The sequence below is a fragment of the Mauremys reevesii genome, linkage group 2, assembly GCF_016161935.1.
Source record: "Mauremys reevesii isolate NIE-2019 linkage group 2, ASM1616193v1, whole genome shotgun sequence".
Classification (NCBI taxonomy): Eukaryota; Metazoa; Chordata; order Testudines; family Geoemydidae; genus Mauremys; species Mauremys reevesii.
The window spans coordinates 86,261,787-86,517,481 of NC_052624.1; the positions used below are offsets into that span (position 1 = coordinate 86,261,787).

The following is a 255,695-nucleotide window of genomic DNA, read 5'->3' on the forward strand; positions in this document are numbered from 1 at the left end:
AGGCCAGAGACAGGATGAACAAGGTCCTCACTGTGCCCGAACCTGTGATCTCCTCCCTATGATGATGGTCTTCCCTGGGAAACATGCTCTGCGGGGTCCCATTCAGAGGCAGGCCCCCGTTGCTGGAACTGGTGTCCAATGCATTGGACCTGGGGTGGGGAGCCTGGCTGGTGTGCGTGGCCTTCTGCTCGCACCTGGACAGCAGAGTGGTCAGGGTTCTCATGGACAACACGGCTGTAGACGGGTCGGACTCACCCCTGCGGCGCCTCCTGCTGGTGACTCTGGGAATTAGCTCTGTTCCAGCACTGGAGCGCCCTCTGCAGGCGGGTGATGCACCTGTTCTCTGGCCCCTGTGTCCCTCCCTTGACCCAGTGCCCTTTCACATGGGGTGCTGCCCCTGGCACTAACCCCTTTCTCTCTGGGTCTCCCCTCCTTGGGGAACCCCCACCCTCTATCCCCACCTTGCCTCAGTATTGGCTACTGCCAGTCATTGTCTAGCCCCACACTCTGGGGCAGACTGCAGTATCAGCCTATTCATCACTGGCAAGGAGGATTTGGACCTGCTGCCTTGGCCTACCCCTGGGCTGCCCTCTGCAACCCCCAGTACCTGTTGGCCCACTGCTAGGCCGCAGCCTGGGGCTTTCCAGGCTGGAGCTCCCCAGCTCCTCAGCCTTTCCTCAGCCCTGCTTCACTCAGGTATCCAGTCTCTAACTCCTTACAGTCAGGCCCTTCTCTCTCTGAAGGCAGAGAGAGACTGTCTGGGCTTCTGGCTTCCCTGGCCTTTTTTATAAGGCCTGTGGCTCAGTTTGGGTCGTGGCCCCAGCTGCAGCCACTTCCTCAATCAGTCCAGCCTTGAGAGCAGCCGCTCTCAAGCCCTGCCAGGCTGCTTTTAAACCCCTCAGGGCAGGAGCAGGGTCCACCCTGCTACAACGGCCTCGGTGTTTTACATCAACAGGCAAGGCTGGGCCCAATTCTCCACCCTCTGCCTGGAAGCCCTCAAGCTGTGGGACTTCTGTATAGCCCACGACATTTGCCTACATGCCTACCACCTACCGGGCACACAGAACTCAAGGACGGATCACTTGAGCAGGGACTTCTCCTCTCAGCACGAGTGGTCTCTTCACTCAGAGGTGGTTCACAGACTTTTCAAGAGTGGGGAACTCCCCAGGTGGACCTGTTTGCGACTTGACAGAACCGTCACTGTCCCCATTTTGCTTTGGTCGGGGAGCTGGGATGGGGCGCTATCTCCGATGCCTTCCTCCTATCCTGGTCCAGGCCAATTTCTCTATTCCTTCCCCCCATTCCCACTGATTGGAAAGGTCCTGGAAAAAATAAAGATGGACAGGGCCTGGGTCCTCCTGATTGCCCCAGCATGGCCCAGGCAGCATTGGTATAGGACCCTCATGAGCCTAGCAGTCGCCCCGCCATGGCTGTTGCCATCCTGCCCGGATCTGCTCTCCCAGGACCAGGGCTGCCTCCTCCACCCCAACCTAGCAGCACTCCACCTCACAGCGTGGCTGCTCAATGGTTAGGCCGGGAGAAAAGGACGTGCTTGGAAGAGGTTCAGCGCATCCTCTTGGAAAGCAGGTGGCCCTCCACGCACTTGAGCCTACTTTGGCAAAGTGTTCCCAGTTTTCCCAATGGGTGGCTGAGTGGGGCGTTTCCCCTGTGGCTGCCCTGATCCAGCTCATTTTGGACTACCTCCTTCACCTTAGAGCCCAAGGCCTGGCGCCCTCGTCCGTCAAGGTGCACTTGGCAGCCATATCAGCTTTCCACCCGCCAGTGCAGGGGCACACTGTATTCTCCCATGCTATGACTGGTCGATTGCTTAAGGGATTGGATCATCTCTTCCCGTACATTAGGCCCTCAGTGAGACCTGAACTTGGTGCTGGCCTGCCTGATGGGTCCCCCATTTGAGCCGCTAGCTACTTGCTCCTGGTCGCATCTCTTATGGAAGGTGGCCTTCCTGGTAGCGATCATGTCAGCTAGGTGGGTCTTGGAACTCAGGACTCTGCCCTCTGAGCCCCCATACACTGTGTTTCATAAGGATAAGGTCCAGCTCCGCCCACATCCTTCGTTCCTCCCAAAGGTGGTCTCCGCCTTCCACATGGGTCAGGACATTTTCCTGCCAGTCCTCTGCCCCAAGTCCCATGCATCCAGTGAGGAGCGCCACCTCCACACGCTGGATGTGAGACGGGCTCTGGCCTTTTACCTGGAATGGACTAAGCTGTTCAGGAAGTCTTCACAGCTGTTCATCTCCTCGGCTGAACACATGAGGGGCCAGCAGATCTTCACTCAGCGGCTTTCCAACTGGATCATCTCATGCATTCATACCTGTTATGACCTGGCAGGAATCCCTCCGCTGTCAATTGTGAGGGCTCACTCGACTAGGGTGCAAGCCTCATCGGCTGTCTTTTTAGCCCTTGTCCCCATTCAGGACATTTGCAGGGCTGCCACATGGTCTTCAGTTCACACATTCACCTCACTTTATATGATCGTCTCCCAGATCAGGGAAGACGCTGGGTTCGGCAGGGCTGTGCTCCGTCCCAAGATTTTGTGAACTCTTACCCACCTCCAACAGCTATAGCTTGGAATCACCTATTGTGGAATACATGAGCAATCACTTGAAGAAGAAGAAAAGACAGTTACCTTTTCCGTAACTGGTGTTCTTCCAGACATGAGCAACACATCTATTCCACATCCCACCCTCCTTCCCCTCTGTCGGAGTTGTCTGGCAAGAAGGAACTGAGGATGAGAGGAGCACGCAGCACTTCTTATACCGTGCCATGTTGGCGCCACTCCAGGGGTCACTAGGGGCGCTCCCCTAGAGGTTCTGCTAGGGGAAAAACTTCCGACACCTGTGCACATGGTGAGCACACACACCTATTGTGGATTAGACATGAGTAACACATTTAGAAGAACATCAGTTATGGAAAAGGTAACTGTCTTTTCTATCTTAGCAGGACTATTAACTTGCTGTGTGACCTTGTGCAAGTCTCTTAAGGCCTAGTTTCAGTGGTAGGTGTGAATGGTCAACGTGTATGGAAATCATGCTTTCTGTTTTCCCGTCTATAAAATAGGGATGATATTATGTAGCCCATCTTCAGAAAGTACTGTAGGATTCTTGGGTAATATCTTCTAGAAGTACAAATTATTAGTAGTAGTACTTTGCAAAGTATTATTTATTGGAGGATTTTAAAAAAAGGTGTGATATTTTAAATGCCTCAATGACTTACTTAACATATCAGTATGTAGTGTATTCATGTATATTAAGTTTCAGTAACATCTTTTATCACAAAGCACTTTACAATAATTAATTAATGATGGCTCACAACACCTCAGTGAGGTACGTAATTATTTCTGCACTCATTTTAGTGTGAGACAACCCTGTGTGTATAAGGAAACCACATTTTTAAGCAATTTGAAACTTTCACATGCCACTTTCTACTTTTTTTTTAATTAAAGAAAGCAAACTGCCTACAGCAAAGATGAATAACTTGCAAATGTATCTTTTGTAATTGTTTTTGTTATACACAAAGCTTTTAAAATAAGGCATTTCAATAGAGTGAGAGCTGTTACAATCAACTGATCTCTTAATAGACACAATATTTTCGAGGCCATGTCTTCTACACAGAGCATTTTCAAAATTTCTTCTGCTGTAGCACCACATGTGGGGTACTAGCAACTTTGCTGTCACTGGAGATTTTTACCACCATATCATTTAACTCTGATCAGAGAAAGTCTAGACAACACATTGGCAAAAAACACCTTGTGCAGGGCTGGCTCCAGGGTTTTTGCCGCCCCAAGCGGCAAAAAAATAAAAAAAGCTGCAATCGCGATCGGCGGCAGCTCCACCACACCGCTTTCCTATTCAGCAGCAATTCAGCGGCAGGTCCTTCCCTCCGAGAGGGACTGAGGGACCCGCTGCTGAATTGCCACCGAAGAGCCCAACGTGCTGCCCCAAGCCCCTGCTTGCTCAGCTGGTGCCTGGAGCCGGCCCTGACCTTGTGCATGGTCTACACTAGTGCTCCTGCAATTGCTAGGATCCATGGAGCTGTATCAGTGCTAGAACAACAGAGGAGAACTTTAGAAACTATTTGGTGTAAATTTATTTATATATATATATGAAGTAAGCTGAAGAAGACAAAGTCCCTGGATGAGATGCAGCAGTACTTACTCAGGCAAAACTCGCTCTAACTGGATAAAATGTATATAAGCCTGTTTCCGGGTGGCTGAGTAATAGAAGGCTGGCTCATAGAGGTGAAGGCCAGTTCACTTGGAGTTTGGTGCAAACTAGAAACTAGACATCCATTCTCTGGGTCATCACACTTAAATGCAGGCACATAGTTTCACTTTACCCATCCCACATTAATTCTGATAAAACTTCTTGCAAAATTCTGCTACAGAATTCAGCAGGAACTATGACCTGAAACACCCTCACAACACACATGCATTACGGTATCTCTAAGAGAACAGTCATACATTTGAAATGAGTCACATGATAGCAAATGAAACTTAGTTTGTTTCTTTTTCTTCCACACCCAGCTTTACAAATGAAACTTGGCAGGATGCAGAATGATAGCCTATGTGAAGTCTTCCCCTCCCATTGAAAGTGAAAGAAACAATTCCAAATGCTGCTGCCCTGCTCCATACAAGTATGTGAGGCTTCTGTGAACTGCTGAGTTTCACCTTTAAAGTTGAGTGTGGAAGGAATAGAAATTGAATGGAGATAGACCCTTTTATGGAGGCAGTACTGAGTGTCCAGAGGCACAGCATGCTTGCTAGCAAGAATCATAGATTATTAGGGTTGGAAGGGTCCTCAGGAGATCATCTAGTCCAACCCCCTGCTCAAAGCAGGACCAATCCCCAACTCCCTAAATAGCCCCCTCAAAGATTGAACTCACAACCCTGGGTTTAGCAGGCCAATGTTCAAACCACTGAGCTATTCCTCCCCCCCATGGTAGTAGTGGCAACATTTTGTCAGTATAGTTTATTCCAGCTTCCCTGATCAAAATGAACTATACCAGCAAAAGCATAATTTCGCCAATCAAACTGTCTGCACACTAGGGGTTTTTGCCAGTACCGCTATGTCAGTCACAGATTATACCTCGTCATACCCCTAACCAACATAGTTATGTCAGCAAAAATTTGTCATGTAAACCTGGCCTATAAGGCACCTAAATACCCATATAAATGCATCCACAATAGAGGTTATACCAGCATAACTATTTCAATAAAAAAAATCGTAACCCTAATTGAAATAGTACAAAAACTATGTGTAAACCAGACCTAAGTGACTTTATAATTAGCACCCTTCACTGGGGAGGGGGCTTTCACTTCCCTTTGGTCAGCCTGCACCATGATTCACAGCCATCTTTCAATGTTATTTTTCATATTTGTATTGTGGCAGCACGCACAGGCCCCAGTGAGGACAGCCTGTACCCCAAAGTGCTTGCTATTTAAAAAGACAAACCAAACCAAAAGTGACAGAATGGATATGGGAAAGCAGTACAAGTTACTAAGTGATCATGAATAAAAGAACAGGAGTACTTGCGGCACCTTAGAGACTAACAAATTTATTTGAGCATAAGCTTTCGTGAGCTAAAGCCCACTTCAACAGATGCATGCAGTGGAAAACACAGTAGGAAGATATATATATATATATATACACACACATACAGAGAACATGAAAAAATGGGTGTTGCCATACCAACTCTAATGAGACTAATTGATTAAGGTGGTCTATTATCAGCAGGAGAAAAAAAACTTTTGTAGTGATAATCAGGATGGCCCATTTCAAACAGTGGACAAGAAGGTGTGAGTAACAGTAGGGGGAAAATTAACAGGAGGAAATAGTTTTTAGTTTGTGTAATGACTCATCCACTCCCAGTCTTTATTCAAGCCTAATTTAATGGTGTCCAGTTTGCAAATTAATTCTAGTTCCGCAGTTTCTCGTTGGAGTCTGTTTTTAAAGGTTTTTTTGTTAAATAATTGCAACTTTTAGGTCTGTAATTGAGTGACCAGGGAGACTGAAGTGTTCTCCAACTGGTTTTTGAGTGTTGTAATTCTTAACATCTGATTTGTGTCCATTTATTCTTTGTGTTAACAAATTTGTTTCTATTTGTTTTGGAGACAAGACTGTTGGAGTAAGAACAAAGGGTGAGGGAGACAAGTGAAGAGGTGGAAGAAACTTTGCAGAAAGGGAGAGAAGCATGATGGTGGGGTCTGGGAGGATGAAGCAGGGTAGTTGAAGGGCAGGAGAGAGGCAGGATTGAGAGCAACCAACAACCCATGACAATACAGCAAATGAGAAACAAAAATCCAGAGTCCACATCAAATTAAGAAAATTAACATCAGGTAAACTATATTGATGCCATTACAACAATCTAAATGTCATTCATGTAGACAGGGCCCTAATTTCAACGTTGAATGGATGATGATAGTGGTACTTCTTGTGAAAACTCCTTGGCTACTGCTGTTGCTCTTCCCATAGAAGACTGCTGAGCCCAGTGCCCATCCAGTTTCTCTGATACCAGTTATTCCGGGGGAATCCTGTGTCACTGCATGTGCGCAGAATTCATGGCTCTCACAGATTTCTTTGCTTCCCCACAGAAAAATGACTTCTGATAGGCAAGCAAAGGGAAGCCGCAAGACCAGTCACACGCCCCTTCCCAGCAGTGCAGGCAGGTCAGTTTGGGCGCCCGGAGCAGCTGGTAGAGACATAAATCACCACTGGGATGGGAGAGCTGGCAGTCATGTGTGTGAGAGAAAGAGACACTCTGTCCTTCTTGCTCACTATTACGGAATGCTTGGCGTGGAGGGGCAGGGCTTTGGGGTGTGTCTGGGGAGGTAGGTATGGGGCCGGGCTCTGTCCGCTCAGGCAGAATAGAATGTAGCAGCCTTCCTGTTTAGTGAATTGTTCCCATTGTTCTTAGTGAATTTCCCCAGGAGTATAAAACAAGTGTAAAAATGGTAAGGCTCCTTTGCATTGTCAGAGTGGTGTAAAAGAGCCTTATTGTAAAGGACAGTGTGGACTTATAAATGCTGATGGTGCTTTAGAGATTAGAACTGGTCTAAATTTTTTGACTGAAAAAATTTCTTATCAAAATGTGCTCCATGAACTGTTTGTTACTGACCTTTCTGGAGATAGTCAGTAGCCAATATACATTGTGAGTTTGAGTCCCCAGCCCTCACTTGCTCTTCAGTTGCCTATGCAATAACATCGAGCATATGGATGCATATATTTGTTGACTAATAACTAGAAGTAAAGGGTCAACAATAGCTACATTACTATTAGACAGAAGGGGTTTGGGGATTTCCTCCAGTGCTCCCCACTCCCATTCTTCATCCATTGTATTATAGTCTAAATAAATTACCAAAATAATTGACACCAGAGTGATTATACTGCGTTCTTTTAACAAATAAAATATGCAGAATTTTAAAATATTGTATGCAGAATTTTTAATTTTTGTTGGTTCTGAATTTTTAATTTTGGGGGGCAGAATTCCCCCAGGAGCAGTCCAGTGTAGATGGGCATGGATATAAGGCACAAAGGGTTTTTTTTTTAATTCCTTGCCAACCACAACAAGTAGCCTACAGTGAAGTTTTTTAATACACTACCACACAATTTGTTATCTTATTATTACTGGTTAAACAAGACTAAATAGGTGGCCATTGCTGTCCTTACCATCACAGGTGGGATAGAACTAACTCATCAAAATGAATGTCTTAGCACTGTTCCTGTTTCTATTCTAGTATCTACCCTGATACTTCCACCACACCTTGTCCTGTCAAACATTTATGTTTCCAGATTTGTTAGGGAAGCGAAAAGGGGAGTAACAAGTATAAACCACTATGAAATGGAATAAGCTGCGATTGGCAACAAGGACTGTCCCTCCTAATTTCACCAAGTCTTATAAAGCAGCCCCCCAAATATCCCTTTCCTACAACATAATATGAATGTGTATGGGAAAGGCAGTCTTCTCAGTCCTTGCAAAGTAAAGTTATGGATAACAAAACTGTAAGCACCTGGCTTCATGAGAAACTTGCACAGTTTAACGGCATAATTTTAAACTAGTTTACTTAAGCCAGTGTAAAAGCATGTGTGGATGTGCTTATTTCAGTTTAAACCAACTTTATTTCAGTTTAGCATAAATCAGCTGGGAATAGGTTTAATCTAAACCAAAATAAGCCACTTTTAAGCTGAACTAAGGCTGTTTCTGCACTAGAAACACCACAGCTGTGCCACTGTAGCATAGACACTTACTACAGCAACAGAAAGAGTTCTTCCATTGTTGTAGTAAATCCACCTCTTCAAGGGCAGGTAATTAGGTCCATGGAAGAATTCTTCCATAAACCTAGTGGCGTCTACACTGGGCCTTAGGTCAGCTTAACTACGTCACGTGGCATGAATTTTTTCACAGCCTGAGCAATGTAATTAAGTCAGCCTAACTTTTAACATAGACCAACCTTAAATGTCCACACAGGGCTTTGCAGTCGGTTAACTAAATAGATTTTAAAAACAATTTAAGTTAAACTAGCAATTTCTTAGGCAGACAAGACCTAATTGTCTAGATATAAGGACTTACCTACACGGGGAATTTTTGCACTGGGGTAGCTACACTGGAGGAAACCTCTAGTGCAGCCACACTGCACTTACATAAAAAGTGATACCAGTGCATCTTACCAAGCGTCAATCTGGAGTAAGTTGTATGGGTGCAAGTCACATTTTACACTGATGCAACACGTTTACAGTAGGGGCTTGCACCAGTTCAGCTCACCTCAATGTGGCTATGTAAGTATCCCTAGGGGCTTATCTACAGTGGGGTTTTGTTGTTGTTTTTGCTTTGATGCAGCCTGTTACTGTGCACAACTCACTGCTGTGGCGCCTCCTGCTGGTTGTCTCAGGGAATTAGCTCTTTTCCATCCTGGGCACCCTCTGCAGGCTGGTGTCCCACTGTTGCTGCCCCCTGTGTCCCTCCCAGACCCAGTGCCCCTTTACCCAGGGGCTGCCCCCTGGCAATACCCCCACCAGTCTCTATGGGTCTCCCCTCTCTTGGAAACCACCAACACTCTAATCCCCGCCTTGCCTCAGTCTGGGCTACTGCCAGTCATCACCAAGCCCCCACTCCCTGGGGCAGACTGCAGTGTAAAAGCCACTCATCATAGGCAAGGGGGTTCGGACCTGCTACCTTCCTCTGCCTCCTAGTACCGCTATGGGCCTTAGACCAGGCCCTGCAGCTCCCCTGGCTCTCCCCAACCCTGCTTCACTCCCTGTACCCTTTCTGCAAGTAACCAGGTCCTGCTCTCTCCCAGCCTACAGAGAGATTTCTGGGCCTCTAGCTCACAGCCTTTTTATACTGGCCAGCTGTGGCCTGACTGGGGCGTGGCCCAGCTGTAAGCAGCCCAGCTGTAAGCAGCCCAGCTTAGCAGCTCTCAGCCACAACCTTCTCCCAGGGCTGACTTTAACCCTTTTTCCGCTGGAGTGGGGGGAGCCGCCCCACTGCACTTTGGGCATTTACACCTATGTAAAGTGCTACCAGATCAGAATGGTAGCACTGCACACCCACTTTACGGAAGTATAACTGACTGACAAAGTAGTGGAGAATTGGGCCCATAGTTATATATTTTAATAGTATTCTCATCTCCCTCTCTTATCTGAATACCAACATTCACATTCCTGACTTGGAACCTGATCCGAAGCCCTGTGAAGTCTATAGAAAAACTCCTACTGATTGCATTGGGCCTTTGTCCCAGGAACCACATATAGATGGGAACAAAGGAAGAACACCCACCTAATGTAGACCAACACTTTCAGTGCCCAAAGTTAAAGTCATTCACAAACAACAGTATTATACCCTCAAACAGAGTTTTACAAATAATGTCCAGATGGGGCAATCTGTGGTTTTTTTGGGCTGCCATGTCCTGAAATTCTTAGTCAGTTTTTAGTATCCCTTGCTCAAGATGATCTGAGGTAGAGTGACCATATTTCCTTAATCTGAATATAGGACACCTGGTAAAATTACTCATATTCAAGCAAGGTCAATGACAATCTGAACTATGCAGGACAAATGTTCAAATTAACATCAAGTTGACTGAGCCAGTTAAAAAGAATACTGCATAGTTGGATTCTTTTTATTTACCTTCTTATCTTTAAAGTTTTAGGGTTCACACAGGGAGAGTGACACACACACCCCTACCCCACACACTCACCTCTCCCCCTGTATGTGTAACACACACACATTCCCATACACCTCTCTTACACGGGGGGCGGGGGCGGGGGGCAGGACCAACCTAACCCACCCTGCCCAGCTCTCTGTGCCCTCCATACCTGGCTGGGCCCCTGCAGGGCCGTCTCTACAGTTTTCACCACCTCAAGCAGTGCACCGAATTGCCACTGCAGATGGCGGGGGCAGTCCGTGTGCCCTTAGGGCAGCAGGCGCGTTTCCGCGGCGGCAGAAATTCGGCGGCAGCTTCTATGTTTAGCTGAAGCCGCCGCGGACAGCTAAACATAGAAGCTGCTGCCGAATTGCCGCCATCGCGGAAACGCGTGTGCCGCCCTAACGGCACACGGACTGCCCCCACCATCTGCGGCGGCAATTCGGTGCACTGCTTGGGGGTAAAACAACAGGGACTGCCGCCCCTTGCAGATTGCCACCCCAAGCACCAGCTGGGGCCCCTGGGATGGACCCATCTCTCCTGGTACCTGATGCCATGTCTTCCCGAGGCACCCTGGGTGGGGGGGTCATGCAGGGTCACATGCCCTCCCCCCCAGATTTCTGCCAGAGTTCACACCAGAATGTGACTAGCAGCAGCCTTTCAGCATTGTGCAGGAGGGAAGGGAGGGAGCTACTTCCAGCCGCAGGGGAGGAGGGGGGGGACCTGGCCCTTGTCTTTACAGAGCTCATCCCTTCCTCGCCTCTCCCCACCCCAAAAAAAAGCTGGAAGCAGCTTGTCCCTTCCTGTCTGCACAGTGTTGAAAGGCAGCTAACACCTCCAGGCTGCTGCTGGCCACCAACATAACCCAGACGCCTCCTGTCCCCGCTGGCTACAGCGCAGGCAGGAAGGGGTTAAGCCCTAAGGATGAATTGTGCACCAGGGCCCAGGGAACCTGACTTCAGGAGTTTCAGCCAACCTGGTGAGAGAGGTGGCTCAGCAGCAGAGAATGACTAGGGGACAGAGCAGCCCCGTGCTCCCTGGGGGCAGGACCCAGGGCGGTGTGTGTGTGAAGAAAGTGCTAAGCCCTTGCCCCAGGGGCTGCTGTGGAGCGTGCAGATTCGGGGCATGAACAGGCTGGAAATCGCTCCCTCCCACCCCCACTCCAGAGCTTAGCTAAGGGGCTGAGAGGCTTCCCCATGCCAGCACTGTGTGGGGCTTCGGCACATGCAGGGCTCAGCTCCTCCTTGCCAGCATCTCGGGCCGGAGGGTCTTGGGCTTTCCCAGGGCACCAGCCCAGCCAGGGGAAGTGGGGGAAGGAAGGAGCCTCCCGGCCAGACTGCTGGTGAACGGAGCACTCCGACCAGGAGGTGGTTCTCCACACAGTGTTGGGAGCAGGACATGCTCCACCGGAGGGAATACGGAGGAGCTGCGGGGCTAGAGGCGGTGAAGAAGCAAAGCAGGGAGAGGACAGCTAGCGTGGGAGCACGTAAAGGACCAATGGGTGGGCAGCAGAGGCGACACGTAACCGGCCACCACCTGGTGCCTGGCCTGCACGCACCAGCCACTGCAGTTTGCAGTGCGCAATGAGTGCCAGCCTGAAACGGGATGTGGGGAAGGGGTGCGGGCTTGCTGACTGAGAGCCAGCACGCAGAGGGGGCTGTGCTGATGGACCAACAGGGGGAGTGGCTGGCCCTGCACACTGCATCTTCGCCCCACCCGCAGCCTTGCACACCCACCCCCATTGTTGGCCACTGGACTCACCCCCCACCCTGACTCACCGCTGGTGGGAGGGCAGCTGGTGAGCAGGTATCTGACCAGTACTGATGTGGGGGAGACAGAAAATATGGGACAATTTGCCCTTTTTTAAGAAGAAATTGGGACCCCTGCAGGAAGGCTTAAATACAGGACTGTTCCTTTAAAAATGGGACATCTGGTCACCCTAATCTGAGGGTTTGTCTAAACCAGGAAGTTAGTGTGCAGTGAGTGAATTTAAAGTGCACTAACTACTATGAACCAACACCCCGTGTGAACAATCTTACAGCACACTAATAGTGCCCTCAGGTGGTTTAGCGTAATACAGTTCCAAGGTGAGTGCACAGTAAGAGTGTCCACATGGGGAGTTTGGGCAGAGAACTAGTGCACAGCAGCTACTGTGGGCTTCTTCCCCTGCGAAGACAAGCCCTGATTGTGTATTTGGATAGAATCCTGTTCAAGATTAATTCAAAGCAGTTTTGGTGTGTGTAGAACCTTCATTTTCATGCACTGTCTGTGTGAGTGACTTGAACTGGGCAGAGTGGTATAAACATGTAGCCTTCTAGAACTGGTGTTACTATTTGTGATGTTACACTCCATATGCTAATGATATACTTTATGCAAGATGGCTCATGTAAGATATCATTGGAAAGGTTATGATTTACTGAATGTGATTATCCAATTTGTATGTCTGTATCATTTCTGTATCTGAAGTTAGGAATATTTACCACATATCTGTATTTCAAATGTGCTACTTTGGGTGTCACCCACAACTAGCCCTTCAGATACAACAATGAAAAAGCCAGACAGGGCTGATGGCCCATTAGCAAAGACAATGGACTGTGAAAGAGCTTAGTCTTCCTGTGGATTCCCTAGACAGCCTACGAGTAACGGCTGCTACAACCCTGCAGAGACATGGGTCTGAGTCACCTGGTACTGGACCTCCCCCCACCCCCACCCCCCATTGGGATGCCAGTATTTTTCCACTGGAAGACAAAGGGTTCCTGCCATACAGACAAGTTATATAAGGCAGGGGAGTGACATCATCATGGTTCTCCTCTGTTCCCCCCGCACCCCAAAGAGACACTGAAAAACACCTGGAAGCAAGAACTGAACAAAAGGGACAAGGGTTGAGCCCAGACTGGAAGGACGTCCAGTCTATGAGTGGAAATACCTGAAGTTTCAAGCTGCAGGCCACTGCTGTTGGCCTTTAAGACTCTCTGTAATCTGCCTGTGACAATATTTAGGTTGAGAAATTACTATTTGTAGCTAATTTCTTTAGTGAATAAAGCTTAGTTTGTGTGTTTTGTTTTATTTGCTTAGTAATCTGCTTTGTTCTGTTTGCTATTCCTTTAACCACTTAAAATCTGCCTTTCATAGTTAATAAGAATTTGTTTTGTGTATTATTAACCCCAGTTTATGCAATTTCTAACTGGGTGGGGGCAAAGAGCTGTGCATATCTCTCTTCACACTGAGGAACAGGGTGAATTTTTGCAGATTTTTCTATACAGTGCAATACAGTATTATTTTGGGTTTATCTCTCAAAAGGGATGTGCACATGAGTGCTGAGTGAGTCATCTCATACAGAGCTGACTTCAGTCTGTGTCTGCAGCTGGGTTTGGCCCTACCTGTGTGTGTGTGTGCTGCAAGGGCCGGAGAGCCTAATTCAGCAAAATAGGAAGAAGAAATCCAGGCTGGTGGAGCAGGAGAGGCTCAGTGAAACCCCAGTACATCAGGTGGCATCCCAGACGAGGGGGGCGGGATCCAACCCGTCACACTATTGATATGTAATAGGCTCTGAAGATGAACAGAAAGTTAATGATCCTGCATACCAAGTAAAACTGGAAGTGCTAAAAGCAGATATGCCCAAACCCTGTACCAAAGCAGCTGACTGGAGATGAGTTATTGACAATCCTCAGTAGGCAATAGAAGTGGGGAGCAACAGTAAATGCCCCAAATGGAATGGAAGAAGAAAAAGTAAAGTGATGTGTAATTCTATAACTTTCAACCCTCTGGAGACTGGCCAGCCTTACCTGAGGGAGAGAACAAAGAAACCTGGTTGCTATAAGAAACACAGGACAAATCTACATAGGGAAATTTACCAGCCTAATTATACAGGTATAATTTATACCAGTATAATTATAGTGGTATAACTCCTTGTTTGGAAACTCCTATTCCAGAATAAGACTCTTTTTCCACTTTAGTTTATACCATTTTGGTATCTCTTGGCATTTGTATAGTTTTGGATTCACCCACATTTAGTCCGTTAGTGTCTTGAGCTAGTTAAAATTTCCCTGAATGCTTTGTAGTCATGCTAAGCTTTATTGTGGAAATTTACTAGCAGTTAAATTGTTGTAACCTTTCTTCTTTTTATTTGCAGAATTTGTCAAATGCAAGATGTATGAGCTGTTGAGATTTGTCAAATATGAACTGTGTGCAGGTACAGTTAGTGCATGTGTCTCTACGGTCTAGTGAAATCTGGAATGTTATTAAGGTTTGCCAAATATGAATTGTGTGCTAGGTACAGCTACCGTAGATGTTTCTATTATCTGCTGCAATCTGGAATGTTATGTACAAAACCTAGATAAGAAAAGACGTGAAAAATTGGTGAATCTCCTACCTGTCATAAACAAGAGGAATATAAATATAAGCTTAATTTGGAACAGAGTGAAGATGTAACCACTGAAAGACTGTTCTCCAGTTTGGTAATGTGTGGACCTTTCTGTATTATGCTGACTTTATTTTCACTCAATAAATAGATTGAGCCTGATTATCTGACATCTTGCTCACTTACCATGGAACCGATATAGCTGACAATTCAGATTTTGTATTTATTTTGATTTATTTCTGTCTAAAGTCCATAGACAGTCCCAGTATTGTCAAGCCCAGCAGTTCAAAAATTGTGAGCTAGGCCCCCAGAATTCATGAAATTGACCTAAATATCATATGATTTTTTAAAAATAATAAATGTGGGTATTTTTATGTTATTTATTTACCTTCTGGGTTCTGATATTTTAGGTGTATTTGCTTCACATTTTCAAGCTTTCTCTGCAATCATAAGGGCTAAAAACCTTACATTTAAAAAAAAATTAAACTGAGGTTTCTCACGTAACCAACTTTTTCCAGGAGGTGGGGCTTTAAGTAAAATTTTAAATATAATGAAAGTCCCAATAAAATTCTGAGAGTTGGCACCACTGCATTCTCAGGAAAAAGGAATGTGGGAAGTGGAATCAGGGAACTGGATGTAAAAAGGTATGTAGCCTCAGGCATTCTCTCAGATGCGTGGGGCAGAGTGGTACCTTTCCAAAAGGCTGTTGAGTGCTGACTGCAGTCATCTGAAATGCTAGAAAAAAATTCAGTGACAAACAAGGAGTGGTAGGTACAGGTGAGAATGTTGAGGACAAACTGAATGAGAGTTTCACCTGATCAAAGTCCTCGGAAATTTGGCCCTATGAGAACAGAATGGACAGTTCTTGAGAACTTGTGCCCGAGTTTAAAAACCAAACTAACCAATTCAAACATGGGCACAATCTATAACTTTTAACTGAATGTGTAAAAACTTAGTGGTATGATTGGCTCTAAGTGCAGTTTGTGCCCACTTAGGCCTTGTTTGCACTAGAACGGTCAGCATCAGTGTGGCTGCATTAATGAAAGCAAGAGTGTAAAAGTGCTAACATAGGCAGGGCACAAACATTTTTAGCACCATGATGTGAAAACTGGCTCTGAGCAGGTCCAGCTCATAATGTGTCCAGCACCGCAAGGAAAAATGCATCCTTCCCCCAGAGATGTCAATCACTGCTCTTATTCATTGGGACATTCTGAACAGAGCTCTGAATAGGTTGTAATGACATGGTGGTAAATCAAAAAACAACCCCCCACCCAGTGGTGAGCTGCAGCCGGTTCGCGAGAACCGGTTGTTAAATTTAGAAGCCCGTTTAGAACCAGTTGTTCCTGGAGGGACAACTAGTTCCAAAAGGGCTTTTAAATTTAACAAAAGCTCTAGCAGCTCCCTACCCTTCCCCCGGCCCCAGCTCACCTTACTCCGCCTCTGCCTCCTCTTCTGAAGCTCCTCCGGCTTCTCCTCCCCCTCCCCAGCTTCCCGCGAATCAGCTGTTCATGCGGGAAGCCTGGGAGGGCTGAGAAGGCTTCCACCAGGTGAGCTGGGGCCGGGGCACCAGCGGGAGGAGGGCTCCAGGTGCCGCACCGCCCGGCGAGGTCACGGCCGGACCCTGGGGCCCGGCAGCGCGGCTCCTGCCCCCCGGGTCCGGCCGCGAACTCGGCCGGGCGGCGCGGCTCCTGCCCGGTCCCCGGGGCCGGCCCCGACGTTGGCCGGGTGGCTCCGGTCCCAGCCCCAGCCCAGCTGGGCCCCCACCTCCAGGCAGCGCGGTAAGGGAGCAGGGAGGGCGTGTTGGATAGAGGGCAGGGGAGTTGAGGGGGGTGGATTAGTGTCGGAGCGGTCAGAGGGCAGGGAATAGGGGGATTGAATGGGGGCAAGGGTCCCCAGGGGGTAGTCAGGAAGGAGCAGGGGTTGGATGGGGCGGTGGGGGGGCAGTTAGGGGTAGGGATTCCAGGGACAGTCAGGGGACAGAGGGAAGGGGTGGTTGGATGGGGTAGGGGTCCCGGGGTGCCATCAGGAATGAGAGAAGGGGTTGGATGGGGTGGCAAGGGGCAGTCAGGGGACAGGGAAGTGTGGGGATAGGGCACGGGTCCCGGGGCTGTCAAGGAACATGGGGGGGGTTGGATGGGGCAGGAGTCCCCAGGGGAGGGCATGACCCCCTCATGGGGTGAGGAGGAGGGAACCAGTTGTTAATATTTTGGCAGCTCATCACTGCCCCCACCCAAAACAAAACAACCCACACAAAACTGCTGAACCCTGTCTGTCTTAGCACTGGCAATGTGGCTACTCATAAGTGTTGCTGCACCATTCCTGGAATGAGAGAATTACATTTTTTATGTAGGCAAAGCCACTGAGGGGGGGCAGGGAATTGGTTTGGATCCTGTTTGTTGAAACTTTAACAAATATAGCCTCTCTGTCAACTATTTATAAGGCAATTGAGTTAAATCAACAACAAAATCATACATGCTTTTTCTACAAGCTAGTAATTGCAAACAAAATGAGCCCCACATAGCCCCAGACTCTGCTGGATGGGGCAACTGGACTATCTCTATGGTATTCTTCCTCCTCAAAGCCCAAGTCACAGCAGGGGGGATACTGAGGGATTTATGTTTAATTTTTCTCCTCTGGGGACAATCAATATAGCAAATATGTAGCTGGTCAATAAAACCCAGGATCTGTCAGTAAATAGGTTCAGAGTGGTCAAGGTTTAGCCCAATTGTACACTTCCTGTCAATAGCCCTCTCCTTGTCACAGCTCCGCCAATTACAATACTTGCCAGTAATCTGTGGCTCACAAGGCTTTTGGCCTTTCGGTCTCCTAGTTACACCCTTTGCCAATATGCAATAAGGTCACAGCAGGAAAACTTCTGCAGGTCTGTCCCTCTGACAGTGCATCAGGGAACTTGCCCTAATTTGGATCCAGTATCACGAGTAGGAACAGCCAGATAAAGACACAAAATATAAAAACACTTCCAGAGTGGGTATTTGCAGGTAAAACATATTTGCCAATTCCCAGGCTCCTGTCATCTTTAGATCCTGCTTCTGAAGACTCACAAACCAGAATCCTAGGACTATACGGTATGTCATCTCCAGTCATCAGAGGCCCCTGTCTGGGTGAGCAGAGAATAGGACTGATGAAATTACAATTTCTTTAGCTCAGGGATGTGCAACACAGTACTGGTGTACCATGGACATCTGTCTTAGTTCTGTGACAAATTTGTCAATGTTAGGCAAACATTGCTATGGTTTGTGCAGTTGTACAAAATATAGATTTCTCCAGCTAAAGTTCAAGCCATTTCCTGCAACAACTGATCTGTCATGAAACTTCTAGCACATCTGTCCAGCACCACAAGACTCTGAAACTGAGGTACAGAGAAATTAAGTGACTTACCCAAGCTCACTTGGCAAATCAGTTGCAAAGATGTGGACAGAACCCAGGATTTCTGTCTCTCACTCCAGTGCCCTGTCCAGTGGACCATGTTGCTTCCAATTAAAGATAGTGACAAATGCTGGAACCATGATGGAGAAAAAGGTATAATTGTTAAACATAGTTTGGTAATTCTAAACACTTTGGAATGACATAATGGCAGAATGGAGATGCACCAGGGATAAAATTGGCCCATTAATTCCTAATGCTAATTCAGGAACGTGGAAATAGCCATCCTGGCTCAGACCTGAGATCTGTCTAGTTCAGTATCCTGCCTGAGAGAGTGACCGGTGCCAGATGCTTCCAAAGAAGAGGTGAGCACGATTGGCTTATATCAGGGGTAGGCAACCTATGGCACATGTGCCAAAGGCGGCAAGCAAGCTGATTTTCAGTGGCACTCACACTGCCTGGGTCCTGGCCACTGATCCAGGGGGCTCTGCATTTTGATTTAATTTTAAATGAAGCTTCTTATACATTTTAAAAACCTTATTTACCTTACATACAATAGCTTAGTTATATATTATAGACTTATAGAAAGAGACCTTCTAAAAACATTAAAATATATTACTGGCATGCAAAACCTTAAATTAGAGTGAACAAATGAAGACTCGGCACACCACTTCTGAAAGGTTGCCGACCCCTGGCTTATATCCTGATGCAGAGTTTTTTTTATCCTAAGGAATAAAACTATAGATGTTCTCATGCCTACAAATAAATGTCTACATTTTGGGGTGATAAAATGACCTTGTGATTAGGGCACAGTGCTGAAACTTAGGAGAACTGGCTTTGATTCCCAGCTTTGTCACATATTGCCTGTGTGATCATGGACAAATCACTCCCTCCATCTGTGTGCTTCAGCACCCTATCAGTAAAATGGGCATAATAATACTTCTTTGAATGGTTGGTTCTCCACTTTAGGTGTGCACACCTCTGTGCGCTTTCAATCAGAGTGTTTGGGTAGTGGTGCAGTTGTGCCCTACTTCCTTGTACTTCTGAGGGCATGTAGAGGAGGGCGGACCCAATGGAACTCCTGTTCCTTCTCAACCACCTGCAGCAAGAGACAGAGTGGTGTGGTGTCCATTAGCTTCCTGGTTTTGGCTAGCTTATTGTCTTTTTCTTACCTTTTACATTTTTATTTTGTCATTTTATTAATTTCCCCACACATTGTGTGCTTTTCAGGTCCCTCCTGTTTTCCCCCGCGGTTGCCCCACCCTTCTAATCTTGGCCTGTCTTTGTCTACGGCCTTCTCTGTTTTGGGGTATGCCCAAAACCCCAGACTTCAAAGTCTCCCCAACCTGTAATAGAACTTTTCCCCTCAGCAAGGCACATTCCAGCTTCCTCTGCTGTCTCGGAGAGTCCTACATTCCATCTAAGTGCAAGATCTGCACTGATTTTAAGAGCAGATCTAGGAAGCTGAGGGAAGACAGACTCAAGCTATTCCTCATGGACCGTTCCCTGAGATCAGCTACCACTTCTACCCCTGATCCCCCCACCATCTATCAGCTCAGACAGCATGAGTTCACTGGTGACTTCTACTGCTCCAACAATTGGAAACCTAAGGACAGCTTCAGAGACCCTGAAGGCTTCTAAGAAAAGACCAAGATTCCCCTATAGAGAGACTAAGAAAAGGGAAACGTCTTCCCACAAATCAGGTAGCAAGGAGACCTCATGTCCCACTATGGGTACTGCTGAGGCTCCTACATCCTCCGGTACCAAGCTTCACATACCATCAAAGAAGACCTCCAGCACGGTGCGCATCAAGAAGTCTCTCACAAACAGCCCCACTTGGCACGGACATTGGTATGCCCCTTGGAGTCCTCCAGGCACAGGGACTTCTCAAAGACACTATCTTTGGTCCTGACCCCAGCACCACTTCTGTAGGTCCAGGGCATAAGGACCAAACAGATGGTCCAGCTGTACCATCCCTGGTACCACCAGTTGCATCGCAACCACCACTCAGTATCCTGTTTTGCCAATACCAATTAGGTTTATTTTGCAAGAGGATCTTTGACTGTTGGAAGAACTTGAATCCCCTCTACTAAGTATCAGGAGGGATCTTTTGCAGATATTGCCATACCTCCCAGGTGCTTCCACACCCTCAGGTGAAGGCATCACAGCCAGTACCAACACAACTGCTGGTACTAACACAGCCACTGGTGCAGACATCTTTAGCCCCTCAACTCCTCCTGCCCCTGCCTCTATAGGAACAGAAGAAGATATCTCCTCAGACTCAGATGTCCATCCAAAATTTCACTACTTCCCTACCTGAGATGTCTCCCAAGGAAGAGACCCCATGAACCAGACAATGACTGATTTAACAACCTCTCTGGCAGGAGCACCCTTGGGGTCCCTCCCCCTTCCTTTATGCCTTTCTGGAATCCTTGGATCTTACACAGAGGCCCGTTCTATAGGATACCCTCATGCAAAAAGTTCCACCAAGGGGCAACCTCTGGTACCTGAGGGCCCACACCCCTTCTAGAGGGTCCTCTTGAAGAACAAGAACTCCCATCCTATGCAGATAACTTCAAAGTCTTCCAAGAACTTATGAAGAGGATAGCTGAATCATTGCAGGTCCCCTTGGAAGAGGTGCAGGAACTGCAGCATGCCCTAGTAGATATCCTACATATCTCTCCACATGGCAAAATAGCCTAACCTATAAATGTCACCAGCTTGACCAGTATGGCAAACACCAGTCACTATCCCATCTATTTGCAAGAGGGTGGACAAGAAATACTGTATACCTGCAACACCTCTTCTTCCAGCCTACTCCAAATTTGCTGGGGCTCAATGCCATAAAGGAGAGAAACAGACAACATCATTCCAGATCTGCTCCTCAGGAAAAGGAGCTCAAGCGTCTGGTCCTTCTGGCTACATTACAATTCAGGATAGTTAATTACCATGGTCAAGTGGCAAAGTATGACTACACAAATTACAACAAGTTATCTCATTTTATTACGTGCCACAAGACAAGAAGGACCAGTTCCAGGCTTTCATGACTGAAGGTCAGATGATTGCCAAAGCCTCTTTGCAAGGCTCATTGGATGCAGTGAACACAGCTTTTTGTTCTATGGCAACTGCCATAATTATGCACCGCCCTTCCTGGCTGCAGTTCTCTGGACTCCTAAGGGAGGTCCAGAATACAATAGAGTATCTTTGAGGGCCCCAAGCTCTTCAGTAGGGCCACAGATGAATCCCTTCACTTATCAAAGGATTCTAGAGCAATCCTCCAATCCCTGAGCATCTACATCTCTGCAACGAAGAGAAAATTCAGAAGATCACAGACAGCACAATGGTTTCATCCTGTCCAGTACCAAACCTTTCAAAGAACTGTAGAACCACATAAGAAGAGGCCTAGATTCCTCAAGAAGGGCCCATAATCTACTGTCACCTCCCAGTCAGCAACTTCTTCTAACCAGCTGTTTTGACCCTTCAGTCAAGGATCATTCTGCAATCTCATCTCCCCCTCCACCCAACAGGGATCATCTTCCTAATTTCTAACCTTCTTGAGAGTACATCACATCAGACAGATAGATACTAGGAGTCATTACATCAGGCTATGCCATTCACTTCAGGTCCATCCCTTCCATGCCCCCTTCCCCTTCACTTTTCAGGGGTTCTTCTCATGAGGGTCTCTCAAGGCAGGAGGTACAATCCCTCTTGCTCCTGGGGGTGATTGAACCAGTTCCCCTCTCTTTCATGGGGAAACAGTTCTACTGCCGGTACTTCTTGATACCCAAGACAAAAGGAAGATGGAGACCAATCAGGGACCTCAGGAACCGGAATACATGCATCCAAACACACATTCAGGATGGGAACCCTAGTAGCAATAATATTGTCATTCGATTCAGGTGACTGGTTTGTGGCCCTCAGCCTTCAGGATGTATATTCTCATATAGCAATGCATCCAGCTCACAGATGCTTCCTGCAGTTCTTCATTGACAAAGGTCACCGTTAGCACTGTTCTTCCCTTTGGCCTTTCCATTATAGAGGTCCTCTTTGTTGTCGCAGCTTACCTGTGGCTGTAATAGAGAGAATGAGAGCTTAGAGCACTGGGCCTGGTGCAAGATTTGAGGCCTGAACCACAGTCAGCAAAGTCAGGCCATGCTATGAGCCAAAGTCAGGCCCTGTCATAAAGCAGAGACTTGCTTACAAGTTCACTGTCTGGTACATGAACTTGGCAAAGGTACAGAAAGCCTTGCTAAAACACAGGCACTCCTAATTACTGGATATTTATGTACACACATTCCTGGGAGATGTTACAGGAACACACTGACCCCAAGTAAGACAAGAATGGGAGGACAGCATAATGAATGAATAATGAATGTTTTGTTCAAACCAGCAGGTACAAGGTGTAGGGTTGGTAACTAACTGCATCAGGAGTGTAACATATAACTTGTTCATATCCATGTATCAAAAGAGAAATCATGGGAGGGGCACCTTTGTCCACCCTAGAAGGCAGCAGAAACTCCCGCTGCTGACTTAGCTGGTCCATTGTCACAAACATACATGTGGTAGTGTACTTGTAACCACGGAGCCAGGGCACTAGGATTGTGTTTCATCAACATTAAACCTGGCCAAGCGCCCAGGGCCACTGACAGCAGGTTCGAGCCCCTTGAAAAAACAGGCTAAACAGGGCCAATGAAGCTGGGTGCCGGGCCCCGGTAATTTGTAGTGGCTTCCCCACCCCCTTGTCGGCCCTGTGGAAGCACCTTTACCACCGAACCAAGTCTGTGGTCTTTCTGGGTGGTGCTATTGAGGTCTGCTGAACCAGTTATCTGCGCGGGGCTGGGACTGTATACTGAGAGAACACACCCACACCCACTCAACAGACAATATTGGTGACCCCAACTGCTGATTTGGTAAGTGGCAAGCTGTCTGCTGTAGGGGTTGCAACCTAACGTGATGTGACTAATTTGAACAAGAGTGTTGTCAAGCTTAAAATGAACAACAGTATTGCCAATGTTAGGCCTAAAACGTCCGGAAGCTTTAAAGAGCAAGCTTTGCAAAATTAAGCTGCAACTTGTGGTCAAAAGACACCTGCAACCAGACAACATTTTATGCTGACTCCTATATGGTAAAATAAGCCGTACCCATGGGCATGACCTATTAAGACCACCTTTGAAACTTGTGGTTAAGAGATGCTGCAGCCAAAGAACTGATTCCTATGTGGTTTTGAGGGGCTAGGCCTTCAGCCATAGGTTATCAAAATAACCTTACCCACAATCAAGACAATAGCCTATTTAGAGATAAGTTATATCCTTGTAACCTAGAAAACTAAAGCACCCATTGGCTATTAGAAAAACCACAGTTGAGACAATGGGCTATATGGAAATAAGTTATCTCCTTGTGAATAACTTACAAAACTAAAACAATTGGCTATCAAAACAACCACAATAATCAAATGTAACCCCTCTGCCAGGCTGAAAAGATAGCAGCAAGGGCCAGGTTCAATACATAGGGGTCCCTTCCCCACAAAGTAATGCAAATCAACTCGAGCCCCCACCCAGTGACCTGGGAAAATCTTACACACACCCCTGGGCGCCTCAAGGAGGCAATACTTCCCCTCTCGCAAGCACAGACTCTTGGTGTAGCAGAAAAGGTTTAATCACATGAGATAAACAACAAGCATTAAATTGGGAAAATACCTCAATTAGAGTTCATAGGTCAAACCGTGAGCAAAGACCCACCCCAGCAAATTGGGCCATGTTCTTCTCTCTGGGCCCTTGAGTCCAGCAACCCCCCAAATCACCCACAGTCCCAAAAGTCACACAATCCAAAAGTCTCTGTCCCAGGTCAGTGCAGCCCCAGAGTTCAAGAGTCTCTCTGCAGAGGTCCCCCTCCCCAGCCTGCGTAGAAAGGGGCACCTTACGTGGTTCGGGGCCAACTGCCCTGCCTCTTCATGGGGTTCTGCTTCCACTAGTCGTCCCCGCAAACAGCTCAGCTCCGCTGGCTCTGTGGGCTGCTCCGCTCTGCCAGCTGCTCTGGTCCACCAGCTGTCCTGTGATCTGCTCCGGCCGTCCTCGCGAGCTGCTCGGCTCCACTCACCCAGTGGCTGCACAAACTGCTCCACTCCGCTCTGCCAGCTGCTCTGCTCCACGGTATTGCTTCAGGCTCCCCCACTCATTAGCACAGTACTCAGTGCTCTCAGCTCAGCAAGTCCAGCTCTTCAGTGATTTCAGCTCTCAATGATTTCAGCTCATAGTAGGGGAGCCCCAGTGCCAGTGAGTTCAGCTCAGTAACCTGTATCTAGATTCTTAAGGGAATCAAAAAGTTAACTCTGACATTCCACAGTGGAGAGAGGCATAGGTGGAACTGGTGCTTCTGGCTCACACAAGGAGCCTGCACCACCAACTACAGATATCTGTCCCCAGCCTCTCCCTCTTGACTGGGTTTTGGAACCCATGTCCCTTGTCTAGCAAGTGCTATTTAATTGATAATGAAACCCTCTATCATAAGACAGTTTTGTAGTTCCTCATTTACTTAATCGGGGTGACAACATTTTATTGCTCCTGCCCCAATAACAACGAAATTGGGGCTCCCACAGCTGTGAAAATAACCATCCCAGGCTGCAGTGCGGTATGCTAAGTGGGGTGGGAGTGGCAATGCAAATAACTGAAATGCTAATGCGAATACTTGAAACTTCTTTCTGCACTCCCCATAATCTACCACCAGATGTCAGGGTAGAGCTCATCCTGACTCTGCTTACACAATAAAATTCCACCTTCCCTAATTGGTTGACCTGCTTCAAAACATGGCGGGCAGATAAGATTAAATGTGTAGAGCCTCAGGTGGGTTTGTGTGTGTGTCTAGGTCTAAGAGATTATTCTCTTTGATCGGTCTGACCCACACCCCCTAAACCAAGGAAACCGGAATCACACTGATTCTCTGTACCTGGCCAGTGCAAAGAGCGGTCAACTAAAGGGCAACATATTCTCAGTAGGGTAAGGCTTTAAAGTAAAATAGTCTGGTTGCATGCAGAATAAGATAACGGAGTAAAGCAGTCTGGGCTGCTCGAGCTGATTTGATCTCAAGTTGTACGGTGTGACAAAGTTCCTCCTCTACCTTGGTGGGTCCTGCGCTTATTGGCAGATTTTCTCACCTCAGTGATCTTCCCCACAGTCTGGATCAGCTCCTCCTGTGTCTGATCAGGAGTTGGGAGGTTTGGGAGGAACCCGGGCCCGCCCTCTACTCCGGGTTCCAGCCCAGGGCCCTGTGGATTGCAGCTGTCTATAGTGCCTCCTGTAACAGCTGCATGACAGCTACAACTCCCTGGGCTACTTCCCCATGGCCTCCTCCAAACACCTTCTTTATCCTCACCACAGGACCTTCCTCCTGGTGTCTGATAACGCTTGTACTCCTTAGTCCTCCAGCAGCACACCCTCTCACTCTCAGCTCCTTGCACCTCTTGCTCCCAGCTCCTCACATGCACTTCCTCTCCTCTGGCTCCTCCTCGCCTGACTGGAGTGAGCTCCTTTTTAAACCCAGGTGCCCTGATTAGCCTGCCTTGATTGGCTGCAGGTGTTCTAATCAGCCTGGCTGCCTTAATTGGTTCTAGCAGGTTCCTGATTACTCTAGTGTAGCCCCTGCTCTGGTCACTCAGGGAACAGAAAACTACTCATCTAGTGACCAGTATATTTGTCCTCTACCAGACTCCTGTACCCCACTGGTTTGGGTCTGTCACAACGGACACTATAGTATTAAGAATGGCAGTGTTGGGTTAATTTGATCTCAGATTATATTAATGCTGCAGTATTAAAAATAGTAGTAAAAGCTTAATACTAGTGTTACGTTGTTTAGAAATAGTAGTAAGTTATTAATCAATGTATAGTATCTTTGTTTGTACTTGTGTTTATTAAGGGCAGGAATAGTACTTGTAAGGTTAATAGTTAAATGAGTAATAATAGCTTTGCATGTACTCGTGCCTGTCATCAGTAAAAACTGCCAATGTTAAGGACATGCTTTTATAGTAATAAGTAGCTAATGCATAACATTACCTGTACTTGTGCTTGTTTGCAATATAATTTGTCATTTATATTCATCCTTATTCACTGCCGGTCTTTAATTTTTCTTTTCCTAGTCTGTCTGTGTTGCATTTATAGCCGTAAGTCATTAAAAGTCTTTCTTGAGGAATAATCAGTAGTTTTAATTTCTTTATACGGACACCACTTAACCTCATTACATCTGTGTTGGGTGGTGGGAAATAGTGAGTGATCACCCAGAGCCCCATTTGCGTCCTGATGTGTGTCCCCTTCTTCCTATATCTCCGCACATGACAGAAAACTCCAAGCTAGGGAACCACCTAATTCCCTCCCTAGATATCCTCACAGAGTTAAGGTTTGGACAGACACACTGGGTAACAAAAAAAAGTGGCCCATATGAGTTTAAAAAACAAAGTGGGGAAGAAGCATGGAATGGAATCTATAAGGCTAGGACAGAGACGGTAGCCCTGAAAAACAATAATAAGAGTAAGAAATGTATAATGCAAACTATGACCAGGACTGTTAAATGGTTAACACAACACACCATGTAACTGCACACCGCACCATAGTAACTCTAGCTCAGGAACCAACCCATGCAACAAACCTCGATGCCAACTCTGCCCACATATCTACACCAGCAACACCATCACAGGACCTAACCAGATCAGCCACACCATCACCGGTTCATTCACCTGCACGTCCACCAATGTAATATATGCCATCATATGCCAGCAATGCCCCTCTGCTATGTACATCGGCCAAACTGGACAGTCTCTAAGGAAAAGGATAAATGGACACAAATCAGATATTAGGAATGGCAATATACAAAAACCTGTAGGAGAACACTTCAACCTCCCTGGCCACACAATAGCAGATCTTAAGGTGGCCATCCTGCAGCAAAAAAACTTCAGGACCAGACTTCAAAGAGAAACTGCTGAGCTCCAGTTCATCTGCAAATTTGACACCATCAGCTCAGGATTAAACAAAGACTGTGAATGGCTTGCCAACTACAGAACCAGTTTCTCCTCCCTTGGTTTTCACACCTCAACTGCTAGAACAGGGCCTCATCCTCCCTGATTGAACTAACCTCGTTATCTCTAGCTTGCTTCTTGCTTGCATATATAAACCTGCCCCTGGAAATTTCCACCACTTGCATCCGAAGAAGTGGGTATTCACCCACGAAAGCTCATGCTGCAAAACGTCTGTTAGTCTATAAGGTGCCACAGGATTCTTTGTTGCTTTCTTTGGAGTCTGTTTTTGAAGTTTTTTTTGTTGCAAAACTGCCACCTTCAAGTCTGTCACTGAGTGGTTAGAGAGGTTGAAGTGTTCTCCCACTGGTTTTTGAATGTTATGATTCCTGATGTCAGATTTGTGTCCATTTATTCTTTTGCGTAGAGACTGTCTGGTTTGGCCAATGTACATAGCAGAGGGGCATTGCTGGCACATGATGGCATATATCACGTTGGTAGATGTGCAGGTGTACGAGCCCCTGATGGCGTGTCTGATGTGATTAGGTCCTATGATGGTGTCACTTGAATGGATATGTGGACAGAGCTGGCATCGGGCTTTGTTGCAAGGATAGGTTCCTGGGTTAGTGTTTATGTTGTATGGTGTGCGGTTGCTGGTGAGTATTTGCTTCAGGTTGGGAGGCTGTCTATAAGCGAGGACTGGCCTGTCTCCCAAGATCTGTGAGAGTGAGGGATCATCTTTAAGGATAGGTTGTAAATCTTTGATAATGCGCTGGAGAGGTTTTAGTTGGGGGCTGTAGGTGATGGCTAGTGGCGTTCTGTTATTTTCTTTTTTAGGCCTGTCCTGTAGTAGGTGGCTTCTGGGTACTCTTCTGGTAAGAACGCCACTAGCCATCACCTACAGCCCCCAACTAAAACCTCTCCAGCACATCATCAAAGATTTACAACCTATCCTTAAAGATGATCCCTCACTCTCACAGATCTTGGGAGACAGGCCAGTCCTCGCTTATAGACAGCCTCCCAACCTGAAGCAAATACTCACCAGCAACCGCACACCATACAACATAAGACCTAGATTGGTTCCTGTTAGAACAGGAGAAGTAAGTGCACAGGAGCGAGAAGCAGCAAACAATACTGTCACTGGACTAGTAAATCAGATGAAGGACTAAATGGAACAGTTCACAGAGCACATTAGGAGATAGGAGCTGCAACATGATCACAGGGGAGTGGATAAAAAAAGAATTTCAAAGTGAAAAATCAAGAATGAGCGGTTTAACACCTAGAATTGATGCAGTAACACACAGAGTTGCCCAGAAACAGTTAACTGCAGCAGGCAAGGACACTCCTGCAATCCATTTGGCATGCAGACAAAAATAACAGAGATCAGGGGAATTCAGGTTTCGGAAGAGCTGATAATGACCCCCACTCTCCTCTCAGAGCCAGGATAAAAATCAGGGGTTATGGGTTCCCAACTGCTTAAACCCATGGAGCCCCACTCCTTGCTCAGAGCTAATACTATAACCTTCTTACTCAAATATTTTTACATACCAGTTAAGTTTTCCTTTATATCTTCTCTGAGTTTGCTAAACTCGCTGCTGCTGCCTGTCCTTTAAGATAACTTGATAAAAGTAATGAATGTCTCTTGGCTCAGGTCTTCCTCCCATCCTAGGCTGCTCTTCCCTCCCCCCACCCCATTCTTACTTCTGCCCTCTCTTTGTTTTAAAAATTAAATGTTACAGTTATTACAAAAATCACCATTGCTAAAAAAAATGAAGCAACTGAAAACAAAGCAACACAACAAACAGAGAAAACAAAGTAAAAACTTTAATTAAGTCCAGCAAATTAATTATTTTAAGCCTTTAGGAGTGCAACAGCTGGAAATACTCCTTTCTTGAAGATATGGTTGCCTAGCAACAGAAATTCAGGTTTCTAATCCTAACCACTGACTAACCTAACCACATCCTTGTTTCCATATAGCCGGGTTTTTTAAATAAAGTAATATAAAGTAATGGAAAATGCCTTCAGTTACTAAATTAATATAGCCAAGTGGGCAAATAATTTGTGATTATTCTTATTAAAAGTTTTAAATAAAAAGGTAAATACTTGCTTATTTACATGTTTAACTCTTTTGTTTACTTGTCTGTTTTCTAAAATACCTTGCCTTAATAATTTTGAGCTCTTAATGCCTTATCTTGTATAGTTATGAATACAATTCTGGCACCATTCATCTTTAATTGTAAATTTGTCATGTATGTTGTCCTGTGTCCTTGTATGGTGTATGTCACATGACTTTTTTTTGTTTTTATTTTGTTGCAACAAAAATCAATTTTATACTTTTTTTTTTAAATGTAAGTGGTACCACATTATTTTAGTATTATGGTTGGGGTATAACCATAATAATATTATTAATAACCAATTAATTTTGCAAACCTCAAAAAGGCCTCATTTATATATATATACACACACACACACACACACACGTATATTTTTGCCTCAACAAATAATGCAACTGCAAAAAAACCCAATTTCTCTTTTATTAATCATGGGTTTTTTATTCAAAGAGGAAACCTCAACATTAATGCGAAGGTAATATTAACAAAATGTCAATTTCTTGTTTGGGTTTTTATAAAGTTGTTTATGCATTAAATAATAAGATATAGTTATAAGAATGTTATAACAAAAATGGTTTAAAATATATTAAAATGTATACTATGTCTGGTTATGTTGCAAAATGTTAAAGCTAACCTTTGTCTCCCAAATACAGCCGAGTGTCATAAAAGTTTAATACTCTCAATGTATTTGCATAGACCTGCATTTAAAATTGTTTGGTTTACTTTTTATACTCTTTTCTTTTATGTTATTGTAGCGATGCAGTGGGATACCCCACAGCCCCGCTGAGGGATGAGCCTCCCTTAACACCAACGTGGGCAGAGCCACTGGGTCCTGCGCCCGCCCCTCAGAGGTCACGGCGCAGACCCGGAAGTATAAAAGCTCCCCTGCAGAGCTCAGTGGAGGACCACCCGCTGCAGAGATAAGACGTCTGTGACTGAGCTCCCTCTTGAGAGACAGCAGCAGGCCGCAGCCGGCCTGAGCTCGCATCCAGCCAGCCGAGCCTACCCCTTGCTCGCTACCCCGAGGAGGACTGGCCGAGCCTACCCCGCACTCGCTACCCCGAGGAGGACTGGCCAAGCCTGCCCCGTGCCAGCTACCCCGAGGAGGAGCCGAGCCTGCCCTTTGCTGCGTACCCCGAAGAACCAATGCTGTTTGAGCCAGCCAAGGACGCTAGCACAACCCAGGTACCCTACGAAGGGGAGTGTGGAAGTAGCCCGGGGGCAGCTGACCCCGGTCTGGCTGCAGCACTGCCTGAACCTATGTCAGTGTGTTGCGGCCAGGATCCCACTGACAGCAGCGAGTCTTTGCCGCTGCTAGGGCCCCGGGCTGGGACACAGTGGAGTGGGAGGGCCTGCGTCCCCCCTGCCACCCACTCCTCGGGTGGCAGGCTCCCCCTTGTCCTTTTCCTGGCCTGGAGAGGCTAGGACAATTCCGCGATAGAACTATTGACTCAGTCCCTGCTTAAGGGCCTGAGTCCCTGACTGTTTGCTGGCTGCCCCGGCCTGAGCTAGGGCCTGGGCCACCATTTGACTATTGGCTCAGCCCCCACTCCAAGGGCCGGAGCCCCTAACCGAGTGTGCGTTATTCCCCACGACCGCAGAGTCGACGGCCGGCAAACTAGAGCGAGGCAGTGGGATACTCCACAGCCCCGCTGAGGGACGAACCGCGGCAAAGCCGCACTACAGTTATGTTAAAAGGAAGTACTGGTTGTTAACGTTTGTGCTTCTAAACAGTTAAAAGTGGAATTGGTATCACAAGCAAATTAACTCTAAAAAGCTTGGATAAAAATTCTGTTACTAACGCCTGCTAAAACAGAGTGTTCAGCAGGAGAGAGCAGTATACCTCTCAGAAGATTGTGAACATCAATTTTAGCAGTTAAGAAGTATATTTATTATGAAAAATTAATAATGCACATGTTAAGTGAAAAAGAATGGCTATGCAACAACTGTAAAAGTATCTAAAACAGATTTATTTGTGCTAAAGGATTGGGAAAATCAGAACAAAAGCATAGCTTATGTTATAAAAGACTTGGTCCCTATTACATTGTAAACAAACTAAATTAATCTGTGTATTAAATTTGGGTTACCAGAGAAATATAAAACAAACAAGCAAAAAACTTTATTATGTTAACCAACATAAGCTGTTTAAGGATGCATCCCACAGACCGAAGACAGCAGAAGATATCAGTGCACAGTGAAGAAACCCCCGACCATCAAGAAAAGAAAAATGAAATGCTTTATAAATAACAGACTGGTCAACTACACCTCAGTCTACCATATATGGACAATTAAGTAGGCAATCAGCTACAAACCACTAGCTGGACCAGGTCTAACTGGCATTTAAACTGTATATTATTGAGCAAGTGAATTCATGTGCCTGTGGTTTTAAATCTTTATCACGGAAGCATGGATGAATTTGGCTACTGTGTAAAAACAACTGTAATATTGCTGCATACTTTTTTTTTAATTAATATACTAGCATCCTATCAGGAATGAGCACAAGACTCAAGGGCTGGGCAAAAGACTATTCACAGTCTGGTGCTTTTTCAGGCTGTCATGGAGTGTGGGGAAGTCAGGGTCCTGCACCTCTCACTTCCTGCGATTCACCGTGACTCTCAGCCAGCCAGTAAAACAGAAGGTTTATTAGACAACAGGAACAGTCCAAAACAGAGCTTGTAGGTACAGACAACAGGACCCCCTCAGTCAGGTCCATCTTGGGGGGCAGGGAGCTTAGACCCCAGCCCTGGGGCTTCCTCCGTTTCCCCAGCCAGCTGCAAACTGAAACTCCCTCCAGCCCCTCCTCTGGCCTTTGTCTCTTTCCCAGGCCAGGAGGCCACCTGATCTCTTTGTTCTCCAACACCTTCAGTTGGCACCTTTGCAGGGGAGGGACCCAGGCCATCAGTTGCCAGGAGACAGGGTGCTGACCATTCTCTGTGCAGACACCATCCCACTGGCCCTCTGGGCTCTGCAACAATCACACACCCTTAATCCCACCACCTAGATACTTAAGAAACGCATGGGGAAACTGAGGCACCCACACAGTATTCAGAGAAAACATTAAGAACATTCTCAGTTTGTCACACAGGCTAAGTAGCTTCATCTATTTCTCAAAATAGGAGACTCCAAAATCTAAGCAGAATTATGGTTACATTTCAAGATTATCTAAATCTGGACTATCGATTTGTAATGAGGGTAATATGAAATGCATATATATCTATATATTGACCACCAGGCAATGGAAACTGTCTCTGAACCTGTAATTCATGGTATTAAGGTCCTGGCTACTGAAGAAACAGTATATCACCTATAATGTGCATGACATTGCTGAACTGTTTAACCAAACACAAGTAAAATATTAAGAAACTATTTGCAGCAAACAATATGAAGGCAAGGAAAAAACAAATTGGTAAAGAAATTATTTGTAATGCTTATGGAAGTTACATGGTAAAAAATGTGTAGACAAATTCTCTCTTAGTTGTACCAGTCATAATTTGGAGTTAGTGATACCACATGCTAACTGAGGCACATTATTCAAAACAATCTTGTTCAGTGTCTCGTTACCAATATTGAATCCTGACACAATATTTGATAAATTGGTTACTGTCCATTCCGCAGGTTATCTGAAAGACAGCATCTACAAGAAAAAACTGGATCTACGTCAATTACTGGTGTATCATAGAGCAATGCAAACCCAGAAAGCACCACACATGGCTTGTTATGCCAGAAATGTTGTTGACATCTCAACTCCAGTGTGTGGCCACAATGATTCAGGATGATCCATTAGAACACAGAAGTTAGCTGCTCCTGTCTCCTATCCAGCCAAGCTTACCTGATGGAGACAACCAACAGTAAGGGTAACCTATAACATGGATGGAAAATACTGTGTAGTAACTAAGGGCATGGCTACACTTGCAGATGTACAGCGCTGTGCATTAAACCAGCCCTCGTAGACCACAGCAGGGAAAGCGCTGCAGTGTGTTCACACTGTCAGTTGCAAGCGCACTGGCCCGGCCACATTTGCGGCACTTGCAGAGGCACTGGGAGCAGTGCATTACGGGCAGCTATCCCAGAGAGCACCTTTTCCCATTCTGGCACTGTGGCTTGTGGGAAGGGGGTGAGGGGTGCAAAGCATTCTGGGTCCTGTCCCAACGCCCCGTGATGCATCACTTTGCATTCCTGTAATCCCAGGGCTTCCGTTCACATTTGGTGCCATCTTTCAGCATTTTTTGTACTGCGCGCTTTGTCTTCCCTTTCAGTCTGTGGGAATGGATCCCAAACGGCTGAGGAATATGCTGATGGGTCTCACCAGCACATCACGAATTTCAGTTGAGTTAGTCCTTAACCTACAAACTGACAGTGAGGAGTCTGACGATGATGTCGACTCGCATAACGCTTACGACATGAGATTGTTTGTGACATTCACAGACATGCTCACCACAGTGGAACGCCGCTTTTGGGCTTGGGGAAACAAGCACTGAGTGGTGGGATCACATCGTTATGCAAGTTTGGGTTGAGCAGTGGCTGCAGAATTTTCGGATGAGAAAAGCCACTTCCATGGGACTGTGTGATGAGCTTGCCCCAACCCTGCAACATGAGGACACGAGATTGAGAACTGCCCTGCCAGTGGAGAAGCGGGTGGCTATTGCAGTCCGGAAGCTGGCAACTCCAGACAGCTACCGATCGGTCGCTAACCAGTTTGGAGTGGGAAAGTCGATGGTTGGAATCATGTTGATGCAAGTTTGCAGGGACATTAATCGCATCCTTCTCAGAACCGTGACTCTCGGTAACGTGCATGACATTGTGGCTGGCTTTGCACAAATATGTTTCCCTAACTGTGGAGGGGCGACAGATGGGACGCATATTCCAATTCTGACACCAGCCCACCTAGCCTCCGAGTATATAAATTGGAAGGGGTATTTCTCTATGGTTCTGCACGTGCTTGTGAATCACTGTGGGCATTTCATTGACATTCATGCAGGCTGGTCTGGAAAGGTGCATGACACATGCATCTTTTGGAACATAGGCCTGTTCAGGAAGCTGCAAGCTGGCACTTTCTTCCCAGACCAGAAGATCACTGTAGGGGAAATCGACATGCCCATTGTGATCCTTGGAGACCTCACTTACCCTTTAATGACTTGGTTCATGAAACCCTACACAGGGAGCCTTGACAGCAGCAAGGAACGGTTCAACCACAGGCTGAGTTGGTGCAGAATGACTGTGGAGTGCGCTTTTGGCCGCTTAAAGGGCCGCTGGCGCTGTCTGTATGGGAAGCTGGACCTGGCCAATGACAACATCCCCACGGTTATATCCGCGTGCTGTACCCTCCAGAACATTCACTCAGGCATGGACCTCAGAGGTTCAACACCTGGAGGCTGAATTTGAACAGCCAGAGAACAGAGCTATTAGAGGAGCACAGCGTGAGGCTGCAAGGATTAGGGATGTCTTGAGGGAGCAATCTGATGCTGAAAGCCACCAGTAATGTTTGGTGTCCTGCATGGGAGTGAAGTGCAGGGTTCCAATGTTAGTAGCGATCTGTGTTTGCTACGTAGATGCACTGACTTGCAGTGCCTGTTGTTTTCCTGGGCTAAAATATCTTTAAATTTATGCAATAATAAAGAATGTTTTCAAAGCCAAAAAATTCCTTTATTGAAAAGATACACATTGCTTGGGAAACAGAAAGGGCAAGAGGGTGGGGTGGGAAACAGGACAATCACAAATTTGCATATGTCCTGTTATCATACTCAGCCTTCCTGTCTGGAGTGCCATGCAATGAGTGTTGCACTTCAGGATGGCTATACTGCATGGCAATGGGGGTTGAGTGCAGTGGGTAATGGTAGTAGTTTTCAGGGCTGGGTGGTGAAGCTACAAGTGTTGAAGGCAGCTGGTGGTCTTAAGAACCTGGATTTTGGGGAAAGTGGATTGGAGGTGACATGGGGGCACAAGGGAAAGAGTTTTGGAAAAAGGGCTGAAGGGGGGTGGGCGTAGAAGTGCCCCGCTTGCATTGCTACGAGCGCCTGGATCGAGTCCACTTGGCGCTCCATGATGCTTAGCAGCCACTCTGTGCTTTGGTGCTGGCGATCTGCATTCTGCTGGCAGACCCTCCTTTCACTCTCCTGCCACTCCTGCACTTTTTGATTTTCATTAAGGGACTGCTGCATGACCTCATGCAGCATGTCCTCTTTGCTTCTTTGTGGATGCTTCCTGATTCTTTGGAGTCTTTTGGCCTTTGATAACAAGGACGTCTGGGATCTCAAGGTTACATCTGTAAAGCCAAAATGCAACACTTAAGAGGCAGCATTGTTCACACTAGACAGAGCAATGATTCGGCCATACTTAAAGACAAGCACGGTGTACATAATAGCAGAAATTGCCCGTTTCCAAGTGAGCGCACATAACCCACAGGAATGCCAAAATGGTGTGTAAGCACAGGGTCAAGGGGGACTGATTGTTTCACAGCCGTACTGTCCTCTGGGTTTCTGTGCCTTGGGGAGAGCCAATAGCTGCAGGGGCCCCCTGTACTGAACACTCTCCCCACGTTTTACACAGGATGAGTTCGTCCTGGAAGATATGTTGCTGCTGAGGAAGACCTGGGAAGCAAGGGAGGGTCTTCTACTACAATGTGGCTTCCACACCGGCACATGTGCAGCATGCTTGTGTGCAGCAATGGTCCCCCCGCCCATCACAGCACAGTAGCATGGACCTGTTAGCCTTAGTGGGACAAGGAGCACAGTAGCTATGCCAAGGAACCTGCGCAAGTTGATTGCCCAGATTCTGCATGAGATGTTTGAAGAGATCACTGAGGCCGATTACTACAATGTGAGAGAGCACGTCAATGCCCTCTTCTGCATCTAGGCATGCACGCAGCCCTAGCCCTCCTTGCCCCAAGAGCCCGCACCGAACAACTTCCTTCCCAAAATAAAAGCCGCTTACCGGGCACCTCCTCTGGTGTTTTTTCTTCCCCAAAAACCGTCCACTGTGACTGGCTACCTTCCTCCTGGCTTGAGAACAGCTTCTGGCTGCATGCATCTAGGGATGCTGGGCTGTCTCCCTCCTCCTCAGCACCCTCACTCCCACTGTCCTCCTCCTCTTGCCTTGTTGAACTGGGCTCTGAAGTGTCCATGGTGATCTTTGGAGTGGAGGTGGGGTCACTCCCAAGTATCGTGTCCAGATCTTTGTAAAAATGGCAGGTCGTGGGGGCACCACCAGAGCGGCAGTTTGCCTCATGGGCTTTGTGGTAGGCATTCTGCAGCTCTTTCACTTTAAGCCTGCACTGCAGTGCGTCCCAGTCATGGCCCCTTTCTGTCATGGCCCTTGATATCTGCCCAAAGGTATCGTAATTCCTACGGCTGGAGTGCAGCTGGGACTGGACAGCTTCCTCCCACCAAACACTGATGAGGTCCAGCACCTCGCTATTGCTCCATACTGGGGATCGCCTTGTGCGTGGATGCATGGTCACTTAGAAAGATTCGCTGAGAGCACTAAACGCAAGCACTCCTGAGCAAACAGGAAGGGAATTTTCAAAATTCCCAGAGAATTTAAAGGGCGGGTCTGACAGTTGGTCACCTGAGGGCAGGGCAGTAGAGTTCAAAGTGATAACCAGAGTGGCTAGAACAGGCATTGTGGGACACTTTTGGAGGCCTATCAGAGCGCATTAATAGACCAGGGCATCCACACTGGCGCCGTGGCACTCCAGCCAGGGCGCAGAAGCGTTATGCCTCTTGTGGAGGTGGATTACCAGGGGCGCTTCAGCCGCAGAGTCTGGGCGCTCTACATGCCTTGCCAGTGTGGACGCCTCATGAGTTAGGGCACCTGGGGCTGCTTTAATGTGCTCTAACTCGCAAGTGTAGCTGAACTCTAATTACAAGAAACTTATAGACGAAGCCTTCATTTGTGATGTCACTACTTTAAATTTCTGTTATACTCCTCATTTACATAGCACTATGGCATAGACTGTAATAGTGCCTATTCCAGTATTTCAGAACAACTCTAAAACTCAACTAAAGCCCTGGACCTAACATTCCCAGGCCCACTATATGGGACTAGCACAACTGGAAAAAGAAAACTGTCCACCCGTTATATCAGGGAATGTGCAGACCAAGGGACGGATGGGGCATGAATGTGTGGATTGTAATGTAAGGTGGCTGTATAATAGCGTTTAGCCTCTTGGTCATCTTTAATCCATGAATTATGCTTTTCCTTGATGATGGGTAAACATCCTCCCCATAAAAAGATGAAAATCTGGGGAATGTAGAGAGAGTCTCAAGCACTGGGGCAGTTGAAAGACCTGAGGCCTGAACCACCATCACTGGCTTACAAGTTCACTGTCTGGTACATGAATGTGGCAAAGGCACAGCAAGTCTTGCTAAAACACAGGCACTCCTAAGAACTACAGACTGGATATTCATGTAAACACATTCCTGGAGATGGTACCGGAACTCGCTGATCCTGAGTAAAACGAGGGGAGGACAGAATAAATGGAGATGTTTTGTTCGAACCAGCAGATACAAGGTGTAGGGTTTGTAACTAACCACCTCAGAAGTGTAATATGTGATTTGTTTGTATCAATATATAAAAGAGAAACCATGGGAGGGCACTTTTGTCCACCTAGGGGGCAGTAGAAACTCCCGCTGCTGACTCAGCTCGTCCATAGTCATGAGCATACATGTGTTAGTGTACTTGTAACCCCGGAGCCAGGGCACTAGGATCATGCTTCATCAACAATGAACCTGGCCAAGTGCCTTCACCATCGACCCAAGTCTGTGGTCTTTCTGGGTAGTGCTATCAAGGTCTGCTGCACCGGTTATCTGCACAGGGCTGCAACAGCAAACAGAGAAAACACACACATACCCAACTGACAACAGTGGCAAATGGGAATAGTCATTTTCCTCTGTCTGAACAACTGGCTCCTCAAAGGTTGTTCCACCCCAGAGGTATAGTCAGCACTAACAAGGCCCTAGCTCTCTTCCACTCTCTGGGGCTGGGGCTCAAAACGGAAAAGCCTACTTTGACACCTGCCTGAAGCCTCAATTTCATTGGAGCCACGCTGGACTCCACAACCTCCAGGGCTAACTTACCTACGGACAGGTTTGTCACTATGTCCAACCTCATCTCCACACAACATCCAGGTCCACAGTCTGTAGCAGAGGCATGCCTGCAGCTTCTGGGCCATATGGCAGCCTGTACATAGTAACACCTCATTCCAGACTGCATTCCCAGTGCCTCCAAGTCTAGCTCAGAACCATCTATGCTCCCAACAAGCACAACCTGTCCAAGCAGGAGTCTGTCCGTCAGAGATTTCTTGACTCTCTCAACTAGTGGAATGTGACATGGTTGAAGGATCCCCACAAGGTCTGTGGGAGATTCCCTTTCTTGCATTCACCCCCCACAGAGACCATCACCACAAACACTTCTCTAGTAAGCTGGAGAGTTCATCTCCAGGACCTCACGGCACAGGGCAGATGGACTCCTTAGGAGTCTGTTCTCACATCAATCTACTCAAGGTTAAGGGTCACTCAGTCAGAGTCATGATGGACAACAGGGTGACCATATATAATATAAACTGTCAAGGAGGAGCAAGAACTCAATTCCTGTGCACTGAGGCAATAAAACTTTGGAACTGGTGTATAACCCACCAAATTGACATCTCATTGGCACATCTACCAGGTCTGCAGAACATCATAGCAGACTCATTGACAGGAATTTTTGCCAGGATCATGAAAAGGAGCTGAACGATCCCATCCAATGAAAAATTTCTCACCTTGGGCTTCCTGGGAATAGACCTCTTTGCAACACTGTCTAATGTGAAATCCTGGCAGTTCTGTTCAAGGGCATGATGCAGCTGCAGCTCTTTAGAAGGCACTTTCCTCACTCCTTGGGCCTGAACCTTGTTATATGCCTATCCCCCAACACAGTTGCACCTCAAAGTTCTGAACAAAGTAAAGCCAGAGAAATCAGTAATCACCCTTATAGCACCAGCTTTGCTGAGGTAGGCAGGACCTGATTTGCCTGTCTCTGCAGCCACCTCTTCGCCTGCCCCAGTAGCAGACCTACTAACCCAAGAATTGGGGACTATAACTAACCCCAGTCTCTTAACACTACATCTCAAGACCTGGCTCCTCGACGGCTCTCAGGCACAGAAACTGATTTCTTCCTCAGGACAGAATGAGCTGTTGAATAGTAGGAAACCCTCCAAAAGAAAGACTTGCCTGTAAAACTGGAAGCAATTGCATTCCTAGTGCACTCCGTGGGTATTATCTCACTCTAAGTCACACCTCACTAACATACTAGCATACCTGCTGAGTTTTAAGACCCTGGGGTTGTCACTGAGCTCCATCAAAGTCCCACCTAGCTGCTATTACAGCTGTTCGCTTACCTGTTGAGGGATTTTCAGTATTTGCACAACTTCTGGGTCGTTAAAGTTTGACCACCCTTTTTCCTCATGTCAGAGAGCCTGCTCTCCTTTGGGATCTTAATTTCATTCTCAACTTGTTGAGGAAACCACCCTTTGAGCCTGTAGCAAGCAACTCTCTCCTCCATTTATCCTTCAAAGCCTCTTTCCTTGTAGCCATAACTTCAGCTAGAAGGGTAGGAGAGTTAGGAGCCCTTGTGACAGATCCACCTGACATGGCATTTTACGAAGATGAACTCAGATACCCATCCTGGTTTCCTGGACAAAGGCTCATCAGACTTCCACATCAACCAAGTCATTCAGTGCCAATCTTCTACCCCAAACCTCACACTTTAAGGGAAGAAGCTAGTCTTCACACTCTGGATGTAAGAAGAAATCTTGTTTTCTTCCTCAAAAGTCCTTCAGAGCTTCTCCTAGACTTTTTATCTCTTTCGCAGAGAGAATGAAGGGACATCTCATTTCCACCCAAAGAGTATCAGAATGGGTCTTGGGGCATTTTGGCATGTTACAAAGCTTCTTTGTAACAGCCTATTCCACTAGGGCACAATCTACCTCTATGGCCCAGCTTAAAAACATACCCATTGCAGACATTTGTAAATATGGTCATCTGTGCACTCTTTCCCAGAACTATGCACAATACTAGCCCCATCTCCTCTGCATCCGCTATAGTAGCTTGGGCACTGCATAGGAGTCACCTAAAATGGAGCACCCGTAGGAATAGCTACTTGAGTTACTTACCTGCACAGTAACTGGAGTTCTTCACAATGTTTTGTCCCCATGGAGCTCCACTACCTGCCCTCCTTCCTCTTTACTTTTGAATCCTTGCCCTGATCAGTTGAGAAGGAACTGGAGCAGCAGCAGGTCCATCCTCCCCTTTGTGCCCTAGGACTGGAGCACGAGGAGTATAGGGCACAAGCATGGATTCTGCTACCAAAAATCTCTGAAGAGAAGTGCACAGGTGCCTGCACACCTGAAGTGAAGTCCGTAGGGACAAAATAGCTCGAAGAAATACAGTTACTGTACATGTAAGTAACCTCTTCTTTCCTATGTCACTGGCACACAGCTGTAAAGATTAATTCATTAATATTAGTAGGGCACTCAAATATTATGGTGATGGGAGTCATATGTAACCTAGATAGATTTTGAACACTACTAAGCTCTTGGCCTCATTGATATCTTGTGGTCATGAGCTCCATTCACTTACTTTTCCTCAGAACTTAGTGTTGCATATTTTAGAACACTGAAACAATGCACTGCAAACCAGGAAAAAAAAAAGTCTTATAGGTGATTATTCACTGGCAAAAACTGATCCTTCAAAATGTATAAATAAAATAAAACAAAACAGTATAGAGTGTTTGGATCAGCTTTCCTGTCTTTGGGCTTGTCTTCACGTGGAACTTAACAGACACAGTTTCAGCAGAATAAGCTATTCTGTAGGGCTGTTGATTAATTGCAGTTAACTCACGTGATTAACTAAAAAATAAATAAATTGTGATTAAAAAAATTAATCATGATTAATTGCAGTTTTAATCACACTGTTATACAATAGAATTCCAGTTGAAATTTATTACATATTTTGGATGTTTTTCTACATTTTCATATATATTGTATTCTGTGTTGTAACTGAATTCAAAGGGTATATTATTTTTTATTACAAATATTTGCACTGTAAAAATGTTAAAAGAAATAGTATTTTCAATTCACCTCATACAAGTACTGTAGTGCAATCTCTTTGCTGTGAATGTGCAACTTACAAATGTACTTTTTTTTACATAACTGTACTCAAAAACAAAACAATGTAAAACTTCAGAGCCTACACGTCCACTCAGTCCTACTTCTTCTTCACTCAATCACTAAGACAAACAAGTTTGTTTACATTTAGAAGAGATAATGCTGCCCTTTTCTTGTTTACAATTGTGACGGGATCGGTCACAGAAACCCCCTTGGGACTGTCACCTGATGTGCTGGAATTACCTCTGAGCCCATTTTCCACTGCCAACTTGGAACTCCAGAACCCTGCCTTGTTGAGCCAGGCATGCTAGTCTGCTGCAACCCAGACCCAGATCAAGTTCATGCCCTCAAAGCTGCAGACTTCAACCAAAACTGCTCAGCAGGTTTCCTATCTCCAGCATCTAGATACCTAGCTCCCAATGGGATCCAAACCCCAAATAAATCCGTTTTACTCTGTATAAAGCTTATACAGGGTAAACGCATAAATTGTCCACCCTCTAACACACTGATAAAGAGATATGCACAGTTGTTTGCTCCCCCAGGTATTAATCACTTACTCTGGGTTAATTAATAAACAAAAGTGATTTTCTTAAGTATAAAAAGTAGCATTTAAGTCAGTGTTTCCAAGTAATAACAAAGAACAAAGTAAGTTACCAAGCAAAATAAAACAAAACATGACGTCTAAGCCTAATACATTAAGAAGCCGAATACTGGTAAATCTCACCCTCAGAGATGTTCCATTGAGCTTCTTTCACCGACTAGACGCCTTCCTAGTCTGGGCCCAATCCTTTCCCTGGTACAGACCTTGTTAGTTCCAGCAGGCATCTTAGGTGAAAAGCAGCGGTTTTCTCATGACTGGGACCCCCTTTGTTCTGTTCCACCCCCTTTTATATCTTTGGCACAAGGCAGGAAACCTTTGTCTTTCTCTGGGTTCCCACCCCTCCTGCTAAATGGAAAAGCACCGGGTTACAGATGGATTCCAGTTCAGGTGACATGATCACATGTCACTGTAAGACTTCATCACCCACTTGCTGGCACACACATATACAGGAAGACTTACAAGTAAACAGAGCCATTTACAACCAATTGTCCTGGTTAATGGGAGCCATCAAGATTCCAAACCACCATTAATGGCCCACACTTTACATAATTACAATAGGATGTCAAAGTTACATTTCATATTCCTTGTCATAGGTCTCACCCCCACTCTGAACTTTAGGGTACAGATGTGGGGACCTGCATGGACACTTCTAAGCTTAATTACCAGCTTAGATCTGGTATCGCTGCCATCATCCAGAATTCTCAGTGTCTGGATCACTCCCTTTCCCCCCAAAACCTTCCCCTCCCTGGGTAGCCTTGAGAGACTCCTTCACCAATTCCCTGGTGAGACCAGATCCAATCCCTTGGGTCTTAACACAAGGAGAATTTAACCCTTCCCCCTTCTTTCCCCCACCAATTCCTGGTGAGTCCAGATCCAATCCCCTTGGATCTTAAAACAAGGAAAAATCAATCAGGTTCTTAAAAAGAAGGCTTTTAATTAAAGAAAAGAAAGGTAAAAGAAAGAAAAAAAACCCACCTCTGGGAGACAGCATATCAGCTAATCTCACAGACAATAACTTGAAAACACAGGATGTTCCCCTGGGCAAAAATCTTAATACACACAAGAATACACAAATTTGATAATTCCCTTAATTTGCACCAAGACAAGTACAAAAGAAAATAAACATAAACCTATTTATTCCTTTCTAAAACTTACTACTCTGATAAGAGGCTGGTTCCTTGATCTTTTTCACTCCGGCTGAAACTGAAAACTGACTAAACAAAGGAAACTTCCCTCCTTCCTTTTGAAACATCTTGTTCCCCCATTGGTTCCTCTGGTCAGGTGTCAGCTAGGCTAGGTGAACTTCTTAACCCTTTACAGGTAAAAGAGGCATTAACCCTTAGCTATCTGTTTATGACATTCCTAGTTTCAGATACAAGAATGATACATACAAATAGGATGAACACACTCAGTACATTATAAGCTTTGTAATGATACCTTACAAGAGACTTTTGCATAAAGTATATTTCAATTATATCATATTTACACTCATAAACATATTTCCATAAAACATTATGGTGTGCAGCATCAGAACAATGTCACCTGAAAGTGAGAACAAGCATTTGCATGGCACTTTTGTAACTGACATTGCAAGGTATTTACGTGCCAGATATGCTAAACATTTGTATGCCCTTTTATGCTTTGGTCACCGTTCCAGAGGACATGCTTCCATGCTAATGATGCTTGTTAAAAAAATAATGCGGTAATTAAATTTGTGACTAAACTCCTTGGGGGAGAATTGTATGTCCCCTGCTCTGTTTTACCCACATTCTGCTTATATTTCATGTTATAGCAGTCTTGGTTGATGACCTAGCACGTTGTTCTTAAAATGGACACTATCACTGCAGATTTAACAAAACGCAAAGAAGGTACCAATGTGAGATTTTTAAAGATAGCTACAGCACTCGACCCAAGGTTTAAGAATCTGAAGTGCCTTCCAAAATCTGAGAGGGAGAAGGTGTGGAGCAAGCTTTCAGAAGTCTTAAAAGAGCAACACTACAGAACCCGAACCACCAAAAATAAAATCAACCTTCTACTGGTGGCATCCGACTCAGATAATGAAAATGAACATGCATTGGTCCACACTGCTTTGGATTGTTATCGAGCAGAACTCATCATCAGCATGGACGCATGTCCCCCAGAATGGTGGTTGAAGCAGGAAGGGACATATGAATCTTTAGTGCATCTGGCACTTGTGACATCAGCTACAACAGTGTCATAAGAACACCTGTTCTCACTTTCAGGTGGCATTGTAAACAAGCAGCGGGAAGCATTATCTCCTGTAAATTTAAAAAAACTTGTTTGTGTGAGCAATTGGCTGAACAAGGAGTGGGAACGAGTGGACTTGCAGGCTCTAAAATTTTATTTTTGAATGCAGGTTTTTTGAATGCAGTTTATTTTTGAATGCAGGTTTTTTTACATAATTCTACATTTGTAAGTTAAACTTTCATGATAAAGAGATTGCACTACAGTACTTGTATTAAGAGAATTGAAAAATACTATTTCTTTTGGTTTTTTACAGTGCAAAAACTTGTAATCAGAAATAAATATAAAGTGAGCACTGTACACTTTGTATTCTGTGTTGTAATTGAAATCAATATTTGAAAATGTAGAAAACATCCAAAAATATTTATATAAATGGTATTTTATTATTAACATTGCAATTAATTGTGATTAATTTTTTTAATCATTTGACAGTCCTACTATTCTGTTATAGCTATGTTGGAAAGCTTAAGGAACTTAGTAGAACAACGGGGGTGTATTCACCTATGTCAGCTATTTTGCTTATCTTGTTTGGCTCTGGGGGCCAAGTATATGTTGGCTCCACCGGGATATGCAGCTGTGTTCCCATGAATGTTTCCAAAGTATATAGCACAAAGGGTCGACGGGTGTATCTTGTTTCCCCTTCAGAATGACAAATGTATCCTCAACAGTTGTATGTATCTTGTAGCCCCCACAAAATGATATATGTATCCTGCATACCCAATTATCTCCTAATTGATACATGTACAGGGTCTATAGGTCAGCCAAATGACGTAAAAAGATGTAAGCAAAGTTGTTTGTTACCGGCTATAAAGGTAGGCTGCTTGGCCATGAAAGGTGTGTCTCTTTCTTTGGCACTAGCCGAGAGGAGCACCCGCTCAGCTGATCGATCAATAAAGAAAATGGTACTTGTCTTCTCAGTCTCCGTGCCTCCTTGGTGTAATTAGGTAAGCTCCAGGGGAAAACGAGCCCTTTTGGCTAACAGCTATGCCAGAATAAATCCCCCTGCAGACGCTATTCTGCCATAGTTTGTTCTGCTGTAGCTATGCCAGTCACTGTCCTCATGTTGACAAGCCCTCAGAGGAACAGTTTTTCAAAGTAAAGATAGGTGGTTTTAATAATATTCGTCCTGTCTTTTGAAGGTGTTGCTCTACCATTAAAATATATAGCATGCCTTTAATAACACACTTTCAGTAATAGAAACTGAAACACTACATTGCCCTGTATCTGAAAGTATTTATAGAATTTTTTTCAGAATACTGTAGATATAGATGAGGTTTATGGCTATCGTAGGACCAATTGCCCTGGTTTCAGAGGACAAAGGGTTAAAAAGGGAACGATCAACACATTTTAGATATTTATCAAGTTGTCTCTAAAAGAAATACAGAAGTCTATTGAGAGGCCTGTGAACCAAGGACATTCAGCCTCTGTTTGCATTCTTTCAGTTATCTCCTTCTAGCTAATTGGACAAAGAGTAAGGAAGCTCCTCATATCTTTCATGCCCTCTGACAGTAAAACCTGTAGGACAGAGGTGAAACGTTCAGAGTTTCTGACTAATGTTCAATTCAAGATTATTTGGGGGCATTGAAAAGGCAGGAGATGCAGCCCCCAAAGTTGACTGACGCTGGGGATTTTCAGGGATTGGAAATGCCAACCTCAAAGAAGGCAATTGACACTGGAAATTTAAACTGCAAAGCTGCCCAGCCTTCAAGTCCTTCAGAACAATAAAGGATTAAACTTTTTGCTGAAGCTCTCAAGTATCTTCATGCTGTAACTCAATCATATGCCTGGTTATCTGCCTAGCTTATAGTCAGAGAGAAACTATTAATTGTTTTATCCTTTTAACTGTATTTTTCCACACTTCAAGCTCAGTTCTATAAGAGACCTCCCATAGATTCTTACAATTGGTACAATGTCACTTTTCCTGGCAGAGGAAACTCTGCTTTTCATGCCTCACTACTGCTCTGATTTCTTGTGATCTCAAGGTAATAATTAGCATCCCATATTTAGGTTGACTTAATTCATATGCTTCTGCAGTGATTGCAGTTTATTCTCAAAGGCCTAGATGCAATTGAAAGCAGAAGAGGCAAAAGCCTGGGGGTTACAAGCTGTAAAGCAGGTGCAGCTTATCCTTAAGAATCTGCAGCCTACTTGTATAATCTCTTAGGGTGAGAAGCTGCTATTCATACCCAATCTAGTTACCATATTAAGTTTCATTTGCATCTTTTATTTATTTGCTAGGTAATCTGCTTTGAGCCTTTGCTATCACTTGTAATCACTTATTTTTAGTAGTTGAACTTATTTCTGCTTTATCTAACCTATTGTGTGGGAATCCTAACTCAGGGGCAAAAGGCTGTTGCATATTCTTCTCCGCATTGAGGGAGGGGGCGAACTTTATGAGCTTACGCTGTACAGTGCAAGATGATATAATTTTGGGTTTATACTCCAGAGGGGGTGTGTGCCTAAGGAGCTGGGAGTAGCTTTCCCATGCAGGTGGTGGTCAGAGAGCCTGCTTGTAACTGCAGCTGGGGGTGTCTCTATCTGTAGGTATGCTGGTGAAAGTGCAGGCTGGTGGGCTTTGTAGCTTGTCATAGAAGTGCAATGTAAAAGGGAACCCAGTTCCAGGTGGCACTCCGGGGAGAACCTGTTATACCTGGTGCATCCAGACCTCCCTGCTGAGCCTCATCCTGCCACACTCAGAACCCTCACCCTACCGAGTCTTATCCCCTGCATCTGGAACCCGCCTGACCTCACCCCCCCACCCACTAAGCCCCACTCCTCCTTCATCCAGACCTCCACTAAGCCCCCCCCCTGCATCCAGACCCCCACTCCCTGCACCCAGACCACCATTCCACTGAGACACCACACTCAACCTCCACCCCAATGTGCCCCACCCCCCTTCACCTGGGCCACCCCAAGGAGCCCCACATACCTGGATCCCCACCCCAGTGAGCCCCAACCACCTGCACCTCACCCAAACCCTTCCCCAGCACTCAGACCCCACTGAGCCCCCAACATCCAGACCGCCCGCCAAGCCCCATCCCCTACACCCAGACCCACCCTGCTGAGCCCTAACTACCTTCATTTGGACTCACTTGCAGATTTCCATTTTCCCTGCCCCTGGAATCTCCTCCCAAGCCCTTGTGCATCAAGATGCCCCCCCTGCACCCAGCCCCCCACTGAGCTGCCCGCACCCAGAATGCCCCATACAGAACCCTCTCACTCCACACCTGGATCCCCCCAGACTAAGCCCCACCACACTTGGATCCTGCTGGGCTGAGCCTGCCTGCCCCACACGTGGTGCACCTGCACGTCCACCAATGTAATATATGCCATCATATGCCAGCAATGCCCCTCTGCTATGTACATCGGCCAAACTGGACAGTCTCTGAGGAAAAGGATAAATGGACACAAATCAGACATTAGGAATGGCAATATACAAAAACCTGTAGGAGAACACTTCAACCTCCCTGGCCACACAATAGCAGATTTTAAGGTGGCCATCCTACAGCAAAAAAACTTTAGGACCAGACTTCAAAGAGAAACTGCTGAGCTCCAGCTCATCTGCAAATTTAACACCATCAGCTCAGGACTAAATAAAGACTGTGAATGGCTTGCCAATTACAGAACCAGTTTCTCCTCCCTTGGTTTTCACACCTCAGCTGCTGGAACAGGGCCTCATCCTCCCTGATTGATCTAACCTCATTATCTCTAGCTTGCTTCTTGCTTGCTTATATATACACCTGCCCCTGGAAATTTCCACCGCTTGCATCCGACAAAGTGGGTATTCACCCACGAAAGCTCATGCTCCAATACGTCTGTTAGTCTATAAGGTGCCACAGGACTCTTTGCTGCTTCTACAGAACCAGACTAACATGGCTACCCCTCTGATACTGGCAGACTGGCCACTCCAGCCATTCCCCATCCCTGTCCCTGGGAGATGCACGAGTCCTGCTGCTGCTGCACCCCTCGTTACCACAGCCAGGGCAGCACCTATGGGAGCCACCCAGGAGCGCGCCATGGCCAGTCAGGGGGAGACGCCTTGCGGCCAGAGCCCGGTCTCCCGTGATGCCAGGCACGGAAGGGCCAGGGCACCAGGGTGTCGGTAGGGAAGCACCATGGCCAGTCACAGGGCCCGGACGGGCGGGTCTCGCGTCTCACGCTGCGGTCACCACGCGCGAGCCTCTAATCAGGGACCCCTGGCCTGCAGCGTCAGGTGGAACAACCCGGGCCCCGCCTCCAGTGCCGCGCGCTGCTGTTCGGGCCCCCGACAGCTCCCACAACTACATTCCCCACAACTCTCTGCGCCACGCAGAGCCACTCGCAGCCCGGTCCGTCAGCCCCCTCTGTGGCAGGTCGCGACGGGGTGGGTGTGTGTCAGCCCACAGGCACGAGCTCGCGTGCACACGTAACCACCGCCCCCAGGGTGCGGGCAGGGAACGATGGGAGTTGTAGTTCTGCGCCACACAGCTGATGGCCCGCCCGCGCCGATTGACACCCGCGCCTTCCAATCAGCAGCTTCACAGGCTCTCGCCCTCAACTGTTTGGCGCGAGTCTGCTGGGTTCACGACCCTCTGTGCCGCGCGCCCGCTGGAGAGGGGGCGGGGGGGCTCGCGCTACGATCCCCGCCAGGATCGGGGGGGGGGTCTCCCTTTCCCCGCTCCGAAATCCCAGCCCCTCGGCATCTCCCCCCGCCGGGGTCCGCCCCATGGCGCTAATGGCGGGCGTGATCCGGCGGCTGGACGAGGTCGTGGTGAACCGCATCGCGGCCGGCGAGGTCATCCAGAGGCCGGCCAACGCCATCAAGGAGATGCTGGAGAACTGGTAACGCGGCCGCGGGGCACCTGCCCGATGTCCCCCCGCTGCGCACGCGGGCAGGGGCGGGACCGTTCGTGCGCGCGGCAGGGGGCAGTTTAGCTCAGCGCAGCCCGAGCGGCTGCCGACCGCCTGGCGGGGCGGGGCCGGCTTCGGTCCCCCGGCGCCTCGCGCCCGCTCCCGTGCCACAGGGCGCCTCACGGCGGTGCCCCCGGCTCGCCGCGTGAACGTGCCCAGCGGCTGCCCTGGAGGCGGAGGGGAAAGGCCGCTCCGGGGGGCGGGAAACGCCACCCTTGGTGTTCCCCTTCACTGCACCCCGGGCCGCCAACTGCCGGCTCACACAAACCCCGCCCCAAGGCCCCGCCCCTGCTCACCCCGATCCCCCTCCCTCTGTTGCTCTCTCTCCCCACCCTCACTCGCTCACTTTCACCGGGCTGGGGCGCAGGGGTGGGGGTGGGGCTGAGGGATTTGGAGTGGGGGAGGGGCTCTAGGCTGAGGCAGGGGATTGGGGTGCAGGAGGGGATATGGGCTCTGGGGTGGAGCTGGGGATGAGGGATTTGGGGTGCAGGTGTAGGCTCCAGGCTGGGGGTGGAGCAGAGGGGTTGGGAGTATGGGATGGGGCTCCTGGCTGAGGCAGGGGCTTGGGGTGTGGGAGAGGATACGGGCTCTGGGCTGGGGGTGTGAGTTGCAGAATGGGGTCATAAATGAGGGGTTCAGGGTGCGGGAGGGGCTGTGGGATGGGGATTGGGATGTGTGGGGGCGGGTGAGGGCTCCAGCTGGAGATGCAGGCTCTGGTGGGGGGGCCAGGGAATCAGGAATTTGGGCTACATGAGAGGGCTCTGCGCTGGGGCTGAGGGGTTTGAAGGGTGGGAGGGGGATCAGTGCTGGGGCAGGAGGTTGGGGCATGGAGGTGGGTGAGGGCTCCAGCTGGGGGTGCAGGCATGGGTGGCAAGTTTGTAGAAATTTTGGTGGTGCCCAGAACCTGCCCCCCCCAAACTCCGCCCCCACCTACCTAAGGCTCTGGGCAGAGTTTAGGGGGGCAGGTCTGGGGTGCAGGTCCTGGGCTGGGGATTAGGGTGCAGGCTTTGGGAAGGAGTTTGGGTGCTGGGTGCAGGCTCCGGGCTGGGGCAGGGGGTGGGTGTGCAGGAGGGGGTGAGGGGTGCAGGCTTGGGACGGAGTTTGGGTGCAGGCTCTGGGCTGGGGGTGGGGGTGTAGGAAGGGGTAGGTGGTGCATGCTCTGGGAGGGGGTGCACGCTCTGGGAGGGGATTTGGGGATAGCAGGGAGTGCAGGGTGAGGGCTGTGGGGCTGAGGATGAGGGGTTCATGATGCAGGAGGGGGCTCAGGGCTGGGGCAGAGGATTAGAGTGCGGGGGGATGAGGGGTTTGGGGCATTGGAGAGGCTCAGGGCTAGGGCAGGGTAAGGGCAGCCTGCCTTGCCAATAGCGGATGGCAGGCACTAGGACTCTGGGGCAGCAGACAGCAGTTCTGCTGGGAGCCATTCTACTCCGGCAGCACAAGCAGGCAGGGGAGAGGCGCGTGCTGCTTTCTGTCAGGCAGGGATGCGGCGGGTGGGGGGGACACACGCAGGGGGAGGGGTGGCAGGCGGGGGCGGGGACCTGCTCGAGGCAGGGATGCGGCGGGGGGTAGGGAGGGGGAGGGGTGGCAGGCGGAGGCCGGGACCCGCTCCAGGCAGGGCCGGGGGAGAGACCCAGTTCCAAATATTACTGGAGCAGGGCACCCGGCCCTGAATATTCCTGGTGCTCGGGCACCACAAACATATATAACCTGCCGCCTATGGGTGCAGGCTCTGGGGTGGGGGAGGGTGCTCCGGGATGGTTCGGAGGGTAGGAGGGGGATCAGGGTTGGGGCCTGGGAGGAAGTTGGGGTGCAGACTCTGGGCAGCGCTTACCTCAAGCAGCTGCCGGAAGCAGCGGCATGTTCCCTCTCTAGCTCCTATGCAGAGGCATGGCCAGGCAGCTTTGTGCATTGCCCCATCCACAGGTGCTGTCCCTGCAGCTCCCATTGGCCACAGTTCCAAGCCAGTGGGAGCTGCAGAGCAGGCGCTTGGGGTGGGAACAAAGTGCGGAGCCCCCTGGCTACCCCTACGTGTAGGAGCCAGAGGGAGGACATGCTGCTGCTTCTGGGAGCTGTGCGGAGCCAGGGCAGGCAGGGAGCCTGCCTTAGCCCTGCTGCACTGCCAACCAGACTTTTAACGGCCCGGTCAGCACTGCTGACCGCAGCTGCCAGGTTCCCTTTTTGACCGGATGAACTGGACACCTGGCAACCCTGATTTAACTCCTCAGTGCTTGCGGGCAACACACCCCCAAGTGTGCTGCTGGGATTAGAGAAAATAGGCTAACAAGCCTCGACAGCGTTAAACTGTGTAAAAATACACCACCACCCCTTAAGGGCAGCTTTGGGCTGCAAGGTTTATTGCATGGTATTATCAGTCAGAAAAGAAGGAACCGGCTCCTGGTGTCTTTGCCTTTTGGTGCCTGGCTCCAGAAGGGGGAGAAAGAGAAAAATAAGGGAGACTGATGCCATGGCCCCAAAAACCCTCATAACAGCCGTGTTGAAAGGTTAGACTCCTTGCAGTTAGCTGTTTAGTAATTGTTATGAGAAAAAGGAGGAAAGGGGTGTAATATAAATTGCAGTATAATTGCAGACTAGATTTCTTTGGAAGTAAATGTCACTTAACTGAACACTAAGAGATGCTTTGCTTTTTGCAGTTTGGATGCCAAATCTACCAGCATCCAGGTGATTGTTAAGGAGGGAGGGCTGAAACTCATTCAGATCCAAGATAATGGGTGTGGAATCAGGGTAAGTAAACCTACTGGACAGGTACAGGTTGGTGTAGTGCTTACTTGTGGACTTTGTTTTCAGACATTCATGATAAAATTTTCCTTACTTTAAGAAATTGTGGAAATAGAAATGAAATGTTAATGTGTGTCTGTCTTTCTCGTATAGAAAGAAGATTTGGATATTGTGTGTGAGAGATTCACTACAAGCAAATTGCAAAAATTTGAAGATCTGGCTAGTATTTCTACATATGGGTTTAGGGGAGAGGTTAGTTCATGGTTAACAGCTTGTTCATTGCCACTATGCTGTTGTAAAGGGGTGTAGTTAATTTCTGATTCCTGAAGTCATTTAAAAAAGATGAGAGTTCCTTATGAGACTCTATCTTGGCGCTGAGTGTGGGTTGGTGTGCGTGTGGGGGAGTGTTTAGGGTGGAGGTAGAGTGCAAGGAGAAGATGAGTGATGTGGAAGCCAGGAAGTGTGTGTTAACTGAAGGGGATGGGTAGACAAATCCATTTGAGTGATCTGGTGAAGATTAGTTTTTGGGGTCACTGTGGTCCTCTTTCACCATTGATATTCGAGCACTAGGGAGCATGTTGGTTTCTCTCCCAGAAGAGATGGAGCTGTTTGGGTCGGGGAGAGTAAAGAGGAGGAGATTGTTGGAATAAGACCCAAACTATGGGGTAATTAGAACTGCTGACTGAGATCCCAGAGCTGGTGGTAGTGAAGCTGACTGGTTTGCAGAGATGCTTGGCCTCCTGGCAGAAGATTACAGTACCACCAGCAGGATAATTGTATCGGGTGGCAGAATTTTACATGTGGCTCTGTAGGGGAACCAAGTTGGAGATAGATGGATTAAGTGCTGTTAATTCTGAATCACCCCCTCTCCCCTTTAGTGCCTATGACCCTGGTAAGTTTCCCTGCCACTGCTTCTTTTGTGAAGGATGTGCTGTAGCCATGTGCCTTCAGAAAGAACAAGAAGTAGTTACACCCTTAAAAATCACCATCATAGGATTAGTGTGTATTTACACTCAGTATAAGACTAAAAACTGAGGAAATATGCAAAATAAAAGCAGGTTGTACAGGAAATGCATTACTAAAAAGAGGTACAGTGGTTTTGTTAATGCAGCTAAAAGCTTCTGTGCAAAGGAAGGAATAATAATTACAATTTGCACCCTGTTATCTCTGAGATCTTACAGCTCAGAGAGCTCTGCAAACTGGGAGGGAGGGAGACAGCCACATGCCCTGCTATCCCTTGACCCACACTGTGAAGTTGCAAGCATGTTGGGGTTCTCCTGTTGGCTTAATTTAAAACTGGCTCCCTTTGAGATCCACTCCCATGAGCAGTGTATGTTTAAATGGATTCACAGGGAGTTCTTCCCCTTCGCCAACTGCCTGCAAAATGTAATAGTTCTCTCTTTAACAAAAGTGATAGGCCTTTTTATCACCACTTAACTGTAATTAGCTCTTCCTAGTTCCTTGATCATCCCAGCTCTTTGGAAGATCTAGGGTTTAGCCATGTCTTTCAATCTCACACAAAATAATAAAATTAGAAGTTTTGAAAGCAATCAAAGAAAAAGCACATCCTATCCTAATGCAAATATATAAATATGTTATAAGTATATTTGTTTCAAAACACATTCCTTGGTTATTTTCAAGGTAACCTGAAAAGGGGGGGGGGGATGGGAATGAATTTTTGCTTTATGATGCATTAAGAAGACTAGAAATAACTTTTTAAATTTTAAATAATGTTGTGAATTTTAAGGCGTGTCTTTTCTGTTTGGGTGGAGCTCTCCCATCAAGAACCCTGAGATGTAGGTTGGGGGCTCTTTAGCCCTTAATTTTGGGGGCTTTTTTTTTTTAAAGTATTTCAGTTTCTATTTAAAAAAGAAAATCAAGAAGGTAAAAAGCTATTTCCTTTAAAGGAAAATAGTGCATTAATTAAGAACTGTCAAGCCTTTAATTATACCAGTGTCACTGTTTCTGTGTCAATACTTAGTCTATCCAGCGTTTGCTATTAAAATGTTGACATATACCACTTGCAAGTAATTAACAAATAGGGAATATCACAGTAACACAAATTACTTGCAAATGGTAAATGTCTACATTTCAATGGCTACCACTGTAGAAGTATTAATTCCAAAATTAATATTTCCTTGAGTGAGGTTTATAAAAGTTCATTTTTTCCCTCTATAGGCATTGGCTAGCATAAGTCACGTTGCCCATGTTACTGTCACAACTAAAACTGCTGATGCAAAGTGTGCATACAGGTATGCTATATATTCACTCTCTAAAAAGTTTGTGTTGTGTGTGATAAACATTTATTCTCTTTTCAGAGTTGTTAATGATATGGATAGTATTTTGGATACAGATAAAATCATGGAAGGGATGATTTTAAGAGGAGGGCATGGACATTCAGGACAGAGGAAAAAGGAGAGAGTTTCAGGCATATGGATGGCTACAAAAACGTGCAAAGATCACATGGAAGAAGAATAAAATGGAGCATTGTGGAGGAAGCTGTAGTAGGACCAGAGATGACAAGCATGGGGGTGGTAGAAGGAAGTGAGAGCAAAGATATAGGCAGAAGCACAGTTGTGGATTGAGTGCTCTTTATTCAGACCAGAGGCTCTCAAACTGGGAGGCGTGAGAAGCTTTAGGGGGGGGGAAATGTACAGCATACATTTTACCCACAGCAATGAATAACTAGCAAAGCTGATTCCGCCAGACATATAAGGTCCTCAGATGTTGCTGTACATTTGACTCTAGATGCCACTGTGCATTTTTACAGATTTCTGTTAAGCTTGCATAGTATTATACAAAGTCATTGCCATCTGTACGTTAATCTGTTTGCTATGACGTGGTGTGCACATTTAATTGTAAGCACTGATCACAATCACAATTTTGCTTTTGCTCTTATTACAATGGATTGTTGGTTCTGTTTGTATCAACACCTTCTTCTTCGAGTGCTGTCCCTGTGGGTGCTCCACTCTAGGTGACGGTGCGTCCCGGCGCTGTCGATCGGAGATTTTCGGTAGCAGTGCCTGGTTGGGGCGCACGCACCCAGATGGTATCTCCCGTCCAGTTGGAATCTTCCAGGGTGCGTGCGCCCCACACCCTCCTCAGTTCCTTCTCAACCGTCCTCGGCTGAAGACGGGACTCGGGGCAGTGCTGCCTTCTTTTCCCTAATCTCTATAGAAAACATAGAAATAGTTATTAATTAATTCCCAGTTGTTTCCCTTCCTTTAGTATAGTTACATAGTTAGTTACTTAGTAAAAAAAAAAAAAAAAACACCTCAGGCTTGTCTCCCCTTGAGACACTTCCTCGCCTATCTCAAACTCAGAATGCCAGGAGCTTCAGGCTTCAAGAAATGCATCTCCTGTCAGGACTCCATGCCACGGTCAGATGGTCACTCCCAGTGTGTAAAGTGCCTCGGGGACACCCACATCCCCACAAAGTGCCAACACTGTGCGAGCCTCAAAACAAGAGCTCGTCGTGACAGGGATCTGCGCCTCAAGATCATTATGATGGAGAAATCCCTGCAGCCACTGTCGGAGACGGGAAAAGTGGAACCCGCTCCCACACGCTCCCCAGCCAGATCAGAACCGGTGGGGAGCGTCGCTTCACCCTCCCTGGAGCGGAGGCACGAAGCGGGAAAGTCTCACAAGCGAGACTCTAATAAGGGTAAGGGGTCTCCTGCGAGATCCCTACCCTCTCTGCTGGCAGCACGAAGTACTGCTGCTTCAGCCTCTTCACATGCCTCAGCTGCTGCTTTGACAGAGCTGACAGGCAGGGACCAGACTTCCCGCTCTGGGAAGGCACTTACCCGTTCGGTCCCCTCGGTGCCGCAAACGGCTGCAGCACGGACACCTCGCTCCTCCTCGGCACCGAGGAACGCTACGGCACCAGCACCACGTACCTCGGCACCAGCAACAGCCACGGTGCCGACAGCGCAGTCAGCACCGGCACCAGCAACAGCCGCGCTACTTTCAGCCTGGTCAATTTCAGCGCTGAAAGCAGCCGCGATCCCGCCAGCGCGCTCTGCCTCAGCAACAAAAATAGCTGCGGTGCCGACAGCTCGATCAGCCTCGGCGCCGAGAAGAGCGTCGGCACCCAGCCACTCTGCTACACATGCACTAGCAGCAGACCCCCTGCAGGGGGCGTCCAAGCACAATACAACAGGAGACTCTCTGTCACTCTCGCCTAGTAAACAGCTACAGCAGAGAGTAGACTTAGCTCAGCCTAGAGAGCAGGAACGACAGCTGCTCACTCAAAGGGACCTTTTAGTGCCACCTGAGCCTCACTCTCCACTCCTGGAAGCAGAGGACTCCTTCCTTGACCTGCCACTTTCTCCACCTGAAATGGCTTTCACCGACGGTGACCTTGAACTGCAACAGCAGGCAGAGTTCTCCCCTCCTGCTTCTCCTCCACAGGCACCTTTACCACCTCAGGTCACGGCTCAAGTTCAGCAGCCTCAGTTTCCCTATGCTGCCCCTCCGTGGGTGATGCCTGGGTTCTCCTACCCCATGCCTTGGCCGCAGTGGTACCCGTGGCAGAATCCTCCTATCAATCACCTTCCTTCGGTACCTCAGTCTCCTGCTCCATCCACTTCCAGGGTGCCTGAACCCCCTCCTGAACTGGGGAGCTATGCACCATATCCTGATTCGCCTAATCCTAACTCTCCATCAGCCGCAGATGAAGCCAGCCTCCCTCCACCTCCACAGATCGTGGACGACTGCAAACAGTTCCAAGAACTCTTTAAGAGGGTTGCGATCAGCCAGGATATTCCCTTAGAAGAGGTTCAGGAGAAGCAACACAAACTCCTTAAAATCCTTCAACCGTCTGCACCCTCGAAAATCGCGCTCCCTATAAATGAAGCACTCGTGGAGCCAGCTGACACTCTCTGGCAAACCCCAGCTTCTCTGGTACCAACTTGCAAGAAGGCTGAGCGTAAATATTACGTTCCTGCAAAGGACGCAGACTTCCTATTCTCTCATCCACCACCGAACTCCCTTGTCATCGATGCAGTGACACAGAGGACCAAACATTCACAATATCGACCTACCCCTCAGGACAAAGACCTTAGACGCCTTGATGTCCTGGGACGCAAGGTTTATACATCCTCTACACTACAGTTCAGGATTGCTAACTACTCTGCCCTCCTCGCCAGTTATGATTTCGATAATTACAATAAGCTTTTCGAATTTGCCTCCTACATACCAGAGGACAGAAGAGCAGACTTCAAATCAATCCTGTCTGAGGGACAATTAATCTCCAGAACAGCCCTACAGGCGTCTTTAGACACGGCGGACACAGCAGCCGGTACTACCGCAACTGCTGTGGTTATGCGCAGAACCTCATGGCTCTCTGCATCCGGCATTCCTAAAGAACTCCAGACTAAAGTGGAGGATCTCCCATTTGACAAGGACAAACTTTTCTCCCAAAAAACTGACGAACTCCTCCATACCATGAAGGATTCCAGAGCGACACTGCGCACCCTGGGCATTCAACCATCTCTTCCCAAGAGACAGCGATACCAACCCTACCAAAGAACACGTCAGTATTATCGCCCTCAATCCAGACCGTACGACACAACTCGGAATCGTAATAGACCTCCCAAACGCAGACAAAATCAAAACCAAGCCACCACCTTCCGTCCACAGGGCAATAAACAACAGTTTTGAAGTTTTGGTCGAGGGTCTGCACGACCACCCCTTGATTCCACCACTTACTTTCCCATTTGGCCACCGCCTCCAGTATTTCCAACATGCCTGGCAGCGGATCACACAGGACCGCTGGGTCCTCGAAATAGTTCAGACCGGTAACTCCATTCCTTTTATTTCCTACCCTCCTACCCTTCCCCGTCCCTCTTCAGGGACCCCTCCCACGAGCAGTTACTTCGCACAGAAGTGGCTCACCTTCTGCAATTAGGCGCAGTGGAGCCTGTGCCTCTGCAACACCAGGGGACAGGTTTCTACTCCCATTACTTTCTAACACAGAAAAAGACCGGGGGATGGAGGCCTATATTAGACCTACGCCGACTGAACAAATTCGTGAGGACACAAAGATTCAAGATGGTCACACTGGGCACAATAATACCCACATTGGATCATGGGGACTGGTTCACAGCCCTCGACCTACAAGACGCTTACTTCTACATATCAATTCATCCAGCTCACAGACGCTTCCTACGATTCACAATCGGTCACGATCACTTCCAATACCGAGTTCTTCCTTTCGGACTCTCCACGGCTCCAAGAGTTTTTTCCAAGACCTTAGCCGTCGTTGTGGCTCACCTCCGCAAACACGGAGTCACACTTTTCCCCTATCTAGACGATTGCCTCATCAAGGGCGACTCCTGTGGCAACACACTTCAAGCCACACGTCTCACCATCTCCCTCTTTACAGCCTAGGTCTCCAAATAAACACCCCAAAATCCACCCTGATACCCACGCAACAGATAGAGTTCATTGGAGCTCATCTCGACTCAACCCAGAGCAGGGCCTCGCTCCCATACAACAGATTCCTCACTATCACACAGCTCATACGCACACTCTCTACTCGTCCCAGGACACAAGCAAGAATCTGCCTACAGCTCCTTGGTCACATGGCAGCTACCACCTTCGTGGTTCAACATGCCAGGCTACATATGAGATGCCTCCAGGGCTGGCTCAACTCCAATTTCAAACCCAGCAGACATCCCTTAGGGATGCTGCTAACTCCTCCTCCCAATGTTATAACTTCCCTACAATGGTGGACAAGTCCAGAAAACCTCTGTACAGGGGTTCCCTTCCAGCAACGATCCCCAACGTTCATGCTCACCACGGATGCTTCCCTGATAGGTTGGGGAGCGCATCTAGGAGAACACAAAGCACAAGGTCGATGGTCTCCATCAGAGACGCATCTACATATAAATCTCCTAGAACTCAGAGCAGTGAGGAAAGCATGCCTTCACTTTCTTCCCCTTATAAAGAACAGATATCTGCGAGTTTTAACAGACAACATAGCATGTATGTATTACATAAACAGACAGGGGGGTGCCAGATCACATTCCCTCTGCATGGAAGCCATTCGACTCTGGAATTGGTGCATACAACATCGAATACAGATCATCGCCTCCTATCTACCAGGCTGCCACAACACTACTGCCGATGCACTCAGCAGGCACTTCTCCACAGAACACGAGTGGGAATTGCACCCCACAGTACTCCAACAGCTTTTCTCCCACTGGGGCACTCCATCAATAGATCTCTTTGCCACGACCCGAAATCGAAAATGCCCCCTGTTTTGCTCCAGGGCGGGACTCGGGACTGCATCCCTAGGGGATGCATTCCTCATTTCATGGAACAGTTACCTCCTGTACGCCTTCCCGCCTATCCCTCTACTACACAGGGTTATTCGGAAGATCGCGGACGACAAGGCCTAGGTCATCCTTATTGCCCCGGCTTGGCCAAGACAGACGTGGTACCCTTACCTTCTCCGTATGTCCTCCCGTCACCCATGGGCTCTCCCCAACAGGCCAGACCTCCTTTACCAGGACAACGGGCGGGTCCTTCATCCCCAACTCCAGAAGCTCCACCTCACGGCCTGGTTCCTTCATGGTTCCAAACCCATGAACTAGCCTGTTCCGAACAAGTCCTACACGTCCTCCTGCACAGTAGGAGAGACTCCACCATAAAACCTACCTTCAGAAGTGGAAGCGCTTCGCTCTTTGGTGCTCACATAAACATTTAGCACCCAACAATGTGACTCTTCCTAACATTCTAGATTACCTCCTCGAACTGAAACAGGACGGACTTTCGCTTAGCTCCATCAAAGTGCACCTGGCGCTACCACCTTCCACAAACTTTTGGATGGGTACTCACTCTTTACACACCCCACCATTAAACGCTTTCTCTCTGGCCTGCAAAATCTCTACCCTGAAATTCACGCAACAGTGGCTACATGGAATCTTAACCTCGTTCTTCATGCTCTCATGAAACCTCCATTTGAGCCCTTGGCTACCTCCTCTGATCTCCATATGTCCATGAAGGTGGCTTTCCTAGTTGCCATAACGTCAGCAAGGAGAGTTGGAGAAATAAGTGCCTTGATGGCCCACCCTCCATACACAATCTTCTCCAAAGATAAAGTCACTTTGAGACCACATCCTCAATTTCTTCCTAAGGTGGTATCGACCTTCCACCTCAACCAACCTATATATTTACCAACTTTCTACCCCAAACCTCACAAAACACCACAGGATGCAACCCTGCATACTCTCGACGTCAGGCGAGCAATTGCCTTTTATTTAGACAGGACTAAACCATTCCGCAAGTCTCCACGACTCTTTGTTTCAATTGCCGAAAGATCCAAAGGCACGGCTATATCTAAACAATGTCTGTCCAAGTGGATCTCTGACTGCATCAGATCCTGTTACCGTGCGAAGAATCTTCAACCGCCCGAAGGCATAAGAACTCATTCCACTAGAGCCATGTCGGCATCCATTGCCTTCCTACACAATGTTCCTATTCCCGATATCTGCAAAGCAGCTACATGGTCATCTGAACACACATTCGCAAAACACTATGCTTTAACGCAAGACACCACGGCAGACACAATAGTAGGTCATACAGTACTATCTTCAGCACTTCCTGCCGTATCTCCAAAGTCCCACCAACCATAGTGGGTACTGCTATACATTCACCTAGAGTGGAGCACCCACAGGGACAGCACTCGAAGAAGAAGAGAAAGTTACTCACCTTGCAGTAACTGAGGTTCTTCGAGGTGTCTGTCGCTGTGGGTGCTCCACTCCCTCCTCCCCTCTACTTTGGAGTACTGAGATGACTCTCCACGGTAGAGAAGGAACCGAGGAGGGTGTGGGGCGCACGCACCCTGGAAGATTCCAACTGGACGGGAGATACCATCTGGGTGCGTGCGCCCCAACCAGGCACTGCTACTGTAAATCTCCGATCGACAGCGCCGGGACGCACCGTCACCTAGAGTGGAGCACCCACAGGGACACACATCTCGAAGAACCTCAGTTACTGCAAGGTGAGTAACTTTCTCTTACTGTTTCTGATATTTAGTGAGAGTTGTGTGTTGATTTTTTTTTTAATCGGTAAAAATTGTGTGGCGGGACAGGGGCGTAAACTACTACAGACAACGAAGGGGCGCAGTCAAATAAGTTTGAGAACCACTGGTTTAAACTACAGAGGTAGGTAAAGTTGCTGGGTTTAGTTAATTTAACATAATATTTTTGAACCTTCATATAAGATTTCTATTTTAGAGACCAATCTAGGGCAAACTTTCTTGTCCATTTTTCATCTTCAGATAAAATGATATAGGTAGAACTGGTTACTTGATATTTCCCATTATAAGACCATGTTTTCACTTAATCCCTTGGGCTGAAATTTTCCATGCTGGGTATCTGCCTCAGACTAAATTACTTGGAGAAATTTTATCCAAAATGGTTCATCTGTTCTGAGAATGAGGCTAGGAAAAATATATTGTTTTGTCCATGTTAAAAATTCTGGCAACCTTTTCTTTGATAAGCTTTAGTGACCCCATACTTTGGAGCAAGGAGTTCAAATTTGGCAAGGGAAGTGGCCTTTGTAATGAGCCTTTTGCCATTCTGATGAAAACCTACTGAAATTTGGCCAAGTTATAAGCCTTTGAAAATTTACAATTTGCATATGCTCACTAGAGAGTTCTTAGATTTTACCAGCTAAATTTCCTGAAGATTCTGTCCACACTGAGCATATTCCTTTGTGCATATCAGTTATGATGCAATCTCTAATTACAACATTATATTTGAGGCTAGTCAGGGAACCTCATGGCTTAAGACACTCTAAATACAGGTGGTTTCTTGTTCAGATTTGTTTTTTTCCCCTTTCTAGGTTATGTCTTGCTTTATCTTATATAAACTGACTAACCCATTTCTTAAAGAGACGAGATAGGTGACATAATATCTTTTATTGGACCAACCTCTGTTGTTGGTGAGAGGCAAGCTTTTGAGTTTACACAAAGCTCTTCTTCAAGTTCAGAAAACTAGAAGACCTGAAGAAAAGCTTTGTGTAAGATTGAAAGCTTGTCTGTCACCAACAACAGAAGTTGGTCCAATAAAAAATATTACCTCATCCACCTTGTTTCTCTAATATCATGGGATAAGCATGGCTATAACATCGCAGCATTAACACTTTTGTTGACATATTTGTTTTTAATAATTGACATCTTCAAATAGTTAACTGTTCTCTTTCTAATTTATTTTTTCTTCAATTAAAAAACAACCTATAGGCACCCATCCAGTGCTTTGAGCCACTGCCCCATCAATTAAAAATCACAACATAAACAAATGACTGTCTATAAATATGTACCTTAGCCCCCACCCTCCTCAGCAACCTTAATCAAGAGGGGAGAAAGATGGCCTTTGCAACACATTTGGGAGGTTCATAAATCTGGGCTCTGGCAAACCAAACGGGAACAGACTGTACAATTGAGGACTCATAACAGAGAATCCCCTGCCACCAGTTCCCTTTTGTTTATGATGAAGGAGCTTCTGCTTAAGTCCCTTACCTGCTCTTAATTGTGGGATGAGGGGAGAGATGAATTTTCAGGTAACTGGGTCCCAAGCCATATAGGATACCTTGAATACCACCCTGAAGCTTATTGGAAGCCAGTGTATGTCACAGAGCGCTGGTCTGATGATGTACCTAAATTGAATGCCAGTTAATAAAAGTGCTGTAATATTTTGTATTGGACTCAGCCTCCAAGGTGTAGCCTTGGGGAGAGCACATTACAGTAATATAATCTCAAATTAACAAAGGCATTTTTACATGCCAAGTGTTTAGAATTAGGTAGGTTTTTAATTTAATAAAGTGATAATAGTTATCTAAATTCTATGCCTGGAAAGAGATGTATATTGGCTGTCCCCCGTATCTTAAAGTTTGTTAAAATTTATGGGAATTTTGAAGAAAAATATTTGGCCACTAGAGGGCAGTCATGTTGTTTGTTCACTTTTTTTTTATAGTAATGAAAGTATAGCAGGTTTCAGAGTAGCAGCCTTTTTGTTTTTGCAAACAGTGTTGTGAATATTATTCCAGGAATAAAAAAATGGGACAGTTAGGAGAAATTCTCACTTAAGAGATTTTCCTTGCCATTAGAGATAAGGTTTTTAATATAACTTAGAACTACTGTATTTTCTCTTAACAGGAAATAACTTTGGCTTATACTAACTATACAACACATAGGTAGGGACTAGAAACATATACTATATAAACTGATTAATCTGTATAACTCACTAAAGCAATTACATCGTTCAAAGATCCTAACTGTAATACTTCAATAGTGCAATGAATAAATTGCACGGATGGGTTTGTAAGATAGTATATTTGTAAGGCAAGTCTGCTCATCTAACTTGTCGCTTGCTGACAGCACTGTCCTATGGTCCATAACAAGGAAATAGCTGAACTTCAAACAAAAAGGAATGAGTTACAATATCCTCTGTTGTAGGATGGGGTTGGAAGATTCTGTTTTATTACCTGAGCAGGTGGGAGTGATTGCAAATACATAAGAGAATGGAATACAATTGTGACTCTTACTCGTCCATAAGAAAAGGGGAGGGGGGGAATTGCAACCAGTATAAATAAAAATAAATTAAACCACATATAAGCTTGATTAATCATGCAAATTAGTAATTCTTTTCACATTATTCATTTTATTTCCTCTTCAAGTTTTTAGATTACTTAAGCTCTCATTCAAGACTGATATCAGAGCCTAATGTTTCTTGTATCAGAAAATTCTCAAATATATGTTTTATATTCATGTAAATATGTCAGTGACATAGAAGTTCAAAAAATGAAAAATAAAACTTGGATCACCCTGAAAAAACAAAAAAACCCTCAACCCTGACTGGACTGGCTTATTTCCTGAAACCCCCTTGGCCCTGCCCGATTTTTCACAAGATTCATGTCTGATTCCCCAATCTTACCCCCCGACCCCTAGCTACATCAGTGTCTGACAACTATTTATTTTGTTTTATATTAGAGCAAGCTATTGTGATGGAAAACTGAAAGCGCCTCCCAAACCTTGTGCTGGAAACCAGGGGACTCAGATCACGGTAGGTGGTGGTGGTGGTGATTGGTTATCTGTATTACCATAGTCCTAGCCCAGATCATGGACCAGTACCCTACTATGCTAGGTAAACACAGAATAAGAAGATAATCCATGCCCCTCAAAGGATTTAGGTTATTTGTCTGTCTTTCTGGCCTGCACGTCTACAGCCTCATCAACTAAGATGTATTTTATAATTGTCATTCAGTTTTTGTGACTTGTGGAGTATTTTACAGATTTTACAACAACATAAGTGCTTTGTGGAATCTGTCCAAAGACTGTAGGGCAAATTACACAGGATCCTCTTCCTCTCTAGGTGGTGGCACTGTATAGTGACGTGGGAGAAATATTTAATTTTGTTATGTTTGGACTTTACATGTAAGCATTGGGAGAATGAGGTGAACATCATATTTAAAACCATTCAATATTGAATTGCATCATAAACTTACTGGGACACTGGCTTCCAAATCCAGTGTTAGGTCTAGAGTGTTAATTGACCTAATCACCTAAATAAAGAATCGGTACATAAAACACAGATCGATATTGTGCAGTAGATGTAGCAATATGGGAAGAGAAGAGTTAGTGTTTTTTCCCATGCTGCTCAGACTTGGAAGGAGCTCCCATGAACATATGTAAAGCTACCTCATTATCCTTCTCCAAAACCCACTTCAGAACACTTTTTCTGTGATGCCTACAAAATACTTTACAACAATTAAAGTGCTGGTGTGCTGAGACCACTGCCTATCATTCTGACTTGTATTGTCTCATTGTTTCCTTGTACTCCGCCAGCTGTCTATCCATCTTTTGTCTCTTGTTTTACACTTAGATTTTAAATTCTTTGAGGCAAGGAGTATGTTCTGTTTGTACAGTGTCTTATGCAAAGGTGTCTGGTCCATGCTGAGGGCTTGCAAGTGTTATGTTAATACAAATAATTAATAACAATAATAGTGGTAGCAACTCTTATAACATAAAAACAGGAAACTGAATTCCCCCTAATGTTTGTGCCTCTAGGAGTCCAACAGTATGTTTAATGTTAATTTGCTAATTTTAATGAAAACCTCAGATGTTTATTATTTCAGTTGATCCTAAATTCACACAAGGGACTGTAGCAATGGATCTCATTACTTAATTTGCGTTGCACTAAAATACACTGTGTCTATAATTGTCAATTGCAATGTCAGGATTTTTACCTGAGAACTCTTCTTTGAGTGTCATTTGATCTGAGGACCATTTGTGCCTTCTTGTGAAACATACAGTTATCAAAAGTTTTGTGATACTTCACTATCTTTCTCTAGAATGGCATTTTGCTAGGTGAAACTAAGCAGCTAGAGTACAGCTGGAACATAGAATTGTTCATAAATTAAAAGATGTCCAGACCATTTAGGTGATTTTTTATATCAAGAAGATTGGTTCAAATGAAATAAGTTTTTTAAGTCTTATTTCAGTATGTGATTTTATTTTTAATATTTTTTTTTAAATAGTGACACTTTTTTTTAATGCAGGTTGAGGATCTTTTTTACAACGTAACTACAAGGAGGAAAGCCTTAAAAAATCCAAGTGAAGAGTATGCAAAAATATTAGAAGTCGTTAGCAGGTAAAGTACTGAAATAAAGAGCTCCAGCTTATTTTATCTGTTGAGTTGCTTTTCTGTGTTGGTTAATGTAGGACAATCCCATTTTATATCCAAATATCTGTTTGATAAATTAGAAACCCAAAATAACACCAGAAACCATGGATATTACTTTCATGGTGGTGTCAGGCTGTCATTATATTGACGACAAATGCCATTGGATCAAATTGTGAGATCCTTACAAGAGTGAACTCCCATTAAAGCCAAGTCAGAGTGAAAACTAAGCAAGGACCTTATGATTTGGCCAATTGTGAATAAATGCATTGGAATTCTCACCTTCCCAGGGATAACTGAACAAGTCGACCAATTTCCTTCTCCCTTTCCCAGAAATGGAGAGTTTATTCCATTGTACGGAAAAAGCACTAAGGGTGAGATGGAGCTTTTGCTGTTCCTCATAATACCAGGCAGTCTGACACTGGAATGCTTTAGCTTTTGCCTAGAAGTGGTAAACTGATAATTTCCAAAAAGAACCTATTATAATTTCCTATATGTGGAGTAATCTACATTGATCTTTAAATTTCATGTGGTTTGGGTGGGTCAGGTAATAGCAAACTGTTACAATCTCATGTGGCAGTTGGTTTGAACTGAATTTCTTTTAAACTAAAGAAACTGTTGCTGTATAATAAGAAATGTAGTTATTTTGTTCACATGGACTTGCTTGTTAACTGCTTTAGTAGAGTATGGAGTGACAACTTGTCATTTATTCTTTCATGTACTGCAGTTTTGTTTTGTACTTGTTTTTCAGGTATGCCATCCACAACTCAGGCATCAGTTTTTCAGTTAAAAAGGTATGAAGTTACAAAGGTTCTACACATACTTACATCAATTAAATAAAGAGCCTGGCCTTTTCCCATGGATTTTGTAATGGGAATAGTCTGTGAGGTGGCTTTCTTTGCATGTAAGAGAATTTGTTTTTCTGTAATCTGGACAAACTACACATCAGTTTAAAATAATAAATCCAGATAAAAGTTGAGCATCAACAATTCAGATTTTTTCTTGAGCTCACAAAGCTAACACTTATTTGTTTGGTTTTCTGAGATGCTTCGGGGGTAAACCAATCTCTGAGGAGTTAAGATGAGACATGGAGCGGGGATAGATTATCCCACACCTGCCTGCTACGGGGTCTCTTGAATCTCCCTGTGAAGTGGTGTTGGCCACTTTAGGAGACAGGATACTGGACTAAGTGGATGGTGGGTCTGATCCAGTCTTGCAGTTTCTATGTCACCCCCTTGTTTGACTGCTTTCCCTATTACTGGGATTTGCATATTTTTTTAGGAATTTAGGAATTCTTTAGGAATTTTCATTTATTGTTACAAATCCCTAAAACAAGAAGTCTTAAATTTTACTGCTTCTTAAATTTAAAATTAGGGGGTATCATATTTAAACTGCTAGAAACTAGATGTCTTTTTATCTAAATTGGAGTCAGGTTTTTGTAGTGAACTTTTCCCAAATAAGCACTGTCTATACCATGAAACTTACTTTTTGCTGAACGTTGTCATCAGTAATGCGTACAGCTGAACTGATGCTGACCATGGTTTAGCTGGAAGTGTAGCCAAAGACAAACCAGCTGATATGATGCTGAAAGTAGCTGCCATTTATAGTAGGGCTTCCAACATTGCTACCACTGGTGGTGGTGTAAAGTTTTTGTTTAAAAAATAAAAATCCCTACTGTAGATAAGATCCTTTTTTTTTTTTCAAATAGTGATGCAAAGGAGAAAGGAAAATCAGTCTATAATGAACACTAACAGAAACGTCATAACATTGAGGTCCTGCACAATACTTCTTTATTAATAAACTCTTATGCCATCATATGCCAGCAATGCCCCTCTGCTATGTACATCGGCCAAACTGGACAGTCTCTAAGGAAAAGGATAAATGGACACAAATCAGACATTAGGAATGGCAATATACAAAAACCTGTAGGAGAACACTTCAACCTCCCTGGCCACACAATAGCAGATTTTAAGGTGGCCATCCTCCAGCAAAAAAACTTTAGGACCAGACTCCAGAGAGAAACTGCTGAGCTCCAATTCATCTGCAAATTTAACACCATCAGTTTAGGACTAAACAAAGACTGTGAATGGCTTGCCAATTACAGAACCAGTTTCTCCTCCCTTGGTTTTCACACCTCAGCTGCTGGAACAGGGCCGCATCCTCCCTGATTGATCTAACCTCGTTATCTCTAGCTTGCTTCTTGCTTCCTTATATATACACACCTGCCCCTGGAAATTTCCACTGCTTGCATCCGAAGAAGTGGGTATTCACCCACGAAAGCTCATGCTGCAAAACATCTGTTAGTCTATAAGGTGCCACAGGATTCTTTGCTGCTTCTACAGAACCAGACTAACACGGCTACCCCTCTGATAATAAACTCTTAGTTTTCAATTGCTTCAGCCGCTTCTAAAATATCTTTTTGTTCTTGATTTTTTAATTATCAGCCAGCAGATTTCTCAGGATTTGCTTACAAATGTAGCTTTCCTTTAGCTTATTTTTATTTATTTATATTTAAATAATGAGAGAGACCCTTGAATAAAGGCTGTAGTTACCCGGACAATTAATGTTACAACATAGCACCAACAGTGTTTTTAAAAAGCAAACATTCAGATAAGAGCAAAACTCAACTTGGTTAGCCTAGCTAGGTTAGTCAGCCAGCTAGCCAGCCAATGACAAAAAAGCTCCTTTCCAGATCTGTGTTGTCTTGGAAACATGCTCTCACCTTTCTGTAAAAATCCTGTTAAATATATTACTTTTACAGCATGCCCAGGTCATCAAATGCAGGCTATTTTGGATCAAGTGCTTATGCTTCTCTCTCTATCATTTTCAAACAAAATAAAAAGTAACCAAAAGCACCTAAGTGACTTAGGAGCCCCAAACCCTTTTTTAAAAAGTCATATAGGCACGTAGGAGCCTAACTCCCATCACTTTCAATAAGGCTTGACTTTCAGTTGGATTTAAGCTTCTAGATACCTAGGTCACCTTTTGAAAAAGTTACCTATTTGAAAATGTTATGTGATAGGGCAAGGCCAGATGGCTACAATAAAGTAGTGAGGAACATGTATGTTAGTCCCAGGCTAAACAAATCCCTGGTACCATGGTAACCAAATGGCAGTTGCTCCAGGTTAATCAAGACACCTGGGGTCAATTAAGATCCTTCTAGAAGGCGGTGGCGATAGCTACATTGATTGGGACACCTGAAGCCAATCAAGGGCTGGCTGGAACTAGTTGAAAGCCTCCCAGTTAGTCAATGAGGTGCGGGTACCAGGAGCCGTGCTGTTGGAGGAACGAAGTAGTACAAATCCATATTGGGTGTAAAGAGGGAAGCCCTGAGGTAATGGTGAAGGAGATATTGAGTGGAGGCTGCTGTGGAGCGTCACAGGGAGCCTCTGAGGCTAGCGAAATCCGCCAGGAAACGCAGGACCCACAGAGTCAAGGACAGAACTTTGTCACAGTTACCTAAAGACTTTAATGCTATTAAAATATTGTTTATTTGGCAAATGAATAAACCACATTTCTTGCATTCGATAGTTTTCTCATGAATAGACCACTCATGTCACTCTTCAAACTTGCACCTGGAGCTGTTGCCCACTATTCCGATATCTTGCAACCACACATTCAGGCACTTCAATGTTGCCGTTACAGCTATACCTGCAATACTCTCCTAGTATAGCTGCAGCTTATACTGACAAAGTACTTTTGTACTGGTTAGGCAAGTGAAATAAGCTATGCCTACCAAGCGCTTTCTTGCTGATATATCTGTGTACCCTAAGGGTTTTGCCAGCATATCCCTATCCAGTCGTGTTAAGCCAGTAGTGTACACCTGACTTAATCTCCTCTTTGCATAAATATCTACAGACTTTTTAAAAAAGCAAAAAACAAACACCCCCCCCCCCCCCCCAAAAAAAAAAAAACTTCAGGCAAAACAAAAACTGAGTTTGTGTCCGATATGTTTTTGCAAGCTCAGTAGAAAATGTCTTGCAGTTGTTATTGAATAGATTTCTAAAACTTCAATAATAATTGTATTTGTAAACACAGTGACACTAATTTCTTTTCTCTTTTATTTTTAGCAAGGTGATACGGTGGCAGATGTCAGAACTCTATCAAATGCCACAACAGTCGACAATATTAGGTCCATTTTTGGAAATGCTGTTAGCAGGTATGTTAACCATAAAGTTGTTTTTAAATGAAATCCTATTTTGTAGCTCTATTTAAAATAAATAATTAAAAAGACCCAAAATCTCTGTGATGATCAGAGTATTTCATAGTAGTATGGTGCAAATGAATGTAGTTATTGAGTCAGCATACTACACTATTTAAGTTAAGATAAAGTAACGTAGGGTTTTACTGCACGGCCGAGGAAAATCTGCGGCTGGCTTGTGATGGCTGACTCGGGCTCATGGGGGTCTGGCTGGGGCTGTTTCATTGCTGTGTAGACTGCTGGGCTGGGGCCCGGGCTCTAGTACCCTGAAAGGTGGGAGGATCCTAGAGTCTAGACTCCAGCCTGAGCCCAGAAACCTACACAGCAGTGAAGCAGCCTTGCAGCCCTAGGTCTGCTAGCCTGAGTTGCCTGGTACGGGCCAGCCAGGGGTGTTTAATTGCTGTGTAGACATATCTTTAGTAGCCACTGAGCTTCCCAAGAAGAGTTCCACAGTGAAGAAGCCTTAGACTGTATTAACTTTTCAGCAAATTCCCTTCAGGTTTAATGAAGATGGGGAAAGAACAGGGCTGTCCTTACCCATACGCAAAGTACGCAGCTGCATAGGGCACCAGGAAATTGGGGCACCCAATTTCCTGGTGCCCTGTGCAGCTGTGTGCTGCTCCAGCCCCTGATCCACCCCTTCCCCAAAGCCCCCACACTTGCTCTGCCCCTTCCCCAGCCCTGCCTCTTCCCACCCCTGCACTGCCCTCACTTCCCTGAGGAATGCTGCAGGGCTGGGCCTGCACTCACCGGTGGTGGGAAGTGCAGCAACCTGGTCCCAGCCGCGCAACCGCTGAATGCCGGGGCCCAAGCCAGTCCCGACCTCCTCCCCCGCCCCCCACGGAGGCCTGGGGCCAGACTTCCCCCCTCCCCCGCCCCCATGGAGGGCTGCCCCCACCCCCATGGTGGGACTGCCTAGGGCTCCAGAATAGCTAGGGACACACCTGGGAAAAAACAATGCACATTGCACAGCTCTCTAACTCACAGAAGGGTCTTTAATGTATCCAAGAACAGGGTCGGGGGAACTAGGAATATTGCCACATAAGTGTCTGATCTTCCCCTCAGTGTGCAGAAAGGGAACTGTCTGTACCTGGAGAGAATCTTCTAAACACTGATCTAGAAGACAGTTTGGCCCAATATCTTCTAGAAGTGCCCAGCCACTTCCTACACTGGTGAATTTCAGTATTTCCTCCTATTACACCTTACTTGTTAGAACTAGTAATTCCTTTAAATGTGCTTTTCTGAAATGTTACATTTGTTTTTGTACAGTGACTATAAATTGGAATGAGAGCTCTCGTTGAACAAATCACAAGAAAGGGGTTATAAAAATATCCCCTACGCCAGAAAGTCTCAGCAGTAATTGTAGGAAGAATCCCTCCCATAAAATGCTTAACTGCATACATTTCATAGAACAGTTTTGCAGAATGCTTTGCTGCCAACTCTGTTGGGCTCTTGCCAACACTGATAGGAAGGTCGGTTTAATTCTGTTACTAACATTAGAAATTACAGCTAAGGAATGGAACTGACTGTGTGATTTTAAAAATCACATTAACTCCTTTCTAGGGAGTTATAAATTACCTAGGCTTAATAGGATTTCCTTGGCCAATGTAAATAGGATCTAACTGGGCTTATAAGAGTTTTACAAACTGTGATGGAGACTAATATAGTTAAGACCTGTCTGCACTGACCAGGAGAAATGTTTAAGCACTCTCCACTCTCTACCAGCATCCTACCCCTTAATGCAAATCAGGTAAAAGTGGAGATTGAAAAGGTATGTAGGTCATAGTTTCAGGAAAACTAATAATCAGTTATGGAGCCAGTGACAATTTTAAAGTGTCTCTTGGTCTCTCAATGCTAGTAACATGTGCCTTAAACCTTGAGAGTACTGAAATCCATGCTTGCCAGTGATGATGTAACAGTCATTCCTAGTCCTTGATAGCCACAGGATCTTGGACAATGTGGCATGTTAATTTATTGAAAAGCTACTCTGGATAATTTGTAGAGGCTTTGACATTTTTCTTTCTAATTGTACTATCAGTTTGAGGGTACATGGTAAATAAGACTACTTGGCTTCATTATTTGTATGAGTAACAATTTTATGTGCCAACAAAAACATTTAAAACTCTTTAAAAGGATTCTCATATTCGGTAACTATCACATAAACAAAACATCTGCACTGTTGTCATTGCAGAGTTGTTGTAGCCATGTTGGTCCCAGGATATTAGAAAGACGAGGTGAGTGAGGTAGTATCTCTTGTTGGACCAACTTCTGTTGTGAGACAAGCTTTTGAGCTTACACAGAACTCTTCTTCAGGTCTTCAAAAGGTACTCAGTGTCACAGCTAAATACAAGATGGAACAGATTGATTAGTGTAAGGAGTTAACACGTATTCCAAAGGACCATTCAAGGTGAAGTGACTCAGTAACACCCCTCCAGTTGCAAGGGCAAAAGGAAGGGGTGGGGGGGACTGCAGTTGTGTGGGGTGTGAGTGGGTTATAGATTGTTGTAATAAGCTATAATTTCATTGTCTCTATTGAGTCCATGTTTTTGCTAGACACTAAAAGTTATGAATTTAAGCTCTCAGGCTCATCTTTTGAATGTGTTGTGCAGATTTCCTTTGAGAATAAGGACTGAGAGGTCAGAGACAGTGGTCATTTTGTGAAAACTGTTCTCCCACAGATGATGTGTTTGTCTTTTATCGTTATTCTGTGAGAATTCATTTGAGAGTGTAGTGATTGTCTGGTTTCACTCACATAGTTGCTATTGGTAGAGACCTGCGTGGATACAAAATGTGTATCTGCGATGCACATATCCACAGAGCTGTAGGGCTCTACTGGGAACCGCAGCGGCAAAAACAGCAGCCTGGCAGGCTGCTGCTTCCAGGAGCCAGCACCCTGTGCTGGCAGTTCCTCCAGCGTGGCTGTCTGCCCCCAGCCCCATCCACTTGGGCGGGCACCAGACTCACCATTAGCTGTCCCTGGTCGTGCTAGTGCAGTGGACATGGCTGGGGCGGTACAGCCACGCTGGAGGAGCTGCCAGCACAGGGCACTGGTTCCTCCTGGGAGCTCTGCTTTTGCCACTGTGGTTCCTGGTAGAGTCCTGCAGCTCTGCAGATACTGATCCACATCCATGGATGTGGATATCTGTGGATTTAAATTTTGTATCCACGCAGGGCTCTAACTATTGGAAGGATTTAACAATTTAGTGCATTGGATGATATACCACATGTTGTGAAAGGAACGTACAGGACCCATGGATCTTGAAAGGTAAATTGTGGAAGGTGTTGATCATTATAGCATTGGAGATATGTCTACAGGTTTTTCATCTGTGGTTCTGGCAGGGTCTGGTGCTGCTTTGAGTGGTGTGTCATGGTCTGTGTGGAACTTGCTTCTGATGATGAGGTTGAGGAGTTGTTCAAAGGGCAAAAGAGGGATTTAAGGAAAAATTTATTTCTTTACATGGTCCCCATAGAATATGGGTTGTTATTGCTTGATACCCCATATGGGTTCCAGTGTGGGGTGGGAGGTGATAACTAGGGGTGTGCAGTCAGAGAGGGGTTTATTTCTGTAATGAAGCAGGTTTTCTCGGGCTGTTTGGCCCATGCCATGGCTCAATTTACTTCTCTGTTGGAGAGTCCTTGTTTGGTGAAGGCGGTTTTAAGTCTGTCAAGGTGTATATTCTGTGGTATCTGCGTGCCTGGCTGCAGATAACAGATTTTTGGTGTGTTTGGAGTGTTTACTGGATCTGTGAAGGCGGGTATGGTGATCTGTGTGTTTCTTGTATATAGTTTTCTGTAGGGTTCCATTGTTGAAGTGGATCATGGTTTCCAGGAAATTGATGCTAGTGTGGGAGTTTAATGGATGGGTAGTAGTTGTGGTGGAAATCCTGAGGGAGTTGTCCAGATGATGAAAATATCATCTATGTATCTGAGGTGTATCATTGGATTCGTGGTGCATTTGTCCAGAAATTTTTCCTCAGGGTGGCCCATGAAGAGGTTAGCATATTGGGTAGCCATCCTAGTACCTGTTGCTGTTCCCATGGTTTGGACAAAGTGTGTGGTGTTGAATGTAAAATTGTTATGGGTGAGGATAAAATGGAGCATGAATTTGGTGGTGTGTTTGGGGTGGATATCTGACTACATTTCCTAAACAATCTGCTCTGCCTTATATTTAGCTTTGACACTCTGAATACATTTCCCAGACTTGAAGAACAGTTCTGTGTAAGCTTGAAAGTTCTCTCTCACCAAGAGAAGTTGGTCCAATAAAAGATAATACCTCACCCACCTTGTCTCTCTATATAACCAAATTCAAAATGGTGTATTTCTATTTGCTGGTAATGTAACTATCTTAAATGCATGTCAATAAACGCTTTGCACAGCACTGCGTATTTTCATGTATTCTCTTTCAAAATAAAAACTGTCTACAGAGAACTGATAGAAGTGGGCTGTGAAGATGGGAAGCTGGCCTTTAAAATGAAAGGCTACATAACGAATGCAAACTACTCAGTGAAGAAATGCATGTTTTTACTCTTCATAAATCGTAAGTGCAAAGAAATGTGTATTGTTGGTATATACTTTGTTTCTTTTTGTATAATTTTTAGCCGAGTGTACATCCATTTCTTTCTAAAGAACAGCAGCATCAAGGCTTTGAATGTGCACCTTTTTGAAAATCACATAAGGGCTAAATTCTGCCATTGGTGAGATCTTGTAGTAAGCAGGGAAGTCGAAGTCAAACCAAATGTTTACCTGTCTGCAGTGTTTTGTGGTCTGGAGTGTTATAGAGTGGCTGGAGCCAGGTCCAGCCTACAGTCAGGGCCGGCTCCAGGCACCAGCCGGCCGGGGGGGGCGGCGGGCGCCGGGGTGGGGGAGGGGGGGGGGGCACGCGGGGCGCGGGGGCGGGGGTCGGGGGGTGGGGGGGGGGGTGGGGGGGGCCGGGGGGGCGGGGGGGGGGGGGGGGGGGGGGGGGGGGGGGGGGGGGGGGGCCGGCGGGGGGGGGGGGGGGGGCCGGGGGGGGGGGCGGGGGGGGAGGGGGGGGCGGGGGGGGGCGGGGGGGGCGGGGGGGGGGGGCGGGGGGGGGGCGGGGTGGGGGGGGGCGGGGGGGGGGCGGGGGCGGGGGGGGGGGGGGCCGGGAGGGGGGGGGGGGGGGGGGGCGGGGGGGGGGGGGGGTGGAGGGGGCGGGGGTTCTGGGGGGGGGAGGGGGGGGGGGGGGCGGCGGGGGGGGGCGGGGGGGGGGGCGGGGGGGGCGGGCGGGGGGCGGGGGGGGGGGGGCCGGCGGGGGGGGGGGGGGGGGGGGGCGGGGGCGGGGGGCGGGGGGGCGGGGGGGGGGGGGGGGGCGCGCTCGCGCGCCGCTGGGGGGCGCTTTTCTTTTCTGCCTGGGGCGGCAGAAATCCTAGAGCCGGCCCTGCCTACAGTAATCCGTACGTACCATGATAGAGTTCTCTGTGGCTCTCCCTACCCCCACTTGCCATAACCTTCTCCAGCCAGACAGGTAGAGGCATGGGGCCACTTCCTTCTCCCAGGAGTGGGAGCAGAGGCCTTCCTCCCTTAGGTGTCCCTTCTGCCCCTCATTCCCCTGCCCCTCACAGCAGCAGGGAGGCTTCCCCAAATACTTACTCCTGAACTGGAGTTTATCTGCTGGAGTGGGTGGGCAGATTGGGCCTGCTGCACTTTTCTCCTCTTGTCATACACATAATCCTCTTCTGGGATAATGTTGGCAGGGCCACCTAGGGTAATGGGATTGTGGAGTTAACACTGCATTAAGATGCATGGGGCAGTTCTGAGTTATTGTTTCTATCACTGTCAGTTGCTCAAATCATGTTTTGAGGCTTTACTTCTACCCATAAACTTACTTTATATCAGAATTTTTTTTTTAATCATGTGACTCCAGGAACTGGTGTCTTAAACACAGGCCTATGGGCTATACCTGGAACCAGCTAGAGCGAATGGCCCAGGATAGAAGACTATGGAGATCTGTTGTTGGCGGCCCATACCCCGGTTGGGGTGACGGGCATGAATGATGATGAATGATGACAGTGCCTCTATCTTAATCCAGCCCTGTCCAGAGCAGGGGAATAGGGTTTATTCCTGTCTCGCACAAGGATTAATCTATTCCTTGTTCTGGTCACTAAGGGAAGATAGCTTTCTTATCTCCTTGCACCTGAATATGCACAGTATGTCATCCAGGCTAAGTGACAACTGCTTTATCTGAGTACCCTTGTTTGTGCTGCAGGCTAGTTTCACATAAGATTAGCTCTGGCAGTGTTCTCCTCCAAAAACTGTTACATTGCAGAAAGGTCAGAACTCTTGTAACTCTTGTGTTGATCCTCTCATAAAGTCATGAGTATGGTCACCAAGAAGATTGCTTTCAGAAGAAAGCTTTAGGGAACTCATAACATTCGATGGCCTGCTGCATGAAGGTCACTGAAGTGAAAAGTATTTCATGTGTTTGCCTTTAACTTGTGGGATCCCATTTAGGCTCTCCCAGCACACAGCTGAATAGAATATGCTACTGCATGAGAATTGGAAAGTGAAACTTAGACCCTGACTACATTGAATGATGAAAAGGAAGTCTGATTATTAAAACTGAAATAATCTTGAAAATTTTATTGTTGTTTGTAACGTAGGTTAAACAAATTATATTAAGGGGGGAAAAAAGGAAGGGAAACTGACCATATCCTAAGAGAACTAGGGAAGAGCAAGGATGGAATAGTAAATGGAAAGTGAGCAGAATACCTTATGGAGCAATTTTTAACTACCGTAGATTTGTGTCAGTGCTTAGACACTATGGAATAGATGTTACTGGGGAAAAAAATTCAGACTCTTGTACAGCATGAAGTTTTGGGTACAAGGGAGAATTTAGGCACCATATAGTGTGTTTAAATGTGCGGTTTGGACAAGGTGTCACAGAATGATTTCCCATGATTGTCCCCCTTTTATTCTTCATTCCAGATCGACTGGTGGAGTCAACTGCTTTGCGGAAAGCTATAGAAACTGTATATGCTGCTTATTTGCCGAAAAGTACACATCCATTCCTGTACTTAAGGTAAAGTAATAAAAAGTCTTAGGGCTTGTCTTTACTATCCTGCTGCATTGGCGCAGCTGTGCTAATGTAACACATCTGGTGAAGATGTGCTATGTTGACAGGACAGCGTCTCCCGCTGACATAGCACAGTGTAGACAGTGCTTTAAGTCTATTTAACTTCCATCGCTCGGTGATGTGTTTTTCATGCCCCTGAGCGACTTAAGTTACATTGACTTAAGCAGTAGTTTTGACAAGTCCTTAACCTCTAATGCCTGTCTTGTAGGGCTAGCCAGAGTCAGAGCTAGATAAAGGGGATGAACACAGCTAAGGTGGGCTTTAAGCTAAAGCATGGGACAGTTTATTCCCAAGCATGTGGTAACTGAAAGTGTGTTTTCTTTCATCCTTTATAGACTAGCAAGTCCAAAACACTAAAGAAAAGGTTTGATTTTTTCAGAAGTGTTGAGCACACACAACTCCAGCTGCAGTCTGTTGGATCTGTTGGTTTTCAGCACTAAGAATCAGGCTCCCTGACCTTTTCCACAGCAAGAGCAATAGGGAACACTTATTTGTTCTATCCAAAACTCCTATCTGCCTCTCTTCTTGCTAAGAGATAGCAGAGAGACAGAAGCCTCTTGCATGGTCCTTAGTGAGGAAAGCTTTTCAGGAACGCAGGCCTGGAAAAGACCTTGGAGAACAAAGACTGGTTGAAGAATCACACAGAGGATGACATTTTTTTGTTTTTGTTGAAAGATAGTTTTGAACTTTAGTTGGGACAAGTGTGATCTGGCTGGATAGATGAGTTACCTTAGGCCTGGTCTACACTGTGGGGAGGGGGGGGGTCAACGCCGCGGGATCGAAGTCCGCGGCTCCCCCGTCGACTCCGCCACCGCCGTTCGCAGTGGTGGAGTTCCGGAGTTGACAGGAGCGCGTTCGGAGTTCGATATATCGCGTCTCATCTAGACGCGATATATCGAACTCCGAGAAGTCGATCGCTACCCGCTGACCCGGGCGGGTAGTACGGACGTACCCTTACAGAGAAACCACCAAAGTGCTGGAGTGACCTTCAGCAGCGGTGCTAGCCCAGTGTGGGGCTTCTATATGCCAGGCCTTGTCACAAAGAGGTGGCTAGTGGTGAGTGTTACATGTGTCCACTGAAAAAGTGACAGTTCGCTTTAAAACATCTTTTAGAACGATCATATAATAAAATTAGTTCATTAATGGGCTGATCCAAAGTAAATGGAAAGAAGTGGGTTTTGAATCAAGCCTCTTAGTATTTAATAGATATCTAAGTATCAAAACAAGTAAGACTCCACTGCAATACCATTAGTTTTGCAGGTCCATTTTAGCTGCCTAGGGTAAACTTATGGCCTCAGTTCTGACACATCTTGTGCTGAGCATATTCACACACTCCTCCATCAGTGGGATATTTTTAGGTTAATTTTCCTTTAAAATGTTTTGCAGCCTGGAAATAGCCCCTCAGAATGTAGATGTGAATGTGCATCCTACAAAGCATGAAGTCCATTTTCTTCATGAAGACAGTATCCTAGAGTGTGTGCAGCAACATATAGAGAGCAAATTACTGGGCTCTAACTCTTCAAGGATGTACTTCACCCAGGTGAGAATATAACTATTAAGAGACAAGTCTTCACTGTGTTAATAGCCTGTGGTAGCAAGTATTCTAAGTTCAAGATTAGAATCTAGTCTGGGCCAGATACTCCTATTGTACTGTGGATCGTCTCTTGAGAGCTGTGCTGTCCATTTTTGAAGTGTGTTTGCCAACATTTATTTTTTAAAGTGACACTGTCTAATTCAAATCTAGTCAGTTTGGGGGCGGGGGGAGAGAGGAAGTTAAAAGTAATTTCAGGTACATTGACTTTAAGTCTCCTTGCCGTTGGTTTTTTTTCTGTCTTGTTTCTGCGTGAAAGACCTATATAAACAATGGAAATGATTATACACAAAGTGCTGTCAAAGGCACAATGAAAACAAACTGAAAAATATAAGGAAAAACATTTTTCTTTATCTTTCTGTCAGTCATCTTGGGTTTACAAATAACATGATGAGATATTTTCAGACAGAAGGGTGACTTTAAAATGGACTCTTATTCATGTTTAATCTTTTACAGTATATTAAATTAATGGATTTACTGTTATATATTTGTTCAATTTAATATTTAGGTTTATAATTAAATACTAACTTAAGTAAGTAGAATTATGTATTTATTTAACGCTACCAATTTTTGTTTTTGTATAATTTTGTTAGTTTCAAAATATTGTATTTTAGATAAATACAAAATAACTATATAACCTAATAAACACACACACATAGGTTAGGATTTTTTTTCTAACACCAGGCAGGACTAATACCAAATATAGTATAGCATTGCTAGGGATAAAACTCTGTTTATTATAATAAACAAGTAAATAAATCATGTTTTAAAAGTGATTGGATTATATGTCTATGATTATAATTCTTATGTAAGTAGACTATTGTAAAATAGTATCTATAGAATAATAATTTTAATTCTCTTTTTCATGTGCTTATTTTTTATAATACACACAGGGGATTGCATCTTCAGAACATTTAAAGATTTACAATTTCTTTACCATAAAGATTTCATTAGGGTGAAATTCACTCAATGCAGAGGGGGCCCAGGCCCCATTTAAGGCCTTAAATTGGGCTTAAATGATATTTTAAGGGGCCAAACATACAAGGGTAAATAGGCATGTACAATCTCCTGACGATGCTGAATTTCTCCTCTCCTCTCCTTTCCCTCCCCCATTTTTGCAATGAAGACTTTGATCCCAGGAGTTGAATGCTCTTCCACTGAGGTTGTTAAATCAGTAGCAAGCTCCTCTTTCACAGCTAAAGGAACAGGTGATAAAGTCTATGCCCACCAGATGGTCCGCACCGATTCCCGAGACCAGAAGCTGGATGCTTTCCTTCAGCCTATAAACAAACCCTTGAGTACAGGGCATACAGCGCTGACCCTAGATGGTGGTACAGGACTTTCTGATGGCAGATTCAGACAGCAGGATACTGAAATGGAAGATCTCAATGACTTTGATACAATGGTTGCGGCACAGGGGGATTCAGTGATGACACCAGAGGGGCAGAAGGAAAGTGGAAGGTTGACTCCTGAAACAGTCCCTACTAGGTAAAGATGATCTATGCTGGATAATTATATTGTCTTTTTATCAGAATGGATAAAAATTGATGTTTTTAAATTTTAAAAAAAGTTCTTTAATTTAAATCAGATTTTTTAAGTTTATATTAAATGTTTAATTTTAAGAAGTAAACCCATTGAAAATTACATTTTAAATTGACAACTTATGTTAGGCCTAAAATGATTATCTGTTTAAATTTTTTTAAATTAAATACAAAACAAATATTTAGCTGTGCCTGCTTGTTGCCAAGTTTTTAAAGAAAGTCAGACCACTTAACTGGTGGTAGTCACTTGCTAAGCACCTGGAATCAGAGTTGTTGAAGTGCTAAACCAGCTTTTGACAACAGTAACATTTTCTGCAGGTGTAAACAGTATTTTCTCAATTTTAGTTTGTTCAACTAGTTCAGTTCAATGAGTAGTTCATTTGAAGCTAAGAAACCAGTTGCATTTGAAAAATCAGGAGAGCTCTTTTCCCTCTTCCAGTCTATGAATAAAAACTAGATGTGAGAGGATGAGATCTGCTAGTTCTAAAATCTTGGTGGATATGGTGATGAGAAGCAGTCAGTTCAGTTCACTGGCTATAGTTGATGTCGTCAGATGTTACTGGTGTGGTGCTCTGCTCTGTTCAATGTTGATATCAATCGGCTGCGTGCATGTGTTCCCTCTGTGTGCTGTCCCAGCTCTGCGCAGATAGCTGACACAGCAGACCCCGAGAGAACCCCCCCCAGACTCTAGTAAGGTACAAAGGCACGTTGGCCAGGTTTATTGTCGAAAAGAAACACAGTCTCCAGCTCCCCGGCATAGAAGTCCAAGGTGCTGCTGAGGTGCGGCTAGCTAGTACTTATGTGCTCCCTGACAATAGACTCAGCTCAGTCAGTGGTGGGACTTTCCACCGCCCCCTAGGCTGGACAGAGACACCGCCGCAGGGATGCATTCTTATACACGGGTACAAACAAGTTACACATCACTCCTGACGTATTGAGGTGCAACCTCTCTATGTAGCAAGGTACAACCCCTCTACATAGTAAGGTGCCGCCTCTCACCTTGTACATGTTGGTTCAAACAAAACAACTCTATCCATCATATTACCCTTTTGGCCCTGTCATTGGAATGGGTCAACCTGTTCCTTGTTATCTGTGTGGAGTGTACAAGTATGCGAATGTTCTGATATCTGGTGTCCAGTACCGTTTAGGTATGTCTCTTTTCGCAGCATCAGCTCTTTCCTTGCCAGCTTTTGTGAGCAGGGCCTGCCACTGACTCACAGCTTAACTTTATGTTGCTTTATGTTAGCAAAGTCTTAACCATTACTTTAGTTCAGGCCTCAGGCCTTATACTGGGCCTCTGATAAGGGTTTATGTTTCAGGGCCTCATCTTACCACAGTTGATACTACTTTTTTTAGTAAATTCATTAGTTTTATAAGTAACAAACTTTTTGATTCAGCACATTTAAGAAAAATTAAATGCTGTTTTTGTGCATTTATAATTGAATTTCCATCCAAATAGAGTTTGATACAAATGGCAAGTAAAACAAACTAATATCTAGTAAATAAGAGAAGTGTCACTCACCATAAAAGATAATAAAATTTAGAATCTTAATAAATGTAAGTTAAGTTCTATAGTTGCTTAAATAAATGTAATAGGTATAGTGCATCCTCCTGGTTAGCAAAAAGAAGCACCAAATTTAGTGTAATTAGTTGCAAATCAACATGTTTAATAGTTACCAACGAATGAGAATCAGGTTTTCTTTGTGAAAATAACTAAAATGTACAAATGCAAAACAATTACTATTAATTATTCAAATCAAGGTTTTCTAGTTGTTGATTTGAATCATGGTTAAAATAGGTGATTTGAATCAGTTCATCCTTCTGTTTATGAAAGTGTGCAGTCAAGTTTGGGTGCTTTTTCTTTAATAAAAAAAAAAAAAGGATCAGGAAAACTATAAAACCAAATATTGTCTTGAACTTTCACAGAGGAATTAAATTCTTTATTAAACAGTAACACACAAGCCTTGTGCTTCTGCTGGAGAATCAGAAAGTGAAAATGACCATTCTCCAAGGTGAGAGATGAATATAAAGGAAACGAACAGCGTAAATGGTGAAAAGTAAATAGGGTATGTTTTATTTAAGGCGATCATGTATAAATCATAATCCATTATGTTCACCTATGGAGGATTAAGTACAGGGGGAAACTCAATGTGCAGGGAGGTTACACAGTGTTCCTTCTCCAGTCTTGCACACATTCTCTGGAAAAGATCATCTGACCTGAGGCTATTTAACTATATGCAAAGCTCTTAAGAGAGGATCCCTGGAGCAGCCAGTCAGGGGAGGCCCTGGTAGTGCTGGTCAACTGGAGCTGCTCTGGCAGTTTGTCCAGAGCTACCAGGGAGAGAGATTATTTTTCATTATATTGAAGAAACTCAAATGTAGTTAAGGAACACGCAGGATCTTTTATGATATCTCCTTTAGGGCTTGGTCTAACTCCTGTTGAATTTGACGGGTGCTGAGTTGGGCCTTTAAACAGTTGATTTGTCCAATGTGATTAGTAATAAGGATCCCTAAATAGCCTTGACAGTTGCCCTGTTTTGTCAAACAGTGCCTTGGAAATTAAACAAAACAATCTTTCCTTTGAAACTTTTTGGAGCTAGCTGGGTTTCCTGATTGCTGTTTAATGTAGGGTTACCACACTTCACTGCTGAGTATATACTTGTATATCATTCTAATGAGAATAGAAAATATTTCCTCTTTGTCTCTGTATTGCAGAAAGAGACAGTGGACAGGCTCTGATGTGGAAATGGAGGAAGATGATACCAGAAAGGGAATGACTGCTGCCTGTACCCCTAAGAGAAGGATTATTAACCTAACCAGTATATTGACTCTGCAAGAGGAAATTAGTAGCCAAGCACATGCAAGTATGCAAGGCACTTGTTCCTCAAGATGGTTATTCTTCTGACAGTTAAACACGATTGCTTGGATTACTTAAAATAATTTTATAAAAGTGGTACAAGAAGCCCTTTTCTGTTACAAAAGAAAGTTTGCTGGGGTTCTTGCTGTATATTTTGTTCATGTTTCTTAGTTTGCAGATTGCCCTGCTAAACCAGAGCAGTATTGAATTAATCCAACTGTCTGAGCAAAATTTGCATTGAGTTTTTTAAACCATGACGACCAGCTTCTGCAGACATTTTCCACTTAGGATAGGTGTGCACGTCATATCTAAGGGCTGGTTTAGCCTTTAGTGTGCCTGCATATTAAACCACATTAATAAACAAAATGTAGTAACTTAATGTAAGGCTTTTTTCCATTCCAAATACAGGTATTAACTCACCCCATAGATGAACAGCCTGCAAAATTGAAGCCTAAATACCAAGGTTCTATGTTTATTTGCTTTGGATACAGGGACAAAGTGAGGTTTCTTAAACAATGGAACTTCTGTAAAACAATAAGGTGTATATTTTTTCTTTTTTTCCCTCTAATTTCCATGCAGAGATGTTCAAGGGTAAGCCATTTTCACAGGAATTTTTTTATTGCCTAGTTGCAAGTCTCTGAAAATAGATATATAATGGAAACAATGATGGGACAGATTAATTAAATTTAATTACTGTAGCTTGTGCACAGCATTTTTATTTGAATGAGGAAAGGGGAACCACTTTCCCTGTGTCACTTAGGGCATGCTTACACTTGCAAATGTAGAGCGCTTTGAGTTAAACCAGCCTTTGAAGAGCGCAATAGGGAAAGTGCTGCAGTCTGTCCACACTGACAGCTGCAAGCGCACTGGCGTGGCCACATTTGCGGTGCTTGCAGCGGCATTGGGAGCAGTGCATTATGGGCAGCTATCCCACAGAGCATCTCTTCCTATTCTGGCACTGTGGCTTGTGGGAAGGGGGCGGGAGGTGCGGGGCATTCTGGGTCCTGTCCAAACTCCCCATGATGCATTGCTTCGCATCCCAGCAATCCCTCTGCTTCCATCTTTCAACGTTTTTTGTATTGCGCCTCTGTCTTCCCTTTCAGTCTGCGGGAATGGAGCCCGAACTGCTGAGGAATATGCTAACGAGTCTCACCAGCACATCATGTTTGGCAGTCGAGTTATTCCTTAAGATCCAAAGTGACAGTGGTAACGCATACGATACAAGATTGCTTGTTGCATTCATGGACATGCTTACCACTGTGGAATGGCGCTTTTGGGCTCGGGAAACAAGCACTGAGTAGTGGGATCACATCGTCATGCAAGAGTGGGATGACAAGAAGTGGCTGCAGAACTTTCAGATGAGAAAAGCCACTTTCATGGGACTGTGTGATGAGCTCGCCCCCACCTTGCGACGCAAGGACACGAGATTGAGAGCTGCCCGGATGGTGGAGAAGTGGGTGGCTATTGCAATCTGGAAGCTGGCAACTCCAAACAGCTACCAATTGGTCAGTAACCAGTTTGGAGTGGGGAAGTCGACTGTTGGAATCGTGTTGATGCAAGTTTGCAGGACCATTAATCCTGCTCAGAAGAACCGTGAATCTAAGTAACGTGCATGATGTTGTGGTTGGCTTTGCACAAATGGGTTTCCCTAACTGCGGAGGGGCGATAGATGGGATGCATATTCCAATTCTGGCACCAGCCCACCTAGCCTCAGAGTACATTAATCAGAAGGGCTATTTCTCTATGGTTCTCCAGGTGCTTGTGGATCACTGTGGGCATTTCATTGACATTAACACAGGCTGGCCCGGAAAGGTGCATGACGCATGCATCTTTCGGAACACTGGCCTGTTCAGGAAGCTGCAAGCCAGGACTTTTTTCCCAGACCAGAAGATCACCGTAGGGGAAGTCGAAATGTCCATTGTGATCCTTGGAGCCCCCGCTTACCCTTTAATGCCGAGGTTCATGAAACCCTACACAGGGAGCCTTGACAGCAGCAAGGAGCAGTTCCACAACCGTCTGAGTTGGTGCAGAATGACTGTGGAGTGTGCTTTTGGCCGTTAAAAGGGCCGCTGGCGCTCTCTGTATGGGAAGCTGGACCTGGCCAATGACATCATCCCCACGGTTATATCCGCGTGCTGTACCCTCCAGAACATTTATGAAGGGAAGGGTGAAAGATTCACTCAGGCATGGACCTCAGAGGTTCAACACCTGGAGGCTGAATTTGAACAGCCAGAGAGCAAGGCTATTAGAAGGGTACAGCATGGGGCTGCAAGGATTAGGGATGTCTTGAGGGAGCAATTTGAGGCCGAAAGCCACCAGTAATGTGTGGTGCCCTGCACGGGAGTGAAGTACAGCAGTTCCAATGTTAGTAGGAATCTGTGTTTGCTACATAGATGCACTGCTTTCCTGGGCTAAGATATCTTTTACTTTATGCAGTAATAATATTTTCAAAGCAAAAAAAATGCATTTTCTTTTCAATAAATGGATTTATTGAAAAGAAACACAACTGCTTGAGAAACAGAAAGGGCAAGAGGGTGGGGTGGGGACCGGTACAATCACAGATTTGTATGTGTCCTGTTATCATACTCAGCTTTCCTGTCTGGAGTGCCACACTTCAGGCTGGCTATACTGCATGGTGATGGGGGTTAAGTGCAGTGGGTAAGGGTAGTAGTTTTCAGGGCTGAGTGGTGAAGCTACAGGTGTTGGAGCAGCTGGTGGTGATAAGAACCCGGATGTTGAGGAAAGTGGGTTGGAGGTGACATGGGGGGACAAGGGCTGCAGGGGGGGCTGGCGTGGTAGTGCTCCGCCTGCATGGCTATGAGTGCCTGTATCGAGTCCGTTTGGTACTCCATGATGATTATCAGCCGCTCCGTGCTTTGGTGCCGGCGATCCGCCGCATTCTGCTGACAGACCCTCTTTTCACTCTCCTGCCGCTCCTGCACTTTTTGATTTTCATTAAGGGGGTGCTGCATTACTTCATGCAGCATGTCCTCTTTGCTTCTATGTGCCCTCTTCCTGATTCTTTGCAGCCTCTCGGCTGGTGATAACACGGATGGCTGAGATCTCAAGTTGGCATCTGTAAAGGCAAAATGCAACACTTAACAGAGGCAGCAATATTCACACTAGATAGAGCAATGATTCCCCCATACTTAAGGAGGGCAAGCACAGTCTACACAATAGCATAATTTGTCCATCCCAAAGCGAGCACACACAACCCACGGAAGCCTGAAAATGGTGAGAAAGCACAGGGTCCAGGGGGACTGATTGTTTCATGGCATGGAAACTGTCCTCTGGGTTTCTGTGCCTTGGGGAGAGCCAACAGCTGCAGGGGGCCCCTATACTGAACACTGTCTCCACATTTTCCACTGGAGTTGGTCCTGGAAGATATCTTGCTGCTGAGGGTGACCTGGGAAGCAAGGGAGGGTCTTCTACTACAATGTGGCTTCCGCCCTGGCCCATGTGCAGCTTGCCTGTATGCAGCAATGGTCCCCACACCCCTCACGGCACAGTGGCATGGACATGTTAGCCTGGTTGGGACAAGGACCACAGTGGCTCTCCCATGAAACCTGCGCAAGCGCATTGCCCAAGTTCTGGCTGAGACCTTTGAAGAGATCACTAAGGTGGATTACCACGAGTTGAGAGAGCACATCAACGCCCTATTCCGCATCTAGGCATGCATGCAGCCCTAAACCTCCTTGCTCCAAGAGCCCGCACAGAACAATTTCCTTCACAAAATAAAAACCGCTTACCGGAAACCTCCTCTGGTGTTTGTCCTTCCCCAAGCACCGGCCATGACTGGCTACCTTCCTCCTGGCTTGAGAACAGCTCCTGGCTGCATGCATCTAGGGATGCTCAGGTGTCTTCCTCCAGCTCAGCACCCTCGCTCCTGCTTTCCTCCTGCCTTGTTGGACTGAGCTCTGAAGTGTCCATGGTGGTACTTGGAGTGGAGGTGGGGTCACCCCCAAGTATCGTGTCCAGTTCTTTGTAAAAATGGCAGGTCGCAGGGGCAGCACTTGAGCGGCTGTTTGCCTTACAGGATTTGCAGTAGGCATTCTGCAGCTCCTTCACTTTAATCCCTCACTGCAGTGCGTCCCGGTCATGGCCCCTTTCCATCATGTCCCTTGCTATCTGCCCAAAGGTATCGCAATTCCTATGGCTGGAGCGCAGCTGGGACTGGACAGCTTCCTCCCCCAAAACACTGATGAGGTCCAGCACCTTGTCATTGCTCCATACTGGGGATTGCCTGGTGCGTGGAGGCATGGTCACCTGGAAAGATTCGCTGAGAGCACTTCACGCCTGGCTGAGCAAACAGGAAGGGGATTTTCAAAATTCTCAGAGAATATAAAGGGCGGGTTTGATGGTTAGTCACTTGAGGGCAGGACAGTAGAGTTCCAACTGATGAGCAGAGTGGCTAAACAGGCATTGTGGGACACTTCTGGAGGCCAATCAGAGCACATTAACAGACCAGGGCGTCCACACTGACACTGGGGCACTCCAGCAGGGGTGCAAAAATGTTATTCCTCTCGCCAAGGTGGAGTACCAGGAGTGCTCTAGCCACAGAGCCATAACGCTCTATGTGCCTTGCCAGTGTGGATGGGTCATGAGTTAGAGCGCACTGGGCTGCTTTAATGCGCTCTAACTTGCAAGGGTAGCCATGCCCTTACTTATGTAAGGATTTCACTTTGACAGGTAAAATACTATTCCCAGCTTGCAAATTCTTAGGGCAGTTTCCTCTCAGGTGGTGTTTCACTTTGCATCTTCTGCACAGCACAATTCTTGTTTGTTAGTGAGATTTAACAATAGGAGTGGCATCCATTCAAACATTCCAACCCTATTAAGCTGGTCTAAGTATTGGAAATCATATGGCATGACAGTTTTTGTCTAGTTAATTCTAATTGGTTGGTAACAAGATTCAGGGAAATTCTACAACTAAGTAGGCCAGCATCTACAGATATCTACGTTGGCTGCTAAGGCTAAGAAATCTTGACTCCTAGCAATCAAAAGGTTTAATGATGTTCTCCTTGAAACTCCTCAATGGCTGCTAGTACTAAATGCAAAATGCCATATCCTGGTGGATCTAGTTCACCCACTCAGTGCTTAAATATGAAGGCATTGCAGTTGCAGCTATTCTGTAGCCACCAAAAAACTTCCCAGAATGCTAGCAGTCAGAATTTGAGCAACTGTTCCATTTTGTGTTACCCTTGGGAAGAAGCTAGAGGAGTGTAACAGTAGGCCTTTTTAATAGAAGGGGTGGAACGGAGCTTCATTTGAAGAGTCTCACTTTTTATTATAAGCTCCCTTTTTCTAAACAATGAGGACAGAAATTTCTTCTGGGAAAGCAAATAAAAAGCTAAGAACCCTGATCTGCGTGTATACTTGGTATCAGTGGGGAGTATAGACTGAACAGGAACAACAGCAGGGTCAATTCTTAAATCTGATTTTACTGCATTACCAACTTTCTTTTAGGTATTTATTAATCTTTTCCAACCAGGAACTTCTCCAGTAAAACATGATCAAATCCAAGTAAAATATTCAAGATTTTTACAAATTGTTTTCACTCATGGTTTGAATGAAATATAAATTTTCTCATTCATACATTGTGTTTATCTATTTTAGGATTAAACTATTCGAGTGTTTAGAATTTCCTTGATAGTTTTTAGTACTTGTTTATTTTGGACTGTTTGGACTGAAGTGTGATTCAAGTAGTAGTTTGAGATTTTCACAACTTGAATTACCAAGATACTATGCCGACTATAGCAGATCTGGGCTGAAGGGAATTTATATGACCTCATGTTGTTAGATGTATTATTCCAGGTCTTCAGGAGATGCTACGTGATCACTCGTTTGTTGGTTGTGTTAGTCCACAGTGGGCCCTGGCACAATACCAGACAAAGCTGTATCTTCTCAACACCACACAACTCAGGTAAACACACTGATTCATACTATTAGATGTGTTGTCAACAGTTGAAATAACTGGTGAACACAACTGAGTAGTTAAAAATAAGAATGAAAGAAATAATAGAAATGAGGTACAAAGGCACTGTGAATGCTGCTTTTAAAATCTAGCCACATTGGTGATTTGAAGAGCACTCAAGTGTTAAAGTCCTCAAATTTTTAATCTATCTTAATTTATTGTATTGATCCTGCAAAATTTATAGGCTGCTGCTACGTAATTAAAATGCACTTTACTGTGTTGTGTCCCACTGACTAAAAACCCAGAGGATGAAAGGAGTTTGATTCTACATCACACTTACCCATACCATTCATTTGAATAGCTAAGTTATTGAAACGTCAAAGTACCTAATACTTTTAAAATCAGTTCTGTGCCTGATTACAGAGCCTGCAAAATATAGGGACAATGCAAATTGTATGTGTAAACCTACAAAAAACAACTGCCAAATTTAGGCTAAACTGCCTTGAGGTGTATCTGCGCAGAATCAGTCCTTTTCTCCCAGACTAACACCACACAGTTGAGAGATTAAGGGTTTGTCTACGCAAACATTTAGTTCTCGGCAAGATGGGGTGTGAATTTACCCTGCATTGTGCCGATCTGATATGTGGTATTTGTTAGAGTGCTTTGGTCTAGTCCTTGTTGAAATGGGAGATTTGAGTGCATTAAACTGTTAATCTGCATCAGCAGGATCCACATGGGTTAAAGCGCCACAGGGTTGAACTAAGTGTTTATATAGACAACCATGAGATCCTATCACATCGGTGTACTAGAGCTCTAACAGGCTGTAATAAGGTTCATTCTGCAGCTAAGGCCTTGTCTACACTGGCAAGTTACTGTGCAATAAAGCAGCTTTCTACGGTGTAACTCCCGAGGTGTACACACTTAGGGCATGGCTACACTTGCAGATATAGAGCACTTTGAGTTAAACCAGCCTTCGTGGAGCGCAGTAGGAAAAGCGCTACAATCTGTCCACGCTGACAGCTGCAAGCGCAGTAGCATGGCCACATTAGCAGCTCTTTCAATGGCCACAGAGAGCAGTGCATTGTGGTAGCTATCCCAGCATGCAGCTGGTTGCAATGTGCTTTTCACATGGCGGGTGGGGTGGAGTGTGACAAGGAGTGTGTTGTGTGTATGGAGGGGGGGAGAGAGTGGGTTTTGGGGGGGCTGAGAGCATGTCAGCATGCCACCTCTTTCTCTTACACACAGCATTCCACAGTAATGGTTGCTTTGTCTCGGGGCAGATAAGCGGCCGGCTGTCAGAAACGGAGCTTTCAAAGGTCATATCCGCATTCTTGCAGTGATTACAAAACAAGGGCAAGAGTGGCCGCTTGATTTAAGGGGATTATGGGACGTTTCTGGGGGCTGATCAGAGCGCAGTAATGCAACACCTCGTCCACACTGTGGGGGCACAGCAAACGTCATTCCTCTCGCCGAGGTGGAGTACCAGCAGCGCTGTAGCCGTGGAGTCAGAGCGCTCTATGAGCCTTGCCAGCGTGGACAGGGAGTGAGCTAGGGTGCCCGGGGCTCCTTTATTGCACTGTAACTTGCAAGTGTAGCCAAGCCCTTAGTGCGCAGAAACTCCTCAGTTGCAGCATTGCAAAAAAATCACCTCGAGAGTCATAAGCCTTAAAGCACAGAGGCTCCAGTGCTGTATTGGTAGTGTAAACACGTTACAGCACACAAAGCAATTAATTGGCTTCCGGAAGTGTCCTGTAATCCCTCAAGGGGCTGCTCTGCTTATGCACCCTTCCCCTTTCAAAGCTCTGTTTCTGACAGCCCTTGCATGCTGTGCTGATCTATCTGGGACACACAGCAAACCATTAATGTGGAATGCTCATGCCGTTGAACAGAGGCAGGTGGGCGGGGGAGAGAGCGAGAGACAGATTGCTGTGCAGAGAGCTGGGGAGGGAGGTGGGGGCTGATGTCGGGGTTTCCCTCTCCCCCTGCCTCAGGACTGGTGGCTTCCTGCTGCTGTCTGAACTTAAAGACAGCCTGCTGACACACACTGCCCCCCAAAACACGCACACTCCTCCCCCACTCCACCCACCCACCCACCCACTCTAGCCCCCCCCAACTCCGTCACACAGTCTGCCCCCATCCAGTTGAAAAGCAGCTGGAAATGGAGGAGGATGCCCATGGAACAGTGGGATTGGTAAACCGGCATCATATGATGCTATGTGTGCCCCATGAGGTATTGCAAACCCTTCCCAAAGCACCCTGCAGCCAGTTGCACAGTGGACTAGCTACCACAATGCAGTGCTCTTTGCCTTTGCAAGAGCCACTAATGTGGATGCGTTCCACCATCACAAGGAGCACAATGTGGACACGCAACAGTGGTTTAATTCCAATGCTTTAATAAAAGTGGTATAACTTGTGCAGAAACTTGTCAGTGCAGACATACCCTAAGATCCCCACACCCATCATCTTGAAGGTCTGTAGAGGGTGTGTATAAATTTTACTTACACTTACTTGAAGGAACAAAAGCATTCCTTCCTTGTTTTTATAAGGCTGTTAGTCACTGTATCTTAAACAGTACATGTGTATTGTTCCCATTTGTTACAAGATCTGTGGATAGTACCTCCTCCCCTGTTCCTCCTCAGCATTTCTTTGACTTGTAACCTGTGGCAAATGAATATGAAGGTTTAATGTATGATAAATAGGAACAAATGTATAATAGCTGCATGTTAAGAGTATTTTAAGCTTTTGCACCAGTATTGTGGAGACTGCTAACACTAAGAAACAGGCTCACATTTATTTGTGTATCATATGTGCCTGGTGGTGCTATTGCTGGTTACAACATTTCAGTGACTTTTTTTTTCTCTGTCTGTAAAAAAACAAATTATACAATGGAACCTCGTTTATCTGGTCTAATTGGGACCAGTGCAGATCGGATAACCAAAAATCTAGCTAAACTGGAGAATGGGCAGCTGGGGCTCTGTCTGTCAGCCCTGGGCAGCTGATGGTTCAGTTAATAAGGAAAGCCGGCTGATGGAGGCTTGGTTAAATAGGGTTCTATTGTATTGCCAAAATCATAGTTTTATTAAAGGACAATCCATTCTTATTGCTGTTTCCCATAGGAGAGAGAAATAAACATCCTAAGTATACTGCTTTTTTCCCATGATTCTGCCATTACAAAGTGAGAATATGCACATGACAAAAAATTAGACAGAAATGGTCATTTCAATAATAAATTAACTCTTTTCCTCCCATTCAGCCAAGAACTCTTCTACCAGATTCTTCTTTATGACTTTGCAAATTTTGGAGTTCTGAGGTTGTCGGTAAGTAGAACTTCCCTTCAACTCTTACATACAGGTTTTGGAGAGAATGATCTGATATAAAAGTTTTAACCTCACATATGTGGGCCTGGTAGCACACACAATTAATGACCACCTGTAAAAAGTTGGTCTAAGTGCATCACATAAGAACTCTGGGGCAGACAGAGAGCTGGAATTCTCCCGGTCAGCATTCAACTGCCTTAATCATCTTTTCTCTTTCTGTAACCCTCTGCCTTATTCACTACATTACTTTCAACTGAGGCTGGGGTCTACAAACAAACGTCTCCTTCACCCCCGATTCATCTCCAGAGTGGGTCCATTCTGACACAGATGCACTAGGGGGCTGAATTAAGGCTACACAGGCAACCTTAATTTTAGCATTTCCTAACTCTTAGTGCTTGATTTTGCAACTTTAATGTAGTTTTTTGGTAATTTATGTTCTATATAAAGTATGTTTGTTTATACTGCTGACTAGGTCAAACTTCAGATATGAATGTGGATCTCTGTTAAATGACAACCAGTATACTTTTTTAAAAAATGCATTCCCTTTATATGTTTAATCTGCTTTGCACTTACATGAAGTAGCAGATTGTGAGGATTCCACAGTTGCTGCAAGTTCTGACAGTGGTTGCTTTATTATTAGTGTCAGATTCTGTTCCTTATACAGCTTCATTGTTGATGCACTAGATTGTGTGTTAAAACATACCGTCTCTTTTGCTCTGTCTTCATCAGAAATGTATTGGGAAGTACTTAAATATGCCACGGTATTTTGCAGTGGGCTTTAGCGAAGGGCTTGGTGTAAAGATTCTTCTGTATTCTCAGGGGAAAAAAGTAAAATTGACTGACTGCTGCATGAGGAACATCTGGATTTTGAAGGGTTGAAGTGTCTGGGTGGTAGTGATGATTGTATTGTACCTTGTGGTCACTTATAGGAGCCAGCTCCGCTGTATGATCTAGCTATGCTAGCCTTGGAGAACCCTGAAAGTGGCTGGACAGAAGATGATGGCCCAAAGGAAGGACTTGCTGAATACATTGTTGAGTTTCTAAAAAAGAAGACTGAAATGCTGAAAGACTATTTCTCTCTTGAAATTGATGAGGTGATTACTGTTGTTGCTTCTATGTCATACGGTTATTTGTATAATTTAGGTGTTGGTAATGCATAATAGGAAACTGTATTTAATATTTTGGATTTGCTCTAAGGCTAGTACCAACCTGATAAATAGTCACTTATAAAAATGTACAGTAAGACTCTAGGTATTTTACCATGTAAAGAAAATGTTATGCTTACAGGATGGAAACCTTACTGGATTACCACTCCTGATAGACAACTATGTTCCACCATTGGAGGGACTACCTATGTTTATCCTTCGCTTAGCCACAGAGGTATGGTGCTGTTCAGCAGTTAGTTAATGGGGAAGCTAACTAGTCTGCAAATTTTACCTTCTTTTCATTGTCATTTATTAGGAAATGTGATTTTTAGATGTTCTCTAAAATTAAGTTACTAATAGGCAGGCATGCAATAATTCAACCACTAAGAAATTCACCAGAAATTGATGTGGGGAGAAGAGTTCATATATGATGTCATAGACCCTGTTCTGACAGAAGCAGTTGGTGCAAAAGTACAACTGCCAACATTCCTGCCTCAAATGACCACACACAGTATTTTTAAATATCTGCCAGTGTAATAATTATCACATAATAGTAAAAGATGCTGACATGTGGGCAGTGTTCTAAACGTTCTCTTCTAAAAGGAAAACTGCACCGATCACTGAAGTCCATTCCTAGCTAAATATTCACTATATAAGAATACATTAAAATGAATTTTTAGAAACTTTTGAAAAAAATTTTACTTTCAAAGATAGGCAAACTTTTAGACTATTCCTTGCTTTCTCTGTATCCTAACCTTACACCACCAAATGGCCAAGACAGTAGCCTATTTTAAACGTTTAAATAACCGGGAATTAACTCTGTAGACTAGTAAGTAGCAGTAATGTTCCTTCAAAACTACTGTTTCAGATACTGAAACAAATGTTTGCTCTCATCAAATTTCTGTTTTGACAGGTAAACTGGGATGAAGAAAAAGAATGTTTTGAAAGCCTCAGTAAAGAATGTGCCATGTTTTACTCCATTAGAAAGCAGTATATTGTGGAGGAATCTGACTTGACTAGCCAGCAGGTACAGTAACTGCATATGCTGCTGCAGTCACCTGGGTAAATCACTCGTGTTGTATTGTAAAAACCTTTAAAGAGGGCTTTCATGACTAGTCTCCTACTCTGTGGAATCAGGTGAACTGAATAACAGGGCAGCTGGGTTCTGAAAGAATATACAGGCTTATCCTTTGGACAAGACTGTTTTTATAGGGCAAAAAGAATGTGTGTACTTTAATAACTTTTTTAATAAGAAATTCCCCTGTGCTTAGATAACATTGTGAGAATAAGGTCTAAAATCATTGCCCCACAGCTTCTATACAGGATGATTTCTCCCAAAGACTACCTGTTTCATGTACAACTCTACCCCGATATAACATGGTAAAGCAGTGCTCTGCAGGGCAGCAGGGGTGTGTGCTCCGGCAGATCAAAGCAAGTTCGATATAATGCAGTAAGATTTTTTGGCTCCTGAGGACAGCATTATATCAGGGTAGAGGTGTACCTTCAAAAAGTGTACATTTGGGCCGAATCTCAAATACCTAGTTACTCTTTCAAAGTGCCCAAATCAGTATCAACTAAGCACTTGCCAAAAGCTGATTAATCATGTGTGGAATTTGAGTTTCCTCTGAATAATGCAAAAGCAATATTAATACCACCTGTAATTTCACAGTTTCTCAAACCAGAGAACTAAGGCATCTCCAGCTGTTAAGACATTGACCTGAGCTACAAGACAGCCTAATCCATTTGGGCCCAGAATTTGTGGAAAAACTGGTGCACATTCTTGTGCATGGCCCCCCCACGTGTATTGTTTTAATAGCACAACAATATCATTCTTGGGTGTATTAACATTTCTATATAAGACAGGAAATAATTGTTCTGCTCTACTTGACAGTGGGGAGGTATCATCTGGAGTATTGTATCAAGTTTTGGTACCACACTTAGGTATGTGGATTAACTAGATCATCCAGAGGAGAGCACCACAAGAAAATGTAGAAGCCATGACCTATGAGGAAAGGTTAAATTGGGCTTGTTTAAACTAGAAGAAAAGGCTGAGTTGGGGGATTATAAATCTTCAAGTATTTGAAGGACTGTTATGAGCAGAGCTTTGGAGCTGTGCTCCGGCTCCAGCCAAAAACCTGCAGCTCCACTGCTCTGGACTCCACTCCAAAGCCCTGGTTATAAGGATGGTGATGAGTTCTCCATGTGTAGGGAGGGTAGGACAAGTAGTAATGGGCTTATGTTGGATATTAGGAAAAACATTCTAAGGAAAGGTTAAGCAGTGAAAGAGGTTACCTGAGGTGGCTGTGAAATCCCCTGATTTGGAGCTTTTAAGAACAGGGTAGGTGAACACCTCTGTTGCAGAAGGAGCCTTTCAAGGTGAGCACTTCATATGAAGTGTGATAGACTAGGTTTATTTTTACACCCAAACCCTGCACTGGAAATTTTTGAAAGGTATTTTGACTCAACCCTTTTCTCTTGCTTAATTTAGAGCTAGTACAGTTCTCTTAATGGTAATGAGGGGCTGTGGTCATGTGAAAGCTGACATGGGGATGCTTTTATTTATCAAGATAGTGAACTAATTTGCAAAGACTAAAGTAAATGATTTAGCACTCCCAGCTACAGTGGTTTAAGCAGGAAAAAGTCAAGGTTTTGAAAAACTTATCAAATCTACATTTCCATGAAATTGGTTTTAAGAGTACTTGTTTTTTAAAACCAAACTTCTCTTTCAGACTGAAGAGCTTGGATCTGGTTCATCATCATCATGGAAATGGACTGTGGAACATATTATTTACAAAGCTTTTAGGACCCACCTTTTGCCTCCTAAGCACTTCACAGAAGATGGCAACATTTTGCAGCTTGCTAATCTGCCAGACCTTTATAAAGTTTTTGAGAGGTGTTGAATATTTCTGTTGGATGGACTAACTGGTGTATCCTATTGTTACATACCAGGGGGATAAAGCTGGATGACTGTCATATTGCCTTTCAGCAATTACAAACTCCTTTCTTCCAAGAGTATTTCAGAAATAAAACTGTCTATATTCAACTACTGTAGCTCTTTGCTGCAGTATTTCACTGTAAGTTATGAGAGACTTTGCTATAGTGAAACTTTCCAGCATGTTGAAAGCGTCCTTCTCCTCAGAATGCAGCTGTGGTGCCTCAAAAAGGAGCAGATCTGTAGGCTAGAGACTTTAGAAAAAAATAACAATTTTGATAAACAGCCACTTAAGCTCACAGTCAAAGTTAAACCCACCTTTTATCTGTACTTAAACTCAAAGTACATTTAATGCCCTCCAAGATCAGGAATGTTTACTAGAGCACGTTACAGAATGTTGCAGGTAACAAAGTGATCAGCTTGGTTTAAATGTCTAGAGTATAGCTCCTGAAACAGCTTTAAGATGGTATATGAAAAAAACACACACTCATTTCTGGCCAATACAGTGTCCATTTAATGAACTCCTCAGACATTTCCTCACCCCTCTTCCACCCTAAAGTTTCATTCCACACTTAAGCAGCAGTTGCTATACAAACCTCTTCCTTGGTTAAAGTCCCAATTTTTATATTAAGAGTAGCTGAGCTAGTACTTTCTTGGCAAAATAACCTAGAACTCAGCTGTGCTATCACCCAGGCAAAAAAGCAGGTTTGATAATAGTCCCTATTTTATTTTTATATAAATTTAAATATTACAAAAATGCACCTTTCCATCAAAATTTATAAACTTTAATGAACATAGACCCCCCCCCCAAAAAAAACCTGTATCTTAAAATAAATGTTATCTGCTTTCAAAGGTTAGATCTAACATATTTGAAGTCTAAATTGCACCATATAGAAGGCACTTGTGCTGTGATGTCTTGAGCCAGTATATTTGTTAATTTCTAATACAGTGTCCTCTTGAATTCATGCAGTTGTCTTCAAGCACCAAGCATCATTAAAGCAGCTGAAAAAAAAGTTTAAGTAAACTTGATTCCATAGTTGTGAAAACAAATGTTTTCTAGTAATAAGTCAATCATACCACAGTGTGCTCCAGCTCTGACTCTACAATTAAACTGCTAAATAAAAATCACCATCATACACATACGAATTCAAATTTTTCATTCTCTCATAAGTTACAAAAGGTATGCCATTTAATTCTGCAACTAAAATATTACTGAACAGCTCAGTGTTCAAATAGTTTGTGCCAATGAAAGTCTGTATTAAAACAAGCTAAGGGCTAGTTATTTCAAGGAGCAGTGCACAATTTGTTCCATTTTCTAAAACGTTCTTCTACTGTTGAGATAGAAGCGCAGCAGTCCTGTTTGCCTTCATCTTCTCCAGCCTTTTTACCAAGTGGCTATTGGTCATCTCCATCTCTTCTATCTTGTCCAATGCTGTTCTTAACTAAAAAGGAAAAGAAAAAGTTACATTCTATTTCAGAATAATGGCAGCTGGGTTTCTATTGTTTTAATGTCCTGGTGTGAGTAGCACAAATTAAAACTAAGATGAACTTTTTGTTTAGGATCACAACCCAATTTTCTCTGTTGAAAGTCTTGATTGTGTTCTTTATAAGACTGTCAGGTCAAGAAAAATGGAACCTAGCTGACTGACTATGCAGTTGTTACATTGTATCCAAAGGAAGCAGAACTCACTCAATTGCTGATATTTAAATTTAATTGCTAGAAACAATTTAAAAATAAAGGTGTATATTAATTTCTGAGCAGTTGGGCACCCAGAGCTTCATATTACAACTACTCCTTTGGGGCAAAGTCCTGTGTCCTCCTCAGTCACTGAGCCAGCTGATGAGCAGATGTCTGAGATGGCAGGGGTAGGAATCCTCATGCCTTGTACAGCAGCTCCCATTCCAGCCCACTGGCTAGCACAGTTTAATGCAATCTTAGTTGGCTCCCTATGCAGTAGGCATTGGAGATTTGCATAGTGGTACATCTCCACACTGTGTACTGGTATACAGGGGTCCCCACACACTTTAACGCTATAGAGGGAGAGTTTGCTTCCCCAAAATTTTGACAGAATGATCAGCTCAGTATGGTAGAACTCTGTACTCCCTCCTGACAAAGAAAGCTTTGCACTGCTTACAATTGTCTGGGAGGACATGGGACTGCGTAGTTTATCTTGAACACTAAAGTTTCTACCATTCCCATGATAGCACAGACTGATCCTTTGATTCCTGCCGCAGCATAGCTCTTGATCACCCAACTGGTCCAGGTTAAGGCAACCCATTTCACTTTGCGTAAAAGGTGAGGTTTCTTCTAAAAATTTCAGGAATATATGCAGTGCGGACAGCAGAATAAAAGCAATACCCAAAATTTGTCTTTGCCATCTCCCTCTTAATAACTCAGAACTATCCTGTGCTTTATCTGTCTCCCTGTGGGTAGACAGTAGGTAATTGTCAGGTCCAGAGCATGTAGCCAGACACTTTGAAAGGGGCATGATTCCCAGAGATGACATTCTTAACTCTGAGAAAACGCACGTTGAGAAATTTGACATCTAACAGGACAGCTCAAACCCATGCATTTTAAACATAATGAAATACCTGAATACAGTCCTTTTCTTTTATCACTTTTCTTTTGTAGCCAGGAGCGTTTGGATTTCCTGTAACATTTATTTCTGGTGGTATTAGATTCATGGGCATTCTGAGTTGCAGTCCTATAGCAGTGACTTTGCAGTCCTGCTGAGGAACCATCTGTCTAAGGGAACCCAAGGTGGTTCCTTAAGATTAAAAAGAAAATGAAGTCTTCCTCCCACTGGAACATTATTCAAGGATGAGATTGGCAGGCTGACTACAGGCTCAGGAGCTTGTAAAAAACTTGGAGGTTTTCATTGCTCACAGTAAGGGCTTCTAAGCCAAAACAGACAAGGCACTCTGATTATAAAATGTCCACACCTGAACACATTAGTTCTATAACACATTAGATTCTTAGAAGATACTCATCAGTTGCTCCCTCTGTCATTGTGATAGGAGATCGGATTAAAGACAGAGCCAAAGACCTGAGGAAACAGGATGGTTTTGGTTTCTTTGGCATTCATTAGATTTGCCTCCACTTTCAGCTGATAGATCCTCAATTTCTGCTATATCTTTGTATGAAGGCCCGATGATCAGAGCCAAACATATCTATAATATCAATGCCAGATTCAGCTGCTCTTGCTTATTCCACATGTGGAGATATAGCCAGCATCAAGGGAAGCCTATACCTGAAGTCTGTATTCAAATACTCACAAAAGCGGTGTTTAAATTCCTCTCTTCTAGAGGAGAGAACTGATACAGGTGCAAGGCTTCAACCCCATGTCTTGCACGTATAAGATGGATAGTTTTTGTAATGTGAGCTGCCGCCATAAAAATTGATAAATCCTTTTTTTCCCAGAGGATATGAGAGCCACACACCTTGAATTATAATCTGAGGTGTCATGCTGTGAGTTAAATCAGCTTTAGTTTGGACTATACCAGCCTCTAGTGCGGAAAGAGGGAGCCATTGCCGGCCCCAGGTAGGGACAGCCTTTTGGTTCTGAGTTTCTATAGCACCGAGCTCAACAGGGTCCTGGTTTGTTACTAGGACCCCTAAGTGTTATAATAGTACACAAATGATAAATGACTATTCCAAGCCCAACACAGCAGATAGTGCCAAGTGAGTAATGTGCTAGTTGCACAGGAGGCAGTGTAACAGGCTGGAGCCCTATCAACTATCCATCTGAAACTATGACCTGTTCCAGCATCTTGAAAAGTGTTGGTTAGAGCACAGGCTTGTGTCACCCCTGAAGAAAATGAAATGGTTACTTACTGTAACAAATTCTTCAAGATGTGAATTTTTTGAGTTGGAACCCAATATGCCTTGAAATTCTCCAATACCGAAGGGAAGGAAGAGCATGGCACCACAGAATTGTTCGGGGATGAGGATAAGGCAGTTGAGTGTGCCTGAGCCAGATCTTGATCCAGGGCTGACCAGCCTGGGCGAGACAATTTGGGAGGCTCTGAGGTAAAGCCTCACCAGTGCCTGGATCTGTGGCCGATCGATGGTCACCACCTCAGATTGGCTGGTGATCTCAGCCTCAGGCAGGCTGAGGAGCAAGACTTCCATGACTGAGGAGAGTCCCATGGAGGCCACTGGTATAGATAGGGCATTGGTGGCCAATAGGCACCAGGCTAGGGGCCTCCGTCCTGACCACGAGATGAATACCAGTCCTGGTACCAACAGCACTCCATGAAGGGCCCTCATCCAAGGAACAGGAAGAGAAAGATCTCGACTTGGACACCAAGGGATCCCAGGTTTCAGGGGATGGCTGTGGGGCCATTCCTGAGGGTGCAAGCAGCTGGACTGACTTGTCCGTAGCCCAGAATGACAAGAGGGGTGGTGCCAATGGTGAAAATGGTACTTCCAGCAAAGTGCATGTCTCTGTCACTTCCAGTGCCTGGAGTGGTGTAGACTAGTGATGGGCAACCTGCGGCCCATCAGGGTAACACGATTGCAGGCTGTGAGACATTTTGCGGATGTTGACCGTTCGCAGGCAGAGCCCCTTGCAGCTCCCAGTGACCTTTTCCTCCACAGACTCAACAGGGAATGACTCCTCTGCCTCTTTGGAGAGGCACCAGCTCAGGATGCGAAGCAGCAGCACTTCTCACACCTGAGGGCGATCTCCAATCTGAGGAGGGACTTGGTGCCAAAGTAGGCTGCATGGTGTGTTTGAGCAGGTGCTGCTTCAGATGAAGACCCCTTGCCACTTGAGTCCTTTTCATGAGTAATCTGCAAAGCGAACACTGCTCCTTGACATGGGCTTTGCCTAGACACAGCAAGCACTGTGTGTGGGGATCGTTGTTGGGGATCGCCCCCACACATGATGGACAAAGTTTAAATACTAATGAGGACATCACCAGGGAAAAACTTAACTAACCTAACTACCTACAGGTACTAATTAACTATATACAATCAGAGAACAGAGTCACTAAATAGAGGAATTTGAAATAAAAACCACACAGAGCTCTAACTCCAGCCACAGGCGCTAAGAGGGAACTGGGGGAGGTTGGGGTGGTGCCATCTCATATAGCCAAAGGAGGGGCAATCGTCACCCCTCTACGGGTACTACTAAGCAAAATTACCTGGTGCCAACATGCTGGGCACACACACATTTGAGTGGAAAACATGGCTGTATCTACTCGAAGAACATCTTCATGTTAAGAGGTCTCACAATTATCTCCAATTACAGATAGGAAATAAATGCACTGAGTGTTTAAATGACTTTCCTCAAGTTACATAGGAAGTTTGGGACAGAGCTGGAAATAGCTGAGACCCTTAAAGTAAACTAAAGAGTATCCTCCTCTACCGCTGCTACATCTTAGAATCCATTGGTTCAGTTACCCACACAGACATCTCAGAGAGGTAAACTGAACTGGTTGATTTCTACCAGGTGCTTTGGCAGACATAATGCCTCCCATGAGGAGGAGCCTGTGGCAGAACATATAAGGCGTGAAGCATTCAGGCAAAGGTTGAAGTTTAGCTTAGAGAGAGACTCTAACACTTCAATCAGATCTCCCAGGAACAGGCTGATGTTCCAGAGAAACTTCTTGAAAGTCCTCTGATCACTAGATCCCAAAAAGTATCTACACTGTAGCTAGGAGCAAGACTCCCAGCACAGGTAGACAGACTCTTGCTAGCTTAACACAAGCTAGTGAGCTAAACGTAGTAGTGTGGATGTGGCAGGGATGGCAGCTTGGGCTAGCCACCCAAGTCCAAGCCTGCCCAACTCGCTGGGTCCACGCTCCCAGGTACAGTGCAGACACTCATATTCCAGGGTGACATCTCTCACCCTGGTCATTGCCAGACAATGCAGTAATAGTGCCTGCTGCTGAGTAACAGGGCTCAATTACAGTCCAGAAGCTTTTTGAAGTTATTAGGAGGCCTTCATTCTACCCTACCTTAAAAGTAGTAACTAAAGAACAAAACATTATACAGTTTGGAATTGTATCTCAAAGAGTCACGGTCTGGAACTGGAAGAAGACAGTACTTAGCGAGTCAGAGAGAGCGCAATGATGTTCACAATGTAACATGGTCCAGACTGGGAACAAAGCGCAAACAAAGGTGGAGTAAGTCAAGGCCTCAATGAAGACAAGGGCTTCAGAAGCTCAGGAGGTCAAGTATCTTGTTGCTTCAACTGCAGGGGAAAACAATCAAAAAACAGGCTGTCAATGCACGGATAAGAAACTATTTACCAGTGCTCTCAGGTTGGCTCCAATTTGACAGCAAAGATAAAAAGATGGCAACAATGGAAGTGGACATAACTCATTCAAGGAACCAACACAATGAGGAAGATGATAAAAAAAAGTATTATAAGGAGCACGTCCAAGAACTTAGAGAAAAGGGTTCAGAGGAGAGGCTGCTGCAGAACAGGAGAGCGTTGCTGTAAGCCAAGATAATTGCCAGTGAAATGCTTGCAGATCCTGCAGAACTGCTCTGCCAGCTGCAGTCAGAAAAGAAATGTTCGTGAAATACATTGGGACAACCTCAGGTGCATGAGACATCATACTGAAGAAAAAGTTCTCTATATGTGATCATTTGTAGTTCTTACCCTTGTTGAAAGCCAACAGACTGCTCACAGAATTACTCCCATTAACAGCTACAAAGATTAAATGTTCATAGTCATTTGGTTTTATTAATGAAAACACCATCATGTTTACTTTGAAAGGAAAATGGAGCTGATTACCTCTCGCTGAAGTTTCCTCTTTTCTGCTTTGAGTTCGTCTTCCACTTTTTCTGCATTCTCTGCTGCAGATTTATATCTTGTCACCTGTCCTTCAAGTCTTCCAATCTGCAAACCAAGTAAACGACCAAAAAAAAAATATGACTGTGACTGCTTTATATATATAGACCAGATAAGAAGCCGCTCGCCAAAATGGACCCCCTCCACCCCGCACTGCCTCTCTCTTCAAGCAAACATTAGCTGTCGGCACTCCAAAAGGAGCCCCCTGCCTGCCTCTCACTCATTCAAAGCAAACAGTAGCTGTGTTTGGTTTTTTGATGAGCAGCCCCTGAAACAGAGCTTTGAAAGGGCACTTCCCCATCCGGAGTTCACAACAAAACCAAGAGAGGAATCACAACAAAACAAAGAGAGGAAGCTTCACTTAGAAGGATTATGGAGAGTTTCCGGAGGTCAATCACTGCGTAATAACGTTACTCCCTGTTTACACTGGAGCAGCAGCAGCGTCTCAGCCACTACACAACAGCTGTTATTCCTCTCGGGGAGTTGGAGTACTAGCAGCGCTGTAGCCACGGAGACACAGCGCTGTACGTGCCTTGCCAGTGTGGACGGGGAGTGAGGTATAGCGCTGTGGGTGCTTTATTGCGCTGTAACTCTCAAGTGTAGCCAAAGCCTAATTTGCTATCAGAGCATTCAATTATTTTGCTATTTATAAACTATGGAAACCCAGAAGAGTTTCTCAAGTAAATTACTGCCTTGTTTACTACATAAGAATATCTAATTTTCTTTATCTCCCTAAGTCAAAGGTACCTTTTGCACAGATAGTAATTTAAGAAAGCAATCCAGTTTACACAGTAAAAAATGTGGTGAGGTTATGAAGAAGTATTGATTTGTAAGAAAATGGTAACACAAGTATGAATTTAGTGCTGCTGGTAAAGCCATTATGGTGAATCACACAACAGATATGAAGAATCAATTTTGGAATCTACATCTGAGAAAAATGATCTTATAACTAGAGTATACTATGCATAAAAATCTCAGTGACTTACTTAAATTTACTATATAAAAAAATCTAAAGACAGATAGACTTACGTTTTGTTCCATGGTAGTTATATCTTGTTCAGCTTTTGACAGCTTAAATTTGTATTCACTTATTTGTCTGTTAGCATCTCCTAAATAAAATCAGACATTAATGGATTTCTTAAAGTGTCACTAATAAGCAATTCCTATTTTAATTCTAATGAATTTAAAATATGACTCCATTGAGAAATAGAGGTTACTTACCTGTAACTGGAGGTTCTTTGAGATGTGTGGTCCCATATTCCACATGTGGGTACATATGCGCACCATGCACTTGAGTCTGGAATTTTTTTTAGTAAGCAGTGCCCCACTGGTCCACACGTGCTGTAGCTCTCCTCATGCTCCAAATTCAGATAATCCATGACAGAGAGCAGATAATGGAAAACAAATAGGGACCATACAGCTCAAAGAACATCCAGTTACAGGTAAGTAACCTCTGTTTCTTCAAGTGATGGTCCCTACCTATATTCCACAGGTGAGAGATTAACAAGCAGTGTTCAAATAAGAGGTGGTTGCAAGGATGCAGATGTGATAGCTAATACTGCTGTCCCCATAGCTGTATCTGTAATGAAAGACTGGGCCAAAGTGTAACAACTTGTGAAGCTGTGCAAGGAGCTCCAGGTAGCTGCCCTATGTATCTCTACCCATGGCATAGGCTACCACCTGTCCCTTGGCAAATCATGCCTGGCCAGAAGACATAAGATGTTCTAGGGGTTTTGTGCAGGGCCATCTTTGCTTGGTACCACAGAGTCTCCTGAGGAGCTTTTGACTTATTGTAAAAAAAAAAAACCACCACCAGATCACCAGCAGTACATAACAGTACCAATGATTTTGTATGGAGACTCGCAGATAGGAAACAAGGAATAGCCTCCCTCTTTTGAAGTAACATCTCTGAATAGAGATGGAGTGTGTGTGTGAGAGAGAGAGAGACACAGACACAGACAGAGAGCGCAAATGAATATGAGGATAGGGAGACATAGGTCTCAGACCACCTGGGGGTGGATGGTGAGTACATTGGTGGTGCCATTGGATCTGGAGCTTCCTTGGTCACAGTAGAAGTCGGATCCTTCTGGGGCTGTGTCGGTATAGGCAGTGCATCGGTTCTGGAGAATGTTTGTCCTGTGCATTGGACATCGGAACCGGTACCAGAACAGGCAGATCCGTACCCTTACGTGCCACTTTCTCTTGCCAAGAAGATTTACTCAGGTCTAAGTCTTTGGTGTCTGTGCGCATAGGCTCTCCTGTCTTTGGTGTGGTCGGGGAGTGATGCTCTCTCTTCGCAGCAGTTTTGGATGAAGACAGTTTATCCCTATACTTATGACCATGCATCTTACTCTCATCGGAAGCCTTCTCTTCAGGCTTAGAATTCTTGGCTTCAACTCCCAAGCTTGTGCTCAGAGGGATGCTTCCTGTCTGATGATGATGCTGTACAGGGGGATCTTCCCAGCCTGGATCTGATTGGGGTCTCATCACCTTTTCTTTTCCTGACCCTCTGAGTTCTGGGGGGAAGGAGCAGCAAATACTATACTTGGCTGAGATATGATACTTGCCCAGAGACGCACTGATGTTGATTGCTCACAGAAAAAGAGCTAGGGCAGGAAACACAAGTTTTGAACTTAGGACAATCTCAGCCTTCCTGGGCAGGGCAGAGGGGGAAATTCTGCAGAATGGGGAAAAAGGGGGAACAACTATCTAACTCTACGATACTGGAGTCTAAAAAGGAGAATACTACTAAAAACAAATGAATTACAGTATATTTACAGAACTGACACTGTAGCAGAAGAAGCTGAGAGGACAGAAGACTCCGTCAGACTTCATGGCAACAAGAAGGAATTGGAGGTGTGTCTGCACCGTTCCTTATACTTTTGGTTCAGAGCAGAACAAATGCTACAGATGGACACTGCTTACTAAAAAATTCCAGACTTAAGCGCATGGTGCACATGCATAGCCCAGGTGTGAAACACAGAGGGACCACTGCTCAAAGAACACTACTATATCCAGGACTCTTTTGTGGTGTAAATATTCTTTATAGATTCTCTTCTCTTGGAGAGTGAAGAAGCTAGAATAATGATCCTATCTTTTACATATGACAACATAACAGACCCATTATAAGAGACTGAAGACACCAAGCCTGCATTAATCACTTCATAACCCCAATATAAAGACACTTTAAAATGTGCACGTCAGACAGACCATAGACAATCAAAATAATTGGTAACATCAACAAACCATCTCACCACCAACCGATTATCTCCTTGAAAAGCAGAATCACTATATTAAGACTGGTTTGAGGATAAGAATACCAATGTAAATATAAATTCTGGAGGTTGAGCACAGAAATCTGAAAAAGCATTTGACCAAAAAGCAGAATAAAGCTTGAATTTGCTTGACAAAACAAATCTGAGAAAGAAAAGAAAGAATTTCCTGCAGGTTTGCAAATCATTTTTGGTGGTACAGCTCAGAAATTGCCAATTGACACAACCACAGCTCTGCTTAAGATAGCTTTGGCACATCTCTCAAATGACTGTCCTGTCAATGACTAGCAGCTGCATACGGGTGCTGACAGCAAGGGAAAACCGGTTGCTTACTCAGACTCAAGATAGCCTGGTCAGTTTGTATGAAGTGAAAATGAATGTTGGGCAGGATTTTAATAAGTTTTGTTTGCTGCAGATAGTGACAGAGAGTCTTTCAGACTGAGTTAGTGGATCAAGATTCAACACGATAAGAAACCAGGGGAAAATACTAGGAAAATAATTCAGGTAAAATTCTATCATCTAATAATGAAATTTGGCAAATATTTATATCAAAGTTAGGAAAAGTTGTCAACTAATAAAAATTAACTTGCCAGAAATTATATTAAGCTCCAAAAGCAAATACAGGCCTTTTATTAACTATTGTATATTGAGGAATATACTGAGAGGAAGTTTGCCAACAAAAAATAATTTTAAAATCGTGTGTGTGTGTGTGTGTATAAAAAATATAAATAAATGTATACTTACTCTGCATTTCAATAAACTGCAGATCAGAACCATTCTCTAATCCTGTTATATCTAGATTTGTGCCATCATTTTTAGAGTTTTTCTGTCGTTCCTCTTCCAGTTGCAGCTTCAGTTTCCTAATCTGAAATTAAAATGTCATATTGTGAAGAGTAATCTACTAGAAGTTATATTGTGACCACAAAACATTTTCCCCTTCATTATGATTCTCAGCATAAGATGCCAATTGAGCTCTGTGTATGGAATTTTTCATGTATATTTTACATTTCTAAAAGTTTACAAAAACTATGGCTCAGATCCCAGGATATGCAAAGGCATACCAGGGCAAAGAAGTGATGGCTGCCAAACTGGTCACCTGTGCAGAGGTAGTCTCAAAAGCAGCTTAACTTTGTGTTACATGTCAGCAGTTCCTACAGGTATTTCCGGAAGTCAGGGCTCATCAGTATGTAAGAAATGCCCAGCCATGACCCCTATAGTGGGGGGCTGATAAAGAAGGTCGGAGCTCTTATCTTTGCTCTACACTGTTGGAAAACAGCTGAGTGGAATGGGGTAGGGAGTTTGAATCTCACAAACAGGAGTTTACATAAGCCACCTCAAAATAGAATTTTTACAACTACCATGCTCTAAAAAGTGATTGTATTTTATGGTCTAGCCAGTATTTGGCTTCTATTTTGGCTTGAGCCCAAAACATCTAGTTATTTGATATTCATCTGAATATTAAAAATAAGGTATTTGGTACACACTCAATGAAAACAAAGGCTGATAAGAATGGCTAGTTCTGTGTCCTGTGCAGCTATATTCTGTGCCTTCCCCTGGACCACAAGTTCACAAATTGTGGTCTGTGGATTATTAGTCTGAGGAACACCTGCTGGTGGTCCACTGGTCACTTGCTAGTCACCAACTACCTCCTCTTTTCTAGTTGCTAAACTGCATTAAAAGCTAATATTCATAATATTTTTCCTTTTAACTAACTGTAGTTATCACAAGAATATTGTGATGATAAACTGGAAGAATCACAACATGGGAGGACAGATTATCCATGAGAGACTCTATGGTATGGAAAAGTTTGAGTACTCTTGTCCTGGACAGATCTCTCAGAGCACAAAACGACCCTGGCTTCTGCTTTCTCTCGAGTCAGCCATACTGGTACTGTTCAAAAATGACTCCCAAACCTTGTAAGATTTTAGTAACTTCTTGCTTTTATAAAAAGAAATGAGAGAGAATGAATAAATAGCTACTTCATTTCATATAACCATCACTGATCAATGATGATCTGTAATGGTAAGAGGCAAATGAGTCAATCATACAGCACAATGTTAGTATAAAAAGGAGAGGTAGGAAGCACCTTCACAAAGATCCATATATAACTTCCAATTAGGACCACTCTGAACAACCATAAGGGAGACAGCTTGAAGAATCCACCACTCTAGTTTTACATAAGACCAAGTTCATGCTGTTCAGGGGACCAAAGAGAGAAGCTTAGTAGTTTTTGGCTGACCATCAACAAAGTTGGAAGTTTTATTAAAGCTAATATTTTGGTTTCGTTTGTTTTACATACAGGTTTAGTAGCTTTTTATTTATTATTAATGTACTAACATTTTTTCAGGGACACTTTTTTAAACCTAACCTATCCCTTTACAGAATATTTATGGAAAAAAACATCTCTACCTGTGACAATAATTCCTCCTTTTCCCCAGCCAGTTTTCGTAGCCGAACGTCTAAAAGAACCAAAGAAGATCTCAATTAAAAACCAGATGGATTTAAAACCAAAAATTTAATTTTTTTTATTTTCATTAAGCTTAAAAATAAAAATATTTTTAAACTTAGCAAATGCTATGAATTTAATGACACACTGAAAATGATGATTTGAGTTCTTATGGTTTATTGTACTTGCCTAAATGATAGCAAACATCAATACTTCAAACACATCACTATATTCACAGCAACATGCAGTTCAAATATATCTTTGTAACATATAAAAAGGTAATTATTTTCTTTACTTTTTAATATATAAAAAGTTTAGCAGCAATAAAGACATCTGAGACAGGCAATTCCTGGTAGTTAATGAATGGCTGAGGGGCAACTGGGGATAATTTATACATTTAATAAAACAAAACCATCTCCCACTTCCTAAAAATACTCACTTTAGTAAAAATACTCAAGACATGGCTAGTTACTGCTATAACCATTTTACCTGTATGTGTACTCCTTTCCCCAACCCTTTATTTCTGTCTTATCTTTCAGATTGCAAGCTCTTCAAGGAAGGGACTGTGCCTCCCTAGGTTTGTAGAGTACCTATCATGTTGTGTTACTAGAATACAAACAGTAGCTTGGTTAATGGCCTAAACTGAAGTTAAAATAAATTAACTCATCCAGAAGATCATTACCCACTAGAGCATACCCTCCCACTCAGTCAGTACTAAAATTAGAATAGGTCTGGCAAGTTCTCAGTTTCTTAGAGAATTATTTTAAAAATAATGTAAACAAAGCAACAGTGTGTCAGAAGTACCAAATAAGAGTATTAACAGTTCATTCTGTCCATTTCAACATGACTGGGCAATATCAGGACGATTTATTAAATAAAAGGTTTAAAACAAAAAACATGTAGTCTTCCATTTAAAATGTATATACTACATGTACCAACACATAAGGATGTTTCCTTGTGTTCTAAGTAATGAAAAAACAATTTGTGCAGTTTAGCTAGGAAAACAAAATTAACCAGGAGCCTGGGAACAGAACCCTAACTTTGTCCATATACAGTAGTTGTTTGACTGTGCTAACTGGAACTAGAGCAAACCTTTCTATTCTAAGCAGTTAAGAGATACAATCAATTTGCATGAATACAGCATAAAAATATTTCAAAGAAAATGACAGGACACAATATACACTCCTATTTCTTGTACGTATGACTTCTTTCACAAATGGGCTCTTTAAATAGTTCATGTTTTTAAAGAAACATTTATTTCATAACAAAGAAAATGTGTTAATCAAAACACTTTACTAATCCTGAATTTTTATCCAATTATTTCCTAGTTTTCTTAGCTCACTCTAAAGTTACCTCAAAAACAATAAAATGGAGACTGGACCATGAGAATTAACCAACTGCAGATGTCCTCATTGCACCTACAATTTTTTTTTTTAAATATAGTCAACAAATATGCTGTTAGGTTAGACAAAAATAGGGGCATTCAGCTTGACAGAGACACATATTTCATAAGTAACGGAAATATCCGTGTATAGCTCTAAAGTCACAATTTTGGATGTGAATACTGGGGGAAACAAAAATCCAGTAAAATCTTTAAAAGTCATATATTTAGTATATTTTTACCTAGTGGTCCTTCTCCTGCAGATTCCAAGACTTGAGCAGCTTCCTGCGATACAACTGCTATTGTACCAACCACTGGTTCATGGTTTACATCACCATTTGGAGTACCATCTGGGATTATAACTAACCCGTGTTTCTGAAAAAATAAAAGGAATTTCACTCATACAAAAGAAACCTTTTCTATCCAATTACATTTTACATTTTCTGAAGGGTTTTCAACTTGACTGAAACAGTTACACCAAATGGAAATGTTCCATTTAACTTTTGTGAGGATTGGGGGTTTTGGTCCATATTTGGACCAAGCAGTATTACTTATGTCATTACCAGAGTCAAACCTTTATTTGGATGTACTGGAGTAGTAACATACTGCTTTCTGTTTTGTGTTGACTATGGTCAGGGCTGGCTCCAGGGGTTTTGCTGCCCCAAGCAGCCAAAAAAAAAGACGTGATCGCGATCTGCGCCAATTCAGCGGGAGGTCCTTCGCTCAGAGCGGGAGTGAGGGACTCTCCGCCGAATTGCCGCCGAATACCTGAAAGTGCCGCCCCGCTCCGGAGTTGCTGCCCCAAGCACCTGCTTGATAAGCTGGTGCCTGGAGCCGGCCCTGACTATGGTTGATCCCCCATTTCTGTATTTGTATTACTGTATACTACTGCTACTGACATACCTGTCCTGTGTTCATTGTTTCCCTCAGGTCAGCCAACTCATCTCTGAGCTCATCTCGCTCATGCTTAATGGAATCAAAGTACTCTTTCTGTCTTTCTAGGGCCTGGGTACAGGCAGATATCAAGAAAAAGAATGGCACAGAGAGAGAGCAATGTGATAGGCAGTAGAGAGATTTTATACAAATAAGGCAAGCTGAATAAAAGTAAAGAAAGGAGAAGTGGGATATAAAATAATATGTACAACTTCAATAGCTACCTTTTACAGGCCATATGTTTGCCTCAGTGCTGCATGCTTGTCATGAAACAATCTTGGCAGACTCTATACAATCCAACCATTTGATTCATTACATTGTTTACCAAAATGAATACAATCCTTCCAAATGTGTCCATTTTAAGGCAATCTCTGCATGGACTTTTCTGCATAGTATTTGTGTCTAGCTGAACTATCCTAGAAAACCCTCATAGTGGGACCAGCTTAGCGATAAGGTATTTTGACAAACACTTTGGTTAAGTTTAATAAATACCTGCCTCTGGCTTTAAGAGAAACATCTATTTCAGTCCAAATATACATTTATTTACTAAAAATTGTATACTACCACTAAACAGGCCACCACACTGCTACTGAACAGTCAAGCCTCCACATTCTTCTCACAGGCCAAAATGCTCGGGGATTTAATTAGTAGAAACCATAGAATACCACATCCATTACACTAACTACTCTGACTTCTACAGGTGCATAGAATAGAAATCTTACAATCAAGATCTGTATATTTTAGTTCCTTTTATCCATTTTTACTTATCTGCTTCTCTGTTACTTGAATAAATATTTTAGCCATTTGGTTACTAACAAACATTTTTAGAAACACAAAACTAACACCACTACATTAACACAAAAGGGGTCACAACAGAAAACACAACAATCTCATAGAGCTATGTTACCCAGAGTTAAGCCAGACATTCTCAGCCAATTAGGCAGCACTACAATATTCTATGTAAGTTAATTACTACATGCACTATAAATAATCCTGAATATGCTTCAACTGCATTATAAATAATCCCAAATAAGAGACAACTGCACAAATGTAAACACACGTTTGCCAAGAAAACTCATCTAACAAATGTTTTGTCATGCATGAATCTTTAGGAATAGACTGATATAAAGGAAGAAATGAAGGTAAATAGCTTCACATTGTATTTTCTCCACTTCTCAAATTTACTACAATAGAACCTCAAAGTTACGAGCATCTCAGGAATGGAGGTTGTTCGTAACTCTGAACGAAACATTATGGTTGTTCTTTCAAACGTTTACAACTGAACATTGACTTAATACAGCTTTGAAACTTTACTAAAAAAATAAAGGGAAAGCAGCATTTTTCTTCTGGATAATAGTTTACGTTTAACACAGTTCTGTATTTATTTTATTTTTTGGGGGGGTCTTTGCTGCTGCCTGATCTCTGTACGTCTGGTTCCAAATGAGGTGTGTGGGTGACTGGTCAGTTTAACTCTGGTGTTCGTAACTCTGATGTTCTACTGTATATTGTATTTTAATTATTTATAGTTTCTAGGGAAAGAACAATATTTTATAATGCACTATTCTATTTGTTTATTTCAACTGGAATAAATGAAACATGCAGTTGAACTGGATTTCATAGATGGAAAAATTAATTTTAACCAATGCACACTAAAAATATAGGAGTGGTTCTAGCAGCTACCCTCTGATGGATATAGGATATTTTTAAAAGAAATCATTTTATTACCTATCTACTGTTTCCTCAGACACACTAGATTTCTACAACTAAAATTATAAGCTTAAAGTCAAGCCCCTTATTTTTTAAACTCTTTAAATGCTTTAAATTAGGGCTTGAAAAGTTTACCTGATGCCTACTAGCCATAGTGCCACGTGCCACTGCATGTACTCAAAACTACAATCCTTGCATTTTAAAGGAACAAACAATGTTTATTGTGTATGCTATTAAATGGTAAAATTATCAAATTTCTATTGAATATATATATTTTAAACATACCTTGTTACATATCTCAATTTAGTTATTCAAGTGCAAAAGAGTCCTTAAACATGGAGTTAGAGTTGTAGGCACTCCGCACTTCCCAGCACTCCTTGTGACTTTACAGAACATGAGAGTTTAATTCCCAAAACCCAAATCATTGACAAAAACAGGAAATTCAGAGTTAAGGTCTCCCTGCACACATGGTATAAGGTGGTTAGCATTGCAAGAAAAAACAACATGAATGTTGAAAATGAGTTCTGTTATATTTCTCACACAACACAGGCACACAACCATAACTCTGCTTCCCCATCACCCCACGGGGTTGGCAATAAAAACTGGGAATATTCACTACCAAAAGCTTTAGTAACAGAGGCAGGGTTGGTTGTATTTCACTCACCCCGCCAACCATATAACACCAAATTTGCAAAACTACTTCTTCCACAGCCCCTCTTACTGTCAAAATATTTTTCAGGACAACTGAGCTCTGCAAGTGCTCTGCGATAAAGAGCAATTTATTAATTAAAAGCAGGTCTCTTTGGGGGAGGAAACTTTGCCTCAGAATTCCCTTGACCAAATATTCCCAAATTTGCCCCACAAAGTCTATCCCAGAGCCTGATGTGGCATAGCTATTTTCAAGGCAATCTGCCTATGCAGGTGCACTTTGGAGCACTTTGAATAATAAAAGCAATTCATCGGTGGGGGGGGGAGATGTCTCAGGAGATCCTGAATAAATGACTAGATAAATTGTACCTCCGCTCTCAAACTGACATATTGAGTTTCAATCCTATTTGAATGTGCCTGTGAATTTGAGAGCACTTTGAAAAATAGACTTGAAACTGACATGCTGTTTCTATCCTGCTTGTGAACCAGATTTCTGGTTTGCATTAGCCTTGCAAACAACTTCTTAGAACCAGAATAAAATTACAAAACATAGTGCATTGTACAGCTGCTCAAAGGAGTCTTAAGATGGGATACAGTGAAAATAGACCAGTCTTGACAAATGCACTAGAGCTTATCACTCGGGAAGATGACAAAAAATGAAAGCAGACACAAAGATGAAGTCATGGAAAATAAAGTGCTATAGGATCACAGGGGAGGCAAACAGAGGAAGAAGGTTCATTCTCCTTTACAAGTGGTAGGGTGGGATTGGACTTAATTTTGAGACACGACGGCTAAAAATGTCTGTTTTTAAAAAAGTTATGGTTTAGATTCTGTAGACACTGATGTCACTGGTCTCTACATCCACATAGGCAAGTTTCATATTTGCCATGAACAGGTAGATTTTTCAAGCCCTTGATACAGGTAAAAAACAATTCTTAAAAGTTAAGGGACTGTATGCATGACAAACTGAAGTCTTCTATTTAATAAGTTTAATTAATACAGTTCTATTTTATACAACACCAATCACCATATTATTTAGGTGCTTCAAGCTACTCAATCTTCTTTCCTCTTTTGTTGTTTGTAATAAGCTTTAGAGCATTTAATTTATAGTATATTTTGTTTAATATTTTATTCTTCCCAATGCTTTCAAAGTGAAAACCCTGGATTGCTTAAATGAATGACAGACACGTGGTATGTAATCATATTAAACATCTGCATGCTTCTGATGTATTGTGAGGCACATGGCTACAAAACCACCCCTGAGATGTGGGTATGACATATAGCTAGACTTCTTGAAAAAATATGATTTTATAGGAGTGATTTTATTTAAAAACAAAACACTGCTTTTTTCGAATAGATGGCTAACAAGTTTTGAAGTGTTATGAGCGCTTAGATTTCTCCTTTCTCAATATAAAACGCATAACAAGTTGCTTAATGCATATATAATGCAGTAAATTCAACATTCAAAATGAGTGTAGTAAGCCATATTTTCAAAACTGAATAGGTGGTTATGTATTTTTCATTTTCTGCTTGAAGTATTAGGCACTGGCTCCTGCTAGATGTATGACAACTGACCAGATGGCTCCTATGATTTTATCTTAGTATGGCCACGCCTACGTTCTTAACCAATTTCTTAGAAGGATAAAATTTGTAATTTATCCCTTTCACCCACTGTATATGTAAGTGAAATTCAGCAATATGAAGTGAAGCTCATTTCTTTGTTCCAGTGGGGAGCCTATGTTACAAATATCAGATTTCAACTGTGTTTAAATGGCTAAAATATACATGGCCTTCATTTCTTTGGACTGTCCAGAATCCTCTAACAATACCAGTCTATTTCTAAATCAATGATCCCCTTTCCCCCCATATTAGTTTCATACCCCAATTTTTTTATCTTTCCAATTAATTGTCTCCTGGAGGTCAAACACCTCTCTGGTTATGGAGTCTATTTTCTGCTGCATGCGTTGATTCTCCTGTAGTAAATGGGAGGAGGAAAAGAATAAAAGAGGAAAAAGACAGACTAGTAAAGGAAACAAAAAACAGATAAAGGAAACTAAATAGTAAAAAAAATCAACCAAAGAGTCTGTAAGGATGAGAGTTTAAAAACATAGATGGCATCTTAGGCTAATATGACACCTTCCTCTTTCAATCACACAAGGATATTGTAACTAACTTTATTTATACACTAATGTTATATGGAGCAGGCATATATATAAAATAACTTTTTGATAATGTATCAGCTGTATCTGTGCATTTCCATGATAGCAGAGTCCACATAATTTGGAAGTAATATCCTTTCTAGAGGAAAAAATATCTTCATGATAGCTCTTCAACAGAGATTGTCAAGTATCACATGGACGTGACCTTTTTTAAAAGTTCTTTTCTCTATGGACTGAAAAGTATTCGGTTATTAAAGATGAGACTGGAACCACAGGCCTAGGCATAAATTAATGTAACCCCTTTTTATGTTAATTCTTATAAATTATGACAAATGAATACATTAAAAAAGTTCAATGCCACAAAATTAATTAAATTTAATTAAAATACAACATTGATGCAAGATACTAGAAAACAGGTTAAAACACTTACTTTTACATTTCCTAGCCTCTGACTTACCCTTGCAGCCTCATTCACCATAACAGAAAAAGGTATAAACATAACAATTGTCCAATATCAAAATGTTTGCAATGTACTGGATGCTAGCTATAGAAAGTTGAGAATAACATCTGTACCAGTGCAAAACAAATATATTCTGGTTGTAATATGTTTGGGAAAATGTAATACATCCCAAGTCGGAGGTCAGGTATGCAGCAAACAGAATACAAACAGGATGATCAGGAAGAAAGCACGTTCCTTTGAAAAGGTGTATTATTTATGTTTTCTGCCTTCAAAACATGGAAACTCTAGGACATAGTATCTCAGACTATGGATTAGTGTTCTGTTATCTTTTTTAGAACTGCAAGATTTAGAGGTTATTTTTGGCCCAGGAAACTTAGAAAGTTAACTGAAGTGTTAAAGGCAATATGTGAATTGGTGTAAAAATTTCAATTTCAGCTCATGAGGTATTTGTATTAGAGCAGTGTTTTTCAAACTTTTTTTCATTTTTGGACCCCTAAAATATTTCAAATGGAGGTGTGGACTCCTTTGGAAATCTTAGACATAGTCTGCGGACCCCCAGGGTTCTGTGGACCACAGGTTGAAAACCATTATATCAGAAAATATGTAATACCACAGTAAACATATTAGACATTAATGCTCAAGAAAACAAAACCACAATTTCTAAAGCAATCTTGAAGAAATATTGCAAAAAGTACTTCTGTAACTCAAAGAACATTTTCTAACTTTTACACTTGTGTGTGTTGACAGAGTATTAGGTTTATCACCTCATGTCATAAAATGGAAAACAATAGAAAGAAGGAAAGGAAAAAAGAAAGAAAGAAGGAAAGAAAGAAAGAATTGTATATTTAGACAAGATAAAGCATCCAGCAATGAAATGCCTGTCAAATAATTCTAGGTAATGTACAGTGGAGTCGCATCATAGGCGCATTTAACTTATGCGATTTTAACTATACGCGCTTGGCAAAACAAAAAAAAATAATTTAAATACTGTACCTGTAGTGCGGGTGATTCCGCCCACCATTCCACTCAATGAGCGTTTGACTATATGCGATTTTCGCCTTACGCGCCGACTTCAGAACCTAACCACCATGGAAGATGCAACTCCCCTGTACTACTGTGGTCAGAGGTGGCCTTAGCATTTTTCTTATGCCCTCAAAATATAACCGATCCCAATCTGTTATAATCATGCCACTATAATCATGTCCCTGGGCTAGTCTGAGGATTTGGGGGATGATTAGAGAGTAATTCTTTGATATCCCAACAAATCAACTCATTTTGTATCTGTGAGTGGAGGTGGTGTCTGTGTAAAATCAACCTTCTGCTGATCAAGGGAACCCCATTGGTTGTGTTGGGTTATGTGCATAATGCCAACATTTAGAAAAGTATTGCAATGAATAACTGTCTAAATAACCTGAAGTGTGAGTGCTCTTTGGCCCCCATTTTGTGAAGTGTCCACATGCATCTGGTGAATATAAGCATTTATATGCTGTTGCACTTTACAAACATTAATAATCCATACCTTGTGAGGCAGTTAAGTATTCTAGATAAAAAAGCTCAACCAGAAAGGTTCAGTGACCCAACTAAGGCCACAGAGGGAGTAAGTGTCAGAACCAGGATTAGAATACGCAGGAGATCCTTCCTCTCAGTGCTTAGTCCACTACATGCTGTGAAAAGAGTGTTACCTTTTTTTGTAACTGGTGTTCTTCGAGATGTGTTGCTCATGTCCATTCCATTGTAGGTGTGCGCTTGCCATATGCACTGGTGCCAGAAGTTTTTCCCTCAGTGGTATGCGTAGGGGACCAACTCTGGGGCCTTCTGGAGTGGGGCACATCTGCTGTGGCATAAGGGGCACAGCCAACAGGGCAGACCTTTGGGATGGGCAACCAGGATGGCTACCGAGGGTGGCCCGCCAAAGAGGGTGCTGTGCGCTGGCCCGGTACTCCACTTGTGTACTGCGGCCAAGTGGCCGTGGCACTGGTTCCCTCTCCACCCAGCCCAGCCCTGCTCCTCTCAGCCAGTGGGCCCAGGGCTGCCTTCTCCCTTCCCACTACCCCTACCCCCCGCCCACTTGCTCCTCTTGGCCAGCCGGCCGCTAGCTGAGGAGGCCTCCTGCCAGCGCAAGGGGCAGAGAGGAGCCTTCAGCCATCGCGGCTCCGCTCTGGCCCCACCTCCTCCCTACAGAGGCTCGTATCACTTGGTGGAGGGGGGGCCTCGGCAGCAGGCCCAGGGGTTTCTGGCTGCCATGCGCTGAGGACAGTTAGGCTCTCCCATGGCACAGCCCCTGCCTCCTCCTGAACTCTCGGGCCTCCACTGGGCCTGGGGCAGCACTGGAAGGAGGGTGGTGTGAAATGCAGAAAATGTTCGTGCCCGTGTAATACTGATATGTGAAAGTAGGCATCCTTCAAATAGAGGACGGCATACCAATCTCCCGGATCTAGAGAAGGAATGATGGAGGCCAGGGAAACCATGCGAAACTTTAACTTCTTGAGATACTTGTTGACGCCTCGCAGGTCCAAAATAGGTCAGAGACCACCTTTGGCCTTTGGAATGAGAAAATACCGGGAATAAAACTCTTTCCCTTTCTGACATGTGGGGACTTCCTCTATGGTCCCGACTTGCAGGAGAGCTTGTACCTCTTGGGCAAGAAGTCGCTTGTGAGAAGGGTCCATGAAAAGAGATGGGGAAGGGGGATGGGAGGGAGGGGTTTTAAATAAACTGTAGGGTGTACCCTGCTGCCACTGTGCTGAGGACCCAGCGGTTATTGCAGCTCAAGCAGGGAGGGAGGAAGGAAGGCAGTTTGAAAACAAAGAGAGGGAGGATTTGTCTGTAGACTGGGATGTCACCCTTGGGCGCAACCTGAAAATGCCCGCTTCTTACCCTGGGGGTAGCGGGAAGAGCCTGACTGGGAGGCAGAGCTGAATTATTGACCCTGACCGGGCTTATAGGCCTTGCCCTTCTTGTGATAGGGCTCTGGACTGGCTTGACTGCTTGGTTGTTCGGGTTGAACCCCTTTCTAGCGGGGGCCGGCACGTAGAGGCCTAAGGAGTGTAGGGTAGCCCTAAAGTCCTTAAGCCCATGTAATTCTGTGTCTGTCTGTTCTGCGAATAGGGCCCAGCTGCCAAAAGAGAGGTCTTAGAACAACAGCTGGGCCTCTGTCGCCAGCCTAGAGGACAATAATCACAATGCCCGCCTCGTTGCCATGGCCATGGATCTTGCAGCCGAATCCACCACATCAGAGGCAGCCTGGAGGGAAGCCTTTGCCACCATTTTCCCCTCACCCAGGATGGCAAGGAACCCTAGTTTGGACTTCAGGCAATGAATCTTCAAATTTGGAGTTTGACTGACAAACATTAAAATCATACCTCCTAAGTAGGGCCTGATGGTTTGCCACTCGGAGTTGTAGGCTAGCAGACGAATAAACCTTTCTCCAAAATAAGTCAAGCCTCTTGCCATCCTTATTTTTGGGAGGTGGGCCTGGTTGCCCTTATCTATCTCTTTCGTTGGCCGCCGAGACCACTAGGGGGGGACGGGTGAGAGTACAAATATTCAACCCCCTTCGCAGGGACATAATACTTCCTCTCCGCCTGTTTGGAGATGGATGGGAGGGAGGATAGGGTTTGCCGCAATGTTTTTACAAGCTTTACCACCCTATCATGCCCGGGGAGTGCCACCCTGGACGGGGCCACTGCAGCCAAGATGTCAAACAGCCCATCAGAGGGTTGTGCCAACTCCTCTGCCTCTAACCCCAGGCTCGCTGCCTTTTTAGCAGCTCCCGGTGTACCCTGTGGCACTATCTGTTGTAGTCCCACCACTGCCTCATCTGGCGAGGATGACGAGGAGGCGAGGGCAGGAGGAGAGGTGACCTCCACTGTGGCTAGGGGAAGCTCGTGGGCACCTTGCTCAGACCCTGCATCCAAATATGGTAGCAGGTGGGAAATGGTAGCCGACCTTCTCTGAAGCCCCTGATAAAGATCATTGCATGAGGGTCCCTGGAGAACCCCCCATGGATTCCAGAATTGCCATGGGGTAGGCCATTGGCCCTGTGGGAGCCCCCCAGGCTTGGCCGAGGACATCTAGCCCGAAGGACCCAATGCCTAGGAGAAGGAGGAGGAATGGTCTTGTCTCGGGGACAACTGCGGTGCCGACGTGGCCCTGAAGTCCTCTTCCTGCTTGCTTCCATGACGCTTGTGGCAGGGGGCCCGGTACTGAAGCTCCAAGTCCTAGAGCTGGATGCTTATCTATTTACAACACTAAGAGAAAACCATTGGATAAGTAAGCGCTTGCCAAAGCAAGGAGACATTCCAGCACTGTCACTGGTGGAAAGAAGGAACTGAGGGTGTTGGGAGCCGGCAGCGCCCCCTATACTGCAGCATATGTGCACCACTCCAGAGGGCGCCAGACCAGTCCCCTACACATACCACTGAGGGAAAAATGTCCAGCACCAGTGCATGTGGCGAGCACATACATCCACAATGGAATGGACATGAGCAAGCACTCGAAGAACTACCTGTTCTCCTAGCCAGAGGTCATATTGGCTGCATACAACAGTCTTAGTACCATAAGCTGCACCCCCATCAGTACCATATCCTCCCACTACTGATCACGGGTCTTCTCAAAAGACTTTTAGGTCCTGTGAAACTCAGAAGACCGACCCAGGGAACTGGTAGGGTAGTGGAGGAACTTGGGGGGTGTGGGGGAGAAAAGGAGGAATGAAGAACTTTCAAATGTTATAGGCTTGATTGGTGTATCTAATTAAAAGGGCTAGAAACTGACATTCCTTGGACCTACAATTTGATATGGGGCTTGCAGACAAGAAGCTGGCACTGATTTTGAGAGCCAGTACCAAGCCAACTGAAAACAATACATTCATGTACACCTGCACAAACATAAGCCACAATGCAAACCTAATTAGAGGTCATTCACAAACACTGAAATTCCTTCCCATCCTCTTTTTAAATAAACTGTAAAACAAACGTTTTGGGAAGGCAAAGAAAGTTAAATTCATTTGAGGCTGGTGTTTGGGATTGGGACGACAGCTCAATATTTGGGTCAAGTATCAGAGGGGTAGCCGTGTTAGTCTGGATCTGTACAAGCAGCAAAGAGTCCTGTGGCACCTTATAGACTAACAGACGTATTGGAACATGAGCTTTCGTGGGTGAATACCCAATTCGTCAGATGCATGTGGGTATGATAGTAGAGCAGGAGTTCAAGCTATGGAAAACCGCGTCTATGAACCCATGTTTTGCGAATAGAGGCATTAGACTTGTGTTCACAAAAAGAAAATATTGGTCTGATGCCCAGTAATTAGATTTTTTTTTGAAGTATTTTACCATATCAATATAAATTTGTGTAAATTTCATAGGAACATTTCTAACTTTTAAATAAATTCATAAAAATTAAGATAGAATGGTAACTCATAAGAACAGCCATACTGGGTCAGACCAAAGGTCCATCTAGCCCAGTATCCCATCTTCTGAGAGTGGCCAATGCTGGGTGCCCCAGAGGGAATGGACGGAATAGGTAATCATCAAGTGGTCCATTCCTTGTTGCCCACTCCTAACCTCTGGCAAACAGAGGCTAGGGACACCATCCCTGCCCATCCTGGCTAATAGCCATTGATGGACCTATCCTCCAGGAATTTATCTAGTTCTTTTTTAAACCCTGTTATAGTCTTGGCCTTCAGAACATCCTCTGGTAAAGAATTCCACAGGTTGACTGTGAGTTGTTTGAAGAAATACTTCCTTTTGTTTTAAATATGCTGCCTATTAATTTCATTTGGTGACCCCTAGTTCTTGTGTTATGAGAAGGAATAAACAACAACACTTTCTTATTTACTTTCTCCCTCACATATTTCCATAAGTACAGCCATATGACGTTGAATGTGTACAAACCTCTATTAGTTCATCTCTCTGACGAAGGCCTTCTTTAAGTTCATCCATCTTATGCTGTAGAACACTGCACATGTGTTTCTGCCTTTCCAATTCCTATATTAAACAAATATCAGTTAAGCAGCGCATGCTTGTTGAGAGTTTGACGCATACATTTTCAATATAAATTAAAATAAACATATTATGAACATCAGTAAATAGCAGTATTAGCAATGATTTCCTCTTGCAGTTCAGACTCCTTAAGTTAGAATTTACAGGTTCAGGGTTTGAATAATTTTCCAGACACTAAGTAGCTAAACGACTAAACCTACTAGCTGGGAATGTGGGCAACCCACCAATGAGGTGTAAGTGCAATGAGCTGGTGAGACGCCCACCAATTACTGAATCTGCACAATGCTCTTTTTGTATTATATTGTCTAGCTCATATTGAAAAATTTGGGACCTGGATCTTTGTGGGAAGGAGGAATCTAAGTGACTGACAAAATAATTATTCCTTCCCAAGAGAGAGAGAGAGAGAGACACACAGAACATTCCGGGTCTTACTTTTCAATCATGATATGACTTCTCTGTCATATCTGCTTAAAAAATAATCTCAATATTCAAGGTAGCTACTGACCATCAGGCTCTATTTACATTAAAAAATTCAGACTTTTATAATACAGTTTAATACACAAAATATCAGTACCTTTGACTTCTCTTCATTTTCCCTATAGAACTCTGCCATCTGCTCTTCCCTTTCCTCAATAACATCCTTTAGCGTATCCACTTGATAAATCAAATTGTTTTTCTCATTATCTAGCTGAGCATTAGAAACCATAGCTTTCTTATACTTCTCTTCAACTTCAGATAGAGAATCCTGCACAGATGTTAGAAAAATTAGCATTAATTTAACTATTTGATGAATCAGTATAAATGCTAAATGTGGACATAATACTGAAGAGCTTACATTTGTTTTGAAATAAATCATACCAACATTTTAATTTACTAAGTACTGTTTGAGGTCTTTCTGTAGAAATATAAATTAAATTACAGTAAGCTTCTATGATTTAGTTTATAGTGTTAATTGCACTGCAAAATTGTTGCAAATGTATGCAACAAATTACAGAATAACTTTTCACCTGCATTTTTTCCTGTGCCACCCCAGGAACTTAGAATCTTACTAATATGTCTAACTTTGGAAGTTGTAGGAGCTATTTCCCCCTAATCTATGCATTTTCTTTTTTCTGTCAGTTTGTGTCACAGCCACAACATTTGTTCAGTGTTTGCAGGTGTAAACATTTTTAGGAATTCAGTAAAATTACAAAATTGATAAGAGCTCAAATGATTAACCAAGTAAATCACCTAAAAGTATGAAAGAAAATATCTCAATGATTAAGAGTGATTTTAACTGATAAGTTTAATTTGGCAGGTTAAAAATCAGATATCTTAACACATCAACACCACCACTATTACTTAAAAGCGCTTATTGTTTTATAGCTCAGAACCTAAGTTTTAATATGGTCACAGACATTTTAGTAATCATCCCCTGTGGTTTTGGAGAAATCAGTGTTTAAAGAGAAGTTTTTGTGCCTCTAACTGCTTAGCTCTTTTACCAGTTGTGGCATATGCATCTCATTTACTTTTTAGAGAACTCCACAGTTTTGATTCATATACTTGATACTAATCTGTCTAAATAAGGTCTTTGGCTTAAAAAAAAAAAAAGGTGCATGTGCACAGTCTACTATGCACTTACTCAACCACTCTTACCCAATTCTTCTCTGTCCTGAGGGTAAAAATCAATCATGTAAACACAATTTTCAAGCACAGTAGCAAATGTCAATTATTCACATAACAGACAAACTATTAGCCTGCTTGTATCCTTTAAATATGCAGTGATCTCAATACAAGATAATTTTAAAGTGCAAAATCTCAGTATCATAGAATCATATAAATTAGAGGTGGAAAAGACCTGTTAGATCATCAAATTCATCTTCTTGCCAGTGTAGGACTGTTCGGGTTGTGAGTTCAATCCTTGAGGGGGCCATTTGGGGAACTGGGGTAAAAATCTGGGAATTGGTCCTGCTTTGAGCAGAGGGTTGGACTAGATGACCTCCTGAGGTCCCTTCCAACCCTGATATTCTAAGTACTCCCCTACTATACATCCTCTAGTGTTCTGTTGTCTATTTTTCAAAGTTGGAACTGATGGTGTTTCCACCAATTCCACTTTCTGAAGGAGACTATTCCATAATCTAACACATTTTCACTATTGGGAAGCTGTTCCTTACAGCCCAAAGCTTCCTTTTCATCTAATTATGTCTACTCATACCTCCTCTTCCCACTTCCAGGATCCAGAAGCCCTGTGCTGGAGAAACACCGTATCTCACGCACCCTTCCCAGGACAAAAACTTACAGAAGCAATACTGAATTAGAATGACAGTATTTGGAAGAAATTGGTAGCTAGGGTCCCAGAGTAATCGTGCATGGATAAATTAATAGACTAAACTTGCAGAATATGATGGTTTATGAGCATGATGAAAAAGCATCCATTTGTTCTATGTTCCATCAGAAAATAACGGATATCTCCAAAGTGGAAGTCATATATAATCAGAAGATGGAAAACCATAACAAATAAAAATTACAGGTAAGGAAATTTTTCATGCGTCTCCATACTCTGGGAAGTAGCAAAGAGTAACCAGATATTAAAGTCAGAGTGGGACAAAACAAAAAATAAAATATAGATAAAAGCTTTATACAACTATATACAAAGGAATTTCTAATTTTAGATTAAGAGCAGCATAAACACAACTTCTGCTTAGGTCACTATGACAATTCTGCAATGAATGGTGAAAGCATTAATTGTTGAAAATTAAGTGTCTGCCTTGCAGATCTCATCAACAGTAGCTCTCATCAATTCTGCTAATGAAGTGGTTGTTCTTCTAGTTGAGTGTGCATTGAGTCCCTGACTGATAAATTTATAAGCCTTAAGGTGTGTTTTTGCCCATGAAAAGAACATTAGTTTTATGCCATTCCACAGTAAGATCAAATCAAGTTTTATGGCCCTTAGTATTTCCAAAGGATGTGCAGATTTGGAGGGGAGGGAGCTTAAATGGAAATTAAAAGGAACAGACAAAAGTGAAATAGCTGCAAGCTGCAAGGAAACTTCTGAAAAACATGATAATAGAGGCTCACACAATATGTACCCCCACCACCACCCCAAAACAGTAAGAGAACCAACAAAAGAAAGGTACAAGAGGTAGCTAGAGATAAAACGACATATTTTAAAAAACTGGAAGTCAAATCCTACTGAGGAAAATACAAAGTGTAAAAATATAATTAGGCAGGCCAAAAGAGAATATGAAGACCAACTAGCAAAAGACAAAAACTAAGAGCAAAAATGTTTTTAGTACATCAGAAGCAAGAAGCCCAAACAATCAGTGGAACCACAGGATAACTGAGATACTAAAGGAGCACTCAAGGAAAACAAGGCTGAGGAGAAGCTAAATGAATTCTTTGCATCAGTCTTCACTGCAGGGGATGTGAGGAAGATTCCCACACCTGAACCATTTTTTAGGTGACAAATCTGAGGAACTGTCCTAGATTGAGGCATCAATAAAGATTATTTGGGAATAAACTGATAAATTAAACAATAAGAAATCACCAAGACCAGATAGTATTTACAAAAGCGTTCTGAGGAACTCAAATATGAAATCACAGAACTACTAACTGTGGTATGTTACCTATCGCTTAAATCAGATGACTGGTGGATAGTTAACATAATGCCAATTTTTAACAAAGGCTCCGAAGGTGATCCTAGCAACTACAGTGCAGTAAGCCTAAACTTCATCACCAGGCAAATTGGTTGAAACTATAGTAAAGAATTATCAAAAACACAGATTAACACAATATGTTGGGGAAGAGTCAACATGACTTTGTAAAGGGAAATCATGCCTTGCCAAATCTATTAGAATTCTCTAAGGGTGTCAAATACGTGGACCACGGTGATATAATGGATATAGTATACTTGGTCTTTCAGAAAGCCTTTGATAAGGTCCCTCACCAAAGGGTCTTAGCAAAGTAGGCAGTCATGGCATAAGAGGGAAGGTCCTCTAATGCAGGGGTCCCCTATGTGGTACCCGCAGGCGCCATGGCGCCCACCGGGGTATCTATGTGCACCCGCCTACTGGCCGCCAGACAAGCAGCCGCCGAAATGCTGCCGAGAAATGGCAACATCAAGAAGCGCTACCGCCGCTTTCGGCGGGATTTTGGCAGCGACGCCTCTTGATGACGCTGCTTCATGGCAGCATTTCGGCGGCAGCGCCTCTTGACATTGCCACTTCACGGCGGCATTTCGGTGACTGCTTGTCCAGTGGCCACGGTCCTTGACAGCTAGTCGTCCGGCGCCCGTCCCACGGAAAAGGTTGGGGACCACTGCTCTAATGGATCAATAACAGGTTAAAAGATAGGAAACAAAGGGTAGGAACAAATGGTCATTTTTCATGGTGGAGAAAATCAAATAGTAGGGTCCCCAAAGGATCTGTACTGGCACAAGTGCTGTTCAACATTCATAAATCACCTGGAAAAAGGGGTAAACAGTGAGGTAGCAACATTTGCAGATGACACTAAATTACTCAAGGTAGTTAAAACCGAAATCTGATTACAAAGAGTTACAAAGCAATCTCACAAAACTGGGTGACTGGGCAACGAAATGGCAGATGAAGTTAATTGGTGATAAATGCAAAAGTAATGCACACTGGAAAACATAATCCCAACTATAAACACAAAATGAAGGGATCTAAATTAGCGGTTTCCACTCAAGATAGATAGGAGTGATTGCAGATAATTCTCTGAAAACATCTGCTCGAAGTGCAGCAGCAATCAAAAAAGCTGAATATGAAGAATCATTAGGAAAGGGATAGATAAGAAAGAAAATGAGTCACTATATAAATCCATGCTACACCCATACCTTGAATAATGCATGCTCTTTGGTCACTCCATCTCAAAAGATGCACATTAAAATTGGAAAATAGTACTGAAAAGGGCAACAAAAACGATTAAGGGTACAGAACAGCTTCCATATGAGGAGAGATTAAAAAGACTGGGACTGTTCAGTTTTGAAAAGAGATGCCTTAGGTGGCATATCATAGAGATCTATAAAATCATGAATGGTGTGAAGAAAGTGAATAGGGAAGTGTTATTTAACCCTTCACATAATACAAGAACCAGAAGTCACACCCAAAGAAATTAACAGGCATAAAAGAAACGAAAGTACTTCTCCACACAACATACAGCCAACCTGTGGAACTTGCAGTCAGGGGATGTTGCAAAAGCCAAAAGTATAACTGGCTTCAAAAAAGAATTGGATAAACTCATGGAGGATAGGTCTATCAGTGGCTATTAGCCAAGATGATTAGGGATGCAATCCCATGCTTTGGGTGTCCCTAAACTTCTGACTGCCAGAAGATGGGACTGGATGACCAGGGATGGATCACTCGATAATTGCCCTGTTCTGTTTATTCCCTCTGAAGCATCTGGCAGACTAGCTGGACCATTGGTCTGAACCAGTATGGTCCTCCTTATGTTCTCATGTTAAAGTAGAAGGATACTCTATTGGGGACAAATTCCAGAGCGGCATAAAAACCACAATTATCTCTGGAAAAAACTGCAACTACAGGTCTTTAATAAAAGGGGTCCCTTTGTTCACGTATTTTTCTAGTTGAGGTGACTGCTGAAAAAAAAAAAAAAGAAATTTTCTCATCATGAGGAAAAGGCAGGTGCCAACAGAAAGACTTGGTGAGAGCTTGGAGGACCAAATTCGAATTCCATTGTACAATAGGTTAATTTTTAGTTAGAGATGAGAAAATCTGCAGAGAAGAGGTTGAAGAGGTGACTTTTCAGACAAAAGAGAAAATGGAGAGTTTTTTAGAACAGACACCTGGTTTAAAATAACTGAGGCACAGGCCCCTTTGAAAACTGGACAACTGAGACATTAGTATTCCTTCTATAGTGGCCTAAAAGGTATTTATTGTCCTTCGATCATACCAGGAAAACCATATATTTCACATTCTTTTATATATACTGAACGTGCACAGCTTTCTTGATATAATGACGAAATCTACTAGTTCTCTGGAGTAATCAGGTGATACAAGGCTTAGTTTTGAGGTTCCAGCTAGGAAGAGCAGTCTCCATGAGGACTTTGATGAACAAAGTCCTTCATAATTGGCAGCTCCCAGTGGTCTGATTACAAGACTTACTATGGCACAGTCCTCCCAGATATTTTAAATTATACTTTCTCTGTTGGCAACAATACAGTTGAAGACCCATCCAATGGAAAGAAAAAAAACCCCATCTTCGAAGGTGGTTGATGCCAATGTCTGGAATAAGATAAAAGAATCTGTTTGTTGAGTTGATTTGAAAAGTGTCTGTTTAACCAACCATTTCTGGATTAGAAACTGAACATTTTTTAACACTGTTTCTATTCTCACAGGAAGAAATCTTTTAAACTCAACCAGTCTGTTTTGGTGGTTCATCTTCACCATGACATTTGAGGCCCAAATAAAACAGCCCAGATTTTCCAGAACTGTAGGACTTCTTAAGACTGTGTGTGTGTGTGTGTGTGTGTGTGCGCGCGTGTGTAAAATATATACACACACTGGTTTTATTTTTGGTTTTGTTTTGGTTTTTTTTTTTTTTTTTTTTTTTTTTGCAAGTAGTGCCTCCCTGCCTGTTGCAATAAGTGAGGGTAAAACCACTCTTTTTTCTATATGTAGAGATATTTTGGAGATGGCACAATTTTTGGAAAGAGAAACTTGACAATATCCCTCTGCACTCTCAGTTTCAAAAGGTGAAATGGAATGAGTTTATCCTTGAGATCACTGGACTAAGTGATTTCCCGTCTCAGCACGGTAGTGGAGCGGCTTGCCTATACGGTTATGCACAAGGAAGGAAACATGCCATTTGAGTGAGCTATGAAATGGATAAGATAGCCCAATCAGCTTGTTCATACTCCTGTATTGCTAGTTTCCGTTGCCAGGATGCAGTGCAAAAGAACTCAAAGATATATTATGGCTCAACGGACTACGTCTGCACAGAAGATCATCAGAAGTTGCAGGCACTAGAGGGCTGATATTTAATGGGCTTGGAACACAGGAAGAATCAGACTTGATCTTCTGAAATAGATTCTGGGGTGGCAAGATCTCTACATCAAGTTGGTCACAAACTCATGTTATTGAATTAATCTGGTGGTCTGAAGAGGGTCATAGGCTATTTCCCTTGTTGGGGAAATATATCAGTACATCATCCAAATTATATGAGATCTGAAATACTCTGGGAGCTGATGGCAAATATCAAAGACATTACTACAAATGGGAAGTAGACCTTGAGATTAACTGAAAACACATAGCCCCCTGGTGATATCTCCCGAGTCAATGCTGTGGGTTCCATCCAGAATTTCACCTTCCTGACTGCGAGAATCAAGTCCTTCACTGGGCAAAAGCCACCCTCTTTCTTGGAGGCCACAAAACATCTTAAGAAAAAACTGTTCCCCTTTCTCCAGAGAAGAAACACGGATGATGGCTTCTACAGGCAGCAGATTCTGCAGAAGTATCAGTATCATAGATCTGTTGGTCAGGTTCAAAGATAATACTGACTTGGAAGAATTCTGGAAGGAGACACTGAATTCTAGGAGGAAATGGGCTAGAAAATGGAAATAAAAATCTACAGGCAACTCAAAAGAGCTACTCAGGAATAAAGTCACCTCAAATTTTAGTTGGGAATCTAAAGTGGAGAGGCTATATAAATTAGTCAGGCTGACCTGAGGAGGGCAATGGAGGCAGACTGCACACTTGTCCAAGAGTCAGAAAGCCTGAAAAGATGGAAGGATTCCCTTCAGACTGAGTTGAGGGTAGATGGCACTGGTGGCAGAAGCCACACATAACTGAGTTAAACTGGGTGGAACCACAGTCTGGACATTTTCTATCCCTTGCACAATTTTTTTAATCTGTATATTTCTCAGCTATCCTAGAGATCTTGAAGGGTCAACACCAGCCTTAGGAACAGGAAAGTGGTCGGCTGGCAGGTCATTACTCCTCCACTACTGGAAAAGCACTCGTGGGAATTGCAAAGCTGGTATGATTCCCAGGCAGCTCTGAAAGGTGCCCAACAGAAAACTACTAAGCAGAGATCAAGAAAAATAAAATAATTTCCCTGTTAGGAGGAGGAAGAGAGCTACAGAGAATCATTACCTTACAACTGGAGGCAGAGTAAACAGAGAATATGGTGCGGTGGAGAATTTCTCAAGATGACATTTCCTGAGTCTTGAAAGGGGAAAAAACATGTAGTGCCACTGAGCCAAAGCTGTAAAAAGGGCCCAGTAGTAACAGCACATGTCAGGGGATGGACATTTATAAGAAATAGGATCAAACTTAAGAAGTTCTTGACTATAGATGCAAAGATTTCCAAATACTTATGAGAATATTTAGAACGTATATAAGAAATACATTGACTTCATGTTTTGGTGATCTGCAACTCATGTCAGCTCTGAGTATGATCGTGCCACTGAAAAAAAATCCATTACAAAATTATAATCTTGGACTAGTGCTTAAGTATCTTAAAATTAGAGCCCTTAAGGATTCTTTTAAAATTACAATAGTAATAACAGCAATCCACTTTTTAAATCTGATGTCAGCCAAGCAAAGCTTCTAGAATGTTAATTTCTATTGATAGCTTGTGCTATATGGTAAGTGAAAAGCAATCATCACATTATCTGCAAATAAAACATTCTTAATGATTCATAACATCACTTATGACATGCAGACAAGCATGCACAAAGTACTTCATATTTATTAGAATTAAGCCCATTTTGAAAATATTCTTTCAGGTGCAATGCAGAGTTAACAAAAAAGGTATTTTTTTCAAGTTGTTAAATGATAAAGGCCTGTGGATGCAAAGTGTTTTGACAAGATCAAGAAAATAGAGGACTTGTAAAATAATGGATATTTTGACAGTTAAATAAGAACTCCATATTTATATTTGAACCTGTAGTTATACAGTCATTACAGAATTTTTGACATCTGCATCTATAGTAACACAAGTTCTTAAAGACAGATATCCTCCAGCTCTGCCACCATTAAGGAAATTGATAAGACTGCATCAAGGATTCAATAGGCTCCAGGGAAAAAAAAAAAGTATTTTGACCATTTTACTATGAGGCCTATTAATACACTAACATCAAGGAGATACAAATTCTGTACTTCATAACCTTAAACCAGCTGTTCTGATCGCTTATGCACTCATTCTCTGAAAGGGAGATGGGCTAGTGTAGAATAATAAAATGCTGACTTTAAAATGTGTTTGACTTCCCTTTTATCAGAATATATTATATATTCTCTTTAAATCCCTCCACAAGAAGGCTACTAAACAAAACAATCGCTGTAAAATGCAAATTAGGTAAGGTCAGAATTCTACTTGATCATTAAGAGCATCTTAAATGGGTGTAAGTGTGTGTGCACGCATCAGAAATAATTACAATTAAGAGCTCTTCATATTTAAATATCACTATTCACAAGAAATTTGAATACAGGCATCTGGATAAGAATATGCTGAAAGAGACAGATCAAATTCTCCTCTACATCCAGTTTCTTCTGGGCACAGCCGAGAAAGGGGGAGGAAGGCTTCAGAATGTAAATTAATTGTACATTATTTCTTAAATAAATTAATTGGACAGAAAACAAAGATAAGAATGCCAATTATAAGTAAACCAAATGGGAAAGTAATTGTACTTTAAATATTAAGCAACATATTGCTGACTATGACAAAGGACTAAGACAATGAGGATCTTGTGTATATGACAGAAAAAGAAGGCCAGAGTGCAACCAAAGTATACTAAAAAAAATCCACCTCTCTCACTTGATACTAGTCTATCAATAGGTCATAAAAAACTCATCTACTCCTGAATCCAATACACATGACAGTGTATTTTTTTTAAATATTTTTGGATTTTTAACTAACATTTTCTGAAATTTATAAGTTTAATTCTTGACAATTTCCTTGGTTAAATTATTTTGTTTGTCAGAACTACATCCCACTTCTGTCTTTTTTTCACACATTGTATGAATTTTTAATGTGCATTTATTTTCCATTAAAATGTTAGTTTTCATCTTATTGGCACTTGATATGAAAACTGTAATGCTATTTTAATGTGAGACTAATAAATAACTTTGAATCTACAGGGAAATAGTATATTTTGGTAATTTACACATACAAAAATCTGATCCATCCTATGCATTGCAGGTTAAGCACATGCTTCAGAGAAATATTTTTAAAAATCTAGTTAGTAAAGCTATGTGCAGTTAGTGGAACTGATAAAATCTCCATTACCAACATATGTCCATATAAAATGCATGCTTGGGATGGTGAGCCCTTATACCTTTAGTTCTTTAAGTCCCTGTATGTATCTCCCTTCTACATCTTGTATCTGGTCCTTAAGATCATAGATATCCTGCAGGACATAGGAATGAACCATTGCATAAAAGACGGAAAATAGTTTACAGTTGAAAATTTTGCGAAGAAAACAGGACTTTAGCTTTGCATATTTTTCAGTCAAATGCCAAAGAGTGCAAAATAAAATATACAAAACATTTTTAACACACAAATTGAAAACCCTCCTCAAATCTGTGAAAAATTCTGACTATTTTGTTATGCAACCATTGTTTGAAAACTACTAGTATTAAAAATTACTCAGTCCCATTTCTTAAATCTATCCAACAATTTCTAATATTATTAAAATAAAATTTGTTTCAGTACTCAGCTTCCAGTGCCACAAACATTTACATATGTAAGTAGTAACATTGCTATAACATGCATCTATATTTCCTCACCGTCATTAAAATGATACGTCACATTTTATTTTTCTATGTCAAAAAACAGAAATCCCATCTCCCTCTCTAGTGCCCCATCATATTAAACATAAACCCTCCTGCTTTTTCAAATCAGTAACACAGTTTACCCGTAATTCACTTAATGAAACATCAGGATCCACCAAACTGCTTGTATCCCCACTTCCTCGTCTGGATGAATTCCCACTCAGAGGAGTTGTACTTGCTGAATTGCGAGATGCCGGCTTAAAAAAAAGAATAAACTATATCAGGATTCATATTGTGATATTTTCTGAGGTGGTAGCCTCCCACTTTGTGATATATCTCACATTTCTCATAATAAATTACTTTACAATTAAAACACTGAAAACATACATTTAAAAAAATCCTGTTTTATACCTGACTTAAAATTCAGGTTCTATTATATCATACTTTTGACCAAGGTTAATTTCCAGAATCTAGTTTATATCTTGGTCTGCTGGCTCCATATGCTTGCTATGATATATGATCTGTTTTGTTGATGAGATGTTTACAAAACACTTTGGTTGAGGTGATGTAACAGTGAAGAGAAAAACTAGAATAAGTAGCTTATCAATCATCATATTTTTACTTATATCCTACAGAAATTTGAAGTTCTGTATTTAGGTACATCTTGCTAGTGGGCTTATAGTGCTGGAACGATCTCAAAGTTTCCACACCTTTAATAGTCATTTTAATCCCTCCCACACAAGGACTTGGAGCAATGTCTGCAACAGCAGTTAAAAAAAAATCTGAGTTTTTCTAGTCCTGTCCCCTTCAAATTCAATCTCTTTGCTCAACATTTCCTGACATATGGGGATGAACTGTATAAATAAAATAGCTCCTTTAAGAGACATTCTCTTCCAATGGGAAATAAAGGGACAGGAACAGGAATGTTAGCTAGGCTTTACACAGAGCTTTACAAGTGTCGTCTTGCAATTAACTGTCAAAGTATTAGAATACAAACACTACTAAAACATATGGCATATAAACTTTTGGAGATGTTTCGAAATTGACTATAATTAAAGAAAATTGACTTTCAATCTTTTAACAAACATACCCTTGTGTAAATTTCAGAATACGGTTTGTCACTCTTCTCTTCCAGCTGGAAAAAGGAAAAAAAAGTGATTATAATTATTCATTTTGTGACTGAACAGCTGTAACACCTGTGTGTTCACCAAGCATAATGAGATGTAAACCATTTGTTGTAATCCTGTGGATTATGTACAACGCTCCAAAACTTAATTGTTAGGCCTAAAATAAAAAAGTTTTTATTTTAATTGTAGCATTTACAAATAAATTAATGGTTATAATTAAAAATAAAACTTCAGAAATTTTAGATAACCTTTCAGGTAAAAGCCTTTGTTAATATTAAAGAACTGAGAACAGAAATTATTTTCAGTATTATAAATCTCAGCATAACAGTGATTGCGATGGTAAGCAAAATAGCAAACACTAACCTTTTTGGAAGTCTGGTTTAGATCACAAGTGAAATCAGTTTGAGTGTCTTAATCTAGTCACCAGAAAACACACATTCATGTCACAATACACCGCACTATTTGTTAGAACTGGCAGTCACATCAAGACAAATAACTGAGGTTGAAGGCACGATAGAAGAGGGCTAATTATTTACAATACCTTACTATTTATTTCATTCAATATTTTAATTAATCAAGCTTGACCAGAAACACACACATCTGTTATAGGAATCTAGATGTACTAAACTTTTGTGTGGATGTGTTAATTTTATTACTCAGACTTATTTCAACATTTTCTTCAGTCAAAAATCCAAATGAAATGTAAGCCTAAGACATTACAAATCTATAGATTTTTAATAAGTATAAGTAGCTCTTCCAGAACAACTTATCCAATAATTGTCTTCAACACAAATATCTAATTCTTTTTGCCCTAAACTAATGGAGAAGACTTAAGAGGATTTGGCATCACAGCAGAAACAAAGTTCATACAATTCTGAAGACATCAGTTCTCCATGTCTCATGTTCTTTCCTGGTTTCATCTTTAGAGCTGCCAGTGCAACATATGTTACTACCTGAAGCAGACAGTCATGATTAAGACAGTCTACTGATTATCTGATAAGAGCTGTGTCTCAAAGAGTTGTAACTTACAACTCCCTTTGAATCCAATCTTCCCTATAGAATATCAATTAGAAAATGTTAATTATGTAATTTTTATTGCTACCATAAAAACAAGAATTAAGAATCCACTCACACAACAGCAATTCTAGTAAACAAGAAAATAATGCAATTAACCACTCTCAACACATTATCACATCCCTGTAACAGAGAACGCTAATATCCATAAAAGTAAATTAAAATATTACAAGCTTAAATTTCAATTTGAAACAGAATGCACACTGCAACCGACATCTATCCATGCTCTGAACATACAGCTGCATACAGTGATGGTGTATAACATGCATAGTGGTGACAATAATAATACTGCATTACATTTTTTTCATCTGAATAGAAAGAAAATATTTTGCTAACTTGAAGTGTGAAGTGAAGTCCTCTTACAAGTAATTGTAAATTTGGTATTGGGGGGAACTAGCTGTTTATTGTATCTGAATGATTGGGACAGTCTACTAGAAAAAGTAGGGATTTTTGGCACCAAATTCTTTGCTCAGTTAAACAGGAGTAACTGATGGTAGAATGGGAGTACTTGTGGCATCTTAAAGACTAACAAATTTATTTGAGCATAAGCTTTCGTGGACTACAGCCCACTTCATCGGATGCTGTAGCCCACGAAAGCTTACGCTCAAATAAATTTGTTAGTCTCTAAGGTGCCACAAGTACTCCTGTTCTTTTTGCGGATACAGACTAACATGGCTGCTACTCTGAAACCTGATGGTAGAATGTGGCCCTGCAATTGGAATTAAGATAATTCTGTCAATACATGAAAACGAGTAGAATCCAGCTTACACTCTCATAACTGTATGGCCATGGGATGGCTACCAGCACCCCAAGCTTTTTTGTTTGTTTTTTTGGTGTCACTAAAGCAAGCAGATACTCTTTGAAAACACTCTGCAAATAAGATTTGTGGAACAAAAGGGTGCCAGTTTTGCACAGTAACTTGTTATTTCAGACTAAAACCACAGTTTACTCTCAAAGGTTTTTAGGCTTATTATATGAAGGACACTCGGACATTGTACATTCCTTACGTATTTATAGCATGCAGTGTTGCTGTAGCCATGTTGGTCCCACGATATTAGAGACACAAGGTGGGTGAGGTAATGCCTTTTACTGGACCAACTTCTGTTGGTGAGAGAGAGGAGCTTTCAAGCTTACACAAAGCTCTTTTTCAGGTATGCATAGCACTCATACAAATGGATGCATCAACTGTTAATGATTCCAGTACATGATTATATATTATATACAATTAGATCGTTATAAATTCATGTATATCTCAGGCAAAGTATAAAATAATTTTCTGAACTGTATTAAAAAATAGCATTCCAAGAGATAAAAGATCTGTTTTTTATTCAGTGAACATTCTGTTATTTTCTAATAAGAAAACTGGCAGTTAGTTTAAAAAACAGCTACAAAACTCATTCACTATTGACTAAATTCTGCTGTTCTGAGGTTTTTTTCTTTTTTCAGGCAGTTTTTTTTTCAGTAAAGTAAGAAAACATCATTAGTAGTTCATTGTATTCATTACAATATCATAATATGCATTACACTCACACTATTTAAATCTGGGATACTGGCATCATCCACATCAGAAACAATGCTCCCCCTGCGATTGGAACGACTAAAATAATCAGCTGCAGTTTCACTTCGATCAGAAAAATCAGTTGACTTCAAAGCCAGATTAAAAAAGGAAAAAGGAAAGATAAATCAAGGGTAGAATGGAAAACATTTTCACTGAATGAAGATAACAAAAGCCCTTTCCACTATAAGCTACAATTATATTTCAATATAAATCAAATTAAAAATATCAACTACTGCAATTTGCTCTTGGCATTTCTCAAGTTTAATAATGATACAACAATGACTGAATTCCTCTTCTTACTGTTTTTGGTAATTTAAATGTTCCTATTGAAAAACTTACACATGTATATTAGTTTTAAGTGCACAATACCAATACATTTGTTTTTGTCAAAAAAGAAAGTGTCTCAGATCTACCACTACTTTCCCTGTGACTATTCAACAGTTTAATTGCATTCTTAAATTATGATTTACAGCATTTCTAAGGCTACTGATATCTTCCTCTGAAACAATTAACATTTATGAATTTTACCTTCCCATTTCAATTTAAAATGAGTTTTGGCACCAACATTGTGCCAGATACAATGGATAATGAATGACAATTGCAGTTTAACACTATATGAGATCCTTTCGCCAATCACAGTTAAAAAAAAAAAAAAAGCTTTATAATAGTAAAGAGTAAGTTTTCTAATCACAAGTACAGCTCGGAAATCTGATCATTAAGTACAAAATTAAGTACAAAGTATCTGCAAAAATAAACAGAGCCTGGTAACAAACAAAGTATGGATTAGAACAAGTTATAATTATCCACATTATAATCTGGCGGACAGAGCCCTGCGCAGATACAAAATTTATATCCGCATCCATATCTGTAAAGCTGCAGGGCTCTATTGGGAACTGCAGTGGCAAAAGCAGCAGCATGTTGGGCCGCCACTCCCAGAAGCCAGCACCCTGCACCAGCAGCTGCTCCAGAATGGCTGTACCACCCCCAACCCCGCTCACTGAGGTGGGCACCAGGCTCACCGGCAGCTGTCTCTGTGGGTGGGGTCGGGGGTAGTACAGTAATGCCAGAGTTGCTGCCGGCACAGGGTGCTGGCTCTGGGTAGCAGCGGCCCAAATGTCATATGTTCAATAGAAAGTATCCCCTTATCAAGCATTTCCTGATGTTAATCATTTTGTCTCAGAGCTGGAGATGTGGTCAGAGCTATGAACATTACATGTGTATAAAGAGTGCGGATATGACTGAAGGTATCTAAATTACAGGGGGGTGGTGTTCGGGAGGGGATGCGAGGTGCAGGCTCTGGACGGGAGGTGCTACAAACAGGCGGCTCCCGACTGGTGGTGCAGCAGGGCTCAGGCAGGCTGCCTGCATGCCGTGGCCTCATGCTGCTCCCTAAAGCGGCTGTGGCTGGCTGCTACTGGCACGGTTTCCGGCCAATGAGAGCTAGGAGGACAGTGCTGGGGGAGGGGGCAGCACACAGAAGCGTACCAGCAACAGCTGGCCACCTCCTGGAGCGGCGTGGGACCAGGGCAGGCAGGCAGGCAGCCTTCCTAAGCGTCCCACTGCGCCACGGGACTTTTAGTGGCCCAGACTCGGAGATCTCAGAGGAGCAGACGAGGCTGGACAGAAATGTTAGACAGGCCAGATCCGGCCCCCGGGCCGTATTTGCTCACCCCTGTTCTAGAGCTTCTCAACAAAAAAATTTTTTGTTTTAAATCTGTTAAAACCATGTATTTTCCCCTAATCTCATTCTCCAAACATCGGAACCAGTTTGGCTGAAATTTTCAAAAAATATTCAGCCAGATGCAGATATCTGGCATGGAAAATTTCAGCCAGAAAAGTTAAAATTTGACAAAGTTATAAGCAACTGAATACAGGGTCTTATAATGGGAAGTAATGTTTGGCAACCTCAAGTATAGGTGGCTCTACTAGTTGTGCCTATAATTATATTTCTTTAAAAATTGAATTAGCTGAAAAAGTAATTCAAAAACATTCACCCAGTACAAGTAAGGTCAACTGTCTTATTTGAGCTGCATTATAAGACATATATAGAGATGTCATACAACTCTGCCCAAGTAATATAATGGATTCCAAGAAAACACAACTCAGTGTACACACAACAAATGGGTGCACACAAGTTGTAAGTGAATAGGGGTGTCTACTTTCCTTCTCTCATAAGCAGCCCTTCATATCTGCGGAACAGTATGTGCTATAATAAATTAAGTAATTAGGGATCTTAAAAAAAGTTAAGATACCACCAATACCATCAGACAATTGCATGCAACCAGGCTCACCATGCTATCACTCCGCCCTCGGATGGCATGATTAGAGGATGTGGTACTTCCTGTTTCATTGTCTGTAAACTACAAAGATTAAAATGCATGTATTTACAGCTGATTGACTGCAGGCCAAACAATTTCTATCCTGAAATAAGTAATTCACAGAATATCAGGGAATGAGGCACACGCAGTACATAAAACACAAATTTAAAGAAAAAACAGTTACCTTCTCATAACTGTTGTTCTTCGAGATGTGTTGTTCATGTCCATTTTAATCAGATGTGTGCGTACATGCATGGCAGCTGGAAGATTTTTCCCATAGCAGTATCCATTGGGTTGGTTCGGGCGCCCCCTGGAGTGGCGCCATCATGGTGCTCAACATAGGGCCCTACTCACCCACCACCCCCTCAATTTCTTCTTGCTGGGTACTCTGACAGATGGGTAGGAGGCAGGGTATTGTAATGGACATGAACACCACATCTCAAAGAACAACAGTTATGAGAAGGTGAGTAACTGTTTTTTTTTTCTTCAAGTGCTTGTTCATGTCAATTCCAATCAGGTGACTCCCAAGGCTAAATTCAGGAGGTGGGGTTGGAGTTGTCCACTGACTGGAGCACTGCTCTACCAAAGGCCGCATCGTCCCTGGCATGCTGGGTAAATCGCATAATGCACAGTGAAATATGTATGGAGGACTTCTGCTTATTTCCTAGGTCAGAATTTGTGCCAGGAACACTGCTGAAGAAGCCTGCGCCTTAGTGGAGTGCACTGTGAACGGAGGGGCAGGCACCTCTGCCAGGTTATACCATTCACGGCTGCAGGACGTGATCCACAAGGAAATTCATTGGGAGGAGACTGGAAGACCCTTCATCCTGTCTGCCACTGCCACAAACAGTTGAATGGACTTCCTAAATGGTTTAATTCTTTCAATGTAAAAGGCTAGTGCACTGTGGACATCCAATGAGTGAAGCCTCTGCTCCCTGCTGTTTGAGTGCGGCTTAGGATAGAACACTAGGACGAAGATGTCCTGGAGATGTGACATTGAGAGACAACCTTCAGGAGGAAAGCAGATGTGGCCTGAGCTGAACCTTGTCCTTATAGAACACGGTGTAAGGGGGCTAAGATGTTAGGGCCTCGAGCTCAGACACTTTCCTGACTGAGGTTATTGCTACCAGAAATGCCACCATGTATGACAGATAGAGCAGGGAACAAGTCACCAGCGGTTCGAAGGGTGGACCCATCTATTTGGAAAGGATCAGACTGAGGACCCAGGTCGGGGATGCTTATTGAACATGCGGATATAACCTGTCGAGACCTTTCAGAAAATGGCTGATCATAGGGTTAGCAAAGACCGACCGGCCCTCTGCGCCTGGATGGAAGGCAGAGATGGCGGCCAAGTGAACCCTTATTGATCATATGGACAGTTCCTGCTGCTTGAGATGGAGAAGGTAGTCCAGGATGAATGGTATAGAGGCGAGCGTCGGGGACAAATGATGCTGTGCTGACCAGATTGAGAATCTCTTCCTCTTGGCAAAGTAGGTAGCCCTGGTGGAGGGTTTCCTACTGCCAAGGAGGACTTGTTCAGCCAGGACCAAGCAGGAGAGCTCCAGGGGATTCAGCCATGGAGCTTCCACGCTATGAGGTGCAACGACTCGAGATTTGGGTCCTGGAGACAGCAGTGATCCTGAGTTATTAAGTCCGGGAGGAACGGCAAGGTGCCTGGGGCGTCCACGGTCATTTCCACGAGAAATGTGTACCAGTGTTGGCAGGACCAAGCTGGAGCTATCAATATCACTGAAGCCTCTTCCTTTTGTATCTTGAGAAGCACCTTGTGAATGAGAGGGATGGGTGGAAAGGCACAGAGGAGACGGCCTCCCCATGGGAGGAGGAACACATCCACAATGGAGCCCAGGCTGAGATTCAGGAAGGAGCAAAACTGCTGGCATTTCTTGTTGCATCATGCGGTGAACAGGTATATCTAGGGAAAGCCCCACCATTGGAAGATGGAGTTTGCGACATCCGGGCATAGGAACCACTTGTAGCCACGAAATGACCTGCTAAGACCGTCCGACAACTTATTCTGTACTCCCAGGAGGTATGATGCTTGCAGGTGTATCGAATGAACTACACAAGAAGTCCCACAGCTTGAGGGCTTCCTGGCACAGGGGAGAGGAGCATGCACCCTCCTGTTTGTTGATACAGAACAGCCAGGTGTTGTCTGTCATAACTGATACACAGCTCCCTGTCAAGTGGTCTTGGAAAGTCTGGCATGCTCTCAGCTCTGATATTGATATGGAGCGTGAGTGCCAGAGTGCCTAAAACCAGAGGCCTTGTGTCCTGAGGTCTCCCAAATGTGCTCCCCACTCCAAAGCTGATGCGTCCGTCACCAGTGAGTGGGATGGCTGAGGACCGGTGAAGGGGACCCCTGCACACACTACCTGTGGGTCCAGCCACCACTGGAGGGAGTTGAGAACTGGGCGAGGCAGAGACATGACCCCGTCCAAACTCATATGGCAGACCTGAAGCCATGAAACCCTTCCCATGGCAACCCCAGTAGCCATCACCCGAGTGGCTACATCAGCCCTGCTCAGAGCGACCTGCAGTGAAACTCGAGAAATGAACTTGCCCTCCTCAACCAGGGCCGAGAATTTGGCACGGGAGTCCTGCGGCAGCAGTTCTGCGAACTCTGCCATTGCCCCGTATGTATTGTAGTAGTAGCTGCTGACAATGGCCTGCTGATTAGAAATGCGGAGCTGCAAGCCACCAGTGGAGTAGACCTTTCTCTCAAAAAGGCTGAGTCGTTTCGCCTCCCGATTCTTTGGGGGTGGGGGGGAGAGAAGGGGCTTGGTAGCCCTGGCGCTCGCGTTGGTTAGCAGCGTCCATGACCAGGGAATCTGGTGAAGGCTGAGTATACAAGTGTTCGTAGCAGCTGGATGGCACAAAATAATGTCTTTCATTGCACTTAGCTGTAGGGGGCAACGAAGCTGGGGTCTGCCGAAAGGTTTTTGTGGTGTCAGGAATGGTCTTTATGAGAGGTAGGGCAATACCTGCCAGTCTGGAGGAGGCGTGGATACCCACCATTGGATCTGAATCCTCCACTACCTCCTCTGCCTGAATGCCCAGGCCCTGGGCATCCCTCTTCAGCAATTGCTGTAGGACCTTGTTGTCCTGCAGGGCCGGGGCTACCGAAGTGCCCGCCAGCGCTTCACCCAAAGAGGGAAAGGAAGAGACCCCCTCAAGGAATAGCTGCTCTCTTCCCTCCACACCCACAGGGTTCCGTGGCACTTGGAGATCCTTGGCTGGAGACGACACAAACAGTGCAGTGCCCCTCAATGCCAGAGCTGTATGCGTTGGTGCCGAGCCTGCCGGTGCCAAAGTTGTCGAAGCTGTAACCAATGGTGTCGGGGCTGTCGGTGCCGAGGTCACTGAAGCTGATACCACTGAGGCTGGCGTAGGGGTTGGGATGGTAACGGCAAGGAGCGATGGAGCTACCCCCAATCCTGTCGATGCTGATGGTGCCGGGGGGAGTACAAAAGTGGCCAAGACACCGATGCTGCCCTGGAATGTGACCCTTGGCTCCAGCCTTGGCCTTGGTGAAAGGCCCAGTAAGTCCAAAACAGCCACTGTGCCAGGGGCCACCACTGCATAGGTCATGGTGCTGGGTAAGGGTGTCAGTCTCGTGATGACCTGGACAGTCTACTTTTGATCCTACGAAATCGATAGGAGTCCGACTCTGACTCCAAGGTCTCTGAAAAGGAGGACCATGGAGGAGTGGTATTTCAAGGCACAGAGGGTCCACGCCGAGGGCTCAGGAACCGACAAGGCTGCTGACCCTGTTCTGGTGCTGGGGAGCGGTGCACCGGGGATGAAGACTGCCAGGACATCATTGCAGGCTTTCCCCTTGACAGTGCTGAGGGAGTGACTGGTGCCGGTGACCTATCCCGTCTCAGCGGGGAGAACAGTGCCATAAGCTGGAGCAGGTCCCAGGCTGCCTCGAACACCCCCAGGGTCGACGGGAGATGTAGTTGTTGACTCAGCCTCGGCAAGCAAGAAGGGTTCAGATTTGACTGCCCTTCCATGGGAGCAGGAGTTGATGCAACCATCTCTGGCAGTGGGGACGAAGTAGTGTGGCCCGACTTGGGTCTCACAACAACCAGCTCCATGGGTCTAGCTGCGGTGGGGGGAACAACCCCTATCTGGCTCCCTCTTCTTCTGCGGCACTGGCGATTGAGACTGCTGCCTGCTTGCAGCATGTGAGCCACGAGTGGACCATGACGGTGCTGAGAGTCCTTGTCCTTACTTGGCACCAATCCCTATGCTGACAGTGCCGGGGCTCTGCGTACTGAGGAGAAGGTACTCGGCGCCAGGTCCACCGACCCAGGGTCGGACTGGGGCCGGAGTGCCGCTTCAGGTGCTGATCTCTATCTTTCAGTGTCCTGGGGCAAACCTCCTGCGGATCCTACAGCGATCCTTTTGATGGCTCTCCCCCAGACACTTCAAACACAAAGTGTGAGGATCGCTTCTAGGCATACACTTGCTGCAGACCTCACAGGCTTTGAAGCCAGGAGACCACAGCATGCCCTAGTGCTGGGACAAAACTGGAGGAAAACCTCTCCAAAGGAAACTTAAGAAGTAAGGGTATGTCGTCTTCACTACCAGCCGGATCGGCGGGCAACGATCGATCCCCGAGCACTCTCCCGTCGATTCCTGTACTCCAGCTCGGTGAGAGGCGCAGGCAGAGTCAACGGGGGAGCGGCAGCAGTCAACTCACCGTAGTGAAGACACCACGGTAAGTCCATCTAAGTATGTCAACTTCAGCTACATTATTCACATAGCTGAAGTTGCGTAACTTAGATTCTCCCCCCAGTGTAGACCAGGCCTAAGTAAAGTACCTATTAACTACTTAACACTAATTACAAAAACTAAAACTATATACTGACTGGCAAATGTGCTTGTCACAACAAGAGCAAGGGGAAGTTCCAGCTAAGTGTCACTGGCAGTAAGAAGGAACTGAGGGGGTGGTGGGTCTCAGGGCCCTATATTCAGCACCATGATGGTGCCACTCCAGGAGGCAGTGGGACCGACCCGATGGATACTGTTGGGGGGAAAAATCTTCCGGCTGCCATGCAGGCATGCACGTGTGCGCACACGTGACTGGAATTGACATGAACAAGCACTCGAATAGGAAATTAGGTTTGTAACCATTAAATTCTAAAGGACAGCAAAATCTGAAAATAAGAAAATGAAAGTTTCATACTGGCTTGAAAAGTGAAAGACTTGTAGGTAAGCAAATAAAACTGCTAAATATAAAACTGTTTTTGAAAAGGAGTACAATTAAGTCAAAAGGCTGGACTATTAGATATGTACTCTACATTCACCTATCAGATAATTCTCAAAAAACAAAATCAACGGATGCAAAAAAAAATCATCACTTTTATGGATTTAATAAACATATTGTTCTCCCAACCTCAAACATAACGGGGATACAGTACATGAAGCTGAAAATGAGAGCTAAAATGAGTGTTCCAATCTTAATGGTGACCTGCAAAGAAAAAAAAATTCAGCTTACTGCCTTTCTTTGCTTCTCTGTGATGTACAAACGGGGTCCAAATGTTTTTTTATTTTACTTATTTTAAAATAGAAATGTAAGTGTTGTCTACCCTGGAAGTGTCAATGATGACTGGTAAGAACATCACAAACACATGCTGAAAACAGCAGCAGGTCCTCCAACAAAAACAACAGTGTCGGTTCTGGGGCCGGTTTTGTTCAGTATCTTCATTAATGATCTGGAGGATGGTGTGGACTGCACCCTCAGCAAGTTTGCAGATGACACTAAACTGGGAAGCGTGGTAGATACACTAGAAGGTAGGGATAGGATACAGAGGGACCTAGACAAATTGGAAGATTGGGCCAAAAGAAATCTGATGAGGTTCAACAAGGACAAGTGCAGAGTCCTGCACTTAGGACAGAAGAATCCCATGCACTGTTACAGACTAGGGACCAAATGGCTAGTCAACAATTCTGCAGAAAAGGACCTAGGGGTTAGAGTGGATGAGAAGCTGGATATCAGTCAACAGCGTGCCCTTGTTCCTAAGAAGGCTAACAACATTTTGGGCTGTATAAGTAGGGGCATTACCAGCAGATCGAGGGACGTGATCACTCCCTCTATTCGGCACTGGTGAGACCTCATCTGGAGTACTGTGTCCAGTTTTGGGCCCCACACTACAAGAAGGATGTGGAAAAATTGGAAAGAGTCCAGCGGAGGGCAACAAAAATGATGAGGGGGCTGAAGCACATGACTTATGAGGAGAGGCTGAGGGAGCTGGGAATGTTGTCTGCAGAAGAGAAGAATGAGGGAGGATTTGATAGCTGCTTTCAACTACCTGAAAGGGGTTCCAAAGAGGATGGATCTAGATCAGGGGTTGGCAACCTTTCAGGAGTGGTGTGCCGAGTCTTCATTTATTCACTCTAATTTAAGGTGTCGTGTGCCAGTAATACATTTTAACGTTTTTAGAAGGTCTCTTTCCATAAGTCATAATATATAACTAAACTATTGTATGTAAAGTAAATAAGGTTTATAAAATGTTTAAGAAGCTTCATTTAAATTAAAACAGAACACAAAGCCCACCCAGACCGGTGGCCAGGACCCGGGCAGTGTGAGTGCCACTGAAAATCAGCTTGCTTGCCGCCTTTGGCACGCATGCCATAGGTTGCCTACCCCGATCTAGACTGTTCTCAGTGGTATCAGATGACAAAACGAGGCATAATGGTCTCAAGTTGCAATGGGGGAGGTTTAGGTTGGATATTGTGAAAAAGTTTTTTTCCTTAGGAGGGTGGTGAAGCACTGGAATGGGTTACCTAGAGAGGTGGTGGAATCTCCTTCCTTAGCGGTTTTTAAGGTCAGGCTTGACGAAGCCCTGGCTGGGATTATTTAGTTGGGGATTGGTCCTGCCTTGAGCAGGGGGTTAGACTAGATGACCTCCTGAGGTCCCTTCCAACCCTGATATTCTATGATTCTATGATCTGAGTACCTGCCCAAAAAACCCAAACAACACGATTCTCTCCCCCCTACCCCGCTTGGTTCTACCAAAGGAAGTAGTACTTTTTCTAGCAGCTATGTTTTAAGCCTGGTTTAATTGGAAGCCTTTTCCCAGTCCTCAATTATGGAAGAAATACTTAGTGTTAAATATTAGATGCAATTTTTGTAAAGGCCAAGGTATTTGTTTATATTAGCAACTGTGATCTACAAAAGGCAACAGATAATACACACTGTACCTTCCTGCATCAAGCCCAATTTCATTCCAATCTGTACTAAACTATGTCAGATTATGTTCTAGCACATCAAGCTGTGACATACCAAATACACCACAGAAAGTTGTTATGGTTGATGAACTCATCCATTTTTCCTCTGAGAAGACAGCTACCAGTTTACCTGCAACTGTCAGGTGCCACCAACCTATTTCTGATGCATAGGACCGCTCTCTCAATTTCTAATATGGGTAAACCGGAGAAATGGGATACCTACTTCTCACAAGATGCAGGCACCAAGCCACGCCACAGTTTTCTTCCTTATGAAATGTCGCTTTCAATAGAAATGTAATGACTCTGTCACTCCCCTGCTCCAGCTATTATATTAACATTTATATTTGGCAACACTGTCTTCATGCTTCTAGCTGAACTTTTTAAAGTAACACCTGGTAACAGTGATGGAGTTCTATATATGTACTCTTTCTCAAGATTTAAAAAAAGTATGTCATTCATTTTCAACTTTAAACCTTTTTTTTAAAGGAAGAAAAACCTTGTACAGCCACTTCTACAGTTGAACTGTTTGAGTAAATATTCTCATTTTTGTTAAAATGTTATTACAGCTGATTTAATTTTTCTAAAGCAGAAACAAAAATCTATAGTTCATGTATTTATCAATAGAGTGATCTACAGTACAAATGCTCACGATGATTATTGTGAATTAGTCAAGTAAGAAAAAAACCTCACAAAATCATGCAAGAGGGCTCACCACAGGACTACTTCGAGCTGAGCTTGCTCTTGAAGAATAACTACTGTATTCAGATGGCTACAGACAGAAATTATGAAGTAGTAAGTTTTTATAATTTTCAGTAATCTTTACATTAGTAACACAAATGTTTTCAGAAAAGAAGCTAATTAGACTTACAGAGTGAGAGTTATATGAGCTATATAATCCATCACCACACAATGATGCCTGGGAAACAAAGGAAATGGATCGTTTATATCTAGTGTCAAAGTAATTAAAATATGACAACCTCAAGTCATGCAAGATAATTCTACTACTGTGCAATCCAACTTCACCTTTATGATATTCAGTTTCCATGCATTTTCCACCAAAGGCTGTACTTTTTGAAAGAGGGTAGGGCCAAACTTGTATTTCCTTTTTGTCATCACTTCCTCCCATCATGCAGGGAACTCTCTCTCTAAAAGGAAATATGACTATACTGCTAAAGCTATTTTTAAATAGTATTTTAAACCTTAACTTAGGGTGACCAGATGTCAAAACTGAAATATCGGGACACCGGGGGGTGGGGGGCAAAAAAAAAAAAAAAAAAAGGCGGCAGAGAAAAAAACCACTGGAGCACCCATCCCCACCCCTGCACCAGCTGGTGCAATCCCACGGGCGGCCCCGGAGTGGGGGCAGCAGGCCCCAGCCCCCCCGTCCCGCTCGGGTCCCGCAGAGGAACGAACGGGGCTGCCGCTGCCTCCGCTCCGGGGCCGCCCGCGGGATTGCACCAGCTGGGCAGCCAGCCCAGACGCGACTGGGCGCAGCGTGCGCGCTGGGTCCCTGCAGCAGGCCCGGGCTCCAGGGGTTCGCGCCCTGGGCACCAGAGCCACAGCCGCCAAGCGCCACATGCTTGGCCAGCGGCCACTTCCTCCCACCGCGGCAGTGGGAGCTGCAGCAGCGGCTGCTCCCAAGTCCCGCTGCCCAGGTGGGGAGAACAGCCGCCGCCTGGTCCCATGGGCCGCCTCCTTGCTCCTCCTCCAGGTACCGCCCCGCCTGAGTCCTGCCTGCGCTCGGGGCCAGACCGGACTCACACTCACCCCGGCCCCACGCTCCCAGGCCTCCCTCCAGTGCCTGGGGAAGAGGCGGGGATTTGGGGAGGGATCCAATGGGGGAAGGAGGCGGCGCGGGAGCCTTTGCTTGTTTGTCCCGTGTCCCGACCTAACATCGGTTGGGACGCGGGACAAACAAGCAAATATCGGGACGTCTGGTCACCCTACCTTAACTATGTTTAACAAAAAGATTAAAACTGAAAATTTAAAGTGTAATTTAATATTTATGCTGTTTATCTTTTTGAATTTCACTCAGCTTGAACAAAAACTAGATGAGTGTTTCACTGAAGATGCTACCTATGCCTACAAGAAGGCTTCTCCCATTGGCGTAGATAATCCACCTCCACAAGAGGTGGTAGCTATGTTGACAAAAGAAGCCCTCCTGCAGTACAGTAACTCCTCACTTAAAGTCGTCCCGGTTAACATTATGTTGCTGATCAATTAGAGAACATGCTCCTTTACGGTTGTGCAATGCTCCCTTATAAAGTTGTTTAGCAGCTGCCTGCTTTGTCCACTGCTTGCAGAAAGAGCAGCCCGTTGGAGCTAGCTGGTGGGGGCTTGGGACCAGGGTGGATTGGCAGCCACCCTCCTACCCCCTCCCTTAAGTTCCTTGTGCAGCAGCCACCCAGCAGGCTATCAATTGCCAGCAGTTCAGCTCCCCCCACTGCCATGTGCTGCTCCTGCCCTCTGCCTTGGAGCTGCTCCCGGGAACCTCCTGCATACTGGGGGGAGGTGGGGGGGGCTAATGTCAGGGTGTCCCCCTCCCCACTGCTCCTGCCCCTTGCTTACCCCATCTCCCTAGAGCAGGAGGACATGACAGGGCTCACGACAGAGGGAGCTTGCTGACAACAGCTGCTGTCTCAATTTGCTGATCTACTTAAAAAGGCAATGTACTTAGAGTGGGATCAGTGTACTTAAAGGGGCAATGTGCATCTCTCCCTCTCACACACAGGGTGTGTCTCTGTCTGCCATGCTGTCTCCCCTCCCTCCGTTTGTGCTACCTTGTAGAGTGTGAGGCTACATTAACGACGTGTTAACCCTTGAGGGCTCAGCAAAGTACTAGTTCATCATTTAGCAATGAAGCATTCCCTGGGAAATATCCCACTCTCTGACTTCACCACCTCAACCAAGCTTCACAATCTTCGTTGCTGTATACAGCATTGTTTGTTTAAAACTGTGTGTGTGTGTGTGTGTGTGTGTGTGTGTGTGTGTGTGTCTCTCTCTCGCTCTCTCGTCTGGTGAAAAAAAATTCTCTGGAACCTAAACCCGCCCTCCATTTACATTAATTCTTATGGAGAAACTGGATTCACTTAACATTGTTTCACTTAAAGTCGCATTTTTCAGGAACATAACTACAACGTTAAGTGAGGAGTTACTGTAATGACAACTTCAAGAGATCAAAAGTCATGAGAGTTTTAAAAAAAGATTATATTGTGTTTCTTAGGTCTCTCAATTTTTGAACTTCCTCTGCCTATCCCCCGAGTGTGTGCATGTGACAATTAGTGTTGCTCACTACATGTACTAGATAAGTTGATTTTGGCCCCTGCTGCAGGAGCTCTCACCCCCACTTCTGCCCATCTCCTGCCAGCAATTAATCCTGTCCTCTAGTCACTCATCAGTTCTGTCTCCACCCAACCCCGCTCAATTCAGCTCCACCTCAGTTCAGTTCCCTCACCCCCATCCCATCAGTTCAGCCCCCGAACCCTATCAACCCCCACTGCCATCAGTTCAATACTCACCCCATCTGCTCAGAACCCACAATCAATACAGATCCCTCCCCGCACCCGCAATGTCAGCCTCCAGGCTATAGCTCCAGCCTCTACAGCAATTTCTAACTAAAATTAATCCTGACTCATAATCTGTGGATAGAACTCTCAAATGTCAGGATTTTTTTTTTCCTTAGAAATCATGACTCTTGCGATTAATTCACGAGAATTGTGTCGCTGCTCCCATTAACATCGCTGTCTAGATGGGGGGTTAGGTCAATATAACTATGTTGTTCGGGGTACTATGTCACTCAGACGTAGTTATACTGACCTATCCCCCTGTGCAGACCATGCTATGTCAATTGGAGGGCTTCTCCTGTCAACATAGCCACTTCTCATGGAGGTGAAGTACCTGTGGATTTTTCACACCTTTGAACGATGTAGTTATATCAATGTAAATTTATAGGGTAGACCCGGCTTAAGTACCCATGTAGGCAGAAATACGATGATGAAAGAATTCTTCCCTTGACCTAGCTACTGCCTCTCAGGGAGGTGGCTTACCTACAGCGCCAGGAGAATCCTCCTCTCGCTGCAGTGAATACCTACACCAGAGGTGGGAGAACTACGGCCCACGGGACCATCCTGCCCAGCCCTTGAGCTCCCAGCCAGGGAGGGCAGCCCCCAGCCTCTCCCCTGCTGTCCCCCTTCCCCTGCAGCCACGCGGGCAGCTCTCTGGGCATCAGGGCTGAGCGCTCCTGGAGGGCAGAGTGGCAGCGTGTCTGGCTCCAGCCAGGCAGCGCGGTGGCCAGACATGCTGCTCTGAGTGGCATAGCCAAGGGGGTTGGGGGGTTGGATAAGCATGGGAGTCCCGGGGGTCGGGGCAGTCAGGGGACAGGGAGCGGGGGGAGCTTCCAGGGGACAGTTAGGGGCCAAGGAGCAGGGGGATTGGATGGGTCGGGGGTTCTGAGAGGGGCAGTCAGGAGGTGGGAAGTGGGAGGGGTCAGATGGGGGCAGCGGCCAGGCTGTTTGGGGAGGCACAGCCTTCCCTACCCGGTCCTCCATACAGTTTTGCAACCCCAATGTGGCCCTTGGGCCAAAAAGTTTGCCCACCCCTCATCTACACTGAAGCACTACAGCAGCACAGCTGCAGCTACCCCACTGCAGCAATTTAAGTACAGACATAGCCAAGAGTGGGGGGGATTAAAAACATACTCTTCAGCACCTTAAAACTTGAAATCTCTTATCTTGAGAAAAGCTCTGAAACTTGATGTGGTAGATCCAGCATACAAAAGATTTTTCAAATATTTCATTTTACTAATTTGCACAACAACAGTACTTGAATTATTAATGTGATTATATTTATTTCACCATAAATTCAACTTTAGTTTCATGAACAGTCTATACTTATAGAGCACTTACAAAAATATAGATCTTAACATGAATATCAATCTGAGTTTTTTGAATTATTTAATATTTTTCTACTGATCACAAATATCATTTTTTTATTTCATAAAGTTAAATAAAGTTATGACTGAGGGTACGTCTACACTACACGCTGCATCAGCAGGTAGCGATCGATCTATTGGGGATCGATTTATCGCGTGTAGCGTAAATCGCGTGTAGCATAGATAAAATTAATCCACGATCGCTCTACCATCGACTGCTGAACTCCAGCTCGGCGAGAGGCAGAAGTAAAGTCGATGGGGGAGCCGCGGCAATCAACTCCGCGCTGTGAGGACGTGAGGTGAGTCGAACTAAGATAAGTTGACTTCAGCTACGCTATTCTTGCTATTCTACGCTAGGCAGTAAGATGAAAAAAAATCACTAGGGAACTAATGAAATGTGACATCAAAAGAGCAAAATCTGAAAGTTAACCTACTGGGAAAAGAAGAGTAACAGGATTTAAATTTTCTTTTTACCAATACCTTAACTGCAATGACTAATTAACATTTTGGATAAAGAAAGCTTTTGTTAAAAAAGCAACAGCATTGCTCCTTAAATTGAGAGAGTAAAGTTGGCAATTAACATCCCTAACACTCCCTAGCAAAACCAGAACAGATGACGTCTGATATCCCTGATATTTCTAAAGTAAAAAACAAGCAGAAAAAAGCCTCTGCATTCCAGCCTCCCTTGATAAAGAAATGAGCTGCAAGCCCAATTTAAAAAAAATCTTGTGGAAGTCACCTTTCAAAACATCTTCTATATTCCTATACATTTCACATTATCAAAGTCATGCAAGCATTAGCTTTATCTTAAAATACAGCAGGAATGCATATGCAGTACTCTCAAACTACAGTCATTTGAATGCAGGTTTAAGGCAACCGTGCAAATTGACTCATACAAACCAAACTAGCACTTCTTATCAAACCCATGTTTACAGTAGGAGACACCTATAAAGAAAAGCATAATAATTTTTATTTTAAAAAAACTATTAACATCAAAAGTTAGACAAAAAGCTTTTTCACACTGTACTAACCCTATAGGTCTTAGTAGTTGCCAAAGGATCACTGTAGAGAGAAGAGGACTGTGATGGGGGGAAAAACACAATAATTTTGGCTGCAGTACAAAGAAAGAGTTAAGTCCATTGTTTTAGATTTGCAACAAAGCTCTCGGAACCTAATGAAACAGGTAAAACTTAGATCTAGTACGATAACATTTTAAAGAAACCATACATCTTGACATACGGAAGTTTATAATATGCTAATTGAAAATAATTAGTATTTCTATGGTAAAAAAGTGGCAAGAAAAAAAAGCATGAAACAGAGGACTGGATAGCTCGGTCTTGCAATTTCTCTCCTTGGTTATGAATATAAATCTGACTAAAGTCTACAATAGATAGAAATTGTTATCCTCTGATGGTAGACTTGAAGTTTATTATTTGCATTATGATAACACTTACAGTCCCCCATCATTGATCTGGGCCTTATCATGCTATGCTCTGTACAGGGCATGTGTTAAAAGTTCCTGGTTTCAGAGTTCTGCTACTAAAGGAAAGACAGTTATCTATCTATATAGTAGCGGTTTGAGATGTGGGTCAGATACTTATTCCACTCAGGTGTGTGCACGCCCCATGCACAGAATCTGAAGAACTTTGCCTAACAGTACCCATAGGGGTGGTGCTCATAGCCTCTGGTCCCTAAGCCCCTCCCCTGGTTATTTAAATGGCAGTGTCACCCTGATCCCCCCAGTTCCTTCACACCAAACATCAAGAGATGAGACTCTTATGCAGAAAGCACCATGGGTGAGTTGTGGAATACACATTTGCATAAATGGTTCAAAGAACAACAGTTATCGTCCAGGCAGGTAACCATCTTTTCATCTTTGACTGGTTCAGTCATGTATCCCACTCAGGTGATTCACAAGCTATATCAGTGGGAAGTGGGCTCAAAATCTACTTAAAGAAAAACTGCAGAACTGCCTTCCCCAAGTTTGCATCTGATGTAAATGCAATCATAATAGCATAGCATTTGGTAAAAGTACATACACAGGAGACTAGGTGCAAATGCCCAATATCAAAACATCACTGATAAGTGTGACTGATGTCACTTAAGCCCTAGTTGAATGAGCCCATAGTCTTTGTGGAGCCTGAGCTACTGCATATGCTGTCATAATACAGGAAGTTATCTGGAAATAGTCTGTGTGGAGACCACATGATCCTTCATCCTGTCTGCATAGGAGACAGAAAAGTTGAACAAATAAATGGTATAGTCCTCTCCAAATTAAAAAAGACACACATCGTCTCATAGCCAATAAATGAAGGTGCTGCTCTTCTGCACTTGAATGTGGCGGCTTAGGAAAGAATACCGGTTATTTGGTTAATGTGAAACCACTTTATACAAAAATTTAGAATGCAGCCCTGGGACTACTTAGTCTCTGAAAAACTGAGTAAATGGGTGGATCTGCCATTAAAGCCTGCAGCTCACTTACTCTTCCTGCAGATGTGAAAACATGAAAGGTGCAGGAGAGAGAGACAACAAGTTGCCAGGGGGCTCAAATGGAGAACCCATAAGGGCAGCCAGCACAATATTAAGGTCCCACAAAGGAACTGCTTAGTTTGGAATGATCCAGCTTTGGTTTGAGAATAAGCTGAGAAACAAGTGGGATTGGGGAAAAGGAATACATCAGTGCCAATCCCCAATTCAGGTGGAAGGCATCAGTTAAGGAGCCTGGACTGAGACCCACTTGAAAACAAAATTGATAGAACTTGTTATCTCATTACAAACAGGTCAATAGCCAAGATGGACCTCAGCAAACTGATCTTCATTGACTATTCACAATTCTTGGAGAAATTCCTGCTGATGTGATCAGGAAATGATTCTGGACCCCTGGTAAATGAGATTCCATGTCTTCGCTTCCATATTTAAGCATCTCAGGATGAATGCCATCCAAATAAGGTGCCTTGTTGTTTTTCATCTTCTGCAACGCTTTTTTTACTTCTTCAATTTTTACCTTTGGTGCACACATACCTTAGTGGAATACACGTCTGCAACCACTCAAAGCAGCACAAGAAGTGTCACATCTTGGGAAAGTCTGTTGGGCTAGTTACGAACTTGAGGACTAATGTTTTTCCAAGATAAGGAAAGATGAGCAGAAAAGTTTTATTTTTAGTACCAATTTATATTTATGAAGCTGTAAAGAGGTTGGATCAAGTAAAACAGACTAATTATAAGGGCTTACGATAATAGAAAAGTTATTTAATTTAGGCACATTTCACAAATCAAAATAAATAATTATTTTACAGAAAATTGTAAAAAAATTGAACTTTTGGCCTCTCTTATTATTCTGAATGATTTCCCTAGTTTGCCTGGGCAATTCAGTTAAAGCTGGCCTTGAAAAGCACGTAAGTAAACTTAAAACTCAATTTAAAATCAAACATACAGTAATCAATTTTAAGTGGTTTAGGTTATGAATTATCTCAAAACATGCAGGAAACAAAACTGCTTCTATGTTATTCATCAAGCTCTACAGTGACAGACAACAGTCCCTCATAAATTTATCTGAGCAGCAATGTTAAAAACTAAGCAAGCATTCCAAGTTATGCTAATATTAGTTTTAATACTCCAGAATCTTAAGAGGAAAAAAACATGCATAATAATTATGCAGAAACCAAAGTACAGACAGACCCGAGTATGGTAGGAAGAGATTGGTTTGCTATGTCTAAGGCTGCTATAATTTCTTTGGTCATGATAAAATCCACTCTGTAAAAAATAAAAAAATTGTACATAAAGTTATTGTGAACAAGAATTAAACCACAATGATGCCCCACAATGATGCCCAGACATCCCCAAACTTGTAAACAGACATTAAAAGTTATCCCTCATTTTTTTTAGGGCCAGGGCTCAAAATTGGTGCAATTTTCTGAAGGAAAAATGGCACACAGTTTTTTTTTTTTTTTTAAAAGAGTACTCTTTAAAAAAATATGGAAAATGACAACAACATTTAAAAAATGCCTCATCCAGCTGGAGAAGAAAATATGGGTTTGTTTTTTGCCCCACGCAAAACCAAGGAATGTCCCTGAAAAACCTGACAAGTGAATAATTATTACTTCAAAAACTTGACAACATCAAATAATAATAAATCAGAACACATTTATGCTTATTTGTTTAATCTGTTTCCATTAGATAATTTGTTGAATCAGAATTTGAAAGTAGAGAGAATTCATTAGTATGTAATAGTCTGTATCTTCACTACATCTTCAAAACACTAGTGAAAATATTTAATAAACCAGGCACCAATCCGACAAACACATAAGCATATGCGTAGCTTTACATATGCTTAACTTTACAACTGTGAATAGTCCCACTGACACTCACTAGTGGAGTTAAACATGTGCTAAGTGTGTGACGGATCAGGGCCTGACTATCTTTCTTACACCACTGTTCTCAGAGAAAAACACACTGAAAGCTTATTGATGACATTTCTGATTATCTACATTGTGGAACTTAACCCCCTATTTTCTTAACTATAAAAGTGTGTGTGTTTAAAGGGATCAAAAAGCACTGATCCATATTTCCACTGGAATCAGCGCAACTCAGTGGGGAGTAAAGAACAATATATGCACATCCCTTTGCGAAACTGGCTATATCTGTGTGCATGCACGCACAAAGACAGCATGCAAGGGCACGTGTATTGGGATGTAGCAAATTGTGGCTCTTTGGAAAGAGTGGCATTTTAAAAAAATGTGGCAGAAACTATACAGTGCTGTGAAAATAAGAAAATATTTCAGTAGTGAGAGAAAAAGTATAGATTCAAGGTGTGATTTTTCAAAGGTGGCCTAACTCTGTGCCCATTTAATCAATGACTCGGACCTTTCGAAAATACCTTCCTAAATATATGTATTTTTTAATTAAATATTTCCTGTCAATATCTTATCTTTTAAATTGTACACTTGGACATTCTACAACCGCTTTCTGGAGATCACAATAATCCCAACATCTTTTTTAAAAAAGTCACTGATATGGTGTCAAATGTTTATGGCAAACTTAACCTGCACAACAGAATTTAAGCTAAAGACGCTCCCCAACTTACACAAATGTTCCGTTCCGGAACACCTTGCGTAATTCGAATTTTGCGCAAGTTGGAAACATATTTCCGACCATTACACAAAAAAACACTCCTATTTTTAGTTTATAGAACTTTTTCCGTAAGCTCGGCTTTGCGTACGTAAGGTTTATGTAACTCTGGGAACGTCTGTACTCGCTACTGATAGAATCGGCGGTAGATATGAAGTAGGTTCCTCTGTCCCCGCAGAGCAAATGAAATGAAATCAAATGAAAAAAATGAAAATAAATTTTCATCCACAAAAGTATTACTATTGCAAATATTTCCAAAAGCTTAGCAAAGACCTCTTTGTACATGATTGAAATTCTGCTCTGAGTAGTACACACATAATTCTGCTGACATGACTGGAGTTGCAATCAAATCAGATTTGATATGGGCCAAATTCAGAGCAGAATTTGGCCCATACCATCACATAGGTCACTTAAATTTCTTTTACTATAACCAAGACATGCATAGCCCCAGTATAGTAAACATATATAGAATTTACTTGTAAAGGACCCTCTGTACTTATTTAGTATATTCATAACAAATATTGCATGAGAACACTAACCAAGAGATCTTTATGGGAACTAGAAGACTTCTTTATTCCGTGAAAGTCACTGTAAGCAGGATTCTATAAGTAAAAATTTAGAAAGTAAACACTAACCAACAACAGCATCTTCAACACCAGAGCATAATAAAAGAAGGAACATGCAATTCTTAACAAAACGCTCAGCATTCTAGAGGAGCATGGCCGTAGAAAACACTGACTAAAATACCAGATGCAGGTTGATCATATCACTAAACCCAGACGAAGGGTCAGATGAGTGTGACTGCAACTTCGCCTGTCTTGAGTTATCCAGTAAAGACAACCAGTGTTCAATATTCACAGTAGTTCTCAAAAAAGTAAAAATGTGCTAATTTGAAAAAATAAGCTTAAAGATAAAAATATTAATAGTGTATTCCTTTCACCTACTTAACCTCTCTCATGGTTTATTCAAAGTTTATGGGTGTTAATTTAGTTTGTTTGTTTACAGGTTCATGTTAGTAACAAAAATGTTTGATTCCTGTCTCTGCTTAAAGGGATCTGCACAGTCCCTGATCCCTGTGTTTGAGAATTTTAGATATTTTGGGGTTGTTGTATCTAGCCCTTATGATTTTGTGACCCATATGTAACAGATACAATCTTTTCTTTCTCCGTTTACAGAGAGTCTGAATCAAGAGGCATGAATTACTTACAGCCCAAGTCTCAGACACAGAGCAAAATCTCAGCAGGCTCTACAATGAGAAGTGGAAGAAATCCTTCCTGGACAGGTCTCTGAGCTGGCTCCAGCCTAAAAGCTGATGTGGCCACTGTAATATTTATGCTAATGCAGCTACGGGGTAGGTGGTGAACCATTTGGATTGCACGTAGCAACAGATAAACTAGTCTTGGCCACAAATCCTTGCTGCACAATGGCATGCCCTGACAGGCAGGGCTCTGTGGTATGTGAACCTCCTCTGTATTATTTGCCTCAGGATTATTTGCCCCTAACTGATGTATGAAGTGCCTTCCAGTCATCAGAACACCTCTCCTTCTGTGTATACTCTATGTACTTTTTTTTTTTTAAACAGGATTTCCCACCATTCCAAATACCACATCTGTCCCACTGATATAAGCAACTTTGCGAGTCCTAGTGTATATGAGCTGGCAGTTCACCCCACTATTTTAGGATCATGCAGCAGCCAGTATGGGCGCAGGGTTCTGCCTAGGTGAACAAGTTGCAAGATCAGGGCATTAGCAGCTATCATAAAGTAGTATATTTTCATGCAAAATAAGAGTATATTAGTTTTCGAAAATGTATGTTTCCTCAGTCTAAATTGTATGCCAAGTTAAATGGAAGTAATATTTTTAAAATGGCAGAGATAAGTAGAAAAGACTTTAAAGGATCCCCATGCCAATACCATGGACTTCAGAACTGTAATTATAATGCTATTATAATATTACCTTCAAATAGAAAGTAATTTAACAATGAATGACACATATAGATGGTTATTTAGATTTAAAATTGTATATTCTATAACTTAATTTTTTTGTCAGAAAAGTAGTTATACATGCACCCTTCCAAAATAGTTACATTTGTAATCATAGCCTAACAGAAAACACAGTAGGCAAGATCATTTTAGTGATAATTTTTTTAAGAGCTCACTATCATTCAAAATTAATGTGATCAGGTCTCTTAAAAGTTTGAAAGTAGCCGTTATTCACATAGAGACATGCGAATTGTCTACGTACTGAGAGTGAATGTCTTGTAGATCTATCCTTCACACCATCACACTAAAAGGCATGGTAAACCAACGATGAAGAAAGAAGAATTTTAGAATGCCAAGGCAACAGGAAAACAGGACAGAAAAAAATAAAAATCTAAAATGTTTATATCAATAAAGTAGTAGTCAAAAATTAAGAGGATTAAGAGAATCACAGATTTACAGAGTACAACATAAAAATTCACACTAAAGAATATTATGCATCACAAACTGGCATTTTTGAGGGAAAATAGATTTTTTTTAAATTAGAATGGCTATTTCTTAGCACACTGCTAAAAATGTGCAAATTTCTGAAAAGTAGTGCTGTCGATTAGACGCAGTTAACGTACGCCATTAATTCAAAAAAATTAACTGTGATTAAAAAAAGTATCGTGATTAATCGCACTGTTAAACAATAGAATATCAATTGGAATTTATTAAATATTTTGGGATGTTTTTCTACGTTTTCAAATATATTTATTTCTATTACAACACAGAATACAAAGTGTACAGTGCTCACTTATTTTTTATTACAAATATTTGCACTGTAAAAATCATAAAGATAGTATTTTTCAATTAATCTCCTACAAGTACTGTAGTTCAATCTCTTTTTCGTGAAAGTGTAACTTACAAACGTAGATTGTTTTTGTTCGTTTGTTACATAACTGCATTCAAAAACAAAACAATGCAAAACTTTAGAGCCTACAAATCCATTCGGTCCTACTTCTTGTTCAACCAATTGCTAAAACAAACAAGTTTGTTTACATTTATGGAAGATACTGTTGAATGCTTCTTATTTACGTCAGCTGAAAGTGAGAACAGACATTCGCATGGCACTTTTGTAGCCGGCGTTGCAAAGTATTTACGTACTAATATGCTAAACATTCATATGCCCCTTCATGCTTCGGCCACCATCCCAGAGGGCATACTTCCATACTGATGATGCTTGTTAAAAAAAAAAATGTGTTAATTAAATTTGTGACTGAACTCCTTGGGGGAGAACTGTATGTCTCTCGTTCTGTTTTATACAGATTCTGCTATATATTTCATCTTATAGCAGTCTCAGATGATGACCCAGCACATGTTGTTCGTTTTAAGAACACTTTCACTGCAGATTTGACAAAACGCAAAGAAGGTACCAATGTGAGATTTCTAAGGATAGATACAGCACTCAACTCAAGGAGTTCAGTCACAAATTTAAGTAACGCATGTCTTTCAGAAGTCTTAAAAGAGCAACACTCTGATGCGGAAACTACAGAACCCAAACCACCAAAAAAGAAAATCAACCTTCTGCTGGTGACATCTGACTCAGATGATGAAAATGAACATTCGTTGGTCCGCTCTGCTTTGGATCATTATCAAGCAGAACCCATCATCAGCATGGACGCATGTCTTCTGGAATGGTGGTTGAAGCATGAAGGGCCATATGAATCTTTAGCGCATCTGGCATGTAAGTATCTTGCGATGCCAGCTACAACATGCCATGCAAACGCCTGTTCTCACTTTCAGGTGACATTTTAAACAAGACGTGGGCAGCATTATCTCTTGAAAATTGTAACCAAACTTGTTTGTCTGAGCGATTGGCTGAAGTAGGACTGAGTAGATTTGTTTGTTCTAAAGTTTTAAATTGTTTTATTTTTGAATGCAGTTATTTTTTGTACAAAATTCTACATTTGTAAGTTCAACTTTCATGATAAAGAGATTGCACTACAGCACTTGTATTAGGTGAATTGAAATATACTATTTCTTTTGTTTTTTACAGTGAAAATATTTGTACAAAAAATATAAAGTGAGCACTGTACACTTTGTATTCTGTGTTGTAATTGAAATATATTTGAAAACGTAGAAAACATCCACAAATATTTATATACATGATATTCTATTATCGTTTAACAGTGCGATTAATCGCACAACTAATTTTTTCATCACTGGACAGCCCTACTGAAAAGTGAGATGATTTGTGACAACAGTCAGCTAGCCCTACATGACCAGTTTTCATACCGCTTGAATATCAGAGCTTTAAATATTTACACAAATTCTGTTACAACATCTGTATGAGAATGTGGAAACACTCTGGAAAATGACTCCCTAATAATACTATTGTAGTTGTAGGGTTCCGTGCTTACTGTCTCGCAATACCAGACATCAAATTTGCTCAACTTACAGATACAAAAATACTTTAAGTGTTAGTCTTGGGATGTGAAAGTAAATCTGTGTTCTTTCTGGGTTATACATTTTTCAAGATTCCACAACTGTAACTTAGTTAACCAATCTGTTGGTGATGCATAAGCCACAAAAGCATCCAGATCCCTCTTCTATTGATGTTGGCTTTGCAATGCTGTCAGAAATAAGAATTTATTCTTGATAGTGAAGCAAGCAGATACAGATTTTTAGTACTCATAGGAAGCAGAACTGTTGAGAATGCTGGTGTTATTTAAGTGTCACTTTTCTGACTAACAGGAATTTAAAAAAAAAATGGAAACTGGTGTCAGAACCTTTCTATACACTATTCATGCTACAACTGAAGCCAAAACTTGTGTGGTTTTTTTTTTCATTAAGACATTTAAACTGCTAAGAGGAGACTTATAAGGATAACCTCTTGGTTGTTAATTTGATTCTCTGAATATCTGTCTTCACACCCAGACTCAGGTCTGGTTTTCTTTTTAAGCTGCACCATTTTAACTAAAAAACTGTGATTTTAAATGCAACACATGGAAACAGATCAGACTGAAGAGTGCCGTTGCCATCAAAACCCCATATATGGGATTACGGTTACGATTTAGTCATAGGTATTTTTAGTAAAAGTCATGGACAGGTCAGGGGCAAGAAACAAAAAGTCACAGACCGCTGCTCCGCGGCAGCACCTGGGACCAGTGGCCAGGATCAGTGCCAGAGCAGCAGCTGGTGCGGCTGACCCCAGGGCCGCCCCAGCTGCTCAGGCAGCCCTTGGGTCAGCCGCACCAGCTGCTGCAGCTGCACAAGTCCCAGAAAGTCACAGAATCCGTCACCTCTGTGAAAGACTCTCAGCCTTAATCATAATTAAAGGCTACAATTTAATCATAGGTATTTTTAGTAAAAGTCATGGACAGGTCAGGGGCAAGAAACAAAAAATCTCTGCCCGTGACCTGTCCATGACTTATACCATAAATATTCATGATTTAATCTTTTTTGGAGGATTGGGGGGGGTGGCACCAGCTGCTGGGAAGGGGAGAGCCCCAGGGGCCTGCTGCCACTCAGGCCGCTGTTGTGGGGGAAGCCCGAGGGGGCCAGCCACTGCTCCGGCCACCCTGGGACCACTGCCAGGAGCCACCTACCTGCATCGGATCCCATCAGCCTCAGGACTGCTCCGCAGGCGGTCCCCAGGGCCAGCCACATTGGCCGTTGCTCGGGCAGTCGCTGGGGCCAGCTGCCCAGGGCCACCTGAGCAGCAGCACATGCAGCTGGCCCCAGGGCTGATGCCGCTCCAGCAGCGGCTGGTATGGCTGGCTGCGGGGCCGCCTGAGTGGCTGACTGCAAAACCACTGCAGGGGTCAACCACACTAATTGCTGCAGAAGTCACAGAGGTTGCAGAAAGTCACAGACTCCATGACTACCGCGACCTCTGTGACAAACACGGAACCCTAATCATAATTAATTAACAATTCAACCAACTTCAGAAAACATTAAAATCTGCATATAAACATTACAGATAAAATTGCCTAAGCTAGAATAATAGTTATCCTTCATTTTCTTATTTCAGCCCAGCTCACGAGACTAAAAGTGCAGTATATACCCCAAAAAGATATGGCTTGAGCAATCTACAAATTGAAGCTTGAAGCAGTCTCCTGCCAAAAGTTGCAGCAGAGAATCTACATTGAATTTAATGCAGTGGTTTTCAAGCTTTGTCATCTCAACACATTTCTGTTGAGGAACTGGAAGACCACCTCTTCCCACAACAATGTTCCCACATTGGTTTGCTGAGCCAAAATAAAACTTAAGCCACAGATTTCTTAGAGCCTTCAAATTCATTTTCACTGGAAGAAAGCTGTATTATACAAACAACACACTCCAGTAACTACTGTTTTCCATTAAAATAATGTGTTCTAGCTGAAATAAGTGTTCAGTATTTTATTACTATTTTTGATCAGTAGGCACACAAAATGTTATATTACATGAACAAGTCAAAAATGCTCATTTCCAGGTTACACACCACAAGATCTCTCCTTCTGGGGGTGGTTGTTCTGCTGCTACGAGACCCACTGACATCCAAAGATGAACTCTTAGGAATTAAATTGTAGAAGATTATGAATTTCAAATACGGTATATAAATGGTAAATAAATTCAAAATAAAAAACTGCTTTTAACAGAGATATATATAAATCTGTACTCTATGCATGGTGAGCAGCGTAATAAAGCTAATTTTATGCACTAGGAATGACAGTATAATTTAAGAGTGAGTTGTGTGATCACCACTGACAAGTACTACAGATGACCATCTCATGTGCTATTTCTAACCACTAGTTTGTGCTTTCTTTAATTGTGTTTTATTTCTTAAAGAACGAGAAACAACATGACTGCTTTGAGCAAATTATTTTCTCTTTGGAAAAGATGAAAAAAGGCTAATGTTTATCTACCAAATTAGTTTCTCTAATTTCTGGTGTGGGTATAATAATGAAGTAACTTAAGAATACATGTTCTCTGCTTCTGCAAGAGTGCAAAAACAGAACATAGGACCAACACACAGATCTCTCTAAGTGTGAAAATCCTCCAAATATTAATGATTAACCTGTTGAAATGGAGATAGTAGTTGCCCCCCCAATGACTAACATCTACTCTACTTATTTTTTTTTAAAAAAAATAAATAAAAAAAATTCATTTTCTGATATAGCGGTAAAACTAAACTGAAAAGTTTTCAAAATAAATCACTTAAAAATGTATAGTGTGTACCTTCTAAAAATGAAATCTACATATACCTCTGAGTTGGGAAGAATATGTATTAAGGTTATAACAACGAAGAAGAATGCACTTTTATGTAGAAATCCACGATTAAATCAAGTCTTCCTTACTACTGATTTAAATCAATTTGATTTACATCAAATCCACCCTGGCTAACAACAAGTATAGTAACTCCTCACTTAACATTGTAGTTATGTTCCTGAAAAACGTGACTAAGTGAAACGATGTTAAGTAAATTCAATTTCCCCATAAGAATTAATGTAAGGGGGGGACGGGATTAGGTTCCAGGGATTTTTTTTTTTTTTTGCCAGACAAAGGGCATTATATACATTTTAAATAATTTTAAACAAGCAATTTAATACTACGCTGGGGAAGGGGGGGAAGAGTAGTGTGCACGGGCTGTGTGTTTACAAACATACTGCACCATACTATAGTTGGGAGGTGCCCCTGCCTTACCCTACACATGCACAGCCCACTGGCACTGGAGATGAGGTAGGCAAGGAGGTTGAAGGTGCTGTAGGCGAGGAGAAGCACATTGTGCAGCAGCGGCAGTTTCCCCTACTCTACTAGCACCAGGGGCAGGAGGGGCTCAACCCTCAGCCCACCTACTCCCCCTCTTCCCCCAAGTCCCCATCCTTGACCTGCCTCTTCTCCCGCCACCACCTCCCCCTTTACTTCCCATACTGTGTCCTCACTCCTCCCCCCTCCCTCCCTTCCCTTCTAAAGGCCGCTTGCCGCTGGCGGGAGAGGGAGGGGGAGCCTGCACACCGAGTCCTCGCTCCTCCCCCAAAACGCCGCAAGCCAGCCGACTGCCGCAGGTGGGGGGGAGGGAGAAGGCGCTGATCCGTAGGGTCTGCCGGTGGGCAGGAGGTGCTGGGGGGGAGGGGCGGGTGGACACGACAGAGGGATGCTGCCAGCTGTGGAGAAAGCAAGCAGCCAAACAATGCAAGAGTGGAGCACTACACAACTTTAAAATGAGCATGTTCCCTAATTGATCAGCAACGTAACAATGAAACAACGTTAACCAGGACGACTTAAAGTGAGGAGTTACTGTATGTGATTTTTTTTAGTTTGCTTCCAATGGAAGTAAAATTATTCTATGTAATCAATATCTGAACTGCTTGTGTTTTGGGGCTTATTTCCAAACTCAAACTAAGTTAATTATTTTATGTTTATACTATAATTTAGTAGCTTAAGTAGGTTTTGGGGTTTTTTTTGTTTTTTTGGGGGGGGAAATCAAGGTATCTCATAGTACAAACAACATGAGATTCTAAAGATTTATTTTAAAAGATTCCAATAAATTGATACAAGATACAATTAAAATGTTGACATGAACACACTACCCCATTTATATTGATTAAAACAGATAAGTTGCATGTAGTATCAAAGTTCATACAAACTATGTACTAACCCTATGACTGCCAATACTTCGAGCAGACACCAAGTCATCTGCTCCCTGATAACAAAAATGAAAGCAAAATGAAGTTAAATGTTTGTTTGTTAAAGTAAAGCCTAACAGGGAGAAGGGAGAGTTTATAGATTAGCACAAACCAGATAGGAATGACGACTAGACGGGAGAGAATACCTGGCTCTCTCTGAATCTTCCTGAGAAAGAAGAAATGTAAAAAGTTATTTAATGAAAAAAACAAAATAAAAGCAAGCAAACAGAAGAGCATGCAGTACTTATCTTCCACACAGATAAGAATTTGGAAAATCAACTGAAGCAAATGAATCAATTCATGTCAGATGAACACTGCTTTCATTTCGACTCAAAGGCAGATGTCTACCACACTATGTTAAGAAAGTGCAGTTGACGTGACATTTAATTAAAGGTAAAAAATGGACAATCTTTTGCTGGTTGGGCAGAAATATGATATATCTAGAATAAATGTAGAAGAGTCTCATTAAAGACTAAAACAAACAAAAGAAACCCAAGAATTACACTCTAGAGAAGTTTATCAAAACAAGATTGTGAAAGTTGATTCCAAAGTTACTGAAGAATTGGGGAGGGTTTACTATAACCTGGAAATAAGGGAATCTTTGTGGGAAAACTGGGAACAAAAAATAAAAGAGGGGAAAAACTATTGTTTTAATTGCCAGAAGCACCTTAAACATAAAAAATGTTTAGTTACAGCAGGGGTTTGCAAACTGGGGGTTGGGACCCCTCAGGGGGTTACGAAGTTATTGCATGGGGGGGGCGCATGAGCTGTCAGCCTCCACCCCAAACCCTGCTTTGCCTCCAGCATTTATAATGGTGTTAAATATGTAAAAAAAGTGGTTTTAATTTGTGTGTGGTGGGGGGGTGGTCACACTCAGAGGCTTGCTATGTGAAAGGGGTCACCAGTACAAAAGTTTGAGAACCACTGAATTACAGGGAATAAATACATTATGAAATTCTGTTTCAATTTAAACCATTCAGTATAAAACTTCACATTTGAACTGGACCCACTTGTAAAAAAATACAAGTCCTTCAAAACAATTTTCTTGCCCTCTCTAGTCTTCCACCTCTCTAAAGGTCATAAAGTGCTAGCAGTCAGACCTCACCTATCAACAGGGTAAAGAAGGGGTCCATTCCAGCAACACCTTTTAGACTGTAATAGAAGTGATATTAGTTTGGGACTTAGGGTCCCTCATTTATACTACACTTTTAGCCAAGTTTTCAACCACATGGTTGACTCCAAAAATTATTTGTGCCCACATTCAAAATGGATAATACATGATAAGTAACCTTTGTGGCTAACAGCGGCCTGCCCCTGGAAGCAGCCAAGATTGGCAAATGGTTGCCCTCCTTAAGAATTCATAACACTTATTTTGGTATATAAAAAACCTCCCCCAACTATGCCTGTGCAACTGTTGGCCAACATTCCTTTTCCCTGAGTACTGCAGTAATATATTCCAGAGTGCATTACCCGACATGTGCTTGGGCACTCTTTGGCAATTTTTACCTCTATATAACCCATCACAAAAGGCTATCCTGCCTACATAACCAAGAAATGGCAAGCAACTGTAAAGTAGTCAGCACTCTCAATCACAGACCTTAGTGAACACTGCAGTGTCCATTACAGGCAGATTGTTGAAGCTGGTGTTCATTTCTGCTGTTACCATATATGATTACCAATTTTAAAAGGGTAGGTGTTCAGGATCTATGCTTTGTCTAACAAAGACGTCAGGCCCGGCTTATGATCGAAAGCAAGGAAGGCATTTAGGCAGATCTGAATTCTGCTTAAAGGCAACAGAAAGTTAAGCAGATGGCCAGGAATTTAAGGGAGAATGAAATCCACTCAAATGCCTGTCAATGCAGAGACCAAAAAAAAACCACCATCAAGACAGTGATGGTCCAGTATCACTGGGCAGGAAGCACCAACTGGGTGTCCAGCAACCAGCTGACAACCTGATCCTCCTTTGAGGGACTAGACTGAATTCTCAAGATAAGGCAGGCCATCACACAGTGGAACAAAAATGGAAATCTACACACACTCACCCTAGCATGAGACCAGAGATGACAAAGAGTTGGTATGGCAGCACATGAACACTGATGGTGTTTAAGGCGATGTCATCACCACAGAGTTAACTTTGATTATCTATACTTGAGCTAGATTAACTAGAGAGGAATTAACTCAAGTGAGTGGCCACACTGCAAAACAACACTTGCGCTGCACAGAGTGATTGTATGAGCAGCTGGTGAGCTGTGCTAACTCTAAATGTAGTCTATACCCCTGGATAGGTTAGGCAACTCTCGTTAATAGCAGCACCACACTCAACTGAAGGATTTGTGTATATAGAGATGGGACTCTTGGTGGGGTTGCACTAGAGCGGGGGTAGGCAACCTATGGCACGGGTGCCGAAGTCGGCACACGAGCTGATTTTCAGTGGCACTCACAGTGCCCGGGTCCTGGCCACTGGTCTGGGGGGTGGGGGGGCTCTGCATTTTAATTTAATTTTAAATGAAGCTTCTTAAACATTCTGAAACCTTATTTACTTTACATACAACCATAGTTTAGTTATATATTATAGACTTATAGAAAGAGACCTTCTAAAAAAGTTAAAATGTATTATTGGCACGCAAAACCTTAAATTAGAGTGAATAAATGAAGACTCGGCACACCACTTCTGAAAGGTTGCCGACCCCTGCACTAGAGTTATATCTCAAGTCAACTCTCCAGTGAAGACAAACCCTAACAAGTACATTAAACTATAATGAATAATAAGCACTTGGACCCTGAGATAACTGCTTTTAAATTAAACAGTTTGTGGAGGATTGACAAGATAAAAGTAAAATTAGACAGACTGATTCAGTTGCAATTTCAGCAGGCTATGAAGTCAGTGTGATGTTTAATTTGTGAATCAACTTTGGAACTACAATGCATAGAAGCCAAATGATATGGTTACAATATTCCAACAATCAAATGTACTCTTTGAACATTAATAGCATGGCAATTTTTATTAATAGGTTACAATCAATCCAAAAATAAAAAACAAAGTTCATGCTCTTACACCTTTAAGAAAACAAAAAACCACAGAACGTATTCTAAAGAAATATATTAAAAGGTTAAATGCCTGGACATGTTTCAGTTTTTCTTGTTAAATGGATTACATGCAATTTGGAGTGAAAAAAAATTAATTAATTAATTCCTTCTAGCTATAAACTCAATTTGTAAGGGTTAGCATAAAAATGTGAAAATTTAACCCTCTGAAAACTATAAGACTTCTCTATAGAATTGCTTACAATATCTCTGATTATGTTGCCGTTTTTCATATTTTGAAGTTACATTCTGCTAAATTATATTTGAATCTGATTTACTTTAATCTTAATACAGGTCATTACATATTAAGAACTTTTCATAAAACAAATCATCATATCTAAATTTTGCTTTTAGAAAAGCAAAGATAGGCCTACAAATTTGTGAAAACAGTTCTCTAATTATACAGCTGAATAAAAGTAAACAGACTGAGGAGCACTGTGCTATAATTCAACTCTTATCTCTATGCCATCCCATTTAGAGGAACCAGGCTTGCATTCTTTTTCACCCCAAAGTCCCACTGGAATCAACTGGAAGTTTGGAGTCCAGAATGCAAGAGTAAGCTGCCTCTGCCCGCCCCTCCCTCTTATTTTTAAAGATAGAAAGAAAAGTTGGAAGGTACAGTATAATCAATTTTAAACTGACTTTTTGTTTTGTTTAAAGAAAGTATTAGCCACTGAAAGATAGCCTGGATCATCTGTGGAAGGAAACACCTGCCAGTCTAATCAAAGAAGAATACAGAATAAGGCAGGTCTACAAAAAAGATAAAGTAAGATGTGGAAGTTAGTTAACGTAGAAACATTTACAATTTTAAAAATAAGCCTTTGCCAACATAAAGCTACTTTAATTCCATTCTGAATGCAATTGTATAAACTTTAAACAAAGTCACTGTGGAAGAGAAAATGGCACACTTCCAATGTTTTTTGCCTCTGTGCAGTGTCCTATATGTGACCTTATGTAATGATTTTTTTCCAATCAGTCATAAAATGTGTTCACGCTTTGCAAACCATTAGTAAATGTATTCCCTCCAAGTCTACTTTAGTTCTGAAAGTGTAAACAACATGCACAACAGGCAGTCCTGGCCTACCATCCACTTTTGGATACGTCCCCATTTTCTATCATATGAGCGATGAGAAAGCTACAAAATGTTTAAAAAAAATTAATACAGAAAAGGCATCATAGAGATTACATCATCTTGTACAATTTACAATTCACTGTCGCATGTAATTGCCCACAGAATAGGAGATCTGTAAATTTATTTTAGGTAACACAATTAGAATAATTAAAGCCAAATACAAAAGAAGTTCCTCAAGAAGTTCTGCCTTGATTTCTAATTCACTCCATACCATCACACAAAATTGTCAAATTCTCACAACTCTATGGAAGAATTTAAGAGAGACTGCCATTTTTTAAATTCATTCATTTCAAGTGAATGTCATTTTTATTATAAATGCAAGAATATCAGAATAATCTACAGAACTAACTAGTGTGTTTATTCTTTAACAGACAGAGAGGGAGGGATGAAATCCTGGTTTCGTTGCAGTCAAAGGGAAAACTCCAATTCACTTCACTGGGGCCAAGAGGCATACAATCCCACAAGTATGCTAAGTGAAAAGGCAGGTTTCTGTATACATTTCACCATAGTCTATGTATCACTTTTAATTAGTGTTCCCATGATACCCATTAGTGTTTTTCATTTTTTCATCCTAAACATGGAGTCCTGCTAAAAAACCTTTTCAATTAACTGTTATCTTATGTCCAAACACTCTTGTACAGATTAGTCAGACGGGTACCATGCTTGTAGATTTGTTCTTTTCATTTTTAACAGAACACCATCAACTTGGAAAAAAATTCAGACAGAACTGTGATTTATTTTTAAAAGTAACAACTAGGAATATTATAAATAAGATTCAGTTTGTTTACTTTGAACAATTGACAGCATTTTGGGTGCAATCAGATACCCCTGCTTACAGAATGGGTTTTCCACAGCAACAGTAGAGGAAAAAAAAAAATCTATAAACCAAGAAAATGTCCTTGTAAAACAATATGAAGTGTCAGCTGACACAGGGGTAGGTTTGGTATTTTAAATTTTTTTAATTCATTTTATAAAATTGCCTGGATTTCAAATTAAAGATGTTCCTTTAATGAAAGCATTAAAATAGCCTTTTTTTTATATTCAGAGTTAGTTATATGGGCAGTGCTGTTGTGCTATGTATTGTTTACTGAAAATAAATTACCAAGTTAAAAGGACAACAGTCCATTTTCAAAGGAAAACATTTAGGTCAGTCCATGTCTTTGAGCAGTTTTGTTTTTAAGCAATTAATTTATTGCATTTGTTCAAGTTATATTATATAAAACTGCTGTTTATTACAAAAAACATTCCAACAACTGGAGTCCCATGCCAAATTAGAAAAGATACAAGTTTCAAAAGGTATTTTTGCAGTCGTATGGTACAAAAGTGTTACAGTCGTATTTAAATAGCTGATCCCCTTTTTGCTTTGTGGGGAAGGATAGCTCAGTGGTTTGAACATGGGCCTGCTAAAGCCAGGGTTGTGAGTTCAATCCTTGAGGGGGCGATTTGGGGATTGGTCCTGCTTTGAGCAGGGGGTTGGACTAGATGATCTCCTGAGGTCCCTTCCAACCCTAATAATCTAAGATTCTATGCTTTATATTCTTTGTTAATAATGAAGTTTGAAATTAACATTTTTATATGACTACATACATGCAGCGCTATCCATACATGTGCAGAGATAGGAATGGAGCAAGTTACTCATTTGAATTCCAACACTACACTGGAAAAAGCTATAGCAATGGCTACCATATGCAGGAAATGCTGACATATGGCTAAACTATACTGAAAAATATAAATAACTTTTCTTAAGAAACAATACAAGGCAATTCATTAAGAAGTTTAGTACAAAATAATAAAGCATAGCAAAATTGACATTACCTCTTTCTGTTGTCGCTCCAGTTCTCTCATACGTATCTCTCTTGCTTCTGCTCGAGCAGCCCGTTTGGCTGCAAGCCTTGCTTCTGCCTATAAGTTAATTGAAAGTAATAAAAGTTAGGCAGCTTTTTAATCACTCGGCTTTGTAAAATGTGTTTGAATACCTGATACAATAGTTTCCCCACAAAAACAGATCCTGATTCTAATGAACAGCTTGTACACATTTGGAAAAAAAAAATCTATTTGACAGCAAGAAGCAGTTGTAAGGGCAAGAACAAAACCACAAAAAAGGAGTACATATCAGAATTTTTAAAGATACCACTGCCAGACAAGTTTCAGAGTAGCAGCCGGGTTACTCTGTATCTGCAAAAAGAATAGGAGTACTTGTGGCACCTTAAGGACTAACAAATTTATTTTAGCATGAGCTTTCGTGAGCTACAGCTCACTTCTTCGGATGCATAGAATGGAACACACAGACAGGTATACACATTACACAAACAGAGAAAATGAAAATAACAATAACAACAGGAAAAAATAATCAATTGAGATAAGAAGATATCATCAGGAGGAAAAAAAAAAAAACTTTTTGATGATATAATAGATGGCCATAGAGGTGTGTGGAGAACTTACTTAAGGAAGGAAGATTATTCAAGTGTAAATGGCCCAACCATTCCCAGTCTCTGTTTAGGCCAGAGTTAATTGTATCTAATTTGCATATTAATTCGAGTTCAGCAGTTTCTCTTTGGAGTCTGTTTTTGAAGTTTTTTTGTTGCAAAATTGCCAGACAAAAGAGTTAAAACTGAAAGCAAGTGTTGATAAAGGCCTAAGCCTACAAACACTAACCGATTTTAATTTAATACACATGAATAGTTCTAATGCCTTCAGTTAAGACTGTTGACATGCATAGTGTTAAGCACAACTGTGTTTGCAGAACCAGAGGCCCAAGTTAGCAATGTTTTGAGTTAAAACATAAGCAGTAACAAACACAATTTAAAGACCTTACAACAGATGCATGCCACAGGCCAAAGCACAGATCTCATTTGCAAGGATTTATAAAAACAAAGATTAATATTTAGGGGGAAATTACCAAAGTCAACTATTATTGAAAAATGTAAAATTCGTGGAGGAAAAGGCACAAGATGAGTGTCCCTGCTGGAGGCCTAAATTAAATCCCCATTTCCCCCCATTTTATTCCTTACCCTTATGGACAATACACTGTAGCATGATTCTAGATGAGTAATGGTGTCTTTTTCAGACATTTTATGCCACTTCTGATTTAACCAGAAGGGTCAATGAATGATGTATTGATCTTCAGGAAGCTAGAGGCTTAGGAGTAGAAATCAAGTTCAAATTTCTTACATTGTTGGATAGTAACATGAAAAAAATTCTTAATTTTTTTTTTTTAATAATTAAGCCACGTATTGTATGCCAGGTTTATCATCACTAGAAACCCCAGACATATCATTAATTGTTTAATGTACAGTTAATTACTTATTAGTAACTGAAAATAGGTAACTAATTGTATCAGACAACGAATGATATGGTTAGGATTTCTAATAATAAAAATTAAGTGTCTTCATATATCAAAATGTAGCATTTAACAAATAACTAACAATTTAAAGCTGAATAATAAAAGCTATCATTCATTCCATGAAGGGAATTAGGTAAATATATAAATTCATCTGTGGTTAACATTTTATTCCCACTCTAATTTTCCCCACCTCTCCCACACCATTTAACATTAAACTTACTCTTTAAAATTAAAAAACTCCAAAGTTTCCAAGGGATTTTATAGTATAACAGTTAGCTCTTTCCCCTACAAATGGCATAAAAATACCAGTAGTTACCATGAGGTAGTCACTATTTTGCTGACAAGACACCCTATTTGTAACAGTAATCAGATGCGGAACAATCTAATTTCACACTAATTTGTGTGGTTTTAACATTAATATGAGTTTTGCGTTCATTAAACATTTTGTCTTAAATGTCAAACCTTCAACTTCTTCTAAATGTAGGCAAGTGTAAAAACAAGATGTAAATTGTTATTGGATAAACCTTTACAGAGTCACAGCAAGCTTTATAATTATATATACTTTTAACTAAAGAGGTGATGTATACATGTTTTAATAAAGATTAAATGTGTAATTGACAATGTATCCAAGCTAAGGGCTCAAAATGTAACTTTTCAGAATGCCAAAGTGAGAAAAAATGGTGCACCTCTCTTTATGGGTAAGTTATAAACACCAGAAAAGTGATTTATAAAGGAAACACCAAGAGAGAACGTTGCTGAGTGCAGCTATATGATCTGAGCAGGACAGGGTTATTTTTGGGAAATGGAGTTTAGGTGACCTTTACTCCATGTGGGTTCAGATGTACAATGTGGTATACATGAAAGTATCCATCAACTTTCCCCTTGCCCTCAACTCCAAGCTTCCTTCTATATCTGAAACGGACATCTGCCAGAAATCAAGCAACAGTACTACCACCCAACACATCTCAAATCTTATGGACTATTATTGAATCAACTAGTCTAAAAGTTGTAGATACCAGGTATTCTATGTTCATGCAACTTATTCTCAGAGCCTCTTAATGCTGTAAATCCATGTGGCAAATTTAAAAAGATGGATTCTCCAAGATACTGTCTTCACCGGGAGAGAGCTGTAACTGTAGTTCTTCAAGATGACTGCCTATATGGAAATTCATTTTTAGAAGATACAGTTCCCTAGAGCACTAATTTATAAATTTTAGCTGATGAAATCACATGCGCAAACACCCTGATGTGACTTGCCAAAATCTGAAGATTGAAAAGGGGGCAAGGCCACAAACACCACTCAGTTCCTTCCATTAATTCAAGAATCGATATCAAGATTCTGAAGAAATGGAGAAGGTGGGTGAGTATGAATGATAATCTGAAGAATTATATTCACCTGAAGAATTATAGTTACAAGGGGAATAACTGTTCTTTCTTCTTAGTATGTTTACTTAAATCCGTTCAGACAAACTTCTGAAGAGACAGACTAACCCCTGGACCCACATGCCAGAAATTCTCAAGGAGACTTACAAATTGATAATACTTAAATAATTAAAGGGCTTTCTCTTCAATTCTAGAGTGTCGCCTGACATCCTCGGGATGTGAATTAGGTTTAGAGAAAAATATAATTGTATAGTCTGAGATGGAAGTTAGATCACTTTAATAAGGAGTTTAAGATGGGGACATAGGACCACTTTATCCTTATGAAACTGTGAAAGGCAACACTGTGGTGAGGGTAAGGGCCAGCCATCAAGGCTTGGATCTCACTAACCCTCCATGCAGATGTTACAGTTGGAAAGAACACCATTTTCACAGAGTGACAGTTCAAAGAAAAGTCAGACAGGAGTTCAAATGAAGGCTCCATAAGCCTCATTACTGCAAGGTCAAATCCCATGACAAAATTGGATGTGGCTCATGTGTCAGAGGAACTATATGAACAATGTCTTTCAGAAACTCTAGGATGAACAAAGATAAGTCCTATACTGGAGAAAGAAATACCAAGATAGCAGCCAGATGGAATGAGACAGCTCAAGGAAAGTTCAGACTGTTTAAGGGACAGCAAAGAGACCAAAACTGAACAGATAGAAGACTTCTCCTGGTTCCTTTTCAGGAAGATCAAATAGAGAATATCTTCGATTTCATCATGCAGATTTTCCTGGTGATGTTTCCTGCATCTAAGAGGGTTTTTAAGACATAAATACTCCACTTGTTAAACATTCACAGCCACTTTTATTGAGTGGGTAAGAGTTAAAGAGCTCGTTAGTACTAAACCCTCAAACCAGTATTAGTGAAATGGGTCTTCAGAACCAACTCTATCATAAAGAGTTTAAAGCAGACCTCCCAATCCTTTCAGGTTTTAGAAGTGAAGGCAAAATGAATAAACATTTGTCAGAATTATGATTTTAATTCAATCACTGAATATTGTCAGTGACCAACATGGTGATACCGCAAGGAAATCAAGTTTAAAAGCCTATACTCTTGAAGGCCTTGGTCATGTCACCACTAGAATCCACAAACTCAAAAGCCATTGTGAAAAAGAAAGCATGGAACAGCCTAATGGGGCTGACAGCAAGTGAAGGGATAAACACAACAAAGCGATTTTCACAATGGTTCAGGCAACAAAAAAGCAAGGATATTTTGTTCTGTAAAATATTTATTACAAAATGACTAAACACTAAAGCTGAGTGTATGCTCAATGGAGCTTTTACTTTTGTCTATTGGCTGCACCTTGTGATCCAAAATCTTAGAACTTATCTACATGAACATTTGGTTTATGGCAAGCCAGGATGTGAATCTACGCTGCACTAGCCTGCTGCAGACTAACTGTCCCTGCGGACCCTGCTAATGTGCATTAACAAATTGTTAATGCATACAGGCAGGGTTCACAGTGTCAGTCCACAGCAGGCTAGATTCACAACTCAGCTTACCGCAAACTCAAGATTTCATGTAGACATGGCGTAAGCTTTTATAAAAAAGTCTCTAGCCATTATGGTTATAAAACTGAAGTCTGCCTTGGTCTGCTATCAGCCTCAAAACAACAGCTCTAACTTAAGTATGAACTACCCCTATGTTAAGAGTGTGACCGTTCTGAAGCCAAATTTTAATGCCAGCATTGTTAACTATTTAAATTGCTGATAAAAGCCTGCAAGGAAGGACTGGAGCAATCCTATTATTAAGATCAGACCAATCTAATGTCTCATTTTATTGTGTCATAATGAAAAACAGTTTGAAAGAATACCAATCTCATCACTGTTTGTAGATGACTTTTAGCAGGTGGCAAATAAACTGAGATTAAAAGCAACGAAGACACAGTGGAGTCTTGTTCTAGCATAATATACATACATACAAAAAAACCAACATAAGCCAAAATGTTATGCAACACAGAAACAGAGAGTTTACTGTATAGAATGGTTTCCCAAATAAAACCAACGAAAGATTACTCTAGGGCAACTTCTTTTCAATGTCTAATTTCTCTGCACCAATTTTCTAAAAGTTGAAAATAAACACGTTTACTTTTGGTATACCAGTCAGGCTATCTGCAGCCACTTCAACAATTTTCTTAACATAAGGATTATTTTGTTCTGCATTTTTATTATTTGTCCCTTTAACTCATCAGTAAGGTAAGGATTTTGTCACCCTTATTTTTAGTAAAAGAAACGGACAGGTTGTGGGCAAACAAATAAATTCATGGACGCCCATGACCTGGGTTTTTACTAAAAATAAGGGGTGGGGGCTGACACCCAGGGGAGAAACTAAACAGCCCCTGAAGCAGAAAATGTTACAAAGGGTCTCTGAATGTCACAGAATCTGTGATCTCCGTGACAAAATCTTATCCTTACTTATCAGCATCAGGAAACCATTGAGGAAACTGGATGAATCGCAAATCATCCAAATAATTAGATTAATTAAGAAATTCTTATTCTTGCTTTAAAAGGTGATCCACAAACACGCTTTAATACCCTATAACCACATAGGCCCACACAAGATTATTGTGATCCAGAAACATTATTAAGAAAGACAGTTAAAGGATTAATGTTCTAACAAAGTAAGTCTGTGGTGCAGAAGGGTAAGCAAATATGTAAGGCTTTCTTTTTAACATCTGAAAGCTAATATGAGAAATCATCTGCAAAGGAAAATGGGTATATGTTCTTTTTTTAAAAGTATTTTTCATATCTTGTATTTGGCTATGTGACTGATATTTCTAAGAATACACATTCATCTGCATGGATCTAAGCAGAAAGAATTGGAATATCACATGAACTGGAAATGCTATGATTTTTCTAGTGGAATTGGAAATCAAAAAAGGGACATTGCCTACTGTAAATCACATCATCTTAAAAAGGTGTTAAAAGTACTGTAGTTCCAGGCATTTCACTTGCCTTTGAATCCCTCTGCCAATTTTGTGTTTTTACATGCAACAATTTCCTGTCTTTCTTATTTAAATGCTGCTATTACTGTGTGGAAAAAATAATATAAACAAAAGAAACTGACTATACACTGTGTGCTGTCACTTGAACACCGGGATAGCTGCCCATAATGCACCACTCCCAACACCGCTGCAAATGTGGCCACACTGCAGCGCTGGTAGCTGTCAGTGTGGCCACACTCCAGCGCTTTCCCTACACAGCTGTACGAAGACAGCTGTAACTCCCAGCACTGCACACCTGCAAGCGTAGCCAAACCCTAAGTCCCGTAATTCAGGGCTGGTAGATAGCTCCACAGTGCTTATTTGTATTCAAAGAAGTGCCGGGGCTCAGCCCCAACAAAAATTAAGCACGGGCTGGGCATCCAGAGGGCACCTTCACCCCCCTTCTGCACCCCTAACCATGCTCCTGCGCCTATGTGAGGAACTGACCTGGAGCCAAGCTGAGAGGTGCCAGGGCTTAGCGCTGGCAAAAATTAAGTACTGTAGCCCTGCAATAGTATTCCCCTTGCATGCTTCCACAGGAAGAACAGACTTCCTGTACCTTTCACTATTGGGACTATTTACAGCAGCAGTTCTCAACCTTTCCTGACTACTATACCCTTTCAGGAGTCTGATTTGTCTTGCATACCCCCAGGTTTCACTTCACTTAAAAACTACTTGCTTACAAAAATCAGACAAAAATACAAACTGTCACAGCACAGTATGACTAAAAAATGGCTTATGTTCTCATTTTTACCATATAATTAGAAAACAGATCAATTGGAATATAAATATTGTGCTTACATTTCAGTGTATAGTATATAGAGCAGTATAAACAAGTCATTGTCTGTATGAAATTTTATTTAGTAATGACTTCACTACTGCTTTTTATGTAGCCTATTGTAAAACTAGGCTAATATCTAGATGACTTGATGTACCCCCTGGAAGACCTGTATGTGCCCCCAGGGGTACATGTACCCCCTCATTGAGAATCACTGATTTAGAGTATGATCACCTTCAGTTGCCTCTTTATCAGCAATTCACACTGGATGATGTAAATAACTCTCTAGTCTGGGGGACTCTGATCAATTAAAAAAAACCCAAGCAGCTCACTAGAGGAACTAGTACTCATGGCATTTTTTCTTCCTCAACATCACTGGTAACGTATTGCACCACATGCAGCAAACAGCTTTATTGATGGAGACCTCAGTGAGGCATTAAATCAATGGAATATTGCAGACCACAGCAAGAAGTGTTCAGCAGGAAGCTCGGGCGGGGGGGAAAGAGGGGGTGGCAATACTTTGAAGGATAGAGCTAAAATTCAGAGGGATCCTCATAAATTGGAAAACTGGGCTATAGATAACAAAATGAAAATTCAACAAAGGAAAATGTAAGGTTCTATACTTAAGGAAGAAAAAACAAACGCACAAACACAGAATGGGGAAAAACTGGCTTGGCAGCATAACTGCTGAGAAGGATCTTGGAGCTGTGGTGGATCACAACCTCAACATGAGTCAGCAATGCAACACTGCTGCAAAAAAAGCAAATGCAATTTTAGGTTTCATTAACAGAGGCATAGCATGCAAGTCACAAGAGGTGATAGTACTGCTATATTTGGTGCTGATTAGGCTTCAGCTGGAGTACTGTTGTCCAATTTTGGTCACCAATGCATAGAAAGGATCTAGAGAAACTGAAAAGCATCCAGAGGCAAGTGACAAAGATGATCAAAGGGATGGAATGCAAGCCAACAAGCTCCCAGTGGCTGTGGCTTGCCATTCTCGGCCAATGGGAGCTGCAGGAAGCTGCATCTGTGGATGTGAACCTCAGCAAAATGTCTTGTGGCCCGCAATCAGATTACCCTCATGGGCAGCATGTGGCCCAAAAACCACAGGTTGCCCACCACTGGTTTAGACACAACAAATCCTGCATCTTGGCAAGGGGCTAAACTACATGTGGTACCTTGCAGTCCCTTCTAACCCTATAGTTCTATGATATTAGCTAAAGTGAATGTTAAATTTGCAGTAAATTTTCACCATATATAAAAAGGTTGTGTGTCCCATTATTTCACATATGGCCATGGCAATCTGTTTTTATCAATCATATTTATTATGGTTGTCCATAAATACGGCTTATCCACCATTTTCTTTTTGCATTTTCCTATTGTTTTCTTATTTTAAAAAATCCAAGAGATGTAATGTAGCACAGGTTGTGGAGCACTGATGTCATACATTTAGCTAAGGAGACAGGCAGCTGTGTTGTGCATTAGTTGCAGCTTCTTTAAGTTTCTTATATAGATCAAAGTAGAAAAAGTTGCAATAGTCCAGCCAACAGGGAATGAATTCTAATCACTGTGGCTGTTTTGATTTGGTCTCACAGGCATGTACTGAGCCTTCTTGTTTGCTGGAGGTAAAGAGAGGCCCCTCCAGTGACTGCTGCTTTCTCTATAGTCCTTAACAAGTCCAGCTTAACTCACATAAGACATTTGCTCTTGACTGAGGAGAGTGGTAGCGTTTTCCATCTCACTGAGGAACCTGCCTCCTCTTACCTCACCTTAGGGCTTTTCTGGGTTTCATTTTAAACCAGCTGCTCTTTATTCAGGCTCCAATCGGTGCGTCTTCAATGTATTATTGATAGTGCAGCCCATACCATCGTATTATTCCCTTAAGGGTTGTACATAGATGCTAAAGCAGGGGTCGGCAACCTTTCAGCAGTGGTGTGCCGAGTCTTCATTTATTCACTCTAATTTAAGGTTTTGCATGCCAGCAATACATTTTAATGTTTTTAGAAGGTCTCTTTCTATAAGTCTATAATGTATAACTAAACTATTGTTGTATGTAAAGTAAATAAGGCTTTTAAAATGTTTAAGAAGCTTCATTTAAAATTAAATTAAAATGCAGAGCCCCCAGACTGGTGGCCAGGATCTGGGCAGTATGAGTGCCACTGAAAATCAGCTTGCGTGCTGACTTTGGTACCCATGCCATAGGTTGCCTACCCCTGTGTTAAAGGATTGAACCCTGGCTGAAAGGCTGTCACAAATTTATTCAGTGTTCTCAAGTTAGGATGAAAATTCCTCACAACAGGAAGTCACAGGGTTAGAGGGTGAAAGGAGACAAGGTGTGTCCAAAAACGGAGTACTCAGTCTACTAGTTAAAGTTGAAAGAATTTCTTTTCAAAATCTGGTAAGTGCTATAGTTGTGAAGGAATATCTACTGGCTTTGGTCATTACAACACCCTCATTTTATAAAAATTCCTTATGCTGTAATCTGTGAGATTTACATGACAACTGCAGATGAGTCACTATTTCCAGATTAGTTTATCAAAACCAAAGAAAAGAATAGGTGCATAATTATGTTTTAGGCTTTGGCTACACTTACACTTCAAAGCGCTGCCGCAGCAGCGCTTTGAAGCGCTAAGTGTAGTCAAAGCGCCAGCGCTGGGAGAGAGCTCTCCCAGCGCTGTCTGTACTCCACCTCCCTGTGGGGAATAACGGACAGCGCTGGGAGCCGCGCTCCCAGCGCTGGGGCTCTGACCACACTGGCGCTTTGCAGCGCCGCAATTTACAGCGCTGGAGAGGGTGTGTTTTCACACCCTGCTGCAGCGCTGCAAATTTGTAAGTGTAGCCAAGCCCCCAGAGTGTGATTATACTACAGCTAAAGACAAAAATAGTAATCAAATGGTGAAGGAATAGGAGGCAAATTAATTGTAACTAATTTATACTGCCTGCCATATAAAAATGCCATGCCCTAATTTTAATTAACTCTCACCAAGACTACATTTCACATGTTTTACATACTCAGTTGAAATGGTTTCATATCAGTGCCAGCTCTGCCTAACAAGACACTTTTCAAAGCAGGAAAAAAAGGTACAGGAAATCTTATAATCCAGCCAGTTACTTTTTGACTTAAAGCCCTACTGTGTAAATTATCTGTAAACACACACAGATTTGCACACATTAGAGAAATCAAATGGATTCAAACAATTACCGGTAATCAGTCTATCAATAGATCTAAAGGGGGCCTGTGCATATTTAAATAAGTCTGGCAAGAGACTGTACTATTAAAGATAGAAAATTAGGAAATGTACTCTCTCATATCCAGAATTCCCAGGTTTCCTTAAAAAAAAAAAAAGTCAAAATCTGACCAAAAAGTGATTTTTCCACAAAAATTATATCCAAAATTCAAGAGAAGTAAAAACACAAAGTTCTAATTTTCAGTAAGATTTTAAGCATCCTAAGTAATTTGATGTTACCTGGACATTTAATCTGTGCAACTAACTTTCCCTACAAAACTGAAGACGGACAAGTTGATTACTTGGCTCAAACAATCAGCATTGTAGTCTTGGTTCATTGTGTAACCTTGCACAAGTTAATCTTGTTGTACCAGTTTTACCTTCTGCAAAATGGGGATAGCATTATCCACTTTTGTAACAAACTCTGAAATCACATTAAAGTTCTTATAGTGCCAAATATCATGGGAGATATATTTTAATACATTTCTCACAAAACCTAATAACTTCAATATTTTTAAAAGTTATTTCAATTAAAACAACTGGTTTGACTGTAAACATTACACTGCATCTGCAGACACTGTAGCACTATTCTAATATATGAGTAGCAGAATGTAAAGTTGACTATAAACTAACAAATGAAAGTGACTAGTCTATCAATGACCCAAGATTAGCAAGTAACTAACTTTGACCTTTGGGGTACATATACATCAAGTTTTGTACTCTGTATTTAAGCACTGTGACCTTCACTGCCACCATTAAACTATGCTGGCCATTGCACAAATCAACTTTTAACCCACATATTAGCGAAGCTCTACTTGAGGGGAGGCGAGGAGGGGTCATCTCTACTCTTAGCAACCTAGAAAGACAGAAAAAAAATTTACGTAGTCCTGCTTATCAGGTAGCAAAAAACAATGAGAAGGGAAGATGTCCTCTAGATAGATAAAAGCTGATCACTCCAATGATTTATAATTTCATCTTCTCATCACCAAATGTCTGTTTGTTGGGCCTTCTCAGAATGTAAGCTGCTCCTTGTGCTGAAGAGGACACCTCCACATCCTATCTGGTGCCAAGCACAGTGTAGATGCACATTGCGGAAAAATCTGTAGATCGAAGTTTTTTATTTAACAGATGGATTGCACAGAAATTAGGGAAGAGTCATTCTAATAATGTCAATACAAAGTATAGGATAAGATGAGCTAAAAGGAAGATGTACTTTAAGTATAAATAGAAAGACTCACCAGAAACAAGTAAGTACTTAGACAATTCTATGGGTTCCCCTTTGGCAGTTGAGTCACCTTTTGAAAACTGTGTAGTGGGCCCATATCCAAATAGTCCTAGACAATGGTCAGGGACAGTATCAAAACTACCATGCTGTGGTTAGTGAGACAGTTTGACTCTTAAAGCACCAAGAGAGAACATGCAGAGATTCCAGAAATAAGTACATGGTTACTTTTAAAGAAGTTTTCAATCCATTTAAATAACCTAATTTTATTGAAGCTGAATTGGTTCTATTATACTGTAGGGAAATACTTTAGCCCTTTCAAGGAGAACATTAACTCAGTCCTCTTGCATTCAATTAAGTTGGCTAATAGATGGACTATGACAGCCTGTATACTGGGCATGAAGATGGCTATGGTATTTTCTCTGAAGCAGTATATAAGAGCCTGATAGTTTTGCATGAACAAAGGGGCTAAACCACCTGACAGCATAAGGCACTATCATACAAGGTTTTAATAATACAAAATTACTTTTACACCATTTTTAATAAGTTAGTTTCACTATTCTCTGTGCAGAAGTCAGTTTCCCATGTTTGTGCAGATCTTTCATCCAGCAAAATAGAACAAAGGTGTTTTTACAGAACATGAAAATGACTGAAAAACCACAATTATCAGCAAAGTCAGTGGCAGCTATAGCTAAAACTATTTTATTTTTTTTTATTTTTTTTTAAGGCTGACTAGGTTTTAAGTTGACAATCTCTAACTTAATACTAAAATGTGTTCTAAAATTAAGTTTCACCAATTTTGGAAAAAATTCTGAAAATGGTAGTTACATATTAATTCTAGTACTTCCTGTTCACATCCACTAATATGATCTAGTTACATAAAAAGTCACGGTAAGAAAGCATTTCGGTGGCAAAGTCAAGCACTCAAAAGTTAAGATATCCCAGAATTTAGGTTGCCCATGCAACCTCAATCCTTCCCCCTTGTATGTACACAATAGGATAGCCTTTAACTGCATCATTATTTTTCCCACCAGACCTCTCACCCCTTCAGCACACAGGATAGAGGTTGGTTTGGAAAATGAAGCAGCTGTTCAATATTTTTATCCTCACTTTCAGTTGGTGTCCAGTCTTATTTACAGCACACCATCCAAAACCTACAGTAAACACAGGATTTTTCATTTCCTCATGTTCACCATAGTATCTGAGCATCTCTCACACACAATTTCCACATCTTTACAGTGATGTAAGAGCATTATTTTTCCCATTTACAGATGGGAAAAGGACAAACTTGTCTGAGACCGTACAGTCGACCAGTGGCAGAGCCAGGATTAGAATTTCCCCAGCCCTGGTGATCATTAAACTTGATTTTGCTGCCTTACTGGTAGAGGTGCTGAACGTCCAGAATCTCAGACTTCAGCTGCAGTTGAATGCTCAATATTTCTCCATGTTAGGCTGCATCTCAAATTGTGTACCCAGGAAATGAGGTACACACAACTAGGACACCTATCAACATTTTGGTTAATGTCACTTGCTCAGCCCCGCAGAAGAAGATGGCAGAGATGGGGATAGAGCTGAGTTCTCTATGGCATCCGAATCCACGAGCAAGTGTCCTGGACAACTGCTTTGGAGGACAGGGTCATAATTCAAAATGATCTGGACAAATTGGAGGAATGGTCTGAGGTAAACAGGATGAAGTTTAACAACAACAAATGCAGAGTGCTCCACTTAGGAAGGAAAAATCAATTTCACACATACAAAATAGGAAGAGACTGTCTAGGAAGGAGTACGGCAGAAAGGGATCTAGGGGTTATAGTGGACCACAAGCTAAATATGAGTCAGCAGTGTGATGCTGTTGCAAAAAAAGCAAACGTGATTCTGGGATGCATTAACAGGTGTGCAGTGAGCAAGACACGAGAAGTCATTCTTCCGCTCTACTCTGCGCTGGTTAGGCCTCAACTGGAGTATTGTGTCCAGTTCTAGGCACCACATTTCAAGAAAGATGTGGAGAAATTGGAAAAGATCCAGAGAAGAGCTACAAGAATGATTAAAGGTCTCGAGAACATGACCTATGAAGGAAGGCTGAAAGAATTGGGTTTGTTTAGTTTGGAAAAGAGAAGACTGAGAGGGGACATGATAGCAGTTTTCAGGTATCTAAAAGGGTGTCATAAGGAGGAGGGAGAAAACTTGTTCACTTTAGCCCCTAAGGATAGAACAAGAAGCAATGGGCTTAAACTGCAGCAAGGGAGGTTTGGGTTGGACATTAGGAAAAAGTTCCTAACTGTCAGGGTGGTTAAACACTAGAATAAATTGCTTAGGGAGGTTGTGGAATCTCCATCTCTGGAGATATTTAAGAGTAGGTTAGATAAATGTCTATCAGGGATGGTCTAGACAGTATTTGGGACCTGCCATGAAGGCAGGGGACTGGACTCAATGACCTCTCGAGATCCCTTCCAGTCCTAGAATCTCTGAATCTGTTTTAGAGCTCATAGACTCATAGACTTTAACGTCAGAAGGGACCATTATGATCATCTAGTCTGACCTCCTGCACAATGCAGGCCACAGAATCTCACCCACCCACTCCTGTAACAAACCCCTAACCAATGTCTGAGTTATTGAAGTCCTAGAGCTGAGTAACTCCAAACCCTCAAAAGGCTTACACTGTAGATTGTACCTCATGAGGAAAGCCCAATGATCCTTGCAGCCATAAGGCCCATTATATAACTACTGATGTAGTTACTGAATGAGATATAGCAACAGTTACTCCAGTGAGGCCAGGAAGCTGATTTCAGTGACTAGTTAACCCTTGTTATCCAGAGTGGCATACTCCTCCTTTGTATGAGGCAGCCCTTGTCGGCAAAGATGTGAACTTTTCATAATTAAGGAAGTCATACCTAGCCATCATGACCTTGTAATTAACAACACAGAACTGCAAGCTAGCAGAGGAGTACGACTTACGGTCAATAAATCAAGTCTGGCAGGTTCACTGTGTTTTGGAGTGGTTTTGTCCTGACAACTTTTGACTAGCAACTGCCACTGTTGATGATGATATTGGCTGCATATAAGAGAACTCAGCCCCGTAAGACAGAACTTGATACTTTTCATCCACTTTGCTGGATGTGGGACGCACTATAGGCAAGATCACTCGTGTAAGGTCCATAATGGCCTCGTTCATGAGAAGGGCCATCTTCCCTGAAGAAGAAGACTGTAGGCTATTGATCAGTTTATGGATAGATTCCTGACCTCCTCCATTAGGATTTGTAAGGAGTTAGAGACTGTCTTCTGGCGGTCCTGAAATCACCTAAAATTGTTTAAGGCGTACTTAGGGGAACCACAGCATCACTTGGGCATGAGGAAATCATAATGGGCCCAAACAGATTAACCAGAAGAACTGTGACATCACCTAAATGTGAGGACATGCCAGAGGAAGTCTGAGCAGGTGGATGCAACCTGACATCGCCATGGCTGTAGAAGGAGAAGCCTTAGAGTAACAAGGCCTGTCTGGGTAGTTCTATCTTCCCTGAGCAGACCAAGGTACCTAGTATGGGCAATGGGCATTAACGGATCAGAGCCTAGTGGCCATGGTGTCAGGAACCATGGCCCATGTCCTGTTTGGTGAGCTGAGCAAGGTGGAGATGACCTTCTGTGAGAGTACATATGGGAATGTTCCATTCCCTAGCCATCATGTGAAGCCACCCAAGAGGACAATGAAAAAGGAACATGCCAACTCCATAGGTGGTGCTATACATGTGGGCATTGCTGGTAACACCAAAGAGGTACTTTTCACTATAGACAGAGTGTGTCCTGGTGCCACCAGCAATACAGATGTGGACAGAAAGGGAGATTTCGGTTTGTGCAGCACTAGGACAACTGTCAATGCAGTATGGCACCAAGGGATCAACAACAGAGACTGTGCCATGACATCATGGTGAATATCTAGAGATTACTACTGTTGTCTGTGGTGCTGAAAAAGCCTTTGTTGGTGCCAATGTTAAAGAGCTGGAGGTTAACAGAGTTAAGTTCTTCAGTTAAAGTTTTCTGCAGAGCCACTTTGGATAACTCATTTAGATTCAGCATTGGCAGGAACCACATGGGACTGCAAAGTCTTGAAAGTAGAGCCGTACAGGGAAGAACTCCTCGTGGCCTCTACCTTCTCTGATGAGGTTTTATTATGTTTGGCCACTCTAGAAGCCCCATGAGTCCACGAGCCAGCACTTGATCACTTCAATACTGGGAAGTCATGTACAGTGGTGTCCTGAGATCTAGGAGCTGATGCCAGCTTCATGGACTTGCCTGTCAGATATACCTGTAGTCAAGCCTACAGGATTTACAACTCCCATAAGCAGGCTAGGCATTTAGTTGCCCATCATTTTAAAAGCATGGCACCCTCAAACAAGAGACAGTTTTTGAATCTGGGAGATCTGGAAGAATTAGGAGATAGTGAAAGGAACTGAATGGTGGTTGGTGCACTTTGCCCTTTCATGCCCTTGACATGAAGCAGGAAGGGCCACATGCATCCTGGAGATGGTGTGAAAGCAGGGCTTCTGCTTCCTCAACTATGGGCCACTGTTCCGGGAAGAAGAGGTTTGCTGAAAACAGATGAGGTCCACGTGACCAAGACGGGGAAGAGCATCTTCGCACACTGACTTGCCAACTTAGCAGCAGGGCTTTAAACTAGGTTCAAAGTGGGCAGGTGACAAAAGTCCACAGGTAAGCATAAAAAAAGTGGTCTTAAGAGAGGGATAGTTGTTTGGGGTGACATTGAAAATTACAATACAGTCACAGGAGCAATAAAAAGGAAATCAGTGGGGGAAACTGCTTAACATCTTAGATGTCTATACATGAATGCAAGGAGTATGGGTAATAAACAAGAACTGGAGCATTAGTCTGTAAAATAAAGTATAATTTAATTGGCATCACAGAAACTTGGTGGGATAAGTTCTGTGACTTGAATATTGGCATAGAGGGTTATGGGTTGATCAGGAAGGACAGACAGGATAAAAAGGAAGGAGGTGTTGCATTTTACATCAAGAATACATACACCTGTTCGGAGGTCCAGAAGGAAGTGAGAGGCAGACCAGTTGAAAGTCTCTGGGTAAAAATAAAAGGGGTAAAATATATATCATGGTTGGGATCTACTCCAGAGCACCAAACAAGGAAGGAGGCAGCGGTGGTGGCATTTCTAGGACAAACAGAAATATCCAAAACACAACACCTGGTAACAACAACAAAACATAAAATTTCCAAAAAAAGTTCTTGGACTGTATTGGGAACAACTTTTTGTTTCAGCAAATAGAGGAAGAAATCAAAGGGACTGCCATTTCAGCCTTGATTGTGACTAACAAGGAGGAACTGGTAACAAATCTGAAGGTGGAAGGCAATTTGGGTGAAAGTGACCATGAAATGATAGATTTCCACGATGCTAAGAAAAGGAAGTAGTAAGAGCAGCAGAATAAGGATAGAAGCAGCAAAGAATCCTGTGGCACCTTATAGACTAACAGATGTTTTGTAGCATGAGCTTTCGTGGGTGAATAAGGATAAAGGATAATAAGGATAATGGACTTCAAACAGGCAGACTGACAGACACAGAGAACTGGTAGGTAGGGTCCCAGGGAAGAAAAATCTAAGGGAAAAAGGAGTTCAGGTGAGCTGGCAGTTTCTCATGGCAAGAATATTAAAGGCACAACTGCAAACTATTCCAATGCAAAGGAAAGACAGGAAGAACAGGAAGAGGTCAACGTTGCTCCAACAGGAGCTCTTAATGATCTAAAAATCAAAAAGGAATTCTAAAATAGTATAAACATGAACAAAAGCTAATGAGTATAAAAGAATAGCACAAGAATGTAGGGACAAAATCTGAAAAGATAAGGAACAAAATGTGTTACCTTAGCAAGAGAAAAAAGGCAATAAGAAGAGGTTTTTTAAATACATTAGGAACAAGAAAAGGCAAAGGAAAGTATAGGCCCTCTACTTAGCAGGGAAAAGAGTTAATAACTAGGGCTGTTAAGTGATTAAAAGAATTAATCGTGATTAAAGTTTTAATCACAGTGTTAAACAATAATAAAATACCATTTATTTAAATATTTAGAATGTTTTCTATATTTTAAAACATATGCTGGGGCTTCTCCCTGGCCAAGCTGAGGCTTTGTGTGCCCCCACTCCCTCAATGAAGCTACAGGCTGGGGCTTCAGTCTCCCCACTGCTGATGCCTCCCTCTCTACAGGCATTAACTGTGATTAATTGACAGACCTACTTATAACTGATGACTAAGGCTACGATTTTGTCATGGAGACTGCCAAAGTAATGGAATCCACCAGGGTCCCTCCCCAAAGCTCCCAGATGCTGCGAGCAGCAGGGACCCCACAGCTCTGAGCTGCTGGTGGCATGGGACCCTGGAGCTCTGAGCCTCCAGGAGGTTCCCACAGCTGGTCCCCGCAGGGTACCCGCAGCTGCCAGGGGCTGTGTGGGGACCCCACAGCTCTCCATTTTGTCATGGATATTTTTAGTAAAAGTCAGGGACAGGTCATGGGCTTCCCTGAATTTTCTTTATTGCCCATGACCTATCTGTGACTTTTACTAAAATAAATAAATAAATAAATCCATGACAAAATCTTAGCCTCACTGATGACATCAAGAAGGCTGAGGTGTTTAATGCCTGTTTTGCTTCAGTTTTCAATTAAAAGCTTAATAGTGACCAGATACTCAACAGAATTAATATTAACAAGGGGGACGGAACACAGGCCAGAAGAGGAAAAATGTTAAAGAATATTTAGATTTTGACATATTCAAGACAGCAGGGTTTTATGAAATGAATGCTAGGACACTTAAGGAATTAGCTGAAGCAATCTCACAACCGTTAGCAATTATTTTTGAGCACTCATGGAGGACAGCTGAGATCCCAACTTCAATACTTGGAAAGATATTGGAATAAATTATTAAACAGCTTGCAAACACCTTAGCAAATACGGGGTTATAAGGAACAGTCACCATGGATTTGTCAAAAACAAATCATTCCAAATCAACCTCATTTCCTTCTTTGACAGGGTTACTGGCCTAGTGAATAGGGGAAGCAGTAGACTTATATCCCTGCAAGCTCAACTGAATTAAAAATGTGCGCACTTAGTCTTCTTTCTAAATGCCCCTGCTTATAGACTGTGATATTGGCAGGTACATGTAAGCTATTTTCATGACCACACGCTATAATGTCACAAAAACAGAACGATGTGATCTTCACTACAGAATCCATAAGACGGAAATTGGAAGCTCCAGTGCAATCCACAATATCTGAATTAATATTCTATCAAATTCAGGGGCCCATAGAACTTGGCAGTTAATTTGCCATAGACCAACCGTGCTCACAACTTCAAGCTGACAGTGGGGAAAGAGTGCAGAACCTCACCTCCAAAACCACAGGACAACTTAAGAGAATGGAAGATCTTCTCTAGCTGTTTGCAAAGTGGGACCAGTTTTTCCACATATGGGGCCAGATCTCTAAAAGAAGTCAGCTCTTATATAAATAAGCATCTAAATAAGATTAAGTATATCTTGATTTTAGTGCAGTTCCACATGACATTCTCATAAGCAAACTAGGGAAATGCAATCTAGATAAAATTAATAAGGTGAGTGCTTAGCCGGTTGAAAGACCATACTCAAAACAGTAATTATCAATTATTTGCTGGGAAGATGTAAGCAATGGGGTCTCACAAGGGTTAGTTTTGGGTCTGGTACTATTCAACATTTTCATTAACGACTTGGACAATGCGGTGGAGTGTGTGCTTATAATATTTGCAGATGACCCCAAGCTGGGAGGGTTTGCAAAAAAAAAATACCCAACAACAAAAACCTGGGAATGCTTAGTCTTGAGAAAAGATGACTGAGGGGGGACCCAACAACAGTCTTTAAACATGTTAAGAGCTGTTATAAAGAGGATGGGGATCACTTGTTCTCCATATCCACTGAAGGCAGAACAAGAAGTAATGATCTTAATCTGCCGCATGGGATATTTAGGTTAGATATTAGGGTAGTTAAGATCTGGAACAGGCTTCCACGGGAGGTGGGTAGAGTGCCTATCATTGGAGGTTTTTAAAACAGGTTGGACAAACACCTGTCAACCATGGTCTAGGTTTACCTGGTCCTGCTTCAGCAAAGGGAATTGGACTTAATCCTTTCAACTCCTACATTTCTATGACTATATGAATCTCAGGTGGCACATGCACCACATGGAAACTGTTGGCCAAACTCAAGCACTTGGCGGGGGGGGGGGGGGGGAAGGGGAAGAGTGTAGAATCCTTCCCCCACATGATGCCCCCAGAGAAGGGGTAATGGGTAGCCAGGGCCCTGTGCTAAGTCCAAGGAGCCTGGCTGGCTTCGCTCTTTTTACCCCTCCTCCCAGAAAAGTTGCCTTCTGCTGGTATTCCTAGTCGGTTTCTTGCTGCTGCTTTGATGGTAGCACAACCTTTTAGAATGCTCATGTTCAGTTATTTTAACATGCTGACAACAAGGGACAAAGAGGAAACAGCAATTTTAAAAAGTCTCTCTCAAACCTGAATTGAATTTCATGAGGCCAAGAAAAGCTATTTTTCTGATCCCAAAACTTTCTCTCTGACAAATTTCAAAGGCCTGCTGTGAACAATGAAGGCATCAGAACTTTTCTTAACAAGGTTCCCAGAAACTTTTGTAGTGGAAAGTGTTGGACAACCTAAATATAGGGATCACTGTGAGCTTTCCTATTATGCTCATTCACTACCCTACAAGTTTAGGAGCATTATTTTACTTCAGCTCTTTCATGGCTCAATATTTGATAGTGAGAAACTGCTACTATATTGCCAAAAACTGTGATTATGTAACTATTTTATCTTATGAAATGTGATTAAATGGAGATGTTCTCTGTTTACTATGGTTTCACAGTATAAAGATGACCAAATTCTGCCCTCAGATTACCATTGCAAACCCACTTAAGTCAACAGGATTGCATGGGTATAGCTAAGCGGAAAATTTGGCTCAATCTTTCTCTATTCCCTTCTGCACTATGAGCACTAGGGTCCTTTCCTTCCAGTAAATCCCAGTTCCTTTCATACTAGATCCAATCCCAGTCAGTAAATCCTAGTCTCCTATTTATATACCTCCAATACCTGATGCTTAGTAGGACCAAATTCCTCCCTGCATCAATTTCTTCTTAAGACTCTTACCAACTTCCAGTTGCTTGCCTCTTGCAAATATGCACCTCCCAATCATCCACAAATGAAGGTATTTTCAGCTAACAACTGTGGTCCAGAAAATTTTAAACCCAATTTATATTCCTGAATAATTTTGAAAATTATGAACTTCCCCTGAAAGTTATAACACAGAATTTCATGTGCAATATCCACTAGAATTCAACATAAACAACCCAAAGCATGGTATAAATCACCGGAGAGATGAATATAGATTTTCAAAACATTTTTGGATTAACAGCCATTTCTCTGGAAAACACGTAACCAATTACTTTACAATAAATGAGTAAGATCTACAATACACTTTTAAACTAAGCTAAAATATATTACTGTAACATTTTATTTAAGGTACTATGTATTTAAATACTTCCATTTTTATAACAACAATTGTCAAATACCTGCAACTATTTATTCTTACCACTAAGAACTATGCATTAAACAGCTTTAATTTTTATGGCTGCATTCTGAGTTAAACAATTTTCATTTGTACTTTATATGTTAGATAATTTAATATTTACAGACCTCTCTGGCAATGTGACTCAAGGCTTCATCTTCTGCAGAGAATCTGTCTTTTACTGGAGTTCTTTTCCTCCCCGATCCAGGAGTCCCCATTTTTATTCTCTAGTTTCTAGATTTCTTTTGCAAGAATGAACTGGTAAAAACTCAACTTTCAGATCTGAAATAAAAAGCATAAATATTATCAGGTTTGTTGATTCTTTATATGTAACACACACAGCACTTAAGAAGTCTACCTGCCATGGTAAGATTTCTCTGGCATTTTTTTTCCCCAAGGAAGAACAACAGGGGAATTTCACCAGAAAGTCACCACAGGTCTTGCAGAATCTCAGCTTTCATTTTAGAAAAATATCTTGCCCTTATGGTCATAGAGACTACATTCTATTTGCATTCAACAGAATTCTTAAGTCTGCAGGAAGCTCCAATACCTTTGCTGATGCACATAGTTTTGCCAAGCAGCAACTTGCCATTGTCAGTATCTTGTCACTTTTCACTACTACTATTCAGAGTCCCATAGGCAGTATTTAAGCTCTCACAAACATTAATTTCATTCTACTGCTGCTAGGAAGAGTCATAAGCAACAGTAGATACAAATATTGAAGCTATTCGCTGAGGTGGGGAAGGTGAAAAAGGGTTAGGGACTAAAGTAGAAAAAAGTGCCCCCTTCACAACAGGCTAGAAGTAGGCTAGTAGACATACACACACCCTTCATTGCAGCCAGAAGGCCGGATGAGAAGAGAGACATCATGGCTGCTCTGATGATGTAAGAGAAAGAGAACACAATTTTGTTTCAAGCAGACAGAGGGGCGGGGTTTGGGGAGGGCATTAAAGGGAAGAAAGCTCAGACACCCATTATATATTTAAAGTTTAAGATTTTTTTGGTCAAAAAGTTTGCTCTGGAGCAGGAGAAATTTAATATGCGAAGTAATGGCTCACAAAATATTTAACTGTAAGTTCTCTTTAGTAAATATTTTTTATTGAAACTGCTGAGACGACCTTAAGTTAAATGTTAAAGCTATCATAAAATCATTGTAATAGGGAAATATAAAATAACATGAACTTTGTTCAAGAGGGTGGAGCATTACAATTCTTAGCTGCTTTTCTTCTATGAGTTGCAGGATTAGAGAAGGAACTTTAAACTTACTTTTTATTGTATGGTACCGTATACAGAATAAATAGTATCCTATAGTATACACCATGACTATAGAACTTGCACAGATTAATCTTGTTTTAAAAATTCCTGTTATTCAGATTTACTGAAATTATATGAAAGATGTAATGAAATTTCCCTTTAATGCTCTGATGCATTTAGAATTCAGAACACCTGAATGACTATTTTATATACACAGCATTTATTATAGGCATTATTAGGCTGACTGGCAAAGCTGCATTCCACTTTCAAACCTATATTCAGGTTTTAAATAGGGTGACCTGGGAGGAATCAATCTGTCAAAATAAAGATTGCAAGTGCCAGGAAAGCAAATACAGCAAGCTGCTCCTCTCAACCAACAGAAGAACCCTTATCTGTAATGGCAACATGCTTAACTTTTCTGCTCCATTTATTCCGTGCCCTGAAATGCTTCTGCCATTTTAACAAAAACAGAAAGAAAAATCTCTATTAAATGTTAATACTCTCCCATACAGACCTTTTACTTCCACAATGCTTTCACAAACCTTGCGGGGAGGGGGGGCAGAAGGGGGATAAACTACGTAGCACAACAACAACAGAACTTTTGGTGCTACAACAACATTCACACTTAAGGTTTCTCAAAACAGCTGTACAAAATAGATACTAGTAGCACTGTAATTATATAGATAGAAGTGGTAGCACCATTCAATAGCTAACACACAAAGCCTTTAACATTAGAATGTACACCTCTACCCCGATAGAACGCTGTCCTCGGGAGCCAAAAAATCTTATCGTGTTATAGGTGAAACCGCGTTATATCGAATTTGCTTTGATCCTCCGGAGCGAGCAGCCCCACCTCTCTGGAGCACTGCTTTACCGCTTTATATCCGAATTTGTGTTATATCGGGGTAGAGGTGTAATTTACTGAGAAGAGAGTTTGACAAGACACCATTTTTCTATTCCAGTAACAGAAAAAGTCTATCATCAAATGCCCCCTCAAAGATAACTAGCTTGGCATATAAGAGGGTAACACAAATATCAGCTTTTCCCTACAACTATTTCATGTTATCACTTTGTTCATTTCTTTTTCTATTCCTTTACATTCTCTCCTGTTATATCTACATGTATACACTTAACCTAAAAACGCCTTCCACCCCACTTCCCTGGGAAAGAACCCTACTCTCAGTCCCAAATACTATGATCTTCTGATTCCAGACTATACTGCAAAAGCTCTCTTCATGATGTTCCCTCAGGATACAAACATATTTTAGGCCACACCACTAATCACCTCCAATGGTGCCACCTGTTCTGATGCCTGGATCTATGCCTAGAGAGTTGGTACCACATACACGCAAGGCATTTAGATGAGAGAATTCTATAAACAGACAAACCATCACTTGCCTTAACTGTTTTCAAAGAATGCCACAGGGTCTTTAAATGCCATCTGAACAGAGTGATTTTTGTTTAATGTCTCATCCAAATGTGAGTGCTAAAAGATCAACAGAAACCCCACTATATAGCACTGGATTGTCAGGATACCATACGAGTACAGTTCTTGCTTTGGGATAACAACCACCAGCAACAATATGGATCTCAAGTACCAAGCAGAAGACACAAAAAAGTAATTTGTATCTTGAAGAGGTCGAACCATTCATTCTTGGAGAGCAGAGCTGTGCTATTTACACGGTATGAAGCTTCCAGTGCAAGCCTAGCAGTTGAAGTGTCTTCCTGACACAGAATCTTGTTATGACTTTGTCTACTAAAATGAAGATCCTATATCATCAGAAATCTTCTCTCCCTGTACTCAGACTGTGATCAAGTCTCCTTTCTCTGGTTCAACTAAACAGACTGACCTTCTTTAGTCTATTACTGCAATGCAGGTTTTCCAGACTTCAAATGTTCTTGGAGGTCTTTTCTGAACTTTTTCCAACTGTCAACATCATTTTTAAAGTGTCAACACCAGAAATGGGCACAGTATTGCAGCCGTGATCTCACCAATGCCATATTTGTGGTAAGAGCATCTCCCTACTTCAGTGATATTCCCCTCACTTATAAATCCAAGGATCACATTTGCTCTCTTAGCCACCCCACCACACAGGAAACACATGTTCAGTTGATTATCCACCATGACCCATAAAGTTTCTTTTGGAGTCACTACTTTCAAAAATATAGTCCCCTGATCCTGTGTGACCTACATTCTTTGCTCCTAGGGGTATGACCTCACATTTAGCTGTATGACACATAAAAGTAAAAGAACATTACTTCATAAGAAGATGCCTAAACTATGATGGGAAGAAGGTGAGTAACACTCCGGTGATAGCTTTAAAGAAGCAGAATTACAAGGCAAGTATTTTTTCTCTCTCTGCAGATACCATATGCACCAGCTTTCCACTCTTGCAGAATAACTAGTGTGTGGGATGTTCCAAACTAGTGTGACAACAAACAAAGCAACAAGTAAACTAAGCAAGAAAGAGTGGATTGATTTAAATCAAGCAATTTAAATCACCAAGTGGAAATCCTTGATTTAAATCAATTTTAATCAAATTTTCAATTTGTACTTCAGTTATTTTCTAAAGAAAGATGCATTCTTATTGGTTGAGATAATTAAAACATGTTGATTTACAACTGAACAGAGCCTTTACACTAGATTTAGTAAATATTTTTGCTACCTAGGAGGTACGCTATAATGATATGTTTATTTAAGCAATTGTACAGCTTAATATTTTCAGCTTCTTATTAACTGTATACTTTTAGTATGTTAGAAAATGGTGAATGATACATTGCCTAATTACTAGAAAACTTTTTTCTCATTTGTGTCAAGCTGCATTAGGATTTAACTGGAATTAAACAAAATAACCTTAAAATGTTTTAGATACAAAACATGATCAAAATATGTTTCATATTTATAACAATGATTTATTAAACAGATGGATTAACTGTAAGTGAATTAAACTGATTATTTCAGGTCAGCCTAGGAACATTGTCAAATATGCTTAAGTGAAAGTGCCTGGAGCTTAAGTTCCTGCTCTTTTGAAAATGAGAGCCTCTTAAATTACTTAGGCTGACCTATTGTGCCATATTTATAAAGCTTAACCTCAAAAGTTAAAAATTTTCCCTTGATTCTTTCTTTATATAGAAAAGCAACCTTTAACTCAAAGTTTTTAACAGAGGGTCATTGTTTCAGCATATTTATTTTTATTTAAAAATTTTAAGAGATAATAAATTTAGTCCATAACATAGTTTGTATTAAATTCATATTTCATTTTAGACAGTTTTTAAAAAGTAAAACAATCAAATTTTTTAATTTTTTCTTTTAACAAAAAAAACAAAATCAATTTTTATCCATCCTGCTGAATATAGTTTAAGTACAGGTGTGGGAGCCAGGACTGGTGGAGTTCTGTTCCCAACTCTGCCACTGACTCTCTGGCCTTATCTACACAAGGGAAATCTTGCAAAGATTTCTCACCACTGCTTATACTAGTCCAGCTCCACCAGTGACAACAATGTTGAGAAACCTTGTGTAGGCAGCTACCCGCATTTCAAGTACCTGTTGACTAGACCTTCTCCGGACTTGGTTAAATATTCTGGTGCTTAAAACGTGATGTCAAATGGTGGCTGATCTACACTAAGATTCTCAAAGTTGCTACCCCCAGTGGAGGTAAACCAGAGTTAATTTGTAGTATGTCCCTAATGGAGATGGGAAATGCTATATAGATACAAAGTTGCTTATCAGAGTGTAACTCTGGTTTATGTATACAGACATCCTCCCAGAGATAAGACATGCTATTGCCATTGTTGCAGAGAGGGAGAGGGGATAACTTGGAAATTAAAAGGAAAAATCCTATTCTGATAATAGGACCAAATTCACCACTGGTGTAAACAGTGTAATTATTGACTTCAGTGAGGTCCAAGCCACATATGCTAACAGTGAGTTTGGCTTGAGAGTGGGAGGAAGAATACCAAATGTAGAGACTTTTTTTTTTTTAAATACACCAACAATAGCTCTTTGCTTATTCTGTGACAAAGAACTACACAGTTAAATTAATCTGATTCACATTTAATTCTTGTATTTATGTGATGGAGCTGCAATACTGTGCATTTTACTAGTATTATATTTTACTTGTAGTGTGCTATAAGTTTTCATGGGGGCCTCAGAAGGCCTGTCAGACAAATAACTGTTCTGTGGAGTTTACAATCTAAACAGGATGAATACAATTTAAATAATTAAAAGACGGGGTAGGAGCAGAGAGTCATAACTGATCTGTGGTGGCTCAGGGTTTCCCCCAATAGCTGAAGTGCCGTTCATCCAGCAATCTCAAAAGGAACAGATGTGATATCTTTACTCACATTGAGTAGTACTGTACCTTACTCTGATTAGTTTCCTTGTTTTTAATGGAACATGGTTGGAATTTGGAATTGTGATTTGTCACATGGTTAGAGCCCTGTGGGGAAAAAAAATCAATTCCAAATACTAGGTGGAAATAATGAAAACAGCTCTGTATCTATTGTTAGATAAATTGTGAGAGATGGAAGCCAGCATCCATGCACACTGGTCTTGTGCTCAGTGCTAGCAGTGCATGTTCCAAGTGGCAATGCTGGCTACTGTGCCTTGCAAAAGACAAAAAGAAGAGATGGAGTCAGACAACTTTAGAATGGGGTACATAAAGGGGTCCCTGAGGGCTGTCTGTACCACACTGCAACTTTCCCCCCACTTGAAGCTGCATGTCCTTCTGCTAGATTGCTTTCATGCAGCCAGGCCTCAAGCCACGTGGCTGAATATACCATACCTAATAATTTTAACCGTGTCAGTAATCAGACTGCTACTGAGAGGGCTCCTGCACTGGGACAGAATGAGGTACATTTTGGGGATGATCCAAAGCCAGATTCTCAGCATGATGGTATAAGCATGGCTAGCTATAAACATAAAACAAACACACACAAACACATATCTGTTTTATGGGCTAGCATTGGGCTATGAGGATCACTTAACATTTGACATGCCTGAGCTTTTCCAGGACTTAGCTACCAGAGGTATCTGTAAAAAGCCCACCGGAGCCTCTTTCCACAAAGGATGAAGACAACATCACCTGTTAATACTTTCTTTTCTTGTTACAAAGTGCAGAAGACCGCTCAGCCTATTGTTCAAGTCAATGGCTAAGAAATTCACTGTCAATGTGCCCCACTGGAAGGTCTAATACATCACTCTCACTGGTCCTGAGACCACTTGTCCTAAATCATGTTCCCTACCACGAGACTCTGTGCTCAGTTCTATGTACCAGTGCTTCCTTGTGCTATGCCAGTCTCTGAGAAACAAGGCTAGTCGTTGGACAGCTGTTCATGAACCCAAGGATACTTGGTATGTGCTGGATAACACAACAAATGACAAGATGCAACACGCTCATAGTGATAGATTTGTTGCCTTAATAAAACCTGATATACACCGATTAAAACTTGCCCAGTGCCTGGTGTCTAGATAAGGGTATGGAAGTTACAATGCCTCAACAATACTGGTCAGTAGGCGTTGAGACTACAAAGGTGGAGCGTTTGGCTGAATAAGGTTGAATCTACATCATTGACCTAAAAAACTCAACCTGGAAAACTGACTTAAAAATATTCACAGCCCACACATGAAACTCCAGCTCCCATTGGAGCTGTTTGCTGGATTCTAAATTGTGATTACTGATTAGCTAGTACTCTGACACCCTCGGCTGACAGCACCAACTGCACTAGCAAACCTGATGTGCCAGTTATCTTACAGCTCCACAAAGGCATGAATATGCTGGCATAGCTACAGCAGCAATGTATTCTTGTGCTGAGAGGTGTACGGTAATTGATGTCTTAAAGAATTGGTACCTGGCTGGCCATTGTCATGCCAGACAAGGTACAGAGGCTCACTTCACCCAGTGAAATCCTTTATAAAATAAGATGTGATTACAAAGCACAAATACTTTGAGAGAGGCTTGCTGAGTTGCACTTTATGGGCACCGATACTCCATAAGGTGTTAAACTGTGATCTGTTGCTATGTTATCTTTTACTTCGGGCTCTTAGATTTATTCTTGGAGTTCTGAAGCTGTTTGTGCCACTCAAGTCAAAAAAACATACCATGGCACTATTTGAGGCATCTGTGGTTTGATGGGAGATGCAGGGGAAGAAAATAGCTGGAATTTCAAAAGTCAGTGCTACCCAAAGTAGCTAAACATGCTCGAGATACAGGAGAACCGAACTGCCAATGCTCTGGAACTCTAAAAGCAACACCAGACTTAGTTCAAGGTAACAGGTTTATGTATTAAATTATGGACAGGCACTAGAGCTTGGGATAGGCAGCAGGAAAACTGAAACAAATACATAAAACCAAACCAAAAAGAAAATTATTTTATAGAATTACATTCTTACAGCAAAGTGAGATTTAATACGAGATCAGATTTTTATTTCATAACTAAGTGAACAGCATTATAACAACATCACCATCTTTTCACACACACATTTTAAAAATAATTATCTTCTCACCAAATGACATAAGGGAAAGATTCATTCACTGAAGATACATATTGCTATTATAGACCAAGGCTCTATTTTCTAATGAATTAAAAAAGCAAAGAACAAAAACCCACAAACAAAATCCATGGTAAACAGCTCACATTCTGAAACAGTGACTATACAATAGTATGTATTAGAAACAAACACTAAGTACTTAACAAGCTCACAGTAGTTCATTCTGTAAAATGACACTTAGGAAATTAAATATTTTTAAAATAATATAACTTGAATTTGTCAGCATCTTTTAACACAGAGAATGTTGGATCTTGGGTTTGGTATGTATAGCACACCTGCATACTTCCCTACTATTTCATTAATTATACAATATATGCCTAATACACGAGAGCAAAAACTAAGTTATTTCAAATATGCCTATCACTCTAGTACCTAGACACCACTATTAATATGAAATATTTTATCACACTGAATGCACATGATTATCTATATTTGTAAAGGGCTTATAAAGAGACTAACTATCCATTACATACATTTACATAATGTTATCTAGTTTCAAGAGGATTTTCTATATGTTGCAGTAAATACTGTACAATAGAGGTATGAATTCCTTTCTTTAGGAGTCATTAAAGTGTAATTTTGTAACCACTAAAAACAACACTCTTCAAATCAATCAACTAGGTTACTTTCCCCCCAAAATTTCCTGTGCTTGGCAACCGAAACCAAAGCTTGAATTGTGACACTTATTTAACACATTGCACCACATTAAACATTTACTACAAGTATCAACCACTATATCAAACCTCCTTTTTGTTTTTCTCCTCCTCCAGAGGTTCTACTTATAATAAATACCTGTTCAGCAATGTGTCCTATCAAATTACAAGTTTCTCAAGAGGCTGTATCTAGTAATGTTCAGGCAACAAGTTGTACATTAATTGAGAGTTCTGCTTTTGCTGTTTATTTTTAAGACCTTTGTCAGACCCAAAACTCAGTGACTTGGCTTCCTATCTGAATCACATTTTCCAAAATTCACATTAAAACACTATGTCATCTTCTATATATTGGCTAAAGAGAATCATGATGAAAATGAATTCTTTCCTTTGAAGCAATTCCAGATTGCTCTAGAATGGACACTACCACTATTTTGCCTGATGCACCTTTCACAGAACTTCCCTCAGTCCTCATACTTAACTACTCCCAGATCCAGCTCAAGAATATTATCAGACCTAGCACTATCAGTGAGCTTCTCTCAATTCCTGTTAATTCTGCATTCTCTTTCTGAAATGAAGAAACAATGATAAAAGGCCCAAGTGATACCTTGTATTTCTAGAGCACCTTTAATCAGTTCTGACATGATGCAACTAGCCAGTGAAGCATTAGGGAGACAATATTGTTACCATTGCTCTTCAACTGCTAGCTCAAAAGCAGGGGCGGCTCCAGGCCCCAGCACGCCAAGCACGTGCTTGGGGCGGCATGCCGCGGGGGGCGCTCTGCTGGTCGCTGTGGGGGGCGCTCTGCCGGTCGCCGAGAGGGCGGCAGACGGCTCCGGTGGACCTCCTGCAGGCACACCTGCGGAGGGTCCGCTGGTCCCGCGGCTCCAGTGGAGCATCTGCAGGCCTGCAGGAGGTCCACCGGATATGCGGGACCGGCGACCAGCAGAGCGCCCTCTCCGGTGTGCCACCGTGCTTGGGGCAGCGAAATGGCTAGAGCCGCCCCTGCTCAAAAGGTATTTTATTTTTTTATTTAGAGGCATAGTAGACAGTAAAAAATAAAAATAGCAGCTAGGAAGTGATTTAACTTACCTCCTCACAGGAGAGTGAGAGATTTAAGACAGTTTCCAACATTTTGGGAGACTAAGCCCTGCTCCCCTAGGAAAATGAAGTCAATCATATGTTCCTCTTCAACCCAACCATGTGTTGTTAAAGGCCTACCCAAAATAACTGATCAGATTAGATTGTGTAGATCTCCTCTCAAACTTCGTGAAATACTTGAAATGTCAACAATGCTAACTATCATCATTTAAATGAATGGCGTAGCCTTACATCAGACCTTTCATTCCAGGCTCTCTGCAAATACAGGCAGACACTACATCAGTTACACTATGGTCACATTTTTAAGGTTTTCCATAACAGCTAAATGGCACTCTTTTTTAAATGAAAGCTGAGATCCCAAAGAACAACAGAGAAGACTGTCTGAACCCCTGCAATAGCCCTTTGTGCCCACCCTAGGGGGGCAAACTCAACCCTTTGGGAAACCATGAATCAGGGCGTGTTGTTAAAGTGCACAGAAATACTCATCTCAGCGGTGCTGCACAGAAGGATGCCGTACTCAGTTTATTAGAGAGAGAGAAATACATTTAAACAGTAGTAGGAATTTAATCCCAGCACCTCAATACTGAAGACAGCATCTCATGGACAGGGTATTGCCCCCTCCCACCGCACCTGTGAAACCATCAGTGGGCATGTGGCATCTGAATAGCACTTGGGGATCTCACACAATAAATACAGATAAGTACCTGAGATCTAGGCAGGATACATATCTACCAACACCCCCTATATAAATACACATACCATACACATCTATAATACATAAATATTATAATTTATTGCAGGCTGCAGTGGGGGTGTTTGAATATGTGTCTTCTTTTTCCTCTCAGGTCTTCAATTACCACCCTTCTCCCCGCGCAGGGTCAGGGGTCCAGGTCCCTCTGCCCCATCCCTTCGCCTCCCCCACAGGAGCGGGGGCTCCGGGTTCCCCTCCCCCCGCATTCCTCCTCGTGACCGGCAGGGTCACGAGCTCCGGGTCCCTTACCTAGGACAGTCCACTGCAGGTCCGCAGCGCCGGGAGAAGAAATGGCCGGGGGCCGCCTGACACCCACCCCGCGAGCCGAGCGCCTCGCTGGTGCAGGCTCCAGCCCAGGCTATTGCCCACAGGGGAAGCGGGAGGTCCGGAGCCCACACCGAGGAGCCGCCCTGGGTGAGCGCGGTGCTGCCGGGCGGGGCACCCCAGGCCCCTGGCAAGGAGCTACTCTTCCCGAGCAGGAGACGAGAGAGAGTGGCGATGCCCAGCCCCCCGCGCCGGCGGTTACAAGCACATCGCCAGGCCACAGGAACAGCGGTTATTTTCAAATCGGTCTCAGGGTTCCATGGGCGGAGGGAGCGCGAGGTGGCGGTTGCGGGGCTGCGCCAGCGGTAGAACACCGGCGCTGCCGTTGTAGCAGCTGAAGCGGGTTCTGTGGGTCCTACCGCGCGCATGCGCGCGCCGCCCTCCTCTCACTACTATCCACGGGGGCGGGGCGGTGCTACTACGGCTGCAAGGCGCAGACGCATGCGCACAAGTAGCAGGGCAAAAAATATGCTTTACAGGCAGGGCTCCTAGACAGTGAGCCCGGGCAGATCCTGCTTGCCATTGCGGAGGTGGGTGCAGTGTCTCACTCGGACTCTGCTCCTGTGGTGGCCGAGTGCACTAGGAGCCGGCCGAGGTGTTGCTGCTCAGCCGTGGAGCGTGAATCGCTGTGGCCTCTATGACAAGAGCCAGTCAGTTATCTGTCGTTCAATACGGTGCGGGCGGGGGAGCGTGTCTCTCCCTTTTCCTGTGCCCAGCCCGCACGGGAAGCAGTGGGTGCTGGGAGGCGGCACACCCAGCGTGGGGCCAGCTGTGTGTGTTTTCCCTCCGCGCCCGTCCCGGGGTAACGAAGGAGAGTGACACTCATGGCAGCAACTTGTCAAAATGTCCTCGTCCCCGCCACTCATCAGCCCGCGGAGGTTGCACAAGCGCCCTGAAAGGGGCAGCAGGATCCGCCAGCCCGGCAGGGCTCTGTTACATGCCAGCTGCGCCAACCCCCGACTTAGTCATTAGTATCAGCGCTAGACTATGTGAGTCAAAACTGTGGCAGGCAGAGGTAGGTTCGTAAATTTTTCTGCCTTTGGCGGTCATACGAGGTTGAATAAATTATAATAATCCAGATTAATATCCTCAGGGAACAATGTACTCCCAGCCTTAATCAAGGCTGTATCCCCTCACCTCGCCCTGCAAAACTGATTCAGCCCAGGTGTTTTCAGTACCAGCTTCCCTCTTTCACTGCCCAAACCTTGAATTCTTTTTCTTCTAAATAGCAGTCCTGCTCAGGAGCACTGCCAGTTTTGGGGATGTTTGTGACATTTCTCAGGGCAGCCAGTGCTGAGAGTCACCTTGTTACTACCTGCCTCCACTCTGAGGGAATCTTAATTGTGCTGGCTGAGTGTTAGCTCCCTACCACACCCAGACTGTCAAGCACTCTCCTACGGACCAGCCCCTGGTTTTGCCTTGCTGGACAAAGGTGCACCCCCCCCTGAGTCCCCCTCCATCCTAGCTGTGTGTCCTGTAGTCCTCCTGCCCTGATACCACAAAAAAAAAAAATCTCTTCTCTCTCTCTCTAACTCTGTTCACAGTTCACACGTTAAGACACAGCACTTAAGTTAAGTTCAAAAAAAAAAAAAAAAAAAAAAAAAAAAGAAAAAAAATTGTTACATATAAATCATCACCATAACATGTTTTCTAAAACCTAAGCTTAACCAACATGTTATCCTCCCGTCTATAGAAGCTTGTCTCAAAGTTCATGCCAGCATTTTCAACCAAGCCTGGTTGAGATCCCTTTCTCATGAAGCAAACCCACTGTCAGTTTTACTTGAAAGTGAAGGATGATGCTGCCTCTTTTTTTTCCCCCCCCATAGAACAGACTTGATGTTTCACTCTGATGGTAGGTCCCCCCCCCCTGCTTACCCCCTCATTCTATTAGTTTTCTTCTCAAGTCTTCACCAGCTCTTCATTAGCATTTGACTTAGCATGCTAATAGCCTCTTGTTGTATGATATATTGGTCCCCCAGCCTCCGTCTGGAGGAGTTTGGCTCAAGTCACTGTACTGTTTTGACCTACACACCTAGATAACATAATTTGTAGTATATAAACATAAGTCCTCTAATGTTCTCCATAATACATCTCACCATGGTTATGTGACACAGGCTTTCAGCAGATACCTTACATGACATTCTTTTAGTGAATCCAGGGGGTTCCTGTACAGTTAGATACCCCATTGCCCTCTGCCAGGTGGCATCCAGAGGTTCTTGGGTCACAGTGCTGGTGTATGGGTATAGGTCCCTCATTTGTATTTACATCAGATAACAGTTTGCAGAAGCCTCAGACAAGAGTGGAGTGGAGTGCTATTGTTCTAGGTACTATACAAACATAGGTCCCAAAGAGTTTACTTATCTAATATGACATGTAGGTGATAGGAGGAAAAGGAACACAAATATATACCATTTTTATATACACATAGGGCCTGATCCAACACCCGTTGAAGTTAATGAACTTTTAATGGGCTTTAGATGAGGTCCATACACACTTACAAGCTGTTTTTGTTATTGTAAATAGGTAAAGTATCTACTATCCTCATCTGCCCTTCAGCTTATCATCAACTGGCCGATTTCTCATAGGCATCAGAAAGATGTAAGGAGAGATCTGGAGAAAGGATAATGGTCTCTAATGGATCAGTTCTGTGAGAGCATTCCATGTGTAAGGGCCAGCATGGAAAAAAGACATGGGTGAAAAAGTGAGGAATGGGTAAGTAAATTAAGTGGCAGTCCTAATGATAAGGCCTCAGTTACAAATACCTCTTAAGCGCTCAGTGGAAACATAATCCTGTACCACTTGCAATAAAAACCAAAACAACACACAAGAGTAGAATGAGGAAGGGGCCAGGGTGAAGGAACTTTGGCAGTGACAAAGTCAATATTTGCCAACCCTTAAATCTGCCATCAGCTGCTACAATCTTAATTCAGAAAGTTAGACTTTGTTATAGAGACAATTTTTACACATACTTAAAGAGTAACCTCCTTAGAAGTTTCACTGTTTCATACTTTTTCTTTGATAATTAAAGATAATCAGTTTTAAAGAAAAAAAATGGCCTGATCCTGTCCCACCCTCATTCCTCACTTGATCATGCAATGCAATCATCATGCTTTATTTGTAATATGTTAGTTTTTGTGGTAATAGATGGTGATCTCACTACGGGGTGAAGCAGAAATGTTGATGCATGAGGAAAAAGGTCCTCTCAAACACAAAGTAAAAGCAAGAGAGAAAGTGACTGGTCTTGAAAATTATACGTAATCTCTTTTTTTGAGTTGATTCCTGTAAAAAAAATTCACCTACCAATTTTGTGGAATTGATGATTGTTTAGTGGGAGTCTTCATAAAAATATTAAGAGCATTTTGGTTTGGTTTAGCTGGTGAGAGCAACCTTCTAACTTCTAGAATATCCTTTTTAATGAGTTCTTCCTAGGTCTGTTTAGGCTGGCTATGTGGAATCTTCTGAAATGTTCTAGCTCTGTGTGGGATGGCTTCTCTGGCGATGTACTGCTAGATGTAGGGGGAAAAAAGTTTTCATTTGTGTTTGTACATTTTTTTATGATGAAGTATTGGGATTTGCGTAATGTTGTTCTCTTCATATCATAGGCAGCACATTTTTCTTTAATGATGCAGTCAAAAGTGTGTCCACTTGAGAGCAGACATGCATTTTTGTGGTTTAAAAGGGGCAATTGTTTACTTTTCTGAGAAGCAATACACAGTATCGTATGCAAACATTCTGCAGCGGTATGACATACAACAATACCAATTCATAATACAATTTCACTGATAGGTGGCTGAATAGCCACTTTTCTAACAAACATTTAATTAGAAGCATGCAAATGAAAAGATCATGTTTGAATCTCTGTTTTGAAAAGGCTGAAAATACTGTACAGAGAATGGTCTTTGAGTCTGTAAAGCCTCTGAAATTGCCACTGAACTAGCTTCCAATATTATTGAATTATCAATTTTCCCCCACTAAAAACTGCTGGATGCTCATGCTTAATTGTATGTTGTGTTTAATATTGCCTGTATTTTTGTGGTAATTTGAAAGGTGGATCTCTAGAGAGATAGGGGTAAGGAGCTGTATGACCCTGTGGTTCCAAACAGGAGAAATGGGATTCAGCAAAATTCTGAACACTTTCTAAAATATGTTGACTTTTTCACAGAAAGAATTCTAGACACTGGAAGGATTTTTTTTTTTTTTTGAGAAAGAGTGTGCCATGTTCTAAATTTCTTTTGTCATCTCATTTAGTAAAAAAATCAAGAAAGAAAAAGGCTGGAAATAAACTCGCAGGTCAAACAACATATCAATTCCCCTCACCCCCCCCTTTTTTTTTTTAAATTAGAGATTTTCAAGGTGAACGCATGCCCAGTTAAGGCCTTGTCTACACTAAACATTTTTTTTTTAATTTCCTACTGTATATACTGTACCATTGTTTCAACTCCACTGGGGAGAATTTGAATGTAGACCAACTGCCAGCTGCTGCTGGTGTTTTGAACTATCACATCATCTAGGCCTGTTCTGAACAGCACCAGACAACACGGTGGTGGCTCATCTATGCTAGCACTCTCACTTTTGTTACTGCCAGTGGAGAAATTTTAAGTTAAAAAAAGCTAATTTGGAAAAAAAACATCCATATGAACTTCTACCGCTACATGTATGTGAAGAGCCTAGCTGTGACCCTAAGAACTGCCTGTAGGAAGAAGCTATACTGAACTGCTTTGTTCTGTTTAAGCATTTAAAGGGTGAAATCTGCATTCTGCTTAAACAGAAGATCACACTGCGCAACATATCCTGTAGGAATCTTGTAATTTGATTAGTGGGAACAATTTCAGTTATGACTTGGTGTCTGCTTCCTTCAATAAAGTTCTTGTCCCATGTATACAATTTTTAAAAAGACACTTTCACAGTGAAGCAATTTTGAATAGAGAGAGCATACAAAGAAATACATTTGCCTGGGGCTTGTTTCCTATTAATCAAAATACTTGATTTTGGATGAGGGTTCTCTGTCCCCCTCACTTTGGCTTTTATTTTCTTGCAGTGAAGCTTTAGCTCTGAGTTCTGATGTTATAATTTATTGATGAGAAAGTTATTGTGATGTCACACATTCACTATTATTGGCTAAATTCATCCCTGATGTAACTCCATTCATTTCCCCCTTTTGTGTCCTCCCACTCCTCTCTGCCTTCTTCTTCCCCTATGCATGAAACAAACTTACAATCCAGTCTGTCAGGCCTCCTTTTCTTTTCATTTCAACTCTTCTAAACACTTATTTCATCATATCCACCCACAAACAGTAAGCCATATCAAATGCCTTCTCAAACAACATTACACGAGTAAAACAAGGGAAGCAGTAAGGAAGGGGGAATAGGAAAATACAGAGTTTGCTCTCTCCCCTGAGTCTCCCAGCACATTTTATCTATATCACTTTTTACATTGGAAGTTCCTCAGGGCGAGATTATTTTAATAAAAATATGTTCTGGTATAGCATAGCAGTCACACTGACTGTCATGGAGGAGTGTGTTGAAAATCTCTTATCATAGTGCCTAGGAGGTCTAGTCATAGATCAAGACCCTATTGTGCTATGTGCTGTACAAACAGAGAAAAAGACAGTCCTTCCCCCAAAGAGCTTATATCTAAGACAGGATAGAACAGATGGATACAGATAGGAGAGTACATTCTTACTGAAACCTTCTGGATAGATCATTGGTTGGGCCCTACCAAATTCATGGTCATGAAAAACACGTCATGGACTGTGAAATCTGGTCTTCTGTATAATATAAAATACACACATTTCACTGGAGAGACCAGCATTTCTCAAACTGGGGATTCTGACCAAAATGGGAATTGCAGGGTGGGTCACAAGTTATTTTGGGGCAGGAGGGGGTGTCATGGTATTACTTCTGCGCTGCCTTCACAGCTGGGCAGCCAGAGAGTGGTGGCTGCTTACTGAGAGCCCAGCTCTGCAGGCAGCAGCACAGAAGTAAGGGAGGCAATACCATACCATGCCATTCTTACTTCTGCACTGCTGCTGGCAACAGCTCTGACTTCAGAGCTGGGATCCCAGCCAGCAGCTGACGCTCTCCAGCTGCCCAAGTCTGAAGGCAGTTCCAATGCCAGCAGCAGCAGCGCAGAAGTAAGGCTAGCAGTACCGCAATCCCCCCCCCCCAACTCCTTTTTGGGTCAGGACTCCTACAATTACAACAACATTTCAGATTTAAATAGCTGAAATCATGAAATTTGCTATTTTTAAAACCCTATGACTGTGAAATTGAACAGAGTGGACTGTGAATTTGGTAGGGCCCTAATCATTGGAGAGTATGAAGTAACTGTTGGAGGCGATTACACACAAGGTGAAAAGCTGTGATCAAGATATTATAGATATAAAATAAAATCATAGACCAAATACTGGAAGAAGCATGCAGCCTGGTATCTGAAAGTCAAAAGCTGTTCTTTCTACATTGTGTGTCAACAGTAAGAGATTTTGTAATTGCTACTTGATTAACAATTTTATTGATGATACATGAGTCAAAGTAGAATCCAGTTTACTGTTCCGTAACAAATCTCTATAAGGAATATGTCTCAAATGAGTCTGCAGGACTAGTAGGAGTGAAAAGCAGTAACAGCTTATTTTTTTCCTCAGAATGAAGCAGACTTTTCTAAACACAGAGATCTTTTGAGTATGTACATGATTTTTATTTCATAGTTGCTTTTCAGACCATAATCACACTTATGTAGGAATTTTATTACAACTCAGTTTAACCTGGCTTCTCAGTACAAGTGGGTTTTAGAATGTATTGGAAGTCTAGTGGATATGGTTATTAGAGATAGCCTTAGCCCCATAAATGAATGTAAGCCCAGTGTAATATAATGACTATATTTTAGTCTTATAATATTATATAAGCCCAAATAATATACATTACTTCCACCCAGTGCTGGTGTACCTACAGACCACTTGTAAGTAAACTAATAATCAGCACACACGTAAGAGAGATCTACTGTTTCTTTAATCCCTCCTTTTTGTATCTCACAAATGGACTACTGCTGTACAATTCTCCTCAAGAAATAAGTCTGAAATGCACACACTGTTTGCTTAACAAAATACTCTCAACCAACTTAATTTATTGCCCTTTGATTTCAGTGGAGCTTCCCTCACATGCTCCAGCAGTGAATCTGGTTGTCTAGTGTATTTCACTTTAAAAACAAAATAAATCATAGTTTTTAAAGGTGCAAAACTCACTTTAGACAAGAGGATATGTTGGTTTCCCATTAAATAAATTGTCCAGGGTTACTCAACCTGACTGCTACATGTTGTTTCTTGTCATCTGTGCTTTGTCTCCTTCTCACAGTGCATACATCTGATATTAATTTACAGCAGATTCCCTGGAGGTAAGGTAGATACTTCATTTATACATTTGGTGTTAAATTATATGAGCAAAGCTACAGTAAATATTTTAATTTTAAATTTGTCAAGGATTGAAATGCATTTTCCTTGTGAGAAATATTAAAAGCTGAAAACTCCCAGAGGCTAAATCAATTGCATCTTCCTAACACTCTTGGCCACTCTTCATGCTAGAACCATTGGTACACGTTCAAATGCTTTTGGGACTGATTTTCACATTATCAATAAAGCCAACTGAAACTGTGAAGACTCAGCACACTTGAAAAATCAGGTCATTACAATTTAATGCCCCACTCCTACTAAGAGGTATGTAGGAGTTTAAGCATGTGAGTAATTCTATTGATTTCACATGTTAGAAGTTAAGCATGTGTTAAAGTCCTTGCAAGATGGGCTTTAGAAGGTAAAATTTACTAATAGGGTACATAGGCCAAGGTCTAAGACAACAGCAGAATTGTCAACGCATTATTTTAATACATGTCCTGCAACATTTGGTATTTTCTGACAGTCGCAGCTCTTGAAATTATGTGAAGCTAAGAATTGCAACTTTTTTTTTTAATTAGGATGTTTCTATCCTTCATGCTTTCAGAGAATTGCTGGAAAATATGAACCCTAAAGACTCAAACACCAGAAATCAAATAAAAAGACCCCAAACAGTTATTTTATGATCTCACTTTTTTATCTTCTCTCCTGATTTTGGGAGCCTGAACCGTAATTTTTGAATGCTAAGGATTGTCACTATTGTAACAGTAAACAAATGTCAACATTTAGAGGTCAAGAGGAAAAAAGGGGTACACATGATTATTCCTAACACTTTTCCCCATTCCATTTATATTTACAGGGACTTTCAAGTTAAGATAAATTTCTCTATAAAATTTTACCTACTGAAGTTAATATGTTAACCTATAATATGTTAACCTATAATGGTAAACAAAAGAAAAAACATTTATTTTTTCAATTTATTTACATTGTGAAATATGCAGAGTCATTTTCACTGTTTATTGAGGGGCTTACTTCAACTACAGGGAAGAGAAGAATTTTTAGAAAACTAGGAAAGTATAATCAAAATACATTGTCTTAATTGAAGTTGCATATGTGTAACTGATTGAAACTTTTAGTAAAAAAGTCTGATGGTCCAAGAAAAAGGAGCTTAGTTTTTTTGTAGTTGTGTGACAATATTTTTACTGATTTTTATTCTTAAAGCCAACACAAGTCAGCAGATCTGACTCAGCATATACAGTGAGGTTTTACTGTGTTTAGTATGATTCTGCTCTGAAAAGTGGCTAAGCAAAAATCATACTCTTATTCAAACTTGCTTTCTTGTTCAAAGATCTTCTAACTTTAGTGATACATTTTTAATGCTTTTTACTGTGGTTAGCACTGTAGAACCAGCACAACTAAGAGAGTGAGTTGGATTATATTTCTGGAGTAGACTTGTTTATCAACTTCCAATTAAAAGCCCATTTGGTTACTTACGCAACTCTGTTGATGGCAATGGAGTTGCACATCTGTCACTGAAGCCATAATTTTTAAACAAAGAGAATACACAAGCGTAATTAGGACATATTTTGGTCTGCAGAACCTTTATTACCGGTGATGATGCGTGAAAAAGAAAGAACCCTGCTTGACTCAGAGCCCAGTCTGATTTTTAAAGGTCTGGCAGCTGTAAAAACATTTTACTTGTAAACAGAACACATCTGATATAAAAATGATTGAGACACACTAAACATAGAGCCCTACAATGCTATTTTTACAATTAGTTTTCAGAGTAGAACTACACTTTGAGCCAGATCCTCATTTGTCATATCAGCATGGCTTTACTATTTTGAATGTTGCTATGTTGATTTACACCACCTGAGAATCTGAACTTTAAGTAGGGTTGAGAGCAATATTTTTAGTCTTTGCTTCAGATCAACTGGAAAAGGTTAAACCATCACTGATTTAAGGCATCTTTAAAAATAGCAAAAATAATCCCTAAGTATTTAAATAAACAGAGCATATAAATCTTAAGTACTAAAAACCTTTTTAAAAGAGGCATAATGTCTAGTGACAAACAATGTTTTAAGCAATTATGCATACACTCTCTGTGGTTACTCCCTCTTTGAAGATGTGACAATATTCCATTGACTACCCATTACTGCTTTCCTTGTTTCAAAATCTGCTATAAATAATTTGAATTGTCAACTGACCAACATAAGTAAGATGAAGGCTGCCTGTTCAAATGGTTGTCTCATTTACTGGAGGTAATGCCAGAGTTGCCAACTCCTGATAAGAGACATCTAGGTTCATTTTTAGAACAACCAAGCCTGCTGTTGTGTGTTTCCTACTTTTGTATATTGTGGAGAGGACGTTTGGCTGGGTTGCTTCTAAAATATGATTCCAATATAGCAACTTAAAAAACAGGCAGTAATTCCTGCTTTAAATATGAGAGCTCTGGGGGCAGATTGACTTAAAATGGCTATTAAGTATGTGTATGTTACAGTATGGCTGCCATAACTGTTAACTGTGCTCCCCTCATTTCTGTTACTTTACTCCAATATATTTATGATCATAAATATCCATATTTTCAACATTTGAACTGAGATTAGGGACACTCTGTGAGGGCAGGGTGGATGGGGATGATCAATGATTCATCAACTTTGATAGATTTTCAGTGCTATGGGAATGTGATATCTCCTCAGAAATACAAAAAGCAAAACATAATTAGCGTTAAAAATACCAGTTGAAAGAAAGGGGAAATGCAGTAAGGAGCTGCTAGTTGCAAAATAGCCACTTTAGGGATGCAGCTGCTTGTGTCTGCCAGCTTTAAAGGGCCAATCCCCAGAAAGGCATGCTGGGAGAAAGTTCCCATAAGAAGGACAACCCTGAAGTTGAGAGGATTAATGGACCAAATAGCTACAAAGGAAGATCCTTTCTCTAAACTACTAATCAGCTGATGATATATTATTAGATGACATAAATAGCTTTAGATACATTTCAGCTTTTCATATATACATTTATTCTACTTGTTTCTATATTCTTTTGGAAAACTATTGCCACATTAAATAAATGTTTGAGGGGGAAAGTCCTTGCTGATATCCATCCTATAGGCCAGAGCCACAAAAATACTTAGGTACATACCCTCTAGACTTTGGCACCTAAGTCCCAGTTTAAGGCTACACTTTGATCCACAAAATTCTTGCTTGGCTGCTGCTCAACCCTGTAGGAGCCTAAACCCCCTTGACAGCTACATTTTCAGAGTAAAGGTTCCTGAGGTGCCTAAGTTTGTGCATCTGGAAATGTGCAATGCTACCTCACTCTAGGTGTCCAGACTCCTATCTCCTGCCTAAGCCCCAGTGTGATCCACAAACCAGGGAAAGATAGGCAGGCGAACACCTATCTTGCCTGTAGGGTGTGATCCAATAGGCATGCTCAGAGGCAATCTACCAGAATGGGTTCCATTCAAAATCTAGCTAGAGGAGGAGCTGGTAGCAGCAGCACTCCTCTCCCCCCTCCCAACTTTCAGCCTGGTGGTAAGCCCCCCTCCCCCGAACGTGGGAAATCCAAGTTCAATTCCTCTCTTAGGTAGAGAGGGATAAAGTATTTAAACAGGGGACACTGATGTTTGTTGGGAGAGTGCTGTAACCCTTGAGCTATGAGGCCTCCCTCAGTCTCTCCTACTGAAGCACTTCCATGGTGTGGAAATAATTAAATAGTCTAATATCAGAGGGGTTGCCATGTTAGTCTGGATCTGTAAAAGCAGCAAAGAGTCCTGTGGCACCTTATAGACTAACAGACATATTGGAGCATGAGCTTTCGTGGGTGACACATGCATCCGACGAAGTGGGTATTCACCCACAAAAGCTCATGCTCCAATACATCTGTTAGTCTAAAGGTGCCACAGGACTCTTTGCTGCTTTTAAATAGTCTAGTCATTGGAGCAGGGGGACTGGACCCCAGATCGTCCACCTCCCAGGTGGATGACCTCACCGTCAAGCTACAGAATCTTTCTTGCACTTGTTCTCTAGCCCAATGACTTTTTAATTATGAAGCCACCGTGGAACAACTTCAGCAGGTGAAACTGCGGGAGCCCATCCTCACATCAGAATATCCGCTAACTCAGAGTTTAGACCACTCTCCTGTGAGGTAGAGAGACCCCTTTCCAAATTCTTTCTCCCTCTCTGCCTGAGGAGGGAATTGAAACTGGGTCTCATCCCACGTGAATACTCTAACCACTGGGCTAAAAATAAGGTGGATAAACCCGTCCCCCCCCCCACCTGTTACAAGAAATGCCTTAGGCAGCTAAGCTGTCTGGATCACAAACAGAGATGGGCACCTTCCTGCAGCCTGGACTTAGGTGCCTAACTCAGTGAGAGGGGTAAGGGTTAGGACGTACCCCTCATTAGTATCTCCCAGAGGCTAGCTTAAACAGTTCCTCATCTTCATTCTTGTTTTTGTGTCTGCCATTCTAAGGGTCTTACCTCTCCCCATTCATTGTATAGGGACTCTAGTTACCTAATTCTGTCTCTGTGAATTACATTGTTGTTTCAGTGATTTCCTAGGTGCCTAAAAATTAGGCGTTCCAGTGCTTTGTGCAGGCAGGCCTAAGACTTTCCTTTCCTTTGGACTGATTTGAGTAGGTTATGAGCACCTTAAACTCTTGCTGATTTGAGTCTGCAGCTGCTCCCATCAAAGTGAATATCAAAAGTCCCTTTGAATTCAAGACAGAGCTGAGAGTGCTTTTTAAATTCCAGTCATTACTGTTCGTAATTGTACATCAATGGAGTCTCAGTAAGTGTATTCTTATGGCTTTGCTTAAGGGATCCCCACCAGATCACCCTTCCTTTTAGTTGTTCCTTATTTTATCTAGGTTTTTACTAAAATTCATTGCCTTACTTTGCACCATTTCCAGAATCCAAGACCTGACCTTTGCTGCCTTCCATCTTATTTAGTTATTTCTCATTCTTTGCACCCATTTAGCCCAGGTGTAAATGACGATATAAGATATAGGGAATGGAGAATCTGTCTTTAAATTATTTATGCTGGCTCTCAAATACTGCACATAATATTCTAAGGACTAAATTCTGTCCTCACATGCATACATGTGACTTGCACTGATGTTAATGTGGCTGAGGGCATAACTTGGCCCTATATATGTTATCTCAAGCACCTTGTAAAGAAGGTGCTTGTAATTTTCCAGTACTACTTTTCTTTATGTTCTAAAAAAAAAAAAATGCCTGTTTCACTGATGCTGAACATGTACTACTTAACTATACAATCAGAGGGGGGCCAGAAGGGCTATTTGGCCTGGGCCTCAAGCTCAAAGGGGGCCTCAAATTTTTGTCAGTTTGCTTGCATCAGTGGCTTCAGGTGAATGCACCTTCAATGTGTTGAAGCAGGTAAAGAACTATCATCGTTCAACTATGGGCTCGCCATGCTTAATATGAACAGTGACATTGCACGAAAGCTAGATTTTTTCCTCAATAATTAAAGCATTTGCACAGAAAAAGGCTAGACAAGCATTTGTTAAGTAAAAAAATATTCAAATTATGTCTCACTCTTTTTTTGATGTATTATTTTGTTTTAATGTGTCATCATTTTTTATTTTTATTCTGGCTAGGGGCCTCAAAAGCTGGAAGTGGCCCAGGCCTCTCTGGACCTCTGAGAGGACCTGTATACAATTAAATATCGCTTTCTGAATAATAAAAGGAATGAATGCATAAAGGGCCAAATTTTGCTCAGTGAGACCACTCATGGGGAAGGCAAGCAGGAAAAGAAAAATATTACATGAAACATTTTCAGTATAGAAAGTTAGAAAAAATATTCTTAAAATCAAGAATTTTAGTTCTTGTATAGCAGTGTGACAGCGTACAGCTTATATATTCAAGCTAACAGTTAGAAAAGCATTTTCTGTTCTTATATCTGAGTTCAGCCAAAAGGAAGTTGTGCTCTCCTTACAAGTGATAAAAGGAATATTTATAGTACTGTGATTATGAAATATTAACTGGTTGCAGCATTTTTCTCTGGCCTTCATTATTTTTTCTGCACTCAATATGCTAGTAACTAACGAGAAATGAAATGGGAATGGAATTGTAATACTAGCTTGATACTGTGTCTCATGCCAGTTTGAAATGGCTGCATTAGAGATCCCCAGAAGTGTACAAAATTATAACCATTACAACTGATGTAAAATGTTTTGAGATTTATAGTGGTTTTAATGGGGGTACAGGTGATAACGTAAGGTGCTACCCTAAATGTCACTTAAAATAAAAACAACCAACATTTCCTCTTGGTCTTGTGGCAGGAAGGGGTGGTGAAGGTAGAGGGGGAGGGAGGGAGAGCAGGCAAAGGAGGGAAAATCAACATATCCAAAATTAGGATTGCAACAGAAAATTTAAAAGCTATCTACTTAGGTGGGCAACTCACCAACAAACCTAAGTGCTAGGTGTGTTTGTAGGGTACATATGTGGGTATTGTACTATTCCTCCACTTTGTCATTGTGATTAGAATAAGCAGAGAACCACTTATGCAATCAGTCTATGATAAGTGAAAAGATACCAAGGTAGTAGTCCTGAAATGATCTAATAGGACCTCCCTCCTCTCTGGTATCTCTAGAACCTATATCACCACCCCTTCACCAAGTCCATACTAAACAGGGCTGCTAAGATCATTTAGGGAGCTGTGTGAGAGAGATGAGGCAATTTCCTGCAATATCCTTGAAAGACCTTATTGTATTAAGTTTATGTATTAATGTATGTAACCTCTAGAAGGGAGAGGTGACAGATGTGAAACCTGGGAGTTTAAAAGACTATATTGAAGATGTGCCAGACAAGTATGGACTTTTAGGCTAATAAGTGTTAAATGGATTTCCTGGGGAATTCCTAGGTGGAGGTTAATGCAAATTCCCCAACTGCAGTTATGCAAAAACCCAGCTTTTTAAGGCTATTAGGGTCATTGTCTGCTGATTACCTGATACAGAAGGCCAAGATCAAGGGCCCAAGCTTATAAAAAAACAGCTGATCTGTTTGCAACCTGTTCTGGAGCTAAAATGGATGAATTTGTAAGCTAGTTGTGGGTTTTGAAGGAGTGACACCCACCAGAGCCTGAAGCTGGAGCTGCAGGGTCATCTGGTAAGCATTCTATGTGTTTTCTCTGTAATGTTTTTACTTTAAGAATAAATATGCTTGCTTGGAAAGGGCTGTGTGGTAACTTATAACTGCAGGCAATACATTGCTTTCTCTCTGAGGGCAATGACCAAAGTGCAGATGCTGGCCTTTTTAGGCAGTCTGGCTTGCTGGGGATATCACAGTGTAAAGCAGGAGCTGTGCACCCTAGGAAAACCTTGGTCAGGAGGGAGGGAGGGAGATGTGGCTGTTGGTCCAGGAGAGATGATGGCTGTGAGCCAAAAGTGGCTGCCCTGGGTGGATCATGGAGGGGGACTACAGGTACAGTTACCCTGAAACTGTGATGCTGGGTATCCATTAGTTATTTGCTTATTAAAAGCACAAAATATTATTAATAACACCTACTATCTCAAAGCACACTACAAACATTAGTGACTTATGTCCCAATCCTATAGTGAGCTCCACATCGGTGGATCCAAGCATCTGCCGGGGGGGCTTTGCATCTGCCACAGTTCTCATACTTGGAGCTCAGTGCAGGATCAAGGCCCTTATTGTTGTAGGACCCCCTATTAGTTAAGTATTTTACAGATGGGTAAATATGAGAGATGTGCAGAGAGTTAGAGGGCCAGATTGTAAACCCTCTAGTGCAGTGGTTCTCAAAGCCGGTCCACCACTTGTTCAGGGAAAGCCCCTGGTGGGCCAGACTGGTTTGTTTACCTGCCGTGTTGGCAGGTTTGACCGATCGCGGCTCCCAATGGCTGCGGTTCGCCGCTCCAGGCCAATGGGGGCTGCGAGAAGTGGCGCGGGCCGACAATAGATTCTGTACACTGCAACATATGGGAAAATAGGGTTATATCACTAAATCATTCATCTAGTCTGCATCCATCACTGTCTCATACTTGATGTTTCAAAGGAAGGTGAAAATCCTCCTTAATGCACCTTCCTAATTGTACAATGATGTAAGGGGGGGAAATACTTCCTGTCCTCCCCCCATGATAATTTTATACCCTGAAATGTAAAGTTTGAGTACCCATATTTTAGTTGAATAGTTACATATGTTGTTGTCATAAAAATATCTATCTTTTTAAAATCCAGCCATAATATGACTCTGACTTTCTGCAGCAGTGAATTCTGCTTAGACTGGCATTTTCTTTGATGTGGTTTTAAATGTACTGTCCTTTAATTTAATTTGTACAATTCCTTTGGCTAAGATAGTTTCTTTGCTCCTCCCAACTGTACTGAGCTCACTATCTCTAGCAGTTAGTATACTTTTGTAGCTTCAGCAATTGGGATGTTTAAATGGATGGAATAAGTCAGCATGGAATAACTTAATAGAAAAAAGGTCACAGTAAGATCTTCTTTTAAAGAGATAGTATTTATAGCAAGGAATAAAAAGAAGTCAACGTAATCAGAAACTAACAAGAATAACTTCCAGCTTGGGGTTCTACCTGATGCTGGGACCCTATGGAGACCCAACCTTCCCAAAAGCATTTTCCCAAGCATCCATTCCTGTGTCCATTCTCTGAATACCTGTGCAAGAAGAAAGGGAAGCTGAGATAAAAGTGCATCTCTTGTTTGCTAAGAGTCAGGTAGTGCCCCTTGCTCTCTGAGTGCTAATGGCATTTTAAATGAATTGCCCCTTTAGTTACATTGAGTCACCCCTTGGGCTCACTTAATGTCTCCTAGCTCATCCCAACAGGAAAAGCCTACTATCTCTGTACAAAGCTCATTATATCTAGGCATTGGTTTAGCTCCACCTATTCTAATCCCACTAGTTGTACCCATTCAACAAGTTTTGTCCTTTTGGACTCAGGTCCCTTGCTTACCCCTTTAGACATACATAACTATTAGCTATTGGCAACTAAAATTGCTCAAGAGACCCTCGCTATTAGCTTAAGGTAGAATCTAATTACTGGCTAACTTCATTGCAGAAGTAAAGGACGTGCATGCCTTATGGCACCATATGCTTTGTTCTTAATGGTGGTGACCCAGGGTCCAAGAAAGTGCCAGGGGAATAATTCAGTGTGAGGCATCACAGGCCTCCAACCCAGCCCCACAGTCAGTGCTCTGACCACAGCCGCTACCCATCAGCATACCTGTATGATTGGAGAAGAGAGGCAGCAAAGCTCTAGCTTGTAAAGGGCTGCCCATGAAGTTCCTGAGTGGGTGGGACATCCAGCCCTACTGATTGGCTGAGAAGCTTTACTGAAACCAAAAAGAGGCACAGGAAGTAGTTTGACTAGAGGAAACCCTGGCTTGCTGCTCTTATGGACCCTGACTCCCAGCTTGTTCCTGTCCTCCTTTTCCCTGTCTGTTCCCAGTTCCTGCTTTCCTGTTCACTTCAGGTCCTTGCTTCTACACCCTACTCCTGACGCTGATTCTGGTTTGGCACCCGACTCTGTCTCTAGCTCTGACCTTTGGCTTGGCATCTGACCTTGACCATGGTTCTAGGCCCCCTGGACTGTAACCATTAGGCCTGACCACCCACACCTCAGTTCCTACTTGCAGCTCCAGTGATTAAGGTAGACTGAAACAGGAGAGAGGAGTCCTAACTGCACTAATCAAGGAGGAGGTGGGTACATTATTTATCCAAGTCAGAGAAACGTGAGGGAGTTGTAAGTTGCTTTTAGCTTTCCTACACACTCTTACTTTAACTTGCACACAGCTCCCCTTCCTCTCCAGTATGGGGGAGCAATTCCCTGACAGTTCTTCTCCTGTTTGAATCTACTTTGCAACCAGTGATGGTGCCTATATTCTTGCAGTTCTTAGGATCATCTCCAGCATGCTTAGCAACTTCCACTATTCTTTTTAGATCTTGGTGTTCTTTGAACATCTTCACAAATACAGCCTTCTTTTTTTTCTCAAAGGTCCCTTACTGACCTTTATTTAAATGGCCATTAATTAAGCCTTTTTGTTCTTTGTTTTTTCCTTTTTTAAAAAAAGGAAATTCATTGCAAATCCACCCCACCCCCTTTCCCAAGTCTATGTTAATGCAGCACTGTAGGTGAGAATTTAAATATATATTATGAAATTGTAGTGGTGTGGTTTCCACAGCAAACATTGTCAGCCATATTGTACAGAAATGTATGCTGTAGCTTATTGCTAAATATTATATGGTAGCAGTGCACACTATATACACTCACAAGGGAGCTGAGTTACTATATTTTTACAGTTTATTCCATTAGTATATTTAAATTCTCATGTTGCCATTTACATAATTTTGCATTTATAGTAGTGACAAGGTAAGACAATTACATTCTTCTAAAACACCAGCATCTGGTGGCAGTTTACAGTCACAACACCTAGATATAATATTAAAAATGGAAAGTATACCAACTAAAACACAAATGCTGTCTTCTTTTAGCTTTGATGATAAAAGTCCCTTTTGTTTTGTAGTAGTAAAGCTTTTTCAGCCACCACGAGGTGTTGGCATCCTTTCGTCTGTGAGAGACTGTGGGAATTGCAGCCTATGATGTAAAGTTTGCAGTGTCTCATGTGACTGAATTGCAAATGTATGTATCTTGGTTGGGAGCTGCTTGCTTCCTACAACTCTTTTCTCTTCAAGTTGTAGGAGCCAGCTCCTGTTATGGACTTTGTTGCCCTGATGAAGAAAATGGCACCACTTGTTACAGTCACTTGACAAAATTTCCCATCTGTCAGGATGGATTCGAAATTCCTTCATATCTTGCTTGCATGTGTCTTTGAGCCACAGTATTATATAAAAGAAATTCCCCAATTTCCTTGCTATTTGTTTCTCATTTTGTGTGCTTCATGTACAATTAGTGCCATAACTGTTTTAATTTCAGTGTTAGAATTCATTTTGCCATACATAGCCTTCATGCTGAAATAAAAACCAAATTACTTTCCAAATGGCTGGACTGCAGAGGGTCTGATTTTCCACAGCCTTGCAGCTTGCATGGTCATTTATACCCTTTTTGTAGAGGAGTTAAATACTGCCAAGTCAGAAGTGTAGTGTTCTATGTTCACTTTGTACTCCTTTACACAGATGTAAAGGACTACACAAACTGCAAAGTGGTGAAGATTCAGGACCAGGACAAACTACTCAGCAAGAAAATGTTCTATTTAACCAAACTGTCTTTTTCCTAAATACCACCTAATCTAAGATTCAAAATCCTTCCCTCATTCTCAAATTCGTTACTTTTGTTTACTAGTTGCTTGGTGTAACAAGTCACACTTGTAAACACAGAGTTTTGCTATTGACTTAATTGTCATCTGCATGCTGATGAAGCCCTGTAATTACGCAGGTTTTCCTTGTTTCTAGAAATTCTATTTTATAACAACAATAAGACATTTTAGGCAGTTGTTTCTGATGTACACCACCACATCAAAGTATAATATTACTAAGCAGAAAGTGCCCCTATAAAATAACAGAAAATAACTGTCTCTTCTGTGCATGTACATATGGTACACTAACCCAGTTTTAATAGGTACATGACTGATTGTACACAGCGGTAGTTAGAACTGTGAGTATAGAATAAGTATAACATTCCATGAACTGTAGTTATCAAAGTGTGAAAAGAATATTGATTGCAATATAAGCAAGGTGTCAACAGTCTATCTTATTTGGTCAATGTTTGTTTTTTGTTAGGACAGTCTACTATAGTATCCAGTTTCTGTTTTTGTTTTCTTGGACTGTCATTTTTTTCCTCTTTTCTGGAGTAATTGCTTCAATTTTTAATATTATCCAGCAGGAAAACTAGAGATACTTTGTAAGAGATGAAGTTATTTTGACAACATTCAGAATAAGAGATATGAAAATTAAAATATTATTGATGGCAAATCTTCTCCAAAAACTTTCATAACATAAACAAATTATCAGAAATGCTGCATATTCTGTGTTGCTTTTTCTTATGTCACTTCATATTTGCAACAGAAGATTGGTTTGAAAGATCTAGCCTTTCGCAAACTCATACATTTTTCACAAAGTAATTGGAGTTGTGGGTTTGGAAAACAGTGCTGAAAGCCATATTAATAATTTATATCAATCTCCCAATGAGTGGCTTTCTTGTGACTTCCAGAAAGTTGTTTCAAGTTCAAGATAGTGTTTTTAAAATCAAATTAGACTGGCAGGAAGCCACATGTGTGAATTCTTTGCCTACATTAGTTGCCAAGGTAGTAAGTGAAATAGTAATTCTTTCAGTATTCAGCTATAGAAAAGCAAGTGTAGCTAGAGACTAACATTAGCACATGCCTAACTTTAAGCACAGGAGTATCCCAAAATAGGATTACTGCGTTTAAAGTTTGGCAAATACTTAAATACTTTGCTGAACTAGGAACATACTTTCCAGTGTAGCCCAAAGTAAGAGTCACTTGTACATTAGTGGTCCAATTCTGCTCCCACTGAAGTACATGGCAAATTGTGACTGATTTAAATGGGACCAGAATTGTACCCTTAATTAGCTGACATGAGCAGTACTGCTTGCAGAGATTTTTTAATTTATCCTTCACAGATGAAGCAATAAATGTAAAAGCTGTATTTGCCTTTATTAGAGCTATTTTAAGGCAAATATAAATGCTGCTGTAATGGCCTACGTTAACTGTGTTAAATACTGTAGAGAAGAGAGATACAAACTTATTGTGAACTCCTTGCCCATATTAAACAGTGTAATTTCAATGGAGCTATTTGTGAAGTGAGGTAAGGAACTCACAATCTAACTCCTAGAAAAGCATGAAAATACTGAATTTGGCCTGAGCCAACTCCCTATTGACTTCAGTAGGAGCTGGATCAAGTCCTTTATTAGTGCATAGTGCAGTATCCTTTAACTACCGGTAAGTCAGGCACTGCAGAATGTATTGCCTTTTATGTGAAAGGCTATTGACATGACAATATGTATCATTTTTCACAAATACAGAATATTTTCAGGTATTTTATACATCATTGCTTTATGTGGGATTACTTTATATTGCTCAAGTAACACACTAGACATGTTGCTGTGTATAAAAAGACATTTTATACTAAATTCAGAGTACAGTAATTATAATATGGATGGCATTTATGTAGTATCTTTAATCCAAGGCAGTGTACAGGGATTACTTCACTCTTCACTCAAACACAACCTCTCTGTCATGGAACATGGCAGCTCTTCAGCTGTGTACAGGAACACTCCAATTAAGAACAGAAAATGACGGCTACCCTATCCAGTTGAAAGAATATGAGGTAATTATCCAAACTGGAATATGGCCAGTTAATATACCTACTCTTGTGAAAAGTGCTATAGAATATATTTTAATAACCACTCTATCACAATACTGGGACAGCAGTACAACACTGACTCAGAAACAGTTTCTTTCAATGAATCACTGTGCTACTTTTTGCAGCAACAAGTTTCTCAATACAGGAAATAACTTCTTGTTCTCCATTTGCTCTTAGTATCTCATTCTTCTTGCTCTCTGTTCTGTAACCGTCAATCCTACTAAATCCATTCTCTACCTCCAAAATCCCAAAAAACCTCTAAACCTTTAGGACATCTTATACAGGAGAGAGCAAGTAACTCATGATTCTGCCAGTAGTATTCATCATGCTGCTTTAAAGACACTACGTCAGCTTTTGCTGTCCTCCTTGTAACTGATATTGCTCTCCATGTTCTACATAGCAGGGTAGAGATAGAAATGCCAATCTAAAGGAGCTGGCCCCATGGCGTTGGAGAAAAATGAAGAGCATTACCTACACTTGGGGAGATTTGAAGCACTATTTTCCCCCAGATCCTCTAGCTCCAACACACACAAGCATATGCATACGAACTATCAGAGCACCAATCTGGACTGTTCCAGCCTGACTATGTTAAAATATAAGTTGCAACATAAGCTACATTGTATACAGGCTACACTTAATATAGACTGCAGTATAATTTACTCCTAAAATATGTAGGTTGCAGTAGCCATACTCAACAGTACAATTTAAAGATTGACTAATATCTTTGTGAATTTCTCTAATTTGTAAGCACAAGTCACATTTTTAATGAGTTACAAGTGAACAGGGGTCTCATTTCTCTCTCCTAAGCAAAAGAGACCTCTTTCACCTCCCTGATATGTCCTTTCCTAACTTGTACGTGTCAGCCTCATGCTCCCTACGCACCTCTCCCTGCTGCTGGCTCCCTCCCATCCCAGTTCTCTATCCTATCCCCACCCTGAGTTTCCAACACAACCTACAGATTTCCAAGGCCAGGGTGGGTACTCAGCAGCAAGTGGAGATGGGCTGCAATTGGAGCAAAAGCCAGGGGAGGGAGGTTGTGATTCTAGAAGCAGGAAGATAAGCCAAGTCGGAATACACTCCACTGGAATTAGGAAACCTTCCTGCCACCCTGCACCCACAAACCTGGAAATTAACTTTTTCCCTGGGAACTGGGAATTAGCCAGTTTCCTAAAGTTCAGGGGTAACATTTTGAGAAGTGCCTCAGTGATTTAAGTGCCTAACTCCCATTGATTCAAATCTAAATACCTTCTAGACTATGGGCCACAGTGACTTTTGAAAAAGGGATGTGGCCTCCTAAATCAATTAGGCACTTTTGAAAATTTTACCCTAAGATTCCAAACCAGTAAAGTATTTGTTTAGACTTAAAATTTCCGTTTTCCTTGTAAAAATCGATTACCTCTCAACCCTATGCAAATGAGAAGAATGCTGTGCTTGTGAGCTTATCAGCAGTAGTAGGACAATTATGAAACCTGGAGCTGCACACCTAGGCCCCAATTCTGCAAGCACACCCCCTTATCTTCACGTCCATGAATATTAGAGAGACAAGTTGGGTGACGTTATATCTTTGTCACCAACAGAAGCTGATCCAATAAGAGACTTACACAGCTTACACAGAGCTCTTCTTCGGGTCTGGGAAATGTACTCAGTGTCACAGCTGAATAAGATGGAACAGATTGTTTAGCATAAATAGTTAACACATATTTCAAGGGACCATTCAAAGTGAGTGGCCCATTCACATAGCAGTAACACTTGTTTCCCAGACCTGAAGAAGAGCTCTGTGTGTAGCTCAATCAGAAGTCAGTCCAATAAAAGATATTACCAGTATCCTGTGGGACTGACAAGGATACAACACTGCATACTATCATTTATAGTCCCTGTGATTTAAATGGCAGGTTTCAGAGTAACAGCTGTGTTAGTCTGTATCCGCAAAAAGAACAGGAGTACTTGTGGCACCTTAGAGACTAACAAATTTATTTGAGCATAAGCTTTTGTGGGCTACAGCCAGTGGTGAGCTGGAGCAGGTTCGAACCGGTTCACAGGAACCAGTTGTTAAATTTAGAAGCCTTTTTAGAACCGGTTGTTCCAGGACAACTGGTTCTAAAAAAGCTTTTAAATTTAACAAAGACTCGGGCAGCTGTCCACCCGGCCCCCAGCGCCAGCTCACCGCCCCCTCTCCCCTTAACGCTCTGCCCTCTTTCTCCTCCCCCTCCCCTGCTTCCCGCGCATCAAATGTTCGCGGGAAGCCTGAAACAAGGAGCAGTCAGGTAAGCCGGGCAGGGAGGGGACGCGCCGAGGGCTCCAGGGAGGCCTGGCGTGCACGGCCCAGTCCGGCTCCCCTGGCACGGCCCAGTCTGGCTCTGGCTGGTCCCGGCCAAGCGGCTCCAGCCCGGCTCAGGGAGTCGGTCCCCGTGGTGCCAGCCAAGCGGCTCCGGCCCAGCCCGCCCGGCTCAAGGAGTCGGGCCCCGCGGTGCCGGTCCTGGTGCCGGCCGAGTGGTTCCGTCCTGGCTCGGGGAGTTGAGCCCTGCAGCAGCGGTCACAGTCCGGGCGGAGCGGACCCGGGCCCCAGGCAAAGTGGTAAGGGAGCAGGGAGGGGGTGTTTGGTGGGTTGTGGGGGGGTGGATAGGGGTCGGGGCGGTCAGAGGGCAGGGAACAGGGGGATTGAATGGGGGCAAGGGTCCCGGGGGCAGTCAGGAAGGAGTAGGGGTTGGATGAGGTGGTGGGGGGGCAGTCAGGGACAGAGAGAAGGGGTGGTTGGATGGGGCAGGGGTCCCGGGGGGCCATCAAGAATGAGAGGAGGGGTTGGATGGGGTGGCAGGGGGCAGTCGGGACAGGGAAGGGGGGGATGGGTCAGGGGTTCCCGGGGGCGGGTGTCAAGGAACATGGGGGGTTGGATGGGGCACGACCCCCTCGGGGGGGCACAACTCCCTCGTGAGGTGAGGAGGAGGAAACCTGTTGTTAATATTTTGGCAGCTCATCACTGGCTACAGCCCACTTCATCGGATGCATAGAATGGAACATATAGTAACATATATATATACATACAGAGAACATGAAAAGGTGGGAGTTCCCCTACCAACTCTAAGAGGCTAATTAATTAAGATGAGCTATTGTGGGCTGTAGCCCATGAAAACGTATGCTCAAATAAATTCGTTAGCCTTTAAGGTGCCACAAGTACTCCTGTTCTTTTTACGGATACAGACTAACACAGCTGCTACTCTGAAACTTGTCATTATGCAAAGCATTGAATTTAGCCGTATGGAGTGGAAATCCATCAACTTCATGAAAAAACTCATGTAGATACCTACAGACATCATCTTCCTTTCCAAATGCAAACAGATGGACATCATACCAAAAGGACTAAAGGTAAAAAATCCATTACAATCTACATATCACACAGACTATGCTGAGAGACTGTGCCACACACTCTCAAAGAAACTGCAAAACCACCTGATCAACATCCTATACAGCAAACAGGGAAAGATTAAGAATGAGCTCTCAAAACTGGATACTCTCATAAAAAACAACCTTCCACACAAACTTCCTCATGGATGGATTTTACAAAAACTAGACAAGCCATTTACAACACAAACTTTGTTTCTCTACAAAGGAAAAAGGACACTAAACTATCTAAACTGCTACATGCCACAAGGAGCCACAACAGTAGTTCGCTTAACCCACCCAACAATATTGTTAATCTTTCCAGCTATACTCTTAGGACAGACTCTTCTGCCAGGCTATCTCAGGGCCTCTCCTTTTTCCCCTCCAGACCCACAAACATGATACAGTTCTGAGGTGACCTAGAATCTTACTTTCGACGTCTCAGACTCAAAGAATATTTCCAACACACCTCTGAACAACATACTAACCCACAGAGTCCTCCCTACCAGCACTACAAAAAGAAGGATTCTGCGTGGACTCCTGAAGGTCAAAACAACAGACTGGACTTCTACATAGATTGCTTCCGTCGACGTGCATGGGCTGAAATTGTGGAAAAGCAGGATCACTTGCCCCATAACCTCAGCCTTGCAGAACACAATGCCATCAACAGCCTCAGGAACAACTCTGACATAATCAAAAAAGGCTGACAAAAGAGGTGCTGTTGGAATATGAACAAGAGGCCGCTAGGCAGCTCTCTAATATCACATTCTACAGGCCATTATCCTCTGATCCCACTGAGGATTACCAAAAGAACTACACCATCTGCTCAAGAAACTCCCTGAAAAAGCACAGGAACAGATCCGTCCAGACACATGCCTAGAACCCCGACCAGGGGTATTCTATTTGCTACCCAAGATCCATAAACCTGGAAATCGTGGACACTCCATCATCTCAGGCATTGGCACCCTAACGGCAGGATTGTCTGGCTATGTGGACCCTCTCCTCAGGCCCTACACTACCAGGACTCCCAGCTATCTTTGAGACACCACTGACTTCCTGAGGAAACTACAATCCATCGGTGATCTTCCAGAAAACACCACCCTGGCCACTATGGATGTAGAAGCCTTCTACACTAACATTCCACACAAAGATGGACTACAAGCTATCAGGAACAGTATCCCTGATAATGTCATGGCAAACCCGGTGGCTGAACTTTGTGACTTTGTCCTCACCCACAACTGTTTCACATTTGGGGACAATATATACCTAGGGGGTTCTCAAACTGGAGGTCGGGACCCCTCAGGGGGTCATGAGGTTATTACAGGGGGGATCGTGAGCTGTCAGGCTCCACCCCAAACCCTGCTTTGTCTCCAGCATTTATAATGGTATTAAATATATTAAAAAGTGTTTTTAATGTATAAGGAGGTTGCACTCAGAGGCTTGCTATGTGAAAGGGGTCCCGAGTTTAAAAGTCTGAGAACCCCTGATATATACCTTCAAGTCAGTGGCACTGCTATGAGTACCCGCGTGGCCCCACAGTATGCCAACATTTTTATGGCTGACTTAGAATAATGCTTCCTTAGCTCTCATCCCCTAACGCCCCTACACTACTTGCGCTACATTGATGATATCTTCATCATCTGGACCCATGGAAAAGAAGCCATTGAGGAATTCCACCATGATTTCAACAATTTCCATCCCACTATCAACCTCAACCTAGACCAATCCACAAAAATGGTCCATTTCCTTGACACTATTGTGCTAATAAGCAATGGTCACATAACCACCACCTTATACCGGAAACCTACTGACCGCTATACTTACCTACATGCCTCCAGCTTCCATCCAGGACACACCATATGATCCATTGTCTACAGCCAAGCTCTAAGATACAACTGCATTTGCTCCAATCCCTCAGACAAAGATAAACACCTACAATATCTCTATCAAGCATTCTTAAAACTACAATATCCACCTGCTGACGTGAAAAAACAGATTGACAGAGCCAGAAGAGTACCCAGAAGTCACCTACTACAAGACAGGCCCAACAAAGAAAATAACAGAACACCACTAGCCGTCACCTTCAGCCCCAACTAAAACCTCTCCAGTGCATCATCAAAGATCTACACCCTATCCTGAAAGATGATCCCTCACTCTCACAGATCTTGGGAGACAGATCTGTCCTCGCTTACAGACAGCCCCCCAACCTGAAGCAAATACTCACCAGCAACCACACACCACAGAACAAAAACACTAACCCAGGAACCTATCCTTGCAACAAAGCCCGATGCCAACTCTGTCCACATATCTATTCAAGTGACACCATCATAGAACCTAATCACATCAGCCACACCATCAGGGGCTCGTTCACCTGCACATCTACCAATGTGATATATGCCATCATGTGCCAGCAATGCCCCTCTGCCATGTACATTGGCTAAACTGGACAGTCTCTACGCAAAAGAATAAATGGACACAAATCTGACATCAGGAATCACAACATTCAAAAACCAGTAGGAGAACACTTCAACCTCTCTGGCCACTCAGTGACAGATTTAAAGGTGGCAATTTTGCAACAGAAAAGCTTCAAAAACAGACTCCACTGAGAAACTGCTGAAGTTGAATTAATATGCAAACTAGATACTATCAGTTTAGGCTTAAATAGAGACTGGGAATGGCTGAGCCATTACACACATTGAATCTATTTCCCCATGTTAAGTATCCTCACACCTTCTTGTCAAACTGTCTTAAATGGTCTATCTTGATTATCAGTACAAAAGTTTTTTTTTCTCCTTCTGACAATAGCTCATCTTAATTAATTAGCCTCTTAGAGTTGGTAGGGGAACTCCCACCTTCTCATGTTCTCTGTATGTATATATATATCTCCTCACTATATGTTCCATTCTGTGCATCCAGTGAAGTGGGCTGTAGCCCATGAAAGCTTATGCTCAAATAAATTTGTTAGTCTCTAAGGTGCCACAAGTACTTCTGTTCTTTTTGTGATTTAAATAGTACTACTCATGGTAGTAAAGTTAAACACAAGTGTAAATGCAGGATGGATCCGTATTCTGCTACCACAGTGTTTCTAAAACTGGGGTCGCCGCTTGTGTAGGGAAAGCCCCTGGCAGGCTGGGCTGGTTTGTTTACCTGCCCTGTCCTCAGGTCCAGCCAATCGCGGCTCCCACTGGCCACGGTTCGCCGCTGGAGGCCAATAGGGGCTGCTGGAAGCAGCGGCCAGTAAGTCCCTCAGCTTGTGTAAAAATATAACTAGGCAGGCCAAAAAAGAATATGAAGAACACCTAGCCAAAGACTCAAAAAATAACAGGTTTTTTTTTTGACCCCTAATAAACAACTAGTGAGGCCACTGGACAATCAGATGCTAAAAGAGTACTCAAAGACAATAAGGCCATTGTGGGCAAATTCCTTGCATCGGTCTTCATGGCTGAGGATGTGAGGGAGATTCCCGAACCTGAGCCATTCTTTTTAGGTGAAAAAGCTGAGGAACTGTCCCAGACTGAGGTGTCATTAGAGGAGGTTTTAGAAGAAATTGATAAACTAAACAGTAATAAGTCACCAGGACTAGATGGTATTCATCCAAGAGTTCTGAAGGAACTCAAATGTGAAATTGCAGAACCATGATCTGTGGTATGTAATCTATCATTTAAATCAACTGTACTAGATGACGGGGGGGATGCCAATTTTAAAAAAAGGCTCCAGAGGCGATCCCGGCAATTACAGGCTGTTAAGCCTGTAATCAGTACCAGGCAAACTGGTTGAAACTATAGTAAAGAACAAAATTGTCAGACACATAGATGAACTTAATTTGTTGGGGAAGAGTCAACATGGTTTTTGTAAAGGGAAATCATGCCTCACCAATCTATTAGAATTCTTTGATGGGGTCAACAAGCATGAGGACAAGGGGAATACAATGGATATATTGTACTTAGATTTTCAGAAAGCCTTTAACAAGGTCCATCACAAAAGGCTCTAACACAAAGTAAGCTTTCATGGGATAAGAGGGAAGGTCCTGTCATGGATTGGTAACTGGTTAAAAGATAGGAAACAAAAGTAGGAATAAATGGTCAGTTTTCAGAATGGAGAGAGGTAAATATTGGTATCCCTCAGGCGTCTGTACTGGGACCAGGAATATTCAACATATTCATAAATGCTCTGGCAAAAGGGGTAAACAGTGAGGTAGCAAAACTTGCAGATGATACAAAACTAGTTAAGTCCAAAGCAGACTGTGAAGAATTACAAAGGGATCTCACAAAACTGAGTGACTGAGCAACAAAATGGCAGGTGAAATTCAGTGTTGATAAATGCAAAGTAATGCACAGTGTAAAACATAATCTGAACTATACATATAAAATGATGGGGTCTAAATTAGTTGTTACCATTGTGGAAGCCAGTAAATAATTAACAAGGATTTGAAGAGATCTTAATGAATGTTAGTCAGTTAGCAAGAGTCAGGCCATACTGTGACTCTTATGACGTGAGATTTGTAGAAGCAAGATAATGTAAGACAGAGTGAACTGTGTGAAAGTATTACGACCTTGCAATGTGCAGTCTTGCTTTTTCTAGTAAGATAGCAGAAAAGCTTATGTATAAACAAAATGTATTTGTTGCTTTTTACTGTCTCCATGATTGCTAGAAATTGTCTGTAACAAAGGTATAAAGGCTTGATGTAATTGTTTACCAGTTGAGAGACCTGTCCAGGACTGGGGCGACCCTGTGTCCTATGGCACTCTCTCCCTCCATTGTAATTACTGGAGAAATAATAAAGTATTTGATTTTGCTGCACCCAAACAAAAAGCGAGAACTGAGTTTTTCTTCGACAATTTGGGGGCTCGTCTGGGATGGCAACGCCCACGGACCCACAGACGGCTACTACGGATCATTCCCCTTCGAACCCCATGGCGCCACATGAGAGGTATGAGACCTTTTGAAATCTCTATTGGGGTATCGGAGGAGGACTTTCCGTGAGGATGTCTGTCTCTGTTGGGCTCACGCCATCTGAACTTATTGACTGTGCAGCAGGATCAGATGCAAAGTGGTATTGGGGAGAGGCCCCAATAAGGCTAGTTTATAGCAGTACTGGGAACTGCTGAGTTGGCCAAGGTAAATGCATAGGTAAATGCATAAGGTAATGCATAGGTCCATCAATGGCTATTAGCCAGGATGGGCAGGGATAGTGTCCCTAGCCTCTGTTTGCCAGAAGCTGGGAACAGGCAACAGGAGATGGATCACTTGATGATTACCTGTTCAGTTCATTCCCTCTGGGGCACCTGGCATTGGCCACTGTCAGAGGACAGGATACGGGGCTAGATGGATCTTTGGTCTGACCCAGTATGGCTGTTCTTATTTACTTCTGACAATAAATGTATCTGTTTCTTGATTTAAAGGGAAACTGCCAACTTGAATGTTTTTAAACTGACTGATTTTGAAAAAAAATCCAGTTTCTAATAGAGCACACACTTTAAATAACACATCTTGGAATTTCTTTTTTAAAAATATGAAGTGATTTTTTTCTGCCCCTGACAATGTTCATAAGTATCAGCGGGTAGCCGTGTTAGTCTGTTTCCACAAAAACAACAAGGAGTCCAGTGGCACCTTAAAGACTAACAGATTTATTTGGGCATAAGCTTTCGTGGGTAAAAAACCCACTTCTTCAGATGAATGGAGTGAAAATTACAGATGCAGACATTATTATACTGACACATGAAGAGAAGGGAGTTACCTCACAAGTGGAGAATCAGTGTTGACAGGGCCAATTCAATCAGGGTGTGGGACTGGGAGTGGCTGGCTCACTACAAAAGCAACTCTCTCTCTCCTGAAATTGACACCTCCTCATCAATTATTGGGAGTGGACTACATCCACCCTGATTTAATTGACCCTGTCAACACGGGTTCCCCACTTGTGAGGTAACTCCCTTCTCTTCATGTGTCAGTATAATAATGTCTGCATGTGTAATTTTCACTCCATGCATCTGAAGAAGTGGGTTTTTTACCCACGAAAGCTTATGCCCAAATAAATATGTTAGTCACTGGTGCCACAAGATTCCTTGTTGTTAATGTTTATAAGAGGCTTTTCATGAGAAATTGACAGACGATGAGGGGAAACAGTGAAACTGACTGTACGCAAAATGCTGTCAAATGTACAAAATAAATAACCTGGAAGTTAAAGTGTTTTTTTTTTTTGCTAAATTCTTCAGTTTTAATAATTATAGATGTTACGTGTAACTGTAGTAAGTACAAAGTTTTCTGTAGAAACTTTTAAGTTTACTTATGCATTTGTCCTGCTCTGTGCTTGAGGAATAAGGCTCTGATCATGTTATACATTTATGCACATGCAGAAATTATACTCACATGAGTAGTCCCACTGGCGTGCATGGGACACCTCACAGGCTTAAAGTTAACCATGTCCAGAAATGTCAATGAAATTATGGTGGTGTGGGAGTTACCACCTCATATTACTGACTTGTGCATTTTAGTTTTGATGCTGCTTTTGTTAGTCTGTCTATAAGGAAACCAAAGGTGATGGAGGCACGACTAGCTGTCAGTCAAACAAAAGGTGATTTAAAAAAGGATTGATTTTACCAGTTTTCCTTACGTTTTACAATATGTAAAATACCATCTTTAACTACTCCGTATATATCAGTGTTTCTCAAACTGGGGTCGCTTCTTGTGTAGGGAAAGCCCCTGGCAGGCCGGGTTACTTTGTTTACCTGCCCTGACTGCAGGTCTGGCCGATTGCGGCTCCCGCTGGCTTGCTGAATATTGCAAATTGTTATCTCAGTGTGTCTCATAGGACCCCTGAACTGAACCAGACCCAAAGGCCAGCGAAGAGGACACGTGAGGTGCAGCCCGGTGATCAGGTGATGGTGAAAGCCTATAGAAAACAAACCTTTGAACCAGCCTGGACTGGACCTCACACGGTTCTCTTGGTAACTCCTTCAGCAGCCCGGGTCACTGGAATTCACAATAATCCCTGTTCACTCTATCGACTCCTGGAGAGCCATTCTCAACATTAAGTGTTTTCATTTGATATTCCCAGTTTAAAATTGATGTAGGAATTTTTGTGGTCTACTAATTGTTTTGAGTGGTTTCTTAGACTTGAGAGTTTTTTAGAGGTCTCAGCTTAATAATGCTGCAGTGGCTTTCAGTGTTTTATTGATGTAATCACCTGGGCAGGAGCCACTGGATCAGTTGTAAATGCCATTACTCAAGCTATCAAATCTAATAATAGGGACTAGTTTGAAAATTTGTTAATAGAAAGGATGAGAGTTTATTGTGGTGAGAGTAGGACTCATGTCTAATCAAGTTAGATATCACCTTAACTCAGCAACACAGTTGGTCAGCTCCTCACTGTTATACTCAGCAATCTATTAAAAACTACTAAAATGTATTAGCAAGCACTGGTTTAGGTGTGTGGAAGAACTGTGTTGTTCTGGAATGGTGTTGAACATGAAAGTTGCAGCCCTGATAGAGTTACTCGTGTCACAGGTGCCCTGTTGGGTGAGAGTTGCAGTTCTCAAAGACTGAATGTCTTCACCTTGGATGGTGGCAAGGGAATGGTCCCTATCGTTAACAGGGGCATGTTGGGATGATCGTTCCATCCGTGGAGGGGTGTTAATTCCTGTGGGTTGGGTTCCTGAAATGGAGGCTCAGCCCATCCACCCACTCCCATTCTCATGTCACAGACACCTGAGTAAAATAAGGGCCGGAGATAACTATATAACTTTCCCATGGGACCAATGTTACATCCTGGAAGGATGGGTTTTGTGTATGGGAAACATGGAGTCAAGACAAGCCTTATTTTAAATGTTGGGACCTGACTTAATGGCACCTGTAATGTTTAATTTAATGGATGATATAACAGTGAGGAAGGACTCCACTATCTGGTGTGGATTTGGGTGATTAACTTTAGCAGGCAAGCCTTGCTTAAACATCTCATTCTTCCTATTGCGTTAAGCCTATTAGAAGATATTGAAAGAAGTGGTGGGGCAATTACAGTGATTCAGTGGATAGAAGGGTTTGCTATTGTGGGAACAGAGATTCCATGGGCATGGATTTGGGTTGTGTTCTTGCAATGGGTATGGGGACTTAGTATTTTTATTGTAGATATCATTATGTATTATTTAATTCTGTTATCAAAATTGTAGTTAATTAAGTGTTGATAAGGTTAATTATTGCTCCTAATAAATACATGAAGTGGTGTTAATTGGGTCTAAGAATTGTTCTTAGCCCCAAAACCAAATGGGGGAGCTGAAGGGTTTATTTTAAACAAAATGTGATTTAAAAGGTACGTATGCATAAAGAAGGAGGCCGTGGCTCACCACCCTAGGAACATTCTAGAAGGCCAAGGGGAGGTGGGTGAGCTCAACATGTGGCGTGGAGAAGTATAAGCATGTGATGAACAAATCCATATATGGAAAGGTTAAATATGATTGGTTAGAAGTTTGTGTTATGTAACTTCCATGTGCTATAATATAACAATGGGAGGGGCTCCTTGCTGGAGGGATTCTGGCTGATTTTTGTACCAGGGGCTCTCCCTTCATGCACATGGAATAAAGTCTTGTTGAATTGGATTGAATTGAATTGAATCGAAGACCTTTGATTCTGCCCGGCATCTGACTCATTTGATTATTATTGGGAACCACAAAAGCACTAATTAAAAGCACTAAACTTGGGAATAAAAAAATGTCAGTCACAGGTTTTTTGGTATGCCCTGAAGTTTGTCAGACATTTGCAAAAACTATGTAGTAAGGGTGAGTCAGCTGTCTTGCTGAATACTACATTAAATATTAGGGAATACATGATGCAGCTCTTCTCTGTTTTACATTTTCTTAAGCAGTATTTCTAAACTGATTTTATATTTTAAATGTACTCTTAAGCCTTCATAAAGTAATCATTCTGGATTACTACATATTTAACTCACCGAAACAGAGACATTATTTTAAATTAATCAGTCACGGAGGTTTAGTGTGTTCATAACAATGTTCATTGCTTTTAGAAAAAGGGAACACTCATTTACTTTGTGTGATCTCCATAACAATAGACATGTTTATGAAATTTCACCAACTTTAAAAAATATGTTTCCAAAGATTTTAGGCATAACAAAGGATTTTATATCTTATTAAGGTACTGATTTTGCCTGAGAGTTCTCTTAAAACTAGTTCATCAGATAGTCAGAAATAAAGAAAGGGAAACTCTTTGTCCAGCTATCTGGAAGGAAAGGGGTGTTGTCTCTTTATGGGCTCTCTTCAATGGGGGGGGGGGAAGAGGAGGGAAGGGAGAAAGGGATGGACAGAAAGGAGAGGAAGACTTTGGAAGCAAGTTTTTTTTTACTATAGTAATTAAAATGTGTATTTTAGATAAGGGTGGTCTTTTGAAGGATTTATTTAAAAAACTATATGTCTGAAAGATCCCAGCATTTAAGGCCTAAAGATGAGTGTACATCTAAAAATCTATGCAAGGATTTTTTAGAGATGTGATTTTATAATCTTCACCAACTCACTAATGATATATTTTTAAAGCAAATTTTGAACAAAGGTCCTGTAGACTGACATGTTCTGAGTAAATATTACAGTCATGCACAACTGTTTTTGTCAGTAAATTCAGAAACTGAGGGCTTGGCTACACTTACAAATTTGCAGCGCTGCAGCAGGGTGTGAAAACACACCCTCTGCAGCGCTGCAAATTGCGGCGCTACAAAGCGCCAGTGTAGTCAAAGCTCCAGCGCTGGGAGCCGCGCTCCCAGCGCTGTCCGTTATTCCCCACAGGGAGGTGGAGTACGGACAGCGCTGGGAGAGTTTTCTCCCAGCGCTGGCGCTTTGACTACACTTAGCGCTTCAAAGCAGCGCTTTGAAGTTTAAGTGTAGCCATTATGTGTCAGTATATACCTGGGGTTTGGCAAATGCCTGTTAAATGGCTTCATTACCCCTTGAATGGCTCTTTAACAGTTTCAATGTTGTGCTAATAGGTTTGGCAGTCTGGGGAAAGCTTTTTCACTTTTAACTACTAGATCCCCTCCCGAGGAAGACTCACCAGGATGCAGCAGCCAGCTGTGGGTGCCTGCAGGAAGGGTCAGAACAGGGATAGGAAAGTCAGGAGGGTGGACACTAAGACCCAGTGGTGACCCAAATTTTGAGGTGCCCTATGTCGCTGCATATGTTGCCTATGCCTAAGGACAGCCCTGAGGACAATGCTCTGAAAGAGAGGAGACAGCTGCAAACTCCACACTTTCATTTGATACCTCTGGGATCTGTATTCCTTTCAGTTCATGTCTAAGTGTCAAACTCACGTACTGCATTTAATAGTTAGATTATATATTGGAATTTATGCAGATTCTTGAGGATACAAGAAAACTTGAGCTTGTAGCATTATTGGAACACACAGATGAAAGCTATCAATTTCTTGGGGAGTAAGGATGTGGTTCTTAGAGAGTCCACCAGAGTGTTCCATGTGCTACAAGACCTTTCTTGCTTACTAAAAGCTGCTTTGAATTGTATTATACCTTGCTCATATATATAAGATTCATAGGAAAGAGAGACTATTTGGCTGAAGTAAATAATTGGGTGCTTGCTATGGTCTGCAGCAGGCAATGCTGGGCATTGTAAACCAGCAGGCAATGCTGGGCATTGTAAACCAGCTGGAGCACCCACAGGGAAAAATTAGTGGGTGCTCTGCAACCACCGACAGCCAAGCTCCTCCCCCCACCTCACCTCCGCCTACCTCCCAGCGCTTGCCGCCACCAAACACTTGAGCTTGTACCAAGTAGCAAGCTCTGGGAGGGAGGCGGGAGGAGCAGGAATGTAGTGTGCTCAGAGGAGGAGGCGGGGAAGAGGCAAGGCCTGGATTAGCCTTTGGTGGGCCCGGTGCCAAAAATATTTGTGGGCCCCTATGGGGGCAATGGAGCAAGGTGTGGGGAGATCGGTCCACAGAGCGAGGGGGATGGCGAAGGGCATGGCAGGGGTGGGCCCGCTCCGCCCAGCCCAATGCCAGGGCACTATTTACAAACCGGCAGTTGACAGATTCAGTGTCCTGCCTGACTTGCGCTGCCAGCATGCCCCTTCCTGTTGGGAGTGGGCCCATGCCGTGCCACACAGCTCCCCCGCCCAACACCTGCTCCTGACTCCGTGGCCAGCGCCCACCCCCAGAGCCGCCTACAAATGCACAGCGCCCTGCACAGCGCCCCCCCCTGCCACAGCTCCACTAGTGCCCAAACACACACAGATCTTCTCTGCCTCTTACAGCCCAGCACCCCTCCCAGATGCCCCTCTTCCCCAGAGACCCACTCCCTGTTGAGTCTGAACTCTTTATGAACTGAAACTTAACTCAGACTACATGTCTGTGTCTGAAACTTTTAATCAAAAGCTTTGACCTGCGAACTACTCATGACTCTTCCCCTCCCAATAAGTAGCCATAAGTAGCCACCTCCTCTTTTGTCTTCTCCAATTTACATTTTAACCTGTTTTATCCTGTAGAATCTTGATTGATTATGCATGACCATTATGATCTGTTAATCACTTTGTTTACTTCTGTGTATAAACATTGATGCTCACCCCTAATAAACTTGCCACACTTACTCCAAAGCTTGGCTCTTAAGCTAAGGATGGTGTGAGCCCGTTGATCAACGAATTGTTGTCTGGTCTCTGACAGATCTCTGAGCCCTATACCAACTCCGCACAAACTCGGGTGCTGGAGAGGTGAGTAGGACTTGCTTTTTACCTAACAATTTGGGGGCTCGTCCGGGATTCCTTCTGGTGCGGTGCCTCTGTCCAGTGGTCAGACCACTCATATACGAATTGGCAGGCGCCACGGGAGATTTCTCCCAGCCAATTCAATATTGAGGGTCGTGTACTGACAGCAGGATAAACGCCAGTTGGAGGGCTCCTGTCAGACACCATGGGTCAAGGGACTAGCGTGCCTCTTGAGAGTCCGCTGGGGATTGTAAATAAGTTATGGAATGAAGGGAAACTCCCAGTACAGACAGGAATGTCTAGGAGGAAGTTGTACACACTGTGTGTAAGGAATTGGACTGGGTATACCGCGGTATTGGCTGACCCGGAGATGAGGTGGCCTTCGTATGGCTCTTTCGAACAGGCTGCCTTAAGAGGAGTAAGGAGCCAGATTGAAAAAGACCATCCGGGACAGTTATGTTACTGGTTTTGTTGGGACACAGCAGCAGAGCTGTGGAAATCTTTAAAAATTATGGCAGTCAGGTATTCTTCCGAGAGTGAACCCCCTCCATGTTATTTCGATGAAGGGTGTAAACCACGGCGTGTTTTAACTCGTCAGTTGGTCCCCACTGCACCTGCCCCTATTCCTCCGCAAGGGGACTCTCTCCAGAGTGCAGAGGGGAATCTGCAGGACTCCAGATTGGAATCTCTGCAGAGGGATAAGGAGGAAATGGAGGGGCACACCTTGGAAGTAGTAATTACTAGGCAAAAGATCAAGCAGCTGCAGCAGGATGCATACTACTCTTATTTCGTTTTTTGTGAATCAGTCAGTACCCCCTGTAAGGGATTATTTCTTAAAGTTTCGCCCTGGTTGGGGAGGTGAGTCAGTCACTTCAGTGTTGGACGTAGCTGATTTTGCATGGGAGAAAGAAAGGGAAAGTAGTAAAAAGAAAGAGAAAAAGGAAGAATATAAGTTGATGGCTTTAGCTTTTTGCGGTGGTATTTGAGGCAGAAGCCGTGGCCGTGGCAGGGGATTTCAGGGTGCTCGGGGGAGAGGGTCCTGGCAACCCCAGCCACCAGGAAATTGTTTTCAGTGCGGACAACCCGGTCACTTTAAACGTGAATGCCCCTGGGGACGCCCAGAGGGTCCGGTCGCATCCGCAGATACTTACACCAGGGACGAATACACTCCTGCACCACCAGCCCAGCCCGTTCCTCAGGCCTGGATCAACTACGGGCAACAGCAGCAGCTGCAGCGAACTCAGCCTTCTCAATGACGGTACCCCGGGGGCGAAGGCAAACAATGTGATGGTCTTATTTCCTTAATGTCTTTAGCCTTTCAGTCCAGGGACTGCCTGTCTGTTTCCTCACTGATACTGGAGCTACTTTCTCTCTTTTAAATCATGCCCCCTCTCCCTGGCTATCCTCTGAGGTTAAAACTGCAACTGGGGTGGAAGGCAATCCACAGTCTCTGGGACTCACTTTGCCTCTAAATGTTATTTATGCTGATAAATGTTTTTCTCACCGTTTTCTTTTTTCCCCAGCTTGTCCGATCCCTTTGATGGGCCGGGATTTACTCTGTAAGCTTGAGGCTACTTTAACCTGCACTCCTGAAGGGGTAGGATTATTGATGACAGTGTTAGGAGATTCGGCCCTAACTCAGGGTAATTGGGAAACCCCCCCTCTCTCTCCCCTGACCTCACTGACTTGCCTTCAACCCTCTGGGGAATTTCTGACACTGATGTTGGCCTGCTCCTTTCAGCAGAGCCAGTAAGGATTCAAATGAAGCCCTCCTTAGCCCCCCTATCAGTCCCCCAATACCCCCTGTCGCTGGAAGCCCGGGAAGGCAGCCACCCCCTTGGCGAGGGATTCATTGCACAAAAGCTAGTCCGCCCTCAGCGCACTCCCTGTAATACCCCTATACTGCCTGTCAAAAAGCCTCCTAAAAAGGACGGAGACCCTATTCGTTGGCACTTTGTACAGGATCTACGGGTTATTAATCAGTATGTGGTCCCTCTTCATGCAGTAGTTCCTGATCCAGCTACTATCATCAGCCAAATCCCCTGGGATGCTGAATGGTTCACTGTTATTGACTTAAAATCAGCCTTTTTCAGCATTCCTGTGCACCCAGACTCTCAATATCTCTTTGGTTTCACCTGGGAGGGACAAAGTTATGTCTGGCAACAACTTCCTCAAGGCTACAGAGACAGCCCCACGATTTTCAGCCAATGCCTCCGCCACGACTTGGAAGGCTTCACCAGTCCGCAGGGATCCACGTTAGTCCTATACGTAGATGACATCCTACTAGGTAACCGCAAAGAAGCCGCCCTCCACATCGATGGTAAGGCACTTTTATTATACCTACACACCAGAGGCCACAAGGTAGACCCTAACAAGATTCAGTGGGTCTCACAGAAGGTTCGATATCTGGGCTTCCTGTTAACCCCAGAGGGGAGACAAATGGACCCAGTCCGCATAAAGACTATCCAAAACTGCCCTCTGCCAAACACCAAGAAACAACTTCGAGGTTTCTTAGGATTAATTGGCTTCTATCGCCCTTGGTTGACGTCCTGTGGGGAGTTAAGCAAACCGCTCCACCGACTCACTGCTAACCTTGCTCCTGACCCTTTGCAGTGGTCCCCAGACACAATCCAAGCCTTTCAGTTACTCAAGGACAGTGTGGCCTCCTCCATGTCTCTCCGCCCCCCCAATTACAGCAAACCCTTTCACCTTTTTGTCCACGAGAGGGGCGGAATTGCTAGTGGCGTCCTTACCCAGCTGAGCGGGCCCCACCATTTCCCGCTCCCAGCAGATCGACCCTGTCGCTCAGGGAACCCCATCCTGCACCCGGACTCTGGCAGCAGCTGCCCTGCTGATCACAAAGGCAAAGAGCCTGACCCTGGGTCATTTTACCACGGTCTGGACCTCTCATGCCTTGTCAGCCCTTCTGTGTAAGGGCACGACCCAAGTCTTTTCGGCCCATCGTCAGCAGCAGCTAGAGGCCGAACTCCTAGAAGACACTAACCTAATTTTTGAAAGGTGTGGGCCCCTTAATCCAGCTACCTTGCTTCCTGACCTGCCAGTCCTCCAGGATCAGCACGACTGTGTGGAAGTAGTTCATAGCAACTTACAGATAAGGAACAACCTGTTTGACGTGCCACTGGACAACCCTGATTGCATCCTCTTCTCGGACGGAAGCTCCTTCTATGTTGATGGCAAGCGTTTCACCGGTTATGCAGTCACCTCTGAATGGGACATTCAAGAGGCCGCCTCACTGCCAGGCAACTGGGGAGCCCAAGCCGCCGAACTCTATGCCCTGGCCCGAGCCTGCCAGTTGGCCGCTGGTAAGACCGTTACCATTTTTACTGATAGCAAGTATGCTTTTACCCCGTACCAGTACCCGCTGCTGAACTACAGTCGTGGGAGAGCCTCGGAGCCACTCTGGTCAAAGGGACCTGGCTTATGCCGGATGGCCGAGCCTGCCTCCCTCGCTCCACATACCCCGTGGCAGTTCACTGGCACCATGATAAGGGGGGTCACTACGGCACGCATGCCCTTGTGGACACCATCGCTCGCTTTTGGTATGCTCCAGGCATTCAACCCTACTGCCTGTCAATAGTGAAAGCATGCAGCACATGTCAGCGAAATGGACCTGCTCCGCCTCTTAACAAAATTAAGGGTGGAAGACCTCCGCCTGCTGCCCCATTTCAACATCTTCAAATTGACTTTGCAGATATGCCAAAGGCTTTTGGGAAAAAGCACCTCCTTGTTTTGGTTTGCCCTCTGACTTCATGGGGAAGCTTTTCCTACTGCTAATTGTACTGCTGCCACAGTGGCGAAGATCCTCCTTAGAGACATTGTACCCCGTTTTGGCATCCCTCTCATACTTGATTCAGATCGCGGACCTCACTTTACTGGTAATGTCCTTGGCCATTTAGAACAAGGACTGGGCATTTCACACTCCTTTCATACACCCTACCACCCCCAGTCTAGCGGGAAAGTTGAGCGTATGAATAGGGAGCTTAAGCTTACATTGGGTAAATACTGTCAGGAAACAGGGTTAAAGTGGCCTCAGGTACTTCCCTTGGTCCTGTTTCACCTTCGCACTCGCCCAACCCGTGTATTGGGATTATCCCCCTTTGAACTGCTCTATGGACATCCCCCTTTCAAAGGCGGGGTGCTACCACGTGCTGATGTTTCACTATTGGGAGGGGATCATATGACCGCGTGCCAGTTTCTCTCCCTACAGGCTCGCCTCCGTACCCTTTGGAAAGCCTCGCAGTTTTCCCAGACCGTGCCACTAGAAGAACAGATCCACCCATTCCAACCAGGGGACTTCGTCTGGGCCAAAAAGTTCGTTCATGGCGACGCCCTCCAGCCGAGGTTTACTGGACCCCACCAGGTTCTTTTAACAACCCAGACTGCAGTGTTCCTGGAGGGAGCACCTGGATTTGGGAAAATGTCCCAGCTGCGCCAGTTAGCTTTGCAAAACCGAATGACTTTAGACATAATGTTAGCAGCCCAAGGAGGGACTTGTGCCCTCATAAATGAAGAATGCTGTGTTTTTGTAAACGACACCACCCTGACACTTTTCAACGTACCAAACATCTAAGGGAAATGGCTAAGAACTACTCCTCTGGCCAGCCACCTTATGATTGGTGGGGAGCCTTATGGAATTGGTTGCCTGGATTTGGGTGGGTTAAAAACCTCTTGGTGGGTATTGTTGGGGCCATAGTAATCCTTATAATACTGTGTTGCTGTATTCAGTGTGTTCCCTCCCTCATAAACTCATGTGGGTCAGTTTATTCTTTTTCTACTTCAGCCAAAGGCCTTACTCTCTTCGAGTTGGCCCAGGCTGAAATTGCTAAGCGGCCCTTGGCTCCTTAAAATGGGGTGTAGCTGTTGGTAAATAGTTATCCCAATAGCTACAAATGGAGGAATGTTGAGTCTGAACTCTTTATGAACTGAAACTTAACTCAGACTACATGTCTGTGTCTGAAACTTTTAATCAAAAGCTTTGACCTGCGAACTACTCATGACTCTTCCCCTCCCAATAAGTAGCCATAAGTAGCCACCTCCTCTTTTGTCCAATTTACATTTTAACCTGTTTTATCCTGTAGAATCTTGATTGATTATGCATGACCATTATGATCTGTTAATCACTTTGTTTACTTCTGTGTATAAACATTGATGCTCACCCCTAATAAACTTGCCACACTTACTCCAAAGCTTGGCTCTTAAGCTAAGGATGGTGTGAGCCCGTTGATCAACGAATTGTTGTCTGGTCTCTGACAGATCTCTGAGCCCTATACCAACTCCGCACAAACTCGGGTGCTGGAGAGGTGAGTAGGACTTGCTTTTTACCTAACATCCCTGCCTCCTGGCTGCACTCACTGACCCTGCTGGGAGGCAACTGTAGCTGCTGAGCCGGCAGCACAGCCGTGGCTGGTCACAGGGCACAGAATCGCTATGGCCACTCAGGAGTGGTGTGATCAGCCAGGCCAGTGTCTGTCCCCGCCAGGCTGCCTCAGGACCCACTTGCCTGGAGGGGTCCAGCCAAACCCTGCACACTGTTGTCTCCCCATGATTGCCAGAGACTGGCCAGGCTTCTGCACCAGTCCCAGGTGGCTCAGCTCTGGGGAGACAGGCGGGGCCCCACAGGTGGTGGGAATCAGAGCCTGCCCAGAGCATGGTTGCATCAGCATCCAATCATTGCGGACAGAGAGGAGACAAAGTGTTTCTTTTATCAATAGGCACAAGGCTTGGGACATTTAGGCACCAAATACAGGAAATATAGAGTAACTGGGTGGGTATTGCGCTCATTCTACCCAAATGTGGCCAAAACCTGTGTGATAAAAATCCAAGATGAGTGACACTCACAATGATCAACAAAGGAAAAGGCAAGTGCTGTGGAGCCGATTCCTTTGGTGTAACTATTTCTAGAACATCAGTTTCCTGCCTATTTCTCGTTTTCAACAATAAAAGGGAGGGGACGCCACGTGCCTGTGGAATGCAGGGCCCTTATGGGCTGAAGGGACGGTCAGCTGTCGGGAAGGGTGGGGCTCCTCAGCTATCTATGCGGGTGGATTGGACGCGTCCGCGAGGAGGGTGTTGCCCATTGTCCTAGAAACTGAAGGGGGAGGAGGTGGATTAAATCCCATCTAGTCCAGAGTCTCTTTTCCAAGGGGCTCAGGTAGAACCGTTTCCTAAAGGGCATTTCCTAGGGCGTTGCTCAGGGCAGAGGGAAGTGGGGACTGAGCTGCAGACCGGCTCCCTCTGCCCTTGACCCGCTCATTGCTGGGCAAGGCGCGCCCGCCCCTTTGGGAATGACACTAGCAGGGCTGGGGCACGGGGAATGCCCCCAGGCGGTTTGTCCCTCGCTACTTGCCGTAGCGTCCCGTCGTCTCAGCTCCACGTTGGCCGCGCAGGCGCAGTGGCTCTTCTGTTCACCTGCTGGGGCGGGGGGATCCCGGAAGGAGCGGAGGTGAAGCGGCGGTGGCTGATCCGGGCAGCGGAGTTACCAGCGCTCGCGGGAGGAGCTCGGCTCCCACCCACCCCTGAGCCCCAGGCCGCCGGGAGAGGGGACGGGGCGCGGGAGGGAGGGAGACTGACGCCCCGTCCCGGAGGCAGCGGCTCCCCGCGTTCCCCTCGCCGCCCCCTCCTCCCCGGGGGGCCGCCGCCGCCATGTTCAAGAAACTGAGGCAGAAAATCGTCGAGGAGCAAACACAGCCGCGGAGCCCCGGGGGGCGGGCGCCCCAGCAGCCGCAGGTACCGCGCGCCGGGGCCCTGCGCCTCCTCAGCCCCCCGCGAGTCCAGGGGGCTCGGCTCCCCTCGGTGCGGTGATAACCCCGCTGCTGTCCGGGGTGTCACTCGTCACCTGCCGGCAGAGGGGCGGGGCGCGCTCGTCCCAGTTTCTCTGCAACCTCTGGAGGAGGCAGCCCCGGCATCGCGCTGTGGGTCTGTCAGAGCTGCGTGCTCACGACTGACTCCTTTTATATCAGTGACACCTCCCCCCTCGACTCCCTCGTTAGTTCCTTTCCCTGGTTGGAAACTCCATTTATTATCGCAAAGACGTGTTATAACTTCCTGCAGCGCTTCAGGGGACAGGGCACTTCTTCTCTAACTTTATTTCTTGCTCTCTCTCTGTTCCGGCTTTAATATAGGACATAAAATACCCAGATCTCTACTTCTTGGTATGATTTTGGATCTTGGATTAAAAGAGAAATCAGATAAACCACAAAGTCATTATACAAGTTGTGCTTTGGCGGTCAGAAACATAAACTAGTTCTTATTCAGGCAGGACTCCTGTTGAAGTCCTGAGAAATTATATAGAGCTCTATATATAGCACATTAACCTTTGTGCTCTGTTTTTTGCTCTTACAAAGTGAGCAAACTGCTGCCCCCAGACAAATCAGTTATTTCCCAGGAAAGATGTGCAGTGTGCTTTAAAAATAAGTCTGTGAACTTGGTGCTTTTGAAAGTGAGACACCAAGATCTTTACTTGGGCACCGTGCAAGGTAGGCACAGTGAAAAATTTCCTCCTCCTCCCCCCCCCCCCCAAACATACAACATCTGCTGTTATAGCCTTAAATAGGCCATGCCAGACATGCTGAATTATGCTAAATTGTGTGATGCTCCTCAAGTCTTCTAGAGACTGCTGAGAACTGATTTTCATGTAAACTCAGTTTCTAGAAGTAATCTTCTTGTTCAGTATTCATACAAAAAATTTTTAGTTGTCAGGTTAGCGAGAATAATGTGGGTGATAAAGCTATTGAATTTTTAGCGTTTAAAGAATTTCATGTGATATAACATTTTAGTTTACATCAGATCTCACAGTTCAGCTTGCGGTCATTGGTTATCTTTGTCACACCTATAATATAATAGTATATTCTGCCAATAACCATCTTTAGAGGTGATTAAATTTCAATATAAGCTGCTAATGACATCTAAACTATAGTGAATTACTTTTGTCTGACTGCATCTTAATGTTGAACAATATTTTATAAATGAAAGAATCATTAGCTATTTAAAAACTAATGTCTTCACCCCCTACCAAACCTTGAACTTCATGCTTTTTGGATTTTTTTTCCCCCCTGCCCCCAGTGTATTCCTGGAAGTCTCTCTTCTCTAGGATGACCAGATGTCCTGATTTTATAGGGACAGTCCCGATATTCAAGGCTTTTTCTTGATTTTTCTCACTTGCTATCTGGTCGCCCTACTCTTCTCCCATGCTGCTTTTAACTTTAAAGAAATTAAGAAAAAAAAACCACAAAAAAACCCACCTGCACTTGAGAGACCATTTGGTTACTTAATCTTAGAAATTGGTCCTTCTTGGTTATTTAAATTGCTGGTAATATTACTAAGATCATAAAATACTCTTGGATTATACTTGAATTTTTACATATAGAATATCTGGAATTCGTGGACATTTATTACATTCTCTTGCAGATTAAACAACTTCACATTTTTTTTGTCCAATATGTACTTCAGTAAAGGTGAAGTTATTACTGGAATTTAGGGATTGCATGCAACAGCTATTTGTAAATTATAATAATATAGAAGGTACACTTGTCACAGACGGCAGTAACTTAAAGGGCAAAACTAAACAAAATCATTAAGTACATGATAGGCTGTGCAGAATGAGCAACTTCTAGTAAGTATTTTGCGTATGTATATTTATACTCAATTTCATCCAAGATGCTGATTCTTCAAGTAGGAATGATCTTTCTGTTGAGAGTTGTAAACAAGATCTTTATAAGGTTGTATAGTGAATTATCACATTTCATTTTAAATTCTTTCATATGCCATTAGTTATGGGTCTCTTCACAGTTTTGTAGTGGTAAAGGATTGCTTTCATCAGTGATAGATCTGAGGCGATATATTTGTATGCATGTTTTCAATAAATTATAGACTGATTTAGCTATAACACTTCAGTTTAATTTTAAGGAGATGTTTCAGCTAAATCGTTGTGCATCACACTGAAAATTTTACCCCATTTAGTTTGGGACAGTCAGTATGTATTGAGGAATCAGTACTTATTGTGAATCAATGTTGTGGATAAATTTGTGCCTGAGTGTGGTGGTGATTTTTTCACTAGCATAATGTACAATCTGGCTTTATTTCTCTGAACTATTCATTGGCAAATCTTGTGAAACTGAATCAAACAGTTTAAACTAAGTTAAATAACACTTTTATTTGTTCCACCTGTCAGTTTCTGATCTGTCAGTGATCTGATATACTATATTGTCACTTTGAAATGAATTAAAAACCCCAAACCCCACAATGAAAACAGACATGTTTAGTTTTAAACGTTATCCTGCAACGCTGACAACTCCAAAATTGCACCACTGTGTTAGTGTGTGAAATCAGAGTGAAATTTGACTTTGAATAAAACTGGAATTGACTAATCTGCTAACTCTACATTTCATACAACTTGGACAATGAAAGCAAATGACATAAATCAAAAGAAATGGCATCAGCCCTCAAAAAATTTACACAAGCTCTCCTAGTCAGATTGAAAAGTATTTTTTCCTCCCCCACTCTCCTTGTAATTTAAAGGAATAAAATAACTGCAAGCAGTTAATTTGATTATATTATGTCAATCAATTTTCTATTCAAGACAATTAAAAAAAAAAAAAAAAAGAAACTTACAACATCTGTTGCTTTAGATTTTCTTCCCCTTCATGGCTTCACTCACTTTCACTCTTTTCTTATATCCTGTCATGGTGCATCTTTTCTTGGGCTGTTTTCACTGTCTGCTCTTTCTTTTTTGGTATATTGTCTTTACCTCTTACACTATGTAATCTTTCTCCAGTCTGTCTCTACTCCATTTACTCTCCCACCACGCACACATCTTCTCACCTTGCAGTTAAGGCTTGGTGATTTTACCAGTCACTGGAAGCTAGAGGACTAAATGTTCTGGCCCAAGATTGATTGATAGGCTAATGCCACTTATTCAGGTACAATGACTAGGTAAGAACCTATTACTGTTCCTGGGCCTTGCTTTGCAGCTTCATCTTCTGTAAGAGTTGCTAGCTAGTAGGTGTCAGGTGTCTCAACTTGGAGACTCCAAATTTCCTCTGCTCCCCAAGTATCAGAGGGGTAGCCGTGTTAGTCTGGTTCTGTAGAAGCAACAAAGAATCCTGTGGCACCTTATAGACTAACAGATGTTTTGCAGCATGAGCTTTCGTGGGTGAATACCCACTTCTTCGGATGCAAGTAGTGGAAATTTCCAGGGGCAGGTTTATATAGGCAAGCAAGAAGTAAGCTAGAGATAACGAGGTTAGATCAATCAGGGAGGATGAGGCCCTGTTCTAGCAGTTGAGTGAAAACCAAGGGAGGAGAAACTGGTTCTGTAGTTGGCAAGCCATTCACAGTCTTTGTTTAATCCTGAGCTGATGGTGTCAAATTTGCAGATGAACTGGAGCTCAGCAGTTTCTCTGCTCCCCAAGTCCCCTTTCCTTCCCCCCAAACTCTCTGGCTGCAGAAAGGGAGAAGGAACATGCTCTTGCTGTTCTTCTTCCCTTTCCAGACCCTGCTGCTGGTTTCCATATTCTGCTCCTTCCCAAGCCTGAGGATCCTCCTGTCCAGTGACTAGATTCAGTACCTTGCTCTGCAGCTGCTCCTTTTAGTTTTCAAGAGCAGCACTAGAATGAAACTGACCATGGTTCTGAACACAGCAGCAAAAACTAACCAGACTTTGGTTAGTTACAGTCTTCTGAAACTTGAGAAACTTATTAGAAGCAGTGGGGACACTGGAGTATTGTCTGTAGACAAGTAAGACAAGCACTGCATCAGATAACACTTGGTTCGTGTTTGAAAGATTATTTTTGCATTCATAAGGACCAGAAAACTTTTTCTTTAGCTTTTTTTTTTTTTTTTTTTTTTTGCACTAGCTTGGGGAAACTTTATCTTTGCAATGGGTGAGTAGATTTTTTCATTCTCTATGAAGAGTAAATATCTTAAAGTCTTTGGAGCTCAATTTCTCAGCAACATCTATTGCCTCCATGGTTGCATGGTCATTTGATACTAAATGATGTGTTTGACTTTCTAGCAGTTTTTATTCTGAGATGAGAATATCCTACTTATTTGGTAATGGCGGTACTCATGGCTGTGCCAGAAATTGGAATAATCCATTGTATTTGGTTTGTTATTTCACATGTAGGCTATTATCTATCAGCTCTTCTATATTAGCTGTTCTCAGGCAACTGGTCGGCAGGGTACAATTATTTATTACTCTTTCCCATCATACTACAGAGTTAGACTAGAATTGTGCCAGGTCTTTATACATACAAAACATTAAACTCCTTCTGCTTTCTAAAAATGACTGATTTTACTGGGAACATAACTCTTTCTTTTCGGTGGGTGGATAGTCTACTATCCGTGTCATAGAACATCGAATACTCAATGCCTGATTCTTCTGAGCCATCCATTTGGAAAGTATAGAGAGGTATTGAAAGCAAGATGATGCTACTATCATCACATGTTTCTGGAAGTCAAACAATAAATTTGCGACAAAAGTAATTGTAATTCTTGGTATATTGTCAACAGTAGGTTAGACATGTACAATGAGATATCTTATTAGTTTTATCTATAGTATAGAGCTTTTGGTATTTTAATATTTTAGTTAGTCCATAGTTATATTTTATATTTGAGTGTGTGAGACTTATAAATTACATCTGAGTTGGTTATGGCATAGAGAGGACTCAGCAAAAGTATTGAAATTTGTCTTTTGATTATAGCCATTCAGTACAATAAAGTTTGTTTACTTTGTTGACTTCATAAAAACTGTCTTAAATTCTTCTGCTCACTTTTCCTTGTGCAGCTTGTTTTTTCTCTTGCTTTTTGTAAATGTTCTTGTTTAATAATGTCCTTATCATCCCCATCCCCATCCCCAGCCTTGAAACTTCCTTTTGAGCCACTCATTTTTGACTGTGTTGGCAAAAGTTAATAATTGCGTAAACCAAAAAGTCTGTTTAATTTACACATGAAATTTAAGATTTCTTTGCTACTTAGAATTAGTGTATATTTCAGTAATTTTACAGCACTTGCAGTTCTCTGGAGTTGTTAGCCACATGATAGGGTACTTTCCAGACTTTTGCATATATTTACACATGTAGAATATTAAACATAAATGTGTCGGGTTACTCAGCTAACAAAGTTATCTCAAGCTGCAGAAAATTAATAATACATCCCAATAAAAACTTCGAAAATGATAAATATCTCATATCACAGCCTTAATTAACGTGAATGGGAAAAATATACATTGAGAGGAAAATACACTTTTTAATATTTCTTAAAAGATAAATCCTGCAAAATCCAGAAAAAAGTATGAGTTGCCTTTAAAAACTGTGTTCATACAAGTGGTACAGAAACTCTCTTTAAACTTGAATTTGTGATCCTTTAAACGCATAAGTTAAGGGAACCACAAGACACTACCCATCAAAATGATTGAATGAATAAGTGTGTGTGTGTGTGTGTGTATGTATACGTGTATGTATGTGTGATTTTTTGTATATATTTTATTTATTTTTTATATATTTTATTTATATAAAAATATGCAAACCTTTAATCCTAAAACTACTTTGTAATGACACTAAAAAACCATCTCTATTTGTCAGGCCTCAGATCTGTAGTACTAAGTGTGAGTGATGGTTATAAATTATTAAAATAGCTAATGTAGTCTCACTGCAAGTTCTTGGGACTGCCTGGAGCAGGGTAAACTTGAGTGCCTGGTATTCAGTGAAGATATTGATATAGGCATCTCAGAAACTTGGTAATATGATGATGATCAATGGGACCCTGTAATACCAGGGTACAGTGTATATATAGGAATGACAGTATAGTTTGTGCTGGGGGAGGAGGTGGCACTGTATGTGAAAGAATGCATAGAGCCAAATATAATACAGATCTTAAATGAATCAAACTGTACCATAGAATCTCTATGGATAGAAATTCCATGCTAAGAGTATATCAGTAAGAATATACTACCAACCACCTGACTAGGATGGTGATGGTGTGAAATTCTCTGGAAGATTAGGAAGGCTATAAGAATAGAAAACTCAATAATTGTGGGGGATTTCAGCTATTCTCATATTGACTGGGTACATGTCATCTTAGGACAGGATGCTGAGATAAAGTTTGTAGACACCATTAATGACTGCTTCATGGAGCAGCTAGTCCTGAAACCCACAAAGAGAGAGGCAATTTTTGATCCTAAGTGGAGCACAAGATCTGGTCGCAGAGGTGAATATAGCTGAACTGCTTGATAATTGTGACCATAATATAATTAAATTTAACATTCTTCTGGGAGGGAAAATATCAAAGAAGTCCATCACAGTAGCATTTAACTTCAGAAGGGGAACTACTTAAAAATTAGGATGCTAGTTAAATGGAAGAGAAAAGGTTCCGTCACAAGAATGGAATGCCTGCAAGCTGCATAAAAACTTTTTAAAAAAATACCATCATAGAGACTCAAATTAAATACATACCCCAAATTAAAAAACATAGTAAGAGGACCAAAACAGTTCCACCATGACTAAACAACAGATTAAAAGTGGTTCGAGGCAAAAAAAGTATCCTTGAAAAACTGGAAGTCAAATCCTACTGAGGAAAATAGAAAAGAGCATAAACTCTGGCAAGTCAAGTGTCAAAGTATAATTAGGCAGGCCAAAAAAGAATTTGAAGAGCAACTAGGCAAAGACTCAAAAACTGGCAGCAAATTTTTTTAAGTACTTCAGAAGAAGGAAACTTGCCAAACAATCAGTGGGGCCACTGGACGATTGAGGTGCTAAAGGAGCACTCAAGGAAGACCAGGCTGTTGCGGAGAAGCTAAATGAATTCTTTGCATCTGTCTTCACTATAAGGGATGTGAGAGAGATTCTGACACATGAGCTATTATTTTTAGGTGACAGATCTGAGGAACTGTCTCATATTGAAGTGTCAGTACAAGTGGTTTTGAAACAAACTAATAAATTAAACATTAATAAGTCACCAGGACCGGAGGTATTCACCCAAGAGTTCTGAAAGAACTCCAGTATGAAATTGCACAGCTACTTAAGCGTGGTATATAATCCAACACTTAAATCAGCTTCTGTATTAGATGACTGGAGAATAGCTAATGTGATGCCAATTTTTAAAAAAAGTTTTAGAGGCGATCCTGGCAATTACAGGCTAGTAAGCTTAACTTCTGTGCCAGGCAAATTGGTTGAAACTGTATTAAAGAACAAAATTATCAGACTCCTAGATAAACACTTGTTGGGGAAGAGTCAACATGGCTTTTGTAAATGGAAATCATGCCTCACCAACCTATTAGAATTCTTTGAGGAGGTCAACAAACAGGTGGAAAAAATTGATGTTGTGTACTTGGACTTTCAGAAAGACTATGACAAGTCCCTTACCAAAGGCCAATAAGCGAAGTACGCAGTCATGGGATAAGAGGGAAGGCCCTTGCATGGATCAGTAACCGGTTAAAAGACAGGAAATAAAGGGTAGGAATAAAAGCTCAGTTTTCAGAATGGAGAGATGTAAATAGTGGTGTCCCCTATGGAGCTGTATTGGGACCAGGGCTGTTCAGAATATTTGTAAATGGTCTGGAAAAAGGGATGGCAAAATTTGCAGATGATACAAAATTACTCAAGACAGTGAAGTCCAAAGCAGACTGCAGAGTTACAAAGGGATCTCACAAAACAGGGTGACTAGCCAACAAAATGGCAGATGAAATTCAGTTTTTATGAATGCACATTGGGAAACATAATCCCGACTATACATACAAAAAGATGGGGTCTAATTTAGCGGTTACCACTCAAGAAAGAAATCTTGGAGTCATTGTGGATAGTGCTCTGAAAACATCTGCTCAGAGTGCGGCAGCTGTCAAAAAAGGTAGCAATGTTAGGAATCACTAGGAAAGAGAGAGGTATTAAGACAGAAAATATAATGCCACTGTATAAATCCATGGCACACCCACACCGTGAATACTGCATGCTGATTTGCTTTCCCTATCTCAAAAAAGATATATTAGAATTGGAAAAGGTATAGAGAAGAGCAACAAAAATGATTAGGGGTATGGAATGGCTTACATATGAGGGGGAGATTAAAAAGATGGGGACTGTGGAACTTGGAAAAGAGAGAACTAATGGGGGGTATTATAGAGGTCTATAAAATTATGAATGCTGTGGAGAAAGTGAATAGCACTTTCTTATTTACACCTTCACATTACACAGAAACTAGGGATCACCCAATGAAATTATTGGACACCATGTTTAAAATAAATAGTAGGAAGTAATACTTCACACAGTGCACAGTCAGCCTGCGGAATTTGTTTCTGGGGGGATGATGTGAATGCCAAAACTATAACTAGGTTAAAAAAAGAATTAGATAAATTCATGGTGTATAGGTCCATCAGTGGCTGTTAACTAAGATGATCAGGGATGCAATCCTATGTTCTGGGTGTGCTAAGCATCTAGCTGCCAGAAGCTGGGTGTGGATGGATCACTTGATGATTGCCCTGTTCTAGTCATTTCCTCTGAAGCAGCTGGCATTGGCCACTGTTGGAAGTCAGGATTCTGGGCTAGATGGACCATTGGTCATACCCAGTATGGCCATTCCTGTGAATTGTGGCCTTTTCTGTGGTATAGGCTTTGAGTCAAGATAAGATCTGTCATATAGGTGCTTGGGAGAGCTGTGTTTTTCCTTTTAAGAAGATCTTATTGAATGCTTTAGCAAAGCTATATTGAGCACTTAGTTAATAGTTGTCATTTGAAATATTACAACACTGGAGAATTGTGCGTGGAATTAGTTCAAACTACTTGCTGATTTGTGCACTTTCTCCATGCAGACCCACTCCAAATCTTCCCCACCACCACCAGGCAACAGGAGCAGAACATCTTCACTTACAGAACAATCTGATGAAGGCACTTTAACACCAGACAAAGAGGTCAGTTCAGAGCTCTGTTTTTCTTTTCGTAAACTTTTTATCTGTAGCGTATTACAAAATATCTAAGTGTATAATCACATTTATCACTTTACACAATACCTTTTCATCTAAGAACTCTTCATTAGTATTTTCAACACCTCATCTGTATATACAAATTAAACTCTGCATTTTTAATATCAGTAAAGCAGGGCTTCCTAAACTTTTCAAGCTGGTAACACTTCAAGGCTGAGAAATGTTGTGACCTTTTCCATGATTTCTAACCATAAGCAGGTGATGTTTTGTAACTATAACTGAAGTAATTGAAATTTCAAAAAGTGAGCTGTAATTGTGAAAGATGAGTGTATATAAAAATGCATCTCCATCACACTGAATTGAGCTGGTCTTGCTGATGAGGTTGAATTGAGGAAATAATCTGCCAGTTTTGATCAGTGGACAATTGCAATATTTCATTTTTATCACAACCATCGAAGAGAAACCTTGCTTAATGGTACATGGAGGAAAATGGCCTCGTCAGTGCTGCTGAGTCAATAGGTTCTTGAGTTGGAGGGGTTGTTGCCACCTTATTTGCGTCATTAGATCATCAAGAAAATAGTCCCACAACTAGATCTGATATTTCCCTAAAAGATGCTGACTTAAAAGTTTCTGATGATTCCTGCCTGATTCCTTGGTTCCCTCAATGAAGCCTGAAACAAGAGGAAATTACTGCAAGTTTCCTTTGTGCTTTGAAAGACTAATTTAAAAGTTTTCCAATTAGTTTGTTTACCTTACTGAATATAGACAGAATAATCCACTGCTGCCCCCAGAGAGAATTTCAGTTCATATGTGCTCCAAAATGTCAGCAACCAGTGCCATCCAAGCTAAATTATTAAAGATATCAAGGGGAGTTTTGTAATCGTTCAGGAAAAACTGTACTTCGGCTCTTAATGCAAACTGTTGAGATAGCACATTACCTCATGAGAGCCATCTCACTCCTACATGAAAGAGGAATTGTTGGCAACTGGAACCCATGTCATCAATGACCAGTGCAAAAAGTAGAAAATCTGTTGGCTGACTTTTTATTAATGAATTTCATTACTCACAGCTTTGAATGACTGACACCCGTTTTCAGGCATTTTCTTAATAGGAGCTTGACAGTATATGTGTGTGAAACAGTGAAAGCGTAAGGCATTCAATGTGGTGGTGATATTTATTTGTGTGACCAGCTTACTAATTTTCCAATCTTTGACAACTTTATATGGTTCTTGTAATACCTCTAATTTTCTTTTTTAGTTGTGGCACAGCTTTATAAACAAGTAAGCCCTCTTCAGTAGAACTATCAGAAACCTATTAATGATGGGGCAGCCAAAGTGGGGATGTTGGGCATCCAAAGATAGGGATAATCCCTAGGATATATTGTGTATTCTAAACTGAAAATAGAGACTTTCAAAGAGCACCTTGTGCCCTGTAATTTTTCAACACCTTGAAGTTACTCCCCTGATGTTGTTTATCTTATTCTGTAGCACTACTGTAATTCTTGTTCGCCTTTCTTCTAGCATCTCTGTACAATGGAGAGAAGAATGTGGATGAAAGTTGAATAACCTTTCTAAGAAATAACACCTTGTTGCTTTACTGAAGTTAGAAATTAAGTTAAAAAATCAACAAAAATTGAAGATTAATCAAAGTTAATCTCTTTACAGGCTTGAATCCGCTTCCTATCTCAAATTCATGCTCTTCATCCCTCACTCTTTAGGCTCTGCACAACAATTTCTCTGCCTCCATCTGTACCCATCTCCTACGGCACCTTCTCTACTATACATTACTCTCATCCAAAGAAGCTTATGTCTACACTGCAGTTAAACACCCACAGCTGGCCTGTGTCAGTAGACTTGGGATCGCAGGGCTGTAAAATTGCAGTATAGATGTTTTGGACTTCATAAGGAGGGAAGAGTCCCAGAGCTTGGGATCCAGCCTGAGCCCTTAAGTCTACACTGCAATTTTACTGCTCTACAGCCTGAGTCTCGCAAGCCCAAGTTGACTGATATGGGCCAGCCATGGGTATTTAATTGCAGTATACACATACCTTCAGTTAACTGCTGCCTTGT

At 42.6% G+C, this 255,695-nt stretch overlaps 3 protein-coding genes across 23 annotated transcripts in view; 2 read left to right on the forward strand and 1 right to left on the reverse strand.

Moving 5' to 3' along the window:
- The first annotated feature begins 48,363 nt into the window (after positions 1–48,363).
- On the forward strand, positions 48,364–96,043 carry MLH1 (mutL homolog 1). 5 transcript variants are annotated; one of them, XM_039522769.1, is made up of 20 exons: positions 48,370–48,622; positions 48,661–48,837; positions 51,558–51,648; positions 51,796–51,894; positions 53,821–53,894; positions 63,644–63,716; positions 65,212–65,303; positions 66,085–66,127; positions 69,404–69,492; positions 73,959–74,071; positions 76,480–76,573; positions 78,014–78,167; positions 79,345–79,706; positions 82,475–82,623; positions 88,431–88,539; positions 91,784–91,847; positions 92,777–92,941; positions 93,135–93,227; positions 93,906–94,019; positions 95,722–96,043. In XM_039522769.1, exons 1-20 carry the CDS (start codon positions 48,456–48,458, stop codon positions 95,890–95,892), a joined length of 2,493 nt encoding a protein of 830 aa, XP_039378703.1. In that variant the 5' UTR covers positions 48,370–48,455; the 3' UTR covers positions 95,893–96,043. The 5 variants fall into 5 exon arrangements, with proteins under 5 accessions (XP_039378705.1, XP_039378703.1, XP_039378704.1 ...); XM_039522770.1 differs by having other exon boundaries at positions 48,370–48,837; XM_039522771.1 differs by lacking the exons at positions 93,135–93,227; positions 93,906–94,019; positions 95,722–96,043 and having other exon boundaries at positions 48,364–48,622; positions 88,417–88,539; positions 92,777–92,915.
- A 1,023-nt stretch (positions 96,044–97,066) lies between these two features.
- Positions 97,067–202,250, reverse strand: LRRFIP2 (LRR binding FLII interacting protein 2). Of its 11 annotated transcripts, XM_039522785.1 has the most exons (29): positions 201,834–202,250; positions 191,407–191,560; positions 170,513–170,599; positions 168,650–168,700; positions 164,594–164,647; positions 164,454–164,498; positions 162,297–162,365; positions 158,097–158,138; positions 156,393–156,455; positions 154,405–154,479; positions 151,758–151,805; positions 151,627–151,671; positions 146,665–146,712; positions 146,509–146,565; positions 138,513–138,581; positions 136,194–136,307; positions 133,553–133,597; positions 132,606–132,719; positions 132,027–132,098; positions 122,310–122,480; positions 121,628–121,720; positions 114,998–115,090; positions 110,733–110,834; positions 110,072–110,204; positions 108,412–108,461; positions 106,747–106,867; positions 103,760–103,839; positions 102,674–102,778; positions 97,067–97,366 (listed from the first exon to the last, which is right to left on the reverse strand). In XM_039522785.1, the coding sequence occupies exons 2-29, from the start codon at positions 191,494–191,496 to the stop codon at positions 97,253–97,255; spliced, it is 2,250 nt and encodes a 749-aa protein (XP_039378719.1). In that variant the 5' UTR covers positions 191,497–191,560; positions 201,834–202,250; the 3' UTR covers positions 97,067–97,252. The 11 variants fall into 11 exon arrangements, with proteins under 11 accessions (XP_039378719.1, XP_039378708.1, XP_039378711.1 ...); XM_039522774.1 differs by lacking the exons at positions 110,733–110,834; positions 114,998–115,090; XM_039522777.1 differs by lacking the exons at positions 110,733–110,834; positions 114,998–115,090; positions 168,650–168,700.
- Positions 202,251–243,774: 41,524 nt separating this feature from the next.
- GOLGA4 (golgin A4) overlaps positions 243,775–255,695 on the forward strand; it is a 115,577-nt gene continuing 103,656 nt past the window's right edge. For 2 of the 7 annotated variants that reach the window (XM_039522767.1, XM_039522768.1), the window contains exons 1-2: positions 244,139–244,448; positions 253,516–253,614. In XM_039522767.1, the coding sequence (XP_039378701.1) occupies positions 244,365–244,448; positions 253,516–253,614 (183 nt within the window). In that variant the 5' untranslated portion in view covers positions 244,139–244,364. Of the gene's footprint in view, positions 244,449–253,515; positions 253,615–255,695 lie in introns of all 7 variants that reach the window. The other 5 variants (XM_039522761.1, XM_039522763.1, XM_039522762.1 and 2 more) reach the window with 5 other exon arrangements.

Excerpts from the sequence above, each read along its gene's own strand:
- MLH1 (XM_039522769.1), top strand. The coding sequence starts at position 48,456 with ATGGGAGTTGTAGTTCTGCGCCACACAGCTGATGGCCCGCCCGCGCCG. Across the intron at positions 51,895-53,820 it reads CATATGGGTTTAGGGGAGAG|GCATTGGCTAGCATAAGTCA; the intron begins GTTAGTTCATGG and ends TTCCCTCTATAG. Across the intron at positions 93,228-93,905 it reads TCCTTCGCTTAGCCACAGAG|GTAAACTGGGATGAAGAAAA; the intron begins GTATGGTGCTGT and ends CTGTTTTGACAG.
- LRRFIP2 (XM_039522785.1), bottom strand. The coding sequence starts at position 191,496 with ATGGGGACTCCTGGATCGGGGAGGAAAAGAACTCCAGTAAAAGACAGA. Across the intron at positions 158,139-162,296 it reads CCAGAAGGAGAGATCTTGTG|TGTGATGGTGTGAAGGATAG; the intron begins GTGTGTAACCTG and ends CATGCCTTTTAG. Across the intron at positions 133,598-136,193 it reads GTATCCCAGATTTAAATAGT|CTGGAAGAGAAGAGTGACAA; the intron begins GTGAGTGTAATG and ends TCCTTTTTCCAG.